The sequence below is a fragment of the Mercenaria mercenaria genome, chromosome 12, assembly GCF_021730395.1.
Source record: "Mercenaria mercenaria strain notata chromosome 12, MADL_Memer_1, whole genome shotgun sequence".
NCBI lineage: Eukaryota > Metazoa > Mollusca > Bivalvia > Venerida > Veneridae > Mercenaria > Mercenaria mercenaria.
The window spans coordinates 64,093,414-64,381,771 of NC_069372.1; the positions used below are offsets into that span (position 1 = coordinate 64,093,414).

Here is a 288,358-nt window from a genome sequence, read left to right on the forward strand (position 1 = left end):
AACCAAGAAGATTGAAGAGATCTAGTCATATATTGTTGTTGGTACATGAACAATTTATCAATTATACATATAGGTTAAATGAATGACTGAGTGAACTGTTACGTGTGTAGTTAGTCTAAAATTCTGATTTTTTATCCAGATGGTGTCTTAAAAATAAGACATTTTAACACTCGTGAAGGTGTTTAATATTACCACTATTTGATATAAAACAAATGAAGTCAGTCAGAAATTTAATATCCATTTAAGACTTTTAAGAAGGCAATATGTGTTGATACTAGTAAAATATTTGTTTAAAGCGGTTTTGTTGTTTGTATGCATGCGGTGTAAATGTCATGGTACACTGGTTATTAAAAACGTTTCAAAAAGTTTACCAAGTTTAAAGCTTTACCGCTACAGTGTTTATTCTACTTTCATGAGTCCATTTTGAAGAAAAAGAGAACATTTTGATAATCTTGTTCTAAATTAATATTCTACTGAGTACCATACATATATGCATAAAATGTAAAGTATGCTTCTATCAAGAAATTACCACAACGATGAATATGTGCTGAACACTTTTGTATAATTTCGGAGGCCTTCAATTTAAAGTGCCCTATTGGCTTTCAAACTGGAGTTTTGGGACAATTACAGAAAACACCGCTGTAATGTTTCTTAACCAAAACAATCGAGTTCATTAAATATAACACCACAAACTTCGTTTAAGTATTTGACACTCGTTTTCATTAGTGCACTGAGAGTTTTGTCTTAGTGATACAAGCATAAAAGTTTTCGGATTTTTTCATTAGACCTTGGAAATGAAGTTTGTCCAAAAATATTACTCCTCCTTCAAGATGGACGCCATTTTAAATATTGCCGCATGAAATTAGACAACAAATATATTAACGAAATTTAACATTTGAATTCATCCCATGTCGCGTACTATGTTACATATTCCACATAAGTGATATCTGTTTTAGTTTGACAGGGCCTGTTTCAAAATGCTCCTATATAAGTAAATTTCCTGTGGTATTTGTATTCTGTATGATTTACAATCTGATACGCTTGCTCATTACCCGACCTAATATTAATTTCAATATACATAGTAATGTTTAAACTTAAAAGATAATGATACCGAATTTCAATATTTATGATTTAATCATTTATGTTTTAAAACGGCAAAAAAATCAGTTTTGTATCTAATACTCGCAAGTGCGTTCTTTATTATACCCCCATCAAACATGTTTGGAGGGGGGTATATAGGAGTCAGTTTTGTCGCGTCCCGTCCCGTCCTGTCCCGTCCCGTCGCGTCCCGAAATCTATTATCATAGTTATTACTAAATGGATTTGATTCAAACTTAAAATAGATGTTCCACCCTATCACCCACATCATGTGACACAAGTTGCATAACTCTGACACCAAGTTTTCATGAATTTTGTCCCCTTTTACTTAGAATTTAAGGTTAATTTTGTTGTATTTTCACTATACCTCAGTTATTACTAAATGGATTTGATTCAAACTTAAAATAGTTGTTCCACCTCATCACCCACATCATGTGACATAAGGTGCTTAACTCTGACATCAATATTTTATGAATTATGTCCCCTTTTTACTTTAAATTTAAGGTTGATTTTGATGTATTTTCACTATATCTCAGTCATTACAAAATGGATTTGATTCAAACTTAAAATAGATGTTCCACCTCATCACCCACATCATGTGACACAAGGTGCATAACTCTGACACCAAATTTTCATGAATTATGCCCCTTTTTACTTAGAATTTAAGGTTAATTTTGATGTATATTCACTGCATCTCAGTTACTACTAAATGGATTTGATTTAAACTTAAAATAGATGTTCCACCTCATCACCCACATCATGTGACACAAGGTGCATAACTCTGACACCAATTTTTCTAGAATTATGTCCCCTTTTACTTAGAATTTAAGGTTAATTTTGATGTATTTTCACTATATCTCATTCTGATTGGCTTATAGCCAAAGGGAAGTAACCTTTTTTTTTAACTTTTGTACTGTTTTTCTTCCCCTTAAATTCCAGGAATTAGTCTATTTTTAGAAATCCTATTTTTAGATTTTCGATATTTTTGGTATTTTTCTAACTTTTTTATTATCAGTCCTAAAAAGTAAAAAGTTAATTCATTTTTCTGTGGTAACAAGGGTTGGTAAGACACTTTTTTGTATTCACTTTTAGTGTATCTCTAATATTAGAGATTTTTTATATTTACCTCATCCCTCATCCAGGGCACATAATTATACTAGTATTACTTATATGTGGAAGCCCAGGATGAAGTACTCCAAAGACGAGTAAACTTCTTTTTAAGTATTAAGCTTTTTTGACATTTTTATATTATTCTAAGTATTTTTAAGATTACTTATGGTTGCCATTCTTCTGTGACAAGACCGTATGGTGGGTGTATGAGTCACTCCTGTGACAGTTCTAGTTTAGCTCTGTTTTAGTAGCTATTCTCCCTCTACAACTTCCTGATATTTTATTTATTCTTAATTTAAGTGTCAATATCGACAAAATTAACTGTCTAAACATTAACTGGAATATTTGATTTAACAAGTTATATATGCCAATAACTGACTTAAGTTTCCGGAATACAAATGATACAAATTGATTTTACGGTTACCTTTCGTAATATTCCCTTTTGTTAAATTTGATGCATGGCCGTTGAATCAACATAATAATTATGTTCCGTTTGATTTCAAACATTTATAGACATATTGGACGCAAACTAGCCGGCATCCAATGCGTTATGACAGAAGTGTTCGGAATCGAGGTATAAGTTGTTCTGGGCATCACAGTAAAGCGTTGCAATTTGTGCTTATCTGTCGCATCCCTGGTGGTGAGACCCGAGGCTGACAAACATATCTATTAATTAATGTGAAGTTTAATTTAGGTGCACAACTCATTGTTTAGCTTTTGTTCTACTTGCACAAAATAGATTGTGCTTAATGTTATCGTGTTTTGCCGTGTCATGAGAATTAGACGTTCGTTTATAAAATAAACCTTATAGCTAAGAAACAAAATATCACTTTTTATTTATCATCAACGTCACTCAAGAAGTAGAAATAAGTGTTTTATTAAATGTATTATTTTCATGCACTTTCTTAAGGACATAAAACATTTCCGCGAATTATTATCAAATGTTTCTAGGAATATTTTACTAATTTTTTGAACGAAAATCGAAGAATATATTTTGTCTAACCATTATATGTGCATGTTCAAGCTGACTGCTTTACGAGTGATATGGTCTCTTAATGAGATGATGTTAATGTTGATGTTTACATTCTTGATCAATATACAAAGCAACAATTATTTCTATACTGGACGGGTGTAATCATAATACGAAAAAAAACCATTGTTTATCGATACTGTTCGTCCTTTAAATAGTGAGTAGATTTATTTAAATGCAGACCATGACAGCGATAGAATAAAATGAAGGGCAGATATGATCGCATATAACAACGACGAAGTTTAACATCTGTATAATGCGGACACTCTCATTTCCTTAATTGAAATGTCTATTCACATTCAAGCACCACGCTTGTGTAATTGGTATATTCCAAAAAGCCTCTTATAACCAAAAGTGATCATTTTACTGTTTTAGTATCGTTTGTCATCGGTTATTATGTCGCGATTTAGGCTCTCAATGCATTCAGTGATGTTAATATATGGTTAAAAACAAACTAAGTTAAAATACAAATGTATTATAATGCTGAATTAAGTACTGAGCATTCACTTGAATATGTTATATACCTGCAATGGTCCTACCGTCATTATACGGATAAGGAAGGTTTACACACTTCATGAAACTTTCTAAAGATTCCATTTGAATTATACATCAGCAAGATATCGCCTTATTTTTGAAATATTTAAAAATAATAAAAATACATTAAATAAAACACCTATTTCTACTTCTTGACTGACGTTGATGATGAAACTGATATTTTGGCAAGAGTTTCTTAAAAATAAGTATTTCTTGCGTTAAGTTTTATTTTTTATAGAAACACGACAAAATGGTTACACACGTTCATGTGTATCACCAGGTTTTTCGTGCAGGTAGAACAAAGGCTAAACAAATGAGTTGTTTACCATTATTATTAAACTTCACACGAACTAATAGATATGTTTGTCAGCCTCGGGTCCCACCGCCGGGGATACGTCAGAGAGGCACCAATGCACTATGAAAATCCTAATTGCAATGCTTTACTGTGATGCCAATAACAACCTATACCTTGATTCCGAACACTTCTGTCATAACACATTGGATGCTTATTCAAAGCATCCAACTAGTCTGCTTCCAGTATGTCTATAAGTGTTTGAAATTAAATGGAACATGATTATTATGTTGATTTAAAGGCCAACAACCCATGCATCAAATTTAACAAATGATAATATTACGAAAGATAACAGTAAAATCTATTTGTACTATTTGTATTCCGGAGACTTAATTGGTCAGTCATAGGCATACATTGTTAACTTGTTAAATCAAATATTTCAGTTAAAGTTTAGACAGTGTTGTTCTTATATAGACACTTGAATTAAGAAATAATAAAATATCAGGAAGTTGTAGAGGAAGAACAGCAGCTGAAACAGAGCGTTACAAACTTAATAAATAACGCACTTGCAAGTATAAAATACAAAACTGATTTTTGCCGTTTTAAAACATAAATGTTTAAATCATAAATACCGAAATTCTTAGTCGGTATCATTTGCTTTTAAGTTTAAACATTTATTTGAACATTGAAATTAATGTAAATCGGGTAATTAGCAACGTTAAATTTACTTATATACGGGCATTTTGAAATAGACCCAGTCATGCTGATTATGACGATTTATATTACCAACACAGTATCACTTATGAGGACCATGTAACATAGTAAGCGACATAGGATGAAGTCAAATGGTAGATTTCGTGTATGTATTTGTTGTGTCAAATTTCAGGCGGCCATTTTCAAAATGGCGGCCATCTTGAATGAGAGGAGATATTTTTGGACCAACTTCACTTTCGAAGTTTCCAGGGTCTAATGACAAATATCCGGAATATTTCATGCTTGTATCACCATTTGCACTACTTGCATAATTTCCTCCTCACTATTTATGTATGAGGACCGTTTGAAAAGTGTTGCTAGTGTAACTACATATTTTACTCGCCTTGATATATCGTACATAACCATGTCAACACCTTTATTTTTAAATAAAGTTATAATCATATTTACACAGAATGTGAATATCTGTAGGATCTTATTCAAGTACAGTGATATAAAACAGACAAATACGTTTAAAGTTATGTGATCGTAAATATGTCATACTTCACTTCGTTTACCTTTTTAAAAAACTATTCTTAGTACTATTTAAATAGAGATTTAGTATATAATGATGTACTATATCCACGTACATTTCTTCCCCAGACTTGTAATATCAGGATAGAATGTGAATTCCTATAAAACATTGATCGGGTTGCATTATTGGTCGGATAGGTCAGTTTATCGGGAGTCCATTATTTTATCTATCACTCGTTCTCTCATAATATATTATTTCTTGATGCTGTTATATTTTCCTTTCAGATGTCATAAAAGTAATACATCACTCGGGCTTGTGTAGCGTACTCATTAACACTAATAAGACTTCAAATTTCTGAAAACAATAGACAATTACTCAATCTTAAAAAGTAAATATCATGTATGGATATAAGATGAATATGCTTGAAGTTTTAATATTGAACAAAACATGTCAACAACATTAAGTCAAAGTGAGATAATTATATAACTGATTTTGGTTTCAAGGTCCAACCTGCATTTTGATCAAACCGGATGGAAAACTATAGACTCTTTTGGCTATGATGCAGAAACTAAATACGAAGAAAAAAGTGAGGCAATTGAGCAAGGTCAATGGTTCTTCTACAAAAGATTTAAAATGATGCTTTTTAAAGACAAGGTAAGCTTTTAATAGGTAAAAATAACTGGTTGAAAAATAGTTTCGGGGACTATATGATTGCGCTTTTCCACAATGTCGTGCCCAGTCAGTAACTCTGTCATCCATAAAGGGATATTAATATTTCTAAGCATAATTTTCCCATAATATGTCATGCGCAAAACCAGGACCCTTAGCTCAAGGTTGAATGTCACACTAAGAAGGTCAAATGTCAATGTAGCCTTTTTCCTGTCCGGTCTGTAACTCGTCCATCCATCAAGGCATTTAAATATGTTTGGCACAGATACTTCCCATAATAAGACGGTATGTCTTGCACAATTTCTAACCCCTTAGCTTATAGGTAAAGTATTCGCCTGGGAGCCAAAGGTTAACATGGTGTTAACAGGGTCGCTTTCGTGTCCGATCCAAAACTTTTCCATCAATTGAGGGATTACAATATTATTTAGCTAAGATCTTCCCCATAATCAGATAACGCGGCACGTGCAAGCTCAAATTTCAAGGTCATATACCTATAAGGATTTTTTCCTGTGTACTTCATTACTCTGTCATTCATTAAGGGACTACAGTACTGTAATAATACTTGGCTCAAATGTTTTCTATTAAGAGTTGACGTGTCACGCACACCAAGAGCCCTAGCTTGAATGTCAAGGTCACAATTAGAGGTCAAATGTGAGTAATACAGTTTTTCCTGCCTGTTTCATAACTCTGTCATCAAACCAGGGATTTAAATATTACGTAAACACAAATGTTCCCAATAATCTTCCAGTAGGAGACTTTGTATTGCTTAGCAATTCTTCGTTCAGTTTTAAAGTTGGCATGTCGTGGTCGAATGTTTTATGTCGATGATTTAGAATCACGTGTCCCACTCTGCTTTAGTTGTAGAATTGTTTCATATGACGAAAACATTTTCCTGACTTATGGAAGGTAGGTGTTACCTAGGCGACCAACCATGACTAAATTAATGCCTGGAGAGGTATCTGGGGCTTCTTCTGTCGGCAAAAGATTTGAAAGTCGCCACATGACTTAAATTGCAGTGTGAAATAAAACACAACAAAACAAGCTAATATGGTTTAAAACTACAGAATATAACATACTTAAGACAATTCATATACAATATACATGTACATGTAGTAAACGTAGAATGTTACCCGTATCGCCTTCGTTTAAACTATGTCTTTTGAAAAAGTTAAAACAATCAATAAGGTGTATCAAATTGAATGTTGTCTTAAAAGATAAGAAGAATATTTTTTGTTTCTCATTAATGAAGGGCATGGAAAGAAAGGCTGAACTTGAAGATAAAAGTGGCAAGAAGCTTCCAGCACTGACAGTGTTCTCACTATCTATTGAATATCTCAAAAATGAAGTTCTTGACACGTTAGGCAAGCAAGCTGATTCAGACCTTGGTGTTGGTGATATACACTGGGTGCTGACTGTACCAGCAATATGGAATGACGCTGCTAAACAGTTTATGCGAGAGGCAGCTCAGAAGGTATGAGTAACTAGAAGCATGTGTTTAATGTATGGTTTGTTACATATTGATAACTGGTAAAAAAAATTAAATATATGATGCTTACATGTGCTTCTTCTGTTGCTAATGGTATTCATGTTTCAACTATGAAATACAAATTCATAATGCAGTTTGTACTTTATTAGGCTGGAATACCAGCGAAGAATTTGACCATATGCCTTGAACCTGAAGCCGCTTCCATTTACTGCCGCCATCTTCCAGTAGTCATCGGCTGCAGGAGAGAAAACGTCGCTTGCTCAGTTCTCGTCCGGAACAAAGTACCTGGTGCATGACGCAGGAGGTAAACTATTTTTACAGAAAAGAAATTGTGTTAGGATATTAGATTGACTCATTATGTACATAGTGTATGAGAAAATATACATGTATGTTCAAACAGTGTCAAAAGTTTAATTATAAACCCGAGCGCTTTTGGCTTTTTAAAAAGCCAAGTTCAAGCGTAGCATAAATCAAACAATCATGGCGTAATTTCCGCATATATAGTTTGATATATTAGAAAGCAATTTACTGAAATGACAATATGCCAGTTTTAGAACTGCATCGCATAGCCTGGAGATTGAAATTGGGCGTTATTTTGGTATTGATAGTCTGTAAAATGTGCTTAAGTCAGTTTGTTGGGTCCAAATACCATTTTCTACTTTGTTGTAACAAGTATTTAAACATTAGACAAAAATATTTTGTAAAAATAGCCTGGCCGTCTGTACAGAAATTCATTAATATTATGTCCTGTACGAATAAGAAAAGAGCGATTAAAATGCTAACTTTGAAATTTTGAAATTCTAGCCACCACTTACTTCATGGTACTATGTTTTGTTATGGATGATATGTTCTGCTTTATTTGTATAATTCATTCTTTATTTCAAATCAGTTTGTCTTGACCATATTTGTAATAGATATTGTTAATGGCCATAGGCATTTGTAATGCCGATTTGCCAATAAATGAAATGAAATTATTTATAAATGCTAACTTAACATAACGATCAATTAAATTCCATAAGATCTGGTTAATTGGCATCTGTTTCGGTCATTGGTAGTAGTTATCTAAAAATAGCACTCTTCCGATTTGTTATCGCAAGAAAGTAAAATTATATTGCTATAATTAATAAAACCACTTTCAGGACCCTAACAAAAGCCGTAATAGTATTAATAACATAACACAACTTTTTATTTACTTTTTTCTTTTTAAGCTGCCGTGCGTTATTTTCAATGTTCACGTTGATATTGGCATTTTCAATAGTTTAAATGTAAAGTCTTTTTTTTCGTTTAGCTACCCTTTAAAGAGGTTTAGTCTATTCCTTTATTTACTTAAACTACTTCTCAAAACCCTAACAAAAGCTGTAATGGCAGTAGTAACATAACCGACGAAAATTTTGATTAGTATGTTTAATCTGCCGTGCGTTAACATCGCTGTTTGTTTTAATATAGGCATTTGTTTAATTTATTCATTCCCCATCAAATCCGACAGTTTTCTTTCTAGAAATATTTTAAAGTACTATTTCTTAAATTATCATTGGCATTTTTCATCAGTATATCAGAATCCTTTCAAAAATGTATGTTTTAAGTTAGCACCGGCGTTTTGATAAACTAGTGAAAAAATGATATCTTTAGAAATTATAATTCTCTAACAGCATCGATATTTCATTTTAAATAAATATATAAATTTTGAATTATCATTTAAAGCATTAACATAGTTCTTTTTTAGTTCGGCGACTCTTTTAATATTATTCTATGTGAAATATAAGAATAAAAATCCAGTCTGACTATTTGTTTTCTTTCGGAAAATTGGCAATAAATTGATATTATTAGAAACACAGCCAATGTAAAATAGTGCTAATTAGCGCCAATAGAGCTTTATGCTACTTTGCATAGATATATGGTATGTTTTATTGAAAAACCATAAATAATTAAATATTTCTTAGGCTAGTGATATAGTTATAAATCATTTCAACTTATAAATTTAAGTTTATACATCAAAGTTTTATCATCAAGAGTTAAAGCTTCGAAGGCCCGGTAATGTAAAATTCCATCCCGCAACACTATTATGTACAGGCGCTATTGCTAAGATAAAAGATTATCGAGGCAAATTAGTAATAGGTATTGACAATGGTACACTTTCATTTTTGTTAAATGTTTTGTTTTGCGCCGTTTGTAAAGACTTTTTTTCAATATAAGATGAACTTCACTGTGGCATTTTATTTTCAGGTTCTGATGCTGTCTTAAAATTCAAGAATAAACGTATGGACGATTATATTGAACTCTTCCGATACTTTGAACACAAGAAACGAGATATTTCTCCGACTAAAAGTAAAACAGTTACCATCCGCATGCCCGCTAACCTTTCCAAACTTTGTAGTGAAATGAGAAAGAGTGATTTGAAAGAGTTCGACCTACAGTCACGATTTAGCGGCAAAGTAAAAGTATTGAGCGATAAATTGAGGATAGATGTTGATGTAGTCAGAGAGTTCTTCCTGCCAGCTGTCCGAAACATAATGGATCATGTTGCCACTCTACCGAAGGAGCCTTCAGTCAACGACTGTGCTGCTATTCTAATGGTCGGTGGGTTTCTCGGCATCACCAATGTTACAAGAGAACGTGCAGGCAGAATTTCCAAATCTAAGAATAATTGTTTCTGATGATGCCTGCTTAGCAGTTTTGAAAGAAGCTGTCATCTTTGGCCATGACCCAGCAGCAATCGTCAAAAGGGTCTGCAGGTACACATATAGAACAGGTACAACCCATCAGTACGACGAAACATGCGAACATCCTGAAGGCAGAGTTGAAAATGATGACAACCTAGACCTGCAATGTTACCATAGTTTCAAAATACATGGAAAAAAAACTGGACAATCCGTCACATTAAATGAAGAACAACAGGAACAGATTTATTAACCCATATATGATGACCAGATTTCCTTTTGCTTCAAGATATATTGATCAGCAACAACACATCCACATTTCATAACAGAAGAACGATACAGCCTTACTGGAAAATGTTCGATCCCTATTTCTGACGCAAGTTTGGGAAAAAATCATAAATTTGGCACGAGTTTTATCTTTGGCGGGACAAAAAATGTCGTAAAAGTTCTTGACAAGGTAGCAAGCGACATGACGTATAAATCGGTTAATTTTCTTGGATGAAATGACGCAGTCACGTATAAACATTTTGATATATCGGAAACAGATGCTTTCACGTACATTATATATAATGGACAGCAAAGAGATAATCAAGACAAAAGGTGCAACATTGACTCATATTACAACGCAAACAATTCGAAAGAATGGAAGCAATACCTCTAAGATTCCACAGAGACAACAACTGTATAGTCACCTAGATTCAGGTCACATAGACGGTATAATAACTCGTGCGAAAACAATAATTTTTCGGGACATGAAGGCATCATACACCGAAACTTATGATTATTTTCAGAAGTATATAACAATTCAATTTCGATTTTTCATATTAATTCATGTTTTTTATGTTATATGAACTTAATTACTGCTCTTAAGTATATTTATCAAATAATCAACACCTCCGTGTTGTTTATCGTTTTATTTACCATGGCTGAGAGTTCAGATGCGTAGGAACTGAATTACAATGGCATTTATTTACACAATAGACCGTGGTAAATCAGACGATAACCACCGAAAGGTCTTGTTTCACAATAACACGCTTATTAAAACATAATGATAATAAGCTGGGATTCATACAAGCAAGAATGGACCGGACGTCATACGGCTATTTGACGTCTTAATTGACGTCATAATGTTCTCTAGCCTGAAACGCGTGACGAACATGCAGTTTTCAAGAGAACATAGACTTTATCAAGACAAACATTCTGGCCAGGTTTGGTATATATCAAATTGAAAATATGGCATGTAGAATGGTTAAGGCGGTTTCCTATTATTCAATCTAAATACTTAGAATTTTAACCCAGTACTAAATGTCATTAAGATCGGACAAAAATTGTGATCTCGAGCGTTAACCTTGTTGACGAGGTTACGTGGTATAATACGGACAACTACGGAAACTTGCAAACACAATAGAGTTAAAGTGAAAACCTTGTGTCTGGTGTATCTAAAAGATGCGTCAAGTCATGAACATTACAATTAAATCAATAATCATGTTGACAGTGAGCAAATAGGAATTACTTAAACGAAAATATTCATGCTTAAAGTTATCATTACCAACCTTACAGAAAAATATTCTTCAGAGTTATGGGACTACCCCCTATCGCCCACTCCCCTATCCTTTCTCCTTACATTTGTGCTCCCTTGCTCTCCCCTTCTTTTTATAATGAGTAAGTTATCGTGCTCACCTTAATTTTGGCTGCCGTAATCCTGAGGCGGTGCCCGATTGTTGTTTTTTTCCTGCTTATGTGTGTGCGTTTGTGTGCTTGTGCGTCTTGGGCGGTGCACTACAGTGTTGTTATATCTTACTTATCTGTTTATCTAAGTAAGTTAGTTATGTGTGTGTGAGTGTGTGTGTGTGTGTGCGTGCGTGCGTGCGCGCGCGCGTGCGCGTGCGCGAGTGCGTGTGCGTGTTTGTCTTTTGTACATGAGCGTCTGCGCTGCCGTGGTTTACGTTGTAGGGTGAATAAGGAACGTAACATTTCCTTTTGAATATTCATCCTTGTTCCACTTCCCCCTTCAACCCCCACCCATTTTCTACCCCTTCCTCCTCCTTTTCTATATTTTGCATAAAATTAAAGTGTACATGTTGGATTTTTGAAGCAACCCGCCTATAATGTTTTTCCGTTACAGTTTCTTTTTGTTGTTGGCCTACTTGGCAAATGTGGTGCTCTGTGCTTCCGAGAAACCTGTTATCTTTTGTATTTTGTTACTAGTTTAATCATATTTTATTGCTTAAGAAATACGGCAATAAAATGCTATACAATACATGCAAATATATCAGCAAACAAACAAAAGGAAGAATAAACACATGTAGTAATAAAGTGGATATCAAAAGCAAACGGGTTGGGCCACAAGTTATACCAACATAAGCGGACGGCCCTTCCCTATAGTCAGACATAAGGAACACGAATTTGGAAGATTTTTGTATTGTCATCAGGCTATTTATACGTCATGATTGCAGAAAATGTAAAAAGGAAAATGAAAAAAATGAAAAAACAAAAATATTGGAATGAATCTAAAAAGGCAAAGGATACATAGCACTGTAAAGTACTAGTATTTATTCATACTGAATGGTAAAGAAAATAAGTAAATATTAGCTTCAAAAAAAAAACCTATTGTTAACACATACAACATATTGACCAAGAGAAAAACAAAGGAGATTACCATTTGTACGCTTCCTACAAGGTTGCAGCCACCCCGCCCCCCTACGCGCCCCCTTCAAGGCCTTGTTCTAAGTGTGATTAGACAGAAATAAACCACGTTTAATACTGAAGTTTATTTAATTATTCAAGAAAATCTCTTGGTGGTTTTTATGTAATTTTGCATCGCCTTAAATATTAACGCATTCACATCATAGGTTTGGTTGTCTATTCCAAAAAGTAATTTAAAAGTACTTAAAGGATGATAAGTCCGTGTGTTGTTAAAAAGTTCACGTCTTTATAAAACAAATGATGGGCAGCGGACAAAGAAAAGTTCTGCATCTTCACACGTATTTCCACAAGTGCATCTGGGATTATCGCGTAAATGATTGCGAAATAAATCTGCCTTCAAATTTCTACATCTATTCCTAATTCTAGCATGGTGAACCTGGAAGACACGGTCTCCTAAAAGATAATACGAAGGGACTTAGGGTGGTTTAAACTTTTCTTTTAGTTTACTTTTGAATGAAGATAAAGTATCAGCGGTCCGTATGTCTACATTTATTTTGTTCCACAATTTGATAGATGATGGTATGGTTGATTTAGAATATATTTCAAGCCGGCGAGCCACAGTGACATAATCATCATTATTTCGCAAGTTATAGGTAATAGATTCGAAAACAGTAGGCGGAAAATGTTCTTTCAGATAACTTGGTATGTCTCCATTTTTGTATTTGTAGACTAAAAGTAGTTTTTGCATTGTTCTCCTATCACTTAATTTGACCTAACCTATTTCTTTCAAAAGTAATTCAGTCGAGACTGATCTGGTAAGTCCAGTAACAGTTCTTGCTGCATCATATTGTATTTTATCTAATAATTGTTTTTTCATATAGGGTACAGTTATCCCAAACTATTGATGCATATTTTAGAATTGGTCTTAGGTACGATATATAAATTTGGTTTAAAGTTTTCCGTTTGAGTTTAAACATTAACATACGCATAGTTCCTAAAACCTTACTCGCTGATTTTGCTATATCAGAAATATGCGTGTGCCAAGTTCCGTCGTCATTTAGTGTGACTCCTAAGTGTTATGCGTCTGAATGTAAGTTAACTGTGTGTTCTGAAAGTATAGTGAAGGGGTCATCTATTATTTTTAGCCAAAGATAAGTACATAACTTCTGTCCTGGATGGAATAAACTGCACAAGCCATTGTTGTGCCCATGACATGATTTGAAGATCGTGATTGATGGTAGTTTCTAAATAATTAGCGTCATTCGAACTAACAGCCAAGGAACAATCATCTGCAAATAATCTGGTAAAACTAAGAATCTGCTATGTCATTTACGTATATTAAGAACAAAAGAGGACTAAGAACCGACCCCTGAGGCACGCCGGCGTTGATATGTTTTTCACTTGAAAATGATGAGCCTACAAATACTTTTTGTCGCCTGTTATGTAGATAATCAGAAATCCAGCTTATGCTATCTCCGCTAAACCCATTCTGTTTTAATTTGAAAGTAAGATCCCTGTGCCAAACTCTATCAAAAGCTTTACTTATATCGAAGAATACTATTCACGTTGATTTTTTGTCATCAAATGCTTTAAATATTTGATTATAAATGTCAATTAATTGGTATACTGTTGAGTGACCAGGTAAAAAGCCAGATTGATGTTTGTATAAAATATCATTCATATGTAAGTAATTATAAAAGTACTTGAACATTACTCTTTCCATAACTTTCCCAACACAACTAATCAGGGACATAGGCCTGTAATTTGAAGAAACGAACCTATCACCCTTTTTGAAAAGTGGCATTACATTTGCCCCTTTCCAACAACTTGGGTACGTCTTCTCACGTATGGGTCGGTTAAATAGCATTTTTAGCGGTCTACAGACAGAATTACTTGTATATTTCAGCATTCGGTGACTAATTTCATCAGATCCACTTGCTTCATTAATAACTAAGTTAGTTAAAACATCAATTACGTCTTGGTCTGATACATTAATATCGCCAAATAACTCGTTTGTTTTTAATGTAAAGTTAGGTAACTCTGAATGAAAATCGTCAATAGTTTATATCGACGCGAAGTAATCATTTAGTGTGTTGGCTTTTTCTAAATCCAAAGTCGCATACGACCCATTGTTTGATGAGAGTGGTGGTAATTCGTCACAATTTGATGAGTTTTCTTTTACTAACAGCTTTACTAGATTCCAGTATTGACGATGATTCGTAGAGTGTACGTTATTTATTGTAAATTTAATTTTGTTAAAAAAGATTTGTTTAGCATGTTTTTTCATATTGTTAACTTTTTCCCTAAGTACTTTGTAATAATTCCAATCAGAGATCCTCTTCGTAGTGAGAGATATACGTTTTTGCCTATCGCATTTACGGGAGAGTTTCCTTATTTCTGAATTGTGCCACGGTCTATCGTTTGGTCTAATTGTTACAAACCTGTTTTAGCAAGTTCTAAAAATTTATCAATGAACTCAATTGTTGCGGTATTAATATCATTTGATAATAAAAAGGACCAGTCTGTTTCACAAATGTTCTCGTTAAATGCTTCAAAATCTGCTCGTCTGTAGTATCATACTCTGCGCTTGAAAGGACTATTAAGATTCATGTTTACTTTAATGTATGCAAAAGTTCCGAAATGATCGCTAATGTTTTTGTGTGTCTTCAATGTACCAGAGTGATGACATGTAATATTATTCGTTAGAGCTATAGGATCTATTAATGTTTGAGAGGTGTCAGTTACTCTTGTTGGTTCGTTAATTACATTTGTCATATTATTCAAGAGCAGCAATTATCGAAATTTATTATTAGTCAAATTCATTTGATCTTTGTTAATATCTCGAACTACAGCTATTTTATTGGTAACTTCATGAGCTTTATCAAGACAAATGTTAATCCTATCCCAGAATTCGACGGTGGAATGGGGCGGACGATACAAATTGCAAATTAAAAATGTTTGGGATGAATCTTTAATTTCAATCCATAAAGATTCCGGAAGAAATGTTTTCCAGTTCTGAAAGGCGCCTCGACTGGATATGTGAAGCTACGTAAATAAGTAATCCACCCGAGTTAGCAGTATTATCCTTTCTATACATTTTACCATATCCGTCTAATTTTAAGAAATCATCAGCAATATCAAAAGACAATCTACTCTCTGTAAAACAAGGTATATAAAAGTCGAGATAGTTATCTTTGATATAATCGAGTTTATGCCTGATACTACGTATATTCTGGTGTAGAAATGAAAGACAGTCATGATCTGTCTCAGGTCCTGGACTTACCTCGATATCGCCATATAGCATGAGAAGAAACTGTACAATAAGAAAGTAATAGACATTCTCAACTAAAAATACAACTGGAGATATAAATGTAGGTTCTTCCTGTTTTGAGTATGTGACATTACATACTATTAAAACGGTATAAAACGCAAATTTGAAGTTAACTATACTGTGGTACAATTCAGAGATGCCTTCACGACACGCAGTCATTAACAAATAGAACAGTTTTTGTACCCAGTATAACGGTGAATGGACGCGATCTAAAAATATACGTTTTACATAGTTTCTGTCTACGTATATGAAACAGCCCAATGATCGATCGGTAAGAAACTATATCAATCACCTATACGGGTAAAGTACAACACATATACAGAGTACGATCGACCATAGAACTGTATTCAGCATGTATAAATAATCATAGGGACTAAGAGACGGACGCGCACTAGGATCCAGGACAACATACACAACAATATAAAAAACGTAAAAAGATCACGTTTACTAACATTTGCAGAAACAAATTCTAGAGGGATCTTGTTCCTACTGGAGGACAAAATGCTAAAAGTCGCTCTACTAGAGTACCAGAATGTTTAAAAGGTCGGGTACAAATAAGTGAAAAGATTATTATATAAACTGACTGAAAGAGCAGCGGATTTGAAGGCAGGCGGACAAAGTAACAGACAGAAATATGCAGACAGACAGGTAGACAACGAAAACGCACGTACAAACGAACGGCATTGGGGAATTAATGCAGACGAACAGGTAGACAGACGACCGAAAACTTCAACAGATGGACAAACAGCGATGAACATGTACACCTGGACAGACGAACGAAATAAATATGCGCAAACAGACGGACAAACAGCAGATGAGCATTAACATAATTATGTAGACGGTCGTAGAAAATAAAGAAAAACTGTTAGCAAGCAGATAGGTCAAAATATATAGAGTTATGAAGCTGAGAGACGGTTTTTCAGACGAACTGACTGGTAGACATGTATACAGAAACAAAATACAAACAATTAAACGAATTTATCTATAGTCCTAGCAGACGAAACAGATATATTATCGTTTTTGAATGACAACATGATGAAAAAGAGCAATTATATAAACAACTGCAATGTTATATTGCAGTTGAAAAACAAACAAACAAACAAAAACAAACATGGCATACAAGACAATATAGCAAATCATATACAATAAACCTAAATTATGTCATGTAATAATACAGGTAAACTATTCATACATATACAAACATTTTCAATGATATAAACTTTACATAGTTAAAAAAAAAAAAATTCACTATTTTACGTTTTCCGATAATAAACTGAGAATGGTCAGTAATAGAACAACCTTAATAATAATAAGTTGAATTTACGATGCATATTATCAGATTGGCTTCCCTTGAAATGTGTAACGGACAATGGTCAGATAATTATATAAACCCATGTAGCAATACTGAATGATTTGCTTTACTGAAAAACAAGTTGTGTAAGTAATAATTCAACTAAAAAAGTATGATTCGATCAGAAATAGAAATTTAGTGCGGATTTATATCTTTCTTGGACATTTAAAGTGTTTTTATACATAGTAATATAGAATTATCGTCTGCCACAAATTGTAATCGACTGGTAAGATTATAAATTATATACACTTGTATTATATTGCATGCCTTATATAAACATTGGTCAATACCATTAAAGCGAAGGTCACTAAGTAGCACAATGCACTGTTTGTAAACAAACAGGTGACATATGATCTGTCAGTGTTAGAAACTACTCGAAGTGGAATGGTTTTCCTTCGCGGATCGCCCTGATCTGGTCCATATTCGTAATTACGCGACCTCTGACTTCACCAGGCAATAGGACGTAGTTTGTACAACCAGCGACCCAAGTTTTTGTCACTAATATGGTCCTTTGTAGCTGTCTAGCCTCATACCCTATTTGCTCACAAAAATGTGTCAAGTTATCCTGCACGAAAATACCGGCACCAAGATATTTCCTGGCCGCATAAACCCCTTGCCTGGCTTTGGAATTAGTGAACTTAACGATGACTTTTCAGGTCCAGATTATGAAGCTTGGCATGGTCCAGAATTTTACGTTCTACATTTTCGTCAGGTGAGCCAGTGTCTCCCGGTATGCCTGAAATATCCAAGCACATTCGTCTACCGTATTGTTCAAGCTCATCACGTTTTGCCATTTCAGTTTTCAGTTCTGTTTCAAGTTCGGCTACGCTAGACTTCAAAGAGTTTATTTCATCTCTGAGGCTTTGAGTTTCCTGTTTCACTTTCTCTTGGATATCTTGCCTTATTTCATCAAGAACTTCAACTCTGAAGGTGCTTTGAGGTCTCTAACAAGTATAGGTGCAAGTCTAGCACTCAGTTCTGTTATATCCGATTCACTGAATTTTGACATGATTTTAGGAGTTGTGGGTGGGGTATTGCCAGGTGCGTAGTCAGTATAAAATAGTCAGTAGCCTCACTTTTGCTATTGTCTATGTAATCGGAGTTATAAACTGTTGTAGAATTATCAGTTATTTTGTGTTTTTTGCTGGATGGTTTCTGTCCCGGGGAAGATTTTACTCGCTTACGCATTCCCATCAATATGGCGGTATGACCCCCTCCACCTGGCTCAGGTAAAAATCTATTTTATGATTCAGATAAGGTTTTGGGGAATGGCTATACTTATACAGACATAGGTGACTTTATGACGACTCTATCGGCACACAATCTGGCTGTGAATCCCCTCAGGAACCGGTAGAGTTATAAAACGTTTACATTTTCTTTGTTTTGAAAAAAATCACAATCATCTTGTTGACGCATGCGCGCGAAAGTCCAATATTTTGTTACTATACTATATACATAGAGTCTATATACATACATTCCACATAATTATGCAATCTTGTGTGCGTCAAAATAACAAGATACTGTGTCAGTGGCAGTCTGACTACCGACTAGATAATCTTTTTTTTCGAAAAAGTAATTCTGTTATATATAATTCTGACTTCATCAGTCTTGGCTCTGATTATCCCTGTGTTTTAAGAAGACAAGGGACATAACTATACAAAATTTGAATACCTTAGTATTATCTCCTGTGAACAAACACAGGGTCTGAACACAGACTATATCAGTAGGTGTGGGGTACATTCATCAGCTTCAGTGATAGTTGTAGATATATCATGTATATCATTTTCGAACATGCCCCAAAAATGTACTATTTCTCCAGTATGAAAATATGGTTGATATATAGATATCAAATAAAAGTTGTCAGCAATAAAAGACTGTTGTCCATAATTTACTGTATGGACCATGTGACGGCCCTGTGCAGTTTCCATGGAATCTATTTGACACAATTGCAGAAATTCCGGATGTTACAATGCAAGATTTACTACGATTTTTGCATACGTCAAGTCGTCATTATGAGTGCTACTCTTGGAATGCGTGCGTAATGACGTCATGCTAATTTAGATATCAATAGCTTCATAAGTGTCAGACTTTGATGAATTTGTTAACAAGCATTATGAATGAAATAGAATAGCAATCACTGTAAATATAAGATATTCAACGCTGTTTGGTACTATCTATTATGTAATGGTATAATGTCTGTGTTTAAGATGGTCATTATTTCAAAGTGGAATGATACAAATTTGTTTGTCCTTTCTTGAAATAATGTACTGAATTGCAGTATAGCATCTTGGAGCGAAAAGTAAGAGTAATAGTAAGTATTTAACAGAATAGGCGTCTCCGTCTCCTATATCAAAACCAACGATTTCCATCTCTTGTCATTAATCTCCATAACCTTCATTTTTTACTTGAAGTTTCAGTTTTCAATTTTTTTCGCATCAATATACATCTGCATCCATATAAACTAACTTTGTTTACACGGAGAGACTTTCAAATTATAGGATGTTTGAACATCCTAGGAACTCAAATGATGTGAATTTTGCGCCCATGAAATTAAATAATTACAAAGTTTATTACATAATATAAACAAAGACACTCCATATAATTATTATGCACTTATCAGCAGAAAGCTGATTTTACCATTAGTTTTTAAATGTTATCAAACATGCAGTTCTTCATCCAAGAAAATCAACTGATTCATACGTCACGTCGTCTGTTACCTTGTCTACAACTTTCACGACAATTTCTGTCCCGCCAAAAATAAAACTCGTGCCAAATCGATGAGCCCTTCCCAAACTTGTGTCGGTAACAGGGATACTAAACTGTCCAATAAGGTTGCATCCTTTCTCCGTGATAAAATACGGGTTTGTTGCTGATGAAGAATATATCCTGAAGCCCATTGCAGTTTGATCATCAGTAATAGGCGTATGTATTGCTTCTGGTTGTTCTTCGTTAAGTTTGACGGATTGTCCAGCTTTAGCATGAATTTTAAAGAGATCGTAACATCGCAAGTCTCCATTTTCATCAGTTTCCACCCTTCCTTTAGGATGTTTACAGTTGTTGTAGTTGTGGGTAGTTCTTTCTCCATATGTGTACTTGCAGACCCTTTCTGTAATTGCTGTAGGTTCATGGCCGAATATTACGGCTCCTTTTAAGACCGCTAAGCCAGCATCTTCCGGAATGATTATTTTGAGATTTGGAAATTTTGCCTTCAGGCTCTCTTGTAAAATTGGTGATGCTGAAAAGCCCCCGACCATGAGAATAGCTGAACAGCCGAGGACGGAAGTATCCTCTAGTAGAGTGGCAACATGATCGATAATGTTTCGGACAGTTGGCCTAAATAACTCTCTAACTACATCAGCATCTACTCTCAATTTATCGCTCAAGACTTTCACTTTGCCGCCAAAAAGTGACTGTAGGATCAAATCTTTTAAGTCGTTTCCTCTCATTTCATTACAAAGTTTGGAAAGGCTAGCAGGCATACGCAAAGTAACCCTTTCTTGTTTGTCCGAAAATATGTGTCGCTTTTTCATTTCGAATTCGCGGAAGACATCAATGTAGTCATCCATATGTTCCTTCTTGAATTTCAACATAACATCACCACCTGGATTTTTGCCTCCTGCGAATGCAGGATATGTACATATTGACTAATATTATAATTATTACACCACACGTAAGAACAACCCAAATAATCACAAAATCACTAAAGCTATTCATTCCAAGATGGAGCAGAAAATGTCAATTTCCTCATCAAATCACATTTTTATATAAAATAAATGTGTAAGCAATAACACAAAAGTAAAAGTAAAAATTGCATTTATGCTTTGAATTCATTTATATATCACTTGTGAGAATTTCACTCTCGCATATTTAAAGGGAAAACTGCGTGGAAAGCAGAACAATCCATTGAATAATCTTTAAAATGATATTCTTGCGTCTTAATTTTAACTATCTTAATAAGAAATTCGCCCCTAACGGTCAAAAAAGAGCTATACCGTTATTTTCAATACTATACATAGTCCTAATCAAAACTCACTTTTGAATGAAGTATTATTTTACTCTGTCTCCGGTTTAGAAAAGGACATCCTAATTATAATTTTGCTCGCTACTCTTGCGCACTATATCTTTTTACAGTTAATCTAAACAAGTTTCAGTAAGACGTCAAAATTCTCAGATTGTATCTTTCACTTAATTATTGAGAAGTTCAGCTCGAATCTGTCGTTGCGATGCAGTTATAAAAGGTATGGTACCTACCAACAATATTTGTGAGAAACGCTTCATAAGCCTGATCTATTTTTGTTCCTCCCCAGGCTCCTCCACTTGCCTTATGGAGTTCCTTCAGCTCTCCTTTTTTCAGTAACTTCATGAACAGTAATGTCAACAGTTCCGCCTGATCGAATTGCAAAGTAATAAATAGTTAAAATATTTAAATCTTCAATTATATAAACTTTCAACTGTCATCGATATCAAAGCACTAATATCAGAAATGTATTAAGGACAGTGTGTACAAAATACGCAACATTTGAAATTCTATAAGGTAATTATTTATCAATGCGCTAGCTGTACTAACCCCTTTTCTTAATAAGTTTGTTCTAACGAATTGTCACTTTATATTAAATACATTACTTATGTAGTCTATGTAGTCTAGTAATTACAGAGGGGCCTCCATGGCCGAGTGGTTAAGGTCCCTGACTTCAAATCACTTGCCCCTCATCGATGTGGGTTCGAGCCTCACTCTGGGCGTTGAATTCTCCATGTGAGGAAGCCATCCAGCTGGCTTACAGAAGGTCGGTTGTTCTACCCAGGTGCCCGCTCGTGATGAAATAATGCACGGAGGGGCCCCTGGCGTCTTCCACCACCATCAAAACTGGAAAGTCGCCATATGACCTAGCATTGTGTCTGTGCGACGTTAGACCCAACAAAAAAAGTAATTACAGAAATTCAAAATATCTGACGTCCATGCTACATTTTACCAAAGGAATAGTAGTAATGCAGGCATGCAATAAATTATATAGGAACGACCGATATAGACGGTTTAATCTTATACTGTCCGCAGTAATAGTGTTCCTTAATAACGATTTGCACTTGCCTCCGGCGTCAAGCACGAGGTACTTCGTCCCAGCAGAAAACTGAGCAAGGGATGTTTTCTCTCCTTCAGTAGATGATTTCGACACCGGAAGATGTCGGCAGTAAATTGAAGCGGCTTCTGGCTCAAGACAGATTCTCAGTTTCTTTCCTGGTATTCCAGCCTAGTTGGTATAAGCATAGCTTTATATATAAGTCTTTATATAAACATGAACGGTTTTACAACGTAACAGAAGAAGCGCATACATACTATTTAAATTATTCATCTACAAGCTACTTATCCTTGCTATATATGCTATCGTTTTGATTGATATTTACGTTAAGAATTTAACCTTTTGAGCTGCTTCCCTCATGAACTGTTTAGCCGCGTCATTCCATATTGCAGGGACAGTAAGCACCCAGTGTATATCATCAACAGTCAGTCCTGTATCAACTTGCTTGCCCAAAGTTTCCAGGACATCTTTTTTCAGATACTCAATAGAAAGTGCAAAAACCGTCATTGCTGGAAGTTTTTTGCCACTTTCGTCTTCAAGTGTAGCATTTCTTTTCATGCCCTTTATTAATGGAAAATGAAATAATAAGAGTAATATCCTTTTTTTGTTATGTTGTTACAGTATTTTGTCACATGATATACTGAGTTGTGATATATGAAACAAGTAGAGCTGGATAAGTCAAGTTTATTTTCTTGACATCAGTAAGATTGAACTTATATTTTCACGAAAATAGCTTTATCTCATGTTTGACATCGCGGAAGTGTAATAAAGCCATTACATAAAAATGATATTAATACATATGTTACTATATATACATGTAGTAACAAAATTAATAGGTTACTTATCGGCCCGCGCCTAAAACTCGTAATCATAATCCGCCCCGAGAACACTTGCGCGTGAAACCAATGGCCACATAAAACGTCATCATGGTCAGTGCGCTTTCAACATTGCTGGAGAGCGGACGTTGGAGTCGTTAGCAAACCGTTTGTTAGACTTAGATGATCGGTCACTGGTCTGCACGTTAAACTGTTGTTCATCGCAGAATTACGATGTTTGATTTTTTAGTAATAAAACAGGACATGCACATATTTACCTTGGAGCTAGAACAACTATTTAGGGCTAGGCTAAAACGTGATTTTTCGGCGCCATTTGCGTAAAATGTGTGCATTTGACCTTGTTAATAATTGTACATCGGATGAAGATCAGCTTTTGGTATTATTTAAACATGTTATCAGGGATGCAATTTGTTACTGAAATTCTCGCCCATTACGCCTTCTTTACCTTAACGTCGATAGGTCAAGTATTTTACATGATAAAAACTTAATCAATTTCAGTTTTGTTGTTCCGTCAGACTTCAACATACATGTAATAACTTTTACAAAACATGAATAAAATATTCCTTTGTTATCTGCGCAGGATGTCTTTCCTGTACCAATAGCAAATCCTAAAATGACGCCGATTTTGTGAGTAATATTCATAAAAACTTGTATATTTTAGCTTAGTGTGTCATTAAAGTCCGAATTTAAATTGGAAAGAAAACGTAAGTAACCCCTGTATGAAGCAACAGTATATCAGAAGGATGACAACCACAGAATTGAATACAACAGGTCGCGTCCAAGCAGAAAAGCAAGGAGGTTAACTTGTATTTCTCTTATACTTACAAAATACCGCTATACTAAAGCAAAATACACATAATTAAAACTATAGAACTTTTCCGAGAAGTATGATGCAAATAAAATAAGTAAACAACTGTAACATATTTATTAAATGCCCAATATGTACATTCATTTTACAGAAATCGCAAATAATTTAAAGGTGGTATATAATGGTACAACAAAATAAAAGTTAACTTAGTTTATGAGATATTAGAATTTTTTAATGTTTCGACCGGAAAAGCTAAGATGTGATAAAAAATACATTTGTGATTTTCAACTGTGAATTTATTAAACTCGTTGAATAAAATTGAAAACATTCTAGGCAGAGCCTTGCATTTTATTATTTATTCAACTCGTTTAATAAATTCAATATGAAAAGACACTCATGTAATATCCTCTAGTTAATCTCAACATCATCTATCAAATACAAACCTGGTCTTTAAATAACAACATTTTAAATCTTCTGAAGAAAAACCATTGGTCTTGCTCATTGTCTTCAACCTTTTCAGCATATTTACTTTCTGCATCATAGCCAAAGGAGTCAGTTGTTTTTCCATCGGATTTAATCAAAATACAGGTTGGCCCTAGAATATATGTACATTATATTGAGATTTCTTTATAAATTATTTTCTAAACTGACTTGGTTTTTATCATATACATTGATTTTTTCTCATTATTTTTTGGGCTTATACTCAAATGTATCTACAAGAATATAGTACGAGCTTTATCCTTGCACCGTTTAACCAAAGCACCTTTTCTTCTGCGCAGCCGTATTAAGACGTATTATGCTGATGAATTCAAGGACAATGTTCATAAACCGAGCAACGTTTAAAATCAGGCATCCGTTTGGTCAAATAAGCAGCGATAAAAGGCCAAACAAGCTTGTTAATCAAACCTGACATGTAATATGTTTCTTCACCCGAGAGAAAAAAACAGTTGAACCAACAAATCTCAGTTTCAATCCGTACAGGGCCTCCGTAGCCGAGTGGTTAAGGCCGCTGACTTCAGATCAATTGCCCCTCATCGATGTGGGTTCGAGCCTTAACCGGGGCGTTGAATTCTTTATGTGAGGAAGCCATCAAGCTGGCCTATGGAAGGTTGCTGGTTCTACCCAGGTGCCCGCTCGAAATAATGCATTGAGGGACACCTGGGGCCTTCATCCACCCTCACAGCAGGAAAGTCGCCATATGACCTATAATTGTGTTGGTTCTACGTTAAACCCATCAAAAGATGCGTACAGTTATAAAACTTTATTGTCATCATGTAAATACAGAAACATTGACTGAAATTCAGGTATAATTACAATTACTTTCACGTGGTAATATCTGCATCTGAAGATATAGTCTATTTATGAAATTACATAAATGGGGTGTAGTCGTCGCACAGGCGAATGTATCCCTTAAAATACTATAATCTATAGTCATTGGACAAATCAAAAAAATGATAAACGTATCACTTTTTACAGCAAGGTTTCAAATTTAGTGGCATATCAGCAATATTAATTGCCTTTGTTCATTTACAGCCACAATGATATGGTAAAACCAATAATACCTATATATCACTTTGTCAAAATCAAATTCGTGCAAAACCTCGACTCCAATTATTTGACTTTTTTAGTTATAGTAAGTGAAAATCATTAGAACGATAACTATTATTCTTTTTTTAATATTAAGAAAGGTAACTGTCATTAAGTTCTTGGTTTTCATATTTTTGAACAATAACTTTTTATCAAAAGTTTAATATTAAATGATATTTTATACGATATTTAAGAATGAACGGATGAGGAAACACATACGTAATGATGTGTTCGAAACGATATCGAATAAAAAGTATAATCATACTCTTGGAACTTTCATTTATATAAATTATAACAAACATGATCAATTAACACTTCTGTTCTCAAAACCAATATCCAACACAGCCCTCCAAAGTAAATCACAATCTATAGCAATGCATTTATATAATTATGTTTTATTATATACCTATATAGATTCTATCAAAACTACAGCTTTTATTTCAAAAGTAAATATGACCAGGCAGAAAAAAAGTCCGTATTGTACCTTTTCTATTGTATGTTTCCTGACTACTTTTATTTAATATGCATGACCTGACAAATATGCAAAAAACGCACACAAAAACTTCTAACATCGACACACATGAAAGATTTCGCTCGGAAACAAAACAATAAACAAAAAAGGTGGATGTATATAATAAAGGATCATTATAACAGTAGCTAGATCTGGTTTCTTTTTTGCATTCGTTCTTGTGCATTTTGCAAGGACGGATTACACTCGTGAGATCCGATCTAGCAAATTCCTCTCGAGCCGAATACAGCATCCCAGATCGAGCTATTATTATAATAACCCTATTTTGTCTTTAACATATTCACAAAAAATCACTCACTCATGATCAACAGTTACAGGAAAATGTATCTAACAATTATCCCTGTCAGTTGAATCCCTTGCACATGTAACGGTAAGGGAAGACATGGTATATAGACGTCGATTAATTTTTCATACCTTTTTGTGAGACTAAAGTTCCACCTTGCCAGTTCTTTGAAGACACTTTAATAGGATCCCTCTCATATTCATGTCTGAATGAAAACGCCCAACCCGAGTACGTTGTCCCGAAATCTATGGCTACTACAACTAATGGATCCATCCGTCTGTAAAGTAATACAAAAACATATCACGATCAACCTGTGTGAAGCACTAGGCAAATTTGCGAAGGCTGATTTACATGTTTCACTAGAGTAAATCTTAAGTTTATGTAGACTAAGTCATTTTCTCAATGCATCCTGCAACGCCCTAATATCAGGCCAGCATGTATTATTATATTTTGTACCAACGTTTGAAACAAGAAACACAACTGCGGATGTCTCTAAATTATTTTTGTACTTGTAGCATGTGTAAATGTTGAGTTCTGCTCAACCCGAGGCTAGAGGGCTTGGACGGTAGCATACATTTCCACTACCGTCCATGAAACATTTTCGGTTTTGTCGTGTTGAGCGACCTGTGGAGTTTCTACTTTTTCTATTTTATCTATTTTGCATTTTACATAAACATATATGCTTTACGAAAATCTTCTTGGATCAAGTTTTTTCAAATGTTTAGATGTAGCGTTTTAAAATCCTTAAGTGTTTCTAGGGATGGGTTCCTTCAAACCTATCAGGACTAATTAATAATTATTACAGTTTTAAAACTTACTTCCTTTTTTGTTATGTTTTGTTTCTATCACGTGTCAAAAAGGTCATAGTACTGTAAGATATTATATACCGGGAGTCATTGTTATAGAAAAACATTATATATTAGGCTGTATAAGAAATATGATCTCCTTCCTTTTCTGACGAAGTTATATCTTTTCCACGTAATTATACACGGACAAAAGAATTCCAAAACCTGTTTATGTAAAATCTATTTATATTCAATACAAAATATAGATTTAAGGAATAGACGTTGTGGATAATTGCTTATTTTATCGGGGAACCATACGCCGTTTTTCACGGAATTGCACTATGTGCATCATTGAAGGCCGTATGAATACATCTGCGGATGACTCTAATTTATATTCTGGTACTTACACATGTGTAAATGTTGCGTTCTGCTCAACCTGGGGCTAGAAAGCGTGGACGATAGCTTGCATTCCACTGCCGTCCGCGAACAGGCTGAACAGGCTCAGTCAAACCGAGCCTGCAACATTATCGTTTATGTCTCGTTGGGCGACCTGTGGTTTTCCACTTTTTATTTTACATGTCTATAATATGTACAAAGTGGCAAAAGAACAAATATTAATAGATACTATACGGTAATCAATGGAATGGAATTTTAGTCTATCCGTCTCTGTGTGGTCACTCTTACTCCGCAAGTAATTTACAGCTTCACCGGGCAAACAAAGTCTTAAAGGACATTGTCTTCTATCAGTTCGGAAAATTAAGGGAAATCCGTTTCGTTGCAGTTCATCTTATCTTCTAGAAATCAACAAAGCATAGATTATTGGGGTTACCTTTGTTAAATTATTTACCTTTGTATAATTTTCTTTAAATTCAAACTTGTCACACATATAGACTTCAAATTAACTTTTATGTGGGAGATTTATCCGAGAACAATAACATTTTTGTTGTATTTTTGGCATTTGTATCCAATAATCTTCAAAGTATCTAAAATCTTTAATTTTTTGTAAAGTAATTTGTTATTCTTCTACACCTCCCTTGACATTTTAAACAGTTCTGATTAAGTATCCTATATGTATGCAATATAGCTTAAATATTAAACGTAGTGATATGTTATCGTTTCACTTGACATGGATGCTGTCTATGAGCAAACTATGGATACGTAGTACATTAGCTGTTATCTTTATAAAAAAAACGAAGAGCCTTTTGAAGCGTTAAACGCAACCAAGGAAACAATAGCAGACTCGGTTCATGAAAGGAAATGAAATGCTCTATGATCCCTTATGACCAGAAAATGTAACAACACGTTCCACGAATGGGGAACTTTCTGCAGCCAAATATTTAAGTGAGTTTATAAATCCGCAAAATAGATCTAATACTTATTAAGTATAAATTATAAATTATGATACTAAGACACTTCTGCATATGAGGCTGGTAGTTTAATTTCCTTCCAATTTGTATCATATCTATACCTATGAATAACTCTTTCGTTCGATCATCCGATAAGATACTTCTCTACTGGCTATGGATCCGGGCACACGGTAATAGTTTACCTGACAGTTTGGTGCATTGTTCTGCAGCAAGCATACACGTGCACTCATAGCCATTGTTTGATTGTTTGGGTTTTTTTTTTTTTTTTTTTGCTGTTTACAAAACCTGTTCAATGATCGTCCCTTTTTAGTACATTAACACTATATTTTCAAAACTAAGTAATATAATGAACAGAAATATCAATTCAATGAAAGGCCAACATAATTTCGTTTTCAATAAATAGCAGAGAAATCGACCTGAAACCCGTGCAATTTTGCTCAGAACTCCGTTACCAATGCTCGTTCGAATTGCCACACAAAACAATAAAGAAATAATGTAAATCTTAAATAGTAGTCAGCTTTTACTTTAATTATAATACTAGATGAGACTCCTACTGAAAATATTCTTTACAAAAATTAAATAACCTTCAAATGAAACTCTTCTAATTAGAAAAAATAGTATATATAATATATGATCATGATTATATTAAGAGATTATGAAAATGTCATATTTACATTTTTCCTTTATTCACAAAATTTTCTCCGGCTCAACGCTACAAACCCCACAGCGATCATTCAAAGGGCGCATGCGTTATTTGATTTATTAATCATTTAAACATGAAAGAATTCCACGAAACTAAAAATGATTTAACTTCCTTTTTCCAGTTACAGATTTGGTTGATTATATATCATGTATACACAGTTGGACTGCATGTTGTGACAGGCAGTATCAATATATTTATCGGGACTCAATAAACTTTTTAATGTCAATATAATTATGCACAATTATCATTGACATTTTTTTTTTAACTAGTTGAAATAACTTTCTGCACAGAGGTATTCAATACCTTTTTGAATATCGGAGTATAAAGTATATTCTACTAAGCCTGTGTATAACGACTCTTTTCATTTAGGAAAATATTTGTTATTATATGCAGGCGGTCTTTATTCACAGTTGTTTATATTAATCTTTGCACGTGTTTAACTGTACAGAATTGTCTTTGTTTAGCCACACAATATGTTTAAGGCGGTCATGCAGTTTTTTTTAAAAAAAAGAATTGTTATCAGCATAACCAGTTGATGTTACAAACTATATGTCCGTAGTATTTATATCGTAGTGCAGCACTGTAATTTAATACCCTAGCGTATTTATACATGAAGAAAAACTAACTCAAAGCAAAGCAAGAATGAGGTTATATACCATAAGGGTCTAACAGCTTAAATTATATTCAAATAACATTTAAAGATGTAGTATACCCAAACAGGAATGTGGTTCTGGCCAAACTCTGGTCCAAAATAATAAATTATTGAAAATATAAAAAAAAAAGAATTAAAGAAAATGCTTATAAAAGGTAGTTTAAGTCTTAACTGTGATAAAGTAACCAAAACAACTCATTGAATACTTATGTTTTCTACATCGTGTGGACGCCTATAGACCATAGTGTGTATAGACCCGTAGTTGGTTGAATTAAATATGGATTTGTTAAGGTCGTACTTAATGCGTTTTGTGTAGAAGTCAGATTATATCACTCTATACCCAAAAAAATCAATAAATTAGACATCATGCCTTAAACTTAAAATTGAAACAATAAAAGGAAAGCATGATGAACTGCAAGCGCCTGTATACACAGGGGCTGTACTAGGTCACACGAGGAAAGGTTGGAAGACGAGTAAAGTGTCGTTTTGATGATATGTATAATATGATATTCTTCATTTGTAATAAGCCATTTATGGCCCATGAACAAAGCATCAATATACAACGTACAGAAAACATTGGTAATATAGGGAGACACATTATGCACTATATATAATACAACACAAATCTAGCATTTGTGAGAGAGACAAATTTACATATGAATCAAACTACTTGTGTTTAGACATCTCATATTAAACCGCCTCGGTAGTCTAGTGGTAGAGCGTCCGCTTCGATTGCGGGAGGTCGTGGGTTCGATCCCCGGCCGCGTCATACCAGAGACGTAAAAACTGGTTGGCGCTCAGCATTAAGAGGGTAGTGCTAAGACTGGTCAGCCCGGTGTTAGTATAATGTGACTGGGTGGGGTATCATGTCACGTGTCTACGGCGTGATATTCTAGTGAGGCAGCACTATAAAGTTGGGCATTGTGCTCACTGCTACAAGTAGACACCGTCGTTTATATGACTAAAAAATTGTTGAAAAAGACGTTAAACCCGAACACACACACACACACACACGCACACACATTATTCGTTAATTTTATAGCATTAAAACTTGGCAATTTTTACAATTAATCTTCTCCGGTATTATTGAAATTTAAATATTAGAGAACACATTTCTTCTTTCAAACGCCTTATAAACATATGTTGATAGTTTTGGTACTTCATATTCATTTGTAGAATTCATGAACTCAGTAAATTTAACATAATTTGGCAAATTCCAGAAATATTTCTTAATGTATTGTTACCTTAAATCTAAATAAAGTGAGCATTCTATGACAAAATGAAATTCGTCTTCAAAAGACTTACATATTATACATTTTCTATTATCAAATGGAGTTCTTTGAGGCTTTTTCCATCTACCACATTTTACTTCAAGTCTATGAGATGACATTCTTAATTTTAATAATGCAATACGATATTTAGTAACATTTGTAATATTCAAATACGGTTTAAATTAAAAAAATGCAATAGATCTATAAAACAGAGCTCTGGACGATTCATTTAAACTTGCTTGCCAATCTTGTACAAAATTATCTGTTAAACGTTTATTTACAATTGAAAGAAAAATGTTTACATCTCCAACGTAGAAACCAAGTTTTGATAATAAGTCACCCAGTTTGGCCTGTTTGGATAAACATCTGAATCTGTTATTAAATCTTATATGCAACTTTTATACAAATGTATATTTGAGCAAATTTTCAACCAATATCTAATAATAGATAAAAAAACAAAAAACTTCTAAACATAAATAGAATTCTACCAGTTTCTCCATATACAAAAGTGTTCTGAGTGCATAATTTCACACCTAGAATGCGTTTCATGTGTACTCGTTCTATTTATAAGCCTTTATTAAAGCCCCAGACTTCTGAGGAGTAGTTTAGAATCGGTGCTATTAATTTATCAAATAGTTCTAACAAAAAATTTGGTGCGAAAGGGGTAAATCTATTATATGTATTTATTAAGCTGAAATATTGCCTTTAGAGCTTGTCCCAATAGCATATTATCAGTTTCATTGTAAGCTCCTCCGCTCGTGAATATAACACCTAGATATTTAAACTTTGTTACTATTTCTAATTGGGTATTATTGTAATAAACTTGTAAGTTTTGTGGAAGCCTACCACCTCTTCTAAACACCATTATTTCTGTTTTCTGGGTATTTACAGACAGTTTCCAATTGAAACAATAATCTGCTAAAACATTAAGCGAGCGCCGCAGGCCATCAGCTGTTTTTGAAAATAAAATTATGTCGTCTGCACTTCTACTAATGTCAATAAATGTATCGTATTGTTACGTAACTTGGTAACGGTTGGAATGAAGTTCTTAATGTTGTGACATTCATGAGAAATGAAAATGAATTATTTTGTCTAATTATGTTTTACGATCTCGACCTACTACCGAGACATGCAAAACTGAATCATCTACTGAACTGAGACGATATGACAAATTCATTTTTTAAAAAGAGAAAGAGATTTTTGGTTCATGTACGTGCGCTCATGCTATGATTGGTGTATTTCATATAATTAGGTGTTTCATTCTGCTCAAATTTCGTCCAAAACGTGCAAAAAAAATTGTAAAGAGAGCTGTACCAAAACTCTGTTGGTGATGGTTAGATCTAATGATTGTCTTTCTATTCCTTTTACACAAAACTATATATACAAACTGCCGAAGTAATTGACTTACCTTTAATAGTCACAGCCGTTATAAAAAGTACAAAGGCAGACATTTATCGTCATCAAACCGGTATTTTATTAAGCTTCCAACCATTTCTCCTGTCACCATGTTGAGCCACTACAGTAAATATTTATGTATAACACATGCAGTTTTGTTATTAGTTTTAGCAAAATTTTGTACAATGTAAAATCGCACTTAAAATATTTATTATACTACTCAAATATAGGTTACAGAATTGTTTCCGTCTTTCGTGCGAGCTGTACTAATTTTTATTAAATGGCCTGCAAATGAAAAGTTTCTAGTATGAGTAAATATGTTATTGACATTTAATATGAAATACATAGAGGATATTTGTTTGTTTGCAGTGAGATATCGAAATATATCATCACCGATAAGGGAGACAATTGAATATCTTCACGAAGGCGGAGCCTGAGTGAAAATATCAGAATTGTCTCCCTTATATCGAAATATATCATCACCGATAAGGAAGACAATTGAATATCTTCACGAAGGCGGAGCCTTCGTGAAAATATCAGAATTGTCTCCCTTATCGGTGATGATATATTTCGATATCTCACTGCAAACAAACAAATTTTATTTTTATTTTATGCTAGTTTGTGAAGATCAACGAATTTTCTGTTTATTATGTGCATAAATGTTCATATAAATACAATATTTTATGACGAAATTCGGATTTATTTAAGCTACCGTATTACATATGATACATCCGCTAAATTACCATGGACACTAAGGCACATTAATATCGAATATTGGTGAGTAGGTTCATTAAATCAACACGACGCCATTTTGTTTTTAAAAACAAAAACTGCATTTAAATATTTTGTGTAAAAATACACAGTCCGCGGCTAACAGAGACATTGACAAATGCCGGTGTAGTTAAGTAGAAGCATATTTAAACCTTTTCGGGTCAATCCGTCAGTTCGTTGAATAACCGGAAGCTTGCTTTGTTTACCAAAACACACGCTGAAGGTCAGATTAAAAAAACAACACGAAAATTCTAAACAACTGTGGAATATGCGTAAGTCCTTGGAAAATCAAGCTGCAGAATTAAATATCATCATGGATTCAATAGAAATAGCTAGGAAATATCGATCTAGGAGCTGCATAGCATAACAAAATGGATGGAAGTTGGAACACAACTGGCTGGGCTTGTTGCCTTGTAGTTGTAGTGGGAAAGTACTTCGGCGAAAATGCTGGCATATTACGTAAGGTTGAGTTGATGTCTTGTGATAATTAACTAAGACAACAACCAACTAAATGTGCTGTCGCCAGTAAAATCTACTACACGATAGTGAACCAATGGAACAAAAAGTAGAGGAAACACACAATGACACATATCTGTAGCTACATCATAGTACATGAATGGCAAGGCCTAGCAACCAAGCTGACAAGGGTAACATATTTAATTATAGCTAGCCTGTTCTACATAGGATTGTCTAGCAGTTCCTGACTCGTGTATGGCTTGAGTATTGGTATAATCTAGTAATTTTAAAGGCAGCAAAGGGAGGTAATTAAAGAATATATTTCAAGGGAGATAATTTATCTGGAAAAAAAAAGAAGTTTGGCACTGTGAGTGATATCAATTTATATCTCATTGCTATTTTCCAGTATTTCACCAATAAGCATAAAATAAAACAGGATAATATACTCGTATTATTATGTACATATTTCCGTTTCTCACTAAAAATTCAGCTCACGCTATTCACAAAATTGCTATCGAGATATCGCCTATGACGCATGCGCTAATTTGTTTTTCTACGAAAGCAAATTAGGTTAAACTTCCTTTTTTCGTATTGCTTTATTTTTAGATTTTAATCTGTATTCGCCGATCGGCATCGATATTTTGTAAATACGGTTATAAACCGAATCCGATTCAAATATCTATCCAACCTATTCAAATTGTTCCCTTACAAATTATAAATGTTTTGTCATCGCTGATTTACATGGGGTAAATGTGGTGCACTTCAGTTACTACACCTGATTTAATTTTACATGTATGACTGTACGTTTCTTGTTAGAGTTTATTGACTTACTGTACATATAAGTCTCACTCAATTCCTAGGTCGTGGGTTCGAGCCCATCATGAGTCACGATCACACCTTCTCACATGGCACGAGTACTAGTTTTTCCAGGAAACGAACTCAAGAGTCATTCAAATAAGCTTGACATTTTCATAATCATCAAGCTGAGATGAAGTATAAACAAAACTAACTAAAATTGTCGCCAAAGTTGTGAAGTAAGAATCTCCATATATGGGACATAAAAGCGCTGAAAGCACAGAAAGGTTGAAACCTTCCGATATGCTGTTAACAGAAATTATAATCTGAAGAAATACATGTTGATCTAGGAAGAAGTGTGTATGTAGCCTTTACTTTCAAAGGAACTGGTATTAAAGGAATGAAGGTAGTTATTCGCCGGATATGCCACCGTGGTCTACTCAATTGTAGTCCTTATTAATATATAGTGCAATTTTCCCGACTAGTAAAGGCTATTTTCATGTCAAATATCAGCTTTAATGATGCTCGATTGTAAAGAAGAGTTCTGCTGATGTTTTTAAGCTACGTTATATGCTTCAAAAGGTTAGTCGAAGCTGTTTGGTAAAATGAAAGTAAAAGTATGTATTTCCTGATGTCTGCCTATACAATATTAGCGTTTCCATCACGTGTTTCAGTCACGTGACCATAGCTTGACTCCCATAAGTAGTCATGTGCATCTCCTCAGATCTTTTTCTACACAAAGAGCTAGGTTTAACATGTAATAAAGTAATAAAATATAGCTCTGCTATCGATCTAGAATCTGAGCAGACAATGTAATGAGAAAATTAGAGGTTATCGATCTAGAATCTGAGCAGACGATGTAATGAGAAAAATAGAGGGTAAGTCAATGTCTGTGCGCCCTGAACAACGAGAACAGTGGAGAGTAGGTCAACGCAGCCTAAACAAAAGCTCTGGTTACGGACTCCCTTAGGTATGACTTAATCATTAGCAGACGATGTTTTCTAAACCATGTTTATTCAACAGTAACTACAAAATCATTGTGTAGATAAATGCGCTCCCGGTGTTCCCAAACTATGCATATCATTCAAGAAAGATAAAACAAACAAAAAAGTCATTGTGATCCTACTGCTCATAAGGTTATCAAACTATTCTCCAAATAATCAAATCTCCAACAAGTTCAACTCCAATATTATTTATGTTTGCTATGTGTCAAGATTTTTTATAATTGTAAGTTGAAGCATATTTCCAAGAATTACTAAATTGTGGTGATAAATTAGTAAATCAAAAGAATTATCAAGCGTAAATTAGAAGGATATGAAAATAATATCGTAGAATCAGACGAATACAGGCAATGCACATCCACATCATACAGCCACAACACCCAGAAAAGTTCAACTCCAAGAATTCAACACCTCAAAAGTTCAACTCCAAGATGATTCTCAAAGTAATCAGATCTCCAAGATTATAAATTTGCTCAACTCCAAAGACTATCAATACTTGCCAGGTTTCAAGTTTTATGTTATAGAGTTTCGAAAAATAACGAACAAATCTACAGTTGGCAGCGGGCTACATCAATAACAAATAATATATTTTTGACGTAATCAATGTTACTTTCTATGTTTACCAGTCTATTGTACATATAATATTTGAGTAAATGTTTTCTAGACAAAACGTTATGTATTAAATAAATAAGGTGTATTAAATAAATAAGGCTACTAATTAAGAATAGTCATTGTGTCGACTTCCACAAAACAAAAACACAATTTTCAGGTATATAGAATAATGTTTTGACAAATAAGGATCATGGGTCTCTTCTCTTATTTTTAACTATAAGCTAGAAGACATATTTTAAAAGTATTTCCATGTAGCTAGGTTGAAAGTATCGAGTAGAATAGAAAAATCTATTTTTTTTTTCAAAATTCAACACAATATCACATAATACACCAGCTTTCACAATTCTTGGAGCAAGGGTTGTATAATTCTATACATTGATGCGAAATCAACTCCTAGTTTAGCCGACCCTAGAAATACAATGTATTGCTATCACGACTTAATCATGACACCAATACATTAAAAGTGTTACAACCCCACTACTTTAATTCATGGGCTGTTGCCTTTAAACACCGCTACCTTGTTAAAAAAGTTTCTACAAACGACCGACCCTGCTAAAACTACAATAGATGTCAGTGGGATCTACCAAACAGGAAACTAGACCTATCTACCCCAAAATCCTGCTGTTGTTACTTCCGCACAGTTTTCAGATAAAAGAAGGAACTGTACACATGAAAATCGTGTTATGAATGTTTTGACTATTAAGGAATACGGATCTTTTTTCTTTCTTTTTTCAGAAGATATATACTGAACTTATATAGCTGCAAGTCACTAAGCGAAGCGATGGCGGGGCACATGAATGGTATTTCCATTGAAGGGTTACATCGAGAGAAAACGCAAACGCCCCTTTGCGATGCTTTGATTCTATTCTGCTTAAATGAAATCAAACAGTTTCATTAATCGGGGACACATATGTAGGCCAACATCGAGACATTTCACATCATGCAAACGACCCCATGTGATATTCTACATAACTAATCACTCGTTATGTACTTCTTTGATTCTATTTTGCTTAACGATCAATTCTAAAGACTCTGTTTTATTAACGTTTCGGCCTCGGCGATATATGACCATTTTGTGTCGATTCGCCGTAAAACCCAACTCACTCACTCGGCCTTATGACCTTTATCAAAATAACAAATTTCAAGACAATTTCTATATCATGGCGTTCATTCAGTTCAACAACAATTGTAATACAAATCTGGTGTAACGTTGTTAAATGTCATCGTCAAGTCCCGCTAAAATCGAGACACATTTACGATTTACATGGAATGCCAATATTTATCTTGTGAATAATGAAATAAGTCTATTTAATATTACATATTGAATGAAATATGTAACATAAAAAACGTGTAGATGCAGCACGATTGCATGCATAACATTACATATGTAGCGTGTTATCTATATTGGTACATGTATGTATGTATGTATGTATGTATGTATGTATGTTTGAGTTTAATTACGGTCCATCCGCCCTTTCAGACACAATGAGGCATATAAATGCCCCGTAGAGTATAGACCGCGAACATGCCCCTTATCATGTTCTTAAAGTGTGTTTTGGTTCTAATGTAGGGGTATTAATTACCTCTCTGCAATTCCCAGAGAGTTTCGTCCAAAGAGCATGAATTTAGTAGCCAAATTGAGACTGTAAGTACAGCGGCCAATGAGACCTAAACGTACTCAAGTCCGGATGTAACAGTCTGTTTGGAAAGGCAAGCACTCGGACCGGACCGGACACGCGTTCTTAGCGTAGACAATATAGCAGAAGTAGGGGAAGGCGAGCAATTCTGTTGATCGGGCTACTGGAGTCTCCAGCAGAGCCATGCCAACCAGGGACGGGAAACGCACCGTAGAAGCCACACCTGTCGCGGTCGTTGATGGAGCCCCTTCGCCATTGTCTTCGGTCTGTTCTGTTTCAAACAGTTTTCACCCTCCCCTCTAAGAGAAGCACGTTGAGCGTATCTTCTCTTTTGAGGCTTGGGCCGCGTCGTCTGTTAGGCATCTATCTCAGTCCTCGGCAGGTGTGGATGTGTCCTTGCCACTTGTAGACCACACAAACGTCCCCTCCGGGGGCCACTCGTTTTTGAATTTGGAAAATGGTCTAAATTGTATGCCAAATGAGAAAAAGGTATTATCCAAAACTTTGCCAAAATTTGAAGTAGAGAATTTTTTTAATAAAATATATATATTTACTTAAAAGTTACTAATATGTATTTACACTGTATGAAAAAAAAACGAAGACAACACAAGAACTAAGCTTGGAACAAAAATTAACCCGGATTCATTTTATGTCCTGAAATGAATAGGAGCATGTTTCTATCTATCAATAAATGGTTTATTTTCTTTTATTTTTCGTTTTTCTCTGGGTTTTTTGTAATGGCAGGGCTATTACCGAATAGTTATAGTGTATTAACAAATTGTAGCACCTGCATTTTTTCTATATTGCTTACCATTTTTTTTCTTTTTGTTACTGTTTGGCCAAACGTTTGTATTGACAAGCTGTATTTGGATAGCTATATATTTCATATATGTATTCATATATGAAGCTCCATCTTTGATTTTTGCAATACCAGAGTAATTAACTTTCTCAATTTGTTCTTACTAGTATTGTACATTGTTTTGTCTTTTGGTGACAGGTATGCATTTTCTTCTTTTTGTTATAAAAATTGATTTAAATTCCTTTTCATGACCTACTTTCTGAAATATTCTGCTGCTGTCTTCTGATTGGCTGGAAAAAGTACTGCCTTAATTTGATTGGTTCTTACTAGTGCTTTAGTTCTGTGTGTCTTCTTACCATTAAATCGTTTTTTTAAAAAAAGCTATATACAAAATAGGCTTGGCAAGATGATACTCTACTGAGTATAAGTTATTCGTGCCTTTAATTGTACCATAAAGGGAGCAAGCAGTCCACGGTGGGTGCCCAGTTTCATATCGTCTATAATGTTCAGTCAGTATTCAGCTCATAAGTGGGTTTTTATATCATGAGTACAGGGTATTACTGTGGCACTTTTTTAGATTTGTCCTTCAACTGACTGAACATCTGCTTCACCTTTTTTATCTTAGGGTAAAGTAAAGTATTTACTCGGTGCAGTCAGACAAATTGATCTAAATTACATCAAGCATTCTGGTCGGAAGGTACTCCACATGGTTGGGTTTTGTTGCCATTTTTACTTGATTCGGGTTACCCTGCAGACCTATGGTAACCATGTATTGTACCCCCAATTATATGCATCTGGCATCCAGCTCATATTGAGGGGTTCGGGTCCTTTGTTTATTTTGAATTATTGGTCTGGGCTATATGTTTGGGACTTTATGGCATATTAACAGACCTGTCTTTCAGTCAGATGCATACTAGACCATACTTGGTATGTTACTTATGCTATGTTAAATAGTAATCTTGGTTTAATCTTTAATCTTTATTCTGTTTTCTGTTTTCTTATCGAGTTGTAAAAACGAGTTGAGCTAAGGCCAAAAAAAAACGGATAGTAAATCTACAAATCACGACAAAGATGACAAGAGCTCTGAGCCAATCAGCGCTCTTCTCTTATTTGCCATGTTCGGCTTGAAAATGTAAACAATTCGGTAAAATAAACTTGGTAATTTGATTACGTTTTTTGTTAAAGTATATTGATCAATTTCATCAATATTTTGTTTGTTTAATGTGAGAGGACTTTCCTTTCGAATTAGTCCATTAAATAATATAACTCTTGTCTGGTTATGCCAGACCGGTATGCCATTTTCTTCATTTCGTTTAGTGTATTATTTTTGGGGACTTACAGTAAAGCCGCTATTTGTTGTATACATTTATGAAACTTGGTTTTCTTTTTTTAACTGGTTTATGCACCTTTCGTAATATAAATACTGTGGTTGTTTTACCATCAGTTCGATAGCTTTTTAGAATTTAGCTGAGAAAATAGGTTTTAGGTCGAATGATACTAGGCTAGGTAGGGTATTGTTGCCATTATTTGAGGGTGGGGATACCTTTAGCCATTTGTGACCTTGCTTTGTATCATCCTTGGTATGCATCCAACATCCAGCTCATATTGCGATCTATTTTTGATTGGTAAAGGATATATTAGGCTGTTGGCAAAGTGTGGGACCTGTCTCTCAGTTGGATGCATACTTGACCGTACCTTATCTATTACCTGTTCTTCAAATTGTTTGTATTTACATGTATTTACAACCAGGCAGAGAGAATCTTAATATTCTATATAGTATGAGACTGCCTTAGCATGTTGAGCTTAAGCCAAAAAACGGATAGTAAATTTACCAGTCACAACAGAAGAGACAAGAACTTTCGTCCAATCAGAGAGCTCCTTTCATATGCCGTGCTCGGTATGATAATGTAAACAATGGAATTGAGATTGTGTCTAAAACTGGGTATCATTTTAACGGTCAATTTAGATTGTAGTATTTGATCGATTCCACTAATATTTCAATTATTCAATGTCTGTATGTTTTTCTACCAGGATCACTTACTAAATAGTGATTCTTGCGGCTAATTTAGCCAAACTGATACCCTTTTTTCTTCTGTCTGTTCATTTGTCGTCGTACTTTTCTGTACACTTTTAGGGATTGCACAGATAGAGTGTTGTAACTGCCTAATGTCTTTATGCCATTACTTAACCAGTATTGTTTGTTTTGACTTATAAAAAAACGAAATTTCAAGTTATTCCAAAGTTTTTTAGTGATAAAAGTAGGTTTGGTCGGATAATATTCGGCTAGGTCGGATAATATACTGCCATTATTTGAGGGGTAAGCTGTCCGGAATTTTGGAGACCAAACCTCATATTATCCATGGTATGCATCAAACATTCGGCTCATAGGGAGGATAGGTAGGGATCTCTTTAATTGTGGCGTTTGGGTGGTTGATGGGCGGTAGACTGTTGGCAGTTTATATTAGACCTGTCCTTCAGTTTGATGCATACTGACCATTCCTATATTATTATTGTTTTTGTTTTATATAAACGACCAGACGAAACAATTTGCTTTCTTATCAGATTTATTTGCAAATTGATTACTTACAGGTCTAATTCCAAGACTTAAATCAAAAGTTAATGATGATGAATGTGACTCTATCTGTGTAACATTTGATAATCAAAGCTCTGAATGGACTGATAGCTAGTGCTTATTGAATAATATTATAGGGTTAGGGTTAACTTCGACTTTCCTAGAATTTGGCGCCACTTTATGTTGCTAACCAATCAAAACGGCGTCTCTCCGTGCTGTTAACCAATCAAAACACTGTACACCGAAGAAATTTCAAACTTATGAACTATATAAATTTTTGCATGTGTTCAGAGGCCTGGAGAAAAAACACAAACGTGAAGAGCAAAAACTTGTGAGTTTGATGATCTAACTGATTCATTAATACGTGACAGAATTGGCTGTGGAATTGGTGACAGTGCTGATTGTGCAAGATTTAGATTTGGGGAAGTTCACAAGAAACGATGAAAGAATTAAATTCTAAAAGTAAACAAAGTAGTGACAGTAGTGTCAAAGTGTCAAAATCTAAATCTAAATATAAAATCTAAAAATCTGAAGAAAGTCCCGAAGAACAAATCTTCAAAAGCAACTGTTCACAGAAAACAATTAGGTAAAGACAAAGTCAACCATAACCCTTGTGGGCGATGCGGTGACACACATGGTTACAGAATCCTGCAGTAAAGAAATATGTAACAGCTGTGAAAATATCACTTTGCCAAGACATGTTCTTTTCATCCATCAAAACACACAATATCGACACGTGCGAAAAAGATACCAGTAATGCCGACTACACTGATGAGAAACTCTTCATTGATTCTGTCTAGAGCAACAGCTCAAAAGCTAGGAAAAACTGACCATTAAAACGCAAGGCAAATTCAGAAAAGGAAGTGAAGTAAACATCATTTCAAAGAAAGATTACTCTGAGCTCCCGAACAAACCAAAATTATAGTCATCAAAATCTGAACTTACGTCATTCAGCGGTGTTGAAATCCCAGTTCAAGGGTTCATGCATATTGATAGCTGAATATAAAAACACAAGTTACAAGTTACATTTTATAATTTGTGAGAGGGGTGTCACAGCTATTCTTGGTATTAAAAAGGTGCATCTTGAAAATCACATAAGAATTACTACATGCAAGTCATGTCTAAGTTTTTAAATCAATAAACATGTGGACAGTGAGCAAAGGGGAATTACCTAAACGAAAATATGAACAAAGGCGATCCATGCTTAAACTTCTTCGCATATTTATAACTATATTAGTGAAGGCGTATACAGCTCGTGTCATGGAACTAAAGATGAATGGTTTACTAGGATCAGAATCTTTGACTACTTACTACTTTAAGAACAATGCAAGATTTTTTTTAATTCTTTCAAGTCTATTGTATATTATGTGAAAACACTACAATACTGTTATATTCTTTAGATATTCGTTTGTGTTGTTTACCGCCCGAATTACCATGGTTCATAGTTCAGATGCGTAGAAACTCAAGTAACTCTACACGGGCGTTTATCCATACCATGAAACGTTGTTAATCACACTATAAACCACAGGAAGGTCTTGTTTTCATTATAACACGCTGATGATGATCACAAGCTTGCTCAACAAAATTTATCGGAGTTGTAATGAACCTGACGTCATCCGGCTGTTTGACGTCTTCATTGACGTCATAATGTTCTCTCCCCGGTATGCACGTCAACCCTTTTATCAAAGATTCTAACACGGCTCGATTTGTTTTCCTGTTAAACAACAAAGAAGGCTGAAAATTGTATGTTATTATGCAACAATTCATTTTTCTGACTTCACAATTATTACGTCATAGCGTCAAAGAGCATAGGGCCTTCTTGATATAATTCGTTTCGAATCTAAAATACTATCAATGACTGTATTCATTTGTTTGGTTTATGTTTTTGTTGGATTTAGCGTTGCACCGATACTATTATAGGTCATATGGCGACTTTCCATCGTTAAAAAATGGCGAAGAAAGATCTCGGGTGTCCCTCCGTGCATTATTTCATCACTGTTGAACATCTGAGTAGTAATACCACCGACTTTCCGTAAGCAAGTTGGATGACTTTCTCGCATGAAGAATTTTAAGCCCCGAGTGAAGCTCGAACCCGCATCGGTGATGGGTAAGTGATTAAACGTCAGCGATCTTACCCACTCTGTCAAGAAGCCTCCACCCAAATTTCATTCAATGACAATTCACTGTTTGGGATAGATTATTTCTTAACTGTCATTTTTAAAGACAAAAATATATCAAACTACGTTCGATAACGCGCATGTGTAGAAACAGACCAGAATAACACTTCCTGTACGCGGATTGATATGGAAATCATCGTCGGTAGTCTTTGTTATCATTGTCATCATCGTCCTAGAGCTATTATTAAGCCGGCATAAAGACAGATAATCTGGTAAGGCATAGCATATGAAATTTCAATGATCAATGAATATATAATTATTATATTTACTGACGAATTTGAATATAAAAAGAGGACAGTGTCATACAGTAAAACTAGTGGGCAATAGAATATGAATTAGAATGGGCCGTTTCATGAGAAAACATGTATTAGTGATATGATATAATAATTGCATTACAAATAGTTCAAATACTGGAAACTCGTTGTTTTTCTTATGTTCATGCAGAAATTAGAACCTAGTATGCTGTAATTTAGTTATTCAAGGCAAATCAAATCAAAATGTTACCATAATTTACAAATAAATGTTATTTGTGTTGTAATTGAAACCAAAATTCAAAAGCACCCATTTATCATTAGAATATAGATGTGTATAGATAATGGGGCCACGATGAAACCAAAAGTACTGGGTTAAGTTATTTTTCAGTAAAATCCCTTTAAACTGTTTCTAAAATGTATAATGTTAGGTTAGTTTAAAGTATATTAAGTATTGAAATAGTGAAGATAATTTCTTCAAGTTTTCAGATTTAAAAGGTAAAAAAACTGTTCTTCATGAATGTTTTGTTACCTCAATTTCGATATGTTGTCACTAATGCAGATTTTATAACACAATTAACTATTGAAAATGAACGTGAACATTCACACTCCGCGGTCACTTCTTTCAAATTCTGTGCTTATTTTGTTTCTTTTATATGACATACTCATTTCAATAATTTGGCACTCATACCATGAGGAGGCTGTTCAAGAACTACACATTACTTACAAGATATTTCACCGGTACGAAAGAAGTTTACTTGCTTAAATTGCCACGTCTTTCAGTGGTAAGTCGACACACGACATTGTACCGTACCGTCGTTTGCAAACCGTTGCATTATTGTTATACGTTCTTTATCAAGCTTAATAGTTTCATTGTCATTTCTAATTCCTAATATACTTAAAAACAACATATAGTGATTCAAAGATATTTATTTTTCAAAGTGAAAACACACTTTGCTTACTTTTAGGACTCAGTTTTACTGTGCTTAAGTCATAAGGATTCTGACGTGCAGTACTTAGGGATTCAAGGAGAAAATACGTTACCCGTTGATTTCAAAGAAATAAGTTTTAGTTTTAATTATAAACATGGTATACACGTAATGTTTACAGATATCGGATAGTATTATAGCGTTTTGAACAAAAAGAACAGCATACACAATTTTCCAATTCTTCGCTGACCGAGAGGTAACGCACTCCAATTCGGACGTTTTTGTCGTGATTTCGATTATAAGACCCTCACTTTTCTTTTTAAAAACTATTTAAGTTCTTATTTTAACTGCTACGAAAATAACGAAGATAACTAGTACTATTTTCACTGAAATATGTCATTTTGACAGAAAACAAAGCAAATATACACGAATACACTTCGCCTTTATATGATATATTATGTAATGTTAGTTTATCAACTTTATGACAGTCTTATATCTGAATTTAAATAGCACTGTCTTGTCATAATTTCAGTACTGATAAATTGAAAAAAGACCAACGTTTAGTATTTGTGAAAGTTACCTTGATTTTAGTTTGCTGTAATTTGTTTGTCTGCAAATCAACTTTAAAACATCAACACAGACTCGTTTCTGGTGAATAGATGGTTTATTATCTTATTTCCGGAAAAGGGCTGTTTCTGATAAACTATTACAACTTTCGGACTCTTATTTTGCACACCGGACTTGATTACTGACCTGAAGTCTTTGTTTACACACATATTTCATATATGGTGACCCAGTATAAATGTAAACATTAAATGCATTTTTAACATGTTTAGGTGTATAAAATGTGTTAATTGCTAGTTCCAAAAATACTAAACAACAAGGTCAGTGTTAGAAACTGAAGTTAAATGGAAGGCAAAAATAAATAATTCTATCTCTTATTTTTTACCCGGACTCTCTCAAATTATTACCGGGTACATTTTCAATTGTTAGTTTCCAGTCGTATCAGCAATCTGTGGTGGTATCTTAAACCTTTTAAATAGCCTGCTGTCGGCAAGTGATTCTGCCTTTGCGACCAGACAAGACCAAGATCATGGTTTGCTAATTAGTCAGTAATTCTTTAGTAAACATCACAGCAATGGCAATGATCATCATGTTTTTAGCTCACCTGAGCAATGCTCAGGTGAGTTTTTCTGATCACTCGATGTCTGTCGTCTGTCTGTCGTCTGTCTGTCCGTCAACATTTAGCTTGTGTATGCGATAGAGGCTGTATTTTTCAACTGATCTTCATGAAATTTGGTCAGAATGATTACCTTGTTGAAATCTAGGCGGAGTTTGAAAATGGGTCATCTGGGGTCAAAAACTAGGTCACTAGGTCAAATCAAAGAAAAACCTTGTGTATGCGATAGAGACTGTATTTTTCAGTTAATCTTCATGAATTTTGGTCAGAATGATTACCTTGATGAAGTCTAGACCGAGTTTGAAAATGGGTTATCTTGGCTCAAAAACTAGGTCACTAGGTCAAATCAAAGAAAAACATTGTGTATGCGATAGAGGCTGCATTTTTCAATTAATCTTCATGAATTTTGGTCAGAATAATTGCCTTGATGAAATCTAGGTCAAGTTAGAATATGGGTTATTTGGGGTCAAAAAGTAGGTCATTAGGTCAAATCAAAGAAAAACATTGTGTATGCGATAGAGGCTATAGTTTTCAATTGATCTTCATGAAATTAAGTCAGAATGATTGCCTTGATAAAATCTAGGTCAAGTTTGAATATGGATCATCTTGGGTCAAAAATTAGGTCACTAGGTCAAATCAAAGAAAAACCTTGTGTATGCGATAGAGGCTGTATTTTTTAATTGATCTTTATGAAATTTAGTCAGAATGATTGCCTTGATAAAATCTAGGCCGAGTTTGATTATTGGTCATCTGGGATCCAAAAGTAGGTCACTAGGTCAAATCAAGAAAAACCTTGTGTATGCAATAGAGGCTGTATTTTTCCATTGATCTTCATGAAATTTGGTCAGAATGATTGCCTTGATGAAATCTAGGTCTAGTTCGAATATGGGTCATCTGGGATCAAAAGTAGTCACTAGGTCAAATCAAAGGAAAACCTTGTTATGCGATAGAGGCTGTTTTTTTTTCAATTGATCTTCCTGAAAGTGTCAGAATGATTGCCTTGATGAAATCTAGGTAGAATTTGAATATGGGTCATCTGTAGTCAAAAGTAGGTCACTAGGTTAATCAAAGAAAACCTGTGTATGTGATAGAGGCTGTATTTTTCAACTGATCTTCATGAAATTTGTCAGAATGATAGCCTTGATAAAATCTAGGTCAAGTTCGAATATGGGTCATCTGGGTTTAAAAACTAGGTCACTAGGTCAAATCAAAGAAAAACCTTGTGTATGCGATAGAGGCTGTATTTTTCAATTGGTCTTCATAAAATTTGGTCATTATGATTACCTTGATGAAGTCTAGACCGAGTTTGAAAATGGGTTATCTTGGTTCAAAAACTAGGTCACTAGGTCAAATCAAAGAAAAACATTGTGTATGCGATAGAGGCTGCATTTTTCAATTAATCTTCATGAATTTTGGTCAGAATAATTGCCTTGATGAAATCTAGGTCAAGTTAGAATATGGGTTATTTGGGGTCAAAAAGTAGGTCATTAGGTCAAATCAAAGAAAAACATTGTGTATGCGATAGAGGCTATAGTTTTCAATTGATCTTCATGAAATTAAGTCAGAATGATTGCCTCGATAAAATCTAGGTCAAGTTTGAATATGGGTCATCTTGGGTCAAACATTAGGTCACTAGGTCAAATCAAAGAAAAACCTTGTGTATGCGATAGAGGCTGTATTTTTTAATTGATCTTTATGAAATTTAGTCAGAATGATTGCCTTGATAAAATCTAGGCCGAGTTTGATTATTGGTCATCTGGGATCCAAAAGTAGGTCACTAGGTCAAATCAAAGAAAAACCTTGTGTATGCAATAGAGGCTGTATTTTTCCATTGATCTTCATGAAATTTGGTCAGAATGATTGCCTTGATGAAATCTAGGTCTAGTTCGAATATGGGTCATCTGGGATCAAAAAGTAGGTCACTAGGTCAAATCAAAGGAAAACCTTGTATATGCGATAGAGGCTGTTTTTTTTTTTCAATTGATCTTCCTGAAAGTGTCAGAATGATTGCCTTGATGAAATCTAGGTAGAATTTGAATATGGGTCATCTGTAGTCAAAAAGTAGGTCACTAGGTTAAATCAAAGAAAAACCTCGTGTATGTGATAGAGGCTGTATTTTTCAACTGATCTTCATGAAATTTTGTCAGAATGATAGCCTTGATAAAATCTAGGTCAAGTTCGAATATGGGTCATCTGGGTTTAAAAACTAGGTCACTAGGTCAAATCAAAGAAAAACCTTGTGTATGCGATAGAGGCTGTATTTTTCAATTGATCTTCATAAAATTTGGTCAGAATGATAGCCTTGATGAAATCTAGGTCAAGTTCGAATATGGGACATCTGGGGTCAAAAACTAGGTCACTAGGTCAAATCAAAGAAAATCCTTGTTTTTGCTCCTATTTTAATGATAATTGGTCAGAATCTTTTTTTCCATGAAATCACTAGGTCAAACATGTTTACACTGTTATGGTGTATTGTGGTGTGTTTCTCAGGTGAGCGACCTAGGGCCATCTTGGCCCTCTTGTTTATTTGTTTAAGAAATAATAATATTACTCCATTCAATATGTTGAAGAAATTGAAAATTTCTTTACTGTCCAGTATATATTCGACACATATTTACTAGGCTAACAAGTCAAAATTTTAAGAATAATACAAAGATTGATTTCTGGTGTTATATATTAAAATATTGACGATCAAAGTCAACCTATACTGTGTTGGTGCGCCGTAAAACCCAAATAAATAAATAAATAAATGTCTCTACACGTGAACATTTTGTATAGGAAGTGCAATTTATTGTTATGTTATTTTATGCTATACTGTGAGCATAATATTTTCGAATCATTGCCTCTTTACTTAGGTGAACACTGAGCTGCTGTATAAGGGAGGAACATATTTTCGGTACATGGTCTCTCTTCATTATTTGTTCTGGGGCCAATTTCACGAAACCTACTTACCAACTTAGGAAGGACAAACTTAGAACTTAGGAGTAAGGTGTTTCACGATACATTATTTTTTAGCAGATTCGTTTTAACTATTCGGCTATTCTTAGAATCTGGGCCAAAAATAAGATAAGATACAAGTTATATTCTATGAAATAAATGTATTTTAAAAGTTCATACTAAGGGGAGAACTTGGGATAAATCTTATGAGTTTTTGTGAAATAGACCCCTTTACTATGTTATGTAAAGACGAGTGATAATTTCTATGGCCGAGTGGTGGGCTCCGTGGCCGAATGGTAGACTACGCTGCAAGTAGTGGTCTCCTTGGCCAAGAGGTGGTCTCCATGGCCGATTGGCAATGGTCGCTGACTTCAACTCACTTGCCACCGAAGAGGGTATGAAATCACGCTTGTCGTGTAGAATTTTTCATGTAAGCATGCCGTTCAGCTTGCTGACGGAAGGTCGGTGGTTCCACCCAGATGTCTGTATATGTCCGAAAGAAACCTTGAGTATTCCTCAACAAACTAAAGCTGGAAAAATCACCATAGGACATGAATTGTGTCATTGTGATTCTAAACCCAGCACAAATTAAACATCTATTCTACCTATTAATGGAATGTGATAATGCAGTTTCGCTACATCAGCATTAAAGTTATTGCAGATACATTAAATTCGTCATTATAAGTATCTACACGCACAAGAACCAGGGACGTTTTTGGAACTGGAAGATACTTTGTCTCTTTAAATACCATTCTTCAAAAACCTAACATTTATGTACTTAAATTCCTTCGGAAGGGTCGCTCATATGTCCAGAAACCTTACGTTTGATCACAGGGCGAGAGGAAAGTTGACGGTATATTAAAAATGAAAAGTGAGCATCATAAAGCTGTTTGTTAATTATTAATACCAAATCCAGCAACTTTGGCAATTTTTTACCGATAGCTTACTAGGTAGCCTGTCACTTGTACATTACCAAAGTCCCCAAAACAAACAAGACAAATTAAATCACCATCTTCAAAAAATCTCATATCAGTCACATGTTAATTTTTTCGCATAAAGACACGATTATAATTACCTATGGGTGTTCAGAAAAGAAAGTTAGTGTCTGTAAATAACTAGAAAGATGACGAGTACAAATTAAAATGATTATTTACTGAGAATGAATTTACAATACAATGTACTTGTTTATTTGTACTTGTTGTTACACCATTGTCTGTAGTACAGATGTCAATTAAGTCACACCGCCCCAGATTAAAAACAGCCTGTTAGGTCTACATCTTTGCGTTAGCAAGGCGGGACATTTAAAACAATAAAAACTCAGTGAGTTTAGATTAATACATATACCGGAAAAAGCCACAAGCGGATTTTTATGAACAGAATTATCACGCAATAATTAGTTAGTTAGAAAGAACCACAAACAATTCTAATAATTTTTTCTGGTCGATGTAGTTGATTTTATGTTGACGAAAATAAACTTTTTTTATTAAGTTCAACCGCAATATCCACTGTATATGTAATATACAGATTATGTTAATAAAACATTACGTATGATATAAACAATGTAAACAAAATGATTTGTAGCGACACTTCGCCAAGGTGTACATGGATAATTGTATATTACACTTATTGTAAATAATGTAATAAATTAAACAGGTTTGTAGCGTAATTCTTAACTCATTATTATACCACTTCTGTCAAAATTATTAAACTGCATAATTCCAACTATTTTACCTTACTATTTTACTGCGTAATTAACACAGAAGACGCCATTTTACATAGTTACCAAACTCAACGTGTGCTTTATTAAATACTTCCATGAATGCTTAATTACTTAGCTTTAATCTTTGACATACAATTACTTACAACTGAAATTCGAAAAGTTTGAAATGAACCTCAATAATTACTTATAACTGAAATTTGTAAAGTTTGCCATGAACCTCGAAGCGTGTGCAAATAATGAACAAGTCATAAAATACTTCTATAATTATAACATCAACAAAACAACGGCAAGGCTGACATGATTTCTAGGTTACACAGGACAAAATGTTATTTTATAAGGTTCATTCAGTGAATAATGAAACTGCCTATATATCTGGTTAACTGTTTGTTCTAATGCATCAACATGCATGGTGTTTCTAAGAAAAGACATGGATCAAGTATGTGCAAATTTCATGGGTGAGCACTAGGACTGTTTGGTGCAACACTTTTGCCGTTGTAATATTCTTATAACAGCTAGATGGAATATCACACAAATTGCATTATAAATGTTTGACAACAGTTGCAAAGGACAAATTGATTTCTATATTCAATTTGATAGTATTGTATTAACTTCATCCAAATTAAATGGTATTAATCTTAACTGTGTGTATTTTCTCTTTAGTTCACTGCAAACACGTAGTCTCATATGAAAATCAAATAAACTGACATTAACAAAGAGTTTTTCAAGTACTACTTATCATTGCTGGTTTGTTTTGAAACGTATTATCGATGTTCAATACAATTTAGCTCCTTGAGGATACAAGATATACATATGATAACGTTACTGTCATGGATTACTCCTAAATAAAAGACTTCATCTTTGAAATATCAAACATTTATTTTCTGCGTTCCCTCCGGCTGCGACGACGCTCTCTTCTATGATTACAAATTCGTCTGAAAATAGCTATTACATTTCCTGTTTCTCCTTCCGGTCCAAAAATCCCGAGAAGCGTAACAAAAAGCCCCATTGAAAACAACAATGAAAATCCTATAGTTGAAAGTAAAAATGTCGCAAATTGTGTAAAGAACGAAAGAACTGTGAATAACATAAAAATTGATGCACCAAGGGTTGTGCAGGCTCCAAAAAATACAGATACCCCCATTAAATCCAGCATATCTCGAACACGTGACAACCGATCCTGATGTAGCGAGAGCGTGTATCCCTCCGCAAGATGAACAACATAGTCCACAGATAACCCTACTACCATGCACATATTCATCGCCTCGATCATCTACAAATACAAATACACAGGTAAGACTGTCCCAAGAAAATGTTTAATGTTTTCTTTTCGTTTTTGTTTAATTTACTTAAAGCATTATTATTACATTCAGATTTTCCCAAACTGTGCCTCCTATCCACCACATTGGTCAAACATTCATCTCTGCTGCAGAATGATTCTATGAAAATAGTTATTATAAAAAGCGATTTTATGACAAATCTATATACTCGTAAGCAATTTAAAGTACGTACCCCAAGTTTCCAGCCTCCTAACACAATGACCCCTACCACACATACAGTAGTACAACAAAGGGAAAATGTAGCAAGTAGTCCAGTGATCAAGTTTCCAGTAGCAATGATCAAAATAGGACAGGCGAGGCACAGCCCAATAACGATGCCGTAGATAGCATTATTTACAAGTAACTGAAAGTAAATAATTAGATTTTACAGAATGTGCTATGCGATGCGCAAATGAATATTGTACAACTCCGTGACTGTGAAATCTCTTCTGACATACATTTAGTACCGTATCGTCTATCTCTGAAAGAAATCAACTGAGGCTGAGCAAATGAGATACAAAATATGATACCTTGAAGATACATACAATGTTTCTTATCTTTTGTCAATATAAAGTATCAATGGTCTAAATACACGTGAGTGTAGAAAAGCAATGAAATATTATTTCAGTGGTAACAAGTAATTTTAAGGTAAAAATACTTTTCAAGCCATTGGTGACATCGTGAAATGTTAAGAGTCAGAAAACTATTAATTTAACATTTATTAAACGCCGGACCAATTACATGTATGATGCCATTTTTATACTCGTAATTCTAAATAAACTGAACAAATAACAAATAACGCTACTAAATACGATGATATTGTAGAATATGATGAATGAAAGGTCACATCAAAGAGCCGCCACATCTCCTTTATTATCAATGAGTGCCGTTCTATTTTAAGCTGAAGTTTTATTAAAGAATTTCTGTTTCGTTCGGTTTCAGGGTCTGTCCGGCATCAAATAACAGTCGTGACTCCGGAATGCCCATAATCCACTTTTTTTAACAGACGTTTTAATTAAAAACATAAAAAAGTAGGAATTTAAAATGTTTGTGATCTCCTTATGGTTTGTAATTCAGTTCATTGATGTGAAGTTAAGCTTACCCTTTGTCTTGTTATCCACACCCAACGTTCATGTGATGAAATTTGAAAGCCAGTTTTCAGTTCTTTAGGCATTTTTCTCAGCTAAAATATATATACGATAGTGTGTGAGAGATCGGTCAGGAATAATGGATGCTGTAATTACTCATGAAGCGGTGGAAATTCTAAATTATTCTCACAAGAAACATTACTGAAGTATCAGACTGAAAAGAATCTCGTAATTTCATAGCAAAAAAAAAAAATATTATGAAGGTAAAATAAAAAATGTTACCTCAAATATGTAAACAAAATTGCTTGTTTTCTTAAATCGACCAATTGAACTAATGTTTTACCTCAGTTAACCAAAATTAGAACATAACATAGATTTCATGAGAAAAACATTGTGGCAAAGATTCTTCAATATCCAGCAGATTTTTTTTGGTCTGGACAGTTATCAAGTGTTCTCTAAGATTTACCCTGATGACATAGTTTAAGACTTGAAATGACCCAGATTTAAACTTGACCATTTAAATTTGCTTTCATGAAATCATTTCGATCAGCCGGTGAAAACAAGAGCTGTCCGTTAGTCACGCTCGACTTTCCTCAGTGCTTGACTCTGAATTATAGCTTTGCCAGGTAAAACTTTATAAACCTCTAAGTTACAAAGGGGCATTACTCTGAATTAGTGACCTTACATTTGACCCTAGGTAACCCGTTTCTAAACTCGACACAGATTTCATAAAGTTTAATGAAGATTAATTAGAAAATATAGTCTCCAGTGTGTGTGCGTGCGTGCGTGATTGCGCGCGCGTGTGTGTGGTTTACCTAGTAACCTAGCTTTTGACTTCAAATAAGCCAGTTTAGAATCTGCACTGGACCCCTTTTCGGCAAACATAACGACAAATACTTTATGAAAATGTGAGCTCTACAGTGTTTTAAGTATATAGCACCTAAACACACGAATTACACAGCGAATGATAAACAAATGAACATAACTGCAAGAAAACGTACTTGTCCCATGTATCGTTAAAGGTTAAAGGTCAGTAAATCAAATCCTTCTTTGTTTCATATAAAAAACGACAAGTTCAGGTCGTCTTTACGTATCTTTAGAGAACATCACTTTTTCCTACACCTATTTTTCATGAAAGTTCTGTCACAAATTAACGAAAAAATGAAAAGAAAATAGGGGGTCATGTAGTTCCTAGTGAAATGCCAATCAGTTGTGGTCTGCTACCCTAAAAATGGCGCATATTTGCTCTCATCCGCGCAATAAACACCTACTTCCGGTTTCGATCTGCAAAACTTGCCATGTGGGGTGTATGAACATGAAAACCGTCTCATTTCATGCAGAATGTATTCTAGTAGTGAAAAATGGTGATTAAAGCACTCTTTCTACACGAATTTGCGCAAAAAATGGGAAAATTAGGATCAATTTATTATGGACTTCTTTCGACTACACCACGGAAGCACATTTTCGACCGAATTACTGACCTTATTCCTAAAACTATATAGTTAGGAAGTTTAAGTTACGAAAAGTTTGTCAATATTCGAACCAAAATTGCAAAGTCTTTCATATAAGAAATGCAAGAAAAGATAACAAATATGATTTCTTATGATGCGAGAAATCACTACCTGTGTGTTTAGAAATTGTTCCCATTTTTCCATTATAATGTCACCATCCTTGTAACCAAGAAGCATTGCCTGTATGTCCGTACCCACAGAAACTGCTACAAACTTCAAATTGTTTCCATACATGATTTCTGTTGATGAAAATAAAAAGAATAGAACTCTTTCAACTGCTGCTGATTAGTTTTGTTCCATCAAATTATCTAATGCTTGATTAACGATTAACACTTATTGTAAAGCACTCTAACGAAAAATTGAGAATTCATGGTAAGAATTCTAAAGTGACTCGGAAGTTTAAAAAAAACAATGAAATGAAATAGCATGTCTTGAACCTTTATTATTGTTGACACTTGCGCTGAAGGGTCCAAGTTCCTCTCCGATCAACGAGTCAAATATTTTGAAATCGTTTGTGTAATCCCCGGTGTATCTGTTGGTCAGCCAGTATGATATTGGAATCTAAAAAGAACATGTTTTAAATTTTGATAAACACTTATCCCGCGTTTTATAGACTGGTATAAAGACTTACTGGAGTCAGACTTGGTGTTAAGGAAACTTATATTTTGCTGTTAAAAGAACCTTAAGTAACCAATGATCTCAACATCCTTAAAATAGCATTCATAGCTTAATGCAAAACATGAACTAACTGAAAGATAAATTATGCATCCATAATAAAAGGAAAAAGAGGGACAGGTACATTTTCACTTACTTCTAGATTGTTATTGTATTCGGCTGAGAAAACACTGGCGTTGAAGAACTGAGGTCTTGTGGCGGTAAAACTGTCAACTTTTTCTTTGGTGAACGGTAGACTCCAGTTTGTACCATCCCTCTGTTATTCCTCCTGGGGGGTGGGGTAATCAAACATGTTATATCTCTTTATAAATATATACAGGCCTATGATACAGGTGTTGTAAATTTTAAAGTTTACAGAAAGATGTTGCTCTTTGTCCGTAACTACAACGTCACGTTACCTCCTGTTCTCAAAAATAACTTCAACAAGAGCTGTCTCCATAGGATGACACATGCCCCCGATGGCACTTTAAATGAATAGTTATGGCCGATGTTAGAGTTTAGGACCTTTGACCTACGGAGCTGGGTCTTGCGCGCGACACGTCGTCTTACTGTGTCACACATTCATGCGTAGTTATTTTAAAATCCATGCATAAATGACAAAGATATGGACCGGACACGCCCATCAATGCACTATCATGAAAAATGACCTTTAACGTCTAAGTGTGACCTTGACCTTTGAGGTACGGACCTGGGTCTTGCGCGCGACACGTCGTCTTACTGTGGTAAACATTATGCCAAGTTATTTGAAAATTCATCCATCGATGACAAAGATATGGACCGGACACGCCCATCAATGCACTATCCCTTAATGTCTAAGTGTGACCTTGACCTTTAAGGTACGACCTGGGTCTTGCGCGCGACACGTCGTCTTACTGTGGTACACATTCATGCCAAGTTATTTGAAAATTCATCCATCGATGACAAAGATATGGACCGGACAAGCCCATCAATGCACTATCCCCTAATGTCTAAGTGTGACCTTGACCTTTGAGCTACGGACCTGGGTCTTGCGCGCGACACCTCATCTTACTGTGGTACACATTCATGCCAAGTTATTTAAAAATCCATCCATCGATGACAAAGATATGGACCGGACACGCCCATCAATGCACTATCATGAAAAATGACCTTTAACGTCTAAGTGTGACCTTGACCTTTGAGGTACGGACCTGGGTCTTGCGCGCGACACGTCGTCTTACTGTGGTAAACATTATGCCAAGTTATTTGAAAATTCATCCATCGATGACAAAGATATGGACCGGACACGCCCATCAATGCACTATCCCTTAATGTCTAAGTGTGACCTTGACCTTTGAGCTACAGACCTGGGTCTTGCGCGTGACACGTCGTCTTACTGTGGTACATATTCATGCCAAGTTATTTGAAAATCCATCCATCGATGACAAAGATATGGACCGGACACGCCCATCAATGCACTATACTTTAATGTCTAAGTGTGACCTTGACCTTTGAGCTACGGACCTGGGTCTTGCGCGCGACACGTCGTCTTACTGTGGTACACATTCATGCCAAGTTATTTGAAAATCCATCCATCGATGACAAAGATATGGACCGGACACGAAAAATGCGGACAGACTGACAGACAGACAGACGGTTCAAAAACTATATGCCTCCCTTCGGGGGCATAAAAAGTATACTGCGAAGGGGTTACCAAAATTTACACAAAGAAGGTTCTCAGGACAAAAGCAAACAGCAAACGCATATTGTAAAGACAACCTGTTTATCAACGTTTTTAACTTTTTAATAGGAATTGGACCAATATGGTGGCCTTTGTTATTCAGTATAAAGTTACCTAGTGGTATTTTTTTGCGAAATCATATATAGTTCAGACGACGTTTTAAAAATTCACTCTGGCAAGTTTACAATAATACCGCCGTGATCCTACTTCTTGTGATAGGGTTAAAACGTATCAAATACCATATTATGTATTTTCCGTAAATGAGGAACATAGTAATCATTGATGCAAAATGATTTAAACTGAATTTGCATCGGTTTCGCAGTACATGTTTGTTAAAATTTCTTTAAAGCTGCTTTGTCAACCAGTCTTGAACATATCCACTTTGTTTAAGTGATAATAGAGAATTATCAAACAACTATCATTTATTTGGAATTCTGGATTAATGTACTAGACACAAGGGAATGGCGACTAACAAAGACAGAAAGTGCAAATTATGAATTTATCACCAAATACTACCTCTAGAAATGTCTGCAGATTGTCCATGAAACATTTGATGTTGTATTCTCCAGTGATAGAATTTTTCTGTATGCGTAATTCGTCCGCTTCCGCACTAGAAATAGTTCGTAATGTCTCGCATAATCCCTAAATAAAAGATCGTGTTACTTGTTTAGCATAAAACAGTTGTTAAAAACGAAATAACTTAAATACATTTCACCTTAATTTCTGGTATCATTTCAGGACAAAACGACATTTACGAGAGTTTATAATATTACGCTGACTCATTCTGTCAAACTTTGAAAAACAAAATGAGATAAGAAATAAGACCGGGCCTTTCATAATCTATAGGACAACAATGGAGCAGTAGCGTCGAAAATTGAGGCGTCAGGGACTACGTGCAGATACTCCCTCAACTTTAAAATTGGAAAGGCTTTAAACGACTTAACCTGCATCGGTGTTTAAAGTTTAACAAAACAAAGAAACCAAACCTAACATTCTACTTTATATCAGGCCTTAAATAATCCTGAAAGAACAATATAGACAATGTGGCAGAACATGAATAATGCATAATTAACCACTCTTCACTTTTGTGTGAGTAAATAAAATCATTGTCCATGTCGGTCTATGTATTTTATAGCTCTTAAAATATTATAAATGATACAACAATAATCTCACATAGTCTTAAACTGGGGACATTTTACCGTTTTGATCCGCTCTCGCAGCTTGTAACATGACGCTGAAAGATCAGTAGATCCAATATCAATGTCACGCTTTGTGAAGGGATTTAAAATGTGTTAGTACATATGGTTGCTGATGTCTGCCATTTCTTTATTTCGTTCTGCCGCGGCGACACAATGACAAAAGATTTCAATCGTAATACGATCTACTAAATACTTTATATATAAGAAAAAAAAAAGAAAACAAACACAAACATACTAGCAATGCCTTTTGGGCCTCCTCAGTGTTTGGATTAAATTCTGGATCCCATTCTTGCTTTCCAAAGCATACGGGGTCTGAAAAATGACAGACTGATATGTCGTTTGGTTTCACACCGAACAGAAGATGAACAGATAATAATGCGTTTCCTTGCCCGAAGCTGGTCACGAACGAGTACAGTGTATGCCTGTAGGCACTCATGTACGGGTGGTCGTCTGGTAATATATTGAACTGAAATAGATAGATAATAATGCGTTTCCTTGTCCGAAACTGGTCACGAACGAGTACAGTTTATGCCTGTAGGCACTCATGTACGGGTGGTCGTCTGGTAATATATTGAACTGAAATAAAGTTGTCAATAATGAGATGTCATCTGGTAATGCTTGAAAATATTAAAAGATTAAGACAACAATCAAAATCTAGAGGTTAGTCATGTATCAGTTTTCTTCCGTATCATTAAATCAGTCGTTACACATATTGATTTCGAAAATGCCAAAATACAAAAATACCTTTTCAAATTATCATTTATAATTTTCATGGAAATGAAATATACATAAAAAAACTAGAAATGAATATATTACCAGTTCGTTATCGGGTTCAATCATAGACGCCTGGTATATAAAGAAAGCCAACACTCCCGCTAGTACCAGAAGTATCACCCATCTTGCAAACTTGTGCGTGACAAACCGGAAATAGTAATTCCGGAAGAAACGAACAAATGAGGACTTCTTTTTCCGCTTCCTGTTCATTTCTCTCGATTTTCCGTCCTTGTTTGCCGATAATGTCTGGTTAAGTTTAAGAGATTGTCTCTCCGGGAAAACGTCTTGCTGTGAAGGACTTTTCATTCGTACATCACCATTTCTTTCAGGCTGTTCGCGAGGATACTTATAGTTGTGAGCATACATAGGATCATTGCTCACTGGTCTCCGACGACCGTTTCTTGGATTTCCTTCATATAACTGATATCCATTTTGAGAAGATTTACCGTTAGAAGATATTCTCGAACGGTCAACTTTCGTCACTGGATAGTTGTAATAATGCGACCCGTGGGAATCTGTTCTTACATTGTATTCGGGTTCATATACTGGGTTTAGTCTTGAAGCGAATATTTCGTCTGCAGTATCTTCCTCCATTATATCAGATTCACCATTTGGTTTCGCACGTGTTTTCTTGCTGATGTGATAAGGAGATTCTTTTTTGTTGTTCTGATTGTCGTCTGCTGATTCAGAGCGCTTTAGACAAGGGTAACAACACGGCCATGTGGCCTTTTCGAAGTAAGTGTGATACATAATAACTACTGTCGGGAAATAGAGTATGACTGACAGATAGTTGACCACAACAACTAGTGCTGAAAACAAACCAAACGACCTAGTTCCCAGCAAGGGTGTGATTGCGCTTGATAGAAAGGCCACGGCTGTTGTAAAGGAGGTAATCAACATACTGAAAACCGACCTTTTATAACAGTCTGACAATCTATGAGCGACGGACAGATATTCATCGCATGCTGTATTCCGCCATATATCATAAAACACAAACACATTGTCTGCCCCTATTCCGAGAATTATGAATAACGACAGAATATGAAAGTAGCCAATGTATTCGAAACGAATGACAAGGTTATATATCAAGTTCCCTGTAAAGAAACTAGCAAATATGCTTAGAATTGCAAATCCTGCTATCCATAGTGACCTGGTATGTAGCAGTATAACAAGAAATATAAAAGCCATACTGGCCCCCGCCCACAGTACGTCTTTCATTGCTTGGTTCCTGGCACTGTACATCCACAAGGCTTCGGAACGGTATGAAAATTTAAATTCATCCACTTCATCATATTTTTCAAGAATAGGTATCATGTTTTCCCCGGCGTATGTTTCAGATTCCATTTCTAAATCAGTGGAACTAAATGTCTCGTGCGGTATTCCGAACGAGAAAATTGACCGTGTCATCTTTGACTTAACTCCGTTCTGTGAAACCTCGTGTGTATTGGCAAGGAAGAACCTAAAATCGTCCCTCGTCATGTTGTTTGTTGAAGCTTCATGCAGTACTTCTGTAATATTGTCATAGTTTTCGTCATTAAAAACAGAGCTTATATTTAGAAACGTTCCGTCAAAGTACCGAAGCACAGATAGTGGTTTAACACATTGCCGTGTTTGGGCATCCAATTTGCAAAACTTGTCATAATCTTTCGCATTCATTAAATCGTCTTCAATTTGTTTCATTTTCAACAATGATTCCTTTGTGTAAATATTATCTCCTTCAACATCTTCGAAATACATGTCTATGGCACTGTACCAATTTTCCGAAGTTCTAAAACCTGCACTTGTACCACCGCGCGTGTAATAGCCGTCATACTTGGTTCTGTCTACCCATGCGAACCATCTGGCGTCCCATGGCTCATTGACAAGACGCATCGGGACGTCATCCAGGAATAAAGGCAAGATGTCGTACCCGGACAGATAAAGAATCCCGGAAATTCCAATCATAGAAAGGTGTCCAAGCAAAGTCAATACTGAAATAGAAAAATGAAAAAAAAATGAAAAATATAAAGAGCTTAGGACCTCAAATTTAAAGTTATCATGCACAAGGGATATTAGATTGTTATCAGAAATTGTTTCCATGAAACTATAATAGCTGCTAATCACATAATTTGAGCACCACTCGTTCTTCCGTTTCAATGGAATTGCGCCGCTGGCGGCGGACAACTTTCGAGATTTACAGTAAATTATCTTTAAGATATGATATAAAAATCACGCTTCAAAGTCCGACCTTAATATTAGAAAAGAGTTTTCCCGGAAAGTGAAAGGACAAGTAAGAAACATCAATAACTCTGTAGGTCCACTGGTTAAAATATATTTTAGAGATATCTGGATGCTGCATATAAATGCTTTCTTCTTGTCGTTCTATGTCGCAAGTAAAACATCAATTTTTATAAAATTCTACCTAAAAAAATCAGACATGGCTTACTCCTGAAGAAGTCAAAATGTACCAAGAGATTAAATTGTGGCACAGGAAAAAACAATTATTAACAAAACGCGATAACTGTGGCCTTTATTTACTAATACCAGATCAACCCATAACGATGAAATAGGGAATCAGGTGGACACATTATATGACAAATATCTTATATCGCAAAACCGATGTAAGTTGCGGCGTGGTCTGGTTGTTAACACATATGATTTGTAAGCTTACGTGCTGGTTCGAATACAGGTCAGGCTGATTTTTTTTATTTTTCCAGCATTTTTTTCCTAGAGAAGGAATACAGGTAAAACTATTTGAACCATGCTTTTCTCGTGCACTTATACTGAGTACTTATTGACATTTTTAGAGGATCTCATATTAGAACAGACATTAAATCTATTAACATTGCAAAATGAATAAAGAAAACTCTTGCAAGGAAAATGAAACCAAAGTTGCGATCGTTAAAAACATTAGAAAGGTTAATAAAAATGAAGGGCTCGAACCTACACCATACAAACATAAAAAGAATAGCGGTCCGACACACTATCCACTACACTACAAATCTGCTATGGTATAACGCATCGTATTTAGAGTTAAGAATACTACAACTACTTTCCCTGCTTTTGGTTTTTACCAAGTACCGTTAAAACAAAATTATCGCGATCCATTAATACATCCGATAAGTGGTGTTATGATTGGTATATTGTAGTATTCTTAAATATAGATTTGTAGCCTAATGGATAGTGTGTCGAACCTCTATTCTTTTATATTTGTATGAAGTAGGTTCGAGCCCTTCTTTTTAAAATAATTTTTACTAATTCTATTTTTGCAGGTCTTTTTTACTTCGTCTTTTGTATTTATTTTGTTTGCTTCATTCTATTTTACTTATTTGTTAATTTTTCATGTCATGACACACATTTATATACATGTTCATTAAAAAGCACGTGTATCATTCAAACCAAAGCGAAATATTTGGTATGAAAAAGTGTTTAACATGGTCGTTTTATAACGCTGAAAGCGTAGTTATGAAAAATCTAAATTCATAAGATATGAATCAAATCAAGGACTATAACTACATACTGAAGGAAAATACCTAATATAAATTTCTATTTTTTTATCCCTCATGTTTACATGCTGGGCCATTTTCATATCGGAAATGTATCGTGCGCACTCATTACCTGTAAATTCATAGAAAATTATGATAAACTTGAATTCCGCAAAGAATAGGAACATCGCCGGTTTAAAAACAGATACCGCCCCCCCCCCCCCCCCCCCCCCCCCTTCCCTTCTCTATTAAATCTGACCGCTGCTTCATCATCTGAATCACTTTGATATAGATCTAAAAAAAATGAATAACAATTTTTAGATAAATATAATTTTTTGCATGTCCAGAAATGAGACCGTGTTTTGAAGAGTATTGTCCCTTGATTATTAAGCCAGATCGGTTAAATTTGGTTGTTTCCCTTTATACCATCTTAATGCGAGTATCGACTTTTGTTAATCTCTCTTATCTTGATAATCTTGACCTTACACTGGTTTTGTTAATTAGGGGTTTTGCGACAACATTGTGAAACTTTTTACACAAGCGGAGTTTATACCTTGCCCGAGGCAATTTGCAGTGTATTCCTCAAATTGGTGATTTTGAATGATAATCGGGTTTTTGTTTCAAAATTGAGAGCCGGGAAGGATATTCCCATTTTAGATATGTATTTAAACTTTTGGTTACATCTTTTAAGGGCAAAATATATGTGAATCATAAATTAAAAGTTAATTAATTAAAAAAAATATTTTTTTGAAATTTAAATATTTTTATTCAAACATGTAATTTAAAATAACAGTTTTAACCTTATTTGACACAGACGGAATTAGATCGACGTACATGTTTATTACCTGATATACATAACATTCTTATTTCTTCAAATTGGTGATTTTGAATGGTAATCTGGAATGTCTTTAAAAATTGTCAGGAAGCATATAATTCCCATTACTCAACGTATTTTTAAAATATGTATTTAATGACCTCCAGATTTGGCTAAAAATAATCATTCTCTCAAATTGAAGTTTGTTAATACTAGAAGATGTGTTTTTGTGTCTAAAACATTTCGTCGAAACCAATAGCGCTATAGCGGAATAAGTGAATTATGACTTCAAAATATAGATTTTCTTATAATCGAGACAGTTTACCTTGAGTAAAGCGTTACAATCGCTTTTCGATTTTCATCATATAAAGTAGAAAAACAGCAAATTCTCAAGTATTTCCGTAATATATAGTTAAACTTTGTCAGTAATTAAGTTTTAAAGCCTTTTTAAGAAATATAGCATTTATTTCCAGATATCTATAAAAGTATATTTTCTTGTTGTCGAACGATCTGGAGGATTGTCCCTTTAATTTTTAAAATATCTTTATGAGGGCGAAATATATGTGTATTTCGGGTCTCCTTGAAAATGTGTCTTTTCAATTCAATTTTTTTTAAATATTATGGATCCGTGGCCTATAAATGCATTTTACTTTACAATAATGTGAATTTGGATTTTGAACTGTAAGATAAATTATCAAAATTTATAACTCGATATCCATATCCATAATTTAGATTTTAACTTTAAAGCGTTTATGCAAGAGCCGTAATAATTGTCCCTTTAGGCCGCGGGGCATGTCAGACAAACAGACACTAATCCAATTAGTAACGGTAATAAACAGAAATATGTCAGCATTCGGTTAACTATTGTCAAACACGTTATTTGACTTTATCATACATACATAATCATTACAAAAAGATAAGATAAGAAATTTTTAACAACAATATTATAATACTTACAAACAAGAAACATGAAATTTACACCCGACCCAATGGACTTGTTATATTTACATGTACAATATTCAAGTTTAAATATGAACATGTAGTTCTATATGTTAATCAACTTTATGTTAATACGTTTTAATGCAATAAATAATTCTAGTTGTGAAAATGGCATTAAATGAATTAAAAAATGGAATATTTTTATTTAAACACGTAATTTGAAATAACTTTATTTTTATTTAATCTGGCAAAGTAATGACATTAAACACGGAATTAGATTGACACATATGTCTATCTAATTCAGTTTATCCGGTGTCATCAGTACACGTGTACTGTGACGGGCAAAATTTTCCAAATTAGTAAAATCAGTGATATTCAAACGTTTAGGGAAGCAAGAAGACATAAAAGTAATTTAAAAATAAACTCATTGAAAGAAAGATGAACTTTTCTTGTTTACTTCAATAACTTAATAAATGTTTTGAGATGATTATAAATATAAGAATAAATCATTCTAAAAGACCATGTAAAGCTTAAAATCTGTCATTTCCTACAGAAATCAATGGGACTCGGGATCAAAATTAGTTACTTATTTCAAACGCTTGGGGAAGCAAGAAGATCATATTTTATTTTATTAAAAATTATATTGAAAGAAAGTGCAAATATTGCAGATTACTTCAATAACTTAATAAATATTGTCAGATGATGCTTTTGATGTCATTTGATGTGTTAAAGTTTTTCTCCTGCTATATTTCAATAGGCGTAAATTGACCGATAATGGCTAATCGATACACCCGATAACCTGTTTTCAAGGGAGACAATTTCGCCAATAAGCCAGCAAATTGGCTTAGATTTCTGGGTATGAATACGGAATGAATACGAAATGAATTGATCCCCATTTGGGTATACAATTGGATACAAAATCAAAGGATGAACGTTTTTAATTGAACCAAAGAAGTATAAAATACAGTTTAGTTTTCATAGCTCTTTGATTGAACATGTGATTTTAAACTTTATTAGTAAAAGTATATCAGCTGAGGGTTTGCAAAGATCTACATATATTTTCCCTTGTCTTGCGGTGGATAATTACTATATTAGACAAACTAATTCTTGACCCAACAGATTGAAATGCAATATAACGTTAACGTAACTGATATTGTGCGGTTATGTCTTTTTGCACTACGTAGAGTGCGCATGCGCGAAAATTTTCTCCCGTTGCTAAGGAAATAGCTCTCTGTAAAATAGGTCTATATGTGAAAACAAACCCCATTGCGACCCTCTCATTGTGCGCAACAAATTTATCCACGAGATTTAGGACAGATACTACTAAATTAAAACCATAAAACCACTGAGTCTTTTGTGTGCGAGAAACCTGTTAGCACATTCAATCACTACATTAAGATGTTAAACAGAAAAAATAAAGCAATCATATGTCAATAAGGTAGAATTGTCTTGTCCCTGCGCCTAATCCTGGAGTTCAACACACGGATGACCAATATTTTAAAGACATTAAAACCTATATTTTACAAGTTTATAATTCTATGTTTATACAGATGTGTCCTTGATGCTTTAAATTGTAGACTTTTGATTTTGGAAAGCGATCATCTTGATTTGTTTCGTTATTGGACCGTTTCCTTCAATTTGATTGGGTAACAAAATTTTTTACAAGTGTGCAAAACAAATTAATACGGATAACTTTTGTGCTGCTCCTGATGTTGAACTACTTTTTTCACCTTTTATTTATACTGCCAGTGCAGAGACTTGAAATAATTTGTAAATCTACATATAAAGAGAAACAAAACTAATAAAATCTTGAAAGTAGATCCAAAAACAAAAACAAAAAAAATATATCATTTCTTTAATGTAATTAAATTCCCTATACTACGCACCACCTAAGTAGGAAAATAAAACACTCCGTTTCAACTGGAAAATTTTAATATAGGCTATAATGTGTTCTTTTTCTGGAGTATGAATCTCAATAGTCCAAACGGAATATAGTAACATTTGTATAAAGTTTCATACGGGTAAAATAAATAATAACAGTATACGGTAATGTATTAGAAAGAACAACTGAAAATTATACGTCTTTGAAGTAAATTAAAGTACAACAAAACAAACAGTAGCAATACATGGGTAAAGCGTTTAAATAAACCACTCAAGAAATAAATAAAAGCTGTACATAGACTATACACATGCTGTTTAAAATCCTTTGAATTTCAACGTATAATGTTATTTAGTTACGGCAGAATATTCAAAGTAGCGAGCACATCAGTGTTGTTAAATTCTCATGCTCCATTGATTCATAATTAAACAATATATATAATATAACTTAAAAATAATATAAGCCGTGCCATAAGATAACCAACATAGTGGCTTTGCGACCAGCATGGATCCAGACCAGCCTGCGCATCCGCACAGTCTGGTCAGGATCCATGCTGTTCGCTTTCAAAGCCTTTTGCAATTAGAGAAACCGTTGGCGAACAGCATGGATACTGACCAGACTGCGCGGATGCGCAGGCTGGTCTGGATCCATGCTGGTCGCAAAGCCGCTATGTTGGTTTTCTCATGGCACGGCTCAATTTTTTTTTTTTTTAAGTACGAATGCACATGACCGATACATATTTAGCAGTGAGATTACACTGTACACAAAAAATAAATTTGCTTGTGTCGGTGTCCCCTCTTGGCTGAGCACGAGAGATGCTAGGTGGAAATGGTTCGTGAGCGTTGTGGGAGGCTTCAAACGAAGGAGGGTGCGGTACAATCGCTGCAAAACCGGAAATACGCAGCATGTTCCGCCGAGAGCATAACTGTGCAGCGTTCGATTGATTCTCAAGAACTTTAGTGCGATTCTATTATAGACCTTTCCAGCGTGAATGTGTATGTACACGACTACGTATAAGTACATGTATTATGTACTACTTCGGTCGAAACTTGGGGTTTCCTCAAGACAATTGCGAATAAAGTATCATTTATTTTAGTTGATGTTAATGCCAAGACTGACAATCATAGCGCTGCTGAGTTTGACCAACCTAAGAAGAACTGATCTTACTTATTGTCATATTGAATACTGAATGATTTTAAGCAGTTCAATTCGCTAACAGAATATGCCATAGTGATCAAATACAATGTATATGGTGTTTGTTCCGCCCGACCACATAGTCAAAGACCTGTGAATCATCCGGTTTTCGTCCGTCCTCTATCAAGCATTCGCATTAACTAATAACTCGCGTTTTCAGATCCGTTTATAGTTCTCTTTGAATGAAACTTGCTAGTATAATTCATCAACATTAAAGGAGCATGCATACATTATCGGGAGGTTTATGTCAGGATTTTGATAACATATGCTCCTGTTTTGACTTTTTGTATAAATGGGCTACATTATTCGTTAAAAATATTTCTGATCCTCACTCGGGGCGTTGAATTCTTCATGTGAGGAAGCCATCCAGCTGGCTTACGGAAGGTCGGTGGTTCTACCCAGGTGCCCGCTCGTGATGAAATAATGCACGGAGGGGCACCTGGGGTCTTCCTCCACCATTAAAGCTGGAAAGTCGCCATATGACCTATCATGTGTCGGTGCGACGTTAAATCCAAATATATATATATACCGAGGCCACACTATACGAGAACCACTACAACATTTATGTTTTGAAACAGTTTAGGTATTTCATCTTAGACAAAAACAAAAAATGAAAGAAAATATAAATTATATATATATTTCTATTAAAACAACAAGTTCTGTCTAGTGTTTTCAGAAAGCCTATCGAAATCGGTCGAAATATATACATTTACGTAGTCGTGTACTTTTCTATTTACGCCGAAAAGGTATAACTGGGCATGTTGGCTATTGTCATCCTCCGAAGTGTTGATGCGATCACTGAAGGTAGATGAAGTAGCTTCGATTGCACGAAAGTTTAACCGTTCGAATCTATTATTAGTTATTGCATTGACAGACTTTTAGAAGTTTTCATGCAAATGAGCAGAAATAGACTTGAGATTGTCTTGTGACACACTTGACATTCGCAGGAGACTCATTGATGGGTGCTACAGACATACTACTTGACTCTCTTCCAAAACGGTTTCTCTTCAATTAGACAATGTCAGTTGGAGATATCTAATAGGTCTCTTCTACAGGATATCTCTTTTACGGGATATGTCAGGTGTCTGTTTAGCAGAGGTTATGTCGGTCTTGTTTTTTTCTCTGTTGCATACTTTTGATTTTTCTAGCGACATTACAGTATTACTTTACGTTTTAAATTTCTCATTGAACAATTACACGCAAGGATATTGAAAGATAGAAGAAAACTGTCAAAATTTCATTAGCGCAGTAAAATCAGATATCAGAATCTAGGACTAATTTTGCACCAGTTGTTAAAATGTTTCGTTTGAGTGATCAACTAAAATATCCGTAAAGTGTAATTGAAACGATTGAAATAAATCATTGCTTAAGTGCTTAATAAATTATCCACAACCACGATAAAATTTCAAGCTGTTTTGAAAGATTTTATTTCACATAATTTATATTTTCTTTCATTTTTTGTTTTTGTCTAAGATGAAATACCTAAACTGTTTCAAAACATAAATGTTGTAGTGGTTCTCGTATAGTGTGGCCTCGGTAGCTCAAACACGCTAAGCCGAAGGTCCTTGGTTCGAGTCCCGGTCAAGGCTGCACATTTTCCCTGAGACTTGTTACATTTGCAGGTTCTACCGAGATGTTCACCCTTAGAGGTGAAGCAGTTTGGCTGGGGTGTGCATCTGAATTCGGTTAACAGTCTACGGCAGACATTGGCCTTGAGTGTCAATGTCTCGCAATGAGAGGAAAAGTGTGTAGCGGTTCTCTTAGCGGGTGGCCTCGCTAGCTCAATTGGTAGTGTTGGCGGTAAGCCGAAGGTCCAAGATTCGAGTCCCGGTCGAGGCTGCACATTTTTCCTGAGACTGTTACAATGTAAACCATAGGTCTGCTTCTTTTCACTTTCAGTTTTTTTTCTTGTCCCATTTTTCATACATTTTGTATTCGATTGACTTTTAAGGAATGTGTCACATGATATCGTCTTAATAATATAAAATCTGTAAATGTATTTTTTTAGCAGGTAATCTAGGTGATCTAAAAACATTAAACCTTTTTATGAGTGGGTAAATATCATACCAATCAACAAAGTGACATCAGAAATGGAGTGGCCATAACTGTCAAAATTTTAAGATATTTTAACTATAAATGAAAAATCTAAGGCGGAACCAAAATGAAATGAAAAGATCCAGCGTGCGCTCCTGCTGCCCATTTAGATTGTTGTTACTCAATCTGTTATGGCACAAATTTCAGTATTTTGAAATACTGTTGCGTCAATAAACTTATAATAATTCAACAATTAACAATTCCAGAATTTGTTCAAGATTATCTCAATCAATGACTTCTTTAAATAACGCCAAGCACTTGTTATGCTGCTGGTTAATCATGGAGAAGAATATATTACATGAAAATAAGAAAAAAAAAACTTACAGAATGCTTTCACGGGCCAGCGTGTGATAAGTCGACAGAGCAGGAGAGGCTGAGCGTCTCTTCTCTTCTGCTGGCGCTCAATGGCTGCCAACTCTGCACGTGCATCTTTCTGTTCCTGGCTCCAGTCTATTTCCATAGCTCAATTAAATATCTAAACACAAAAGCAATGTTATATCTGTTTTCACCAGGACTTCATCATGCACAATAAAGCATGGCAAAATATCTATTCATGACGGAGTAGTTATATAAAATAACCATATATCAGGTAAAACACACGCATTTAACATACTACAATTTTCCGATTATCTCAGGCTGCATGTGTAATCAATACAAAACAGTTTTATTTTTACCCACTATCTGATTATCTCTTAGTCCGCTTATGTACTGATTTGTGTCATTTACCGGGGTCGTTCTTTGTTTGTTTGTTTGTTTTGTGTTTAACGCCGTTTTTCAACAGTATTTCAGTCATGTAACGGCGGGCAGTTAACCTAACCAGTGTTCCTGGATTCTGTACCAGTACAAGCCTGTTCTCCGCAAGTAACTGCCAACTTCCCCACATGAATCAGAGGTGGAGAACAAATGATTTCAGACACAATGTCGTTTATCAAATAGTCACGGAGAACATACGCCCAGCCCGAGGATCGAACTCACGACCCCGCGATCCGTAGACCGACGCTCTACCTACTGAGCTATGCGGGCGGGATCTGGACGAGTGTGTCTCAAAAATGCGCACAACACAACTTTAATAGACAAACGAAAATAGCAACCATTTTTATCGACGTATTTAGAATATAATTATTATTTCGCAAGGAATAATATTACTCTTTTCTATTTCTTGCTTTGTCATTCTACGTTATGGATCTGTTAGTGACACAGGGTCAATTATTAGTACAGACCTCGGTACAAATGTACCGGAATTCCAATACTGAATGCAACAAATGATACACAGTAAAACTACACAAAATGCAGATATCATCATCAGCAGCAGCAACAGCAACAACGCTGTTGCTTTTATCATTATTGTTAGCCCAGTGGTAGAACGCCCGTTTCGATTGCCTAGAGGTCATGGGTTCGCTCCCTTGTCACGGCATACCGAAGACAGAACAAATAGTACCAGTAGCTTCCTCGCCTGGCGCTCAGCATTAAAAGGATAGTTCTAGCATTTGTCAGCACAGGCACCGTCGCTTATACGACTGAAAAAAATTGTTGAATAAGGCTTTAAACCTGAACAAACAGGACGTTTAAAGTCTGTTCGTACTTCAAATTAGTGTTTTGTATTTTCTGGACCTTGGGATCTTGAACATTGAAAAGACTCAGTCAAATCGAGTCTGCTATTATGCTGCTCGGTTGCGTTCTATACTGTCAAAGGATCTTTTCGCAGATTTTATAGATAGAAATCATAAGAATAGTAAGGTGCATGCAAGTGAATAAGGGAAAATCTGTAATTTTGTGTCTGTATAGATTACCTACGGTAAAGGCGAAGGCCGTGACGCTTTGGTGCTTGTCAGACAGCGAGAAACGTGAATTTTCATTGACATTACATTTTTCAAGACAAAAGTCATGCACCAGAGACAATTTTAATCAGCACTCCGGCAAAAAGATGGCTGATCAATACACGCTTATACATTTCCCCCAGGGCTGTAGATTATTCAGATATTTGAATTTCTGCCGTACATCGTCGTGCATGATGGCCCATATGGCAACACATCAAAGGTTAATTATGAATTTACCCAGGCAATTCCGGCGTCCATAAATTTTTGATGGTCATCAAAATATTTTCTAATTTTACCATGACGACGAGCGGCCCTATAAATAAATGAAACTTTTGAGTTCTCCGCACACTCCACCTAGTCATTTAATTAAGTGGATTGGGAACTTGCAACGGAATAATTTTTAAAATGGTAAGGCATTTTATCTTTATTCCTTCCGTTTTTTATATTGCACGAATACCCGTAGAGGTAGATGAAGTGAAAAGTACTCTGTATTTCATAATAGGTCCCAGACTGACAAACTTTGTACATTACGATAGCGGCCTGTTTATATAGACCAACATCCATCCTAAAAACAGAAGAATAGTGCTATATTACCGTTTTCGCACGTTTTGATGCAAGAGAAATGCAAATTAATGTCCGCATTTGCATTTATTAAGATTTTATTTCACCTTGTAGTCTACTATTTCATCAAATAATGCATAGATATTTATGTTAAGTCAGCGGTAGTGCATAGAAATGATATAAACAACCTATTGCTTCAGTGGTAAAGAATAGATAATAATAGAGGTGGAAATTACTTTGTAACGCTACCCGTGATAGGCAACGTTTTATTTTGAATATAATATGAAATTGCAGCTGCAGATAACAATCCGTACTTCAGTACCTTAGACACATGTCAGTATTTTATGTTATACAATATAAAAAAAATTATGGTAAACTATTACTTCATGCCTTTAAATGTTTATCTTGATTTAATTAAAAGAATACTTTATCATTAAAAAAAAAAAATCTTTCTTTTAATTTTTTTTTTTATAGATAAAAGTACACTGTAACCATGCTTCGCCGGGAAGTCAGCACTGTATGTACAGCTTTAGTGCGGGACGAATGACTTCTATATAGAAGATTTATGTATACTTTCATTTTTCTAGCGTGAATGTATATCTATCCATGTTGGACAAGCCGGGACCCAGATGGGCAACGCTTGCTGGGAGTTGTATTGTCTCGAGCATGGGATCCAGCCTGACGGTCAGATGCCGAGTGATAAGACTTTAGGTGGCGGGGATGACTCCTTCAATACCTTCTTCAGTGAGACAGGGGCCGGAAAGCATGTACCCAGGTGTGTCTTTGTAGATCTGGAGCCAACGGTTGTTGGTAAGTGATAAGAACTATGTCTCGTTTTGAGCCGCACCATGAGAAAACCAACAGTGCGTTTCCGGCAAGCCTGCGCATCCGCGCAGTCTGGTTAGGATCCATCCCGCTGTTCGCTTTCAAGGTCTATTACAATTAGAGAAACCGTTAAAGCGAACAGAATGGATCCTGACCAGACTGTGCGTCTTGATCCATGCTGGTCACAAATGCAAGTTATGTTGGTTTTCTCATGATACGGCTCATTTAAGCTTTTTCACAAAATGTTTAAACTACTGGAAAACATTTTATTTTTCAGTTACGACATAGTTAAAGATTCCCAAATTTCTTGCATACAGAGTTCTGTCTAATTCCATAAAGAATTCAGCCGTTTTAACATATAAAAAAGTCTTCAGATAGAGGATAAACTGCGGTCCTAGTAGCATAACATGAACGCACTGTAAAGGTTATAATCTGTGACTAACAAACTCTAAGCACATATTTTACTTTTCTTTCACTACGGACACAAATCTTAGGTCCCACCAAATCATTGTTTTATACTTTTATTTCAGACGAGATTCGCACTGGAACCTATCGTCAACTCTTTCACCCGGAGCAGTTGATCACCGGTAAGGAAGATGCTGCTAACAACTACGCCCGTGGTCACTACACAATTGGGAAAGAACTTGTTGACCTTGTTCTTGACCGGATCCGGAAGCTGGCCGATCAGTGCACAGGTCTACAAGGCTTCTTAATATTTCATTCATTTGGAGGCGGAACGGGATCTGGATTCACTTCACTCCTCATGGAGCGTCTCAGTGTAGATTATGGCAAAAAATCGAAGCTGGAGTTTTCCATTTACCCAGCGCCGCAGATTTCGACTGCCGTCGTAGAACCATACAACTCCATATTGACAACACACACAACGTTGGAACATTCGGACTGCGCCTTTATGGTCGATAACGAGGCTATATACGATATTTGCCGCCGTAACCTTGACATTGAGAGACCAACATACACAAATCTTAACCGTCTGATTGGACAGATTGTCTCGTCAATCACAGCCTCACTCCGGTTTGACGGTGCCCTTAATGTGGACTTGACAGAATTCCAGACCAACTTGGTACCATACCCACGTATCCACTTCCCGCTCGCCACCTACGCTCCAGTCATTTCCGCCGAGAAGGCTTACCACGAGCAGCTCTCCGTTGCAGAGGTCACCAACGCTTGCTTCGAACCAGCTAACCAGATGGTGAAATGTGACCCACGTCACGGCAAATACATGGCCTGCTGCATGCTGTACCGTGGTGACGTCGTCCCAAAAGACGTCAACGCCGCCATTGCTACTATCAAGACTAAGAGAACCATTCAGTTTGTAGACTGGTGCCCAACTGGTTTCAAAGTTGGCATCAATTACCAACCACCAACAGTGGTTCCCGGCGGAGACCTTGCGAAAGTACAACGTGCCGTTTGCATGTTGAGCAACACAACAGCTATCGCGGAAGCCTGGGCACGTCTTGACCATAAATTTGATCTTATGTATGCGAAAAGAGCATTTGTCCACTGGTATGTCGGCGAGGGCATGGAAGAAGGTGAATTTTCCGAGGCTCGGGAAGACCTAGCTGCCCTAGAGAAGGACTACGAAGAGGTTGGAGTTGACAGTGTGGAAGGCGAGGAGGAGGAGGACGAAGAGTACTAAAGGAGTAAATGTATCACTGAATGGGCATGATGTTGCATACATTTCTTATTTGTTAAGATAGATCCTACAGAAGAATAAACATTCCCTGTTTATTGTTCCTGTACTTTTCTACGATAGCTGTCGCATATTAATAAATCTCAGACAAAATAAAAGTTATAAAACTATGCTGAACACTCACTAAAGAAACAAAAAAAATCCTGAAGTTCTGAAGCAAAGAATGGATCTAAAATAGGAAATTCTATTGTAATGCTTTGTCTGCTCTTCAATGACATTAAAGTTACTATTACTAGATCTATTAACATTATGGATGTTCTGCTTATATTGTTTCAAGTTGGACGTTTGGCTTCGTGTACCCCCGTCTTTAATGTGATTTAGCTTTGTTGCAGTATTGTAACAACGTTCCCCTATTTTAACGGTTACTTACCTTTACTGTTATTTACCTACAAAATTAGGTGACTAATGACTAAAGTGGCTTTAAGGAGATACACATATGGACATACTATAGGTAGCAGATTGTTATTTTCTAAAAGCAGGAAGAATTTATTTATTTATTTATTTATTTATTTGGGTTTTACACAGTTAAAGGTTATATGGCGCCAAACAGGACTAAAAGTTTTGGTTTCACACATCTATTTACATCGAATAAAAAAATGAGGTATGGAATCAAAATCTGCATACCTGCTGGAATCACAGAGTTACAGCAAAACCAAGTGTTAAGACCCTATTAGTCGCCTCTTACGATCATGCAAGGGTAAGGCAGTGGTTCCAATTCTTTTCATACACAGATCGTCCCAGAACCACATGGGGCTAAAAGCAGGAAGAAAGAAATCGGTTTAATAAAGAAATGTGTTTTCATAATTTGTTTGGCAGACAGAATGCGGGAAAAATTATTCACAATTAGTACATACCTTACTTCAAAGAAAAACTAATTTACTGCATCATAATTTATGTATTGCTATGTTAGGTATGCCATTGATTTTAACTTCCCAGGGATTGATAATAACTGAACTGTATCCTTCTGTCCTGCATAATTTATTTCTTGATTTATGTGATAGCACAACCTATAGAAACAAGAATATAAATTACACCGGTATGTACAAAGATTTTATCCCAGAGCTTAACTTCAAAGGAAATGTTTATTGACATGTGTGTAACCGTATCTCATCGAAACATTGTGTAGAAAAAGTCCGATGTTCAAAAACTGTCGCAATTTTACCTCTACATCGATGATAGTATGAGTATTTCTTAGTTCCATGAACTATTGTTTAAAGAGCACAGTTACAACATGGTAAAATGAACTTAAAATGCGCTGCAGTAACGTAGGAGTCTGTAGAGGATGAGGGACTAATGCAAATACTTAACAGCACACACAAACCATAAAACTCAGATGGACAGTTTCACCTGTAGAATGTTAACAAATTTTAATGACGTGACCTAGTGACTTATTTTTTTGCACTGGAGTAACCCATTTTCAAACTAGACCTAGATTTTATAGAGACAATCAGCCGGACAAAGTTTTATGGCGATTTTGCGAAAGAGTGACCTCCAGAAGGTAAACAAGTTTTTGTCTATGTCTTGACTTCGTGACCTTCTTTTTTACTTCAAATAACCGAGTTTAAATCTTGTCCAGTATTTCACTGAAACAAATATTCTTACAAACATTCATGAAGGTCAGACAAAAAATGTGGCCTCAAGAATGTAAACAAGGTTTTTCTATGATTTGACTTCATGACCTAGTTTTTAATCACAGATGGTCCATGACCTAGTTTTTAATCACCGATGGTCCAAGTTCGAACTCGACGACACAGACTTCGTTAACACAGACATTCTAACCTTGGTTCATAAAGACCAATACAAAAAGGCCTCCAATATATTAACCTTGTTTATAAACCCAGATTACCCAGTTTCAAACTCCTCCCATACGATACTAAGGCATATACTGTGACAATGCTTCATTAAGATTTGGCCAAAATTATGACATCTTGAGTGTTTACAGTAACAAAGACTTTTTCTAGGGAAATGTGGCCACTCCCTCTGGTGGTGGAATAATTTAGGGAGTGAGGCGCTCAAAGCACATTCGCGTGAAATCATTTGAAACTCGGACCAGCCATTTATGATATGAATAGATTTTAAAGTCCCCACTGTATAAATATTTGCGGAATAGTGACCAAGCCCACTGGTGGCTAATTTTTTTTGATGAATTGGAATCAACAGAATACACTTGATAGAAGCTAAAACAAGGATCATAATGAAATCCGGCAGGACGTTGATGAGAAGCTTTTTTTTGCTTTTTCTGTTACTACTGCAACCAGGTTTTGCATGGAAAAAATTCTTTGAACAGCTTTGAAAGAAGACTAATTAAGGAACATCCAGGTATTTTTTCATCAACTTCCAATGATTTCAAAGATGTCATTTGAAGAAGTGTGGACGGTGGGTGATCCCAATCGCTCAACCCGAGCAATCCTTGCCTTGGTAAGCAAAAACACAGTTAATACTAAAATGCAGCAATGCAACCATTGTAGGAATACGTTGTGTTCTCATCCATCCTGCTACTGCCCTATATTATCTATTATCAGAACGAAGATCATCTACAGAATCTCCATACGTAGTCAATAAAATTAAAAGCAACTTTGTTCCTGGTTAACAATAAAATGTACAAACTATCAGCTTTTGTCGGTGACTTACCAGAATGGAACTCTGAAGTTCGCGTCACGTAACGGAACTACTAACGCTCCAACTCAACAAAAAGCCTGAAAAGATCGACTTTCTCAGACAGACTATACATATAAAGATAACAAGAATGAATGAGAAATAAAATCAAGCTTAAAAGCAATTTTTATTTGCCATCAAACAGAGACTAAAAAACGTCAAGTGAAAACATGATATCAAAATACTGTTATTACCGTATCATATTATCTTTCAGAACATTCAGACATAAAGTACACTTACTCAGATTCATTTATGGATTTTTGTTTGAACATGTTTTGATCTCCGACTTTAAACGTCTAGAGGATATTTGTTTGTTTGAATGTAAAATCGAAATATATTTCACCGACTGAACGCCATATGCAATATTTTATCGAGTGACGTAGCCACGCGTGAAAATGTCAGTTATGGTATTCAGGTGAAATGCATTATTTTGCAGGATCAAAATTCATTATTCCATTATCTATTATTGTTGCGCATCCATGATAGGTAAAGGGAGGTAAAATGTATAGTATTAATCTGCATTTCTAATGAACTTCGCCTTAATATATCATTGCCAATGCAAAAATTTGACAAGAACAATACAATACGTTTTATATTCATATCGTTTTTGTAGGCAATATATATCAATTAAATTTATACTTATGATAAAATAACCCTATCTTGGTTGGGCAACATAGGATGGGAAAAACATGTTTAAAATATACCTACAGTGAATATCCGACTTATATTTAGCATTCAGTGAACACAATTACAATTAAATGCAAATAATCAATTGTGTTTAAAATAAAAAGTTTCAAACAAATCCATTACTTAATCAAAACCTAATTAGTAGTGGATATAAACTGCCTAATACTGCTATCATAATATAAAAATAGGTACCACAGAACAAGGCAATAAAAGTTTCAAGTTATCGATTGTCTAAGAATTATTTAATGCTTGAAAACAAATTTTTTACTTACAAAACATTAAAACATAACAAAATGAAATAAAAATTGATATATAATTATATCAGTAATATTCAATGATGAAATGAACAATGCATTGATCAGTGGGATATCAAGCCTTCGTGAACCAGAAGCAGGTGACTTGTCCATTGTGCCCCATAACTATATATTAAGTCAGGGAGAAAATATCTTTAATTGTGCTGGCAATATGTATACATTCATTTTTCTAGTTTCCAATCTATTATTTTGCCATCTTTATAACTCACATAACATAATTGACATTCTCAAAACATATCAACTGGGTGGCTTTTGTAATTCCCGGTCGATAACAGATGCATGGTTATGTGACAATGCATCCACTGAATCAGAAATGAATGATGAATGATATTTGCCTATCTTATAACAGCATGTATTCCAGATTGTATTTTATGTATTTACTATATTATAGGTAAACATGTAATAAACAGGCAAATACATTAAGTGCGGTGCCTTTGTGTGAAAATGCCCTGGAAGAAGATAACAGCCGGGCTATTATTTCACTCAAATGCACCGCTATTCCATTTATTGACCTATAGATCTACATAAAATTCAGTATATTACAAGTCTTAGTTATAAACTGAATATCACAACAACGTTTGTAAGCCTTTAATTCCCTTATAGCCGACTACTCCACACTTTGCGCCGGCAATTTTACATCCAAACGTTACTGCTTCTTGCAATGTTCTGTCTTTACTTAAAGCATATATTGTTGCTGCATTGAAAGTGTCGCCTGCTCCCAGAGTGTCAACGAGATTTTCTGGCGGGAAAATACTTGATGTAATGACGTCATCTGTTGTTGTCTTTGCTGCAGCGCCATCTTCACCCCATGCGCAAATAACTGCTCCACTGACGGAAGAAAAACAAACTGCATTAAGGTAACTGAGATATAAGTTGTGCATACAAATGCTCCACTGAAGAACGATAAAAATACTGCCTTAACTGACGTATAGGGTGTGCATACATGTAAAAGAGCTCCATTGAGGATATTAAAACGATGATTTAATTGAAATGTCGGGTACTCATATAAGAGCTCTACTGACTGAAAGAAAAATTACTGCTTTATCTGAGATTATTATTATTCATAATCTTTAATTATCTGCAATCAAAATGAACAAGGACTGTCAGAGGACAGCAACGCTCAACTATTCACGAGTATTGTCAACTGAATTAATATAAAAGTTGAAAAAGAGGCACTATCTTGCAAATATGCAATACAGACTTATGGAACCTGTAGAATGCACATCAGTTCATCAGACAAGTGTGTGAAGTTTCAATCCATTGCCGTTAGCGGGTACCAAGCTTTCAGCTTACATAAAAAAAAACTGAGTCAAAAATTGCTAAGCTGAAAAAGGGGCATAATCTTTAATTTTACGAAGAGTTATGAACCCTAGGCAATGAATATCAGGTCATCACAGGGAACAACTGTTTGAAGTTTCAATCCATTCCCATCAGTGGGTACTGAGGCACCAGCTTATATACAAAAATACAAGAACAGTGAAGAAGTGTGTGAAGTTTCAATCCATTCCCACAAGTGATTACTGAAATACTAGCTTACATACAAAAACTTAACCAAATCGGGACGCCGACGCCGATGCTGGGATGAGTCCAATAGCTCTATGTATTCTTCGAATGTGTTAAATAAATGAATGAATAGTGTATGGCTATAGTGGAACAAAAAGTATGCCCTTTTTCATCTTTTTAAATTTTCATGATTATATCCTTTCATCTTCATGTCTGTTTCAAAGCAAAATGGTACATGTACAGTATTGATTATGAAAGATATTATACCCTGGCTTGCATTTGTGAACCATTCCAGACACTGCCTCCTCCTTGCTCCGATACCCTTGAGCAGCTGCGAATTCTTTACTCACAAACACATAGTCCGGCTGTGTCATCAGGGGAACTATAAAAAAAGAAACGCGCATTGCTTCATAAATAAATGATAAAGATAATAATCATTTAGAATTTTAAATGCATTTTAAAGGCTGCAATTTCCCAAAGAGAGACATGTTTTCCATTTCCACTTCAGAATTAGAGAACAAGTAGGGAGGGGAAGATGGGGAGTGGGGACAGGAATGACAACTGCTTAGGCTGGGGCACTGTGAAAATGCCTGGTTCCACGCTATAATTATTGACTGAATTAGGGCTTTATTATATTTCAAACGAGTATTGCAGATATCAAACCCGAAGAACAACAAATTCTCTTTATAATCAACTTTAAATCATAAATGCAGGCAATGAGAGCCTCCTAACATCAAATAGTGTTATAACATACATTCTAGCATTGCAAACGTTAACGAATAGACACAGCCAACAGCTGATTATTATTGCACAAACAGTTTACATGTATGCAGCTTGTGTTATCATTAGTACAAGTGTCCACTGAAGAATAAAAGCAACTTTTATGTACGCACTTAAATCTGTTCTTTTGGTCTTCTCTAGTTCTAGGGAGATTCGAACCTTTTCATCCACCGGCACACGTTCGTTGTACGTCACAATCCTCTGTATCATTTGCTTTATGGTGTCTACATTGTTCCTTCCCTAATTACGATATACGTATATTTTTTTTTTATTTCGGTAATAAGTATACAACCAAAACAAATATGTACACAGTAGTGTTTAGCATTTCTTGGCAAAATATGTTATTTTCGTACTAACAATACATACACAAAATCTGGACAGTGCAATATGTAATAGTTATAGTATGTGTGAGAGTGTGTTACCAGGATATATCAGAGCTAGGGGTACATCGAGGGTATTTTTCTCTGCACATATCGTCAAGGCCGGTAGGCCGAGACAGATATGTGAAGAGAAAAATAACGAGATTTACCCCTAGCTCTGATATATCCTCGTAACACACGAGCATTACATATTATAACTGTTTTATCGCATAGTTTATAAAGTTTATCGTTAAAATTTATATATTATTTTCATTTAAATTTGTTTATTATTATTTTTACTATTTTGATTCCCTTTCTGCGCCTCGCTGACTGAAACACTAAAACTTCTGTTTTAGAAAATGTGTTCCCCAGATAAAAGTACCCAACAAATTTCTGCATTGGTTTTAAATCTTTGCATTTCATTGGCCAGACATATTGTAAAACTTGTTGTTTTGTTTGTTAAAAAAAATCAAAGAAAAAGAAATATTTGAGAAATCTCAGAATTTCATATATTTCATGTATTTCTGAATTTGGCAATAACTATCAAGTTTTTGAAATATTCTAGTTTATTTATTCTTTTACTTTATAAATGTAGGTGTTTGTGACAATTCTTTCTCTGTGAACTGTAAATTGGAGCTAAAATCATCTTTTCTTTGAAAGGAAAAAATTATACTCCCTTGATAGGACCTCAATAGAGAAAAAGTGTTCCGATATATATCGGAACAGTTTTACTGTGCTGATATATATCGGAACACTTTTTTTCTTATGAAACTCCATAGAGATTTCCGTGTTGATATATATCGCAACAGTTTTGTAAGATATCAGCACAGTTTTGTAGTAATAATGTGTGTTACTATGTATAACATGCTGCAAAGATCAAAGGAAAATTGCCGCACTATGCGATAAATATCTTATACAATGAATATCAATGTAATGCGCTAATATGCAATCGTGCAATAACACTATGACACTTGTATGTAGTAGTTTTTGTTTACTTGAAAGTTTTACTAATGACGGAGGCTTGCTTTTTCCTTTCAGATTAACTCCCCTGTTTATGCACTTGTTACAACGACTATGGCTCGTCCACACCAACCTATTGAAACAAATCAAACCGAGACATTGATACAGAAAAATCTAAAAAGCTTTATCTGTAGAAACTTGTTCTTACCCAGGGTTGCACTGTAGAGTGATAATTATATATGTATTTTTGTATATTTGAATACGTCATACTGTGCTACTTTAAAAAATACAAATATATAATATAATTATATCTTACCTCAAAATGAATCCACCTGTAATTTTCCAAAGACACCCTTTCAAAATCTTCATATCTTAACTCGGCAATATTGCTGAAATTAAACGTCATCATTTTGTTGAAGATCATGCCAAACTATATAATTTCGGTATATTCGACCAGAAAACTTGTGTACTCAACTATCTTTCCTTATGTCATGTTTCTGTCAACTGTAAACATAACGTAATGAAAAGGTTTAATATTTTTAAAGTATTTAATTTAATGTACGGTTTTAAACATGTAGCGGTAAATTTCAAATATGAATGAAGAAGGAACTGCTTTCAAAACTGAAGAAAACGTATAAAAACAACTTAATATGACACGTCATTTAACTCATGAAGTTGCATATGTAAAGGCTAGGTATCTGAGAAAAAGAATACTAACTTTAAAGCAGCCATTATTGTTCGGGATCCATTTTGTTTGTTGACTATAACCACGGCAACAGGACATCTGATGTTGCCCTCATCATACACTGCACAGTTCCCTATACTTACGTTGAAAGCTTCAAAATCTGTTTTCAAAAACCTACCAAAACAATGTAAAGGAAGTTCGCTTCCTAACAAATATATCGGAACATTGAAAATACTTCGAAACCTGTCCAAATATACCCAAGATTTTTAATATTCCCAACAGCATAAATGTGTTTTGTGTGTAGAGTAACACAGTCACAAGTTAGGTCAAATGGCTACTTCCCATTTTTTAATGATGTTCAAAGAATCCAGGTGTCCCTCCGGTCATTATATCAGACATGGACTGGTACATGGTTAGAATCACCGACTGTCTGTTAGCCCACTGGACGGCTTTCTCACATGACCCCGACGGGCGATTGTTAAACGTCGTAATATTTACTTTTATAGACTCATAATCTGTGCGTTTCTGCAATGTTCCGTTTCCATTTGTTTGCAACACTCATACTCAGGTCAGGATACACATGGCCTATATAGGTTAACATAAATACATGTCAATTAAAACATAGCCTGTCCTGCGTTTAGCTCGATAGGGAGAGCACATATCAACGGATTGCGGGGTCGTAAGTTCGATCCAACGGCGAGGCACGTGTCCTTAATGACGACTTAATAATAAACAATGTGTCATTGATCATTTCATCCTCCGCTTCTGAACCATGTGGAGAAGTTAAAATTTATTTGCAGAGAACAGGTAAGTTTTGGTACAGAATCTACGTTGTTAACTGTCCTTCGTTTCATTAATGAAATACTGATGAAAAGCAACGCTAAACCAAAATAAAAAGCAATAAAAAATTAAACATTTACCCATATTCCTGACTTTTGACCAGGGTCCCCATGAATTCTACGTTACTCCCCAGCAAAGCAAGAACAGTTGTGCTATTAGCAGCATTGCCCCCTCTTCGCCAATAATAATCCAATGACCTTGAATCACAGAAAATATATCAGTAATTAAAAGTGAAATTTCCAATTACTTTAATCAGTTTCAGTACTAAAGATATAAGGAAACGAAACCAGCCTGTGTTTGTTTTCTAACATTATGAGGCACGTCGACGATTTTGAAATTTTGCCCGACATGTACATGTATATCATTTTTCTCCAAGTGTTGTAGAATTATTTCAATATGAACAATGATCACGATTGTCTGTTTCACAAAATCAAATATTGTACCGCAGTTACCATTCTCGTCTGAAGCCTGGATGTTTCAACATAATTTCAACACGGGCAGACACCTGGATAGAACCACCGACCTCATGAAGAATTCTAAGCCCCCTAGTTAGTCTCAAACCAACATCAATGAGAGGACTGCGACCTTCACCACACGGTTACGGAGGCTCAACACTCATAGTTAAGCGAGAAAACAAGTAACCTAATTGTTTCAAGTGTAATAAACATCTGCGACAACAGCGCATGACCAGTAGTTCCTACTGCAAAATTTATACAACGAGACTGTATGTACGTGAAACGGCTAGGTCCAAGATAGCGGTACTACTATGTTCTGTTTAATATCATTTTTTCCATGGCAAGATACGTGAAACGGCTGATCTAGCGGAAAATCAAAAGAGAAGTACAGGCAAGACCTTTGATCCGTATCCTCTACAGGAAAGGACTGTACCACGCTAATAATGTCCACACAACATAGACCAACACACATTATCTTCTTCCCGTCACTGGTCGCCATTTCAAGAGATTTCTGAAAAATTAAGCGTATATAAAGTCACTTCACTTAATTTACTATTTCTAACTACCTGGTCTGCGCTGGAACAGATTTAGGGGACACTATACGGTTTATATTAACCAAACTCTTCAAAAATCAATAATAGTAGCCGCTTTTCTATTATAAATGATGCAAAATGATGATAAAAGCCTAAATGCCCTGAAACTCGTGAATTTCATATTTCATATATAGACCCAATTTTTCCATTTGGATAAATTTTGATATACATTGATGTATTTTAGGAATTTACAAAGTTTTTTGTCCTCTTTTAACGCTTGAATCGGTGTCATTGGGATTTGTCCGGACATAACAAATATCCAGAACTTGAATCAAAATTGTATGAATAATGTAATAAAATGCAAGCAACTGCTTACACAGGAATACATTTTTAACTTGAGGTGACCTGCATCTAACAGTAACAATGTGTTGGACTTTGTCTTTTCCTATTTCACTAAACACAGTATCTAGATCAAATAAATTTCGTGAGACACCGGTTTAAAATAATAAATTGTGTAGATTGTACACAGCCTTGGGGCCAACATCCTACTTTTTTCTATTTTTAAAATTACGGAGTCTTCACTTACTTGTTGAACTTTTTATTGTTACATGTACATATTTTAAATGGAAAAATGCAAAGAAATAAGTCAGTGCGTTTGGTTTTAGTTTGTTTGTATGACTGGTTCAGCAATATTTTGTTGGCCAGTTTCAGGGAATGTATTAATTTCAATGCTGGATACAGACATTAAATAAACTTGCTAAGAATATCGACGTCATAAACATGTGGAATTATGCATACGTACGACATTGCCCAAGAGTGGGATTTATGTACATCATCGGAAGAAGAAGAGGAAGAAGTAGAAGAAGCGTTAAGTGGCAGTAGATCTATTAACTTAATTGCCGTGTCTCGGCCTAAGTATGTTTGTTTCATAAGCAATGCAGCACTTCATCGAAATCCTTGAAACCTCGATTTTTGACAGTTATTTTCTCCTTACACTGATATCATGGAACCACTTTTACAAAAATACGTCAGTCCCTGCATCATAAATCAATGTTTTACTTACTCAATTCTTCTGACGTTCTGTTCGGAGTTGGTTAATTTCGCTCGTCAACTCCACTTATCAAATTTTGAAATCACTGCGTAGACCTCAAACGAATTAATAGGTCATAATTTATGATAACCTACCTTAAATGGAAGATTTTATCACCTCGACCTTGATAATTGTCGCAGTTTAAGTGGTGCCGCAAGATATGAGGAAATGTAAACATTTCGTTACAAATGGCGTCTAATGAAATAAGGGACATAACTCGTACAGTTTTAAAAGCGAGTAAAGTAGCAGAGATTGTTTGATTTGTTTTAATATCATAAACTTTATTTAATTAAATTCGTATGCATTAATTTATCAGCAGACAAAAAAAAATGAAAGACACTTTCTAGGTGTTGATGTGAAAAAAGACACTGCGGGATTGTGGAAGAGAAAAATGCCTAAATGTGCAGGCCCGGTTCCAGAAATTTTTGACTGGGGAGGGGCACACGTCTAGAATGAAGACGTCACCGCCGAGGCGCATAGCGAGTGGGTAGGTATTGGAGGGGGTGCCTTTGCCCATGTTAGGGGGGAGGGGGTCAGGGTGTCTTTCCCAGGGATTTTGTTGAAATACAGGTATGGGGGTTTCTTCCCTCTTGATGGGGTGTCCCAACTGGAAAATTTTGGAAAACGGGTATTAAATGGTGGCCTCTTGTGCGTTTCTGGGTCTAAATTTTAAGAAAAAAATGTTCCTTTGCCAAAATATACAAATAACCGCTAACAATCAAACAGGAAATATAAGTGGATGGCGGTGAGGCACACCCTCAAATACCTACCCGCTCTCAGCACTCGTTATACGCCTCCGCGGTGATGTCTTCATTCTAGACTTGTGCCCCTACCCCACCCCCCCCCCCCCCCCCCCCCCCACCCCCAACGTCAAAAATATTTGGATCCGAGCTTGTTTATACAGTTGGATTTCAAAAGGTTTCCCGCTCAACGAACAGTGTGATATTCTGTCTGTGTAGAAGTAACCACTGTTCTCCAGTTTTTTCCACCGAAACATCACTTTCTCACTGTTTTTCACTTTCCTGTACATTCACAATTTCAACAAATTATAACTTGCGTTTTACATAAAAAAACACGTTGAAACGTGTTCACTTTCAAAGTATACGTTAATTGTAGAAATCTTTCAACGGTCATCTGCATCGAAATAATATTTTTGCACACTCTCACCCATCTTTCTTCAGTAGGTAAATCTGAGGGCATCACCACTACTTCCATGTCCAATTGGAACAGAGACAGTCTTTTCCACGGGAGGTGCTTATTTCAATATATGGTCAAAATTGTACTTTATTCCCATATACCCCGTCATATTTAGTCCATAAAATAGAGGTGAAAGTTTATGAAGTGTTGTACATATTACTGCAAAGTTCCCCCTTCTAACACCTGCTCTGAACAAAGTCCATTCGAACAATCTTAAACATGAATAGGTAATTGTTGCGTGTTTTCATATTTATACAATCCATAATCTGATGTTTGCACATTTTACATTTTACATTGATTAACACATGGTTTAAAGTTCCATGGCAGAACCTGTGTAAAATATCTGCATAATTTACCAAGAATTATGATGATCAGTACAGGCTTGGCATGCTGATAGTCTCCAACCGAGCAAAATTGCCAGTTCTTTTATACCAATATCCCACAGCAGTTTAAATATAGTTTTTGCAATATCAATTTCCATAAGTCCTAATCCAGGTATTAACAATATTTTTTTCTATATTTTCTACATATCTCAATATGATATGTTGGATGTTCAATGTTGCGTGCTAGTATAATAGGTTTCCTTGCAAAAGTAACGAAGTACCTCTCGATCATTTTGGAACATAAAATGTACGGTAGTCCATTACGCCCTACGACTAAACTACCCTTTCTTTACCGCTTTTTTAAAAAAAATTGTATCTAAAACAACTTCTGGGGGACATAAAAGAGCAAGGATTTACTAAAACGGTATTTAGAACTACAACTTCCGTTTTACAATTAATGAATAACGGATTGTTTTCACTATCAAAAGACACTCTTCTTTTTTGTTGTTGTTGTAAAGAACATATTCCTTTTCGTCTTTTACTAACACGTCCATCAAATTTTCGGGTTCTTTATTTCGAAAACTTCTGAGATCAATGTTTTTGCCTACATCATTTGCGACAGGTATACTGTCATTTTCATCTAAGTACAACCATCTATATGGACAAAAATCTCGGTGTCTTTGAATGTATGGTTTTTTTTCTGGGGACAGAAGATACACATATAATTGTAATCACATGCACCATTGATTTGGAGTTATAAGAGACATTCCAGTTTCTCGCCATTATCTAATTATTATAAAATTTTTGAATCATGGTCAGTTTCAGATTTAGCTATGTGTTTTATGTCAGAAAAATGGTAAATCTTGTATAAGATCCAGCTGGCGGGTATCTCCCTCTTTTTTCCACAACTGATTTACTGCCTGTTATGGCAAATTATATGCTTAATGCAAAATTTAAAGCACCAATAAATTTTATGTTTGCTAAAACACATACATGTACGTAACAGTTTTGGTATTTGTAGTACAGATATTCTCTCTAAAATTTCAAAACAATAAATTGATAAGATTTATTTGTGATTCTACAGCAAAATATTCTAAAACATTACTGTCTATTTCTTGAAAACTAGTACTTCTTAATATGATATCACCACATTTTTTTTTCAAAAACATCACTCAATTTGAGTATTTGATCATCGATAAAGCTCGTTCTTCTATTAGTTTCAAAATTTCAACAAACGAGTAATGCTCCTCTGTTTCAGAAGGTTTTTTTTTTCATCCATATGATTGTGAGCATGTCACCCTCTCGCTCAAAACATCTTCTTTAACTAGAAAGTCAATCACTCTTCTTTTAAAATTTTCCCCAAAACATTTATCTTTCGAATGGCGTCAACAAGTCAGTATGAACTTTGCAGCTCTACTGTTCAGCTGCCATTTTGTTCACTGCAAAACAATGGTGTATATCAAGAATGGCTAAGCATAAGTTACAGCTGTGCTGTGAAGAACACTCGTGAAAAGAGACCAAATAGAGAATCTACTTTAAAACATTTTTTGTACTAAGTTTTTTATTGCACTTTGTGTGTACTTGAAAACATAAATAAAACCCACCTTCAATAGAGACAACTGTCACAACATTACGTAATTTCTATAAAATGCATGTTGTTTCCCGAGCAATAAAAGTAAATGTACAATCAGCAGATATCGAATTATTCAAGTTAAACTAGCACCAGACTGATAAAATAACTATTCACTACATTCCTTACTCACCTGGTCGTGTCTGAGAGGTGCAATTAGTGTAGAAGCTCTTTGGCCTTAACCATCCAAACGGCCATGATAGCGGCCGGGATAGCGGCCGGGTCCGCGTTTTATTCTGAAGAGACCTTAGAGCCCAAATGTAATATTCCATGTGTCTGTGGATAACTTCTCACGACATGATTAAATAGTTAAATGAGTATCATAAACTTCTGCATAGACTTTTCAGCGATTATTTGCGAGATAATTCGGTGTAAGTCTATGTTGACCAGGATTGAAATGGCAAAGCCAACGTGTCAAATCCACAAACGGAATTCACGCTTTTTTCATTATAAAGCGCTCCCAAAATGCAAAGGGGAACAACTAGCGCGCGACTAAATACTAAGATTGTACAGGGTCTATGAAAAATAAACAGGTTCATTATGCACAAAATACGACATAAAACCCATTATGCCTCTTGTTTTCTTAAAGTTAACTACAGTTGACTAAGTTTTCTTAAAGTAATAGGTTTTCATCGCCCTGCGATATCTGAGAGAGCAGTTTTCTTGTAGTTGTACTGAAAAGTGCCAGCCCTACCATGATTGACCAGGATGCGGTTGCCTTGTAAAATGTCACCGCCTTTACAGTCACCGACTTTACAGCTACTGAACAAGTTTTGATGATGATCAAAACTTTGCAAATAGCTCGGTGTTTTAAGATACTTACATATAATATCATTTCTATTTTACAAACTTAAAATTACTATCTTACCATAAACCAGTCACCACCTTTATTTTAAACACTGTTTGTTTTATTTACAGCAAATACATAATTTAGTTCATATTTCAATTATTGAACGACACCTTTATATATGTTTATTCATAAGAATACATGTACTTTACAAATGACTGATGTTGTTTTTGTTTTTTTTTTGTCTTGAATTGCAAAAACATTGTTAATCTTATTTTATAATCACCGTATTTTGTATGGTTTCCCGGAACTGGGCGGCATATAATTGATCAGACCGTCCAAATGTCCGTCCGTCCGTCCCCTTGGTTTCCGATCGATAACTAAAGAACGCTTAGGCGCAGGAATCTCAAACGTGGTAAGCTGGTAGAGTGTGGCTGGTAGATGATCCCTAGATATTTTAGGTTGGTAGGTCAACGGTCAAGGTCGTGATGACCTTGAGTTGAAAATCGGTTTCCGATCAGAAACTGAACAACCCTGTGGACTACAGTCATCAAACTTCATTGTATGATCGCCTGTGATCAAAAGAAGACCTGTGTTGTTTGGGGGGTCAGCAAGACAAAGGTCAGGGTCACGATGGCCATGAGCTAAAAATCTGTCCCGAACGCTTTGACATACTGTCATCAGACTACATAGGTTGATTGCCTGTTTTTTGGTTCAGTAGGTCAAAGTAAACTTAAGGCTGAAAACGCTTTCCTGTTATTACTAGTAATATAGAAAACCTTGGCCTGCAGTTTTCAAACGTCATATGATAATTGCCTGTGGTCAGTTGACCACAAGACTACTACTTGTATTGTTTTGGGGGCCAGTAGGTCAAAGGTAAATATCACAATGACTTTGAGACTGAAAACAGTTTCTGCTCAATATCTACAGAATGCTTTTGCCTGCAGATTTCAAACTTCATAGAATGATTACATGTAGTCCCTGTTTTGGGGACCATACGTCAAAGGTCATGGCAACAATGGTGTAGAGACTGAAAATAGTCTTCACTCAATAACTAAAGAATGCTTTTGCCTACATATATACAGTCATCAGAATTGATGGGGTGATCGATTGCTTGATATCTACTTGATATATTTACGCGGTTCAGTAAGTCAAAGGTCTAGGTATCAGTGTCCTCGCGACTATAAATGGTTTCAGCTAAATACCTAACGAACGCTTTGGCCTACAGATCACAAATATGATAAGATGCTTTCCTGTGGTCAGTAGATGGAATTTGTTGTGTTGGGTGTCAGTAGGTCAAAGGACAAGGTCATAGTGAAACTGAAAATTGTAGAGGCCATCATGGAGAGCATACGTGTATTGCATCTTGTTAATTTTTTACAATCACATCGGCACAAGTTAGGTGATTTGTCAGCTTGTCCAGCTTTTGATGGTGAAGGAAGACCCAATGTGCCCCCACCTGATTTTTTTTCAGGTATGAGTGAACAACAGACCTTCCCTTCCATGAGTCAGATGAATGTTTTCTCCACATAAGAAATTCTACACCCAAAGTTGGTTGCTATCACACATCGGCGATGGGTAAGTGATTCCAAGTCGTTGAATTAATTTTCATGTCACAATATGAGTGTAACGGGATGGTGCAAGAACTTAAAAGTCACTCTCTTGCATAATGTGTGAAAGCGTGCCCAAGCTAAAATTCATAAATGAAGTTGTAAGTGTACTTTATATTTGGATGATTTGAAAGATAATATCACTTATGTAAGTACCCCTTTGATATCATCTTTTCACTTGACGTTTCATGGTAGTATTTAGTACGAAAGATACGAAAGACCCGTGGTGACATTTCAACTGCTAATTTAGGCTTGACGTTCTTGCTTAATCATCCGTGTAACTCGTACTTTACAAGCTCGAGTCAATTTGTAAATTTGCATTATTTTTTTTTATAGATTTTTTTTTGTCTATCTAGAGCGTGATAGTTCCGGTACGTGAACTAAGAGGTCCTGACAGGTATGTGTAACGACCAAGAGCAACAATAAAGGCAGTACCATGTGTGAGAGTCGTGTTGCAGGACCATGTGTGAGAGAAGTGTTGAAGGACCATGTGTGAGAGTAGTGTTGCAGGACCATGTGTGAGAGTAGTGTTGCGAGTAGTGTTGCAGGACCATGTGTGAGAGTAGTGTTGAAGGACCATGTGTGAGAGTAGTGTTGCAGGACCATGTGTGAGAGTAGTGTTGCAGGACCATGTGTGAGAGTAGTGTTGCGAGTAGTGTTGCAGGACCATGTGTGAGAGTGGTGTTGCAGGACCATGTGTGAGAGTAGTGTTGCAAGTAGTGTTGCAGGACCATGCGTGAGAGTAGTGTTGAAGGACCATGTGTGAGAGTAGTGTTGCAGGACCATGTGTGAGAGTAGTGTAGCGAGTAGTGTTGCAGGACCGTGTGTGAGAGTAGTGTTGCGAGTAGTGTTGCAGCACCATGTGTGAGAGTAGTGTAGCGAGTAGTGTTGCAGGACCATGTGTGAAAGAAGTGTTGAAGGACCATGTGTGAGAGTAGTGTTGCAGGACCATGTGTGAAAGTAGTGTTGCAGGACCATGTGTGAAATTAGTGTTGTAGGACCATGTGTGAGAGTAGTGTTGCAGGACCATGTGTGAAAGTAGTCTTGCAGGACCGTGTGTTAGAGTAGTCTTGCAGGACCATGTGTGAGAGTAGTGTTGCAGGACCATGTGTGAAAGTAGTGTTGCAGGACCATGTTTGAAAGTAGTGTTGCAGGACCATGTGTGAGAGTAGTGTTGCAGGACCATGTGTGAAAGTAGTGTTGCAGGACCATGTGTGAGAGTAGTGTTGCAGGACCATGTTTGAGAGTAGTGTTGCAGGACCATGTGTGAGAGTAGTGTTGCAGGACAATGTTTGAAAGTAGTGTTGCAGGACCATGTGTGAGAGTAGTGTTGCGAGTAGTGTTGCAGGACCATGTGTGAAAGTAGAGTTGCAGGACCATGTGTGAGAGTAGTGTTGCAGGACCATGTGTGAAAGTAGTGTTGCAGGACCATGTGTGAAAGTAGTGTTGCAGGACCATGTGTGAGAGTAGTGTTGCGAGTAGTGTTGCAGGACCATGTGTGAAAGTAGAGTTGCAGGACCATGTGTGGGAGTAGTGTTGCAGGACCATGTGTGAGAGTAGTGTTGCAGGACCATTTGTGAAAGTCGTGTTGCAGGACCATGTGTGAAAGTAGTGTTGCAGGACCATGTGTGAAAGTAGTGTCACAGGACCATGTGTGAGAGTAGCGTTGCGAGTAGTGTTGTAGGACCATGTGTGAGAATATTGTTGTGAGTAGTGTTGCAGGACCGTGTGTGAGAGTAGTGTTGCAGGACCATGTGTGAGAGTAGTGTTGCAGGGCCATGTGTGAAAGTAGTGTTGCAGGACCATGTGTGAAAGTAGTGTTGCAGGACCATGTTTGAGAGTAGTGTTGCGAGTAGTGTTGCAGGACCATGTGTGAAAGTAGTTTTGCAGGACCATGTGTGAGAGTAGTGTTGCAGCACCATGTGTGTGAGTAGTGTTGCAGGACCATGTGTGAAAGTAGTGTTGCGAGTAGTGTTGCAGGACCATGTGTGAAAGAAGTGTTGCAGGACCATCTGTGAGAGTAGTGTTGCGAGTAGTGTTGCAGGACCATGTGTGAGAGTAGTGTTGCAGGACCATGTGTGAAAGTAGTGTTGCAGGACCATGTGTGAAAGTACTGTTGCAGGACCATGTGTGAGAGTAGTGTTGCGAGTAGTATTGCAGGACCATGTGTGAGAGTAGTGTTGCAGGACCATGTGTGAGAGTAGTGTTGCGAGTAGTGTTGCAGGACCATGTGTGAAAGTAGTGTTGCAGGACCATGTGTGAGAGTAGTGTTGCGGAACCATGTGTGAGGGTAGTGTTGCAGGACCATGTGTGAAAGTAGTGTTGCGAGTAGTGTTGCAGGACCATGTGTGAGAGTAGTGTTGCAGGACCATGTGTGAAAGTAGTGTTGCAGGACCATCTGTGAGAGTAGTGTTGCACATTTCATTACTTTTTATTGATCGCGTTATAGGGGCAGGATGGATGAGAAGGTGATGTATGCTTGTGTCCAGTTATTACTTATAATGGTTGCTTTGGTGCTTTTCAGTGTGAATGTTTCTTTTCTTTTTCTTTTAGTGTTTGTGTGTTTCCTCATTATCTACTCTTGTCATGTCACTGCAACGTATTTTAAGTTCATTTTATAGCTATCATGTAAATTACATTTTAATTGTTCACTTTTAACAATATCAACTTTGATAAGATGTGATGTCACATAAATACTATGTAATCAATGTAGCGGTAAAATCGTGACTGGACTTTTTCTAGGTTGGGATGTGATGTCGTTATACACATATCAATAAACATTTCACTTTCTTCAGAGTTAAGCTCTGGTACCTATTAAAATAAAAAAAAAGTATTAGGAGGTAAAGGAACGTTGTTACAATACTGCAATAAAGCTAAATCATATTAAAGACCGGAATACATGAAGTAAAATATCTTACTGGAAATATAAGCAGAAAATCCTTAATGTTAATACCAATAATAGTAATATTAACATTAGTTTCACTGAACAGTAGGCACAGCGTTACAATAGGACATCCTATTTAGGCCCATTCTTTGCTTCAGAACTATGGGTTTGTTTTTAGTGTTAAGCACAGTTTTAGAACATGTATGTTATTGCTTGCTTTATTAGTATGCGACAGCGGTAGTAGTAAAGTATAGGAATAATATATAGGGAATGTTTGTTCGTTGTAATATCTATCTAAACAATACAGACAACAGTGTGCCCATTTATTGATACGTTTGCTCCTTTAGTACTCCTCTTCGTCCTCATCGTCCTCACCGCCCTCACCATCTACAGTGTCAGCTCCAACCTCCTCGTAGTCCTTGTAGATCTCCTTGGAAAATTCAACCTCTTCCATGCCCTCAAATGTTCTTTTTGTGTACATAAGATCAAGTTTATGGTCAAGACGTGTCCAGGCTTCCGCGATAGCGGTTGTATTCCTCAACATGCATACGGCACGCTGCACTTTCGCAAGGTCTCCGCCGGAAACCACTGTGGGTGGTTGTAATTGATGCCGACTTTGAAACCAGTTGGGCACCAGTCTACAAACAGAATGGTTCTCTTGGTGCTGATAGTAGCTATGACGGCGTTGACGTCTTTTGGGACGGCGTCACCACGGTACAACATACAGCAGGCCATGTATTTGCCGTTACATCAAGAAATATTAGACGACAGAATGATATAAAATTCTTAATGAAAATGGAGACGTGAGATAACATTTCTACTGTACATGCGAAAGAAAATATTGATTCGTTTAGACATTTTATCACAAAAAGTCATACCATTTTGAAAAATATTCCGTTGTCATTTCCTAATCCACTTTGTTAAATGGCTATGTGGAGTGTGCGAAGAATTCAAGCGTTTCATTTATGAAATGGGATAGTAAAACATGCGAATATTTTGGTTAACATCAATAATTCGTGGACGCATGATTTGCTTTAATAAACTCATGATTAACGGTATTGGCCTTTATACACGAAGTTGTGTGTATCTGAAGGAATCTATAGCCCTTGGGAAATGTACGCGCGTGTATCAAGTCGCCCATCCTTTTGCTACTGAAATGAAGCGGGATGATTAAACGCGCCATTGGTGCTCAAAGTTTATAGTGCAAAAAGTACTGACCTTGACAATGTAGATTGCTCGTCGTGAAATTACAAATTACCCCGCCAGAAAACAGGTAATTTGCAACAACAACTAAATTCTTCCTCGGTTAGTCTTGTTATTTCTATATAAGCAGTGACATATTATTCACAATAAAAGCAAGGGGGTTGTTGTTGCTGTTGGTTGTGATTATGAAGAGATGATGATGATGATGATGATGATGATGATGGCGCTTTGTGTTAACTTTTTCTATTATGTCTATATTCATGTTTAAAATTTATCGACAGTAAGCATAATACACGCCTTTGGTCTTAAACAAACAAAATATTAATGGCAAAGACAAGCATACATAAATAAATCAACATATAATTCTAACATGGCTGGATTTGATTGCCAGTTAAATAAAGAAGAAATTCGAGCTCTGTGTATTCTGCGATAAACAACGGTTGGCGCGCGGACCGGTAAGAGAGCATTATGTATGAAAGCCCGGTGGTGACTTCATAGTTCGCAATTCGTAGCTCACACTTCACAAAGTAATTACATATATATATATTAAGACACGTCTGAACTATGAACTGTGAAGTGTAAATTGTGATGTGTGCACTGTGAAATATGAACTGTGAAGTGTGAATTGTTTTGATTTTTAAATTCAGTAGAGATCAAGGAAGGAAAATCTTATGCATGTAACGGAAAATTCAGTTTTGAATCGATGAAACATCATAAGTAAAACTGTCTAGATAAAACTCAGAGCTAACGTTTTTCCTGAATTTATAAATATACTTCCAGAATTTGCGAGGAGTAATTTTGCTCATAATTGACAGCTATATTTTTTCCCTGATGAAATAATGAATTTTACGTTAAGTTTTCACAAATGATTTCCTACTTGCTTTTTTTTTCCGTGAGATCTGTTACCACTGAAAAGACGCTAAGTTCCGATTTGGCTTTTTTACAATCATCATTGTACCATGATAGTGTTTTTTCTTTCTTTGTGTTTGATTTAGAACGGTTACTCAAAGTTTTACCAAACATTTCATCAAAATATCATAAACTGTGTTTGAAAGCAGACATACATTCATTTATACCGTACTTGCCCGAAACGAGTTTATTGTTTATATCCCTAAATACATGTTCATTACCGTGAACTGTGTTCAAAAATGTATCTTTTTCAGCAGAGTTCCAAACAACTTTATCATAATCAACTTAACTAAGTCCGCCCGCTTAGCTCAGTAGGTAAGAGCGTTGGTCTACGGATCACGGGATCGCGAGTTCGATCCTCGGGCGGGGCGCGTGTTCTCCGTGACTATTTTATAAACGACATTGTGTCTGAAATCATTGGTCCTCCACCTCTGATTCATGTGGGGAAGTTGGCAGTTACTTGCGGAGAACAGGTTTGTACTGGTACAGAATCCAGGAACACTGGTTAGGTTAACTGCCCGCCGTTCCATGACTGAAATACTGTTGAAAAACGGCGTTAAACCCAAAACAAACAAACAAACAAACTTAACTAACATTTGGAATTTTAACTATACAATTGAAAGAGAACGTAATAGCACAGTGACCATAAAATTAATTTCCGTCAAATACATGCATGTAAGTTATCATATATATGTATACGTATTAATAAATAGTCAAGTAAACTAGACACAGACCTATTTCTATTCAAAGTATTGTAAGTACAATCTACCGTTTAAAATACACATATCATTAACCGGTTTCTGTATTAATAATTGCCCCTGTGACGTAAGCCGGTCTATCAACAACAAATCAATAGCTTAAAATTGTTCTTCCCTAAGAAAAATAGTTCAGTTTTGCCCTTTAAATGTTGTTGAAAATAGTAATTTTAGTGCGTCTATTAAAGTTATGTGCAGTTTGAGACACACTCGTCCAGAACGATCGTGATAATGACACAAATCACTTCATACGCGATATCGAGGGATTGTGAGTAAAAAAAATACTATGACAACACTTTTGTATTGATTTGCAAAGCCTGAATAATCGGAAATTGTAATTTATGTTAAATACGTGTGTATGTACCTGATGTGTGTGGTTGTTTAACGTAAGTAATCCGTCATAATTACTTATTTTGCCATGCTTAATTGTGCACGATAAAGTCCTGGTGAAACAGATATAACATTGCTTTTGTGTTTGAATATTTAATTGAGCTATGGATATAGACTGGAGTCAGGAACAGAAAGATGCACGAGCGGAGTTGGAAGCAATTGGACGTCAGCAGAAGAGAAGAGACGCCCAGCCTCTCCTGCTCTGTCGGTTCATCACACGCTGGCCGGTGAAAGCATTCTGTAAGTTTTTTTTCTTATATATGTGTGTGTTTTAGTAATAAATTCTACACAATGAACAACCATTTCAAAAATATAGGCTTTCAGCGTTTCAGTTTAAGGTAGTACTGCGCTATATTTTCTTACTGGAAGCGATGACTTTGCGTCATTTATCCTGATAGCCTAGAATAAACCCTGGAACTGGCATGTGGTAACGATAAAAAGCATGAAACTAACAAATGGCAACTCTCGTGTACACTGAGCAACTGTTAGCACTACCCTTCTAAAATTTAAATATGACAAAAAAAAGTAGTTTAGACGCGGAATAATTACAACTAGAACTGTCACAGGAGTGACGAATAATACCCCACACAATACGGTCTTGTCACAGAAGTATGGCAACCATAAGAAAGAAATGGCCACAAGAAGGTGCAATTTTTAAAAGTAATAAAAAAAATGGTGTTTATGGCCAAAGTTGATTTTGGCATGTATCATATGATGTTACACCTGTGTACCAAACATTATCTGTCAAGCCTTTCAGGGGTTATTGTCCGGAAACCATGAGTTTGGCAAATTTTAAGTTGGATAGGTCCCATAACTAGGTAAAAAAATTGGTGGTCTGTAGCCAAAGTCAAACTTGACCTGTATTTTGTAATGTTGTAATGTTACACCTGTATACCAAAATTTATTTAAATCTGTCAAGCCTTTCATGGGTTGTTGCCTGGAAACCATGAGTGTTGAAAACAGGTTAGAAACTAACAGTGTCCCGGGGGCCCGAGGATCCCAAATATTTGCGGAGGAAAACCTACCTGTAAAAGATGAAGTTTCGCCTGGATACCTGTTATTCTTAGTCAGTGATAAATGAAAATAAAGATAAATATCTGTTTGGAAAATTGTGTAAGATATATTGTAAGATATTTTGCTAATAAACAGTTAAATATGTATGTACCTAAGGTGGAAAGTTAGAGTCAGTCCTGAATGATACTTATAGAATGCACATGCATGTAAAGCATCTATGTGATATAAACTTGAAATAAGAACTACGTCAAAAATTAGTAGTTTGTAGCCAAAGTCGAACTTGACTGTATTTTATGACGTTGCACCCGTGTACCAAAAATATTTAAATCTGTCAAACCTTTCATGAATTATTGTCCGGAAACCATGAAAACCAACGGACCGACCGGCCAACCGACCAACAAGCTCACTCCTGTATACACCCCCCCCCCCCCCACACACACCCAAAAAAAACAAAAACAAAAAAACGTTTGTGGGGGGTATAATAATGTCAGCAGTTTGGAATTTAATTTAAATGTTGTTTTTTGATTTATTTGTTTTTGTTTTTTTACCGTGGGTAAATACCTACAAATTAAGCGCATACACCTTACCATTTCTTAACATTTTCTATGACAGTATGATAGAAAAAAAAACTGTAAATTTTCTCCGAGGAGAAGTGTTTGCACTACAGATGTTTTCTTTTCGCGAAAATATCGTCAAAATTATGATTTCTCATTGACTCATAATATCAAACATTTTTTAACAAGTTTAGGTCTATTTTTGTTTGATATAGGTTCAGCATGAAAAAAATAACACCAAACACACGACTAATCAATACATTTTAAAAAATAAACGTAGTTATTGGCCTCCTTTGAGTTCTTTAGAATAATATACACTTATTGAATGTCAAAACTATTGCCCGAAGACCGAAGGACCCAGGATCAGTGGTTTTGACAATGTACCGGCATATGTTGAAAATAGCCCGGCCATATAGCACTAACTATTGACTGGCCATTTATATATAAAGGGTCATGTAATAATGTATAATGTTAATATTATCACTGACAAACAGACTGGGTGAATCCAAGGTTTTGAACTGCTGGACTGTGTACCATAACAGTTTGAGTAGCAGCATTCTAAAAGGACTGTTTGACTGGTTGCTGGATATTTTTTTTATTTTATGTTAGTTATACCTAAAATATCTCAATATTACTTAATTTGACATTTATTGCCTCCATTTCAGATGTCATTTTGATAACTGGTTCGGCATTTCCCTCACTAATACAAAAATATTTCGCTCTTACGATTACCTACTTAAATAAATACATTTACAGATTTGGTAATTGAGATATTTTTTATTTGATACATTCTTTAAAAAAGTCAGTCAAGTATGAAACATGGGACAAAAAAAACACGAAAGGGGAAAAAGCAGAACACTGAAGATTTATAACAGTCACGTTTTTGAACAGTTTTAAAATTTCCATTTTAACACAAAAAAAAAATGAAAGATAAAATAAAATCTTGAAAATCAGCAAGAAATTTCAATTGGTAATGTGTCAGTCACACTACACCGTAAAGCGTTAACGGACGCCAAAAGTATAGAAAAATTGCGGCAGAAAGTTATCCGGTGGCGAAAGGTATCCCCCGCTGCTGCTCGTTGCTCTCGCGATCGGTGTAATACCCCAGTCACACATACGGCGCGGATAGCTACGTTTAGGTTAAAGGTCAGTAATACAAATCCTTCTTTGTTTCATATAAAAAACGACAACTTCAGGTCGTCTTTACGTATCTTTAGAGAACATCACTTTTTCCTACACCTATTTTTCATGAAAGTTCTATCACAAATTAACGAAAAAATGAAAAGAAAATAGGGGGTTATGTAGTTCCTAGTGAAATGCCAGTCAGTTGTGGTCTGCTACCCTAAAAATGGCGCATATTTGCTCTCGTCCGCGCAATAAACACCTACTTCCGGTTTCGATCTGCAAAACTTGCCATGTGGGGTGTATGAACATGAAAACCGTCTCATTTCATGCAGTATGTATTCTAGTAGTGAAAATGGTGATTAAAGCACTCGTTCTACACGAATTTGCGCAAAAAAATGGGAAAATTAGGATCTATTTATTATGGAGTTCTTTCGACTACACCACGGAAGCACATTTTCGACCGAATTACTGACCTTATTCCTTTAGCCACGGATAGAAACGTAGTTATCCGTATCGATCCGTAACTGAGCCGTACCTCAAAGTAGTAATCCGTATCGATCCGTATTGACACTTGGTCAAAACGTATTCAAGACGTACTCCAAACTTGCAAGTTTCTCCAACTTTTGAACATGCACAAAAGTTTGAGCGATCCGTAGCCATCTGAGCGTGACTTAGTCCAGCTTGGCCGAAACTTATTCATCCGTAGTTATACTGAAACGTACCTTGCGTAGTTTGACATGATGTCAAAGACAATCGTAATGAAAACGCTGGCTACACGTAGCCCGATTTATATGAAACTTACCGACCCGCTACTAAACCTTTATGCGCACGTACTAATGCTTATTGATTCGTAGCTTAACGTAGTTATCCGAGGCTGTCAGTACTTAAGCGTAGTTCAACGTAGTTCATCGCAGATCCGTCCACGCGCTGGGCAAGTTGTCAGGCGCAGTAAAACGTAGTTCAACGTAGTACGCCTTACCTATCCGTACTTATTCGCGTCCTATATCTTTTTGTTCCCCGTTTCTCACCGATTTTCCCGTACTAAGACTTACTGCTCCGTACTTATCCGTGTCCGCCCCACCACAGACCAATCCCATCCGCACCGTACCTCAACGCACGGACATATCCGTATATGTGACTGTAGCTTAAGGGGCGCATAAAACGCACAATGACCGCAAGATTAACACACATATACAGGACGAACAACGTTCAGTTAACGGATATCACCGTACTAGTAACGGATTTGTACCGCGTAAAACGTAAGCGCAACGCATGAGAAACTGACAAAACGTTCTTGTCAGTTGTCGTCCGTTGAACATACGTTACATCCGTTGCATGTCCGGTAGTAGTCCGGCCGTGAATCAGGTCCACCGGACAAAAACGGATGCGAACCGGACAAGAACGGAAGCGACTCGTACAAGTACAGAATACGCACGAGTAACGAACAAAACGCATATCAGCGCAATGCTACCGTACATCTAACGGACAACTTTGTCCGGTGGTGTACGTTCTAAATTTTGAACATGCTCAAAACCTTCCACCGGATGGAACGAACGTCGCCGGACAAGGAGCGCAGGCGCCGCACAAGAAACAGAAAAGAAATGCATTCGAACGGACACGAACGGATTGAAAATTTTGTTATACGTTTTCGTCCGTTAACGCTATACGGTGTAGTGTGACTGAGACTTTATAAAAAACTGTAGAAAGTTTTGGTTTTAATCGCTAGTTTTCAATTACGTTTGATGCTTATTTAAAGATATAGCTGATCATCCAATTTTGAAATGAAACGTAATTTTTATAAGTTTTCATATTTCATAATGTCATTTTTTTCCAATTTTTAGAATTTTTATTTTTGTATTTTTGAATAAACTCCAACATTTTCTAACATTTATATATATATATATATTTTAGTACTGACTTTGCTTGGGCATCTGTCTATGATTGGAATTTCCGGGATTCTTTATCTGTCCGGGTACGACATCTTGCCTTTATTCTTGGATGACGTCCCGATGCGTCTTGTAGATGAACCGTGGGACGCCAGATGGTTCGCATGGGTAGACAGAACCAAGTATGACGGCTATTACACACGCGGTGGTACAGATGCAGGGTTTCGAACTTCGGAAGACTGGTACAGTGCTATAGACATGTATTTCGAAGATGTTGCAGGAGATAATATTTTCACAAAGGAATCATTGTTGAAAATGAAAGAAATTGAAGACGATTTAATGAATGCGAAAGATTATGGCAAATTTTGCAAATTGGATGCCAAAACACGGCAATGTGTTAAACCATTATCTGTGCTTCGGTACTTTGACGGAACGTTTCTAAATATAAACTCTGCTTTTGATGACGAAAACTATGACAATATTAAAGGAGTACTGTATGAAGCTTCAACAAACAACGCGACGAGGAACGAATTTCGGTTCTTTCTTGCTAATAAACACGAGGTTTCTCAGAACGGAGTTAAGACCAAGATGACACGGTCAATTTTTTCGTTCGGAATACCGCACGAGACATTTAGTTCTACTGATTTAAAAATGGAAGCAGAAATATACGCCGGGGAAAACATGATACCTGTTCTTGAAAAATATGATGAAGTGGATGAATTTAAATTTTCGTACCGTTCCGAAGCCTTGTGGATGTACAGTGCCAGGAACCAAGCAATGAAAGACGTACTGTGGGCGGGGGCCAGTATGACTTTTATATTTCTTGTTATACTGCTACACACCAGGTCACTATGGATAGCAGGATTTGCAATTCTGAGCATATTTGCTAGTTTCTTTACAGGGAACTTGATATATAACCTTGTCATTCGTTTCGAATACATTGGCTACTTTCATATTCTGTCGTTATTCATTATTCTCGGAATAGGGGCCGACAATGTGTTTGTGTTTTATGATATATGGCGGAATACAGCATGCGATGAATATCTGTCCGTGGCTCATAGATTGTCAGACTGTTATAAAAGGTCGGTTTTCAGTATGCTGATTACCTCCCTTACCACAGCCGTGGCCTTTCTATCCAGCGCAATCACACCCTTGCTGGGAACCAGATCGTTTGGTGTGTTTTCAGCACTAGTTGTTGTGGTGAACTATCTGTCAGTCATACTCTATTTCCCGACAGTAGTTATTATGTATCACACTTACTTTGAAAATGCCACATGGCCGTGTTGTTACCCTTGTCTAAAGCGCACTGATAAAGAATCAGCAGACGACAATCAGAACAACAAGAAAGACTCCTCCAATCACATCAACAAGAAAACCCGTGCTATACCAGATGGTGAATCAAATATAACGGAGGAAGATCCTGCAGACGAAATATTCGCTTCGAGACTAAATCCGGTGTATGAGCCCGATGACCCTGTAAATACAGAATCTCATTGGTCGAAATATTTTAACTATTCTGTCGCAAAAATTGAAAGCTCAACAGTGTATTCTAATGGTAGACCTCAAAAATATGGATATCAGTTGTATGAAGGAAATCCAAGAAACGGTCGTTGGAGGCCAGTGAGCAATGATCCTATGTACGCAAACAACTGTCAGTATCCTCATGAACATCCTTCACAGCCTGAAAGAAATGGTGATGTACAAAAGAAAAGTGCTCCAAAGCACGACGTTTTCCCGGAGAGACAAAACCATAAACTTAACCAGACATTACCTGAAAACGATGACTCCAACACTAGACAAATAAACCGAAAGCGGAAAAAGAAGTCACCATTTGTTCGTTTCTTCCGGAATTACTATTTCCGGTTTGTTACGCACAAGTTTGCAAGATGGCTGATACTTCTGATACTAGCAGGAGTGTTGGCTTTCTTCATATACCAGGCGTCTAAGATTGAACCTGATAAGGAACTGGTAAGAATATTAATTGTTAGTTTCTATCAAATGAATAAAAGTAGTTGTAATGACAGTCAAAAATATATGTTTGCTTTTGAAATAAAAATTAAAACCTTTATCTACTGCTCTAACCAAATGAACGACAATCGATACATGACAAACTTTCATAATTATACTTTTAGCTATTTTTTTTTAGCTTTTCGTCTTTAATATTCAAATATTTCTATAAATCAGTTTCAAGCACTGCCAAACGACAATTCATTAAAATCAAATCTTGTTTCAGTTCAATGTATTACCAGACGACCACCCCTACATGAGTGCCTACAGGCATAAACTGTACTCGTTCGTGACCAGCTTCGGACAAGGAAACGCATTATTGTCTGTTCATCTTCTGTTCGGTGTGAAACCAAACGACATATCAGTCTGTCACTTCTCAGACCCCGTATGCTTTGGAAAGCAAGGATGGGATCCAAACTTTAATCCAAACACTGACGAGGCCCAAAAGGCATTGCTAGTACGTTTTTTTTTCCTACTAAGTTAAAGTATTTAGAGGATTGAATTATTGCGTTAATTCTACTTTTTTGAACAATTTACTTTCATATTCACACCAGATAAGATTTCGGCTTCTCCAGAGGCCATTGTCGTGGAGTGATTAAAGTTGCTGAACCATTTTTCCCTCGTCTCTGTGGTTCTAGAACGGCTCGAATCGTCATACGAGAAAGCATCTGCTGGAAGGTTCGAGAGGCTGATGGTTCTTACCCAGGTGCCCGCACGTGCCTGAAATAATGTCCGGAATGGCACCTTGAGTCTTTTTGTGCCATTTAAAATGAAAAATTCCTATTCCATATGGATTGTTTTTCTATTACTTAAAGCTTTAACATAATTGACATAGACATAACTGGACATTGATCGGCTTGCTGATAACATTTGAGTTTTCAAAAAAATTGAAAGTACGTTTCAACATTCTACGGAGTCGGAAAAGGCGAATATATCTTCTCCTTAATGTTTAGCCTGACATTTGAAGAAAAAAATCAAACAACACCAAATCATATTTAAAATGAGAGTTGAACAGCATATAAAACATGTATATTACTCTATAAAACAATTTTCAGTATGCTGATATATACTTTGAATTCCGGAAAAGGGCTGCATAAAGGGGCTACGCTTTCGGACAGTTCAACACCTTTACTTGAAAAGCCCACCATTTTCAAAGAACCGTGTACCTTCGTTTTGACGCATTTTCAATAATGTGCAGTGCTGAAATATCACATAAATGGGTTGAACATGGTTTTCAGCAATTGTTTATTTTTATTTCTTACAAATGACATTCATTTTTAAAGGGTGGGGGGGGGGGACTTTTTCAGAATTACGGGACAGTACGGCAGAACATGTAATGGTCATCGTTTACAATATTTCTGTGTTTTCATGATATACGTCTAAACCTTGATGTAAAAATTTCTCATAATTGACAGAATCGTGGTCCGGGCAAAAATATGGACATTGGAGCTATATGGCCCTTGGTCTGATGCGCATCTAGTCTTTATGTTACAGTTAACTTTATATCATTTTTAAACCGCTTGACGAAAGATCTATAGTCTGGAACTAAGAAATATCAGACATCTAAATGGGTCTACTGATTAGTTTCAAATTAAAGTTATAGTATACAAAAAATACGAAGCCGTGCATTAAATGGATTTATTGAAAGACAAACACCTGTGTGAGATTATTGCTGTAATATTTTAAGAGCTATAAAATACCTATAGATCGACATGGACAAATGATTTTATTGCATTCAGTATTAAAACTAAAGCGACCTACTTTAAATATGATCTTTTCACGCTCTGTCACATTTGATTGATCTTCCAGGATGTATGTTAAATGTTGTTGGGTTATTAAAACGGACCGGATAAACTTTTCAAGCCTTTATAGTTGAGGAATGCACTAGGTGGCCCCTCAAGCATTATAACAGACACGGACGGGCACCTGGGAGGAACCACGCATCTTTCGCATATCGGCATGATGACCTCTTCACACGAATACGTTAAAAGACAAAGAGATAATAAGTTATAGGAACATTTCAATGCCTGTCCTCTCGTCTTTTAATTCTTTTGGAATAATTTAAATTTGCACATTACAAGTATACACGTTTTTCTACCTTGATGTTTAAACATATTCACAATAGCTTGCTATTCTTTCAGACCAGACTGCAAGTAGTTTTGTTCCTAACGCCTTAATTTACAACACCCCGGTTGACCCATGGTTGTTCTTTGAAACACAGAAAGCTTGCAAACATATCTTTCCTGTCCTTTATATTATCAGATTTGGATAAAATGAGACTGCGACATTCGTTAGCACCGGTAACCATCACTTTTTCCTGAAATAGAACCAGCTACTAACATCTAAGGTTATACCTAATCATAATTATGTCGTTTTTAGCTCGACTATACGAAGTATAAGGAGAGCTATCCTACTCGACCCGGCTTCGGCGTCGGCGTCTTTCCGCGTCCCCACCTTGATTAAAAGTTTTTTTACACTTTCTCTTTTTTCTACTTATCTCTGTAACTACTTCATGGATTTGATTCAAACTTAACTTAAATAGTTATTCCTCATCATCGCCCACATCATCTGACCTAAGGGCCATAACTCTGGTACCAATCTCTCATGATTTATCCCCCTTTTCACTTATTTTTCATGAATTGTTTCCCCCTTTTACTTAGAATTTCAGGTTAAAGTTTTGATGCACTTTCACTCTATCACTGTTATTACTGAATGGATCTGATTCAAACTTAAAATAATGGTTCAACATCATCACCCACATCATATGACACAAGGTGCATAACTCTGGCACAATTTTTTCATGAATTAAGCCCCCTTTTACTTAGAATTTAAGGTTAATTTTGATGCATTTTCACTATATCTCAGTTATTATGAAATGCATATTTAATTTAAACTTAAAGTAGTTGTTCCACATCGTCACCCACATCATATGACACAAGGTGCATAACTTTTGCACCAATATTTAATGAAGTATGCCCCGTTTTTGCTTAGAATATACTTATTTAGTGTTTTGATACACTTTATCTTTACCTCTCTTATTACTTAATATTTTTGACTCGGGCTATTGTGCAATATCTTCATCCATCATTGAAGTCACTCCAGTGACAGCTCCAGTTTCCTCAGATGTGCCCAGTTTCACTATCCAGCATCGAAATAGTCGAGCGCGCTGTCTCCTGTGACAGCTCTTGTTTCTTCACGAACTCGTGTACACGTCAATCTTTTTAGGGATTATGCGAGACATTACGAACTATTTCCAGTGAGGAAGCGGACGAATTGCACATTCAGAAAAATTCTATCACTGGAAAATACAACATCAAATGTTTCATGGACAATCTGCAAGCATTTCTAGAGGTAATATTTGATGACATATTTACTAGCTCTATTTGTCCTTTGTATCTCTTTTTGTCGACATTTGCCTGTGTCTTGTACATCAAACGGGCCCTCAAGATGACTTTTGTTTGACGCTTTACTATAATAGCTAAAATGAGGCGAATCTTTCCAAGACGGGTTGCTGTAGCAAACAAAAGGAATATTTTATAAAACTGTACTTTGAAACCGAATATATTGAGTTTAAATGATTTCGCATAAATTAGTCTTACTAAAACAACTAAAATGTTATTTGATAAGCCCAAACTCTTCCATCAGGAAATAGGAAGATCACATACAGTATCGTTATAAACATGATAAAAAAGAACATAAAAAAACTTCCAGTCATCATTAGATGACCCTAAACCGATAGATTAAACCAATAACGGTTACGAACATTCGCTTAAAGTATGAACTCGGTTTTCACAGTTTCCCTATTTCGAAAACTTTAATAAACATTTCTATCGAGTAGTAAAACATGTTGGTACTACAGGTTGCTTTGACAATGTGATTTTGTGTGCGCTTTTTTCTGGACAGTTCGACTTCTTTCTGTGAAATTTCGTAACATTTACAAGTGAATCCTTCTGCAGTTATTTTCGGGAACAGGAGACAAATTGCTTTTAAAACCGTGACGTTGTTAGGACAAAGGACAACGTTTTTCCTGGAAACTTTCAAATTTACAACTCGCGTATCGTAGGCCTGCATATATTTGTAACAAAATATATCTGTATTTAATTCTCCCCAAAATCCCTTATAGGAGGAATCTCAGAGAGATGGTGCAAACTGGAGTCTACCGTTCACCAAAGAGAAAGTTGACAGTTTTACCGCCACAAGACCTCAGTTCTTCAACGCCAGTGTTTTCTCAGCCGAATACAATAACAATCTAGAAGTAAGTGAAAATGTACCAGAATAACATGTTCCCTCTTTTTTCCTTTTAATATGGATGCATTTTTTATCATTAAATTAGTCGGTGTTTACTACTACGCTGTGAATACCTGTTTTAAGGACGTTGATGTCATTAATATACTTTAGGTTCTTTAAGATTGTCATATACGCTTAGAGACCAGCAATTCTTTTCCAGTAGACTTCCATGATAACATTATGGCGTGTACGGCCTTCCATCGGCGGAAACTTTATATCTAAATAAACTTGTTTCTTAGAAACTATCTTAGTTCCACAAAAATAACGGCCGAAAAACATATGAATTATGAGGCCCTGATGGAAACCCCGTTCATTATCCCGTAAATGGTATAATAGGGGTCGGAGAGCCATCAACCTATTGGCTTTACAATATGATTTATATATACATTGTACATGTATATTGAATTTCAGCAAAATATATATTCATATACATGCACAGTAAATGCTCAATATTAATTCCTAGTCAGTCTGATATTTAAAAAATATTGGGTATTCGGAAATGGATCTCAAAAAGGTTCCTGAAAAATGTACAAGGCTACTAACCAAACAAAATGAAAAAAAAAGGGGAAAATTAAGAATGAATAAGTGATACTTTACTAGAGTATTTATGATGTGAACGATACGGCCCCGTTGACATCTTTGGCATGGCGTGTTATTGGTGCTCTTTGCTTCCTGGAAATCTATCCTAACCTTTTATTTTTTTTTCTATTTAATTCTTTAAACATGTCGTAAGGGTTCGTGTTTATCAAATTTTAAAACATGTTCTTTTTAGATTCCAATATCATACTGGCTGACCAACAGATACACCGGGGATTACACAAACGATTTCAAAATATTTGACTCTTTGATCGGGGAGGAACTTGGACCCTTCAGTTCAAGTGTCAACAATAATAAAGGTTCTAGGCGTACAATTTATTTCGTTATCTTTATTTCTTGGTCACTGTAGAATTCATATAACTGATTTTTCTTTTTCCATTTTTTGTAAGGGAGATACATATTAAATATATGTATATAAATATATGTAACTGCTTGCAACCCTTTGATATAGGGACATGTTTTGAATGGGAGAGTACGGATGCATTTAGAGTTTATAAGCATAAGTTAAATCCAGTGCTGTTGCAAATTGTCTGAAAAGTCTTTAATGGAAAAATCATATCAAAAACGGTTGACAGAACTATATTAGATTTGATATTTTAATCTACAGATTTCATGTATGGAAACAATTTGAAGTTTGTAGCAGTTTCTGTGGGTACGGACATACAGGCAATGCTTCTTGGTTACGAAGATGGGGACATTATAATGGAAAAATGGGAACAATTTCTAAACGCACAGGTAGTGATTTCTCGCATCATAACAAATTACATTTTGGTATCTTTACTTGTCTTACTGATATGTATGAAAATGCGACTTATTTTTTTGCACTTTTAGTTCGAATTTTACATACTTTCATCATTCAAAATGCATCACTATAGGAGTGTGACAATACTGAATTAGAACAGTTTGACATGTTTCTACTCTGACAGTTATGTTCATTAATTAATCATTCAGTGCATAATTCGTATGTTATAGTGCATAATATTTAAATACCTTTCACTGAGCGAAATTTCATGGTTGGCGTAGCAAAACAGTTTTCTACTTTTTGTCAATTGTTTTCAATGATTTTTAAAAAATTGTTCCGAGCACAAAGTAAACAAGGTGAGCTTTGTGATCGGCTAGTGTCCGTCATCGTCCGTCAGCAAAAGTTTTACTGTTCACAGAAAAAGTATTGGCTTAATCTTAATGAAACTCTGTCAAAATATTTCCCTTTGTAAACTCTCAGGGTCATCTGGAATAAAAAACAAGGTCACTAGGTCAAATAATTAAAAACATCATTTTTAACATTGTAGAGGTCACTTGTTTTAGGCCTACCTGATTTTCCTAATAATTTGTCAAAGCCACTAGGTTAAATCATGAATACATATTATTAAGATGTAAGAGGTCACATTGTCTGTATAATCTTCATAAAAATTGTTTGTTTGTCTTTACATATGTAACATGTTCTTCCTGATCTTTATGAATCTGAGCAAAATGTTATTAACCTTTACCCTGCTAAATTTTTAAAATGGACTGGTCTATCATTAACTTTGGGCAGTACCATTTATTATCCAAAAGGGGTGTACACTGAAAACTTACTTACTGACTGAATAGCGAACAGTGCAGACCATGATCTGACTGCACGGATGTGCAGGGATCTTGGTCTGCCCTGGTCACAAAGGCAGAATCACTTGCCACCAGCAGGCTAAGGTTAATAAGAGTGTAAGTCCAGTTTTATTCTAGGTCGTCTGAAGTCAAAAACTAGGTCACAATGTCAAATTATAGCAAAATGCCCCAGAAGATAAATTTTGTATCTAATGTTAATGAAACTTTGGTATGTAGCATCATCTATTGGTCCTTTACCAAGTTCGCTAAATTTGTCCCCCTAGGGTCAAATATTGCCCCGCCCAGGCACAGGTCACATGATTTATATAGATTTGTATAGGAATTTTTTTTAAAAATCTTCATGTCTGAAACCTCAAGACCAAGGCCTTTGATGTTTGTATGTAGCATTGTCTTATGGTCCTATACCAAGATTTTCAAATTATTACCCCGGGTTGAAAAGAGGCTCTTCCCTGGGGGTTTATAGTTTTACATATACTTATATAGGAACAACTTTAAAAATATTCTTGTTTGAAACTGGAAGGCCTAGGCTTTTGATATTTGGTATGTTGCATTGCCTAGTAGTCCTCTACTAAGATTATTCAAATAATGCCCCTTAGGTGAAAAGAGGCCCCACCGAGGGTGTCCCAAGTTTTACATAGACTTATATAGGAATTTAAAAAAAATTAATTCTTGTCTGAAAGTTCAAGGCCTATGCCTTTGATAATTGGTATGTATCATTGCCTAGTTGGTTTCTAACAAGATTGTTCGAATTATGCCCCTTGGGTGAAAAGAGGCCCGCCCCGACCTACTTTCTTGTTTTTTAAGATACAGCCTTGAAATTTAGATGACATGTACAGTTTTGCACACTGACCTTAAAACTGACTTTCAGTGACCATGAATATGACCTACTGACCTACTTTCTTAACATTTTAGCATCAGTTTGACATTTGATACATGTAGCTCATATTACTCAGGTGAGCGGTCCAGGGTCATTATGACCCTCTTGTTATTTCTTACAAATGACATTCATTTTTATTACCCCAGTCACACATACGGCGCGGATAGTTACGTCTAGCCACGGATAGAAACGTAGTAATCCGTATCGATCCGTACGTGAGCCGTACCTCAAAGTAGTAATCCGTATCAACACTTGGTCAAAACGTATTCAAGACTTATCCCAAACTTGCAAGTTTCTCCAACTTCTGAACATTTTTCAAAAGCGATTTTCAAAAGTAACATGATCAGTATTTTACGCAAAGTTGTCGCATTGGCGTTTGTAAAACATTCTGCATTGAAACCATTTTTGCACTGAAGTCGCTAGTTTTACGTTATAAAGAGCTCTTTTGAAAAGAAAACCCTCATTTTCACGTACCATGATTCGTTTCACGTCTGGAGTGAGCCTCTGATAAATGAGAGTGTAAAATTCTAAGATTTGGAAAAAGGTATATCAGAAAAAATACGCAAACTAAGCTATGTTGTGATTTGGGGGTAGGGGTAGCGTAATGTAATTTTACGTGAAAATGAATTCGGTGTTCCTTCAATCGACAGAAAATAAAGTTTTCATCATCATGTTAGTTTTTTTCCTCAAATTCTATCGTTTGGGTTTTACATGAGACAAGATTAAAGCAAACTTTTTATTCAAAACTCAACGTCATATTTGTCGCTTTGACGGCACTTTAACGTGAATATCGACTTGATCGTTAAAATGATATCCACAAATTATACGCCATTTTAAAGACATTTGTAAGTGAAAATATGATGAGTAACAAGCAAATCGATAATTGTTGAATGAATAGAGCGATTTTTACGAAAACAGTCTGACGGACGTGAAATCATGATGCATAAAAAATGGACGTCAGTGGTTGTGTTTGAAGGTTTGCGGAGAACAAAGTTACAGAAATATCAAAAAAGTAAAATACGCATTATATGAGGAATATGCTGAATTTTATATTAAACAAAATGTCGTAACGGAACCAAATATCTTCTCTACCTTAATTATTCTTGACCAGTCTCACATTCCACTTCCGCTGCAGAAACATCATAATGTTAAAAGTCCTCAGTTTTTCCTGTATGCGTAATCAAAACAAGGCCGTTCTTGGAGTCTCCTCTAGAATAAAAATTTTAACTTCTGTCATGTAGGATGTCTTTTCCTATTGTCCATTACGTATGTATGAAGTTGCACGGTTGTCTGACAAAACATGCTATGATATTTAAAGAAGAAGTGAACTGATTTCTTGAATACATATAGTGCATTTTAGCTGGGATTTTTCAAACGAGTAATATACATTTGTATTACAATTTTAGTTTGAATTTTTACAGAATCCGATACATATTATAACTGACTTTAGTAGAGGTTTTCTGTTCTGAGTTACTCAGTGCGTAAATATAGTGTAATAGTGGCGGTGTTAATCATCGAAACTCATATCTGATGTTAGATGATAGGTGTTTAAGTTATATCTCAGAACACTTTTGTATGAGGGATTTTTAATTTTGGTAGGATTAACATTACTTTTTGTATGTTTTATCTGTAAATATATTCGAGTGCAGGAATCCGAGAACCCCACATATTTAATTTAAGGTGATAAGTTAATCTTTTTTGGATAACGCATTATAATGCATTGCATAAGTTAACTTCAACTTTCCTTTTAACTGAAACATATATTGTCAATAATACGAATCTATCTTTACGTCTTTTGTACTTCTATAAATTATTGACACATTGCGTATATCGATGCTATTGTGCATGTTTTTACTGATGTCTGTAAATGAATGAGACTCTGACAATATATACAAGAAGAAAAAATAACATTCATATTTCAGCTAGATAAAATGCCTAAAGAACTGAAGACTGGCTTTCAGATGTCCTCACACGAACGTTGGGTGTGGATAACAAGACAAAGGGTAAGCTACTCCTTCTTGTTTGTATAAAGGGAAAACATTTCTATCAAACTTTACATTTACTTTTCACATCTTCATGAAAGTCAAAATACGACAACATTAAACTTGCCTATATGTTCGTGAAAGTTACGATTATTCTATAATATTCTTTAAAAACCGTAGCCATTTGGATTTCATGGCAGTGAAAAAAAAAGAATGCCACAATTCAGAATTGAAATCGAGGGTCACATTGACCAAAGTTTAGTTAGCTCATTTACAAACCATTTGGAGATCACAAACATTAAGTTTTCTTTTGTAATTTTTGCAAGTTTGCATGGATTACAAGTATGCTGGGAGCCCGTCAATTATTCTGGCTTCAAGGCCGGATAGAGCATCTAAACGAAACGAAAAATAAGACTTTGATATAACTTCAACATACAATAGAAAGATACTCATTCAGAATAAAAAAGGGTTTGTAGATGTTTAGTGTCACATACTTCAAAATCATCCTATTTAGTACCGTTATTTGTTCAGTTTGTAAACTATCATCACCAGCCCATTGGGTCCGGCGTTAAGTAAAAATAAAGCATCTAAACATTTCGCGTTGTCACTGGTGGCTTGAAAAGTATTTTCACATTCTAATAACTTTAAACCATGTCTTTTTCCTCCTTAAATATTTCACAGCTCTTCGATATCGATATTTACTTGTGTTTAGACCGTTGATACAATATGACATTAACAAACATTGTGTGTAGCTTCAAGATATGATATTTTGCGTTTGTTCAAACTCCTTTGTTTCCCAGATTGTTTCACAGATTGTTTCGAAGATTGATGATACAAAATGTATATCAAAAGATATTTTCAGTTATAGCTGTGTATTGTTCATTTGTATTTTGTTTAATATTTGATAATATCTGGACTTTTATTTTCAGTTACTTGTAAATAATGCTATCTACGGCATCGTTATTGGGCTGTGTCTCGCCTGTCCCATTTTGATCATTGCTACTGGGAACTTGATCACCGGACTACTTGCTACATTTTCCCTGTGCTGTACTACTGTATGCGTGGTGGGGGTTATTGTGTTAGGAGGCTGGAAACTTGGGGTACGTACTTTAAATTGCTTAAGAGTGCATAGCATTGTCACTAGTCTTATTCTCTAAAAGAAATATTTTGACACTTTTTTGATTACCCAAAGTATTTCAAACAGTAAGGATAATAAAAACCAATTTGAAATAACTCCAAACTGTCTTTCTGAAGCAGAGATCAATGTGAATAGGAGACAAAGTTCGGGAAACTTTGTCGAAATATGGCATGAAATAAATGAGCAGAATATAAAACATTTTCTCTGGGCAGTTTTAACTATGTCTTTGTATTTGTATTTATAGATGATCGAGGCGATGAATATGTGTATGGTAGTAGGGTTATCTGTGGACTATGTTGTTCATCTTGCGGAGGGATACACGCTCTCGCTACATCACGATCGGCTGTCGCGTGTTCGAGATATGCTGGATTTAATGGCGGTATCTGTATTTTTTGGAGCCTGCACAACCATTGGAGCATCAATTTTTATGTTATTCACAGTTCTTTCGTTCTTTTCACAATTTGCAACATTTCTACTTTCAACCATAGGATTTTCATTGTTGTTTTCAATGGGACTTTTTGTTACGCTTCTCGGGATTTTTGGACCGGAAGGAGAGACAGGAAATGTAATAGCTATTTTCAGACGAATTTGTGGTCAGAGAAAACAGCGTCGTCGCAGCAGAAGAGAACTTGGAAAATAGCAAACCTGTTATTTAGGAGAAATCCATCTCAATAATATTATCATACGGACCCTACTTGCATACCAGACGGTGATTTCTTGTGATTTCACTGGTGCTTACACCTCGGGGTGTAAGATGACTCGATCTCTTCCTATATATAACGTATTACAAACTGCATTTATGTAGAAAATATACGTAGTAATTTATATTTTATTCAGTCATAAAACGGAATAAAATCAAATACCTTGTTCCTTATAGCATATTTCTCAATTCACAAAACGTTATTTTATCAAAAAATACATAACGTTAAGCTGCAAGTGATGAAACAAAACTGGTACTAAACATTGCTATTTGTCTTTGAAACATCATGACGTCTTTCCTGCTTCCGGACGTTGATTTCCCGCGCTTTGTTCAAATACGCTGCTATAAGGCAATAGTTATGTAAAGGAAGTCGTTCGTTTGATTGTATTACTACAATTATTTCTTGAATATGTTATGCAAGAAAAAGATTCTTTCACTGGCTGAAGGTGCAGATGGTAATATCCGGCTCTCGGGTAGCTGTTTTTACGCGGTAACTCGGCAGATCCTCGTTACCGCCGTAAACAGTTACCCTTGGACCGGATATTCCAATATGCACGTACAACCAGTGAAAGAATCTTTTAATCTTGTACCCTCATGGTGCTCGATTCTATTAGAAAATCGTGTATATATTTTAAGCCATCGTAGCAGTGATTAACCGTACTTCAAAACGTCTTTTTAATGTCTTTTTTGCCTTATATATCAGACGTGTTGCCAAAACTAACATTACTCAGACCAGGATGAATCTTTTAAATCTGTGTTTCCTTATACATAATTATACAAATGTATTTTGCTGATGGTAACTTACTGGCGCAAAGAAAAATCAAGAAAAAATGTGCACGAATGCAGTACAACGTTTACCTAAATAACATAGAAATCACGTTGCGAGAGTATGCCCATGCTTACTAGATATCATTGGTGAAATATTGTGTAACTGTCTTTGTTATTGTAGGAACTTTATCCCTTACCCTGCTAAATTTAGATAATGAACTTGTCCATCTTTCAATTTGGACAGTACCATTAGCTATTAAAAGGAGTGCGTATCTAAAAGATATTGACTGAATGGCGAACAGTGCCGATCATGATCAGACTGCACGGGTGTGCAGGCTGATCATGATCTACACTGGTCGCAAAGGCAGAATCAATCGTGTCCAGTGTGAGAAGTGTTAAACATGTTAAAAGGGACACACTTCTAGATACAAGCCAAACTTCAAAAATAGTAATTGTATACAAAAGAGTTAAAAATAAATCAGTTAGAAGTCCATGAAACTATTGTATTAAATACACGGTTGCTGTCTACTCTGTTACACACCAAAATGGTGGCGTAAAATAGTAGGAATTTCGCAACTTTTGGCTTCATTTATATAAATATGATGATGCTGCAAGCTTTTTACAGAAAAAAATATATAAATATATATGTCATGTACACATGCCTAAATACCCCTTCAGACCAGTTCATTGTACCCCCCGACAACAAAGTTGTAAGGGGGAGGAGGGGGTATACTGGTTTCAGGTTGTCTGTCTGTCTGTCCGTCCGTCTGTCTGCATGTCCGTAGACACAATCATGTGCGCACCATTTCTCCTCATCCCCTTGTCACAATTTAATAAAACTTCACACAAGTGATCAGTAACAACAGTAGTTGTGCATGGGGCATGTTAGGTTCTTTCAGAATTTTTTTTGCAGAGTTACGGGACTTTGTTTTTTGTTACTATACTATATACAAAGACACAATCTTGTGCGCACCATCTCTCCTCATCCCCTTGACACAATTTAATGAAACTTCACACAAGTGATCAGTAACAACAGTAGTTGTGCATGGAGCATGTTAGGTTCTTTCAACAACAAAAATTGCAGAGTTATGGGACTTTGTTTCTTGTTAACATACTATGTACATACAGTCTGTATATGCAATCTTGTGCGCGCCTATCTTCCGAACCCCTGCACACAATTTAATGAAACTTCACACAAGTGATCAGTACCAACCCTAGTTGTGCATTGTGCATGTTACGTTCTTTTAGATAAATATTCTGCATAGTTATGGGACTTTGTTTTTTGTTACTATACTGTATATATACATACAGTATATATACATTCAGTCCACATAATTATGCAATCTTGTGTGCGTCAAATTGCAATGTACTGTGTCAGTGCATGCGGGTGGTACATTCATCACCTTTAGTGATAGCTCTAGTTTTCTTTGTGTATATCATACTGACATTCTTATAAGCAGAATTTATTTTATTATGTATTCAATATATGATATCGATTGGTAAGCGTAATACTGGTCCAAGTGACATTGTTCACAGAATCACGTTTTAAGCTCGATGTCCGACGTCTGGCTGTCTGTCAACATTTAGCTTGTGTATGCAATAGAGGCTTTATTTTTCAATTGATCTCCATGAAATTTGGTCAGAATGATTGCCTTGATGAAATCTAGGTCAAGTTCTAATATGGATAATCTTGGATCAAAAACTAGGTCACAAGGTTAAATCAAAGAAAAACCTTGTGTATGCGACAGAGGCTGTATTTTTCAATTGATCTTCATGAAATTTAGTCAGAATAATTGCCTTGATGATATCTAGGTCAAGTTAGAATATGGGTCATTTGGACTAAAAAAGTAGATCATATCAAAGAAAAACCTTGTGTATGCTATAGGGACTGCATTTTATGCCGGATCTTCATGAAATTTGATCAGAATGTTTGCCTGGATGAAATCAAGGCCAAGTTCGAATATGGGACATCTAGGGTCAAAAACTAGGTAACCCAGTCAAACTAAAGAAAAACCTTGTGTACACAATAGGGGCTTCATTTTAAACTGGATATTCATAAAATTTAGTCAGAATGATTGCCTTGATAAAATCTAAGTCAAGTTTGAATATGGGTCAAAAACTAGGTCAATAGGTCAAATAAGAAGAAAACCTTGTGTATGCGATAGAGGCTGTATTTTTCAACTGATCTTCATGAAATTTGTTCAGAATGATTGTGTTGATCAAGTCTAGATCAAGTTTGAATATAGGTCATCTGGGTCAAAAACTAGGTAACTAGGTCAAATCAAAGAACACCCTTGTGTATGCAATATAGACTGCATTTTACACTGGATCTTCATGAAATTTGATCAGTGTTTGTTTGGATGAAATCTAGGTCAAATTCCAATATGGGTCATCTAGGGTCAAAAGCTAGGCCACCCGATCAAATTAAAGAAAAACCTTGTGTATGCAAAAGGGGATGCTTTTTACACTGGATATTCATAAAATGTAGTCAGAATGATTGCCTTGATAAAATTTACGTCAAGTCTGAATATGGATCGTCTGGGGTCAAAAATAAGTTCACTAGGTCAAATCAAAGAAAAACCTTGTGTATGCGATAGATGCTGTACTTTTCAATTAATCTTCATGAAATTTGGTCGGAATAATTGCCTTGATCAAATCTAGAGCAATTTCGAATATAGGTCATCTGGGATCAAAACTAGGTCACTAGGTCAAATCAAACAAAAATATTGTGTATGCAATAGGGACTGCATTTTACACTGGATTTTCATGAAATTAGGTCAGAATGCATATGGTTGCCTTGATGAAATCTAGGTCAGGTTCGAATATGGGTTATTTGTGGTCAAAAACTAGGTCACCTGATCAAATCAAAGAAAAAGCTTTTGTACGCAGTAGGGCTGCATTTTACACTGGATATTCATAAAATTTAATCTTTTTTTTTTTTTTGGTTTAACGCCGTTTTTCAACAGTATTTCAGTCATGTAACAGCGGGAAAATTTAATCTAAATGGCTGCCTGGATGAAATCTAGGTCAGGTCTGAATATGGGTAATCTGGGGTCAAAAACTAGGTCGCAAGGACAAATCAAAGAAAACCTTGTGTATGGGACTGCATTTTACAGTACATCTTCATGAAATTTGATTACAATGTTTGTCTTGATGACCACTAGGTCAATTTTGAATTTGGGTCATGTTGGGTCAAACTTAGGTCATCCTGCCAAATCAAAAGAAAAGCCTGATAACACTTTAGATGCCACGTTTATGACCGTATCTTCATGAAATTTGATCAAAATGTTTATCTTGATGATCTTTGGCCCAACGTCGAATCTGGGTCATCTTGGGAAGCAATAACTAGGTCACCTATTAAATTTAAAGAAAAACCTTGTGTATACAATAGGGGCTGCACTTATTCATTTTAAGTGTATGAAACTTTGTCAGAATGTTTCTCTGCATGAAATCTCAGATTAATTTTTATCTGGGTCACGTGGGTTAAAAACTAGGTCACAAAGCAAATCAAAGAATAAGCTTGTTGACACCATAGGGGCCACATTTTTTATTCTATCTTCATAAAACTTTATCATAAAGTCTTGAATGATTTAGAATCTGGGTCAACTGGGGCCAAAAATTAGGTCACAATGTCAAATCAAAGGAAAAGCTTGTATACACTCTAAGAGGCCACTTTTTTGCTCCAATCATCCCAAAACTTTATCAGAATGTTTGTTTTTATGGAATCTTGGACAAGCACGAATCTGGGTCATGTGTGGTCAAAAAGTAGGTCACTAGGTCGAATCAAAGAAAATACTTGTTTACACTTAAGAGACCACATTTTTGGTCCAATCTTAATGACAATTGGTCAGAATATTTGTTTCCATGAAATCACTAGGTCAAACATGTTTACACTGTTATGGTGTGTTTCTCAGGTGAGCGACCTAGGGCCATCTTGGCCCACTTGTTACATATTTTACAAGGTAAGATCAGATACACAGTAAAAAAAGTCAAGGAAACTCGGCAAAGTCAAGGAATTTGTTTCACAGGAGGCTGAGCCTAAAACGATTATTCCATTTGTAAAATGCAGAAACAATAAAAAGATAAGGCAGTTTCTTCGACTTAGTCTAAAACAAGCATTTGTATAAATATTTCTGTTAGCACTATGATATATAATAGGGTTATTATAACAGTAGCTTGATCTGGGATGCAGTATTCGGCTCGAGTGGATTTTGTCAGATCGGATCTCACGAGGCGCGCAAGCGCCGAGTGTGATCCGACCTTGCAAAATCCACGAGAGCCGAATACAAAGTCCCAGATCTTGCTACTGTTATAATGACCCTTTTATTATATACCTTTACCATTTTGATTCTTGTTTTGTTCTTGAACGAAATCTTCAATGTTTATCGATATTAAATGGAACTTAGTGAAGTTTTTATGTGCGCTATTTATAGAAATGTGTCGGGTCATGCATATTAATGAAAATAGTCCGGCAGCATACAATACGGAAGGTACAATACGGAATTTAAAAGGTACAATACGAAATTTTTGCCTGTCTGTTCATATTTAATTGTGAAATACAAGCCGATTTTTTACAGAATTTATATAGGTATATAATAAATATATTTATTTCACATTTAACAAATTATAGTTTATCTGTTATTAAGTCTGTTTAAAAATATTTTAGAAATCTTATAGAAAAAATAAGACTGCAGAGAATAATTCTGTAAATGTAAGCTCATTTTCTTTCTATTTTCCTGGCACGGTACCATGTTTTATTATATACCTATATAAATTCTGTAAAAAATCGGCTTGTGTTTCACAATTAAATATTAACAGACAGACAAAAATTCCGTATTGTACCTTTTAAATTCCGTATTGTACCTTCCGTATTGTATGCTGCCGGACTATTTTCATTAATATGCATGACCCGACACATTTCTATAAATAGCGCACATAAAAACTTCACTAAGTTCCATTTAATATCGATAAACATTGAAGATTTCGTTCAAGAACAAAACAAGAATCAAAATGGTAAAGGTATATAATAAAAGGGTCATTATAACAGTAGCTAGATCTGGGACTTCGTATTCGGCTCTCGTGGATTTTGCAAGGTCAGATCACACTCGGCGCTTGCGCGCCTCGTGAGATTCGATCTGGCAAAATCCACTCGAGCCGAATACTGCATCCCAGATCAAGCTATTGTTATAATAACCCTATTGTATTTATAAATGACATTATGCCAAGAACTGATTAGTCGTACATAGTTGCAAAGAACTGTTATTTTCTGTCATTTATGCTTGTATAGAAAAGTTACCGAGGAAGGTTTATTAAACACCATTCTTACATGTTTATCATTTTCTTTCAAGTACTTTGGTAAATGGCGGTGTTCTAGTATATGAGTAGTTCTGGTTAGCACTTCTTGGTGAAGATAAAAACTAATTTCCAGTGCCATTTTCTACAAAAGAAATCCATGAATAAATGCTATTTTTTACGGATCTGAACACATCCAGTAGTGAAACCAAAAACATGATCATCTGTAGTATTACAGTGAATAGTATGACACTTATTGTCTGTGACAGCTTACTAAAATAGTGTAACATGAACAAACTTCATTTTCATCCTTTAGTTATCATTTTAACAAGAAAGGTGGTAAGGTTTGGTTCATGGGAATGATGGAGGCTAACATCTATTCATAGATGACTAGTTAAGCTTCTGTGAACGCGGAAAGGTTTTGTAAGGGAAAATTGAAATTGAAATTTGGATGAAATCCAGTTTTGGTGACTGTATCATTGCGCTTTTCCGTCCGCAGTTTCATGTCCGGTCCATAACTCTTGCACTCAAGGGATTTTAATATTACTTGGCACAAATGTTCCCCATGATTAGACGATGTGTCATGCGCAACACCCGGACCCAAAGTTCTAAGGTCAAGGTTACACTTTGAGGTCAAATGTCAACAGGTTTATTTTCCTGTTTTCCTGTCCGGTCTGTTACTCTACAATCCATGAAGGAATGTAATATTACTTGGCACAAATATACCTTTAATAAGCTGCTGTGTCATGCACAACTTTCAGATCCCTAGCTTAAAGGTCAAGGTCACTTTTGGAGGTCAAAGATCATCAGGGCTTTTTACTTGTCCAGTTTGAAACTCCACAATCTGTAAGAATTTTAATATTACTTGGCATAAATGTACGCCGTAATAAGATAATGTATCCTGTGCAACACCCTGTCTCATAGGTCAAGGTCTTATTTGAGGCGAAAGGTAGTTTTTTGTCTCTTTTTCTGGTCCACAACGCTGTCGTCAGCTAAGGGATTTTCATATTACTTGACACAAATGTTCCCCATAATGCGACAATGTGTCATGCGCAATACCCTGCCCCTAGCTCAAAGGTCAGGGTCACATTTGAAGATGAAGTCAACATTGATATTTTCCTGTCCAAGTTTGTAGAATATTTAAATATAAGCTCACGTGTCGTTTAGACCCAATTAACAAATTTGTTTGTGTATTTTCTTCAGAATTACTTTCCTTTAGTTTAATGACTTCTTACATTTTTTTCTCATATTTTGCCACCAGTTTCAAAATGGACTGTTATCAATTAAATGGTTTTTACATATATCTATAGATATTATAAGCAATCAACAACTGTAGATTTTTGTATATGTATTTTTTTATCCAAACGTCGTGTTATAACAATGTATAATACAATATTGTTTATACATCATTGTCAGAGATCAGATCATTGTTATACAGTAGAGAAAATTAGTTGCCATCCAGTAAGACTTTGTATTGCATGGCAATACTTCATTTACTTGTTTTCTCAAAACCATGTTTAAAGTTACCTCAAGTTGGACTCATATTGCGCTGTAGAATTAATGGTGTTTTCTTCAGTTGGACGAAAAATGTACATTGTCAAAAAGATTTTTTGATGATATTTTCAAGGAATTTTGTTTATATTTACTACGACGTCATAAAAATGGTATCATAAGTGATATCATAAGTGACTATTTTTCTTTCATTTCTGGTACATGTTAGCATGCACGCTTGTATTTTTCTACAAACAATTAATTTTAGAACAAGAAAACATCAGCAAAGTAGAGGTAAGATAAGGGTATATTTTTACTTTTAACAAATAATTTGATTGTTTTCATTTACAACATAGAATTATAATATACCATATAATCTAGTGGTGCCAGTTGCTCAACCTGGAGGTCTAGGGTTTGAAACTCAATGTTATGTTCAATTAAGCTATAATAATAATAATAACAATAATAATAACTTTATTTATAGAGGAAGGCACAGTTGGGGCTTACCCAATATTCCCTGTAGTACAGTAACATAACTATAATAAAATAAAATATTTCAATAAAACAACGAGTACGTATTATCAATATAATTTGGAAACAAAAACTCGTGTTCTTGTGTGCATAATATGACCAAACCTTAATTCTAAAGAAGAACATTTTAGCCAAAATCTCGAGTCTAGACCTTTTAACAATTTATTGTCATTTAGTACACCTTAACAGAATCATTTTTGTCGAGCCCGCTTGCGGAAGCGAAGACATAGTTGTCCAAATGGCTGTTCGGTGTATGTGCGTGCATGCGTGCGTCCGGATTTGTTTGTCCGGACCATACTTCGACATGCATGGAGCAATCTTGTTTATATTTGGCATGAATGTTAACCTCAGTGAGGCGGAGTGTCATGCGCAAACAGGTTCCTATCGCAAAGGTCAAGGTCACACTTAGAGGTCAAAGGTCAAATTCAATAATGACTTTGTCCGGAGCATTTCTTCTTCATGCATGGGGGATTTTGATGTAACTTGGCACAATTGTTCATCAACATAAGACGGAGTGTCAAGCGCAAGAATCAGGTCCCTGGGTCTAAGGTCAAGGTCACACTTAGAGGTCAAAGTATACAAGAATGACAACTTTGTCTGGAGCATTTCTTCTTCATGCATGGAGGGATTTTGATGTAACTTGGCACATATGTTCACCACCATGAGACAGAGTGTCATGCGCAAGAACCAGGTCCTTAGGTCGAAGGTCACTCTTAGAGGTCAATGGTCAGATACAAGGATGACTTTGTCCGGAGCATTTCTTTTTCATGCATAGAGGGATTTTGATGTAACTTGGCACAATTGTTCACCATCATGAGATTGAGTGTCATGGGCAAGAACCTAGAATTACTTCCCTTCGTTGTTACTATAAATAGCTTATATTGTAACTTTTTTTATTACTGGTCGTAGGGAAAAATCAAGACCATTTTTTCTGTAGTGTAGTACAACATGCATGTTACATCCAATTTTGAGGTGTATTTTGACCTATCTCTACTGGTAAGGCTTTTTGTGTGGACTTAGAATTAATTTTCTTTATTGTTTTATTTTTTTTAAGATTTACTTCCCTTTGTTGTTACTACAAATAACTTATATTTTAACTTTTTGCAATCTTTTTTTTATTTGGCATAAATGTTTGCCTCAATGAGACAGAGTGTCGTGTGCAACTCCCAGTCCTTTTGACAGCTGACGGGCTCGACATGTTGCTTGTGGGCATCTAGTTGTTCATAAGGAATATGGCTACTAAGTGTATGTATGGTTTTCTGCAGCAAGGCCGGTGCCGGTCAGCAATGTGTCTGCAAAAGTATGGTGTTTCAGCTGCACGCCAAAGAATTAAACTATAGTAATGGGCTAAATCAGATACTGAAGTCGTTCTTGAAGGGGATAATTTGTTTGTGTTGTTACAAAACTCCCTGGAAATAATGACATAACATCTGCTTAGACATTCCAAATTTTGTTATATTTAAAATCCATACATAATGGAAATAAAAAAATCAGGTTTGGAGTGAAACTCTTTAAACAAGAGGGCCAGTGTGGCCCTATATATCGCTAACCAGAGCTGGTCTGGCCTACTGACTTAGTTTTTTTACCCCCATATGAGCCAGTTTCAATTTTAACCTAGAGATCATCAAGACCAACATTCTGACCAAGTTTCATAAAGTTTGAGTCACAACTGTAGCCTTTAGAGTGTTCACAAACTTTTACTTTGATTTGACCATGTGACCTTGTTTTTGATCCTAAATGACCCAGATTAAAATTTGACCTAGAGATCATCAAGACAAACATTCTGACCAAGTTTCATTAAGATTGGGTCACAAATGCGGCCTCTAGAGTGTTCACAAGCCTTTCCTTTGATCTGGCCTGCTGACCTAGTTTCTGACCCCACATGACCCAGTTTCGAACTTGACCTAGAGATCATCAAGACAAACATTCTGACCAAATTTCATACAGATTGGATCACAAATGTGGCCTCTAGTGTGTTCACAAGCTTTTCCTTTGATCTGGCCTACTGACCAAGTTTTTGACCCCACATGTCCCAGTTTCGAACTTGACCTAGAAATCATCAAGACAAACATTCTGACCAAATTTCATAAAGACTGAGTCAAAACATTGGCTTCAAGAGTGTTCACAAGCTTTTCCTTTGATCTGGCCTACTGACCTAGTTTTTGACCCAACATACCCCAGTTTCGAACTTGACCTAGAGATCATCAAGACAAACATTCTGACTAAGTTTCATACAGATTGGGTCACAAATGTGGCCTCAGAGTGTTCACAAGCTTTTCCTTTGATCTAGCCTACTGACCTAGTTTTTGACCCCACATGACCCAGTTTCGAACTCGACCTAGATATTATCAAGACAAACACTTTGACCAAGTTTCATAACGATTGGGTCACAAATGTGGCCTCTAGTGTTCTCAAGCTATTCCTTTGATCTGTCCTACTGACCTAGTTTTTAACCCAACGTGACCCAGTTTCAAACTTGACCTCAAGATCATCAAGACGAACATTCTGACTAAGTTTCATAAAGATTGGGTCACAAATGTGGCCTCTAGTATGTTCACAAGCTTTTCCTTTGATCTGGCCTACTGACCTAGTTTTTGACCCAACATGACCCAGTTTCGAACTTGACCTAGAGATCATCAAGACTAACATTCTGACCAAGTTCCATAAAGATTGGGTCACAAAGGTGGCCTCTAGAGTGTTCACAAGCTTCTTCTTTGATCTGGCCTACTGAGCTAGTTTTTGACCCACATAACCCAGTTTTGAACTTAACCTAGAGATCATCAAGACAAACATTCTGACCAAGTTTCATTAAGATTGGGTCACAAATGTGACCTCTAGTGTTCAGAAGCCTTTCCTTTGATCTGGCCTACTGACCTAGTTTTTGACTGAATATGACCCAGTTTCGAACTTGACCTAGAGATCATCAAGACTAACATTCTGACCAAGTTTCATAAAGATTAGGCCACAAATGTGGCCTCTAGTGTTCACAAGGCAAATGTTTACGAACGCCGGACGCCAGACAATGACCGGTCACAATAGCTCACCTTGAGCACTTTGTGCTCTGGTGAGCTAAAAACATGTTATTGAAAAATCATTCATGACCCAAGAAGATTCAATGAAAGACATCATAAATATTTTTATCTATAGGGTGTAACACAACTGCAATTTTGAACACTGAAGAGGCTTTTAATGCTGTTTAATCCTCATAGCCAGAATGTCTGGATGGGTATGCTTTTTTTCCAGTCCTAAGATTGTTGTATGTCTTTGTCTGTAACAGACAAGCATTGGTTGTTTATGAGATAACTTGAACTTGACTTGACTTGAAAACCAACATACCATTACTGTGTGTGTTTGATAAAGAGTTAAGTGATGAATCTGAGGGCTTCTCGGTAATATCAGACAATGAGTATGCCTTTATTTTATTTATGGCGCACGAAAACCTGAAAACTAAAGATGAAAATATTGTCAATCGAAGTTTTTCTTTATCTTGGTTTTGTGTCTATATCAGATTCTGATTCTTCTGAGTAAATACCTACCGAAACCTTAGATACTGGTGAGATATTTAAAGCAGCAAATTTGACTTTTTCGCAACTCCAGAAAATATTACGAAAGACGAGACAGAATAAAAACTGGATATGAATGATTTTGCTATCATGTGATGCAGGAAGGGCAATAACTGTACACAGAACATTGGCCTATTAAACGGGCCTGGGATTCAGTCAAAAACCAAAAGCCTGAAAATCTACATTCTATAAAGCCTGAAATGTTCCTTTTCACTTGAGGTATATAGAGAAATTCTGGAAACCAAAATCCTGAAATCAGGACCTGTCCTGAAAAATCCCAGGCCTGATTAAACTGTTCAGAAAAAAATGGTGCACATCTCAGCTTTATCAAAAACAACTACATGTATCAACTCAGGACAAGAAGCTATTGTTCAAACGGACAGTGTTACAAGTGAAAATGTTTTGAATGATGGCGATGGTCACACATGAACTCTACTAACAGTATGAGAAAATTTCTGTAAATTGCACAGATGATACAAGAAGCTGAAGCCCAGTAAATGAAAGCAATGATGTTACAGACTAAGTTTGATGAAGATCCATCAAGTGATTCATGAGAAGATTTTAAAAGGTTTTTTTCTATTTTTAGCTCTGGCGACCCCTAAAAGGGGCCAATGTGAACCATTTGAACAAACTGATGGAGGTCTATGCCAGGATGCTTCTGACCAAGTTTGGTGTGATTCCGAGATGTTTAAGTGAAAATGTAGATGATGGACGATGTCGCCAGTTCAAGTGAGCTAAAAAGCAAGTGCACATGTACTGGTTAAGCCTATCAGTTCAGCTTTTCAACACATTATATGCTCGAGTATATTTACTGGAAAGATGCACATTAGTAACAGGCAAACACATGCGTGTTCCCTACATTTTGATACCTTGCATACTTTTCAAGATATAACAGGGGCTACATTTTGCGGACAGATGGAAGGCACACCAATTGTATCCCTGTTTTTTTTAACTGGTAGAGAACTAACAATCCCCTCTATACCTCATTATACTTGACATCTGGACAGAAATCTTAATGCAGATCAATCTGGGATGTTTTCTTAGAAAATTTGTTGAACAGATATTAATTCTTTCTTCATTATTTCAACCCATCTAGCACTGCACTCTACACAAGGAAAAGTTCTGACAAGCTTTAAGCATTACCACTTAAGGTATTAGGTCACTAATAGAGAACCTCCTTTTTGAAGAGTATTCAATTCCTACCATAAACCTACTTTTACTGCAATTCTTAGGGGGCGTAGGTTCAAGCCCTACTGGGACCAAATTTTTTTCCCCTTATTTTCCTTTTTTTCTAGTAAGTTTTTACTTCTTTCAAGACTTATTATTGATTTCTTGTACAACAAGAGCTGTCGGAGGACAGCAACGCTCGACTATTCAACAGCCTTGTCAACTGAATTAATACAAAAGTTGAAAAAGGGGCATAATTTTGTAAAATGCAAAGTAGAGGTATTGAACCTCTGTATTGCATGTCATATCATGACAGTGAACAAGTGTGTGAAGTTTCGATCCTTTCCAATTTGTGGATACTGAGATACCAACTTACATACAAAAACTTAACCAAAAACTGCTAAGTCAAAAAAAGAGACATAATTTTGAAAAAAAAAAAGTAGAGTTATGGGACTTGCTTAGTGCATGTCAGATCATGACAGTGAACAAGTATGTGAAGTTTCAATCCATTCCCATTATTAAGTACTGAGATACCAGCTTACATACAAAACCTTAACCAAAAATTTCTAAGTCGAAAAAGGGGCATAATTTTGTAAAAAAGTAAAATAGAGTTATGGAACCTGTGCAATGTAGGTCAGTTTATCACAGTGAATAAGTGTGTTAAGTTTCAATCCATTCCCATAAGTGGTTACTGAGATACCAGCTTATATACAAAACCTTAACTAAAAATTTCTAAGTCGAAAAAGGGGCATAATTTTGAAAAAAAAAAAGAGCAGAGTTATGGGACTTGCTTAGTGCATGTCAGATCATGACAGTGAACAAGTATGTGAAGTTTCAATCCATCCCCATTAGTAAGTACTGAGATACCAGCTTACATACAAAACCTTAACCAAAAATTTCTAAGACGAAAAAGGGGCATAATTTTGTAAAAAAGCAAATTAGAGTTATGGAACCTGTGCAGTGTAGGTCAGTTTATCACAGTGAATAAGTGTGTGAAGTTTCAATCCATTCCCACAAGTGGTTATTGAGATACCAGCTTACATACAAAACTTAACCAAATCGGGACGCGGACGCCGATGCGGACGCCGACGCATGGGCGAGTCCAATAGCTCTACTATTCTACGAATAGTCGAGCTAAAAATGGAAAAAGACGAATCTAATAAGCGATTTCTTGGTGTTCAAAGTGAATTTACTACTTAAACAGAAGGGCTAGAGTTACACATCTTTAAAAATATTGAGTTATACGCGGTGAATGTTCTCTATTTTGCTTTCACTCTTAAATTATATATTGTGGAAGAAATTTAGGTGGGTTTTACGTCTGCCCTAAAGTTATTTTTAAATGGAGTAAGCAAAATTCAAAACAGAAACACAGCATTCGACCTTATTTTTTCAATGTTGAAGTATGAATTCTGTCTCATTAAATCCGTTTACTTGAGGCACTACTGAAAAAATGATACTGACATTTTTATTTTGTGTTTTATAATTGTTTACCAATAGTTTGATGTTTCTTTTATTAAAATAAATGGTAAAATGAGTTCTCAGCAAACATTTTGGATAGTGGCTATCACATCGAAATTCGTCTCTACTTGAGCTTGAGGAGATACCATAAGTTATACAAAATTTATAAAAAACGGCACGGTAAAAGTTGTTTAAAAACTGCAAAATAGTGCAAAACACGGCTACCTTTCAGAATATACCAAGCAAAGGCCATTTTGTAAACATTACTATTAGTGATCTAATACCTTAATCAAAATCATCCAGCAAAAAACTTGGTTAAAACTCTACTATAAGATTTTCATTGGTTATGATTGTCAAAATTCATGGGCTGGCGTAGGAGGTGTTGAAACATGGGTAGTATAATTATAAACGAATGAACAATGAGCTCACTTTGTTTAATAATCTACTTATAATAGTATTGAATACAATGTGCAGTAAATACATACAGAAATTGTTGAAAACATACTTTCACGATGAATGTGATGTTTAATAAATATATGGACACAGTATCATCTGTCAAATATATATGAATCTTTTATGCATTTAATTCACGGAAACCATTAAACCTATCCAATGTGAACTAATGCAGACGCTATTTAACCTATCCAGTATGTTCTGAATATGCAGACACTATTTAACCTACCCAGTATACACTAAATATGCAGACACTATTTAACCTATCCAGTAGGTACTGAATATGCAGACACTATTTAACCTACCCAGTATACACTAAATATGCAGACACTATTTAACCTATCCAGTATGTACTGAATATGCAGACACTATTTAACCTATCCAGTATGTACTAAATATGCAAACACTGTTTAATCTATCTAATATTTAAGAACATTATCTAACCTATTAGATATGCACTCAACATATGAACACTGTTGAATCTATCCAACATACACACTATATTACCTATCCAGTATGTTCTTATTATGTGAAAACTAATTTACATACCCAAACTGCACTGAATATATTTAGTTCAACGCTATTTAAGCTGTCAATGTACTGAATATATAATCAATCAGTCATGACTATACATGCTATATGAATGCTATTTTACGAAACAGTATACATATCCACTGTACTGATTATGTGAGCGCTTTTAAATTTAACTTATCAAGTAAGAGTTGGATATATGAACACCATTTAACTTATCCAATACCTAATAATTATATGAACACTTATCAAACCTATTCACAAATCCACAGTCTGTAATATGAACACCATGGTGCATTAACTTTCCAAAATATATTGAATGTACGTGCAAGCATCATTTAACTGTATAATATATACTGGATATCTGAATACTACTTACACTATCCAAAATGCACTAGAATCCCAAATGCACTAAAAACAGGACAACTTCACATACCAATTTAGTATGAAGTATTTAAACACTATTTTACCAAACAGTATCCATTGTGCTCATGTGAAAACTGCTTTATGTAAAGTTCCGTAAGGCTTTAAATTCTATGTTAAAAATTGATGAAACAGCTTTCTAAATAATGTTTTGCATAATAATATGGTAAAAAACACTTCTTTTGCACATGACCTTGTACAGTTAGAACCTTAAAAGGTGGCAATCAAAAACAATGGATTCAATAATACTTTTCTACTAAGTTAACTCTTTCATTTTGACAAATATTTCCAAAAATAATTGTCAAAAGTAGGATTTAAAAAGAAGTTATAATATTTTATGTTCACAGCATAAAAGATGGCGGCCACATTATACACAAAGTCATTGAGTCTTTAATATATCCATTACATGATGAAAATATGGACACCATTTTACACTGCACAAATACAATGAACACTAAATTTATTAATCCAATGTTTTGAATTTACAAACAACATTTAATCTATTCAAAACATCATTTTACCTATCCAATATATACTTCTCATAAGAACACCTTTTCATCAAGTTTGCAAATTTTGATTCAAAAGAACACCATTTAATCTAGTCAAAATGAATTGAATATAAGAGTATGATTTAAACTGTCCAATATGTTTTGAATATACAAACATCATTTAACCTTAGAAATACATACTGAATAATTATGAAAACTGTTAAACTGAATATATGGACATGTTTTAATTGAATTCACTCAATTTCTACTGAATATATGAAAAACATTTAACCAATCCAATATTTGTTGTTAAAAGTTGGAAACTTATTTAATCTTTCCAATATGTATTGATCATAACAGCATTTTTCAAACCTATTAAGTATCATTAGTATGTCATGAATATACAGGTTTCATTTAGCCTATCCAATAAGTACTAAATATAATGAATGTGAACATAACATAACATATCTTGTACTTTTTGAATATATAAACACTTTTCAACCCATAAAATATGTAAAGAATATAATTATGAGCCACACCATAAGAAAACCAACATAGTGCATTTGCGACCAACATGGATCTAGACCAGCCTGCGCATCAGCGCAGTCTCATCAGGATCCATGCTGTTCGCTAACGGTTTCTCTAATTGCAATAGGCTTTGAAAGCAAACAGCATGGATCCAGACCAGCCTACGCATCCGCGCAGTCTGGTCAGGATCCATGCTGGTCACAAATGCATTACGTTGGTTTTCTCATAGTGTGGCTCAGTTATGATCAGTACCTATCTAATATATGCATTACAAATAGATGAACACTACTTCAAATGACTAAAATGAACACTATGTGCAAATGAGTTGTGAAACCATAATAAATGGGGGGGGGGGGGGGGGGGGGGACCTATTAACTTTTGACCTGAGTGTGACCTTGACCTTGGAGCTAGGGGTATGAGTACTGCATAATTATGACAAGCCAGCTCACTATGGGGAACATTTGTGCCAAGTAATATTAAAATCCTTTTATAAATCACCTAGCTATGGGCTGGATATGAAATTGCAGACAGACACAAAGAGCAATCAAGGAGTGTCAAATATAGTAATGAATTTATGAATACAATGTGTAGTGAACATAATTCAACTATTAAGTTTGGATAAAAGAAACAATTAGTGATGAATAATATGAACACAGTTTAAAGTAACACATAATGAATACAATATAAAGTACACAATTTATCTGAAATCTAATAATCACAACCAATGTATAATGGATATATGAACAGAGTATACAAAAACCGATAGTGAATACAATGTGAAAACAAACTAACTAAAGTTTAATAATGAATACAATGGGTAATGAATATATAAACACATTCTGAAGAAATGGATACAAATTTTGAAAATCAATACAATCTAAACGAAATCTAATGATAACTATGAGCAATGAATATATCAACAAAGTCTGATTTATGACCTGATAATTACAATGTGAAATTAACACAATCTAAATGAAACCTAATAATGATTACAATGAATAATGGAGACACAGTACAGGCTAACTGTTTAACATATATCATGTACACTAACATTTACACAGGATGTTCAGAAAGACAAGGTATCATCCACAGTTCAATGACCTACATCAATCTTCAGTCTTGAGGTATCCTCAGCTTGACCAAAAATATCATACAATTGAATACAGCAGACAATGTTCCTCAACTCTCAGCACATCCTGAAATATGGAAGGTTTGCATTGTAATAGTCTTAGAGAGCAATCAACGGCACAATAACAGCCCTACCTGGTATTTAAATAGTCACCTATATAGCACCTGTTAAAAGGAACAAGTTACTATCTACTTGCTGTTAAGTCATTTCATTTAAGTATCAATTTTCTGAGAAACTTTTAAGTTTGTTTAAGTGTAAGATATTACACATTACAATAAATTAAATTTTATTTTAAATAGTTGACCTGAACTTTCGAATTTATTTTATATGAGATTTTGAAACATTTTCTGATGTCATATAGTATGTGTGTATTTGACAGCTACTTCACAGTCAGAATAGTTCTTTTTCAGTGACACTACATATTTATCAATGATCTAGAATTGTAATCAAGGAGAACTATATGAAATTTAAACAATAAATGTGGAAATTCGACAAGAAGCATTCAAACATTGCATCACACCATCAGTTAGTCAAGCCTACCTTAAGTTAAAACTGGAAACCACCATGATCAGTGATTTTGTTTCTGTTTTTAGTAATTGTTACCTTGACTTTGACCCTATGGAATCAAAATGACTACTTTTTTATTTCATCAAAAAAGTAAAACCAGGATCAGGATTTGAACCATGGTCTGCCTGTTCAACATTACAAACTAAGGTACAATAGACAAACACTTTAGCCCACTGCACAGTTGTGGAATTTTCTAAGTATGCACATTAAGTTATGCTGACATTGAACTTGACCCCATAGCATCCCAACCTTGCTTTTTCTATAAGAGAACCTTTAGGCAAAGTTTAATTTCAATACATCAATCTAAGTTAAAGTTACTGAGCAAAAAACACTTTTCTATGTCTATTAATTAATAATAATGACCTTGCCTTTGATTCTTAAGAGTCATATGCAACCCTGATTTCTGTCTATATGCAAGCTACCTATATACCAAATTTTACTGCAATCTGTCACTCCTAACTCATATTATTGTGGGGAAACTAAATTTTGATGCTGCATGCCCACATGGCTGCTTCTGCACGACATCACCCAATCTAATAACCCCCTGTGATTCCAGGGTAGGTCTTTTGGTTGGAATCTTAGGGAGAGGTAACCCCCATCATAAACCTAGAGAGCTGAAGATGTACCAGGCAAGTTGGCGCTCTCTAACAAACCATGGTACAATGCATTTACTACACCATGACTACACAATCATCTAGATTTAGTTGTGATGGCGCTGGTTCTTTGAGATCCTTCCAGGCAGAATCAATGCTGGGCTCTGAGCCTCGACAGTCCACCTCAAACTACTGGAGGTAACTCCCATCACCATAGAGCTAGGATACGAGGGAGGAAATCTACTGGCCACACCGGAACAGAAAAGAAGCCAATGCAACCTTTCAAGGTTATCTAATAACCAGCTTTTTCAGCTTTGGTACAATGAACCATTTGAACAAAATTGAAAGAAGTCCATCCAAGTTTGGTGAAGATCCATCAACTGGTTCATGAGAAAACAAGAGCTGCCAGTTGACAGCGTGCTCGACTATTCTCAGTGCTTGATAGTATAATATAAGCTATGAGTAAAACTTTAACATTACAATTATGAATAAGCATATTCTTAGTCGAAAAGGGGCCATAATTCAGTCAAAATGCTTGATAGAGTTGTCTGCTCCTGTTCACAGAATGGGGTCATGATGGTAAACAAGTAGGCAAAATATAAAAGCAATATCTCAATGGACTTTGAAAATATTTGGGGTGGTATGCAAACTTTAACATTTGTGTGAAGCTCACTCTAACACTAACGCTCACGCTAACCTCGACGCCGGGGCGAGTAGGATAGCTCCCCTGTTCTTCAAATAGTCAAGCTAAAAATGATTTTGATGTTTTCCTTAAATAAATGTTATTTATGTAAAAACACAGCTGTGGTCCCAAATTTAGTTAAAAAGGTTGGCTTGAAATAACTTGGTAATAGAACAGAAGCCAATGCTATATGTTAAAGTTTTGTACTTCCTGAGGAAAAGTGTTTATTGTGTTTTCATAATTTATATACGACAAATTTTGTCTGAGCAACCGAGATTATACAAATTTGGTAGGAAACTGTTAACAAAAGCTTCAAAGCAATGCTCTTTTGTAAAGATGTTTTGAAGTTTCCAATGTATAATGTTTATGTTTTACTAAGAAACAATGACCCATTAGTTACCCCAATTTGACCCAGTTTAAACAATTTTCAGAGCTTTTCAAGCAAGAATTTTTCAGAAAATCTTGCTGTGAAGCGCCATCATGTGGATCATACGAAGTTATTTAAATGTTAGCTATATCTATCAGCCCCTAGATTTAGCCAAGCAGATCAGGTTCATGCAAGGACATTTGAATATCCATAAAGTTGTTCATAGGAATAAGCTGTTTATTATAGCAAAATGTTAACAACAGACGAAACTAACATGATACTATCCATTACCTATATACATTGTACTGGTTCTAGTAAATTGTCTACAGATGTTTTTCAATCTCAGCTACAACAGTTTCAGCTTCTGGGAACTTTAGCTTCCTTGGTGGGCCCTTCTTTAATCCAGTCCAAACTACAATATCTGAAATTGTTTTGGTCATTCTAAGAAAATATTGAAGCATAAATTTCATAACTCCTCTAACACAGTTTACAAAGGCAAAATATTTTCACTTCAATTTTGATGATGTGAATATCACCTTGGTCAGGTACACTGACTTTTCACTGATATTATCATACAGTATTTTATTAATTATATGTGTGTACCTAGTACACTAATGTGCCCCCAACCTTCCTGTCACTGTATGGTCATAAGTTACTTGTCAACAATGCAAGAAAAAGTAAACTTCTGTATTACCTTGGGCTTGGGGTCTGAGTCATAAGGGGAATGCGGTGTGGAGTATGAATACTACAAAATATTATCAAGAAACACAAGATCAAAGCAACCGAGTGTAAAAAACAAGAGCTGTCACAGGAAACAGTGTGCTCAACTATTTAAATGCTGGATAGTGAAATAGGGCACACCTGAAGGATATATAGCTATCACTGGAGAGTGCAATGCCTGCTATCACTGGAGAGTGCAATGCCTCTAATGTGGATGACTGACCGGACAATACTTTAAAGTATCAACTCAAATGTATTTGTAACAAGAGGGTCACTGACTCTAAAGTGCTCACCTGTGTACAAGGCTTCAAGTGTGTTTGTATAAGTACAGAGTTAGGTTTCTTCTATGTTAGCCTATATTATATACATTACATGTCACACACAAGTTTTTGAACCTAGGACAATAATTTGAACAATTACAGTAAACATTACAAATCTGATATCACAGGCCAAATAAGCAAGGCTCTAGCTATTACTAATTCAGAGAAGAAGATTTTCAAAGTTTCTTATATAAAAGCCTATAGTAAGTACATGTCAGACATAGGGTCATGGCCATTTGTTTTACCTTAGGGCAATAATTTTGACAAGTATGATAAGAGTCAAAACCTTATATCACAGGCCAAATATCAAAGCTCTAGAGAAAAGGATTTTAAAAGTCTGATAGCTGAAAACCTATTTTTAACCAAAAAGACCTATATGTTCAATGAACAGGAACCATTTGAACAACTCTGAAAGTGAGCTACCCAGAGATCATTTGTGAAGTTTCATCAAAATCCATTCAGTAGTTTTGGAGGATATGTTGTTTAAAGAAATTGTTGATGAAATGGGACCATGCCCTCTGGTGGCCATTGTTTTTGACTTATCAGAAAATATTTGTAGAAGGTCACACAAGGAGGAAGTTTTACTATATACACAAGAGCCATGTTAGACATGGCTAATGCCCCCGCCGGGCATATTATAATTGAAGGCTAAAGTTCCTGGCAAGTTAGTGTCTGAAAGTATTAACTTTGGGGAAAGCTTTGAAGAACCGTTTAGTTGTGGTCCGCATCAGGGGTTTTAAAGATGTGGAAGAAAGAATAAGTCAATGGTGAAGTGGTTTACTGCTAAATTTTATTAATTTTCATGAACAGTATAGCTATGATGTTTTTCTATATGGCTACTGTAAAAAGAAGGAATGGAAAGCTTACAGGGAACAAGAGTGCCAGAATGTCACAATATACGTCCGTCACAGCAAATTTCTTTACTCTAGCAGCAATTTTGTGGTTGTTTAGTTATCATTGTAAGTCTTTTGTTTTTCTAAGTCCACAAAATAGCTCCTTACCAGGTAGAGATACCTTAAAATACACCTAAAATTGGAAAGTAACATCTATGTTGTACCACAGAAAAGTGGTCTTGTTTTTTCCCTACGGTCAATTATAAAAATGTTACAATATAAGTTATTTATAGTAACAACTAAGGAAAGTTAATTTAAAAAAAAAAAAAAAATTGTAAATGCACACAAAAATCTTTACCAGGTAGAGATTGGTCAAAATACACCTCAAAATTGGATGTAGCATGCATGTTGTACTACAAAAAAGTGGTCTCGATTTTTCCCTACGACTAGTAATGAAAAAGTTACAATAAAAGCTATTTAAAGTAACAAAAAGGGAAGTAATTCTAAAGAAGGGAACTGCGCATGACACTTCGTCTCATGATGGTGTATAATTGTGCCAAGTTACATCAAAATCCCTCCATGCATGAAAAAGAAATGCTTCGGGCAAAGTCATTCTTGTATCTGACCTTTGGCCTCTGTGACCTTGACCTTAGACCTAGGGACCTGGATCTTGCGCAAGACACTCCGTCTCGTGGTGGTGAACATTTGTGCCAAGTTATATCAAAATCCCTCTATGCATGATGAAGAAATGCTCCGGACAAGGTTTTCATTCTTGTATCCTTTGACCTCTAAGTGTGACCTTGACCTTAGACCTAGGGACCCAGTTCTTGCGCATGACACTCCGCCTCGTAGTGGTGAACATTTATGCCAAGATATATCAAAATCCCTCTATGCATGAAGAAGATATGCTCCGGACAAAATTTTTTAAGAAAATATGATAAAGGGGAATAACTCAAAAAATAAGCAAAAAATAAGCAAGGTAGAGTTATTGTTCTTGCACACTGCACTTCCTCCCAATGTGTTCTATCAGTGTATGAAGTTTGAAGAAAATCCCTCCAGTACTTTTAGAGTCATGCTCCGGACAAAATTTTTTAAGAAAATAGGATAAAGGGGAATAACTCAAAAAATAGGCAAGGTAGAGTTATGTGTTCTATCAGTGTATGAAGTTTGAAGGAAATCCCTCCAGTACTTTTGGAGTTATGCTCCGGACAAAGATCGTTGCGCACGCACACACGCACGGACGGAGAGCATTTCTAAGATCCCCTTCGCCTTTGGCGGGGGGATAATAAAGGGAAAAGTGACCACTCCCCCTGGCAGCCATGTTTTTTGACGAATCAGAATAATTTGAACAATCTTGGTAGAAGGGCACACAAGAACCATCTGTGTAAAATTATTTTAAAATCGGGCTAGCAGTTTCACACAAGAAGATTTTTGAAGTTTCCACTATATACATGTAGTGAAAAGTGACTGCGCCCTCTGGCTGCCAAGTTTTTTGACAAATCAAAAATATTTGCACAATCTTGGTAGTGGGGCAAACAAGGACCATTTGCTTAAAATTATTTTAAAATCGGACAAGCAGTTTCACACAAGACTTTTTTTTTAAATTTCCACTATATACATATAGAGAAAAGTGACTACGCCACCTGGCGGCCATGTTTTTTGACGAATCAGAAAAATTTGAATAATCTTGGTAGAGGGTCACACAAGGACCATGTGCATAAAATTATCTTAAAAGCGGGCTAACAGTTTCACACAAGAAGATTTTTTAAATTTCCACCATATACATATAGGGAAAAGTGACCACACACTCTGGCGGCCATGTTTTTTGACGAATCAAAATAATTTGAACGATCTTGGCAGAGGGTCACACAAGGACCGTTTGCGTAAAATCATTTTAAAATTGGCCTAGCAGTTTCACACAAGAAGATTTTTTGATATTTCCACTATATACATATAGGGAAAAGTGACCACGCCCCCTGGTGGCCATGTTTTTTGATGAATCAGTATAATTTGAAAACCTTGGTAGAGGGTGACCATTTGTGTGACATTATTTCAAAATCAGGCCATGGCTTTGGCTACCTATCTAACTTGGCCGAGGACTTACTGGCAAACACATTTTGTTCAAGTTAGGTGAAGATCGGATGAGAAATGTTCGACTTAAAGAGTGCGGACAAGTGTGTATGGAGCGATTTTCAGTAACTCGAGGGCCATAATTTCGAAATGCCTGTGCCGATTTTGCTCGTTATCGAACTTGGCCTTGGACTTATTGTCAAACACATTTTGTCCACGTTTGGTGAAGATCCGATGAGAAGTGTTTGACATAGAGCGTGGGCAAGATTTGTGACACACACACACACACACACACACACACACACGGACAGCAGTAAATCAATATATCTCCCACACCACTATGTAGTGGGAGACATTAAATTCCAAATCAAAAGGGGACATAATTCATGAAACATTGGTCTCAGTTATGGACCGTGTGTCGAATGATGAAGAAAATGATACAAAATAACTATTTTAAGTTTGAATCAAATCCATTATCTAATAATTATAATATTATAGTGTAAATTTATTAAAGATCCAAACTAAAAGATTTATTAAAGATCCGAGCTAAAAAGTAAGTCTTTTTCTAAATCTATAAATGTTAAAGGCTTTTGTCATTTTACAATAATTTTGCTACCTGGTAAGCTTTTATTTGATTCAATCAAGTAAACATCATTTACTGTTGAACAATCATAATTATAAATTACCATCACACATCTTAAATAAAAGTATTTTTTTTCCTAAATTTAATGGGATATTTTCTCAAATCTCTGTAGAAAGTGACATTTGAAGAATGTCGAAAAAGGCCTAGCCTCAAACTAAAACCATTAGCAAACAATACTGTTTCATTACAATTCAGCTGAAAGCCTTTACCAGGGGAAAATTCCATGTAACTCATTAAGTCACTGTTTACAGAGTAAATAATATTTACAATACAAAATTGATGTAATCTGTTCAACTGTTTAGTAAACATATAAAATATTATTTATAAATACCATCTTTCCCATCCCTGGAAACGACAAGTTCAAAGCTGCCACGTCTGGGAGCTGAAGGATTAAGTTCAACTTCGAACTCCCCATACTTCTGGCGCAAGTCCTCAACCAGGGCTAAGGCCTTGCGCTTGAACACTTGTCAGGATTTGCTGCAAAGAAACAAACACTAATTTAATGTTACTAAATAATAATTTTGGGTTAAAACTGTGCCCAAATTCAAATGAAAAATAAGTGTTTTCCCAATTTCAGAGCTAAAATTCCCAATATCATAAAAAAAATACAGATTTAAAAGATGACATAGTCTCAGTCAAATATGTCAGATTGCACAAGTTGAGGTATACTTGCCAAAACATTTCCGAAGGAGTATACCCTGGACCCCTCTAGAGACTTCTCTTGCCCCTACATCCAAAACCTTGACCCACATTTGGTAGGTGCCGACTATTGAACTCTGCCCAAAAGAGTTGATATATTATTGTGCTAATTAGGTGACAACATCATGCCGGACATGTCATTAAGTTGACAACTGGTTTGTTACAGGATGACAGTTGTCCCAAGCAGTTTGAATACAAAGGGATTTTGCAGGACAGATCTGAATCTGCACTAAAGCAGTACAACTGGGTAACTATCTGATTATTTTCAATGTCTTGCTCAGAAAAACATGCATATTATCACTTTCATTTACATAATTACATGTACAGTTTGGGCAGTCAGCAAGTTACTTGAGAAAATTCTTCAAATTCAGTACAAATACCATGGCAGAATGATGAGTGGCTGTCATCACTAGCCTTGAACCATATCTACATGACCTACTGGCTATAATTTTTCCCTACTCATGCTCCTGAAAAAGTTAAGCTCGAAAACAGTTTTGAAAAGTGTATCAGGGCTTTTCCCCCATCAATAAATCTACCTCTAGAAGAAAGGAAGTAATCCCAAAGCAAACAAGAGCTGGTAGAACCAGAAATGCCCCCTTGATGCATTCAGTAATTGCACAAGGAACAGAAATGATTTGGTCACTATACACAAAAGTTCTACTGTCCTGGATCAATGTGACCTTTGACCTTAAAATCTATAGGGGTCGTCTGCTGGTCATGATCAACCTCCCTATCAAGTTCGTGGTCATAGACCCAAGCATTCTCAAGTTATTGTCCGGAAACCATTTAACTGTTCCGAGTCACTGTGACCTTGACCTTTGGCCTACTGACCTCAAAAGCAATAGGGGTCATCTGCTGGTCATGACTAACCTCTCTATCAACATCCATCATCCTAGACCCAAGTGTTCTGGAGTTATCATCTGTAAACTGTTTAACTGTTCTGACCTCAAAATCAACAGGGGTCATCTGCTGGTCATGACCAACCAACTTTCAACCTCCCTATCAAGTTTTGTGGTCATAATAGGCACAAGCGTTCTCAAGTGGGGTCATCTGCTGGTCATGATGAACCTCCCTATCAACTTTCATGATCCTAGGCCCAAGTGTTCTCAAGTTATCGTCTGGAAAAGGTTTAATTGTTCCGGGTCACTGTGACCTTGACCTTTGACCTACTGATCTCAACCTCAATAGGGGTTATCTGCTGGTCATGACCAACCTCCCTATTTACTTTCATGATCCTAGGCCCAAGCGTTCTTGAGTTATCATCCAGAAACGGATTGGTCTACATACCAACAGACATCTTCAAAGGGGAGCATAAAAAGAGCTGTCACAGGAGACAGCGCGCTTGACTATTTCGATGCTGGATAGTGAAACTGGGCACATTTGATGAAGCTGGAGCTGTCACTTGGGTGTTTAATGACTCCAACATGGATGAAATATTGGATAATAGCTTGAGTCTGTGTCAAAAGTATTAAGTAATAAGAGAGATAAGGATCAAGTGTATCAAAACATTAGATATTATTATGTATAATTCTTAGCAAAAAGGGGGCATAATTCATGAAATACTGGTGCAACAGTGATGCACCTTGTGTAATGTTGAATCAAATCCATTTTGTAATAACTTAAGATATAGAGAAAATGCATCAAAATTAACCTTTAACTCTTAAGTAAAAGGGGCATAATTCATGAAAATTTTGTGCCAGAGTTATGGACCTTGTGTCATATGATGTGGGTGATAAGGTGGAACAACTGTTTTAAGTTTGAATCAAATCCATTTAGTAATAACTGAGATAGAGTGAAAGTGCATCATAACTATAAGTAAAATAGAGGATAATTCATGATATAATAGTGCAAGAGTTATGGCCCTTGTGTCATATGATGTGAGTGATGATGTTGAACAACTATTTAAGTTTGAATCAAATCCATTTAGTAATAACTGAGATAGAGTTAAAGTGCACCAAAACTTTAACCTGAAATTCTAAGTAAAAAGGGGGGAATAAATCATGAAATATTGGTGCCAGAGTTATGACCTTTGTGCCTGCCATATGATGTGGGTGATGATGTTGAACAACTATTTTAAGTTTGAATCAAATCCATTTAGTAATAACTGAGATAAAGTGAAAGTGCACCAAAACTTTAACCTGAAATTCTAAGTAAAAAGGGGGGATAATTCATGAAATATTGGTGCCTTGTGTCATATGATGTGGGTGATGATGAGGAACAACTATTTTAAGTCTGAAGTAAATCCATCAAGTAATAACAAAGATAAAGAGAAAGTGCATCAAAACTTTAACCAAAGTGCAGACGCAGAAGGACGTGGACGCCGACGCCAGGTCGAGTAGGATAGCTCTCCATACTTCGTAAAGTCGAGCTAAAAAGTACGCTTTTCCCCCAATTCTGAATTTTAGATAAGGTTTTTGCTATTTTAAAATAGTTTTGCTAATTTGTATGTATATTTTGGTTATTAAAACAACTGAACAGTTATACTGTTGAACTATTACTGAAATGCAATCCATCAACATTTCACCAAAAAGAAAAAACTTTACTTAGAATTTGGTAATTTGCAAATTTTCCCAATTAACCCTTACCCTGCTAAATTTCTATAATGAACTTGTTTATCTTCCAATTTGGGCAGTACCATTAACGGTTAAAAGGTTAATGCAGCCTTCCACGACTTGCAGATAACCTAATGCAGCATTCCGCTTCTTGAAAATAACCTAACGTAGCATACCACTGTAACGTTATGTTATTTTCAAGCGGGAGCTGCGTTGTATTTCAAGCGGGAATGCTGCGTTATGTTATTTCATCAGTGAAGCTGCGTTATGTTTCAGCCGGAATGCTGAGTTATTTTCATCATGGAAGCTGCGTATTATTTTCAAGCAGAGGAACGCTGCGTTATGTGTTCTTCTTGCATTGGAATGCTGTGTTATGTTATTTTCAAGCAGCGGAATGCTGTGTTATGTTATTTTCAAGCAGAGGAATGCTGCGTAATGTGTTCTTCTTGCAGCGGAATGCTGCGTTAGGTTATTTGCAAGCAGTCGAATGCTGCTTTATTTGCTCCTCCTGCAGTGAAATGCTGCGTTAGGTGCTCTTCTTGCGGTGGAGTTTTAAGAAGTGGTATGCTGATTTTTGTGCTCTTCCTGCAGTGGAATGCTGCGTTATGTTATCTACAAGCAGCGGAATGCTGTGATATGTTATCTTCAAGCAGTGCAATGCTGCGTTATGTGTTATTATTGCTGCGTTAGGTTATTTGCATGCAGCGAAATGCTGCATTATATGTTTTCTTGCAATGGAAGGCTGCGTTAGGTTATCTGCAAGCAGTGGAATGCTGCGTTATGTTTTTTGTAAGCAGCGGAATGCTGCGTAATGTTGCTTTATGTGCTCTTCAAGCAGCGGAATGCTGCATTAAGTAATCTGCAAGCAGCAGATTGCTGCGTTATGTGCTCTGCAAGCAGCGGAATGCTGCGTTATGTGCTCTGCAAGCAGCGGAATGCTGCATGATGTTTTCTGAAGGCAATGTATTCCTGCTGAAATGGGTTTGAGACGATTGGGCTTTGGTGATCTGATCGATGGTCTTTCATAGAAGTGGGATATTAATGTACAAGGTAACCACGGTAATTAAGTATCGTTAGTAAGTATTTCTTTGTTTTCCATTTACTGCATCAATAATTTTGATACAGAAGACTGTTAGCATTTTCTCTCTTTGTTATCTCGATATGCTGCCATTAATATACCTTATTCCTACTTTTATTGTTTCTTTTTTGTCTTGTTGAAGGTAACTGAGATTAGAGAATAATTGATTTACTCACAGCTTTAGCGTGAGTAAATAAAATTATTCGCGTTTCGAAATTACTTTTCTTGGTAGTTTATCCCAGTACTAGTTTGGTCTGAAGTTTATGCTAGTATATTTGGGCACTCTTTGTCACGTGAATTTCGTGAAATATTTCGGCGTATATATGTGAACTGATATTGTTCTCACCACTCGAGGTTTATAATTGGCAGCAAACAGTCTGTACCCGCCCTCCCTCCCATGATGTATGTTGGTGCTTGTATTTTAGTTATAGCTTGCTTCAATGAAACAAACTGGCCTGAAAATCGCTTGTCTAGAATATTAAGTTTATTTTATTATAAAATAAATGTTGTTTTTGGTTTATGTTTACTATTCTACACAGGTTATGTTAAGTTTTGAATACATATAATATGTGTTTGTTTTTTTTTCTAAGTAAATCACCCCGTTTGTTAGTTGTAAAGCTACAATTTTGGTTGTATCTGTTTGATTCTGGTGATGTTTTTTCTAATAAAATCTTAAACACCAGATAAAATTAGAGATTTTATTAATTATTCACGCCTGTGTTTTACGCAAACTTGAAACATTTATCTTAACAACATGATTAAATTTACTTTTAGTCTTGTTTCAGTTCAAATTTACCCGGATACTAGATCGCTTGGAACCATACGAAGAACATTAAATCGATTGTTGAAATATGAATTTACTTCGCGAACAATTGTACACTTTTATGCTGCCAATTATATACCTTATTCCTACTTTTATTGTTTCTTTTTTGTCTTGTTGAAGGTAATTGAGATTAGAGAATAATTGGTTTACTCACAGCTTTAGCGTGAGTAAGTGCATTCTGTGTGACTGAAACATCAGCATCATATGCGTATTTACAGCAGATCAGAACTGAATGTTAAAGAAATTAAAAAATCATAATTTCTACTTGAGATTTTGCAACTGCAAAATTTTGCAAGTTTGGGCAAAAGTCACTAGCATGTTGCCAGAATGCGAGCTTAAATTCGAACCCTGAGTCCCTTATCCAGCAAGTTCTCAGATATAATATGCAAAATTGTATGAAATGTACTCAAGACTAAATTTTCCCATGGAAGCATTTTTTTTTACCTTTTGCCTGCTATATTTCTAAAATGGACTGGTCCTATTAAGTTTGGGCTATACTATTTATTATTTGAAGGGGAGTTCATTTAAAATTTACAGACTGAGTAGCAAACAGTGCAGACCATGATCAGCCTGCACAGCTCTTGGTCTACACTGGTTGCAAAGGCAAAATCAACTGCCACCAGCAGGCTGAAGGTTAAAGAAAATTACCTCTCCCCGAAGACATTGTAACCCCCTCTTCCTCTTCCACACCACAGTTACCTCAAAATACCACCTCCCCATCTTAAAAACTATCCCATTCCCAACTGAATCCCCACACCCCTCCTTCCCCCCTGTTCCCTTTATCTGTAAATTACCCCCCCCCCCCCCCCCCCCCCCCCCCGCCCCCCAAAAAAAAAAGCAGCTTGCAAAGCTGAAGTGGATTTTTTCTGAATAACCCATTTGAGGTTGCTTCTACACATTTCATGTAGTCTGACGTTTTATCGAAATTATAAATTTCCCGGTAGAGCGTTCCGCAAAATATCTTGCGGAAGGTTTTACAAGTTCACGGTGGAAGTGACTGAAAAGCGATAACTAAATACCAACAACGGACAAAGAAACCTATTTTACACACCAACTGAACGTCTTACTGAAAATATTGAAGATTTGTCCGCACTCTCAAAGTGAAATTTACATCCATGCACTTTCGCAACACAACACGAAACTGTCAAATCTTCCTTATTATAAAGAATGATTTTTTAAAAAATAGTCTCACGGTCGATGGGTGTAACCAGCATTTATTGGTTTTAATTAAATTAAAAGTTATTTCAATAAATTATTAGTTCATATCAAAGCAGTTTGAAAGGCTAGTCCACGCGGTTGGTGTAAACACCCGGGGACACCTTTCTTTTTATAAAAATCTTTGAATTTGATTGTTTTCATTGCAGCTTTATCATATTAAGCAATAAAATGAGCATGAATATAGGTGTATCATAAGTAGCAAACTCATAACACGAGCCCCGGGACGCCCGATTTTTCTTTGCGATTACAGTGATAAACTGCATACACCGGGACACCTTAAGAAAGCTTGCAAATACTTATTTTGTTCTTTAGATGTATATATTTCTGAAATAGATAAAGCATAAATTTAAGAATATTATAAGTAGACTATATAATAAAGCATACCCCGGGATGCCTGTTTCGTCACTATTATGCAGTATGCGGTTCTCGGATGAATCAGGCGTCACGGGTTCATGTTATGAGTCTGCTACTTAGGATACACCTATATTCACGCTCAATTTATTGCAAAATATGGGAAAAAATGCAACAAAAACAGTTAAATTAAAGCTTTCTATGAAAATAAAGGTATCCCGGGGTGTCCCAGGGTGTTTACCCCGACCCTAGTCCATCAGCATGCCCACTCCTTTTTGAAGTAAAGGGTACATGTACCCCCTGCCTTTGCAGAATAGGGGTACACTTCAAAACTTGGGGGTACACTACACAGCAGATCTGAATTTTTTTCTATTCAACTACTGAAATTGGTGTATACATGTTTTTTCATGCTGAACTCTTGTGGGTGGGGTATAACAGACGAGATAATTTTAGGAAATTTAAAATGTTTTTCCAAAGTAAAGATAAGAAATTCTGAAACAAATGCCCCTCCCTATATCAACAAATGCCCCTCCCTATATCATATCGTAGATACCCATGTATAATGCGCAATTTTTTTACCCCCGGGATTACCGCCGAATCGTGGGTGCGCATAATACACAGGTATAGACAATTTTCCAACTTCAAAACAAGTTTATTACCAATGTTCGCCATTTTGGTAAAAAGAAACTACTCCCCGTGCTTACTGTCACCACTAAAATCTAAGATTGCCGTAACATACCGTAAAAGATCGAATGGTTTATTTTTCTTTCAAACAAAATTAATTTCATATAAATTTAAAAGTATTTTGATGAAAGAAATGTTAATAAATCACAAAAATTATGATACTATTAATTAAAGATCGAGAATTATCTTTAAACGAGGTGAAACTGTGAACAACATAACTGACACGAGGTGACACGTTAATTGCCGGTAATTACTGGCTATTTGATCATGACAAAAAGACTATCACACCTTTTGTTATCAGTTTGAATTGAGAAGCTCATGTCATTTTGAAAGATCTATGCCATTCCGAAATATTGAATCAGCTGCTATTTATTTATTCAAAATAGTTAATTAAAAAAGGTAAAACAAAAAATACAACATTTTACTGGTTTTATTTTCGAGAAAACAAAAATCGATAGTACCGCGAGACCGATGCGCTCTCTGCCGCGGAGATAAAATTTATTACCAGTGTCAATGTAAACTCTACTTTCGTTTTCCATCCACCTCAAAATTGACCAAAAATTTTTTTTCCCCCCAGGATTTTGGGCTTAAATCGGGGGATGCGCATTATACACGGGTGCGCATTATACATGGGTAACAACAGTACTAAATATAAATACGTCTTCAGCAAGGTTCATGTATTTCCTGATTTCGTGGACGAAACTAGATTCGTCCGATATAACATACAGTCAACTGAGGACTTGTAAAAATCGCCGATCAATAATAAATGCCCAAACTATTACAGATATGAAATGTGTATCAAAATTGCAGTTAAATATATCAAAGAAAATACTGTTAATTACCCTTTTGCTGAGTTCATAAAAGCTAAAAATGCGTTTCTGCATTTCGTATCAATACTTTTTTTGCACACAACCCATGTGACGTCTGACGAAAACACTTACCAAACCCCTCTATGCAGCTGACAATTACGCCGAGAGTTTGGTGATGGAAACGAAATAATCAAGACCGGATCTGCGTTTTAGACCGTACTAAAGAATCGGCAAGTGCGAGATAAAATAAACAGCAATTTAGCAGCATGTGACGTCTGACGAAAACACTTACCAAACCCCTCTATGCAGCTGACAATTACGCCGAGAGTTCGGTGATGGAAACGAAATAATCACGACCGGATCTGCATTTTAGACCGTACCAAAGAATCGGCAAGTGCGCGATAAAATAAACAGCAATTTAGCAATTGAATGTAGGACTAGGAGTTCCGAATCTCTGCGTGCATGTACCCCCAAGAAGTGCATTTGGTATTTTGTGCGTGATTCACGTACTGCAGTGCATGAATGGGCATGCTGGTCCATGTGTATTCGGCGGTACCCATGCGTTAAATAATGGCCGCAGATTTTTTACTAGTGCCTTAGGCTAAACCTATTTTTCGTCTAAGCATGTATAACTGAGTCTAAATATTTATTCGGTGTTGTATTGTTCATGATATTTCATTAAATTACGCTAGAAGAATCTGTGTAATGTGTCAGGGAAGTGATTGGAGGTGCAGTTTTAGTTACGGTAAACCAATATCACGTGTTTGAGGGTTTTCCTACATTACACTCCAATAAAATTAGGTCGAAATCTGTGCTATGCAAACGGCTGTCGTTCCATTAAACTTGACACAGGGACATGTTGAACGTCCAAATATTAAAAGGCTCCCTGTGCAAGTTTAATGTTACTGAATAGTCATGGGCGTAACTGTTTTAAGTTATGTAACCTATTTCAGTTACTTTTTCATATTTATAACCTGTATTAGTTATAAAATATAGTTAACTCAGGTAAGTTATTCAAAAAAAGTCTTTTTGCTGTTCTCACAAAGTGACCTTTAAAGTGACATTAGTAGCAAAGTGTGGTTAATCAAATTCTCTTTTAGTCTGATCATGACCTGATAAGCATAATGGGATGTTAAGAGACTGGTTTTATAGCTTTAAAACTTTTGCCTAAACCTTTATCAGCCCTGCGTAAAAATAATTTACTGCATAGCTGGAAAGATAAAGGTTCAAGGATTCAGGAAATAATTGCATTAGTCTCATTCAAAATAAGGATTTTGCACAGGAGGGCTTTGTAATATTTTATGATAGGCAGTGGCTAGGGTTACGGTACAGTAATCCTAGCCTCCGATTCTAGGATTAGGGAAGTTCCGTATTTCTAGACAACCCTATGGGGTTAGGCTAGGATTACGGAAGTGTAAGAGGCAAAGCAAATAAATGTTAGAACATGCATAAATGATGTTGTAAACTTACTTATTTCACTTAAAATAGTGGCTTTTCATGCCTGTCGTATAATTTCGTGTTATCGATCTGCCATTTTGGGTTAGTAATTTTAAGAAGAATGAGAACAGAAAAAATGGAGAAGAACGATTAAAAATGAAAGAAAACATGCAAAATCATGACTATGAAATAATAACGTAACAAAAACAAAATTACAACAATATTTAAAAAAAAACAGCACACGTTTATTTTTTTTTAATGGAAAGTGAAAAGAAAAATAAATGGGCCATGAACTGAGCACCTCCTCGTGATGTGGCCCCGATATAGTTGGACAATTATGTAAACATTGAAACATTACTATTTTCATTAAGAGGATTTCAACTTTTATCATTCATAATCATTCATCAACAGCGCATAAATAATTATCCACCTATATTTTACTAACCCAAAATGGCGAATTGATAACACGAAATAATATGGCAGACATGAAAAATCGTTATTTCAAGTGAAACAAGTATGTGTACCACATCATTTATGCATGTCCTAATATGTATACTTGATTCCTCTTAAATACTTCCGTAATCCTAGCCTATTCTCATAGGGTTGTCTAGAAATACAGAACTTCCGTAATCCTAGAATCGGAGGCTAGGATTACGGTACGGTAACCGTAGCCACTGCCTTTATGATAATGGAAACAAGTTATGGAAGTATAAGCAATAACTCAAATGGGTTATGAACTGCGATAACTTGAAACAGTTACACCCCTGACTGCTAACAAGGTAAAATTTAACTCTTTCACATAGAAATGTTAACAATGAGATACAATTACTATATAATATATATGTGGTACACTAAGTGTCAAAGTGGTACATAAAGTGTCTGGTACATAAAGTGACAGGCACATAAGGTGTTGCACCCCTGCTGAACTAGGGTGAATTGTGTTTAAATGTGGGTGAATTGGGTTTAACGACTTATTTTTGTGTCCTAGAGCTAAAATTAAGAAAAATCCCATACTACTTTAACTACTCCTAGACTCATTAAACCCAATTCACCCATGTGCCGGACCCCTTTGCAGATACCGCGTCGCGAAATCTTGTGACATTTGAATATATTGCGCTATTCATTACCAGTGCTCAATTGTCATACGAAATTTCACAGCTGATACTGAAGTTTTAGGTCTTTTGCCAGGGGATGCCTCACTTTTAACTACATGGGCCTCATCAGTGGCCGATTTTGGTCTTTTCTTTCCAGTTTTTCCTGGCATCGTTCAATTTGGCGGGTTCTGAAGTATGAGTTATGTCCCCTATCCTTCTTGACTCCATTTGTATCGAAGTGGCCCAGGTTAAAGGTTACTAATTTAAATCATTCTTTGTTTCATTAAAGGCAACTTTGCGTAGCTCTATTTTAACAAAAATCAAACGAAAGTGAAACTAACAAGTATCGACTGAAAACAAGCACGAACGCGAAAATGACTCAAATGCGAATGAAAATGAAACGGTTGTACATCAGAAGCAGGACATATACGGTTCTGATACAGATGAAAAATCCAACACTGAATGAAGATGCATAAAGGGCAAAAACAAGCATTTGAAACAAAATATTAGCTAAACAATTACTTATTTCGTGAAATTGGGGCCTGATTACGCACACAATTCGGAAAGCAACGCATAGAAAGCTTTGTTTTAAAATTTAGTACAATTTAGAACCAATTAATATCAAAACCAAAACTTTATTCACATTGTATTATAATTCTATATTTTAAAGAGACACATGAATTCATAGTAGTGAGGTCATATCTCAAATAAATGATGAAAATAACGGATAAAAATTAGGTTGACAAAAGCAATATTTTTCTTGAAATAGGGAGAGGTCGAAGGTACTTCAAAGGTTTAATGTGTGGTATTGTTATCCTATATCAATGATCTGTTAATCAGTGATGTCTATGTTATACTGCTTATCAATCGTTATCGATTATAACTAGCAGGCTACCTTAGCAACAGACCACAGCAAGTGCTGGTAGATGGAAAATCATCCAAGCCTGCCCCCGTGACCTCTGGCGTTCCCCAGGGCACAGTTCTCGGCCCTTTGCTGTTTCTTGTCTACATCAATGACATGCCCGGCAAGGTCAGCTCACCGTGCAGACTGTTTGCTGATGACTCACTACTTTACCGAGTGATAAAGGCAGAAACAGATTCCACAGCCCTTCAGGATGACCTTGACCGCTTGCAGGAATGGGAGAAAACCTGGCTGATGGAGTTCAACCCAGACAAATGCGAGGTGGTGCGATTTTCAAGTAAACGAAGAACATACAGGCATCATGCTTCATCCATGGTAAAGAATTACGGACCATCAAAAAGGCAAGGTACCTTGGCGCCACACTTTCTGATAACCTCTCAAGGAACAATCATATTTACACAATCTGCTGCAAGGCAAACAACACCATTGCCTTCCTCAGCCGAAACATGTCTTCCTGCCCCAAGACCATCAAGGAGGCTAGCTACAAAACATACGTAAGACCACAAGTGGAATACGCACCCACCATCTGGGACCCATACACCCAAGCCAATGAGACTAAAGTTGAAGCAGTTCAACGACGAGCCACCAGATATATATCTGGAGATTATTATCAAAGGAGCAGCGTTACTGCCATGCTTGACACACTCGGCTGGGAACCACTACAGATCAGGAGAAAGCAGGCCAAGGCTGTCGTGTTGTCCAAGAGACCCTTACCTGAAACCTCAAGGATCTTCCACGAGGGGCCACTCAATGCAATTTGTTGTTCCTTTCTGCCACATGAACGCCATGAAAGAGTCCTTCTTCCCGTCCGCCATCGCACTGTGGAACAGACTCCCTGACAGTCTGGTCTCGGCACCCACCTTGGAAGCATTCAAGGCCGGGATCTCTAAAACAACACTCTAAGCCGACTGAAAATAGTTTTCTCCTGTTTTTAACCTTGGGTACCCTCACCACCTTGTAAATAGTTAGGCATTAAGGATGCGAGTATGTTGCGCAAGCAGCGATGCATCGTCAATGGAAGAAGAAGAAGGCGCGTTGTCAGGGATAGCTGTTAAAAATAATAAGAATACAGAGATTATGTGCATCTCAAAGATAAAGTAAAAGAACTAGTTTACAAGTCAGGTTAAAAAGTAAAAGCAGGAAAATCTAATTAGAACTGATAGAAGGGTGGTAGCTGCCCAGCAAATACTTCTAAGCTGGGACTAGCTTGCAAAGCCACAGGGAGACTGTTCCACAGACGTATGCTTCTGGGAAAGAAGGAGTTTGTGTCTTTGAATATGGTATCAAATAGTTCAAGTTTCTAGTATGTCTAAGGTGACTGTGGTCAACAAAAACAAGGTGTTGTTGGATCTTGTACAACGTTACATAATAACTGCGCTGATCTTACGGCGTTGTTCTAGGGTTTGCCAGTTTAGTTCATTTAACATTTTGGAGACACTACTGGTGTAATTGTAGTCATCATAGACATATCTTGCTGCAGATCTTTGAACTTGCTCTAGTTTATGGGTTAGGTATTTTTGCCATGGATGCCATATGGTGGAACAGTACTCTAACTGGGGTCTAACATAGGTTTTATATGCAACCTCTTTGACTCTTTTATTTGAGGTTTTGACATTTCGTTTGAGGAATCTTAGGGATTGTTTTGCTTTGGATATTTCGTTGTTGATATGATTGGTCCATGATAGGTCTTTACTAATGATTACGCCTAAATATTTGGCAGAATCAGCCGATTTTAACTCGATGTCATGCAGCTTATAAGGGAAGATTACGGGGTTTCATTTGCGACTGGTAAATGGGTAAGCGGGTGTTAATAATCTTACAGGTTAAGCAGTACGAAGTTTTCCGTACATCGGTGATTGCAAAAAAAAATAATAATTAATATGTCTTTCTCTAAAGGTTGCAACTATTGAATAACATTGTTATTTGTCAAAATGTCAACTAAAATTATCAAATACACGAACCATAACTGTTTTTAATTAATTTGCTATCTACAACATGTCTGACATCTGCAAATCAAAGATATGCGCGAAATGTTATAAAATGTCGCATAATATTGATTGGAGTGTTCTAGATGTTTTGACTAAATATCATTATACATGACATTGATATTTGTCAAAATTTGATGATATTGAATAAACCCAGTATAACCTCAAAACTTTACAACATGTCATTGATATGAGAATAAATATAATGACACACGTCGGTCATTTCATAATTAACAACAAATGCCATCGTATGTGACGCTTACATCATTAATCTTAACTTCAGCGTCTCATTTATTTTGAGATATGATCGCAGGTACTTTGAGTTTTTGTCTCTTAAAAAATGTGGAATTATAATTCAATATGAATAAAGTTTTGTTTTTAATATTGGTTCTAAATTGTATTTACGTTTAAACCAAAGCTTTATTATTCTATGAGTTGGTAATCAAATACACGAAACTCAATGTCACTAGATTTCTGACATTGATATTTCGTTTACCGCTGACTATAAACTATTACGGTACCTCACCAGACTGGGTCTTCTTAAAACTTTATCACCAGTTTAAACATAACAATTTAGCAAGTTAAATAATGCTTGGGAAGGGGACTCCTTAGGAATGGAATTCAAATTGAAATAGAAACTTACAAACGTCCAACTAATTGGTATCCAAGTATTCGCCCTACATGTTTGAATGTTTCCTAAGGGTTGAGTTCTGTCGTTAAGACATTGATATAATATAATTAATCAGAGCATTTAATAATATTTGATACTAATAGAACTATTAAACGGTTTAAAATCCCGCTGTGCGAATATTTTGAGGTACTTTGTTTCAAACTGTGCGCATGTGTGTCTGGTTTATTTTTTTACTATTCCTAATAAATAATGATATAAACACGATGTAATCAGTATCTTCAGGATCGCTTCAACGTTTCTATATTTCCACGCAAATAAAACAGCTTAAAGGTCCTCATTTTCGTAGTTCTTGTTCGCTAAAAGAATGCGTTTAAAAGCAAGCGTAGCCTGGCTCCCTGGCTGCATGGTTATTTTTTATATAAATACTGGAAACATTTTATAAGAAAATTTTAAGCTTCTAAAATAGAACAATTTTATCTGATGGCTGAACCAGACCTATGTTTGGAGCCAGGGGCAATAAAAATGTCAATGTAGAAACAACCTGCTGGAGTTACTTCCCTCTTAATGAAGAAAACTGATATAAGTAAATAAGAATAAACAGAGGGACGGGAGCCAATCTAAAGCAGTCGGTTAAAATAAGCCAAATATTTATATCAACTTATGCCACCAGCTAAAATAATGACAGTAAATTATTGAATCTTACCTTGATCAAAAGAAGAAATATTCAACAGATCAAACCCCTGCAATGCGCATACGAATGTAAAATTGGATTTAAACAGTATTACGTGCGCAAATATCACCATTTACTACCGTTTTTCACAAGTTATCAGATCTATATCTTTAAAAATCGGTGGTTCCACACATGGTGTTCAAAGGGTTGTATCAATCACATGTTAAGTGGCGATAATTAGATGTCTGCATAGATTCATCTAAAAAGGATTCTGAAGGAAAAGCAGCATGCGAATGCATGAGGTCATATGCTTAATTATTATCAATTCTCTCGGGGATCCGGACAAAACCCCTTGCGGACAAAATCCCCTTTACTCATTTTTGCATAGGCAGACCAAAGAAGTATACGAAATACATAGCTTTTTGGGCGGACAAAACTCCCTTCGCTGAACTTTACAAGTTTTTGCCCTTTTGAAACTAGGCTGAAGGGGATTTGGTCCTCCTTGTAAATAAAGCAAAGGAGCTTTTGTCCTCCCTGTAAAAAAAAGTGAAGGGGGTTTTGTCCTCCTTTTAAAATTCAGCAAAGGGGATTTTGTCCTCCTTGTAAAAAGGATGAAGGGGGTTTTGTCTGCCCATGCAAAAATGTGCGAAGGGGGTTTTGTCCTACACTTATTACCTCGAGCTCGCTTTATCTATGTCGGTAAATAGCTATACATACAATCTGGATATCATTTTTAGCTGATTTTGCAGTTTGTATGTTTGACTGAAAATATTTTTCTTGCATCAAACATGACCCCCACTTTTCTTTTGATTTTTATTCAGCACTAGATAGATTTATTCGTGAATATATAAATTATGTCATGAATACAAATATTACAAAATATCACATTATAAAACCAACATTATTACAAAACGTACATTCAGTTATATCACAGAAACAGCTATGTCTTATATCTCAGAATGATATGAAAGAAAAAATGAACTAGCTCTTTTATATAATAAAAAAAATTAAATTTTGTGACATATATATCACAGGATAACCCATAAAGTATTTCTACTTATTTCCAATGGGTTCCTTGTGAAAAATTATCAAGGTACAAACTATTGGCTGTTTTAAATACAACATTGTTCTAAGAAAGACAACTCTTACTAGCATAAAGTAAAATCTAAATCAAGAGTTACATGTATTTGTCTATCAAAGAAATTCCTGATTATTACAAGTATCACAGTTATATTCAATCATGACATACATATCACAGAATAAATCATGAAATATTGCACACATATTGAGAAAATAATATCATACAACTAATAAAAGATAAAATCTGATTTTTCAGCACTTTTCATACATTCAATGAGTTCCATTTTGACTGCATTTTTAAAAGTATGCTTGTTTTTTTTATGTTATTTGGAAGGCTATTTCAGTCATTTATAGCTTGAAAAAAAAAGTAATCGATGTAGAACTGTCAACCTGAGGTACATGAAAGCTGTTAATACTATGTCTACAATTATAAGAATGTTTCTTAGAGACAAGAGAGATATTGTGCATATATGCTGGACAACTATTATAAAAAATTTTATGAACATGATTGAGCCTTAGTTGTTTGACTCTGTTTTCAATATTAAGCCATCCAATATTACAAAAATCTGACACTTTCAAAGATCTCTTATAATCATAACCACAGATAAACCTGATAATTTTGTTTTGAGTCACTTGTAATCTATTTTTCAAATGTTTTGAAATACCACTGTACCAAGATGACACTCCCTGACAGTATTCTTCAAGAAAATGTAAGTTACATACATTTAAAATGGGTCCTGATATGTGTTGCAGCCATTCGAAATATGTCAATTTTATATAGAATTCAATCTGACTAAAGTACATCTCCTATTACGCTACGCATAGGATCTGACAACGACCTATTGATGGCCTCGTTCTGACAACCCTTCCGCTAGCCAATCAAAAGTTAACTTACAACATTCTGCAAGCTTTAAAATGCCTTGGTATTTGATATTAACAATTTCTATGTAGAACAATGTCAGATAGCCGTTTAGCTCAGTGGGTAGCGCACTTGCTTTGTAAGCGAGAGGTCCCGGGTTCGAGCCCTGGATTAAATGCAAATTTTTCTTACTCTTTAACATTCGAACAAGTTGTCTGATTGGTTCAAATAGAAATAGATTTGCGAAAATAAAAATAGCAATCTTGGAAATCCAAAATATACAGAAGACGAATGTGAATGGGTCGTTCTCAGATCTTCGTTTAGAAGATCAAGTACTTTAGTCAGATTGATATAGAATTAAAAAGACCGATATTTAGTGTGTTGTAACCTATACTAAAAATAATCTTATGTGTAATATCTAAAAATAGAAAAGCAAGCTTTGTTCCAGCAATATTACCATCGTATATAAATAGATTTTCCCAATGTCAAGCTAAAAGACTGAAGCTCATACGGTGGAATTATCATAAAAGGTATTTCTTTACATTATTAAGTTTTAAGATAATGTTGAAGACTCTCTCAACTGAGTAAGTAAGCAAATGGTTAATGTAGAATTTTTGAATAGTTGAAGGGTATCTACTTTCTGTTTCAAGCATATGGGTCCGGCACGTGCTGAGATTGAGAAAATGCTTTAAAGATCCACCCATATATAAACATAAAATATAGATTCTATTTTATGTTTATATATGGGTGGATTTTTTTAGATTTTTGATTTTGATGTTGACAACGCATATTTTTTTTTTCAGTCTCAGCAGTGCCGGACTCTACTGTATAGGATTGAATCTGTTTTTTCCCGTCCACAACCACTCAGCCTTAAGCAACTATCGAAAAGTGCAGCCTCCACTCCTACCCACCCGCCTATGTCTCCAATAAGTATAAGTGTCGAAGGTGTAGACAAACTACTTCTAGGTTTAAACCCGCATAAGGCATCAGGGCCAGATGAAATCTCACCCAGGTTACTTAAAGAACTACATAATGAAATTGCCCCTCTTCTAACAGTCATCTTCCAGCGGTCACTTGAAACTGGCATTATTCCGAACGACTGGAAACATGCGGTCATAGCACCAGTTTTCAAAAAAGGTCAGAAATCTAAACCCAGTAATTATAGGCCCATCTCCCTGACTTGTATAGCATCCAAATTATTAGAGCATATACTAGTCTCCAACATAATGTCATACTTCGACAAGAACAACGTCCTTAGCCCACAACAACATGGTTTCAGGTCAAAACATAGTTGTGAGACCCAACTCATAGGTTTTACCCAAGAAATAGCAGATAATCTTGAAAAAGGTCAACAAACTGATGTAATTATTATGGATTTTAGTAAAGCCTTCGACAAAGTAGATCATCATAAACTGATTCACAAACTCAAATACCTAGGTATTAATAATAAGGTCACCGCATGGGTTAAGTCATTTCTCAGTAACAGATCTCAGAAAGTCCTTGTTGAGGGTAAAGTCTCTGAAAGGTTACCTGTCCTATCAGGGGTCCCCCAAGGCTCAGTCCTTGGCCCCTGCCTATTTCTCGCCTACATAAATGACTTGCCCAATAGTATCAAAAGTCGAGCCCGTCTCTTTGCTGATGACACCATTGTCTACCTTACCATCAAATCTAAATCCTCTGCAGAAAGCTTACAGCAAGACCTCTACTGTTTAGAAAAATGGGAAAAAGAATGGTCAATGGAATTTAATCCCGATAAATGTGAAGTTCTTAGAATATATCGTAAAAGAAATCCTGTTATATATCCTTACACCCTACATAATGTCCAACTTCAGTCCACTGACCATGCAAAATATCTTGGTGTTACCCTAAATAATAACTTGACCTGGTCAAATCACATAAATAACATAACATCCAAGGCCAGTAATACCCTTCGCTTCATCAAAAGGAATGTAAAGACTACCAACAGACAGGTTAAAGAAATGGCCTACAAAACCTATGTCCGCCCCCAGGTCGAGTACTGTTCCACGGTCTGGCACCCCTGGCAAAAATATCTAACTCATAAAGTAGAAAGGGTACAAAGATCTGCAGCCCGCTATGTTTTTAATGACTACCAGTATACCAGTAGCGTCTCAGATATGTTATCTGAACTAAATTGGAAGACCCTAGAACAAAGAAGAAATCATTCCTCCCTGGTTATTTTCTATAAGATAAGAAATGAATTAGTGGCTGTGGACCATCATCATCTCACACAGACACGAAATTTAAATTACTTAATTCCCCAGTCCAAAACGTCGTACCATGCAAATTCCTTTTTCCCCAGGACTATCAGACTATGGAACAGTTTACCAACATATATCCAGTCCAGTCCCAATTTGCAGACATTTGTCAGCGGGCTGGACTCGCAGTCTCTCTAAATACTATAATCCGCTGATTTTAAACTGTATACTTTGGGTCTTTTATCTTTTTAATTTTGCACATAACATTTTTACTAAAACACTGTTTCCTGACAGCGCCTGCCAGTCATAATCGCTAGACGATTGTTCGGCAGTAGATAGTTGAAGTTGAAGTTGAAGTTGAACAGCTGGCAACACTAGTCTATAAAAAAAGACCTCTACATATAGGTGAAGGGGGTGTTTTTGGATCCTCTCTATACATAGAGGAAGTCTTTCTTTATGTTGGCTAGCTTATGGATAGAATTTCAGGTTCCTGAATCCTATGAATTTTATATTCATTATCTGAATAGGTACACAGGGGTTCGGCTCATGCCTAGGTCCAGGCCCTACCCCTATAAAAAAACACATTAGGGTAGGGCCTGGACATAGGCATGAGCCAAACCCCTATGAATAAGTATGGAGACTGAATTAAAAGATAGATCTAGTCTATATTGAATTTATTATAATTTAGGGGGAATTTTGTTTAAAGAAAGACTTCTGGAGTCTTAAGTGATAGAAATTCAGACTCCTGTGCTTATATTAACAGATTATCTGTTTTATTTATGACGTTAACTATAGATCTTATACTGATCCAGGATATCAATTATCATTATAGTATAAGTGTCTCATTGTTCATAAAAACACCATCACCATGATATTTTATAGAGGAGAGCAAATTTTTCACCCTTGCCTGGCTTTTATATTAAGCCTTTAAGGGATTTTACATTTTTTTCCATTAATGTATGACTCACTGGATTCAGCCAAGATTATTCACACATCCTTGGCTCAGTCGCCAACTTGAGCATCATTGGCCCGGGCCAGGCACCGGGGGCTCACTCAGGCATCAGTAGCCTTGGCACTTGGGGGTATCTGTGGCTCAGGCACCCTGGCTCACTGAAGCATTGGTGACTCATGCACCCGGGCTCACTCAGTCATTGGTGGCTCAATCACCCAGGCTCTCTTGGGCATAGGTGACTCTCACTCTGGCATTGGCATCTGGGGTCACTTGGGCGTCAGTGGCCAAGGCACCTAGGGTTCACTCAGCAAATACGGCCCAGACACCCAGGTTTACTCAGGCATCAGTGGCCTAGGCACCCAGGCTCACTCGGGCATCGTTAGCTCAGGCACCTGGGCTAACTCTGGAATCTGTGGCCCAGGCACCAGGACTGACTCGGACATTGATCAGGCATCCAGACTCACTCAGACATTGGTGGCTCAGACAGCCTGGCTCACTCAAGCAATGGTAATTTGGGTACCTGGGCTCACTGAGGCATGGATAGCTCAACCACGATAAAGCAAACAAATTCTAAAACTTGCTTATATCAATTTAATCGTGAGAATATTTGCTCAGTATCAATAATATGTGATTGACTGTATGAAATCATATTATTGAGTAAATCTCTTCTAAAACCTTTAATAGCTTTAAATCTATGATTTAGCAAAACCTGTCATAAATATATAATAAATTATACGCATGTGAAAGAGTCACTGATTAATTAAAGGTAAAATATTTTTAATGGCTGTGTATTGGTTTGTATAAATATGACATTTTGATGTATACCTAGAATATTAATGTACATTTAATATCATGTACACAGTTATTAACAACAGCTGCAGTCAGCTGCTATTTTACAATATACATGTAGTATGGCAACTATACATATACTTTGTAAACAGTTTTAATTATTATTGATTTATCAGTGGGAGTATTTTGCTTAAATGTTGATATTGATTAATATAGTGTGACATTCCTGTTAATCGATATTGACACAGCAACTGTATCTTTGTTGTAAATCAATGAGATATTTCAGTACATTTTACAATACCAGTATTTTTAATACTGGGACGGGGAGTTATTTCACAATATATGTGAAATAATTTCCTAAAATTTATTTCACTTCCTTTTCAAGGAAAATCAGTAGCAGGCAAGATTACTCAGAGTTTTCCCCAAATTTAATGTCCTTTATACTTTAAAGTTTTAATTATGTAAAGCCTTTTATGCCAAATTTTAAACAGAATTCACAATAAAGGATACAAGACTGGATTTAAACTGGCGACATTAAGAAATCCTTCATAGTGTACGTATCGTAGAATAATAGACATGAATAGTAGTAAAAATTTTCGAAAAGTACTTTTGGACAAAACAGGACATTAAAAGAAGGAGACTTAATATACCAACACAAAAAGAAGTTTTGGGGGTATATAGGAGTGAACTTGTTGGTTGGTCCGTCTGTCTGTCAGTCCGTTGGTTTTCATGGTTTCCGGACAATAACTCCTGAAAGGCTCGACAGGTTTAAATAATTTTTGGTACACATATGTAACATTACAAAACACAAGTCAAGTTTGACTTTGAGGTCAGTAGGTCAAAGGTCAAGGTCACAGTTACCCGGAACAGTTAAATGGTTTCTAGATGATAACTTGAGAACACTTGGGCTAAGGATCATATATTTTTGTACACAGGTGTAACATTATAAAATACAGGTCATGTTCGACTTTGAGGTCAGTAGGTCAAAGGTTAAGGTCACTGTGACCTGGAACAATAAAACTTTTTCCGGACAATAACTTGAGAACGCTTGAGCCTAGCATCACGAAACTTAATAGGGAGGTTGATCATGACCAGCAGATGACACCTATGAGGTTCAACTTTGACATTGGCTTACTTCTGTGACAAGGCCATATTGTGGGGGCTATAATTCATCACTCCTCAGTCCTGTGACAGATCTAGTTTCTGTAAAACAAGACTGGCCTTGGGTACCTCCAAACAGTTCTACAGTCTTCAGTTTAAAGGGTTCGCTATCGTGTTTTACATTCACTACAGTACATATCAATATATTTTGGTCCATACCAGAACATTTTTCAGGTTTAAGTCAACAGAACTTGTTTTCACTTTAGCTGGAATATAGTCTCCATTTTCTGCAAGTTTGTTCAGGGTGAACTTATCATATATTTAATGGTTCGTCAGGGATCCATCATCCTGCGTTAACATTTTTACTTAAACATCTTCTCTGAAACTAGTGGTCAGAATGATACTGAGCTTAGTCTATAGAAACGTGGCATATAACTCTCCCAGCTTTGTTTAAAATGGTTCTGATTGACAGGACTTTGTTCAAATGTTCTGGTTTCGTCTCTTTTTGAGGCTTCAAAAGCTAAATATAGAAAAAGATCTTTTAAACAACTTCCTCTCATGGACCTCTTGATGGGTTTTCAACAAACTTAGTCTGTAGCATCCTTTTATGGGCCTCTCTCAATTATTTTTCAAATGGTTCCTCTTGAACCATTTTAGGGGGCCACCAAAGTTAAAACAAATAAATTAAACAACTTCTCAAGAACCTGTGACTTGATGGATCTTTTCCAGGCTTGGTCTTTAGCATCCTTGTATGGATTTGTATTACCGGCTGCCAGAGCAAAAAATATTTATACATTGTATTGTGCCTTTTTATACGCCCGTTTGAAAAATGGGTCGTATTATGGGAACGCCCCTGGCGGGCGGATGGGCGGGCGGGCGGGCGGGCGGGCGGCGTCCACAGACCTTGTCCGGAGCATATCTTCTACATGCATGGAGGGATTTTGAAGAAACTTGGCACAGTTGTTCACCATCATGAGACGGAGTGTCATGCGCAAGAACCAGGTCCCTAGGTCTAAGGTCAAGGTCACACTTAGAGGTCAAAGGTCAAATTCAAGAATGGCTTTGTCCGGAGCATATCTTCTTCATGCATGGAGGGATTTTGATGAAAGTTGGCACAATTGTTCATCATCATGAGACGGAGTGTCATGCGCAAAAGCCAGGTCCCTAGGTCTAAGGTCAAGGTCACACTTAGAGGTCAAAGGAAACAAGAATGAAAAATTCAAGAAAGACTTTGTCCGGAGCATATCTTCTTCATGCATGGAATGATTTTGATGTAGCTTGGCACAGTTGTTTACCATAATGAGAGGGAGTGTCATGCGCAAGAACCATGTCCCTAGGTCTAAGGTCAAGGTCACACTTAGAGGTCAAAGGATACAAGAATGAAAACTTTGTCCGGAGCATATCTTCTTCATGCATGAAAGGACATTGATGTAGCTTGGCAAAATTGTTCACCATCATGAGACGGAGTGTCTTGCGCAAGAACCAGGTCCCTAGGGGTAAGGTCAAGGTCACACTTAGAGGTCAAGGATACAAGAATGAAAACTTTGTCCGGAGCATTTCTTCTTCATGCATTGAGGGATTTTGATACAACTTGGCACAAATGTTCACAAGCATGAGACGGAGTGTCATGCGCAAGAACCAGGTCCCTCGGTCTAAGGTCAAGGTCACACTTAAAGGTCAAAGGTCAGATACAAGAATGACTTTGTCCGGAGCATTTCTTCTTCATGCATGGAGGGATTTTGATGTAACTTGGCACAATTGCACACCATCATGAGATGGAGTGTCATGCACTAGTCCCTTCTTTTGAATTACTTCCCTTTGCTGTTACTATAAATAGCTTATATTGTAACTTTTTCATTACAAGTTGTAGGGAAAAATCGAGACCACTTTTCTGTAGTACAACATGCATGTTACGTCCAATTCTGAATTGTATTTTGAGCTATCTCTACCTGGTAAGGATTTTTGTATGGACTTGTAATTTTTTTTTTTTTTTTTTTTTTTTTTTTTTTCTCTCTCTCTTTAAAGATTAACTTCCCTTAGTTGTGTCTATAAATAACTTACATTGTAACTTTTTTATAATTGACCCTACTGAAAAACCAAGACCACTTTTCTGTGGTACAACATTGATGTTACTTTCAAATTTTGGGTGTATTTTAAGGTATCTCTACCTGGTAAGGATTTTTTTTGTGGACTTAGAAAAATAAAAGAATTTCAATAATTTCTAAAAAAAAACATTGTTAACAACTAGAAAATTAAAATTCCATTTGCAAATACAGGTGCTAGTGTAAAGAAATTTGCTGTGACGGGCGTATATTGTGACATTCTGGCACTCTTGTTCATGATAAACAGTTCAAACAATTGTTTTTGAAATAACACAGATGTTCACTGTTGTTTTTGTTATAAAGAAGTTGATGTAAAAACATAAATAGAACACAGTGATCTTGAACTTTTTGGAAATGTTAAATTGTGAAATGGTGGGAAAATTCTGTCATTGAACTTCATCTTAGATAGGAAGAAAAGTAGAAAATCTTTCTTAGTCCTGCTATATTTCATTGCTGTTCTTGATATATTCTTTTGTTTATAATTTACTAACTGTGAAAAGTTGAAAACATCTGTGACAAAACACACTTGGGACAAGAAAGTGATTGTTTCAAAAAAATTCATACAGTAGTACTTTAAGTATCAACAAGTCATGATATTGTACAAAGTATTTCAATGTTGTTATTATTTCTTGTCCTTTAGAATCATTGTGTTCATTCAATGCACTTTCATTTATAATAGAGTTCTGCTTGAGCAGGTGCTTGGTCTACGGGGCACATGAACAGACTGACGGTCAAACTGATTTTTTTTTTTTTGGCTTGCTTCCTGTGCTTCCAAAGGTTCTTTGTATCGATTTATTTGATATCAGCATGGCTCAGAAATAAAAACAAATAAATTTACTAGATCCTAGTAATTACCAAACTTTTTCTTATTTGAGATAATGATAATTGATCCGGTTTCAGTTACATATTCTCTAACAATGGAAAAGGTTTAATTTGCAGTTCACCTATTGTGCAATATGTTGTGCCTACATGATCGTTATTATAGTAAACAGAAATATTATATTTTGATCAATTGCCAAGAAAACAAGAACGAAATGACTTGTTACCAGATATAGAATTTTTCAAAAATGACGCAAGATATTATCTGCCAGCTTTATTTTGTAAAAGGCAATTACTTTCTGTTTACAAGGTGTAATGTTATTTATTTTTGTGTGGACTGCACTCTTAGAAAATATTTTGAAAAAATAATGGATTTAAAGTTATGCCTTAACTTTACTACAGTTTTTTTGCTGATGTTTTTTGCTTAAATAAAATAATGATTAATTATAAATGCTTTAATTACTAATTTTATTAAAAATATTGAGACTTATTCATGGCTTCTCTAGGCGGGATCTGATTTAATTAAGGCTTGAATAAGCAACATCTTGGTTTAAATTAATGGCTAACACCTCTATATCTTTTAGTTTCTAGTATTTAGATATTGATTAGTTAATATTTCTACTTTCAGTTTCTCTAGACAAGAAGTAATTTGCCGGCAACAATGAAAGTTCAGTTAGAGGTATTACTTTCTCAGCTCGGGAACCCAGGGCGTTACCAGGTCTTCATATTTCTGCTCCTGTGCCTGAACTACTTTCCATTAGTGTTTAACCATGTCATCATGGCCTTTTTCGGATCCAGACCAAAACATCAGTGTTACTCAAGTGCTTATTTGCCTGGTACCGTGCAGGATAGTGTAACAGACTTCAGCATGATACAGATGAATTACACTTCACTCGGAAACAATGCTACAGTTACTGGTAAGTGGTTAAAGGTCACTAACTTAAATCCTAGTGTGACATTTCAGAGACAGTTAATCACTTATCCTACAGCAGTTTATCACTTGCACTAGTTTATGACTACCTACACCAGCAGTTCTGCTGATTGATGAAAACTGAGAAAGAAAACATGGGACTGAATTCTTACTGAACTTAGTAAGTCAGCGCTGATCTGCATAAAATTCTAATATGCATATCTTACTTTTTCAGCTCTTCAAACCCCTAAATATAAAGTAAATGAATTAAGTGTAAACTTGTTTTATTTTCTGCTTAAAATTATTATTGCAGTAAAAATGTCATTAAAGTGCCTATCCTTCATAATTAGGACTTTTCATTCATACTTCCCCTAACAACAGGCCTCAGAAAAATTATGGTAAGAACTGATTGCTTGATTTTTTTCAGGTCAGTTTGAGAGCTGCAGTGCAAGGTACTATGATGCAGGGAACCAGAGTATGTCCATAGTTTGTCCAGACAGTGAAGAAAGCTTCTTGATATATCAGAAAAGTGAAAGAGAGTCCACAATAGTAACTGAGGTAAACATTTTGTTTGTTTGATACCAGTTACCACAAGTTTCCCATATGATTAATATCCCTTGAAACACTCAGATTTTGTTGTTTTTGTTGTTGTTAGGTTTAATGTCACACCAACACAATTATAGCTCTTAATTAATGGTGAAGGAAGACCACAGGTGCTCTTACAGGCATTCTTTGTATCATGGACAGCACCTAGGCACCTGGGTAGAAGTACCTACCCTCTGTAAACCTGTTGGATGGCCACCTCATATGAAAGAATTCTACACCACAAGTTTGGTTGCGAACCCAGACCTGTAAAAAGCAAGAGATTCAATTTTAGCAATCTTAAATAAAATACTTAGCCAAAGGGGCACTGAAACCCCAAGATGAATGTCTGGTTTTGTAGGTGCATGATATTTAAGGTTCTTCACAACACATGATGGCTCAGTTTAAGTCCAAATGGCTGATAGTAATTAAGTTTGATGAGTTAGGATAAAACTCACAACCACAGGTTTTATAGTCCCATGTGATAGAACTAGGCCTCTTGTCTACTCTGCTTAGGTTCATATCCTGACATTTGTATAAGTATTTTATATTTCTGTATGTTTTTTCCACAAGTTGTAAGACAAGACACACTTTAACATAATTTACCCCTTATTTCATTTACAAAATTATTAATGAATGTTAAAATATTACCGTGATTTTAAGAACATATTTCCCATAAGTCAGCATTATTTGAAATGTGGTATAGCACAAGGCGAAAAAACATTGTGTCTGCTAATTTAACACTGAAAGGAATATTTTATCCAGATATCAATTTTGAAGAAAGTTTTGACTCTTCAAAAACATCTTGATTGAATTTTTATAAGCAGTTTAACCAATGTTTTCTACACATATTAAGGTATTTGATGCTCCAGTAAAATCAAGTGCTAAAGACCATGTGTGAACAGAAACCAACTGACTGTAAAGAACACTAACCTAAACATCACTCTTTAACACTTCCAAGCTTGGTATTTGTATATAAAGACAACAGAGAAAACAGTATGAAAATGAAATAATCTGAAATATAATACAGTTATTAGTAGTGTCACTAGAATTGTATATTTTCTTTACAGTGGGACTTGGTTTGTAGTCAGGCATACCTTTCATCTCTTGCAACAACCATATACTTCTGTGGTGTGATGGTGGGTGGGGTAGTGTTTGGACATCTAGCTGACAAGTTTGGTAGGAAGCCAGTTATGTTGATATCTCTGTTCATGCCGATCGTTGTGGGAATTGCTACATCATTTGCACCATGGTATTCAGTTTTTGTGACCTTGAGATTTATTCAAGGGGTTCTTATGCAGGTAAGTTGCATTTTAAAGCTATAATAATAATAAAGATTATGTTTTAATATTTTTGAGCCCATTTCAGATCTTTGATTTGCTCAGTTTACAAGTTCATGTACTTGTTTGATAGTATATATACATATTTCATAAGTTTATGATTGTATTTTCACGACATTTCATTATTTATTTACAATTGTATATAACTTTATAATATTTCATTCATGTTTTTACCTTTTCATGTATATTCGATGAAACTTGTATGTGTAATGAACATTTTCATACAACATTGGCATATATCTATGTACACAGGGTTTACAGACCTCTACATACACACTGGCAATGGAATTGTTCTTGCCGCAGCATCGCAGTTATGCTGGTGCAATTCTTGAGTGTTTCTGGGGACTTACTGTGATGACAGTTCCCTTATTGGCATACTTGATTCCAAACTGGCGCCATCTACAGCTAGTCGTCTCACTTCCAAGTTTACTGGCTGTGTTTTATATCTGGTTTGTATATATTTCTAAAGAAATAAATGTGGCTTTCTGGTTTTTATAGGGATGTTTCTTTTCCTATATCTTCACGTTTCTCCTTCTTCTCCAGTATTATAGGGATGAATTTAAAATATTGCAAGAAAGAAAAAGAAATGACTGAACAGTTGAAGTTCTTACAATTAAACCTGTCTTAAGCAGCCAGTTTAGGGAGGGAGCAAAGGCGGCCTTTTACAACAGGTTGTGGCTTAATACAGCTGAATTGTTCTGAAAGTATAGAAATGGGAAATTGCAAATGAGGCTCCTTAAGATCAGTGGCTGCTTAAAAAGACCATTTACACAGGTTTTAGGGTATGTTGCAAGTGCAGGCTGTCTGGAGCAAGAGCAACTTGTGGTATATGTAAACAAAATTGTAACAGATGAGTGTAGATGTTTACTGTATGCAATCTGAGCCACTCATTTAGTTGGTTGTTTGTTGAATACCCAGCAGTGGTCAAAATCATATTTACTAACAAACAGATGGACTCGGCACAAAGTCCACACAAAAAATTAGTCCCCCGAGAATATGAATGATTTCACAGTATTTCAATTGAAAGAGCTTGGAGTTTATGAGAACTTTGACTAATAAAGAAAACATTCTGCTGTGCTGAGTGCATATAGATGGTCATGAAAATTTGAAACTTTCCTTTTTTTTAACAGTTTTATGCCAGAGTCCTTGCGGTGGTTGATTCTGAAGAACAGAGTAGAGAAGGCTGAGGCCCAGATCAGTAAAATAACAGCCTGGAACAAGCAAGCGTTCCCTCATCATGCCTGGGAGGATGTTAAATTACAACTGGGAACCATGGCACAGGACACAAAGCAGTATTCAATGCTTGACCTGCTGAAAACACCAAATTTGAGAAAGAGAAGCCTGGTGCTGTTCTATCTATGGTAAGTTAACTTTGAAATATGTTAGTGAAAAAGTATATTTGTAAGATTCATATGTTAGGGTTTTAGTTCACGTTGACTGTTTTGTAATCTCAATTCTTTTTCATCAAAGGTTCAACATAGGCCTAACATGCACTTTTCATTTTACATTTTATACTTTATTCTATTCCTTTTGTTCATTTGCCTACACAGGTTTGCTATTTCTATTGGTTACTATGGTTTGACATGGCGACTGACCAGTCTCCCTGGAAACAAGTATTTGAACTTCTTCATTGCTGGATGTGTGGAGTTTGTGGCTTATACTTTAGTCATCTATATAACCAAAAGGTAAAATACCCATGCAGTCAGTTATGTAGTTAAACTAAGATGAATTTATTTAATTTTAAACCGGAATCGCCTTTCCTGTCATCCGTCCCGAAAGGCCGTCGCCTCGGGAACCCCGGTCGGATGGCTCCTGGAGGGGAACTGGTTACCCACTGCTCGGACTGTCTCGGGCTGGGAAGACCCGCAATCGCGCCGTGCAACCGCCACCCGTGTGGGTCGATGATGCCACGGCCTAGGTCGGCGGGTCCCGTTTTGATCAGGAAACATGTGCTGTTAAATTTGGGCTGAAAAGTAATCCTTGCATTTACACAAAGTCATAAGTACTTAATAGCATTCACACATGATTTCTTATTTTGAATTTAAGATTTTGTCATTGTGGCCACTGTTCTAAACAATTGAAAAATGCTATACATTTTTCTTGCGTTTGAATATTTCAGTATTTTCAGATTGTATATTAATTAACAGATTTTAAACAACACCCAAGTTTCATGAATTGAATTCTTGTAGCATAAAAGAGACGATCAGTTATGCCAGTTAAACATTAGAGAAATGAAAAAATGTTTAAAAGTTTTTATATGAAATATTTCAGGTTTGGGCGTAAGAAGCCCCTGCTGACCTATTTTATGCTTGCCTCCCTGTTCATGATCGGGGCAGGTGTTGTGCCCCTTGCACTGAAGAACGTCAGCGTGTATGTAACAAGCGGGCTGGCTATTGCCGGAAAATTTGCCATGGGTGGTCTCTTCAGTGTGATCTTCCTGTACACATCAGAGCTCTACCCTACCATTGTAAGGTGAGTCTTGCTAATATCTCTACCCTCCAGTTTAACATTTTTACCTTGACCAAGAAACCTGTAGAAATATATATTTTTGTAAATGGAAAATTATGTTTTATCACAGTGCAGTATTGGGAAATTCCTAACATGACAGCACTCATCAATATGTTGTATTTTTCTGCTATTTTAAAGTTAACTAGGTGAATGCATGTTTGTTGATACAGAAATGTATGAGATGATATTTTTCCTGTTTTCAGAAATATTGGCATGGGAAGTTGTGCTTTCTGGACAAGAGTTGGAGGAGTTATAGCACCTCAGATTATTGTTCTGGTAAGATACATGCTTGGGTGAAGGTTTAAGCACCTTCTTCTTGGTCCATTAATATACTCTAACACAATCTACTAATTGACCTAGATGTAAGACTGCAAATTCTTATCCATGTACAGATAATGTCTTAAGATACTACATTTCTTTGTTAAATAATAATTAGCTGGCTTTTATGGCTTTGGTTGTATTACCTGCAAATAGGGGACATTTTCAATCTTTCAGATTTAAATTATGTCTTTTCACTTCTATTGGCATTCTTTATCAGTGATTATATAATCAATTTACTTTGCATTAGACATCCATTTGGTATAAAACTTTTTAGGAGAGAAATTGTTCTGTTGGGTTTAGCGTCACACTGACACAATTATACGTCATCTGGTGACTTTCCATGGTGGAGGAAGACCCCAGGTGCCCCTCCATGCATTATTGCATCACAAGCGGGCACCTTGGTGCCCTGAGTGAGGCTCGAACCCACATTGGTGAGGGGCAAGTGATTTGGAGGAGAGAGAAAAACTTAGGGATACTAAAGAGCTTGAATGCATTTTGTCAGAATCACATATATATTTAAATAAATGATGCTTTCATCTCTTCTCTATTTACATAATTTTGTGATTTTTAGCTCACCATCATCAGATGGTGGGCTATTCAAATCACTCTGCGTCCGTGGTCCGACGTCCTTCCGTCCGTCCCTCATTCCGTCTGTCCGTCCTTCCGTTAACAATTTCTCGTTATCGCATCTCCTCAGAAACTACTAGGGGGATTTTTACCAAACTTTGTCAGAATGATGTATTGGTACCCTAGTTGTGTCCCTCTGAAAATCACACTGGTGCAACAATTTTTTAGTAAGTTATGGCCCTTTGTTTATTTCTATAATTTACATAGATTTATATAGGGAAAAACTTTGAAAATCTTCTTGCCCAAAACCACAGAGCCTAGGGCTTTGATATTTGGTATGAAGCATCATCTAGTGGTCCTCTACCAAGATGATTCAAATTATTTCCCTGGGGTCTAATATGGCCCCGCCCCGGGGGTCACATGGTTTATATAGACTTATATAGGGAAAAACTTTGAAAAACCTCTTGTCCAAAACCACAGGGCCTAAGGCTTTGATATTTTGTATGTGACATCATCTAGTGGTATTCTACTAAGATTATTCAAATTATCCCCCTAGGGTCAAATATGGCCCTGCCCCGGGGGTCACATGGTTTACATAGACTTATATAGGGAAAACTTTGAAAATCTTCTTGTCCAAACCACAAAGCCTAGGGCTTTGATATTTGTAATGTAGCATCATCTAGTGGTTTTCTACCAAGTTTGTTAAAATTATCCCCCTAGGGTCAAATATGGCCCCGCCCTGGTGGTCACATGGTTCATATAGACTTATATAGGGAAAAGTTTTTAAAAACTTCTTGTCAATAACCTACAACATTCAGATTTGGACCACATGTATGGTTTTGAGTGGCAAGATGAACCTTGACATGAGTTGACCTTGATTTTGACCTAGTGACCTACTTTCACATTTCTGTAGCTACAGCCTTCAAATTTGGACCACATGCATAGTTTTGTGCACTGAAATAAACTTTGACCTTGACATTGACCTAGTGACCTACTTTCACATTTTTGAAGGTACAGGCTTCAAATTTTGACCACATGCATAATTTCTTGTTCCAAAATGAAATTTGACCTTGATTTTGACCCAGTGACCTACTTTCACATTTCTCAAGCTGCAGCCTTCAAATTTGGACCACATGCATGGTTTATGTACCGAAACAAACTTTCACCTTTGAAAACTGAAACTGAAACTGGTTTATTTGCTTAAACGCCTATTTCTACATTTAAAACATATTCAATGGCGTTTTACAATACAAGTTGAAATAAAATATTAAATATAAAATATTTTAAATAAGATTAATTAAAACGAATCAAAATAGCAATTATTAATTTAAAGTCAATGATAATACTATATTTTAAAATATTACTAACATACAATTACACCTTTACATTGACCTGGTGACCTACTTTATCATTTTTGAAGGTACAGGCTTCGAATTTGGACCATATGCATAGTTTTGTATTCCGAAATAAAATTTGACCTTCATTTTGACCTAGTGACCTACTTTCACATTTCTCAAGCTATAGCCTTCAAATTTGGACCACTTGCATAGTTTTGTGTACCGAAATGAACTTTGACCTTAAGATTGACCTAATGACCTACTTTCACATATCTGTAGCTACAGGCTTCAAATTTAGACCACATGAATAGGATTGTGTACCGAAACAAACTTTGACATTGACCTAGTGACCTACTTTCACATTTTTGAAGGTACAGGCTTCAAATTTGGACCACATGCGTAGATTGGTGTTCTGAAGTGAAATTTGACCTTGATTTTGACCTAATGACCTACTTTCACATTTCTCAAGCTACAGCCTTCCGATTTGGACCACTTGCATAGTTTTGTGTACCGAAATAAACTTTGATCTTAAGATTGACCTAGTGACCTACTTTCCAATTTCTCAAACTACAGTCTTCAAACTTGATGCACATGCATAGTTTTGTGTACAAACCACTTTGTCCTTGAAATTGATCTAGTGACCTACTTTCACATTTGTCAAGCTACAGCTTTCGAATTTAGACCACATGCACAGTGTTGTGTACGGAAATGAAATTTGACCTTGAGCTAATCAGTAAGTCTTGAAATTTGGAACACACAAAAATGGCACATTGGTGGGCGCCAAGATCACTCTGTGATCTCTTGTTTGTTTTTGCAGGATCACTTCAGCAACAAGTCTATGCCTCTCATCCTGTTTGGACTGGTTACTCTAATTGGTGGATTCCTCACAATCTTGCTCCCAGAGACGCTTGGTCGCAAGCTTCCAGACAACATTGATGATGTAGAGCAGTCTGGTTCCCATGACAACATAGTGAATGGAGAGGAGATGAAATCTCTGAATTCCAATCCAGATCATGATGCCAAACAAGAAAATGTGTAAACTTAAAAAAATGACATTGAATAATTAAATTCAGTCTTAGACAGATTTCATTTAAAGTATCCATTGATTATTTCTATAAGCAGTATGTTTTATGTGAAAAGATATTTAGCATAGGTCTGGTACAAATTTTATGCCTACTCACAGGAAATTATGTACTTGTATAATCCAGGAGATAAGTGTTATGCTGCTTGTAGAAATACTCAGTGAAGATGAAGTTTGTTTCTCATATCAAAAGCTGTACAGATGATGTATAGTGCATGTTAACATCCTAGCTGAATGTTACATAGTTTGCATACCACTAGCAAAAATTTGAAATCCAGGAACTCATGAAATAGCCATTATGACCAAAGTCTCACAATTTTATGTCCAAGACCTGTCTTGCAAATCAGAATTTGCTGTAAAAAGAGAAACTAAAACATGATGTTCTTAAATGTGTAGATTTTGAATTGTCTTTTACATTTATGTTACATTCAGTTTCTTACATAACACTTAAACTAGTACAAAGTGATATATACAAAAATGTACTAGGCATCATCTGAACAGCAAAGTATCGTATGCGCTGTTTTGGGGACATTGTTTCAGCATGACATATTTAATGCATGAAATATTTCATGATGGAACATTGTCTTTTAAAAAACAAAAGAAACACAAAATTAAAAGAAATTCTTAAAAACAAAAAATCTTCAAAATGAAGATAAGAACAGTTAGGTGTTGGTAGAAGTTACATTTTGTTGCCATGTTGCAGATGGCATTACTGACTGGGTTTTGCAGTATTCAACATGACTTCACAATGTATCATTAGGCTATATAGTGTGGCATAGAGGCAGCAAGAGTTATTCCTTTATTTGCATATAATCATGATTTAAGCCACAAACTAAGGAACTTTGTTAAAAATTTAAGATACAATCAATGTTAAATTACTCTAGGTAGTATAGATGGAGGTACAGTAAATTCTCCTTTTCAATTAAAGAACTACTCATTTGCTGATTTTTAGTAGAAATAGAATTTTAAATTTGATGTTTTTATATAAGAATTATTTAAAGCATTTTTTCTGGCTTATCGTGTCAGTTTTTGAATGTAAAAAAGGAAAGAATATAAATTATTTTTAATTCCAATTGTAAGCAAAACTTGTTGAGAAAAAATGAATTTTAAAGCAAATTACTACAAAAACGATAGGTCTATAACTTCATATGGGAGTTGCTGAACACTAGGACTAGGGCAGCTGTAGGAGAAATTCTGCGGCCATGTAAAAGTTAAGAAAAATATGTCAAGTTTGTCATTTACAAGAACTGCTTCTTTTAAACTGAATAGTACTGTGAAAATCTTTTTTCAGTATATTTTATCTTTAAAGACAATTTAAATTTGTTTTTAACATCATCATATTAGTGCTGGTATAGGTATGTGTTAGACATACATAGAAATTTAGAACTTTTTTTAAGTTCAGAACTTGTTTACTTTCTTATTCTGTTTGAAAAATTATTACAAAATAAAAGTCATAGTTTTAGTTGGAAAGAAGCTTAATTCTTTCATGTCTAACTTTTGTTAATGACAAACTTGATGTAAACAGTGCCAACATCTGATTGTATAAAGAAACCAAAACAGTGTAGATACATAATGTAAATAGTTCCTCCTGTTAATTTTATTTTCTTCTGTAGTATTTGTAGTACTTTCTTAATGATATTGTATGTTTTAAAGTGTATACTATTTCTTTAATTGACCTCTGTGAGCTGTACAGTGTTTGAATCTCTTTTTATAGGGAATATGTTTGTATAAGATTGTAAATACTACTTTTTGTACTAAAAGATCAAAACCAACACAATATTAACAATAATTCTGATTATACTATAGTTGATTTCTTTTATGAATAATATTTTGGAATTTTAAACAAAATAAAAATTTAAAATTGATTTTCCTTTATGACTGGTATTAAATGTTAGTTTTATTAGCTCATCTGATTTTTTGAAAAAAAATGATGAGTTATTGTCATCACTTGAGCGGTTGTCGGCGTCGGCGTCTGCGTCGGCGTTGCCTGGTTAAGTTTTATGTTTAGGTCAGCTTTTCTCCTAAACTATCAAAGCTATTGCTTTGAAACTTGGAATACTTGTTCACCATCATAAGCTGACCCTGTATAGCAAGAAACATAACTCCATCTTGCTTTTTGCAAGATTTATGGCCCCTTTTGTACTTAGAAAATATCAGATTTCTTGGTTAAGTTTTATGTTTAGGTCAACTTTTCTCCTAAACTATCAAAGCTATTGCTTTGAAACTTGGAATACTTGTTCACCATCATAAGCTGACCCTGTACATCAAGAAACATAACTCCATCTTGCTTTTTGCAAGATTTATTGCCCCTTTTGGACTTAGAAAATCAGTTTTCTTGGTTAAGTTTTATGTTTAGGTCAGCTTTAATCCTAAACTATCAAAGCTATTGCTTTAAAACTTGCAACACTTGTTCACCATCATAAGTTGACCCTGTACAGCAAGAAACATAACTCCGTCCTGCTTTTTGCAAGATTTATGGCCCCTTTTGGACTTAGAAAATATCAGATTTCTTGGTTAAGTTTTATGTTTAGGTCAACTTTTTCTCTTAAACTATCAAAGCTATTGCTTTGAAACTTGCAACACTTGTTCCCCATCATAAGCTGACCCTGTACAGCAAGCAACATAACTCCATCCTGCTTTTTGCAATAATTATTGCCCCTTTTGGACTTAGAAAATCATTTTCTTGGTTGAGTATTATGTTTAAGTCAACTTTTCTCATAAACTATCAAAGCTATTGCTTTAAAACTTGCAACAGTTTTTCACCATCATAAGTGGACACTGTACATCAAGAAACATAACTCTATCCTGCTTTTTGCAAGAATGATGGCCCTTTTTAGACTTAGAAAATCATGGGTAGGACAATATTTCTATTACACTAAAAAAAATCAGATGAGCGTCAGCACCCGCAAGGCGGTGCTCTTGTTGATTTTTGCACGATAATTGAAACTACCTTTACATTTCATTACTAAATAATGTATCTGTTACAAGTGTTTAGTATACACAAAAGTCATATAGGACTTACAATTTTACAATACATTTTACATGAAAACATAGACAATGAATATATATATCGAAATATTTTAATATGTGAAAGTGAAGATCATGAATATATACAACCTTTTGGAGATATTTTTACATGAAAGTGAAGATCATGAATTTATACAACTTTTTACAAATATTTTTACATGACAGCGAAAATCATGATTAAAAAGTTTTCCAAGATATTTTTATGTGAGAGTGAAGAACATGAATTTATATACCGGTAAGAATTTTCAGAATAGTTTCTCATAAAAATGAAGACCAGTATAAACATATAATACCTTATTGTATATATAGGTCTGTCTTTTGCTTTATTTTATAAGTTGTTGTATTATTATACATTTACGCATGCAAGAGGTAATGACTTCTACATTTGATAACTCGTCGTTAAAGCTGGCCTAACTCTTACTACTACTAGGTATGATTATTTTCTGCTGTTTTACTTTGTAAAACTTTAACATACTGAGTGTTGAAGCATTTGTCATGCAAACAATGTCTTCTTCATTTTGTCTGAAGTAAATATGTACATGTACTTCTGTGAAAAATTACTTATAAATATTAAGCATATTATATAAATGCATAATACATAGCAATTACCTCAGATCTTGCTGGGGATGCAAATTTTGAAGGTATGTGATAAAGCATTCCAGAATTTAGAGCCCTATTTGAAAAACGGGAACATTACTCCTGCATTGAAGATATTTCAGTTACATTGTGATAAGTTGTAACACCATGACAAAATTATCTATGTCATACATTTAGCTCAGACTCAGCTATTTGAAATATAACTAGAGCTACTCTACTAACAACTGCATTTACTGACGTAATTTATTGGACTAAAACTTCACTTTTCCCTACTTAGAAAATTTGGTGAATGTTTTGCATGCAACAGTGGAGCTGTATCACAGTTACAGTATATTTGGATTACACATATTTTATTTAAATTTAGCGAAATGGTTTACAGAATACATATACAATCAACAAAATTCTCAAAAACGCTTAGGATAGGATCGAAAGCCTAAGGCTTATATAGATCTTTTCCTGTAAGTTACAGTATATTTGATTAAATCATCTTACTCATCAAACATCCTTACATACCCAAGTTAGAAAATTAATTCAAATTATTGCCCTTGTTTGACTTCAGAATTCAGTTGCCATAAAAAAATTTAAATTCGTAATATATTGTAACACAGTTATGTAAGTCTTATCAAGTTGTGGTCCTTGTTTGACATAGAAGCTGTAGGATGGTCAAGCGTTGTGTCTTATGAACAGCATTTGTGGCAGCTAGTAGGGCTTATGAGATTTCAATATGTTAACACATACATTTATAAAACTGCATCATTTTACTACAGTATGCAGTAAATTTTTAACAAATGAGAGGATGGTCATAGTTTGAAACTTAAGAAAAAATATGATGAATGGTCACCTTGGCACAAAACTGCTGTATCTGCTCCTTAATTTATATACAGTTACATTGTTATTATAGTTCCACACTGAGACAGTGAGCGCGACTGCTACTCGCGTTTTAAATATTAACACTGAATTTGACTGAACCCACACTTTATAATTTTCCTCAGCCTTAACAGTAAACTGAGATAATGTAAGTTTATAACCACAGGTTCTGGACGTAAAATTAATTTTCAGTGCTAGATGGCAGTCATCGAAGGTCAGATTAATAATTGACTTATAAGCCCATGGGTTTGGTGTTTCTTGTTTGAATTTGAATTAATTTGATGTTGATATTGTAAATCACATGTCACTGTAATAAAAAAGATACTTTACTTACTTACCGTATTAGTTTAATGACAGATATTGGTATTTTGCTGTCAGGATGAAAAGTAATTGTTCTTTGCAGATAAAGCCACACATACTGATAGCCACACATAGTAATAAAAACGTTTTGCCTAAATGTCATGTTGTTACTATTTTGCAGCCTGACTGGAAAAAAAGACGTTGTTGTTGTTGTTGTTGTATGGAATGTTGAAAAATATGAAACCCACAATGTTGTTTTATTTGGTTGTTTTTGTATTAGCAAGACATTTTTACAACAAAATATTTTATGTGCACTTGATGTCTTTAGGGACCCATGTGGCTCTGGGACGATCTATGGTTTTGCTGTAATTCTGTGATTCCAGCAGGTATGCAGATTTTGATTCCATACCTCATGTTTTTATTTCGATGTAAATGAGATGTGAAACCAAAACTTGTAGTCCTGTTTGGCGCCATATAACCTATACTGTGTTGGTGCGCCGTAAAACCCAAATAAATAAATAAATGATTTCTTTAGGAGTATTTTGTCTCCAGAATTGCAAGGGATTTATATACATGTATTATATTTTATTTAGCATAATATTATAACATTACTTACAGACTACGTTTTTATCTAAATATAGCTAACATTTCTGTGTTATTTGACAATTTAAGTGAAAGGATTCTGATGTTAAACTGTATTTTCCATCTTGTGTGTGAAGTAAAATAGTAAAAAGTAGTTTTAGTTTCAAGTTTCTTTAGTTTCTAGTGGGTCATATATGAAACAGACAAAGGATAGAGCAGAGCTGGCTGAAAAAAAACTACATAAGAAATTTAAAATTACCAGACTGAGTTAAGAAGTAATTGGAATTTAATGATATCGGTGCAAACATCCAGACATCCGGCTCCCACACTGTCAGCTGCTGTTTCCTTGAGATACATATGGTTTCAGGGACCATAGTACCAGTCCTTCATTCAGTAGTCCGCACTTTTGTGTCTGGTGCATTGCTCTGCCTTTCATTAAGGGATGATATGTAAGTAGTTGATGTGTTATGGCAAAACCCTCAGCCTTAGCTTAAAGGTCAAGGTCATGCTTGGAGGTCAAAGGTCGACAAGTTCATCTGTATCTGTATGTTTTACAGTGTAGGGCCTGTTACAGCTTCGCACACTGGAGGGAGGCGCTTAATCGTGAAGGAGGGCAGACTTGAAGCCCTCTGTTGTCTCTGCGCGGACCACCTTATCGTCCAGATGGTTCCATTCAATTATAGTTTTCACAAAAAAAAAGAGTTTTTCAACTGCTCAGATTTACAATGCTTAACACTAAACCCTCTGGTATTGTTAATTACTTGGTTTTCAACAATGTTTGACACATGGAAGTCACTATATGATTTTGCTCTGATTTGTCTTTTACGAGTTACAGTTTGTAGGTAATCCGAAGGGTGTATAGCTGGCACCAGACCCCCGGCCACTTTGTAGAGAAATACAAGTCGACTGGTTCTTCTACGATCCTGGAGTGGAGTTAGTTTGAGAGATTCCAACATGTTTGTGACCGATCCTTTTTCTCTAGACCTGTAGTCGCCGGTAATAAATCTCGCTGCCTGACGTTGGATACGTTCTAACTTATTAATATCGCCTTCTAAGTAAGGGTCCCAAATGATAGCACTATATTCGAGAGTTGATCGTATTAAAGCTAAGTAGGCACTTTTTCTGCATTCTGATGGACTGTGGCAAATGTTTCTACGGAGTAGAGCTAAGGTCGAATTTGCCTTTTTTGTAATTTTATTAATGTGTTTAGTCCATGTTTATTTTTCTGTCTGCTCCATAACTCAACCGTTCATCAGGGGGTTTTAATAAATGTTCCCAATAATGAGACGATATGCTTTGCGAAGGTCCCAGTCCCCAGGTCAAAGGTCAAGGTCACACATGGAGGTCAAAAGTTGACATGTTTTAACAGGATCTGTTTTATATCTGGTCCAGAACTCTGCCAGTCATCAAAGGATAGCACAAAAGTTATCCATAATTAGGCAACATGTATGTAAAAGCCAGTCCCAGTCTAATCACATGTGGAAGTCAAAGATCAAAAGGTTTTTCCCCTGTCCGCATCATTGCGCAACCATCTATCCAAGGAATTTAATATTACCTTGCAGATTTTTTTCCATAACTAAACACCTTGTCATATACAACACACAGTCCATGAGGTCAAAGGTCACGGTCACACTTGTGAGGTCAAATCTTTTAAGTTCCTTAGTCTTGTCTTGTCATTAACTTTGTTATTTGATATACAAATAATTAGGCACAAACATTCACCATAACAAGACAATATGTCTTGTGGAACACCAAGACCACTAGCTCAAAGATCAATGTCGCCCATGGAGGTCCTGTTAACTGTGTCCCGTTTTGACATGTTACCTCATTAAGTTATGTTGCTGTTGAGATAATGTGTCCCCTTCGGGTAGGGGATACTGTACTGAAAGGCAACGTTTCTTATATACTTGTTTTCACGGGGACCACACAACTAAACAAGGCACTTCAAAATAATGTTGAAAATACAGACACTTCCCACAAATAGATTAAAAGTAGGTTCAGCTCCTTATCTTTATAGATCCAACAAAAGCAGGAATATGACAAAGAAGGAGGCTTTCTGTCATATATGTTCAAGGCTAGAGTATCTTCATGCGGTGAGATCAATGGTGTAATAGTAAATAATATATATTCTAATCCCATGAAGGATGGCAAATTGTAACTTTACCTCTAATCACTTCTATGAGAAAATACTAGTTATTCTGACACACCGTTTGAACAAGTCAACTTTTGTATTTCTTCATTTATTGATTATAACACTAATGTTTTGTGCCAGAACTTTAATAAATGAATAAGGTGTCGGCCGGTCAATCCAGGGGTCATGGGTTCGAGCCTCACTGAGGTCACGACAATGACTTCTAATATGACATCTCGGCGATATATGACCATTTGTGTCGATTCGCCGTAAAACCCAACTCACTCACTCACTCTAATATGACACCAGTACTGGTTTTTCCAGGAAGCGGACTCGAGAGTGGTTCCAATAAGCTTGAAGCTTTCATCACAATCGAGCTAAAACAAAACAAATTCGTATACACTAAATTTATGCGCAATAAAACTCGGCAAAACAAATAATTTCTATCGGTATACGTATACAAAAATAAAATGTAGTGAAAATTACCATTTTATATAACATTGCATGACAAAAAGACAATATGTTTTAATTGCCCCTCCTTGTATAACTGATGTTGTTCTTTAATAATCATAATGTCATTCTCTTTTAATTAATTGTGTATTGTGTGGATGTTATGTATACGTGTGACTTTGATATATGATATTTTTGTTTAAGGATGAAGAGCGTAAGCTAACGTCTAAAAAAGATTTGAGCCGTGCCATGAGAAAACCAACATAATGGGTGTGCGACCAGCAAGGATCCAGACCAGCCTGCGCATCCGCGCAGTCTGGTCAGGATCCATGCTGTTCGCTTTTAAAGCCTATTGGAATTGGAGAAACTGTTAGCGAACAGCATGGATCCTGACCAGACTGCGCGGATGCGCAGGCTGGTCTGGATCCATGCTGGTCGCACACCCACTATGTTGGTTTTCCCATGGCACGGCTCATTTGTTCTCATCAGTGTTTGTTGTTCTGTATAATTAAGCGGTGTATAAGTAAGTGCTTGCCTTTGGCCTGAACTAAAGAGAGTAGTAACACACACAACATGATCATAGGCAGTATTTCGGTCTTTTTTTCACACCAGTAAAATGATTTACCTTCACCATTTACGCTGAAGTGTCTTGCACTGCAAAGTATGATACAAAATAGTATCCCAATTTTCCTGAAAGATCTTCAGTGGCCGTCTCCTAACTTTAAAGTTTGTTATCTCACATGCTTTGTGATAAAATGGGAAAAGAAAAGAAAATGTTTGGGTAATCAATTTAATCTTTATTTAAGTCATCTTTTAATGTAAACATTTATTACAGCTTTTAATTACAATGTTATTGTAGCCACACAGAGTTCTAGGGTTTAAGTTTCCACACACGAATATAATCAACCTGCATCGCAGCGTCTTCTCCATTATTTTTGTCCGCTTGCCACGTTGGATACCACTGACCACGTGCATTCCAGAAATCACGTGCTGTGAATTCTGACTTATCGTTCCATGGTTTTCCTGTAGGACTGACAAATTTATCGGGGAAAAATCCCGTTCCTCCAATAGCAACGTTCATTATCAGGAAAAACTGAAAAAGAAAATATTTTCACATCGGAATTTCAAAAGAATTGCCACTGGTGTTTTAACTTATCTTAATATATCGCTTACTCGACACTTTTCTTTAAACTATAATGATACGAGTTTGATTAAAAAAGTTGCTATCGATTTACATTTTAATTCTGCCCCATTTGAAATATTGAGACTGAAACACGCAGTGAAAGCGCATAAATATAAAAAAGTTTTGCTACACAGAACATCATAATCTATCTAACTGGTCTAATAAGCGCCCGATCCTAGACTTGACAAAATTATTCGAAGGGTTGAAAACCATGACACCAGCATTAAAACCTGTCACAAAACTCACATATCTGGTCGAGTGTTTTTCAGAACACTCGAAGCTGACCAGTTGCAATCTAAAGCTCTATTTCATATGCAGTGCAAAGTAAAGTTTATGTCGGAATCCAACAGAATTTTACAAGAACTTTGACAGTCGCTGGCTTGAGCCTGATGGGTGTAGATGTAGTATGAGTCATACAGTAAACATAAAGTCGTGTTAACAAGAAGATCACGTTAACGCACTTGTTTCATATATTTGCACGACATAAGGCATATTTCAACCCTATAATGCATAACTAAAACAAGTTTATTTTTAAAAAAACGCATATATAAAACAAGTTTGATAATCGCATAACTAAAACAAGTTTGATAAACGCATAACTAAAACAAGTTTGATAGGCTTAAATAAAACAAGTTTGATAGGCTTAAATAGAAAAGCGTTAACACATGTTTGTTTCCTGTTACAGCGTCGGGATTCGTTGGTGCCCTTGCCCAAACGGACTCAGACACCAACCAGACTCTGGGGATTTTACAGGATATTACAACACGAGAAAATGTGCGTTATCCGTGCAATATAGCCCAACCTCTTTATCAAAAGGCGCCATTTTAGTACCAGCAGCCCAGGGATTTTCAACACCATCCTTGTCCAGCTCGCCGTACTCCCACATGTTTGTCTGTGGTGTTACATTCAGGACCTCCGTATCGTCGATTGAAATACTGTAAACCACAAACAGATATAATTCATGATTATAATAAGTGTATGCATATTATACGTGCACATTTGATTGTAACATTTTCAAATTGCAAAATCTATTCTTGAAGGATGGCAAATTGTAACTTTACCTCTAATCTTGGTATCAAACTTTGATAAAAATCTAAGAAGTGGATCATCACGCCAGAAGACTAAGTTTTCGTTCACATTTCTTTAAAATTTAGCACTCTTAAAATTCTTCTTTTTTCCTGTTGAAGAATTGAATAAATTCATGTGCATTTGGTGTTTGCTGAAATATATGGCGGAAATTTGAATTTTTTTTTTGCGACGTTCAAAAACGTTTTAAACAGATTTTTTTTTGTCAAGTAATTGACATTTATAAAGAATGAACGTTTTTGACCTGGCTATGAGCAGAAGTTTAAAAACTTTGCGAAGCGCACTATACCTGATATGATCTTCGTCCCAGATGAGAACGTATTTATGGAATGAATCTCCGTACGTGCCAGAGGACGCCAACCTGTGTGTGATACACAACAGAAAAAACTTCTTAAACAGAAAAATTGACTATTTGTACATGTTCCCAGGTTTGAAAAGATCATTGATTCATTTCATTGTTGTAAGGTGACGCCGTTACAATTCAGTTCATATAGAGACTTTCCAGCTTTCACGGAGAACGAAGGCCACAGTAATCTATCTTGGCAGTACGGCACTTGAATTTAACAAACTTCCACAAGAAAGCGTTATACACTTTAGACTGTGTCCGTGTTCAAAGCAGTGAGTATGTTCGATGCATGAGCTTACATTACACACTTGGTCAAAGACGTCTTCATTTTGATTCATGATATGACATCTTGAATATCTTTCTGATTCAATAACTTGACTAATTCATTCAGATAGAATTCATAGTCGAGTAGTTGTTCGAGAAAGTTGAAAGAAAACAAGAGAATGTGTTGTTACAAAATGATTTCTTTATCAGTCAAAGTAATTGGGGGAGTGGGGGTACGGAGGGGGTGGGGGTGGGGAGGGCTCAATGACCGGGCGTTAAGGTCGCTGGCTAAAAATAATTGCCCATCACCATGCAATGTCGGTTCGAGCCTCGTTTGGGGTGAGTTCTTCATGTGAAGACGGTGAAGGTCGGTGTTTCTACCCAGGTGTCAACCAGTGATAAAATAATGCACAGAGGGGCACCTGCGTCTTCCTCTGCCGTCAAAAGCTGGAAAGTCGCCATATGACCTATAATTGTGTCGGTGTACCATTAAACCATTCAAAGTAATTAGGATTAGTTCGGAGTCAACGATAATGGTAAAGTGCACAAATACAAAATAAACTAGAGCTGCTTTTGAGGAAAGCGCCTGTCTCCCACAACTGCAGTAAGTCTGCCTTTATATACTGTTTACTCACAGAAAATATACCTTTGGTAAGTTTTGGAGTAAATGGCGTTAAATAGTTTTGAAGTAAGTTTTGGAATAAGCGGCCTATCGGTAAGTTCTTGAGTAGCGGCCTATCGGTAATTCAAGGGCCATAATTCTGAAGTGCCTTAGCTGATTTGGCTAGTTATCGAACTTGACCGAGGACTTATTGGCAAACACATTTTGTTAAAGATTGGTGAAGATCGGATGAGAACTATTGACTAAGAGCGCGGACAAGATTTGTGACAGACGGACATGCAGACAAGAGTAAATCAATATGTCTCCCACACCACTGTTTGGTGGGAGACATAATGATAACAGTATTATCATAATAATATGGGAAGGGGGTTGTTTAAGGCATGAACAACCAAAACGCAAAACTATACTTTTCTCCGTGCGCCTTCGGCCATTTGTTGTGCCAGAAATCTGATCCAAAGTGCAGAGTACTGCCAGCATTGTCTATGCCTTGTGAATGTCCCTTGTCGTCTTGGTACTGACGGTTGCCTGGTAACGAAATAATGCATATTTGCGTTAAACTGAAAATGATCGCCAAGCGCGTTACTTGTAAAATTCAATCTTAAAGGGTTTTAAAAATGTTTAAAGTCATAAATAACTTATCAACTCACCTCTGGCCTCAACGATGTCAATTTCTCCGGAAGCTGGCCATCTTCCATAAGCGTTTCTTAAGGGCAACATCCAGATAGCTGGGAAAGACAAGGAATATAATGCAGGACCTATATGACTATGTATTTATTTTTAATTTAACAAAACAACGTAAAGGCTTTTTGAGCATACTAAAACATACAATACTTAACCTTCATTTACGCAAAACTGTCACTTTTATGATTTCAAAAAATCAATTCAGAAAACATGATGATGTTACAGTCATATTTTGCTGTAAACAAGCGTGTAGTTTATAGTTGCTGGGATAGCAAAATAGTACGAAGTTTTCAGGCATAACTTTAGAAGTTTTAGTTTGACAAGGTCCAAACCGAACTACTTTTATTTTGTTTGTGTTAAGGTTCGTGTCCATGCAGCGTCGAAATTGCAACTACGAATAAAGTAATATTCAAAATACTTTTAAAACCATATTTTTTGTCATTCTCAGGCTCTCTTACTGCCTCTTCACGAGTACTAATAATGATCAAAATGAAAGATGAAGGTACATTTGTAGTAGGGTGGAGTATAAGTGTGCACTTATACTTCATTGCTATTTCAGTCTGCTACGTTTGGCGTCCAACGTTAATAACTCACTAGTATATATGAATGAATACTTTAGAACTCCTGCAATTTCAGGTCGAATTCTAAACTTGAGGGGGTTATGCAGTAGGATGCACTTATACTTCCTTGCTTTTGAGCTAGCTTTTATAGCGACGTAGTAGAGTGTCCGCCTTAGGTGTGAAAGGGCTCGGCATGGCTGAAGTATTTTCAGTCAGTTACACAACGACAGTGATATGTTGTTTGCTTGTAATTTACAGATTAAAACTTAGTGAATTACAAACTATTTGGTTTACTACCTGGCCAGATCCAGTCTCCTGTGGGCATTTTAGCGCGAACTTCCACTTTGCCGTATTTGAAGTTAAAGCCACGTGAACTGCGGAGTCGGGCCGACTGAATAGGGTTGATAATATGATCTGGTGTCCCGTCTCGCTTGCAGCCCCAGAAATTATTTCCTGTGCACACATCACCTGGTTGTGATCCTGAAAGGAAACGATTTTTCAAAACATATTATTTTAGCAAAATACCTGTCGACTGCATGATAAAAATGCTCGATTTTTAAAACTACTCAGTTTTTTCATTGGATTGCAAATAGAAATGCTGATCATGCGGCATCATTTAGAACTTGTTTTCGTCAAGACTCTCTACTTTAGTAAAGTTGCTGATATTACCAGTACACATAAATTCGAGGAAATGAAGACATGTCAAAAGGTTCTTGTAACAAATCAAATGTAACATACCCCATATATCTAAAGATCCTTTTGTCAAGCTATCCGGCCCGTCATTGATTGTCTCGATAGTAAATGTCTGAATAATAAATCATCGAAAACATATAAAACTGAAAACAGCTTGAAAGCGTACAAGCCTACAAAGTTCTATGTTTTATCAAAACAATACACATGTAGTTTTCTGTTTGGACCAATACCGTTTTATACCGTTTAATTATAATCGTTTAAATTATGTTATTAAGTTCGAAGTCTCGAGAATGCCAAATAATGGTTTATGAGCGTGAAACATCTTACCGGTTTTATAAATAATTTCCCATCTCGTACATAACTGTTGGTGCGATTGTTGGTATAATACTGAAATTCCCAGTTCTGAAAGACATAAAAATAACGCAGTCTTCTAAATGCAAAAGATATCTGAAGTATAAATTGTAGACCCATATAAGTTCTACGATTTTATATAATAGTTACTGTTTGTAGTCCAGTTTTTTATTATTTCAAGAGATCGGAGAAAAAATAATGTATTTTCTCAATAATAAAAATAGAAAATGGTTTTTATATGTCAGTGTATGACTAGCATTTCTTTCAAAATTTAGGAATGATTTTTCACTACTTTTAAAGAATGGACTCACTAAAACTCGTATGATTTATTATTATAACAGCCATCCGTATCCAGATTTATTTCCAGCTTCAGTACCTTATGTTGCCATCAATTATTAGGAATTGTATTCACTTTGTATCTATAGAAAAATCTTTCATGTTTCTTTTCTGCAACAAATTTAAAGCAAAGTCTTACCCCGCCGCCGCTTGCAGTTATCTCGTGTTCCCAAACATCCAAATTCAAAAAGTCAAAATTGTCCTCGAAAATCATACACGGGAAAGTCGTGCATGTTAATTCTGATCCAGGTGGTCGTATTGATTTTCCAGTACAACCGCAAGATCCTCCTGATGAAGTCGCTGTTTGGCTTGACGTTCCTGATAGGACATTATTTTGGGTGTTTTGTGTGCCGGAAGTGCCTGACTGCGTACCGGAAGTTGCTGTTCCAGAGCCAGAAATCGCAGATCCTGACGTTGGCTGCGAACCTGAAGTCCCGGACGATGTCTGATTTAAACTGTTATAGTACGCCTGCATGTTACTTAAAACAGGATTTGCGGTCTTTGCCGGTGCCTGTGTTTGAGCATGCGTGGTAGGTCTTGTAGTAGTAGTTGTTGTGGTTGTTGTTGGATCTTCAAAGACAAGTAATAACATTCTTGGCACAATTTGATAGTTACTTCCCTTTAATGATAGTTACCTCCCCGGTCAAAACTGACCGCTTTTTTCATTCAGAACGGTAAATGCTAAGAAATCCGGTAGAAATCTACCAAAAACTGTCATATATAACAAAGATACGAAAAAACCTAATTTGTCTGTAGGAATTTGCATCACGCAAAAGTTTTCAAGTGTCTGGTCCGGGTCTCAAAACAGAACCAGGTCCAGCTAGTTGTTGCATTTTGAAATTCCATTAGGTAAAAAGTCATCATTTTATTTGGTTTTACAAAGAACATATAAAAGAAAATAGAGACTATGCTTAATAGTTATACGAGATTATTATGTATCTATTTAGATTCTGAAACGCATTCAATATGTGCCGTGTTGAAACAGAACAAACAAGATAAACGAAAACTTATATTTTGCACTAATACATGACTTAATTAAGCAGCCACATGCCTTAAGCAGCCTCGGTATGTTACTCATTGATTGTCTGTTTTGTTTTTATAAGTTGTGTTTTCTTCAAAATGGAAACTACATTACTGTGTGAATTATAAGTAGTATGAAAATGTATTTCTATTATAAACGAACGTCGATTGCAAGATGGCCACTTTTCGCGTGGAAATTTACATGAACTTACTGGAAGCGGTCCAAGACTGGTCTTTCACTAGGTGACCCTGTCCATTTTGTATGTAGTTAAACCAGTAGTTTACAGTGTCCCCGGGTTTCACAACAACATTTGGGTTCTCATGCACCCATTCGTTACCTGTAAAATCAGTAAGATATAATTATCACAACTACAACCAAAAAAACAATAAAAGCTTTGAAAAACAAACATATATGTCAAGGATAATCTCACACATGCAGTTGGCTTTCGTTGGTTAAAGTATGATTTAGCTATTGGTCGAAATCCCTTCCCTGACCTTTGACTTACTGGGTCCCAAAACTATAGGATCATCTTTTGATTACATTCAATATTGTCTTCATCGAAATTTGATATTTTAAGATTCTTTTAAAGACCATCGTGCCTTGGAATTTTTGAGCTGTTGACGCCAAAAACTAGTTATCATCTACTGAATACGATATTCCGTAAAGATCATTGGTATGCGAGACAGTGTGTAAATACGAAGTGAAAATGCTATGATACGATGCAATGTCATGATAATACAATGTAAGAAACCATTTCTAGCATTGAAGTCACAAAGTACACAAAAAAGTACATCCACCAAACTTCTTACTGGTGACCTATGACTTTTATTGCATATCTTTGTTTCTTAGATGATTGTCCTTCAATATCCAAAGTTTGAAGAAATTCTGTTTTTGGGAAAAATTCCGCCTATCTCATTTACTGAGACTCTAGCGTACGCCTTTGAATAGGACTTTCTGAAAAATAAAACAATATCTCTAATCTCTGACGAGATAAGCCACAGTAAGGGGGCACAGAAGGAGGGAACGAGATTTTCTACTGGGCCTTAATTTGAATGGGAAATGTTTGATCTCAACAGACTTTGTGAGTCTAGTGCGATATATAACATCGCACTTAGTAACATCTAAAACAACAGTAAAAAAGAACAAATAACTTCCACAAGTACACAGACATGTTCCGGCCTTTGAAATAAACACCCAGTTTTATTTTAAAAAACAACAACAACAACAACAACAAAAATTTTTTTGATTGCATCCAGGAACCGACCTGAATTTGTAAACACTGGGTCTACGATTGATTAGTAATGGCTGGGAATAGCTATATAACTGAATGTAATTGCACTATCACAATCTACAGGGTTAAGGGGTGAATCAAGGAGGACCATAACGGAATTTCTAGGCTGAAATTTGCAAACTTTCATGCCGCGGACATAAAATGTTGTGCCGCCCCTGAAGACACGACAAATCGGCAGGTTCCCAGGCGAAGAGGAAAACACTACATGTTAGAATTCAGCAACCATACATTGCAAGACTCATATTTATTGAAATATGATAAAGCTCATGAATTACCAGTTTTTGTGTTGACATCAACCGCGAATTGACCAGCGGCCACTCCAGGTAACGGTGAATTAATGCTGTAGTGAAAGGAAACCAGGGATAAACCGTTGACATCTGAAACGAAAGACACAAAATGTCAACTGTACTAAGCATTTTCTTTTTTAGATTTTTATTTGTCCTACACTGTGCAAAGCTAACACAGAACTTGAATTTGTCTTTTTATATTTCCATATTTCATTTAATTCACTAACGGTTATACATGTAGATTCGATTGGATACGGCCATCAGAAAAGCATGACATCTTGTAATTCGGCTCCCCATAAAGCTAAAACTCACAGTTGTATGGGATTGTCATTAACCACGAAGCAGATTCGAGTATAAAAAGCACCCAATGTAGTCATACTTGACACCTTTTATATGTAGGGCCTATTTAAAATATTTCATAGCGGTTCCATAAGTGATGCCGCTTTATAGGAAGAAAGCAGGAAGTCCATTTAATCGAATTTTCGTCATAATTTGGTTAGTAAAGTATTTTGCTTCAAGCAGTTGCTTTACCTGGAATGGCGAATCTGATTCCTTGCGGTTTCAGCATGCTGACTTTGGCATGTGGTGATGACGATGAACTGCCAAATTGCAAGCCCACGAAGCCAACTGAGGGTTTCACCATTAAGCAAACTACAACGAGCACTAGCGCACCGAGTGAAGCCATTGCTAGACTGCTACGCTTGAAAACACTTAAATAAAGATATACATTAGAACATTTCAAATCACTTGTCCTTCCTCTCTGTTGCACTTGGGGACTCCTAAACAAATATCTTCATGTATATATGGCTAGATACCCTAATGTCAAAATCTGGTCGTTTTAAATCCATGCAGCTGGGACGTTTTCAATATATGTTAGTTTAAACATATTTATTTTAGGTCGATTGTGAAGCAATTTAAGTTCTATAACCTCGGCACCTCATTCCTGGTGGAATTTATCGCCACGAGTGTATGAGAGAAGAGAAGCCAGTTTCCCCTTTAATGCTAAGTGCCAAGCAAGTGAACTATTGGTATACCACCTTTCACACCCGACCAGGGATCGAACACACGACCTCCCGAATTTGAAGCGGACGCTCTATTACTAGGCTATCGAGGCGGTTCAATCCCTGTTAACTTCTGTACATGCGTCGGACAATATCCCCACATGGGACAGAGGGATATGATAAATGACGGCGGAACTGAGACACCTAATTTTTAGTTAGTGTTGTATGGTTGTCGTTATATGTAGCATGAATAAGGTGACACAGAGGTAAATGTTTTTCTCCTTAGAACTAAAAACAGTTAACTGATTACTTAATAGTAAGTTTAATTAATGCGAGCGCACTTCTATGTTTCATAGTTTTACGGCGTTTTTTTTTCTTACGTTTTTCGAAGAATATATATTGTAATAAAAATCACAAAATATTCGAATAAAACTTCTATAGATTTAACCTGAATCTGTCGGCAAATTATTTTTTAACATTTTGATTTACGAAACATACATCAGCTTGAATTATACCCTCAGCATGTCTGTGGATACCCTCAGCGTGTCTGTGGATACCCTCAGCGTGTCTGTGGATACCCCCAGCGTGTCTGTGGATACCCTCAGCGTGTCTGTGGAAATGTGGCGTTTTTCATATTACACCACCACTTTGCGCAACAGAACGTATATTGTGTGTTTAGCTGTATCGTTTACATTTTGTATTTGCAAGTTCTGTATAAGTTGTTAAATGTACATTTTGTGTATATTTCATATTATTTTACTTACTAGTTTTAAAGATAACATGTAGTAATAATTTAAATAAAAATAAATCACACAATACCTTTAGTAGCAAAAGCCCTGGCGAAACAACCTCCTCTTCAGACCTTTATATAAGATTTTATCTTGAAATTACTTAGGAATAAAACAATTCGTGATTAGCATACTCATTGTAGCACCTTGTCAAACTGCATTACCTAGTGACTCGGGTATTCTGAGGACACACAGTACAGTATGCACGTACTACTCAGTACAAGAGAGTTATAGTGACCCTAAGTCGCTCGCATGATATTGACTATATGTATTACATGGTAACAAGATAATGAACAAATTATAAATTTCAAATTAGCTCAGTCGGACACTTAAAGTGGCCGAGTGCACCTACTTAATTAAGTAAATTGGGAGGCGACGTTATAACAATGCGACAGACCAAGTTTGATGATATCCATCTCGTGATTCATGGGACGAAGTTGTTTCAAAGACGTTTTCTTCTATTTTTAACTCTAACGGCCCCTAAAAGGTACAAAGTGCTCTTCTCACTACTTTTAACAAATCTGGAGGATGCTACATACCAAGTTTGATGACGATCCGTTAAGTGGTCCACGAGAAAAAGTTGTTTAAGGCTTTTTTTCCTTATTTTATCTGAAGCGACCCTTAAAGAGGCCAAGTGTCCACGAAGGATTCATCAAGCGGTTCATGAGAAGAAGTCGTGTTTTTTTAGCTCCAGTGGCCCCTAAAAGGGGTCAATCGCCTACATTTGAATAACACTGGGAGTGGAGATTACAGTGATGATACAGACCACGTTTGATGAAGATCCATGAAGCGGTGCATGAGAAGATGTCGTTTGAATTTTGTTCTGAGTTTAGCTCTAGCGACCACAAGAAGGAGCCAAACGTCTCCATTTGAACATGAACGAGTCGAATGTTCGTGTTTGATAAGGGTCCATCCAACCATAACATCTACAAAAGAACAATTAAGCCATGTAAGAGTGGCATGCCGTTAAAGAGAATTTTTGAAGCCAAATGGTGCCTAGGCAATTTCCGTAATGTATTAGCAAAAAAAAAAAGTAATTGTGAGCCAAAAATGGGTCACTGTCACGGCCAATGAGACCACAAACGACAGAGACCCGAGACATGGTTGCAGACAGTACAGAAGGTAAGGTGGCAAGCTCGCCCTTACAAGGGCGGTTTGTCACCGCATGGTGTAGGCTGGTCTCTGGTCGCTGGTCTCGCCCCCTCCCCACCCCCACCTGTTGAGTATAGGCCTTGAGAAAATCGGGGTCTTCTCTGCATTCCGTCTATTGAAGCGCCGATGTACTGGTAGGTCTTCTATCTCGTCAACACATCCGTGCCACTCGAAGTGTCCCGCGAAGATGTCTACCGCAGTGTTCATCGCTGTCTGCATAGTATAGTTGATTACCTCGTGCAGGATTATCGAGAGTTTATGGCCCAACCTCGTCGTCCCAAGGCCTTTGTAGAGCCACTCCTTCCGGTCTTAGTCGGGACACCGACGGCTGCACCCCAGTATAATTATGGTCTACATCCGTCGATGCCCTGTACCTTCTCCGCGACGTGGACGCTCCGTAGGTAAGGAGAAATTGAACATGAAAAGAAGTCTTCAAAGGTATTTCTATCTTAGCTCCTGCGGCCCCTAAAATGGCAAAACCCTCACATTTGAACAAAATTAGAGAAGACTCTGACAGGATGCAATAGAACACGTTTAATGACCAGTAGTATCAGAAAAGATGTTTATGTAAGTTGTAGACGACGGTCGATGTACATAAACTAAAAGCTCACCCAGAACCTTAGGTTCAGGTGAGCTAATAAAGATGTTTTTGACTGGCCTAGATACTGTTTATATACAGCCATCTTATCAACATCCCGCTGTGACGTATTCTGTTCGGAGATCGATTACCTTGTAATGAAAATGAGGACAGTTATCTTTCTTACTAGTTTTTCTTCTGTACGATTCTTTTCAATAACTCGTATGTATGCTTAATACAAAGCATCTTTGGGCAGCCGCGGCTGGCAGGAGTTGGATCCGGGTGGACTTGGGCAGACCAACAGTATATATTGGTTATGTTAGGCTTACGTGGACTTACGTTGAATTCATGCTACTTTATAAGCCATCACAGATATCTAATAAATTAATAAATAAATGGTAATACATTTTGTATTTAAACGCGGCTGTAGCTGATTTCAAAACCGCGGCCTTCAGACGGAAGAACTCTACGAAGACGTGAATCTTCTTAATAAGTTACACAAAGTCTGGAAAGATAAGATACAGTTGAATATAAGTTGATTAAAAAAGAGTGCCAAATTTGTCCTATGTATCGCCTACTTTGCAGCTTGAAAGGGGTGTGGCATACGTATATTGCCACAAGAGACATGAATCAAAATTGATAATGTGGAAGAATTCGTAAATTCAATGTCATCTGGGAGTCATATCAGTATATGTCATGTGTCATTAGCTACATTAGCAAATGAATAAACAATGAAGCTACACAAATCTTTTTCATTGTAACGAAGTTAATATCCTGATAATGATAAAAAGCACTCTCGCCCTACACTGACTAATCTTACCTTTTAAACACGTAAACATGTAGAAATCGAAAAACGAACCAAGATATAACTGCGGTGAAATTTGCTCAACCCGGACTCACTTTCGTGCCTGTCATTATGATTTTGTTCGTAGATTTTACCGATCGCATTAGTTCGTGGTAAAGGCAAAGTGCCGACAGTGGTTGGGTAGGGAGGCTACACTGTCCAACCCTCCCCCACAGGAGGGTTTATGGGGGCTCCCTTAAGAAAAAAATAGAGTATATGATATGAAAAACACACTTTAGTGCATTATTATATAAAAGAAAAACATTACCTTTTCACTCCACGATCTACGCCGGGTACTAATACCGATTAAGGTTCGTTTTGTAATGTGTCCATCTTGCGATGGAGGTTTCGGATGCAACACAGGACTTACTCTTTGGAGGTGTATGTTTATATTCTTCATGACGGAGCTCCTGGTTTATCTCATTCGAGAAAAATTAAAAGTAAAAATGTTCAAACAATTTTTCCTACCATCAATGTCTCTCATGCTGATACATTAGATTTCTATAAAAAAAGTTCTTATTTCAAACAATGACAAGGATGTTGCTAAAAAGACTTGATATCAGTACAGCTCACCACAGAGATAAGAGCAGAATGCGTTTTAATAAATAGTTTGCGTCGTAAAATTAAAATAAAACTTCATTAAGTTGAACAGAACATTCAAAATACGTATTAATTAATGATTACAGAATAAATGAAGTTACATCAATTGATCATGATTCCACATGTTTATCGTCTGCATATGATGCTTAAACAGCAACTTCGCGCTTAATATTCTTCTAAATAAGTGAAAATAGTCCATCAATTATATTTTGATAAAAATAAAATATATATGAACTATAACGATAAATCATTTTCAAATGAATTTGCCTTTGGCACCAACAAATTCATCGGTTTATTTTGAATCTTAATCATACTTTGAAATCAGATTTGGTTTGGAAAAAAATATTGTAGGGAATTAAACATAAAATAGCCATTAAACGTAGGTATTTTCTGGTGGAGCATGCAATCAAACCCCAACCTCCCGATCCCCAGGTTCCGTAAATTATTTCTCCGGTTATAATTGCTAAAGTGCGACGTGACGATGGGAGGGGTGCGAATTTCAATTCGGGATCCGAATGTTACACGAATGAAAAATGAGTGTTGTGAATGTTTGGAAATAGCTATTTGGTGGGTTTTAACAGACTTATTTATTACATATATAGGGGTGTCAGGGCGTAGCGCAAACCAATTCTGAAGCTACTCAGCGGAAGGATCCTTTTCAGTTTGTTTCGGGCCAATTGAATCTCCTCACAGGTAAAGTTCTGAAAATAGAAATAAACTTGTTGTTTCTTGTAAAAGCGACTTGCAAGTATGACCTGCGTAGATCTATAAAGCAAATGACAAACACGTAGCTCAGCATACTAATACACGCACAGGCATATCGTCATTTTTCGACAATAAAACTATTTAAAAAAAGAAATTCAATAAGTAAAATTTGAGGGCTGAGGATATGAGGTAAAAGATAAAATGAAGATTCAAAGAGACTTTTTGAACACATTTAATGTTGAACTGATGTATACAGTACATTCTGCCTTAGCGTTCACCTACAGGTATTAATTAAGCAGCCACTTGCCTTAAGTAGCCAATCAATAAACTTCCCAAACTGACTTTTCTATTGATATAATTATGGGCAGCATCTTTCATCCTTGGCTGATACTACAATACTGGAGCTTATTTCAAACTTTACCCTGCTAACTTTTTAAAATGAACTGGTCCATTCATTTTGTGCAGTACCAATTATTATTCCAAGGGGTGTTCACTGAAAAATTTATGACTGAATAGTACGGTGTTCCGTTGGGGCCATCGCAGTTTCGCGTTGTCGTCCTAAGGGCGAAATCGCGAAAACACGATATTTTGACGCGAAAACGCGATACTTTGACGCGAAAACACGATGCTTGAACGCGAAAACACGAAACAGAAAATATCTCGTTTTCGCGCTGTTAATATCGTGTTTTCGCGTTTTCGCCCTCGATCTGACATCGTCTTTTCGTGTTTTCGCCTTCGTGGTAAGTAGGGCGAAAACGCGAAAACACGATATTGGCAGCGCGAAAACGCGATATTTTTTGCATCGTGTTTTCGCGACCTTGTATCGTGTTTTCGCGTTTTCGCCCTCTCAACTTCAAAGGCGAAACCGCGAAAACACGATGTTTCAATATCATAATTTCGTCTTCTGGTAAGACTTGCGCAAACGCTTGCAAGACATTTCGAGACCGTAAATTCGACTCCGATACATTTCAACCCCAACTTACGATGTTCCTTGGACATTTCAACCCCTCCTTGGACATTTCAACCCAAATCTATGATAAGCATAGCAGGGTAAAAGATGTCATTTTTTTAAAGCGGTGTACATATTTATCCCTTTTTCGACACGCACGGAGGTTAAAATTTGTAGCAGTGTAGTTATTAATCCATTTTAGAGTTAATTGATAAAGATAATACGTATAACATGTAATTCCCCACACTCCCATCCTCACAATAATCTCTATCAAGTTACTAAGTAACATGTGTTACTTAGTACATTAGATAATTGTCCACATATTCCTCAGTTGCTTTACGTTGAAAGAATATGATGTGGTCTCTGGACAGTCGACTGTGGTGGATGCCACTGGATCCGCGCATGCTAATTTAAACATAGGGTTTATTTGACAGAAATGATTTATTATGTAAATGTATGTATTTACAGTCTTGTGTCATTTTCTGGGGACAAAACATGGTCGTGCTGCAAAACAAACATGGCAATTTCACTTTTTGTATTATTTTTTCTCAGCAATTATTGTTTTGTGTCTGTTTCTTGTCGCAAAAGTTGCGTTAGATTCTGCTTTATGCAACTTATTTAGTAGGAATTGGACTTGTACGAACAGAGTGGAATACACATTATATAAGGAGGCAGACACGAGAAGGAACACCTTGTGGAAAGCCAGACATTTTATATTTGTATCCAGAATTATATGGTAAAGGAATTTCAATTATGGTCTTGCCACAATAAACATTGTTTTTTACATTCAATTCCTTGTGATTCATGAAATATAAAGTATTGACTTCCATGTTCTTAGTTTTTTTTTTTCTTTTCTTTTTTTTTATATACGACAGTTGACGTGTTTTCTCGAAGAGAAGATCTTAAGATATTTTGCTTAACGGTTTTTATCATGTGTAAAAACGTTAAATGGTGAAGAATTTGAAACATTTAAAACAGTAGTAGCTCTACGTATATATGCATATGTCATTAAAACACTGACACACATGTATGAAGAGCAATGATTAATTTTAATTAGGAAATTTCATTTCATCTCATCTGCAACCGGATCCTGTTTGTCTTCTGTCTAGTAATATCACCTGATTAAGGTCAAACATTAAATATTCTTCTGTATTTGACTGAACATAATTCCAGGATATGTGATCATGTGATTAAAATGCACAGATACAGATACCGAAAATACAAAGACAAAAGTCATATTTGTGTTGCTTGCCGTTTTCTTTATATTTTTTCAGATATGTCTCAGTCTTCAGTTATTTTTATATTGTTTCTGACTATACTGTATATCTCTTTTGGGTACTTCGTTCAAACACTTGAAACAGCATAATAAGCTTAAAAGACTTCGGTTTATCTGACAGAACAAACTACAAACAGTAAATAAACAAGAGGATCGGCCAACTGGTCCTGCGCTCACCTGAGTAAATGCAGCTTACTGCATTTAAATAGTAAGAAGACAAGTTTTTGTAATATATAAAAGCCTATGTAGCACTATATGACTCCTGGGATGGGGCAAATTTGACGCTGAGAATGATTTGAATATCATTCGAAATTGTCTAGTAGACAATGATGCACGCACTTTCTGACCTAAAAAAAACGTGCTTTTCGCTTATTGTATTTCAAACAATAAAATATCTACTTGCAGTTCAGAAAAGGAGTGGATATAACTACTCTCTATTTTAAACATATTTTCTGATATATTTTTTCCATTAAAGCTAGAATGAACGCATTGAAGTAAGAAACTATATTTATTCATTAATGTTAGAGTAAAAATACGTATGGTTAAGATCTTGTCCGCATTTGACCGTATTCATATCTAACACTCAGATAAAACTTCCACCATTTTTACAAATATTTGTTTTTTGCTTTTTTTTTCAAATTTGAATAACGTGATTATTATAGCTGGATGTTAACTTTCATCTTCTCAAAATGAACATTTTAGAATAATTCTCGATTTGAAAACTTCATATACAACTGACCCTTAGAAAAAAGTTTCTTGTCTAATTCATCCATCAGAAATAACCAACATCCTTCATGTCGCACCGAAGGACACAATGGTTGGACCGTTCGCCCGTCAACCGAACGTTTTAGGTTTGGTGTCCGGGTACAGTCACTTTATCCGTGACTAATATTTTTAAATGAGACAGTGAATTATTGTGGGAAAAGAGTTTATGCCGTAAAAGAATAAAATGTTGACGAAAACTGGCGTACAACCCAAACACAATTTTAAGTTAACCAAAGTATGCACAGTCAGACGACAATGAAGTTAACGTCATACATTAAAAGTGTATATACATGGAATAAATAAGTTATTGCACTTATGCGTTTATAACCATTAATTGTGTTACGCCGTGTCTCAACAACCTCAATTATGTCACGTCGGTCGCTTAATCAGCCTTTCTTTATAGTTCTAACCATTAGCACTCTCTGTAAAAAAATTGACATCTTTCCCACTTCATGGAACGCTGTAGCTAGTCTGGCTCGAAGTAACATCTCCGGATCGGGGGGAAATTGTATTCTGCTATTTATGAAACAGTTGAAACGGATGAAGCCAATAAATAATGCAACAAACCGTTCAATAAAGGCTGCAAATAAATACTACAAACATAATGTGAACTTGGTTGAAAAACTCGGGAAAAAAGACGTAGCGTTTTATCTGTGCTTAAACTTTCCAATTTTCATAGCATCGTAGCTTGAAAATGAATTCGTTAGTGAAAGAGTTTTATAATCTTATTTAATTCATAAAACATTTCAGGAACATTTTCAGAAATTAACAAAGATTCTATGGAGGGGAAAACGAGCAATAAAATGTTTGATAAGAAGTATCATTTTTTCATTACGCCTTTTGTGTGAAACATGCATTCATGTATACACGTATGACGATAAAATCAGAAAGAAATCGGAAAATGGCTTACAAAATAAGAATACGTTTCAAATGAAATTTGTGATGTTGTAAACTTTTTTTGTGATTAACTTATGTCCTCTAAAATGCAAACAGTTCCTTCTGAAATTTTGATGCACAAAATCTGCATGTAAAAATGGGGTGGGGAAAATTAAAGACAATACAGCGAAAACGAAGTCGGTGACCCCCGTATTTTTTCGCTCATTTTACAGTAAATAAAATCTATATAATAATTTTAGTTTTTAAAAAAAATATATGGGACAGTTTTTTACACACTATCTTGGACATTCCGCTCGAAAACAATAATTTCGTAGAAAGATTTTCGCATGACTTTTGCAAAAAGTAAGCGAGTAGTCGGAGTACATGTATGAAAACAAGGAGCTGCGTTCAATAAACGCTTGATGCCCCCGGTGGCATCCTTGTCGATAAAAATGAGGTCAAGGTCAAACTGAGGTCAGGTGATGTTTGACGATGAGGAATGGTCACAGGTTACATCTGTATTAGTATCAATTCATTCTTGTAAGCAGTATTGATGCTAAACGAAACAGTCCCATTTGGTTAACCAAGAGATGGCCCATATAAAGCAACCTAAGTCCAAAATGAGGTCAAGGTCAAGGTCAAACTGAGGTCAGGTCATGTTTGACGATGAGGAATGGTCACAGGTTACATCTGTATTAGTATCAATTCATTCTTGTAAGCGGTATCGATGCTAGACGAAACGGTCCCATTTGGTTAACCAAGAGATGGCCCATATAAAGCAACTTAAGTCCAAAATGAGGTCAAGGTCAAGGTCAAACAGAGGTCAGGTGATGTCTGAAGATTAGAAATGGTCACAGGTTACATCTGCATTAGTTTCAAGTCATTCTAGTTAGGGATATTGATGCTAGACGAAACGGTCCCATTTGGTTAACCTCGTACGGACGGACGAACGAACGGACGGACGGACAGGACGATCACTATATGCCTTCCGCATCAGTAGATGCCGAGGGCATAATTATATCATCGTATAGGTTTCAACGGGCCTGTTATATTGAATAGTGTAACTGACACAGTACATTGCAATTAATGCACACAAGATTGCATAAATATTATGTGGACTGTATTGATATTGAACTTATTTATACAGAAAACCCTATGAGGTTGGTAATTGACCGACAAAAAAGAAGAAAATAAGTTTCAAAGCTATATGCCTTTGACTGAGCCATATGTACTTGCATGCAAAACTTTAACCAAGGTGTGACGCCGACGCCAGGGGTGAGTAGAATAGCTAGACTATTCTTCGAAGTCGAGCTAAAACAAAGATTGCTGAAAACCTTTATCCAAAAAAGCTCACGCCGACGCCAAGGCGAGTAGAATAGCACTCTTGTTCTCCACATGGTGGAGCTAAAACGCACCCATATTGTCCGAATAGTGGAGCTATAAACAAAGTCCTGTAACTGTGCAGATTTTTTTTCTGATAAAAACTTATATGCATATGGGAAAATTAGACCCATCGATTTTTCACACGAGTGAAAATATTTTATATAGCGCAAAGAAGGAGCCCTTTACTTTATTTAAATTCATGGAAAAAGTATTATAGGTATTTTAGCTTTGCAAACGATGTGATAATATTCAATGCATTGTCTTTCTTATGAATATTTTATTTTAAAAATGAATTTAAAAGAAAATGGTCTTTTTTGCGTATACTTTATGCCTGTCTATCAACAATTAGAAATATAGTAAAATATGGATAATTTGCTGAAATTTCTTCTGTTTAACAAAGAATAAATAGATTCTTATGTGTGCTTAAAGACCTTTGCAAACGACTTAGTAATCTATATTCATTTAGCTATTGTTTCATACTAATTTCAGTTTTCTAGGTGAAGAAGAAAATGGTCTTTTTTAAGCATTTTGCAGATGAGTATAGGTTTTTTTTCCTTATCGGAGAGACTCGAACATTCTCATATGTTTCCGTCAATTCTTACGGAATTTAAGCTCCTTAACGGCAAAGACTGATATCTTCTCACCCGCTAAACAGCACACATGTACGGATTTATAAATTAGTGGACGCTCCATAATATGATTTGTTTACAGCCAATAGTCAATTTTAAACAGCTTGAGGATCGTAGTTCAAAATTTAAAAAAGAAACGTTGAAATTTTATGCGGCATATTTGGGCAAGTTAGAAGTAGAAAATCAAATTCAAATTTTGAAAGGATGATGTTGAATTTCGCTTACATTGAATTTCGCACAGACTCGGAAATTGAAATTAAAATAAAAAGAATTCGTCGAATTTCGAGGCAGAGTTGAAATTAGATCCAGCAGGATGACCGATATTCAAATATTTTGAGGGGAGCGGTCGTCCAGTGAATAATGTGTCGGCCGCTCAACCAAGGGGTCGTGGGTTCGAGCATCCGTGAAAGGTCTCACGACCATGACTTCTCATATGACACCAGTACTGGGTTTTCCCGGAAGCTGGCTGTTTAAAAGATAGTTTCACATTCAATACCAGTTTTAAATTCGATTGCTTTGAAAATTCGAGCATGCTTGAAATATAATGCCGAGAATAATCTATTTAGATTTTTAACAAGGAGCTGTATTCAATAAATGCTTGATGCCCCCGGTGGCATCCTTGTCGATACAAAGCAACCTAAGTCCAAAACGAGGTCAAGTTCAAGGTCAAGGTCAAACTGAGGTCAGGTGATGTCTGAAGATGAGGAATGGTCACATGTTACATCTGCATTAGTATCAAGTCATTCTAGTAAGGGGTATTGATGCTAGACGAAACGGTCCCATTTGGTTAACCTCGTACGGATGGACGGACGGACGGACGGACGGACTAACGGACGAACGAACGGACGGACAGGACAATCACTATATCCCTCCCGCATCAGTAGATGCCGGGGGCATAAAAACTTGAATTTCGATATATCCGATCTTGTACGATTTTTAATCTGTGAATCTTGAGCAGATCGCAGTTTCAGTATTATACTGAAATTCAGCTTTTCAAAATTTGAAGTACGATTTTCGAGATGGCTCGACACTAATTGCTTGCTCGATATTTGACTTTTTCATTTCAATATCAATCTTGGAACAGGCTGTTCATTCAATACGAGATCGAAATTTGGCGTTTGGAATATTATAAATTTCGATCATTGAGCTGGCCCGAAATTAAAAGCTATTTTGCAATTTGACGTTTTTCGATTTTCAGGTGTAGCTTAGGATCAAAATTCGATAAGTTATGAAGTTGAATTTCAATCTTCGAGCTGACATAAAATTCTAAGCTATTTTGGACACCGCTCACGACATAATAATAAATGTGCAGTTATTTGATTACATAAAAACTACTTAAATCTTTATTTCATAATCATGAACATCAAAGAAAGTATTATAAAAGCGAGTTTCCATATGATTGTAAGAAAGTAGAAATTACTTTTGGAAAGTCATTGTTTGGTTTTATAATAATGTGTTTGTTGAGAATACCGTTATAAATGGTATTCTGATTAAACCACCAATAGCCATTTAGGTTTCTATTTTCTAATCTATCTTTGCAATCACTGTAAATTAGGCTTAACAATCAGGCCCGTAGCCAGAGGTAAAAAAATAGGGAGGCATTTGGTAGGGATCCATGGGCATGCTCCCCTGGGATTTTTTTAGGATGCCATTTCGTGCGTTTTTCTGCATTTCAAACATATTTTTGTTACTTTTTGAAACAGCCAACATATTTGCGATTATTGTCACTCTAAAACGCCAATTTAAAGGCATATGGTCATGTTTGCTTGCTTGGTATAATGTTATTCGAACCATATCATATATCATGTATAAAAACAAGAAAAGCTATCCCACTCACATTCTTTACTGAAGTTTATTTTATACAGTGAAAGATTTTCAACAAATGATTTTACAACAACAACAATAAACTGATGTCAGGTTGACATTTTAAGATATCATTTCATGATTCTGACACGCAAATAAAGAAAAGAAATTTAAATAATCTTCAAACGATTTACCAAATATAGCCGGTAATACTAAATCAAGTTTTGGAGTCAAGGATGTTACATATTAAGTTACATTTGCATCGTAATATAAACACGCTAAATGAAACAATATATACAATACCGTGGAAAAAATGATCTTAAAATGTATGAAGCGTAATGAATGCCGCAAAGTAAGTTTTTATGCCTTTTTAGTTGTTAGTTGGTTGGATCTCATTACATGGTAATATGGGCATAAGTTGCAGCGTCATTGAATTTGTGAAATAAAATAGGAATAAAAAGCACCTGATAACTCCGTTCGAATAATAGAAACAGACAGCAGCCTCAAACTATTGCACTTTTAGTTTTCATAGCTTTAAATATATCCATAATATTTGTGTCAAACAAATTAAGTAATTCATTGCAGATACCAAATTCAAACTTTGATCTTCCCCTTTCATTTTCAAATAAGCTCCCAAATTGTAGTATCAGGGCCAAGGATGAGGGCTCATGGTGTTGCCCATATATCAAAACAATATTGAAGTACTTTCCATTCAAAACAATAGTTTCTGCGTTCTTACTCTTTTAGCAAACTAAGTGGAATGGGACTATAGCAAACCTATCTTAAGCAGCCATCAAAGGAAGCGACTCAGCGTGACTGCTTAAGAAGGACGGCTGCTTAAGTCATGCTGAATAGCTACTTAATACAGTTGATCGCGAAGGCAGGATTTATTCTATACCTCTATTACAGTTTAATAGATTATATTTTTATCAAATGTGTGCAAAATGTCTCCCTAAATCTTCATTTTAGCTCGACTATTCGAAGAATAAGGAGAGCTATCCTACTCACAACGGTGTCGTCGTCACACCTTGGTTAAGTTTTTCGTATCAGTTCACATTTTGACAAATCCTTTTGTCATATAGCTTTCAACACTTGTGTACCTTCACCATGTCAAGTTTTAGGCTAGAGTACACAACTCTGTCAAGGATTTTGACCGAATTATGGCCCATTTTAACGTAAAATCTTGGTTAAGTTTTCCGTACCAGTTCATATGTAGTGTAAACTGTTTTACATATGGCTTTGAAACTGTGACAAAGCCTAAAAATAAAAAGGGTAAAATATCAAATATTTAGTCTTTATTGTAGCCTCATTACAGATACATATAAGAATTAGCATATTTAAACTAGGGCCGGGACGATTTCAAAATTTTGAAACCGGTTAATCATTTGTTTGAAATCGAATCGAACCGGTTAATCGGCCGCCATATTGAAAATGCTCTTTTCTTTCCTGATGACCGTATCAAGGTACTTCCAGCAGCTGACTTCATTAGGAACTTACGGACTTCATCATTTGCAAGCAGTCTGATAATTAATTAGTCATATTTTGGTGTATTTCAATTTGAATATTTTACGACGGGCAAATCCAAGACTAATGATTATGTTGATTGATGTGTTTTAGGGAAATATACTATGGGTCAATGTGCTGGTCAAAGAAATTAGAAATATATAAAGATAAAGTACGATTCGTGATATTTATTGTTTAAGAGCGATTAGCGGTTTTGCAAAATTGAAACCGGTTTCACATAGTAATTGAACCGGATCCGATTAACCGAGTAATCGTCCCAGTCCTAATTTAAACATCTGTACACAGTCATTAAATACATTAGAATTATAAGACAATTTTGTATTCTACACTATAACTACCTCTCACATGTACATGTAATTACAGTGTTAAAACCAAGATGGTGTAAAAGGTGCTAATCGTTAATTAAAAACTGATATATCTTACGACCTAAAATTACATTAAAGCTCAATAAAAACAAGAGCTGTCCGTAAGACAGCAAAGACAGTACGCTCGACTTTTCTCAGCTAGAGCTGGGCTGAATTCTATCAAATATCGAAAGAAGCAATAAAACATATCAGGCGAAGGTATGAGGCTTGTGTCAGTGTTTGCGCATATATCAGTAAACTGTATTTTTGGTAGATTTGTATTTCCGTATCGGAAATACAGGACCGTAGCCAGATTGATTTTTCTGGTCTTAAACACCACATTCCTCCACCTCCTCCCCTTCATAAAAACTGTTATAAATCATTTGCAGATTCATTCATAAAACTTAACACGCAGTGTATAGGTGGAATAGCCAAAACACGAAGCGCGTGCAGCACAGTTCAAGGGTGGTTTATTGATGAATATTAAACCCGAGATAGATTTTTCTCTACATGTATGTAGGTTTTTCGCTGGTCGTGTTAGAATTTCATTTATTTTGAAGAATATGAAGCGCGAAATTCTTGTTGAAGCAGACGATAGGTAGAACATGGGGTATTGTGATCAATTGATGAAACTCCATTTATGCTGTAATCATTAATTGGTATGGATTTAAATGTTCTTTTCAACCTTATGAAGTTTTATTTTAATTTCACCCTTCAAACAATTTGTTAAAGCGCATTTTTCTCTTACCTCTGGATATCCAGTCTTTGTAGCAACATCCTTGCCATTGTATGAAAGAAGAACTTTTTTTTATAGAAAACCTTTTTCAGCATGAGAGCAACATTATACGGAACTTTGATTTTAGGAACATTTTTACATTTAATTTTACTCGTATAAGATAAATCAGCAGCTCCATCAAGAAGAATAATATAGACATACATCTCCCAAAAAGTAAGTCCTGTGTTGCATCCGAGACCTCCTTCGCAAGAGCGACACATTACAAACCATAAATCGGTATTAGTACCCGGGGTAGATTGCGGAGTGAAAGAGAAATTTGTCTCTTTAATATAAAAACAGGGCAACAAAGTGTGTTTTTTTTTTTTTACATATCATATATCCTGTTTTTTGGGGAGCCCCACAAACCCTCATATATGGAGGAGGGTGGGACACAACCTTCCAAATTAATGCCCGTCGGGGCTTTGACTTTACCATTCAAATTTACCTAATAACCACGAACAAACACACATACTCGTTTGCCTCGGTAAAATTTAGTCTCTCGCTACGGCCATGTATAGTGTAATTATTCGTGATATTAAAAAAAAATAGCGGAAAATAGTGCCTAAGTTCGGTTTTGCCTTTTAAGATGGTGACTCAAAACATATCCTTTTTTCTCATAATTTTGGCAGAAAAACAGGGAGGCACAGGCCTCCCTGTGCCTCAGTGTAGCTACGGGCCTGACAATATCCCTAAATCCATATGATCAAAAGCATTAATCACGGGTGGTAAACGCGCAATCCTATTCCCATTGGGAATACGCTTAAAATGGGTTGCGCGACTTCCGGTGCTGGTGTTGCGCATCAATATATACAAAATCGAGGTAGGTGGGTTTTTGTTTTTGTAAATAATGACACATTTACGAGTGTTTTCGAAAAAAGCAAAATGCTATTCGACACAAAAATGAATAAAGATCATATGTTTGAAATGCGAAATTATTAATTTAAGAATCAGCCCTGATATGAAAACTGCTGGCTCGGTCTGTCAGAAAAGTTTGGAATCATAAAAATGCAAATTTTCTAACTCTTGTGCCTTCTTTCTGGAAATGTGACGCTTCTAATGATCAAACACGTGTATAACAGTCATGAATATTACACACACTTGAACGAAATGTTGCTTTAGGGGGAGATGGCAAAAAAAAAACAATCGGGAATGGGGTTGCGCCCTGGGAATGGAGTTGCGCGTATACATTATATACATTATGATGTACACGAGCAACTCCATTCCCGGTGCGCAACCCCATTCCCGATGATTTTTTGTCAATTATGTCCCTGTAAGCAGGATTTGAAGCAAATAATTTTGATATTCGTTACTATATAACAGTTGAGTTATCATAAAAAGCATCAGATGTCCTCAGATTAGGTATATGAGGTCAGAAACTTCCATTTTTGTTGATTTCATGCTTTTTTCACACTTCGTGCCGCCAGAGTTTTTGTGATAATAGAGCCGAATCATTAATTACAAACCAGATATTTTATATATACGATGTATCATCATATTTGTGTCGAATAGCATTTTCCTTTTTTCGAGAAAAAATATTCTTGTCTCATACGAAGCAAAATCATGACTTCACATATCTCAATTTCGTCTATTTTTACGCGCAACACCAGCACCGGAAGTCGCGCAACCCATTTTAAGCGTATTCCCGGCGGGAATTGGGTTGCGCGTTTACCACCCGTGTTAATGTAACGGTACATTGGCGAAAAAGGGTTAGACATCGGCCTGAAATACGGAGTAGGCCGAAAACTAGCGAACAGTCTCGACAGCCGATTTACCTGGCCAAACGTATTATCGGCTTTTGTGGTGATTTTCACGATGGGTCTAATTTTCCCATTTTTTGTGGAAAATTTAAGTAAAAAGAAAACTCGTTTTTTTTTGCTCTCATTTTATTAAGCAAAAACAAAGAACAATTCCGATTAAATCATCGTCTGGAGTTTCAATTCATGTATAATTTTTGGGTTTACGTTAAAAAATATTGCCGGTACAATAATTTCATGGCAGATTTTGTCCCCGTTTATCTGACGTCAAAAGTGCGCGAAGTGGTCATGTTTGCGACGTCATGGAAACGTCATTGATGCATTAAGTTTCGCGAGGACCTGAGAAACAAAAATCAAACAGATACCAATAACAGTCAGAAAGAAAAGTTGTTTGACATGAAATTGAACAGCAGTAAACATGTATTTTACTTTACGAAACAAGTGTCATTTACGATTAAACATTGAATTCCGGAAAAGGGTGCCAAAAGGGTCCACTTCCGGAAGTTATACGCCTTAAAAACTCACCATTTTCAAAGAACAGTTACACTGTTCGTTTTGATGCATTTGCAATAGCTTGCGAGTGGTGAAAATTTCGCATAACAAGTTGGAACACAGTTTTCCAGAATTGTTATCTTTTTTCTTTACGAAGGACATTCATTTTCAAAGGGAGACAACTGTCATTATTTTAATACAAGTGGCATTCATTTTCAAAGGAAACAACTTTTTCCGATTATTTAAAGTAATCTTTGAGAAAAAGTTGTCTCCCTTTGAAAATGAATGCCAATTGTAAAAAAAAAGGATAAACAATTGCTTAAACGACTATGTTCACCTTGTAACTGAAATTTCACCACTCGCACGCTATGCAAATGCATCAAAACAAACATGTTAAAAGTTCTTTGAAAATGATGAGTTTTTAAATGCGTTTAAACTGTCCGGAAGTGGAACCCCTTTAGGCAAACCCTTTTCCGGAATTCAATGTTTATATCGGTATATTGACACTTGTTGTAAAAGTAATATACAGTTTTACATGCTGTTCAAATTTTCAGTACAAACAACTCTTTCTTTCTAGATTGGTGTTGTTTGATTTTTTGTTCTCAAGGGCTCCATCGAAACCTTAAACTAAAAATATACACAGATCTAAATCAGAAATATCTTCCAGTTTTTGTTGGTACCAGTCAATAACGCGGGCTCTGAAAAAAAGTTATAGTGTGGTTCCTCCTTAAGGTTTTTGTCTGTTTATATTATTCAAACGCAGTTACCGAGATTTCTTTTCTCATTTTGTTTTACAAACGCAATGACACTGCAATTTATTTTCATTTACCAAGTAATGAGATCCAAGCAACTAAACAGGCAAAAAGACTTACCTTGCGGTATTCATTTCGCTATTTACATTTAAAAGTAGTTTCATCGGACCATTTTTTTTTTACAAAAGTATTGTAGAGATACTGTTTTGCATTTAATAGTGCAAATGTATTTGATAACATAATATTGTCATTTTGATAAAGGAAACATTTTTTGATTGTTACTTGATTCAGTATTATATCCGAGAACTCTTTTGAAGATTACTAAAATTTCTTTGCTAACGTGTCTGAATCATGAAAGGCTATCAAATTATGTTAACATCATCCACTTTTTGTTATGGCAAAACTTTTGTTGATAAAAACAAGTATGGTATCATCTACATTTGAGCACGGTGAATAGAAGTGCGCGTCTACTATATAAATTATTATTTTAATGACAATTGTGAAATATTTACTAAGCTGTAGTGTAGGACGAGGAGAACCAAAATCTGCATTAAGCAAACTTAAAATCTATATTCAAGTACATTTATTTCGACCGTATCCCAGAGTTACAGATACGCATATGCAACAGAAATGTTTACCAATCACTGATCTAGCTAATGAATTACATTTAAAAGTGGAGCATCTTAATTAAACGACTGAAACGTCGAGATGATATTTCTTCAAACATGTCCTCGTAAGTAGGTGTCCGAAATAGATGCACTCTAAATAATTTACGCAACGATTTGTAACAGTTTTTATTGAGGGTAGGTGGGGGTATGTCGTGTTGAAAGTAAAAAAAAAATAATAGCCTATAGCTACGGTCCTGTATTTTCTTAGGAAATTTACAAACCTACAAGAATACAGTTTACTAATATAGGCGCAAACATTGGCACTAGCCTCATAACATCACCTGATCTGTTTCATTGCTTCTTTAGACAAGATATACAAACCACTGTTGGTGTCATCTACCTACCTACCTGTATATCTACTTAGGTGTAATAATGTAATAGTGTAATGTCATGTTCCGTTTTTTTCCTGATTTAGAAGATTCGGAATGAACACAAATTAAAGCTATTGCTATTTGTACTCTAAATGTTACATAGATTCGGAATGAACACAAATTAAAGCTATTGCTATTTGTACTCTAAATGTTACATAGACCTTGGACCAGATAGCTTAGTCGAAAAGACGATATGGAGCAGACGTGATGTCAAGACCTTTGACTTCAAGTTTGACCTTGACCTTGGACCTAGTGATACAGTTTGTGAACTTTGCATATCATCTTCAGGAGTGAAATAATTTATGCTTTTCATGAAAGCCTTCCCAGTGGTTTAGAAGATATGAAATAAACACAAATTTGTGAACTGCAAGAGTGCGACAGTGACTGGACCTAGTGGCTGTGTTGTGTTCTCTGCACATCCTCTTAGTGAGGTTTTCAACTGATGCTAGTTGTAGGAAATTCTTCCAAGCAATTTAGATAACAAGTTAACTTTGCAGGGCGTCAAGTGCTTTTGGGAGTCAAAAATATAGGTAGGATCCTGAAATATAGGTATTTGGGGGCCAGAAATATAGGATTATATAGGTTGCTTATAATGAAGAAAACAAGTCAGACAAGTGTTTTATCCTCCTCCACCACCTACCAGCACTCTCTTGTATTAAACATAAAATCTACTTTTATGATTTTAAACAAATAACATTTTAACATATATCTTACTTTCATAATAAACTATTAATTCACCAACAGACAAAACTTTACCAATACTGGTACTCAAATCAGTTTAACAGGGAATTAGGCAAACCAAGCCATATTGCTAACAACATATATCAGTACATTGTTAATACAAGTATAAAATATTGTGTTGGGCCTGCATTTGTACATGAATGAAAAAGAAAACAATTATAATCAAACCATCCTCAGAACAAAATTACAACAGTTTCATACTTATGAATACCATGATCTCTGTAAACATGATAACACATGGAGTCCCTTGACCCAGGGTCCTATAATATTGTTACATTAGACCTTCTTGGATTTCTTGGCATCTGTTTCTTTATCTTCATTCTTTCTCTTGGATGAATGCTTTTCTGATGAAGGACTTGACTTGGAAGAAGAGGCAGCTTGCTTGTCTGGTTCAGATTTTGAAGTTCTTGTTGAAGCAGTGGCAGAGCTTTTGGAACTTGATATGGCTGATTCTTGTTTCTTTCCTTTGCTTGATGATTTAGAACTGCACTTATCTAGTCTGTTAACCAGTAACTGTCTCTTTTGCTGCTCAACTTCCCTTTGGTTTTCATGTACCCTGTCCATTTCCTTTCATATACCCTCTATCTTTGATGTGGCTGTTGCTATCATCATTTGTGCTACAGAAGCACCTTTCATGTCACTACTTTCAACAGCTTTAGAAAACGTTTTGTTCCCATCTTTTAACAGTTCCTCTGCTACAGTCAACCTTGTCTGAATCTCCATTTCTTTTTTAAGCAGTGCTTTTTCTTTTTCAAGCATGGAGGAGGTCTTATTCTTCTCTTCTGTTGCAAGTTCTTCCAGTCTTTTCTTTTTAAGCCTTTCTTTCTCTCTCTCCTGTTTCTTTTTCTCTCTTTCTTCTTTTTCTGTCTCAATCCTCTGTTTATACTTGTTATGGGCCATTTTTGCTGCCAAAAGTATTTCACTGTTTAATGGTAATTTGTGAGGTTGCTCATCTATAGGATCACTGAACTTAACTATGTCCTTCACAGTTCTGATGGCAGTAACAGTTTTCTCACCCAAGGCAACTCTGTCCTTAGTCACTACACTAGTGTTCACTGACAAACTTCTCTCAACCTCTGAATTTCCATGTGGTAATACCAGAGCTTTCTTGACAAGTTGACGTAAAAATCTGTACTTGAGCTGCCCACTATCAAGCTTCTTCACAAACACTTGTCTCCAATAACGGTCAATTCTATCTTCTTCTTTCAAATCATCTTCTGTTTGATATACCTTCCATTCATCCACAATATTAACAGTCATATTTTCATCAAAATGCATTTCCTATTCACATTTTCATACATGAAAGCTTTAAGAAATGGAAAATATTCCAACTGAAAAAAGAACTTCCATTACTTAAAGCTTTCCTAAAGCTGGGCTCGGCAGGGTCGCTACACCTGAAAGGAATACAAATTTCAATGCCTAAAAGGTAAAAGCATATTTATAAACTCAATTATCATAGAATTACTTCTTTTTTAATGGTTTGAATGACCTTTGTATTCCTTGCTTACCACAAAATTTCCAGATTATAGGTATTTATAGGTATTTTGGCAAAATATAGGATTTTATAGGTTATTATAGGTAGAGGGCTAAAATATAGGAAAATATAGGTAAATATAGGTAACTTGACGCCCTGACTTTGACCTCCAGAGTAACATTTACCTTGGACTTAGTAACCTGGGTTGTTTGCTCTACACGTCATCATGATGTGGTTTATAACAGCTAATGCTAGTTTTATGAACTTTAAAAGATATGGAGCAGACACAATGGACAGAAGAACATGTCCAACTCCAATATTCACCCACATGCCCTTTGTACCTGTGGTATATAAATAAGAAACCTACAATCATGTACACTCTTAATACTCAACATTACAGGACAAACCAGTGTTGATTTTTGACCTGCACTGGTAACTTCGAAAAAGTATTCTGAACAGATCTACTTTTAAGAATCCATAATGATTATCAAAAGTATCTTCATATAATTTTTAGTTACATTCCATAAAATAAGTACATGTAAAAGTTTGTTATTTCAAGATGGCTATATATTTCTCATCCTATTCCAGTTCTAAATATTATACAGACAACCTTTTAGCATCTTGAAAATATCTTATTTTAGTCAAAATTGCAATTTCTCCAATATGGCGATCCACCACAACCTCTTTACTTTTGATGATTAACTAAGCTTAAATAAAAAAATAAAACAGCTACACGACGACAACAAAACAACATTATTTGGCAGATATTTATTTATAAATATTTATAACAATAGATGAAAGGAAAAACAAACAAGAAAAGTATGTTTCAAATAGTGATTACTTATCACAGTGTATATAAATTGTTTTAGAAAATAAGTGAAGAAAAAATATTAGCACAAATTATTCACCATACTGCATCTAGAGTATAGCAATAGAAAAGAAAAAAGAACAAAGCATAAACAGTAAGGTAGCAACTACTGCAAACCATAAACCAGGAGGGAGAACAGTGTCTTCAACCACCTTTCTCCTAAACACACAGAAAAATGTAACAATGTCAACTGTGCACACAAAGTATGGTGTAAGATAACAAAAACAGCTAGTCATTTCTAAACTTTCAGGCAAAGTTTATCACACGACTCACTATTAAAAAAAAATAAACCAATGCAATGTAAGCATCCTTATGGTAAACTTTTCCATCACATTGACAATTATATATCTGTTCGTTAACACAAGTTTATAAAAATAATTACTTTATGCAACATGTTTGCAATTATCATGATTTTAATGAAAGTTATAATTAAGCTGAAGAAAGTGTATAAACAATAAATGGACACATTTTTCATCAGCAGTTGATTGGGCATTTCAATTTATTACTATTATAAACATACATGTATTAAGGAAAATAAAAATCTTTTCCATATCTAATAATGAAAATATAAAGAAAAAAGTGGTCAGGAATGCTACTTTGTACATTTTTATGAAAATGAAAATCTCTTGCTAAAAACTTATAAAACAATGCCAAAGAACAAAATATATATATAAAACTTGTGTACTTCTATCACAGAAAAGTTTCAAAGATTAAATGTAAATGTGTTGCAACCACATTATGTCATACAGCAAGGTACAACATCAAAGTCGAAATACAACATACATACGTTTTGATATGAAACAATGAGGTACATGTTTACATTTCAAAATACTAGTTAAGGCTGGATAAATTTACATCCATTAACAAATAGTGTACACCTGTTTATTACAAATGACAAATTAATATAGTACATTTAACATATAGTAATCTATCAATGTGACAGACTGTTCTACCAAAACCATATTGTGTCAGTTTCACCAAATAACCTGTTCAATTCCACAAATATTTTGAAACATTTTCACTGTTTATTTACATATTTATGGCATAAAATCTTTAAATTTTACCATAAAATGTTAACAGCCTGTTGACATGATTGTTTTTAGTCATCATCTTCATCATCATCATCTCTGCGTGCACGTTTTGACGGAACAACCATTCCACCTCCTATGCCTCCAATCAAGCCTTGGGCTGTGCTGAACAAGTTTATAGGACTTGATCCATCGGTGATGACGGTTGATTTCATACCAAGAGCCTGCAGCATACGAACCTGAAGATCAGGGCCTGCGGTTGCGATGGCCTGGAGAGTACTTGCGCCAATAGCATCCACCATTTGTTTGAACTTAATGGTCTCAATCTCAGAAGTTTCACGCGATTTGGCAAGTTCCATCTCGTTCTGCTCCTTGACAAATTTAAGCTCCGCCTCTCGAGCACTGGTCAACCTCTCAAGTTCAGACTCCGCCTCAATCTTCATGGCTTGTGCCTACAAAATAATAACCATGAAAATAAAAATATCAAACCAGGACCTACAATTTTCATAAAGATTTTCTAGAAAGGTTTTTTTTGTGAACACTAAAATTCAAACTTTTGCAAAATATAATATCTCACTGATGTATTTGACTTTTGAAGTCTGTTATCTCCAAGTTCAAAAATAGTTCTCCAAAACGTTGAGCTACCGAGTTATGTCTGTATAACAATTACAAATGTTACCAGGAAAGTTTGATTTATTTAACGACACAAGAAATTACTTTAACTCTACAATTCTTTCTTCTTAACTTTACTCTTCACTAACAACAAAACTACAACTAAACTGCTAGTAATAAAACCTTCAGCTCGTTTCAGTCAGTTTGAAGTGTGCTGCCTACCTTCAATTTAGCCTGCTCAACGGCTGCCTCTCCCTCAATCCTCGAGGCCTCGGCACGAGACTGAGCCTCTGCCTTCGCTTGACCAGTGGACTCTACAGCTGCACTGTGTGCCTGTAACTCCAGCAGGTCCTTACGAGCCTTCTCAGCTTCAGCCTCGTCACTGATTTTCTGACGTTCAAGACGTCCCTTAGCCTCCTGTTCTAGACGTTCAGCTTCATGTCTGTGTGAGAAATATTCAAAGGTTAATTGTAAATCTCCAACAGCATATGGATATAAATAGAGTTGAAATAACAACAATGCAACACAATTATATCTTTAAAATGACACACTAATGTTGCATGAGACTCACCATAAACACTGACAAATAATTAAGCATGTCTACACTTTTGTGGTTGCCTCGTTCCACAAAATTAATTACCAACAAATAAAATTCCCATTCATTTTATCTACAAAACTTGAAATTCAATCACTTATATCCTACAAAAAAAAATGTTTTAAGCGAAATAATGAAATTTCATGTCCACACAATTAGAAGATTTCACAGTAACCTTTAACAAACTAGAATGTGTCTGTAGGACACAGGGTGTGCCCCCCCCCCCCCACTGGTACATTTGTCACAAATAAGGGGCAATAATTCAAATGTTTGCAGTCTCAGTTTGAGGGTATAGCCTCAACAAACACTTTATGAAAAGGAGAAAAGGATTCATTATTCTAGGCCATATACTTTTTGAGCTATGAGCAAAACAAACAAAAAATCCACTATTTTGGCTATTTCAAGGGCCATAACTCTGTAATAAAAGCTAAGATTCTCAAGAAGAATGGTAAGTGTGCAAAGTCACATCACGATAAAGACTCCAGCAAGGTTTCCTGAATTTACATCTAATACTTTTTGAGCTAGGCAAATAATTAGGTAAAAAAGTGCATAATTAGGTGAAAATGTGCATTTTTTTGCTATTTCAGGGGCGATAACTTTAAAAATAGGGGGTGGAGCCAGCCAAAAAATTAGAGGAGTGCAAGTTTATATCATGATTAAGATTTATGCAAGTTTTCAACTATTTATACTAAATACTTTTTGAGCTAGGTGCGTCACAAGGTGAAAATGTACATTTTTGACTATTTCAGGGGCCATAACTCTAAAAATAGGGGGTGGACCCAAATGAAAAATAGGAGGTGTGCAAGTTCATATCATGATTAAGACTAATGCAAGGTTTCATGAATTTATATCAAATACTTTATGAGCTAGGCATATCACAAGGTGAAAATGTGCATTTTTGACTATTTCAGGGGCAATAACTCTGAAAATAGGGGGCGGAGTCAGATGAAAAATAGAAGGTGCGCACGTTCATATCATGATTAAGACTCTTGCAAGGTTTCATGAATCTATATCAAATACTTCTTGAGCTAGGCGTGTCACAAGGTAAAAATGTGCATTTTTGACTATTTCAGGGGCCATAACTCTGAAAATAGGGGGCAGAGCCAGATGAAAACTAGGAGGTGCGCAAGTTCACATCATGATTAAGATTCATGCAGGTTTCATGAATCTATATCAAATACTTTTTGAGCTAGTGTGTCACAAGGTAAAAATGTCATTTTTGACTATTTCAGGGTCATAACTCTGAAAATAGGGGCGGAGCCAGACGAAAAATAGAGGTGCGCAAGTTCATATCATGATAAAGACTCATGCAAGGTTTCATCAATTTATATCAAATATTTTTCGAGCTAGGCGCGTCACGAACTTCGGACGGACGCACAGACAAGACCAAATCTATATGCCCCCACCACTCATGGGGGGGGGGGCACAAAAATGGTTTGTAACTGTATGAACTTTACTAAAGCAAGATTGATTAAACCAAGTACTAATGTTACTTAAGATGCCAAATTAAGCAGATGAAAGATTGACAAATCTGTTTGTTTTGGGTTTAACGCCATTTTTCAATTGTATTTTAGTTATGTTAACCTAACAAGTGTTCCTGGATTCTGTACCAGTACAAACCTGTTCTCCACAAGTAACTGCCAACTTCCCCACATAAATCAGAGGTGGAAGATGAATGATTTCGGACACATTATCTTCTATCAAATTGTCATGGAGAACATACGCCTCGCCCGGGGATTGAACTCACGACCCCGCGATCCGTAGATCTGCGCTCTCCCTACTGAGCTCAGTGGGCGGGCCAATCTGGGTTTCTGCCATGATCCAATTGAACTGTATACCTTGCAGCAGCCTCCTGCGAGTTGGTGGTGATTTCTATAGCGAGCTGGACAGATTTCTGTAGTGAATCACGTGTACGCTGGTCCACTGGCTCTACTGACTGGATGTCTATGCTTGTGACGTACAAGTTGTTCTGTTTGAAAACAAACACATCTCGGACCTTGTCTTTCTCATCAAAACCAAACACGGATGACCTGATTACCCTTGCGGAATTCTGTAAATACATGAAATTAATGTGTAACAAATGCTTAGGAACAATGATTTTCAAAAAACATTGCTTACAAAGAACCTTCTTATACAACACACATAAAAGAGCTTAGTCTAGGAACCAAGTCTCAAATTTCAAAGTTCCCTTTGTTTTAGGCAAATTAAAACTCAATCAAGCCAAACAACACTAATTAGTGATGTGTTTAATGCAATAAAACACTTTCCATGTTTTCCAGGGCTGTTTAGAATTAAAGTTCTAACAAAATGTGATAAAAAATTAAATACATGTTATATCAAGTTGAAATTTGGTACGCTGTTTTTACGCTAATTTTAATTCCCTACCCTATCCTTTCTACAACAGTTATATCAAAGTTGGCTTGATAAGAGTAAAGCTACAGTTATTTTTTTTTACTTTCTACTTTAAAGCCTTCTGAAAAGCCCTTCAATTGATGACCTTACTGAAAAGAGCTCCAAATACTTAATTAACATATAATCATTCTTTAGTATGAAGTTATGATTTCAACCAATAAGGTAATTCTTGATATATATACGAGGTAGCTATTCTTTACTTGCATGTATGTGTGTATGTTGTAAATATCTTTACTTGACAATAACCTGCTTAAATTGTCAGGTGAATGGTAGGTAAATCTACATGATAATAACTTCAGACTTTGGTTTTACACCTTTGTACGTTCATGCACAGCTATAGTGTGTGGATAATTTGAAACGTTTTGAATTCTGACACCACAATGAAATAAACAGGAGCACCGCCTATGGGTGCCATCGCTCGTCTGCAACTGCTGGACAATATGTAAGAAAAGAGTTATAGCTCAGATTTTCTAAGTACAAAAAGGGCCATAATTCTGACAAAATGCAGGTTAGAGTTATGGTTCTTGACCTACATTGTCCCCCTAATGATGATAAACAAGTGTGCAAAGTTTCAAAGCTGTAGCTCTTATAGTTTTTGAGAAACGGTGACATAAACAAAAAATTTAACTAATAAACTCAAATTTTCTAAGTACAAAAAGGGCCATAATTCTGACAAAATGCATATCAGAATTATGGGTCTTGGCCTACATAGTCCCCTAACAATGATAAACAAGTGTGCAAAGTTTCAAAGCTGTAGCTCTTACAGTTTTTGAGAAAAGGTGGACCTAAACAAAAATTTCCACCAAGAATCTCAAATTTTCTAAGTACAAAAAGAGCCATAATTCTGACAAAATGCATATCAGAGTTATGGTTCTTGGCCTAATGATGGTAAACAAGTGAGCAAAGTTTCAAAGCTGTAGCTCTTACAGTGTTTGAGAAAAGGTTGACCTAAACAAAAATTCTAACCAACGCCGCCGCCGATCAAGTGACGACAATACCTCGTAGATTGTTTTCAAAAATCAGACGAGCTGAAATTGTAATCCTGTATGTATGCAAACCAGAAAAAATATGAAACAGCAATCTATCAAGTATCATTTAGCACAAAGGATGGCAGGTGTGTATACCAGGTTTGGAATAGGTCAAGAGATAGCTGGGGTCGGAACCTGTATAGTTCTAAGCCCTTTACTGTTTATCTGACTACACTATGCATTGTCTAAAAACTGGGAGCTCCAGTAGCTCTGCCTTTAATACAGAAACTTTAAATGTTCCTACTGCTCAAATGGAATGCAAGGATAACAATTAAGAAAACCCTATGTGTAAAACTTAATTTACCAGGAATTTACTCAATATGGACAGATTATGCTGTAACTTCTATTACTTAGAATCTGGTTAGTGGCAAATCAAAGAAGAGATTTAACATATATCATGCAGGTATGGTAGGGTCCACCACAAAATCACTGAATTATTGCTTTCAAGATATGAACTCTATTCATTCCAAATTCTCATTGGATTTTAAAACAGAAACTTTAATTTTTGTCTATCAACATGAATTCTGAACATTATTTTTTTGTTTAATTCCTCTTAAAATTCAATCATTATTTAACTACAATGTTTTCATTTTTCTATTAAAACAAAACTTTGCAAACTGACAATATGTGAATCGATAGTTTCAAACTTTGTCCCCTAGTAATGAATAAGGACAATGCCAGCATATCAAGGAAAAATGTTTTTTTCTCTACTGTATCTTTTCTAGCCACAATCCAATGGCAAGCAAAACGGTTAGGACAATTATAGAATTCACACTCATGTAACAGAAACTATACCTTATGGAAATCATCAAATGCAACTTGAGCCACTGCCCCTCTAACTCTAGAGGCAATAGCTTTACATGCATCGCCAATAAAATCGGGAACGCTGAATAGTTTAGCAGCATCTTCGCCATCAGTCTTACTTTCTACTCCAAAATGCCTGCAATGTCAAAATGTTTTATAAACGTACATCAGTAATAAACATACCTTATGGAAATCGTCAAAAGCTACTTGTGCGACAGCACCTCTTACGCGAGAAGCTATGGCTTTACAAGCATCGCCTACGAAATCTGGAACACTGAAGAGTTTTGCTGACTCGGCGACATCATCTTTGTTTTTCACCTCAAAATGCCTGCAAAATGCTAAAATGTTATTTACACACACAAGGTGAAAGTGTTAAAGGTTAGATAGAAAAGGTGTTTGAAGGTGTTTTGGTTAAAAAATGTTAACACATGTACATGTTAGCGCATTTGAATCATTCAAACACTAGCAACTAAAACTGAAACTCCTGAGCCAAAACAAAAATCAAGCATATCTACAGTTACAACCAAGTACACTGTACACTGTCACGTGTGTAAAGATAAAAACTTAGCTGAAGAAAACTAATTTTCATAAAATCGTATCTCAGGTAATTTCCAGTAATATGTAATACTTAAATGTTTTTTTTCTTGAAAATACCTTATAATTACCAGTACAGTCAAACCTGTGCTACAGACCACCTCCAAATAAAGGGCACAACTATAAAACCTGCCCATAAAGGCCACTATTTACTTGTCCCATTTACTTGTTAACAGTGTATATTTACCTGTGTAGATAGACCACCTGTCAAGAGCCCACTTTTTCCATTTCCCAAATATGGTCAATACAGACAGGTTTGACTACACCTTAAACAACTTATAATTTTCCTGTATAACATTATATGTAGTTAATTTTCAAATTTCTGCCATTAAGAAACAAGATATTGAAAAAACATAAAAATTAAGTTTTGTTTACATTTAGCCTACTGTATATACTTACCAGTTATAAGATAATTGCAATGAAAGCCTGGCGTGGTCCGATGTTTCAACTACAATAATATCGGTACAGAAGTCTGGTCCGAGAAGGAGACACAGAGATTTGATTACATTAGGTTTCTTCGGTTTACCACCTGACAAGCTGAGCTGAGTAAACTGTTCATCAGGGCCAAGCATAACCAATTCTGGACCAAATACAACTCTGAAATTGAATTGGTTAATTGTTTAAAACAACATGCTCTGATTTACATTATTTCAATTTCCTAGGGCTAACGAAGTCCCTTTCTTAAAGGTAATCAGCCAAGTACAGTATTTTACTTTCATCCAATTCACTTTTAATAACAAGAGGGTCATGATGACCCAGAATCGCTCACATGAGTAATATGAGCCACATATTTAAAATTGCAAACTGATGCTAAAATATTAGAAAGTAGGTCAGTAGGTCACATTCATGGTCACTGAGAGTCAGTTTTAAGACTGGTGTGAAAAACTGTACATGTCATCCAAAATTCAAGGCTGTATCTTAAAAAAACAAGAAAGTAGGTCAGTAGGTCAAGGTCACAGTCAAGTGACCCCTAATCACTTCCAGTCATCAGTTAATTATGATTAAGCACTCTAGGAAATATGATTTGATAATTTTTGAAGTATTTATTCCTATATAACTCATATAACAAGTGACCCCCAGGGCGGGGCCTCTTTTCACCCCAGGGGCATAATCTGAACAATCTTGTATGAGATCCACTAGGCAATGCTACATACCCAATATCAAAGGCCTAGGCTATGAACTTTCAGACAAGAAGATTTTTTCCCCTATAGATATGTCTATGTTAAATTTGGGAACCCTAGGGCATGGCCTCTTTTCACCCCAGGGGCATAATTTGAACACTTTTGGTAGAGGAACACCAGGCAATGCAACATACCAAATATCAAAAGCCTATGCCATGCAGTTTCAGGCAAGAAGATTTTTAAAGTTTTTTCCTATATAAGTCTATGTAAAACTTGAGACCCCCGGGGCAGGGCCTCTTTTCACCCCAGCGTTATAATTTGAACAATTTTGGTAGAGGACCATAAGGCAATGCTACACACCAAATATCAAAGGCCTAGGTCTTGTGGTTTTAGACAAGAAGATTTTTAAAGTTTTTTCCTATATAAGTCTATGTAAAACTTGTGACCCCCGGGGCAGGGCCTCTTTACACCCCAGGGGCACAATTTGAACAATCTTACTAGAGGACCATTAGATGATGTTACATGCCAAATATCAAGGCTCTACGCCTTGCGGTTTTGGACAAGAAGATTTTTAAAGTTTTTCCTTTCGGTTGCCATGGCAACCAGAGTTCTGCATGGAATTCAATTCTTTGAAAAATTTTGAAAGGGGGCAACCAAGGATCATTTCTGTGAAGTTTGGTTTAATTCTGCCCAGTGGTTTTCAAGAAGAAGATTTTTTTAGAAAATGTTGACGGACGGACGGACGACGCACGACGGACATTGAGCGGTCATAAAAACTCACTATGAGCCTTTGGCTCAGGTGAGCTAATAAACTGACTGTAATGTATGCTAAATGGATGTAAACCACACCTCACTGTAGGCTATATTTCAAACATAAACCTTTTAAAGTAAATCCCTCTATCTATCAGGCAGGCATAAATAAATCCTTTCAATGGATTAAGAAGATTACATTCTCAAAATTTTGAGAAATCATCATACTGGTTGGGAACCATTTTCCGGACACATTTTCATATTTTGGCTCCATTATTCCCTAAAAATAATATTTGATATAAATGAAGCCCACACTACACAAACTTCAGCTCCTTCTGCATCCGATGTTGTAATCAGCATCGCGTTGTGACGTAAAACATGGGTTCTATGGGGCCTCAAATGGGGTCACTAAAAGAAGTTATTTCCCCCGTAAGGTAAACCAGTATCCGGACAAATATTTTGACGGTATTTTGCTGTTAATTTGATATCAAAATAAGTAATTAAACTATTTTTACACATTTCTTTATCATTCATCTCTTCAAAAATGCACACGAAACATAACCTGACGTTCAATAGCAGCTACGAAAGCAAACCGAAGTTGACAATAAAAATCTCGAATTTCGTCTAAGGCGGATTCTTGATAATTCCAACAGATATAGAATAAAATTAGTGCAAAAATTGACAGCCCTGCATTTTATGTAACTATTACCGTGAAATTATAAGTAGCACATGTTATCAGCGGACAATCAATATGAAGTTTAATTATTTCTTCCCCACTTGGTACTTCGGCAAGTGTGAACTACTGCGCATGCGCAATGCTATCTTCATGCCCCATTAAGACAGAAAGTTGTTTTGTAAACACAGGTGTGTTATCATAAAAAAAACTAACATAAAACAGTTTTGTAATATAGTGGTTGGTTGTATACATGAAGAACAAACACCTAAATGATCTAGATGAAACAATAACAGGAATAACAACGAAATAAAGCGGATATTACATGTGTCCGGAAACTGGTCCTGTCCGGAAACTGGTTCCCAACCAGTATAGTGCAATGATTTTCACTAACCAATTATTCAGCTAACATAACTGAATTTGTTCCTTTATTCATGAAAGAAATGAGTCTCCAGTAGTCTAACTGGTATTTAAAGTTATTCATTTATTTTTCCTACCTTGCTTTCTTCTCCTTGTAATCATAGATCTGTACAGCAGCATTATGAGGTACCCTAAATGTGATCACACGTGTCTTGTCTCTTGCTTTCGCTGCCTCTGGGGTGCGTCGGTCACTACGATCGGCAAGAGGATCTTTTGCTGCCATGAGCAGATTCTCAACTGCTGGTGGTAATTCTTTTGACCATAGTTCTTCATCATGATTCAGCATATAAGTTTCACCTGTAACTGCCCTTACCTGAAATTATCAATGATAAAAACACTGCTCATGCCTTTCATTGGTTTTATTATGGATAACTGCGAACATTCTCCAACATATCAAGGATCCCTTAAAATGTACCTCAATTATGGTTTCAAATATTTCTATGAAAGTTTATAATTTTCTAAACTAAAACAGCCACATAGAAAAACTGTATATATTTATGTATAACCACTGAAGAAAAAAATAATCACAGAGCTTTCTTATTTGCCCATGAAAATATCAATAAAAATCCTCATAAAATTAAAGGCCAAAGTAATAAAACTGGAGGTTAATCGTAATGTTTAAAGTATGAATCCGTAGCTGAAACCAATGTTTGTATGTTAAACATACCTTTCCAGTCTTGACATCACGGACATAGATTCCCTCATTCTCATCAAGGGGTATAGCCTGTCGTTTCATTACCACCTCAACCTCAACAGGGGGAACATATTCCTTAGGGCCTCGAATCATCCAGCGGTCTCCTGGCTTTCTGTCATCCTCCTTTAAGAAAGTTTTTTTTAAATAACTGATACATTGTAAATAAAAAATGAAAAGAACATTAAAAGCTTAAATGTTACTGGGAACTGAACTCAAAACCCTAAAATTACAACTACATTCATCTTTCCAAATTTTACTTTTTTTTTAAATCACTGAAACTTCCCATTTTCCTCTGTAACTTTAAAAGGACAAAAGTTTTAGATTTTTTTTATTACCAAACATGTCATTGCCAAACAATGCAAAAAATATTTTATTGATTATATCAAAGATTTCTTTTTGTTTACTTACACCATCTTTAAAGCTCTCATTGGCCCGGAGAATCAGTCCCTCATCTTCACCGAGGATGTAGACGTTCTGTATACCTCTTTCTAGACGTTCCCCTGGCATCAAGAAAAATGTCTTCTCACCCTGTAATGGAAGAGTTACGTATGACAGACTATTTCAGTAACACTATCAGAAATAGCTTAACTTTGTTAAGCTTGTAAAAATAAACAAGAATAAATGCATAATCCTAACTAAGTTTACACAGAGTTTTACATAATTAAACAAAAGTCACTTCAATAATTCATGTCTTTTAAATGATAATTTTCTTACAAACTTTTGAACAGTTTTAAGTATACTGTAGTGATTATTTTGTAAGGCTACAAGTTTGCAATTCTTAAATGAGGTAGAATATTCAAGACATTTACAATAATAACAGCACATCATTTTTGTCTTATGAATAGTCAGCAAATTCAGCAAAACTAAGCCTCTTGCAAACATTTCTAATTTTACGCTATGTATGTAACAAGTTAAGATGAAAACTAAGAGATATCAGATAGGTTATTGATTAAATAAGGTCTTCTTCGTGTACTAGAGGTGAATTCCAAAATAAGTGTTGAGGAATATACATTAACAATACCTTAACAAGCTTTTTCCTTCCCATTTGGGGTCTTCCCTTCTCATCGACAGGGTCCAGGACCACACAGTAATGTCTGTTACTGAGAGATGTTATGTTCACTACTCCAACTACCTGTGGTGACATTCAAATACAAATACACTTTCTGTCAAAACTTACAAGAAAATAAAAATAAAGAATACAAAGTACTGAAGATTTTGGGTTAATACTTGCAAATTTATAACATGCAAAAATATAGAATACAGTTAGCTATGCATTTTGAATTTTTTTCTCACAACGGTCATTTCAACGATGTATCCTCTTACTGAGGGCTATTAAATAATTTGAAACTTGCTTTATAAAAAAAATTCTGATGCAAGATAAATGTCTTCCACATCTTTATGGTATTTTATCTATAGTGTTAGTCTAACCATCGTCAATAAGATTGCAATAGTTGTGAAACTAGAAAAGTGTCCATAGGACACAGATTTTTCCTAGGTCAGGGGCCATAACTCCTACAATACTGAATGAATCCGGACGCGAAACCCCAGGTGCACAACTGCACATGCTGACCAACATTCCTGTAAACTTTGGTGACTCTAGGTCAAATACTTTTGGAGGTACGCGCGACACAACATTACAATGACCAATTTTTAACTAAGTCAGGGGCCATAACTCCTACACGACTGAATGAATCCGGACGCAAAACCCCAGGTGCACAACTGCACATGCTGACCAACATTCCTGTAAACTTTGGTGACTCTAGGTCAAATACTTTTGGAGCTATGCGCGACACAACATTAAAATGACCAATTTTTTACTAAGTCTGGGGCCATAACTCCTACACGACTGAATGAATCCGGACGCAAGACCCCAGGTGCACAACTACACATGCTGACAAACATTCCTGTAAAGTTTTGTGACTCTACATCAAATACTTTTGGAGCTAGGCGCGACACAACACTAAAATGACCAATTTTTACAAAGTCCCAGGTGCACAACTACACATGCTGACCAACATTCCTGTAAAGTTTTGTGACTCTACCTCAAATACTTTTGGAGCTAGGCGCGACACATCTTTATGCCCCCCCCCCCCCCAAAGTGGGGGCATAAAAATCAGCAAAAGCCTGGCCATATAGCACAGCACAAATAACACTGTGGTAGGAAAACAATGTCTCAGCAATTTAACCCTGGCAAATAGTTTCTCAAAAACAAAATTTAAACAAAGTAACGTATTTTCTCGAGAAAAACAAAATCTAAACTGAATGAACTTTATCATTGTATAATTGCTCACGGTGACCGGTAAATCATTTTTAATTCATGACACAACTAATTTCTTTACTCTTTCATGTTTTACAAATACATATATAGTATAGGTATAAATATGATGGGTGTGGTAGCCATGATTTGAAGTTTAGTAGGGCATGATTTTGTTTTGGACCGATCGAGTTTTCAAAATTTCTGAAGCCCTGACAATTAATATACTGAAATATATGACTAGCAATGTGTATAACTGCTTATAGCTTTTTATGTCATTACAAATGCATTCTCATAATGAATACAGTACGAACATTGTAATTCTGATCTACATAACATTCCTTATTAAAACATGATTTAATGTAAACACATATGTATTAACTGACCTCTTCATAGACATTTGGGATATGTGTTTCCGTCATATCCATGGTAATAAGCCACTCTTCACCATTTTTACGTGTTATTCCGAAATCGTCCTTGAAGGTTCTCAGTGACCTCATGTGCAATGCCTTCTTCTCTGTGAGAACGTAGGCATTTACAATGTCAACAACTTCTTCGTAAGCTCCTGGTAAATAGGCTCCAGTCTTCTTTACTTCCCATTCTTCACCAGTCACACGTGCATTACCCTCCCTGTCAATACATTCTTTACGTGCACGTAATCTGATAGCCTGGTTGGGTTTGATGATGGTGGCCCGCACCGTCTCTTCAACCACAACCTCTTTCCTTGGAATATAGGTACCTAGCAGAAAGACAATTTTGCTCATGTTATTCATTACTATACAACTGAGAAAACTGGAGCTATCACTAAAGGTGATGAATGCACCCCCCGCATGCACTGACACAGTACACTGCAATTTGACGCACACAAGATTGCATAATTATGTGGACTGTATGAATATAGACTGTATGTATACTGTATATGCAGACTGTATGTACATAGTATGTTAACAAGAAACAAAGTCCCATAACTCTGCAATTTTTTTTGTTGAAAGAACCTAACATGCCCTATGCATAACTACTGTTGTTACTGATCACTTGTGTGAAGTTTCATTCAGTTGTGTCAAGGGGATGAGGAGAGATGGTGCGCACAAGATTGTGTCTATGTATATAGTAAAGTAACAAAAAACAAAGTCCCGTAACTCTGCAATTTTTTTCTGAAAGAACCTAACATACCCCATGCACAACTACTATTGTTACTGATCACTTGTGTGAAGTTTCATTAAATTGTGTCAAGGGGATGAGGAGAGATGGTGAGCACAAGATTGTGTCTATGTATATAGTAAAGTAACAAAAAACAAAGTCCCGTAACTCTGCAAATTTTTTTTCTGAAAGAATCTAACATGCCCCATGCACAACTACTGTTGTTACTGATCATTTGTGTGAAGTTTCATTAAATTGTGTCAAGGGATGAGGAGAGATGGTGCGCACAAGATTGTGTCTATGTATATAGTATAGTAACAAAAAACAAAGTCCCGTAACTCTGCAATTTTTTTCTGAAAGAACCTAACATACCCCATGCACAACTACTGTTGTTACTGATCACTTGTGTGAAGTTTCATTAAATTGTGTCAAGGGGATGAGGAGAGATGGTGAGCACAAGATTGTGTCTATGTATATAGTAAAGTAACAAAAAACAAAGTCCCGTAACTCTGCAAATTTTTTTTCTGAAAGAACATAACATGCCCCATGCACAACTACTGTTGTTACTGATAACTTGTGTGAAGTTTCATTAAATTGTGTCAAGGGGATGGGGAGAGATGGTGCGCACAAGATTGTGTCTATGTATATAGTATAGTAACAAAAAACAAAGTCCCGTAACTCCGCAATTTTTTTCTCTGAAAGAACCTAACATGCCCCATGCATAACTACTGTTGTTACTGATCACTTGTGTGAAGTTTCATTAAATTGTGTGAAGGGGATGAGGAGAGATGGTGCGCACAAGATTGTGTCTACGGACAGACAGACAGACAGACAGACGGACAGACAGACAGACAACCTGAAACCAGTATACCCCACCTTACAACTTTGTTGTCGGGGGGTACAAATATATCAACCTTAATTAAAGAAAACACGGGAAAAGTTGTTTTGCTAAATAGTGAATGGTTTAATTTTGAAATAATTCATTGTAAGGTGTACAATTGACTTTTACACATTTTCTGGTTTATTTTGTAAGTTTCTACCAATTGTATCTAAAGCTCATACCTGGTCCCTCAAAAAGCCATTCATCCCCAGCTGTTCTCTTTTCTCCAGTATCATCTTCAAAATCTAATATTGCACGTAGTCTAAGGGCTGAATTAGGGGCCACAACTTTCAGAGGGGTTACAGCCTACAAATGAAACATATCGTAAAGTGTTTTTATGAACACCATTTATACAACTCAAACAAAAAATGATCTCATGTGTGTAACAGTAACCTTGAAATAAAGTTAAAAGTTATCTAAAGGAGTCAAATAACACAAACAGCTATCATAAAACAGGAAAACTCCCATCTGAAACCTTTCATTCGATGTTTAATTTCAATTAATCTTCCTCATATTCAAACCATACTGAATTGATTTTTCTTCCTAGGCCTTTAAAATCTTTGAAAGAGAGCTGTAACTTAAACTAAACACTGAAAGAGGAAAAAATTTCTTAAATTTTCCTGTTCGATTTTATTCTTCCTATTTCTCAACTTATTTTCTCTCTTTTTTTTTTTATAAGAAATCTAAAACCTAATAAACAGTAACGACTTACATCAGTGTGCATACCAACAAACATGCCATTAGAAAAAAAAACAGTCTACTTCCTGGACATAATATTATACTTTCATCTGAAACCAGTTAAGAAGTATACCTGTTTAAGGACCTCCCCTGGGTAGAGTGGGAAAGGGTCCTGGGCAAGTCTAATCTCCTGGTCAGCATGGAGAAGCCGCACTTGACCACTCTTATCTATCACCACACTGTTGTCTTTGTCCCGCAGTGCTGGGTTCTCGATAACACAGTAATGCCTTGGTGGCACTGTTATCATCTTCTCTGGTCCAACGACCACTCTGAAAAATTCACAGATTTACAAGTTATTTTCTAGCTTTAAATATGTTCAGAATTAAATCGTCCTCTTGTTTCCTACCATAATCTCTGGAAGCCTAGTACAGTGCAATCTCTAAACATAATGTTATAACAGATCATTTTTGTTCAGTCCAAAGATTAAGCATAATTAGATTAGCACTGCTCAGGTACGTAGCCAAGCTAGAAATTATATTGATGCCCGATGAAGCCAGAGGGATCTGTGGGTCTGCTCCCGAGACAGTTTTATTTTCTACATTCAATTTTCTCTATTTTGGCAAGTAGTTTTAATAATATGAAATAAAGTTCATGTTGAAGCATGCGCTTCCATACTTCTGCCTAGCTATGCTAAATGTTTGGCTGATATTTAAAATATTGAAAATTTACCTTTCATTGTCCTGTCTGATGTATGTCTGCGGACCAACTTCCAACCGTGTGACATTTTTGTTCTGGTCTAGAACATGAATGTAATAATACGGTGGAATTCGGAACAAAGATTCATTTTCTTTTCTAGTTGCCATGGTTATTGTTTACTGAAAATAGACAAAAAAAAATATTTGATTCCTTACACTATTCTGAACAGTCAAAAAGGATATTCAAATGAGCCTACATGTACATTACTTAAAAATTCCTTTTTAGTATATCTATATTACTGATACATGATGTCCATGGTTGTGGGGAAAGGAGGGAAAAATCCTGTCATAATGATTAAAACAGAGGGGAACAGAAGCAATATTTTGGACAAATATGTCCTGTTTTTGGAGAAAAAAAGTTTACTAGTGAAAAGCACATTGTCAGTTTTAAATGTTAAAAGTTTACATTATATACTCTTTTGGAATATGTTAAAACATGTTTGGATGGGAATTTCTGTCAACTTTGGGGGAAAAACGTACTTTTAGGAAAGTGGATGGGGCAAAATATCAACCCAAAAAACAGCGAAAATAAACTATGCCATATCTCAAACATAACTGCATATATACATGTAGCAAAACTGAACCTACTGTGAAATATTTTACCAATTCACAATTTTCCCTGGTAACTAAATTCTAATGCAGAGAGAACATGATACAATCTCACCAATAACTGACCAACACATGAAACCAGTATTTCATACATATGGTAAATCAATAACCAAGCAAAGTCGGACACATAGATCTACTTTCTGCAGATGAGTTACTCTTCCAGATACTGCTCTGTGCTGCTTTGCCTTCGATGGAGCATAACACCTGCATTATATTACTTCCCAGACAAAATGAAGGCTAGAAATATTGCTAAATGACCTTTGTTTACATTTCACTAGATTGTATAAAACATGTACAACACCCTTCCTTACAGCAAGAAGATTTATATATAGATGCATAAAAGAGGCCTGTTTTAAAAATACTAAATTGTCATGTTATCTTCAGATTATTGATCAAAAGCATATTTAAATTTCAGTACTGTTCTTAGATAATGTGCCCAAAAAACTACAGAAACAATTACATGTATGTTCTGCTCTTATAATTGTACTCTAAAACCTGAAATCTTTTATAACTGTATAAAACATACTGTACCTAAAATATTTCCAATTTCTGAAGCATTGATTTTAATAAATCACACAGGTATATACATGTACAGGTAAAAGCTAACAAATTATCTGTTCTAACCTCTCTGAACTTGCCCATCCTACCTTTAATACACTAAATAAATACACAAACCTCCGACATATAACAATGTATAATATTTCTACCACACTACCCACTTACCCAGACAAGATCTAACTCAACTAAATAATTAATATAAACCTTAAATATTGACTGTATTGTATTAATTTTCACTTGGTCTATTGATTTTCCCTCTGTTGGATTATACAAAAATAGAGTATAAAGTTTGGCCAAGGTGAACTTAAATATCTTTCTGACATAGAGTTTCAAAGGAACAAAATACTGTTATTTCTGTTTCTGTGTATTATAATTCATGACGAGATTTTCATGTTCAATATATAACATTTTATACTGACATAGAAGATATTGGTCAAATGGCTGTGTCTATAATATGTAAAAACTGATAAAATTTCGAAGAGTCAGCATAAAAGCTACAGAGTGATTAAAAAATATATAATTACTTTTGTGTATTTCAACAATAAAATTCTAAACTTGTGGAAAAAATGACAAATTTTTGCTCAGCAGAGCCTCTCATTTCATTCAGTTCAATATAAAAAGCCACTCATGTATATCCTCTATATAATTCACAATATGAAACTAAATTACTATTATACATAGGATTTACAACTTAGGAAAATGTAAAAACTGCTTGGCCTGAACCACCAAATTACAAGATTTATCACAAATATTTGACATTCCACCTACCTAATGGACAGAAAACTTCTATATACAGTATTATTGTATTATAGTCCTGTTATGGTTGGTTTATATATTACATGATGTTTTGGTTGTACCTTTAAACTATAAAGTTGTGACATAGAAGGTTGTCTGATAAATACAATAATCACAAAATCTCCAAGGTTAAATGTCACAATATAATGATCAAATACATGTATAATTATCTGAAAATATCAGTTTTCAAAATAAACAAAAACACTCCGATAGAAAAGTCTTAAAAGCAGTTTAATATGCAATGTTATACATGTACATTTATAATTTTAATATTTTAACAAATAATCAAAAGTATTACTTTGATGTACCTATCAATTTATAATTTCTGTTTTCAATAATTTTATACTGTAAAACAATTTATATGCTAGAAAGCATAATTAATTCTGGCATTCTCTTTTCATACAATATCATGTGTGTTCCATCTTGTATCTATATAAATATTTTGGAAAATTAAAGACTTACTTACATGCAGCTATTAAATGTTAACCCACCCTATCCCAATGCCATAATTCAGTGACTAGCAAACACCTACCAGATCTATATATATATTTTCCAATATAGTGCCTTGTCAGCACTGAGAAAATCAATTTTTGTCCTTTGTACAGTATTATTTCACAACCAACTAGCAACCTTGAACATTCAATTATATCTATAGTTGTTTGTGCAATAGTCCGTATCTTTGTCAATGTAAAAGAAACAGTCTACCTACATGTTATTACACGAATTATAGTAAACATTGTGAAATGTTCAACTCGGTCATAACTTTATATAGCCTTGGTTTATAATAATTTATGTCTGTGCTTTCTTGGTTACAGTCCAAATATGCAGGTAACATTATGTGGTCGTCTTTTCATTTAATTAATGAAAAAATGAATGGAGAATATATTGGTAATTAATATTCACCATACACTTCTGAATCTGAATCCAACTGGATACACTGCAGGGACCTTTCAGCATGCATGCAGCGAGAGAGAGAGTTTATGACTAAGTCACTGTGTATGAGGTTGTTTCTGAAGTCCAGGACTGTTTGTGTACACACTGTATCACTGTTCAATGGATTCCATTCTACTATCGTTCTTGGAAAGGAGTTTTTATTAGGATCACTGTTGCAGTATATTAGTTTAAAACACTTTTGATGGTTTACTTTTTGTGCTTACTTCATTAATGGTCCAAATTAAGGTTTGTTTTGGGTTTAACGTGATTTTCAACAGTATTTCAGTTATGCAACGGCGGGCAGTTAACCTAACCAGTATTCCTTGATTCTGTACCAGTACAAACCTGTTCTCCGCAAGTAGCTGCTAACTTCTCCACATATATTAGCGGTGGAAGACCAATGATTTGAGACACAGTGTCTTTTATCAAATCGTCACGGAGAACATACTCCTCATCAAGGGCTCGAACTCGTGACCCCGTGATCTGTAGATCTGGACGGGCTTCCAAATTAAGGCAGTATTAGTAATATAAATAAATGAGTATGGATTCTCTATATTCTGAGTTTTACATTGAACAAATTAAACTATTAAAATGAGGCTCTGCAAGGTATTCTTAAACAAATGTAAAATAAAGAGTAGCAATATCAGAAGTACATGTATAGGCACAAAATACAATTTGGATATATCAAACATAAAATCAAGAGGTGCTATCAGCAAAGGATAAGCTATATATAGCTCTCATCGGTTAAAATCACCAGAAAATTTATAGTTTTGGAAATTATTGGATAATTTTTATATAAATCAATGAGGAATAGAATCCCCTTTTGATACATGTAAATTTTGTTTGAATTTATGGCCAATTCGTGACATAATCTGCATTTAAACCTAAAGCATGTAAAGCGTCGGCAGCGGTGAAATTTCATCGGAAATTTCCTCCACTATTTTGATCTTTGGAGTGTTTGACGCGAGTGGAGATATTGTCCATATGAAAAAATTATCTCAATATTTCCTACGATCCTGTCAAATTAGTTTGACTAAGCAGTGAACATGCATGCGCACGCCGGGAATCTCGCTGTTTTTACTTATGCATGCGGATTTTGTCGTTTTCATTAATTGCCAAGCCAGATTCACTCCACTTCTGTTGGTTGAAAAAATGGCGTACAGAAAAATAAAGTTACAAACTCTGACATTGTAAACTTGTTCTGGTGGAACTGAATTAATTTAGACCTCTAACTGGACTAAAATGTGTATCAAAACTATTATAAGAACAGACGTAATTATGAATACTTCTATAGTATATCTTAAATGCTAATTTTTGTACTAAATGCATGCAGAAATGAGAACATGAACAAAAAATTCGACAATGGACCCTTATTGGGGCCTCAACCATAAATTAGTTAACCACTTACCGCTGAATAAAAACGAAATGACAGTCAATGCAGAATGCAAGACCACAATTCAAAGCAATATTATAACTAGAAAACATGCACTGAACACAAAATAATACCTATTTCACAGTAAATAAGCAAATCCTTACCAGTTGCGATATACCAGTTGCTACCTGCGCAACACATTCACTTCCTGAAGAAGAGTACCGCCTTGACGTCATGTACGCTAAAAATAGAATTGACGCCCAAACTTGAATTCGGCTTTGCAAATTTCTTCAGTCTTCTTACTGAAAACCAGTCAATCTATTTTTGGAAATGATTCGTTTAGTTGACGTATGTACGATGAATCTACTGCTCTGACGAAATTGTCAGCAATCCGTGTGCAAAAAAGATATGACTCCCTAATTAATACTATATATTATAAAGTGATAAATCAGGGGAAACTCCTCGATATTAAATATAAATTCTAGTCGTTTCTGTTAATATGTTATTGTACCAGATATAGTTATTTTAGTTACATTAGTTTAGCTTAGTTGTTCTTCCTTTAGAAGCTGTTGATCAGGTCGGCGTGTTGTCACTTCCTAGCAACCGATAAATCCGAGATACAGCAAGGTGAAAGTATCACGTAGCAACCCGTAGCGATTATAGTAGCGGTACGGGTCGCGATGTTGTTTTCGAATAAAATATATCATAATACATTTTTATTTCTTAATTTTTATTTTTCCCTGTCCATTTATAATGTATTCCTGAAAGGTTTTTCTAGTTTTACGGGAAATTATTGATTTATTAGCGTGTCAATAATGGTCTGGTAGAAGTGACATATGTTGTGTATTGTCAAGTTTTCGGCGATGTTGTTTTTCAATAAAATAGATCATAATATAGTTTTATTTGTGTTTTTTTTATTCTCTGTTCATTTTTTTTCTCTAATTTTACTGGAAATTATCGATTTATTAACGTGTCTAAACTCTGGTGGCAGAAGTGACATGTTGTGGACTGCCAGTTCTTCGGCCCTTCGGATGGCAAGATTCCATTTGCGTAATATATAAGTTATATCTATGTACATATACATTGTGCGAGAATCCTAAAAATGAATGTGACATTTATATTTTATATCTATTTTCTTTTGTATATATTCCAAAAATATTGTCCCTTTAAAAAAATAGATTCTAGAATCTATTTGAATGAAATATTTTGGAACTCAATTTTTTACATAAAACAATGGATGGATTATACAATTTTTGTATTATGAAATAAGGGGTTTATTACTATGGTGTCATTAATCTCTTTAAGGTATACTGTTATGCAAATAACAAAAATGTGCATCCACCTGCCAAGTGTCCAAATAACATAAGTCCCTGGAGGCATAGTGTACATCAAAGGGATAGGAACAGGAAATCAGTCTCTTTGATTAGTGATGGGCATCCAGGATCTGGACAGAACCGGTCAGAACTGGATTTTACCAACCTGCCACATACTTACTACTCGTCTCCATAGTGATCCCTGTGACTTATGATTGTGTGAATGTCTAATATAATTTGAAAAGTAGATCCCCCGGAAGCACCGAGAACAATGCAAACAGTGAAAATTGCAGACTGGGTTTGATTGAATCTGTTCATGAGCATTAATGGAAAATGCAACACTGCCCGCGCTCCCTAGCACCGGCTTTTAAAGCGGTATTCAATGTTCAAATTCAAATGAGTTGAAATCAATGATCCCAAATTTAAAGGACCAGAAAATATAACAAAACTGAGATGAAGTCGGAACGACTTTTTCAAGACTCTTCACTTATGAATTAAGACAAACTAGCTGTTCATGTTGTAGAGATATATGTATACTTTATATTTTCATATCTAGATCTATATTTTTTTTTTAAAGATTGTCACATTGAAAAAAAAAAGACTGATTTTATAATAAATGAAATTTATATACATAATTGTTTTGTTTTATCCTATGAAATGCTGAAGAAATTATTAGAATAATCCTCTCTCCATTATTCATCACACATTTTTCTGGTTAAATATAGGTGTTAATATTACGACACCTGCTAATTAAATCCCACATTGAAGGTGTTGATAGAATAACAGTTAACGTTAATGAATCAACCTTTACAATTATTATCTAGTAACACATTACACAAGTCCAAATTAGACCTAGTCCAGAGTTGACAGGGAGTGTTTAGAAATAATTTTATCAAAAATGATTATTGAATTAAGTGAAAGAAGAAAAATATTGACAAACAATAGGCCTATTTATTAAAAAACAAACATGAAATTGCTGGAAATGTATTTAAGACAAAAAAGTTTATGAAAAAATATTAATTGAGATTTTATAATTGGAGGCCATCTACAGAACGACTGGAATGGAGAGAGAGACCCATTTACCCAGTTTATTTTCACGTCCTTAAACTGTAAGGGGATCGGATTTCTTGCGATTATTACGGCATGAATTAAATAAATTTATAATAAAAACTACGGAAGTGCTGACTGCAAATGTAAATATACTTTGCAGTTGGTATCCATTCAGAGCCGTCAGGATTTTGTCTGCCGCATGCACGACTCCATTTAAATCGGCGATGTATTGTTCAATTTCACGTCAGGAAACTAAAAGAACGATAGGTTTCTCTCTCACAAATGATTATAGGTGCATTCTGTAACATTATAAATTTTTGGCATCTTTTTATTTTTCCATTCAATCACTTTAAATTAATAAAAACAATGATCACCCGTGATACACACAGTGCTTTCACTTTACAAAATGGCGTCTACTTTCACCTCGCTCTTGTTGCTACGCAACGTTATCGGTGAAGTGCCCGGATATCCGACCTGATCAGTAGGCCTTTACTTGTAGACAGTGGCTAGGATTACGGTACCGTAATCCTAGCCTCCGAGTCTAGGATTACGGAACTTCCGTATTTCTAGACAACCCTACGAGGATAGGCTAGGATTACGGAAGTATTTAAGAGGCATCAAGTATATGTTAGGACATGCATAAATGATGTTTTAAACATTTTTTTTCAGTTAAAATAGCGATTTTTTCATGCCTGTCGTATCGTGTTATGATCCGCCATTTAGGGTTAACGATATATTAATGGCGGCACTCGCTACCGGGTGTATAAACAGAGTAACAGCTGTTAAAAATCTGTAGTCAAGTGTTAAAAAAAGAGAGACCCCACAAAAAGAAGGAAAAAATCAATAAAAAGGAAGAAAAGAAAGAAAAATCATTAATATGAAATAATAACATGCTCTTAACAAAAAACAAAATTACAACACTATTTTTTAAAAAGAAACAAAAGAAAAAAAAACACAATATTTTTTATGGAAATTGTAAAATATGGGCATGTAGTCGCCACCATTAATATATCGTAACCCAAAATAACGGATCGATAACACAAAATAGTATGACAGGCATGAAAATCGATATTTTAAGTGGAAAAAAAGTATGTTTACAGCATAATTTATACATGTCCTTAAATAAATTTGATGCCTCTTAAATACTTCCGTAATCCTAGCCTATCCTCGTAGGGTTGTCTAGAAATACGGAACTTCCGTAATCCTAGACTCGGAGGCTAGGATTACGGTACCGTAATCCTAGCCACTGCCTTGTATGTCAAAATTGTATGCCCAATACTGATGAATAAAAGTTATTCTATTCTATGCCTATCAGTTTTAGGATAATTCTGTAGTCATTTTCAAAATGCTCCATTCAGGCTCGTTGGGGGAGTGGTGGCGTACACGTGTATGTTAACTGCATGAGAAGTTGTTGATTCACGGGTGGTAAACGCGCAATCCAATTCCCACTGGGAATACGCTAAAACTGGATTGCGCGACTTCCGGTGCTGGTGTTGCGCATCAATATATACAAAATCGAGGCAGGTGGGTTTTTGTTTTTGTAAATAATGACACATTTACGAGTGTTTTCGAAAAAAAGCAAAATGCTATTCGACACAAAAATGAATAAAGATCATATGTGTGAAATACCAACTAATTAATTTAAGAATCAGCTCTGTTATCACGAAAACTCTGCTGGCTCGAGCTGTCAAAAAAGCATGGAATCATGAAAAATGCAAATTTTCTAGCTCTTGTGCCTTCTTTCTGGAAATGTGACCCTTTTAATGACCAAACACGTGTAAAACAGTCATGAATATTACATACACTTGAATGAAATGTTGCTTTTGGGGAAAAGATTGGCAAAAAATAATCGGGAATGGGGTTGCGCCCCGGGAATGGAGTTGCGCGTATACATTATATACATTATGATGTATACGAGTAACTCCATTCCCGATGATTTTTTTTTGTCAAATCTGTAGTCCCCGTAAGCAGGATTTGAAGCAAATAATTTTGATATTCGTTACTTTATTATTATTATTATTATTATTATTATTATTATTATACCATATTTGTATAGCACTCTTTTCATACAAAAGAATATACGTTCAAAAATGCTTAACAATAGAATGAACATACATGCACAATAGATAATTACAAAAATAAAACAATGATACGGATAAGATACGTGTTTAAAACATTAAATAATAGTTAAAATTATTAAATGCTAAACACAGTTTACTACATGAAAGTCAAAACAATATCACACTTGCAATATATCTATGCATATGACTACGAATAACACAGTTTGTCTGGTTAAACACAAATTACATCTAAAACAGTTTACGCAGAAAACAACATTGAAGTGTTTAAAATACGATTCATAACGAGATTAAGAAAAGAATTTAGATTGATAAGCTGACAAATTCACAGTCGGACTATCACATGCATGTGCATGGTCACTGTCCATAGTATTTTACAAATAAATGTGTTTTTAACGATTTTTTGAATGATAAGAGTGTTCCATTGTTTCTTATGTCATTAGGTAGAGCATTCCACAGTCTTGGTGCAGCATGTCAGAAACTTCTGTCACCGTATTTTACAGTACGTGATTTTTGCACAACAAGTAAATTTGAATTTTGTGATCTTAAATTTCTTGAAGGTCTGTATATATCAAGCATGTCCTTGATGTATTTAGGGGCATGATCTTGAAGAGCTTTATAGGTGTGGGTCAGGATCTTAAACTCCACCCTGTATGGTACAGGAATCCAGTGTAGTTCTTTAAGCACAGGTGTTATGTGCTCGTTACGGCGTGTTCTCGTTATTATACGTGCAGCTGCATTTTGAACGTTCTGAAGTTTGTTTAAACAAGACCTCGGAATGCCATACAAAAAACCATTACAGTAATCGAGACGTGAGGTAACCAGGGAGTTTACTAGCGACTTTGTGGCATTGGAGGTAATGTAGTCCCTTATATGTTGTATCTGACGCAACTGTATATAACAAGATCGACATACGGCATTTATATGTTTTTCCATGTCCATTTTCGAATCAAGGATTGCGCCTAGATTTCTTACGCTGGATGACGGTGTTATGGTAGACTCGCCAACTTTTACTGTAATGTTATCAGTGAGTTTTTCATTTTGTTTTGATGTGAAGACAATGACTTCGGTTTTTTCAGCATTCAGTTTCAGCATGTTTTTATTCATCCAGGTGATTATTTCATTGAGACAATGTTCTACTCGTTGTAGGGATTCAATTCTAGTAACAGTCTCTGTTGGCTTAAATGACAGATATAATTGTCCATCATCAGCATAGAAATGATAATTGAGCCCATGATTCTCACAAATTGCACCAACAGGTTTTGAGTACATGGTAAAGAACTTAGGTCCAAGGACTGAGCCCTGTGGCACACTATATTTCATCAAAACAGGGTTTGACACCTCTCCATCAATACAGACAGTTTGGTAGCGCTCGTCTAAATAAGACTTCACCCACTCAAGTGGTTTGCCTGCAATATCAAAATGATGTTCAAGGCTGTGCAACAGAGTCCCGTGATCAATGGTATCAAAGGCTGCTTTATGACAGTTGAGTTATCATAAAAAAAAACATCAGATGTCCTCAGATTAGGCATATGGGGTCAGAAACTTCCATTTTTGTTGATTTCATACTTTTTTCACGCTTCGTGTCGCCTGAGTTTTTGTGATAACGGAGCCGAATCATAAATTACAAACCAGATATTTCACACATATGATGTATTACCATATTTTTGTCGAATAGCATTTTGCTTTTTTCGAGAAAATTTATTCTTGTCTCATACTAAGCAAAATCATAACTTCACATACCTCAATTTCGTCTTTTTTTACGCACAACACCAGCACCGGACGTTGCGCAACCCATTTTAAGCGTATTCCCGGCGGGAATTGGATTGCGCGTTTACCACCCGTGTGACTGACCAAATGAAATGTGTCAAGATGTTCCTCTAGTAGAATTAAATGTGTTAATAGTTGATTAGGGTGAGGAAATTATTTGTTATAAAAAAGTTTAATAAAAAGTTTAATCTTATTCAAATGTTTGAAAATAAGCAGCATCAAATACGGACATTTAAACAACACTCATCCAGCAGACTTACTAAAACAAAGAGAAAAAAACACACCAGAAAATCCTCTTTGTTAAACCGATCATTTTTAAAGCAAAAAGTTCTTATAACAAACGAAAACTTATGTATATTTTTGGCACAAAATATTCATATTTGAAAGAAAAAACCGAATTAATATATCATACTTTGATTTTTTCTCTCAAAAATACGTTTTAAAAAGGGGACCGAAAAAGGGGGACGAAATGACCAATTTGAAATCGCCGAAGGGGACGAAATGACCAAATCGGGGACGGGTTGACTGGGGGACGAGTTGACTTAGGGGACGAGTTGACTGTAAATCGATGAGGACAAGAACTTGAACAGCAAAGTCTTCTGAGATGATTCTCCCACTAAAAATTACTAACATCGTATCTGATAAAGTCTATATGAATATAGTTGAAACTATTTTTCTTGTATGTATATATTGGAAACTTTAAAAATATTCTTGTCAGAAACAGCATGCCCAATTTTAAAATAATATCACAAAAATGTTTCTTGGCTGACCCCTTACGAAGATTGTTGAAATTCTGTTTCATCAAAAAGCATTGCCACCAAGGGATGTGGTCACTTTATCCCTTAGTTATGTAGTGGAAACTTTAAAAATCTTCATGTTTGATATTGTCATATCACATCATTTCCTCAATGTCTTACGTACCCTACCTCAACGCGCCCCCCCTCCCCCCCCCCAAAAAATGCACACATACACATTAACTGCCTGTATTTATTTAGTAGAAACTTTTGACTGTTCACTGTAAGCAAGCAACTAAACTCAGGTGAGCGATATAGGACCATTTTGTTTTCTTACATTTGCTCCTCGCTTGAAAATGTTTTTGCTTTTATAGATGGGGGAGGATCAACATATCAGCTCCTTTCTTAGCCTTTAATCGAATGATAAGTGGAAATGAGGACAGTATATACTAAACAAAGAAAATTTAAAATGTTCAACAGACAAAGCCACGTTTCCAAACGCAGCCTTCCGAAAGTGCAAAACACAGCACGCAGAGGGGCATAAGACCAGTGCACATTGATAAACAAAGTGCAAAGTAGGACACAGCCTTAACTGGCCCGGTCAGCCGCAAAACCACCACTGGGAACCTAATATAAAATCTGAAAAGTACCAGTTTATGGTGCGCACCCCACCTCACTCTAACCCTGGTCATGTTCGAAAATCACAGGACAGTGTAATTAAAAAGTTATCCCGCCAGGCGAATCCCCAACACGCGTAACAGTAACAAAAGCTATGGCATGTGAAACACAAAAATGCAGTTTTTGATTAATTTACATATATAAAGAGCTAATTTTACGACCACTGCCCCCCCCCCCCAAAAAAAAAAAACACCAAGAAAAAACGCATGTTGCTCAACGCCTTTGCGGAAGGCATAACATCAAGAGAAACTCCTTTTAAAGCCCGACAAAACTGGCCAAGAAGCTATAACTTGATTCCACAAAACTTTGCTTCATAATTGAACTAAATTATCTGAAATACAATGTATTACACAAAACATTTAAAGGCATTCTATAACGTGAGGGGTGTTGCCCTTTCCATAATTTTTATGAACAGACTCATTCAAACCGAGTCTGTTACTTTTTTATTGATTGTATTCTATGCTTCCGGAGAATCTATTTTTACTCGTATGAATGCATTTTATTATATACTGATGTCACAATAACAACTAATGTAGAACAAATCCTATGATCTTAAAGTCGCAAAAGTAAACTCTTGTATAGAAAAACATTGTCTTTTGACAAGAGCAAAGATACTTCTTTATTTTGACCATTCGAAAATAGGTAGTGCTATATGTACTGCACACTAGCTTGCACTTTCATTGGCGGTTAAGATTTTGAATAAGGTTAACTGTAACCACTGGTTGCATGAGATTGAAAGTTAACACTTATTCACTGTGGTGAGCTGACTCTACTTCAAAACAATGGTCAAAACTAAGTATATAAGCTGGTATTTCAGAAAAACCACTGCTGTGTTTCCTGTGGATACACGACATGGAATACACAGGGTCTATAACTCCAGTTTACTTTCTCAAGAAGCTTTAATTTATGTCGGATATGATAGAACATTACAACACTAACGATTATTATGCTATATAAGAAGTTTGTTGTTTAACTCCTTAAATAATTTTATTAGAGTTTCATTTTTTTGTTGGGTTTAACGTCGCGCAGAAACAATCAAAATTCATATGACAAATTTCCAACGTTCATAGTGGAGGAGGATCCCAGGTGCCCCTCAGGGGCACGTGACCTTATAACCACTCGGCCACGGAGGCCCCGACAGAATTTCATAATAATAATTAATTGCATAGACAGAAACTAAAATGAAGCTAAATCATAGTGAAACTTCATTTTCCACAAAAATGTCAGTTAATAGTCACTATCTTTATAATCTGAGAGTTCTTGCATAATGTATCAGCAATGTCTGCTGGTTGACAATTTTGTTGCTGGTTCTTGTCGGTCCCACCTGTCCTTTCCTTGCCATAGGCTATTTGTGCAACTCATAAAACTGTGCCCCTATTGAAAGTTCGAGGACAGATACGAACAATTTTACTATAAATATGACGTTGAAAATCCAATGTGTTTTGTTTGCTCTAACTTGACTTATTACGATCTGGGCAAATCACACAAAGCTCGATTCTCGTTCATAGTTTGAAAGGGCATGAGGCATTTCAAATATCTCCTGTCTATCTCGTTCTGTTATTATTTTTCTAAGTTAGGTTCTATGGTTCCAAATGATCTTCTTAAAGATTTTATCACTGATTTAAGTGTTATATTATGAATTGACAACAGTCAAACTTTTCGGACTGTTCTCTCTTTTACATTCGTATCTTTAACCGAGTTTGACAGTATATCTGTGTATGTCTTTTACGAAAGAAGAGTTCCGCTCAATTTCATTTCATTTTCGTTTCTTTTTGGACTCTGATAGTCGGCTTTTCTTTTGTGTGGCATAACTGCTATTGCACTGACATGCTCAACAGCGTCTCATTCGTATAGAGTTTTGCTTTTCCTTGGTCTAATAAGTTTAAAACAAGATTGCGTTTGGCTATTCTGTACTAAATTTTCAACCAAGCTGTATCTGGTTCTATTGCATTATAATGTTTATCAAGTCTGATTGCCAGGTTATATATTTTGATAAGTATGTAAGAACCATTTTCCTCCCAGATAGCATACATATCAATCTTCGCAACAGCTGCAAGGTAGCAATTTCCATTTGCAATAACTTTAAAATGTTTCTACTCAAGCTTTTCTAACGCTAACATAGCAACGTGCAATTGACTGCAATGTTCTGCTGATTCGTATTGTCTTACCTGCACTGGCTAATTCTATGTCCATTTCCTTTATTTCCCTCATGTGCTGCAGTAGTTGTATAAGCTTTTTCGATCCCAGCACATCGCAAACACTTTCAGATTTCTTTTTTTTTTGTCTTTAGTGTTGTCGATTTACAAACCTTTTTTTCATTCCTCGTTGTCAATTTTTCTTAGATGATGGCAACGTACTTATTCCAGGGCTTTCAAATGCTTATAATCATAACAAAGCACTTAGAAGAATTGAAATCATGTCTGAGAGTGTTGGTCTGCGAACATTATCTTAAGTACTTGGTATGCCATGAAATCTCTTCTTCAGTTCTGAAATAGACCCAAAAGGTCGGGAGGACATATGGATAAAAGGTATGGGTAAATTTCCTGGAAGCACTCCAAACGGCCATAGAGCCATGCATCGCGACGTAGACCCGAAACAAAAAGAAAACTTTAATGGAAAAATATAGTAGACGGGTTGATTAAAAAATCTAACAACAAGTACATTATGATTATATGCAAAATACAAAAAGTGTGTGTGGGTGGGTGGGGGCGCGGAAAGGGTTAGACAAAAGGGTGGGATGTTGGGCGATAGGGGAGAAAGCAAGGATGAACATGCAACAGGGAAAGCCACGCCTCCCTACAACGTAAACCACAGTAGTACAAACACGAACTTAAAAATTAAACGCACACACAACTTACAGAGACAGACAAGCAAACAAACAAGCAAGAATAAACAACAGTGGGGAACCGACCAAGAGACACACAGACACATACACTAAAAGAGCTCAAACAGCAAAAAAAAGCCAGAAAAAGACAATACAGTGGCGCACCGCCCAGGGACGGCCGTCAGCCAAAAATATGGTGGGTCCGATAACGCACTCACAAGAAATGTAGAGGGGGTACAAATGCAAGGAGCGCGATGGGGGGTAGGGGGGAGAGAGAGAAAAGAAACCGCAACTACAAACAAAACATACGCAACACAAGATTCGAGACAGACAAAAACACCGTTTTGAGACGGTCAGTAATCTGTATAAAGGAAACTAGGGATCTAAAGGCGTTTAGGGCATGCCAACATCGCACTTACCCTATTTTTAACAAGTTAGACATGACAGTGTAAATAAAATAACTCCCCGCTGAGAAAGGCTATAACATAGTGGCAAAATATCAGATCATATAGTGTAAAACATATAAATAGGGTCAATCTAGGGTATAATAACACTAATCATTTGCCAATGTACTCAACAACATGTCTGAAGTCAGAGCACCAAGAGCCTAACCTTTAAGGCCACGACTAAGCAAGCTGCATAACAGGACTGACCAACGAAACAACTTGATTAAAATTTTACTGGACGGACAGACGGGCGGAAAGTGGTCACAATTCCTGATTTATTTAACCCAGGTTCCTTATTATATTGAATTGAAATCTATTTTGGTTGGCCATTAAAAGAAAAACCAGTTCAAAGTACACAAATACTTCAATGTTCTTATAATATTTTACTGCATTTTATCAATGCTAATTAATTATCTGAAATACACTCAAAAAAGTAAAATCTGAATTATAAATTTAGTGAGAGGAAAGAAGGATAAAGGGAGAATTGACCAGCCTGGCGACAACAGGGAAACGTTACCTCGAGCGTCTGTATATCTGGCAAAAGTACATGGAGAAAATTCAGTATATATAGCAAAATGTTCCCGCCAAAATTAGAAAAATCATACTTTGCATGAAATACAACATACTGATAAAATTATCTGAAAAAGGGATGATATTATAAAAATATCTCTATACTGTATAAAATGACATAAGTTTCAAAAATGCCAAAGAATAAAATAGCTGTATGAGAGCTTATTGAACTGCCCTTCTTGTATTTACTAATTCAAACAAGATGAAGAAAAGGATAAAAGCAAGATATCATGCTCTTTTCACTATAAAGATACTAATATAGGTAAAAAAGGTCCCAGCTGACTGAACATGAATTAGGCCAGACTTAAAAAATATCGTTGTTTTAGGCATTTAAACTGCATTGATAAGCTCAAAGTAACCTGATATGGTTATTTAATAAATGGTATCAGGTACAGTAACACTGGTTAGTAATTGTTTCTGAAAATAAGCATTTCTGTTTAGTAACAGCTGCAAGACAAAATTCCAATCCCTCCGCCCGTTTTTTTTTGTATGATTTAGGAAAAAGCATCTCGGAGTCTTACACTTTATTAGTCATCGCACCATCAAATAGGAAATAATTAACTGTAGAGGGATCAAGATCTGGGGTAATTGTGCACCACAGTCGATGTGTACCAGGTCAAAATGTACCAATTATGACATATATATAAGGTTTATTACAGGTAGATGATTTAGTGTATAGTGGTTATATAAATACGACCATTTAGTGGTATATAAACTGAGAATTGCTATTAAGAGTGCATGGTTATTAAAGTTCCAGTAGTCTGAATTAAATGGTAATGGTAACGGTAATGTATATGATTTAACCTATTCTGGCTACCGACTAGATAATCTTTTTATTTTTTTTAATAATTTCTCTATATGTTCTGACCGATCTTTCTTGGCTCTGATTACACCAGTGTTTTGACACATTAAGATATGATGAATATATGTATCATACGTAACTGTTTAATAGTCTCTTAAAATTCTGTATATGGAATGGCCATATACTTGTTGTAATATGATGCTTACTCTAAGTTAAAACAAGCACTGGTATATGTGGAAGCGACCTTTATAAATGTACAAAACGATTCACTGTCAATTTCTCAGCTTTTCTATAGGCATACAGACACTAAATAGGAAATGGCGCGAAAAAAATGGTAGTCGCATACAGTAATGAAGGATTAAAATAGTTCTCAGATTTTTATGCTCTGTAGAGCTATTTTCCTTACACTTTCTTTGCAATGACATGACAGATCTATGCTTGACCAAAGAAGGATTTTTTTTTATAGCTCTTTAGCTTGACATATAGCTAGGAAGCATTTTCATGATGAAATAATAATATGACAGAATGTGTCATGGATACTTAGGTCGTATATCACCACTACAATTTGGTCTCATTTTTTATCCGATTTTGAATTTTGTGTTTGACTGAAAATATTTTTCTTGCATTAAACATGACCCCCGCTTTTCTTGTGCTGCAGGTATTGGAAATATGTCAATTTTATATAGAATAAAAGAAGAACAGCTGTTTAGTGTGTTGTAACCTGTCATATTCGTACGGTACTGTACGTCAAGTAGGATGGAATATAGCATCACAAATAGGTGATGTTTATCTTCCGGTTGAAGTCGAAAGAAGAATTTAATTATACTGGGTATACCAATTACCGTGAGTCTTAAATTCAGTGGACTCTATTTATAACAAAATGATTGTTTGAAAGGATAATTTTTATTCTGTTTAATTAATTTATATTTTAGCTTAAGACTTTTGGCAAAAAATCGTCAAAACCCCAGGAAAAAGTTCCACTACTGTCATTCAAAGAACAGAGGTGGAGAATTTTAGCATTTTCTGGCATATACCTATTACCGTGAATTTCAACTTTCAATCTAAAGAAGTTGTTAAATTGATCTAAGACAAAGAAAGCATTTCTATTTTACAATGGGCCAAACTAAATATGAAAAAGATATGGCAGAAATAAGCAAGTTTAATGAAAATTTGTGGAGAAAAATTGCAAAGATTAACCATAATGACCAGTCACTTAGCTAAATTCCTTAACTTCTGAGATCAGTGTGAAATAAAAAGAAAGACATTCCAATTTTCAAAAATAGTTTTGCTAAAAATCTGAGCACATTGAGCATTAATAATGAGAGAAAAATTGTAAAGCAATTTTCTTGTTAAGTGTCAAAACAGGACATTCGCGGTAATATGTATATCCCGGTAATTGGTATATTCAGTATATCATTTCAAACTGTGTCTTTGTTAATCACATTATGTTGTAAACCCAACGGTTTACAAATGACAGTCGCACTACTAAACATCCGTTTTGAAATCTGCGAACCGTGTGAAACAGTCCCAAACATTGAATTTAGTGGTGAATATTTCGTAATTTTGTTATCTGATGTCTGTGTCAGATGAGGACTCCGACTAGTCTTGAGTTTTATTCAAGCAAGCTAGTCCAACTTGTGGCATAATTATCACTTTCATTTCTGTCTGATGTAAATTTCAAACTCTGTCTAATAACAGGCGTAATTGTTCATGATATACATATAGTCTAAATAATGAGACCTCGGGCAGACCGATTTTACATTTTGATATTTTACGTTGTCTACCTAGAGGTCTCTACCAGAAACAATCAAAACTGTGGTGGAAACTGTGGTCAATTGAAATTACAATTTATCAGTAGTCACGATTTTTCTTTAGCCCTAACTGCTTACCTGTTGTTTTAAATCATAAATAGTAAATAAAAACATAAGAACAGGACATATTTATCAAGAATTTCTGTTGTAAAAAATTTAAACCTCTAACGTTTAAATCGTCTTCATGTAATGGCGGTCGGAGGCGTGACCAATGAAAACGCTTCGTGTAGTAATGGGTTTACCGGTGATCGGCCATTTTCCAATATGTAGTACACTCGTGTTAAACCGTGGCAATTTTTTAACTGCCATAGTTTGAATTTTTCTCAAGAAATCTCGGTAATATATACATCATTGAAAAGGAAAAATTACAGGCTTTCTGTGTATGTATTTCTTTTTTTTATCCGTTGCATTATTATAACATAATTCCCGCCCAACGGATTCCATTGGGTGTTACTTACGCAAAGAAGAGGACAGTGCTACCACATTCTTTACCTTTTCTGGTTTGTACTCGGAGGCGGATATCGACAAGTCAAAATAATATAACGATATTCAACTCTCGAGTACAATTATTTGGACTAGATATACATAATAATTTCTTACATAAATTTGTTGCCAGGTTGCAACTTACAACTTAATACAAGATACAAGAATCTTTATTTTGAGTCGGTGTTTTAAACATATAACAGTAGCATTTTGCTATTTTCTGACTATTTTAATTGGAAGTGTCTGGCTGTCCTGTAACCGGACACCTAGCCTGAATTTTAGTCATCTGGTGAGGGGAGGCCCAAAGCCTATCCGCTAGGGTTTTCTAGGCCGTCCAGTAATCAATTCATTTTTGAATTATTTATTTTTCTGTTAAATATTGTGCGTACGCTGCGCCACTTGTCATCGCCAAATGGCGATCATTTTACAAAAGAAAAAAATCGAAAAATGTCGAGAGAAATTGTGATTATTTTAGAATGAAGCTGCATTGATTTTTCACACTGTAATTTTTATTTTCTCTGATCATTTTAATCACCATAAATTACGATAAAAAAAAACCCTGTTAAATTTAGATATTTCTTTTAGCTAATTTGGGCATAATTTAAAACGAAACCTGTTGGCAGAAATTGAGGAATCTATACCAAACAAAACAGAGGCTGGTAAATTTCCACAGTGGTTTGGAAAAAATATGAATGGCGCACCAAAAAATTGCGTTGGTGGGCCTTTGGTGCGCCAAAAAATCTAACAATCAAACCCGAAAACGATCGCTTGTGTGCCGGTCTTCCACGGTAGATAGACATACCTTAAGGGGAGATCACTGCGACGGATTTGAAAAAATAACGTGTCGTGATAATTGCACCATCATTGTATCAAAATGGCGACTGCAACGTTCGGAAAAGCGATTCTGCATGAATTTTTCATTACTTCTGCCCCTAAGAAAATGAACCAGACTTTAGTTACACCGGGGAAAGATACAAATAACAATGATAAATTGAACAAAAGCGACGATTCAACTATAAATTTAGATTTAATTTCATGGAATAAAATTTTGTCAGTATTTCATTTATAATTTTGAAAAATTATGGCAAACAATGGATTACAGGCTTGACAGGTGGAGGTGGGGGATGTTAGTTTCACTTTTGCCTATCGTTCATTGGTAATTCCATTACTGAACAAGTGCTTTGTGAGTGAGAATCGACAGTTGTTGCCGGAAATTGTCAAAGGTAGTGCTAAGATTCACTGGAGATTTAAAAATCAAATCTATTAACTCAATGAATATGAACTTGAAGAACAATTATTTTAATACAGGTACAAAGTAAAACACAACCGACCTCGACCAGAACTAATGCTGTAATTTAAATAGTGATTATATATCATATTTCAGCAAAAGGTTTGATAGTGCCTGCAGACAAGTCCGCTGGCAGGGCAAGCTACGCCTCTGTTGTTCAAGAAGACACACCACCACCTACACCTGACGAGGAGAGAGAACTGGGTTTGAACGATTACCGTGGCTGTCGGAAACCACATGACATACAGATTGAGACTTACAACTGTAAAGGTGTTTAAATTTTAGAACAAATCTTTATAATTTTTACAGAATATCCTCTTGTAACCCTTGGAAGAAGTGGGAATGTAACTATTGTTTTGATCTGTTGGTCAGTTCATCCATTGGTAGACACTGGTTTCCGATTAAAAAAAAGAACACTTTGGCCGATAGTAGTCAGACTTCATAGGTGATAGAATGGTTGCAGGTTGTCAATGGATGACCCCAATTGCTTTGCGTGTCAGTACATATAGGTCAATAGTCCAGGTCACAAATTTTGAGACTGAAAATTGTCTCTGATCAATATCAGGAGAAAGTTGTTGTTTGGTCTTACAGTATAGCTGCCAAACTTCATGGGATGGTTGTGTATTGTCACTTGATGACGCCTAAAGCTTTTGGTCAAGGTCACAGTAACTTCTAGACTAAAAACAGTTTCAGGTTGTTAACAAGAGAATGTATTGTCCTAGGATTGTAAAATTTCAAAGAATGACAGTAGGTGATTCCTACTCATTTGGGGGTCAGTAGGTCAAGGTCACGATGACCTTGATACTGTAAATGGTTTTCTGTGACAGTGTCAATACCTTGAGAATGCAAAGGCCTATGTCTGAATTTGTCAGTCATGGTAATAAAATGATAATTTTATGTGGTCATTAGATGAGTCTAATTGCTTTGTGGTTGGTCAAAGGACAAGGTCACAGGGGTCTTGAGACTGAAATGATCTGGAGAATGCTTGGGCCAATGGTAGTCAAACTTGGTAATAAATGATGATTTTGTGTGGAAACAGTTTCTTATTAATACTGGAGAAAACTTGGACTTACAGTAGTCAAATTTCAAAGGATAATTGCATGTGGTCACTAGATGACTTCTTTGCATTTGAGATAAGGAGGTCAAATGTCAAGGTCACAGTGACATTGAAACTAAATTCGAAGTTTGACCAATAGCTTGAGAAAGTCAGTCAAACTATCTTCATGGTGTCATTATAGATAACCTGTGTAATTTTTCAAGTCAGAAGCCTGAAGGTCAAGTTCCTAGTGACTAAAATGGCTCAAGAATGCTTGAGTCTTTGGCCATCAAGCTTTTTGTCATGAAATTCTGTGGAAAGGGGACCATTAGGTGAAAGATGAAGTCACAGAATACTTGAGACTGAAAATTGCACACCCTGTTACCTGACAGTTCATCATTGTGGGCAGACATGTGTTACAGACAACACTGTTAAACCTACCTTAAAATTAACCATCATTTTTAGCTCATCTGATTTTTTGAAAAAAAATGATGAGTTATTGTCATCACTTGATCGGCGTCGGCATCGGCGTTGCCTGGTTAAGTTTTATGTTTAGGTCAGCTTTTCTCCTAAACTATCAAAGTTATTGCTTTGAAACTTGGAACACTTGTTCACCATCATAAGCTGACCCTGTACAGCAAGAAACATAACTCTATCCTGCTTTTTGCAAGATTTATGGCCCCTTTTGTACTTAGAAAATATCAGATTTCTTGGTTAAGTTTTATGTTTAGGTCAACTTTTCTCCTAAACTATCAAAGCTATTGCTTTGAAACTTGCAACACTTGTTCACCATCATAAGCTAACACTGTACATCAAGAAACATAACTCCATCCTGCTTTTTGCAAGAATTATTGCCCCTTTTGGACTTAGAAAATCAGTTTTCTTGGTTGAGTATTATGTTTAAGTCAGCTTTTCTCATAAACTATCAAAGCTATTGCTTTAAAACTTGCAACAGTTTTTCACCATCATAAGCGGATGCTGTACATCACTTGTTCACCATCATAAGCTGACCCTGTACAGCAAGAAACATAACTCCATCCTGCTTTTTGCAAGATTTATGGCCCCTTTTGTACTTAGAAAATATCAGATTTCTTGGTTAAGTTTTATGTTTAGGTCAACTTTTCTCCTAAACTATCAAAGCTATTGCTTTGAAACTTGCAACACTTTTTCACCATCATAAGCTAACACTGTACATCAAGAAACATAACTCCATCCTGCTTTTTGCAAGAATTATGGCCCCTTTTGGACTTAGAAAATCAGTTTTCTTGGTTGAGTATTATGTTTAAGTCAGCTTTTCTCATAAACTATCAAAGCTATTGCTTTGAAACTTGCAGCTGTTGTTCATCATCATAAGTTGACTCTGCACATCAAGAAACATAACTCCATCCTGCTTTTTGCAAGAATTATGGCCCTTTTTGGACTTAAAAAATCATAGGTAGGACAACTTTTCTATTATACAAAAAAATCAGATGAGCGTCAGCACCCGCAAGGCGATGCTCTTGTTTAAAATAGGTTTTTTGGGTAGCAGAAAGCAGACTCTCAGATTTGACAGCATTGTATGTGGTTGAAATATATAATCATATATTCACAGTCTGTTGAAAATTAAGCCATATAATCTTTTCTATTTTTAGATTTTGACCTCTCTGGAATAGAAGCGTTTTTGGAAGGAAGTCCTATTTCAATGACCTCTAACTTTGAATCAGAGGTCGATGTTGGTGAATTAAAGAGTGGCACAAGGGAGTCATCCATTAAAGAAAATGATACCCATAAACTAGATGACATTGACCAGGAACACAAAGAACTGACACAGAATGCTGTAGCTGACTTTGAGAATGTCTGTGACAAGCAGATGTATGATAGTGGTGTAAGACCTAAATCTCAGAGCCCTACACCCAAAGGATTATCTGCAATTCACTTCTATTCTGGTAACCCTACTGTGGAGAAGGTGAAGGGAATTCTACATATTTACAAGGATAAGTGAGTAAAACTTGTAAATATATCTGCAAAAAGTTGATTTCATTTATTCAGTGTTCCCATTCACGTACTTGTTTATGTAAAACAATTATGCAAATCACTGAAAAAACATACAGATTTTAAAACTAAGTGTTCTGCATGAACTGCTTAAATTTTTCGGTACCTTGTCTGAATAATAAATAAAGAAGTTAACTCTGAAATAGCTTAATTTCTTTATTTTAATTTCAACTGAAGCTAAATAAAGGGTTATATCTGTGATTCCAAACAATTTTATTTTATGCTTGCACCCCCAATTTTCACAGAAAACCCCCAAAATTTAAAATTGGTCAGTCATAGGGGGTGCAAAAAAGCCCTCAGAGAAAAAAAGGGAACACTTACTATTGAGGCATATGGTATTACAAGTATTGAATTCTATTATATATACACACATATGGCTCACAAGTAGTAAACTGTATTTATGGCTCACAAGTAGTAAACTGTATTTTATAGACACCGTCTTATAAATAGTAAATTTTATTATAAATGAAACAAAGTCAGTAGCTATGCCTTTGGATTGCAAGTGGGAATGTTTGATTTTAAATAGCAATGGCATTTTAACTTTCTATAGTTTCAAAGTTTGTCTAAAATCTCAGTATCCTAGATAAAGTAGTGATTGTCAGTATGCTGAGAAGATGTTAGGTTGTCATTAACCATTTTAGAATACTGTGAAATCATAGTGTTCATAAAAAAATCATGGTTTTTGCCAAAATGGATATCCCTCAGGGATACAAATTCTTGATTACAATTTTTGAACATAAAATATTGTTTGTTTGGATTTAATTCTGTGGATTGAACTGAAATCCATGAGTAATTTTGTCCACCATAAAATTGTAATGTTATTTTAAAATGAAATTATTTTACAACAATAATAATTGTTACAAAAATATACAAATAAACAAAAGTACAGTCAGTAGTAGCTGAAAGTTTCAATTTTGTGAATACTTTAAAACATTACAGATATTTAAAATAAAATTTACTTTGGTAATATTGTGGTGCTATGCTACTAAACAAATTAAGATAATTATGTCTCCCCCAGGAGACATATTGTTTTTGCCCTGTCCGTCCGTCCGTCTGTCCGTCCGTCCTTCCGTCCGTCCGTACGTCACACTTCATTTCCGAGCAATAACTGGAGAACCATTTGTCCTAGAACCTTCAAACTTTATAGGGTTGTAGGGCTGCTGGAGTAGACGACCCCTATTATTTTTGGGGTCACTCTGTCAAAGGTCAAGGTCACAGGGGCCTGAACATTGAAAACCATTTCCGGTCAATAACTAGAGAACCACTTGACCCAGAATGTTTAAACTTCATAGGATGATTGGTCATGAAGCGTAGATGACCCCTATTGATTTTGGGGTCACTCCGTCAAAGGTCAAGGTCACAGGGGCCTGAACATTGAAAACCATTTCCGATCAATAACTAGAGAACCACTTGACCCAGAATGTTGAAACTTCATAGGATGATTGGTCATGAAGAGTAGATGACCCCTAATGATTTTGGGGTCACTCCGTCAAAGGTCAAGGTCACAGGGACCTGAACATTGAAAACCATTTCCGATCAATAACTGGAGAACCACTTGACCCAGAATATTGAAACTTCATAGGATGATTGGTCATGAAGAGGAGACATATTGTTTTTGCCCTGTCCGTCCGTCCGTCCTTCCGTCCGTCCGTCCATCCGTCCGTACGTACGTCACACTTCATTTCCGAGCAATAACTGGAGAACCATTTGACCTAGAACCTTCAAACTTTATAGGGTTGTAGGGCTGCTGGAGTAGACGACCCCCGTTTGTTTTTGGGGTCACTCCGTCAAAGGTCAAGGTCACAGGGGCCTGAACTTTGAAAACCATTTCCGATCAATAACTGGAGAACCACTTGACCCAGAATGTTGAAACTTCATAGGAAGATTGATCATGAAGAGTAGATGACCCCTATTGATTTTGGGGTCACTCCGTCAAAGGTCAAGGTCACAGGGGCCTGAACATTGAAAACCATTTCCGATCAATAACTGGAGAACCACTTGACCCAGAATGTTGAAACTTCATAGGATGATTGATCATGAAGAGTAGATGACCCCTATTGATTTTGGGGTCACTCCATCAAAGGTCAAGGTCACAGGGGCCTGAACATTGAAAACCATTTCTGATCAGTAACTTGAGAACCACTTGACCCAGAATGTTGAAACTTAATAGGATGATTAATCATGCAGAGTAGATGACCCCTAACGATTTTGGGGTCACTCCATCAAAGGTCAAGGCCACAGGGGCCTGAACATTGAAAACCATTTCTGGTCAGTAACTTGAGAACCACTTGACCCAGAATGATGAAACTTCATAGGATGATTGGTCATGCAGAGTAGATGACCCCTAACGATTTTGGGATCACTCTGTTAAAGGTCAAGGCCACAGGGGCCTGAACATGGAAAACCATTTCCAATCAATAACTTGAGAACCTCTCGACCCAGAATGTTGAAACTTCATAGGATGATTGTTCATACAGAGTAAATGACCCCTATTGTTTTTGGGGTCACTCCGTTAAAGGTCAAGGTCACAGGGGCCTGAACATTGATAACCAGTTCCGATCAATAACTTGAGAACCACTTGACCCAGAATGTTGAAACTTCATAGGATGATTGAACATGCAGAGTAGATGACCCCTATTGATTTTGGAGTCAGTCAATTAAAGGTCAAGGTCACAGTGGCCTGTTCATGTAAAATCATTTTTGGAAATAACTTGAGAACCACTTGACCTACAATGTTGAAACTTAATAGGATGATTGGACATGCAGAGTAGATGACCCCTATTTATTTTGAGGTCACTTGATCAAAGGTCAAGGTCACAGGAGCCTGAACAGTGACTTGAGAACCACTAGGCCAAGAGTGTTGAAATTTAGCGGGATGACTGGACATGCCAAGTAGATGATCCCTATTGCAGCCAACCATCAGTGTCTCTTTGACTTTCGCTCCTGACCCCTATTGACTTCTTGCCTATAGGACTTTGCATTTGGGGAGACATGCGCTTTTTTACAAAAGCATTTTCTAGTTCAATATTAGAGGAAGAGTTGTTGGTTAAAGATAGCTTGCATTATCTGGTGTCACTTATCAAACTGAATGTAATTTTGTAAGATCAACTCACTATTGAGGCTCCATTTGGTTTATGAACAGTTGCTACATAAATTATGTATTGGGCCTTTTTCTAAACTTTTAATCTAAAAAATTAATAGTGATTTACAATTGTACTAAGTGATGTTTTTCGAACAGTCAGAATTTTTGTCCCTTGGTATCGGAAACAACATCTCGAACAGTTACTCACTGCTTCTCAGCCTCTGGCAGTAGTGTTCATATCTCAGGAAAATGATGTTTACTGTTCTTTAAAGACCGCCTTGGTAGCCTAGTGGTAGAGCGTCCACTTCGAGTGCGGGAGGTCGTGGGTTCGATCCCCGGCCGCGTCATACCTAAGACGTAAAAAATGGTACTAGTAGCATCCTCGCTTTGTGCTCAGCATTAAGAGGATAGTGCTAGGACTGGTCAGCCCGGTGTCAGTATAATGTGACTGGGTGGGGTATCATGCCACGTGTCTACGGCGTGATATTCCAGTGAGGCAGCACTATAAAGTTGGGCATTGTGCTCACTGCTACAAGTAGACACCGTCGTTTATATGACTGAAAAATTGTTGAAAAAGACGTTAAACCTGAACACACACACACACACACATACTTTAAATATCAATGAAGTAACTGTGTACCATTGTAAAGTTTTATGAACATTAAGAAGATGGCTTTGTGATATGAAACAGTCTCATATTTTATATTTCAGTCATTTAACGAGCCTGTCAGATGAGACACAGAGGAGTGAGCTGATCTGTATGTTAGCTGTTCCTGCTAAATATACCATTCACGATCTGCTCAAGTTCAATGGACCTTGTTTGTAAGTTTAAACTGTTTTACCTAAATGAGCTTAAATATTGATCGTCAGGTTTATATTGCAGGTACAAAGTACATGATGTATAAATCATGTATAATTTTAACTGCAGGGCTGGTATAGAGTACATTATGTATAAATCTTGTATAATTTTAACTGCAGGGCTGGTATAGAGTACATTATGTATAAATCATGTATAATTTTAACTGCAGGGCTGGTATACAGTACATTATGTATAAATCATGTATAATTTTAACTGCAGGGCTGGTATAGAGTACATTATGTATAAATATTGTATAATTTTAACTGCAGGGCTCATATAGAGTACATTATGTATAAATCATGTATAATTTTAACTGCAGGGCTGGTACAGAGTACATTATGTATAAATCATGTATAATTTTAACTGCAGGGCTGGTAGAGAGTACATGATGTATAAATCATGTATAATTTTAACTGCAGGGCTGGTAGAGAGTACATGATGTATAAATCATGTATAATTTTAACTGCAGGGCTGGTACAGAGTACATGATGTATAAATCTTGTATAATTTTAACTACAGGGCTGGTACAGAGTACATGATGTATAAATCTTGTATAATTTTAACTGCAGGGCTGGTATAGAGTACATTACATATGTATAAATCTTGTATAATTTTAACTGCAGGGCTGGTAGAGAGTACATGATGTATAAATCATGTATAATTTTAACTGCAGGGCTGGTACAGAGTACATTATGTATAAATCTTGTATAATTTTAACTGCAGGGCAGGTACAGAGTACATTATGTATAAATCTTGTATAATTTTAACTGCAGGGCTGGTACAGAGTACATGATGTATAAATCATGTATAATTTTAACTGCAGGGCTGGTATAGAGTACATTACATATGTATAAATCTTGTATAATTTTAATTGCAGGGCTGGTACAGAGTACATGATGTATAAATCTTGTATAATTTTAACTGCAGGGCAGGTACAGAGTACTTGATGTATAAATCTTGTATAATTTCAACTGCAGGGCTGGTACAGAGTAAATGATGTATAAATCTTGTATCATTTGAACTGCAGGGCTGGTACAGAGTACATGATGTATAAATCTTGTATAATTTCAACTGCAGGGCTGGTACAGAGTAAATGATGTATAAATCTTGTATAATTTTAATTGCAGGGCTGGTATAGAGTACATTACATATGTATAAATCTTGTATAATTTTAATTGCAGGGCTGGTACAGAGTACATGATGTATAAATCTTGTATAATTTTAACTGCAGGGCTGGTACAGAGTACATGATGTATAAATCTTGTATAATTTCAACTGCAGGGCTGGTACAGAGTACATGATGTATAAATCTTGTATAATTTCAACTGCAGGGCTGGTACAGAGTAAATGATGTATAAATCTTGTATCATTTGAACTGCAGGGCTGGTACAGAGTACATAATGTATAAATCATGTATAATTTTAACTACAGGGCTGGTACAGAGTACATGATGTATAAATCATGTATAATTTTAACTGCAGGGCTGGTACAGAGTACATGATGTATAAATCTTTTATAATTTTATTTATTTATTTGTTTTGTTGGGTTTAATGTCACACCAACACAATTATAGGTCATATGGCGACTTTCCAACTTTGATGGTGGAGGAAGACCCCAGGTGCCCATCTGCGCATTATTTCATCACGAGCAGGCACCTTGGTAGAACCACCGACCTTGTATAACTAACTGCAGGGCTGGTACAGGGTACATGATGTATAAATCTTGTATAACTTTAACTGCAGGGCTGGTACAGGGTACATGATGTATAAATCTTGTATAACTTTAACTGCAGGGCTGGTACAGGGTACATGATGTATAAATCTTGTATAACTTTAACTGCAGGGCTGGTACAGGGTACATGATGTATAAATCTTGTATAACTTTAACTGCAGGGCTGGTACAGAGAACATGATATATATAAAGCATGTATGGTATTTACCACAGGGCTTGCTTGTATAGAGCACATTTTGTGTAAATTATAATGCAGGACTGGTGTAGAGCACATGATGTATATTATCATATATATTATTTTTACTGCAGGGCTGGTATAGAGTATATGAGGATAATCAGAGATGGTTCTCCAAACCAGTACATGGTGCTTGTCAAGTTTAGAAATCAGGTTTGTTAGTTGTTTTTATTTTATTTGATTTATTTATCAAATTTTATTCAAGCTACACTCTGTAACAGTTCTGTTTTGTTTGTCTGCTTTTGTGGGTAAATGAATGAATTTGTCTAATGTAAAATGAAAACCTTTGTCTCTAGTGAGTGGTTCTTTTAGGCTAGATTTTTGGGTCTTTCATTGTATCGACAGTCGTAAATATATGTTTTCATTGCTCATCAAAGGCCAGGAGACTTTCTAGTCTATATTATAGAGGTAGATGTGAGGAGCCTTTCTAGATAGGCAGGCACCTGTAAACCAGCTGGAAGGTTTCATGGCATGAAAAAAATCAGCACAGGCATGGATAAAAATGCAATGGTGATGTGCAAATGATTTTTATTGAATGATATTGATTATTTTTAAGATTCTTTGGTATGATAATGTACTCATTCCTCTATGTGATATGTATATTGTATCTCAGTATTTGCTGAAATTTTGCAGAAGTTTGCTGACGAGTATTATACAGCATATAACAACACAACATTCAACAGTATAGAGACAGATATTTGTCATCTTGTGTATGTTGGTAGAGTTGAAATGCTGAAGGAATCTGAGGTCAGTTTGTTAGACATTGTGAATCAAAGCAGTGTCAGCCTATGAAAAAGTATTTGTTGTTTGATTATTCAGGTAAAATATCTTTAGTATTTTGTACAAAATTTTTCCCTTGAAACATCTTTGAATATAAGACAGTATTACACATCATTCCTCCTTGGTGTTAATTGAGAGTCATCACAGTATCTCAAAAGAACCAGGGTTATATCATATTTAGAAGTAAATGCACTGTGAAACCGTTGAATTTTATTGACATGAAATTCTGTGGTTTTGGTCAAAATGACTATTTCAAGGGGTTTTGAATCCACGAAATTACATTTTTGTGGATAAAATGAATGGGAATTTTATATGGAATTCATGTTACTTTTAACTGGTTTTACAAAAGTAAAGACTACAAACATTGGACCCTCATGAATGTTAATGCTTTCATAGTATGTTTTTTTTTCTAGAATGCATGCATGCCGGTACCAGGAATGACAGAGCTGCCAAACTGTCCTGTGTGTCTGGAAAGAATGGTAAAATGATCTGTAATTGTAAATGTTGCTGCCAATCTTGGAACATTTGTTTCATTGTCAGTTTGAAGGGTGTTACTGTAACTGCCAGTGTTGTGTAAAGTCATAAAAAGTCTACCAGTGGTTTTATAAAAAATAAAAACTTGTGTGTAATTAAATGTTCAGGATTCTTTGATATATGTTACTAGATCATAATGTAGACACACATGAATGGATAATTCAAAATTGAATTCAAAGTACCCCTGCAAGACTTGTACACATGTTCTATAGCCCTATTGAAATTTATGAAAGCCATTAGGGTTTTGAAGTTGGGTATTTAAGGTACTTCTGCATGTTTGGTTAGAAATTTTTTCTGCAATGTAGAATTTGATTAAACTCTGATTTTTCAAAACTTCTGAATATACCTAGAAAATTCAGTAAATAAAAAAGATAGGGTCGTGTGCTTGATTTTTTGCTAGACTGATTTGAAAAAATTAGACCTCACGCAGTTTTTCATAATGGAAGTCTATGGGGAAATCATAACTTTTCATGAATAGAAATTTTTCTACAATGTAGAATTTAATGAAACTTCCCACAGTTGTAAATAAGCATATGGCCTATGATGTGGGGAAATAAAATGTATAGGTCCATGTGCTTAATTTTGAGATATTTGACCTTGATTAAAGTGAACCGCGCTTTTCAGCTTATTTTAAGACATTATTTTGAAGTTTTAATGTGTCAGATGTTTTGATATCATATTTTAACTTTAGAAAGACAGTAACAGTGCTATTGTAATAAATTTACTCATAGGTTGCTGTTAATTCATAATATGATTTTTGTTTCGGTACGCCGAATCCAGGCTTTATTCCAAGTTTTCCAGATAAATGACGTTACGCTATCACTTCCGGTTTACCAAGCATGTAGAACTACCTTAAAACTATTTTATTCATGTATTTTGTAACTGTGTTACAGGATGAATCAGTAGATGGGATATTGACCATATTGTGCAATCATGCCTTCCATATGGAGTGTTTGGATAAGTGGGGAGACACAAGGTAAGTAGATAAAGCTGTTTACTTAGATATTCTTTTCTATGAGTAAAGAATCTGATACTTTTATGATTTGGGACTGTGTCTTTTTACAGGAGTAAATTTGTGCAGGAAAAAAAAAAACCTATAAAGGATACTGTAATATCAGACATTTTTGTGTGACCAAAAGTTTTCAAATGTGTAGACTCATTATTTTGCAAGGTTGACTCTTCACATAAACTGTCGGAATTTGTCTTTGAGTAATTGAATTCAACTTCCTGCTGGGACTAATGTTTGCGAAATAAATACAAAATACTATATCAGTAAAATTTAGTACCTCACAGTTTTTTAGCTCACCTGAGCACGAAGTGCTTGGGGTGAGCTATTCTGATCGCTCACTGTCTGGCGACCGACTGACATTTTTCCTTCAAAGAACATCTTCTGTGAAACCATGTGGTGGAAGTTGATGAAACTTGGCCCAGATGTTCCCTGGGTAGTGCTATTTCAAATTTGTTCAAATGGTTCCGTTAGGTTGCACATAGGAGCCGCCAGAGCTAAAAATAGAACAGTCTTCAAATGACATCTCCCTTAAACCGCTGGTTTGATTTCAAAATAATCTCACACAAATGGTCCTTATGTAACCCTGTCAAGATTGTTCAAATTATTATTCATCAAAAAACATGGCCTTCAGGGGGTGTGGACACTTTTCCCAATATGTATATAGTGGAAACTTTAAAAAAAATTCTTGTATGAAACTGCTGGCCAAATTTTGAAATAATTTCACACAAATGGTCCTTGTAAGACCCAGTATATTGGAAACTTATGAAATTATTGTCAGAAACATCAGGTCCAATTTTAGAATAATTTTACACAAATGTTCCTTGTGAGACCCTTTACGAAGATTGTACAAATAATTCTGTTTCATCAAAAAGCATTGCCACTAGGAAGTGTGGTCACTGTACCCCTTAGTAATGTAGTGGAAACTTGAAAAAATCTTCACTTGATATGTTGTCATATCACATCATTCCCCAAATGTCTTACCCCACATCTGCCCCGACTCCCACCTCAACACACACACAGTACCTGCCTGTATTTATTTAGTTGAAACTTTTAGCTGTTCAAGCAAGCGACTAAACTGTTTGTCTGTTTGCAGTTGTCCTGTGTGTAGATACTGTCAAACACCTGAAGAAGCAGCAGACAATAGATGTATGAAGTGTGGCTCACAAGAGGTTAGTATTTTTGTCTTATACATAAAAGATTTATTTTTTGCACAATTTTAGCACATCTAAACCAAATATTCTGGGTGAGCAATTAGTTTTGGTAAATGGTCAAGTGGTCCTGGTGTTCACAATTTTACATAATTATCTTTTTTTCTGAAATGACTGGTCACCAAACTTGGTCTGTAGCATCCTGGCAAGGTCCTCTCTCAATTTTGTTAAAACGGTTCTACTTACTCGAGGGCCTGTAAAGGGGCATCATAGCTATAAATAGAACAAACCTTTTAAAGACTTCTCATGAAACACTGGATGGATCTTTGTTAAACCTGGTCTTTAGGGTCATTATAAGGTTCTAGAGCTAAATATAGAACTACCTTTAATGGACACTTTCTCATTAAATGCTTGTTGGTTCCTAAGCAAACTTTCAGTATTCAGTAATTATCATTCAGTATAATCAGTAATTGTCAATATAAAGTCTTCTTCCAAATGCATTCAATAGGGGAGTTTGGTCCCAATTAGGGGCCACTAGAGCTAAAAATAGAATTTTTTTTTAAACAACTCCTGAACTGCTAGATGAATCTTCATCAGTCTTGTCGTGTAGCATCATTATAAGGTCTTCTCCAAAATTCGTATAAATGGGGACACTCTGCCTGCATTAGGAGTCACTAGTCTAAGAGCTATTAGTAGAAACACCTTTAAACAACTTCCTCTCATCAGCTGCTTAATGGATTTTCATCAAACTTGGTCTGTAACATAATTAGGCCTGTGAGGTCCTTTTCCTCTTCCAGCTTTGTTCAGATGGGGTGCTTGGTCCCTTTAAGGGGCCAGTAGAGCCAAAAAATAGAAATATCTTTAAAGAGCTTCTTTTCATGAACCGCTGGATGGATCTTAATCAGACTTGGTATTCAGGATCATTATGAGGTTTTCTCCAAAATTGTTCGAATAGGTATGCTTGGACACTTCAAGGGGCCACTTGAGCTAAAGATATAAACACCTGCAAACGACCTCCTAATGAACCTCTTTTTGGATTTTCATCAAGCTTGGTCTGTAGCATTATTGTAAGGTCTTCTTTAGAGTTGGCCCCTTTTAGATGCAGCTGGATGTTAAAAATAGAAATACTTACAAACAACTGCTTCTCATGAACCATTAGATGGATCTTGATTAAGTTTGCTCTGTAGCATAGTTTTGCTCTTTTAGGGGTTGCCAGAGTCAAAGATAGGAAAACATTTAAACCGCTCCCATTTTCGTGGCAGCTATAGCTAAAAATAGAAACACTTTTAAATGACTTCATCTCATGAAGCTTTTGATAGATCCACATGAGACTGTGTCATTAGCATCAGTATTAAGTCTTTCCTCAGATTAGTTCAAATGGGGGCACTCAACTCTTTTTTTAGGGACCAATAGAACTAAAAATAGAATTACCTTTTAACAATTTCTTCTCATGAACTGCTTGATGGATTTTTACCAAACTTGGTCTGTAGCATCATTATAAGGGTCTTGTATACATTTGTTCAAATGTGGTTGCTCAGCCGTTAAAAGGGCTGCTGGATTTGAAAATAGACATACATGTACCTTTGAATGACTTCTTTTCATGATCTGCTTCATGGGTCTTCATCAAACTTGGTTTGTGGCATCATTGTAAAGTCCTCTTCCAGATTTATTCAGATGGAGGCGCTATGCCCCTTTTAATGGTCGTTTGAGCTAAACATAGAGGACATCCTTTAAATGACTTCTTCTCATGAACTGCTTGGTAAACTTTCATGAAGCTTGGTTTATAGCCTTATTGTAAGGTTTTAGGGGCCACTTGTTTGTGCCATTTATGATTCAGTGTGTCATACCTATATTCAAGATGAAACTGTTAAGGGCAGGTGAGCGACTTTGGGCTACTGTGGCCATTTTGTCTTAATTTGCCAAAAGATACAGACATAATTTATTTTCTGTCTGTTGTAGTTTTTAGCTTTATTGTTTTAAGAAGAAATATTCTAATCATCGAGTTGTTTACATTGGTGTCATACCTTTGTTAAAGTTTTGCCAGCATAATTATGGCCAAGTTAGATAACTCTTGGTTGAATTTGATTCAAATTATGGCCCGTTTTCAAAATTCAGTGTAAAATTTTGCATGCAACTGTCACGCTGTACATGTCTTGTTATACTATATGTTTATCATATTTTTTTATTCAGGGTCAGAATAATAAGGTCATGACTCATCTAATTTGATAAACTGGCCATTCTTTAAAATAATTCTTTTACTGTATATGCTACTCTTAGACATTAAACTGATTGTTTGATCTCTGTCTTATGTTCTTCTTTTTGTTTTGAATAAAATTGTCAGTATGTGTTACTGTTTATGTTTTCAGAGTTTATGGATTTGTCTAATTTGTGGAAACATTGGCTGTGGTCGGTATGTCGGGCTGCATGCGTTCAGGTTTGTTACAATGTTGTTTTTTTTGTCTGAAAGATGCTGCAATATCATACCTGAGGGACAAATTTTCCTACATTTTGTGTTTGTATCAATCTATTAAATAAAGTAAATTGCCAAATTTATTTGATCAAAATTCAAGATTCAAGAAAAATTGTCTGCAAGAAGTGGTTGTTTGGTTTTTAGCTCGACTATTCGAAGAATAAGTAGAGCTATCCTACTCACCACGGCGTCGGCGTCGGCGTCACACCTTGGTTAAGTTTTCCGTACCAGTCCACATCTTGACAAAGTCTTTTGAGATAAAGCTTTGAAACTTTCAACACTTATTTACCATCATCATGGCCAGTTATAGGCAAGAGCACATAACTCCATCAAGGATTTTGGCTGAATTATGGCCCCTTTAGACTTAGAAATCATTGTTAAGTTTTTCGTACCAGTTCATATTTTGACAAAGTCTTTTGAGATAAAGCTTTGAAACTTTCAACACTTGTTTACCATCACCATGGCCAGTTATAGGTAAGAGTACGTAACTCCATCAGGGATTTTGGACTGAATTATGGCCCCTTTCGACTTAGAAATCTTGGTTAAGTTTTTCGTACCAGTTCATATTTAGACAAAGTCTTTTGAGATAAAGCTTTGAAACTTTCAACTCTTGTTTACCATCACCATGTCCAGTTATAGGCAAGAGCACATAACTCCATCGAGGATTTTGGCTGAATTATGGCCCTTTTTGACTTAGAAATCTGGGTTAATATTTCGTACCAGTTCATATTTTGACAAAGTCTTTTGAGATAAAGCTTTGAAACTTTCAACACTTGTTTACCATCACCATGTCCAGTCATAGGCAAGAGAACATAACTCCGTCAAAGATTTTGGCTGAATTATGGCCCCTTTTGACTTAGAAATCTTGGTTAAGTTTTTCGTACCAGTTCATATTTTTTGTAAAGTGTTTGACATATGGCTTTTAAACTTTTATCACTTGTTTAGTATAATAGTCTCTATCTGTAGGAAAGAGAACATAACTCTGTCATCTATTTTGGCTGAATTATGGCCCTTTTTGGACTTTGAAATTGGTTCTGTTTTCATACAAGTCCATGTTTTGTCAAAACTATTTGACATATGGCTTTTAAACTTTGAACACTTGTTTATCATTATGATTTCCATCTGTAGGCAAGAGTACATAACTATTTTGGCTGAATTATGGCCGTTTTTGGACTTTGAAATTGGCTCATATATTGCCATTTAGTGCAAGACTTATCGAAATCAAAGTAATACAGGAACATTGTTTGTCTAATCTATCTATTTCTTTTGTCTGAATATCCGTGGAAATATTTTGACCCCATTCTTCAATCAGTTCTTCGAATAGTCAATCACGCTGTCATCAGACAGCTCTTGTTATGACAGCAAAATTATATGATATCATAATTCAGTTAAATACTACTCCGTTAAGCAGCTATGACAATTTAATCAGCTATAAATCACAAAACATGAATAAGGTAATTATATATCAAATTATGAAAAATAGTGATGTAAAAAATAACCAGTCCATGGTAATTTAGGGAGTATAAAAAGGTGGAAAGTGGGAGGCAAAGTGCTGTGTTGTAGAGGTTTGAAGCTATGTTGTAAATTTGTAGATTATTTCATATTTTTTCTACTTTCATGTGACTGTTCTGTATTTCCAGACATTTTCAAGAGACCCATCATACCTATGCTATGGAGTTAGGTAACAATAAAGTGTGGGACTATATTGGTGATAACTATGTACATAGGCTGGTGCAGAATAAATCTGATGGTAAATTGGTGCGAGTTGATGAAGGAGGAAATCCTGTACAAGATGAAAAAATGGATGCTTTAAATTTAGAGGTATATAGACTAGTAGTAATTAAATATTTGTAGTAAATAGCATCATCTGCAAAATGTTGAAGCCCTCAATTCAATATTATTGATTTTTTTCTCTTTTTGAGAAAAAAAAACACACACTTAAATTTCTTCTATCCTACATCACTGCAACAGTAGCCAAGTGGTAGAGTGCCTTACCAGTGTTGTACCAAAGATGTGAAAAATGGTACAAGTAGCTTCCTTGCTTAGCATTCAGCATTAAGGGGATGGTTTTAGGACCAGTCAGCCCGGCATCAGTATAATGTGAATGGTGGTGGTATGATATAACATTTCTATGGTATGATACCCAGTGAGGAAGCACTATAAAGTTGGTCATTGTGCTCACTTCTGCAAGTAAATGTTGAAAAAGATGCTAACCTGAGCACACACACCATACACACCCAAATTTTTGCTATGTACATAACAGGGTAGAGATGTATTTCATATTTCAAAGGATAGTTCAGTGTTTCACTGTTTCACTGTCCAGTTCTTACTGAATTTGATGTTTTATTGATACCTTCTAACTATAAAAACAATCTACAAAAGCCTGGAGGTGTGGCTCTTAGAAGATATGGTATATTATTAGCGAAATGCACAAATATAAAGAAAAAATAAAGGTAAAGACTGGCACCTTATATGTATGTACATATACTGGTACATGTAACTGCTGGGCAGCCGCTTTAATCTACCATACAAGTATGTTAGATTATTTTACATCTTGAATTGTGAATGCTGTTTCATTAACATAATGGGTGCCAGTATTTCTGGTAAATTTTCTTAAGGGACTTTAGTTTAAAAGTGTTCTGGTTTAAACTGTAAAAAGTAAATGAGGTTTTAGCATTTGTTTGTAAGATATAGGTGTAGAAGATTTGTTTTACATTTAAACACTACAGATTTTGTCAGTATTTGTGAAAGTAGTGAAGGATTCCTTTTCGTAATTAAGAAATGTAATGGTGAATATTTCTTTTGAGTTTTAATGCAATTGACCAAGACTAAATTCATGGAAATGACATAATGAAGGATTTTTTGAAATTATTTTACAATTTCAGTACACATATTTGTTGACCAATCAACTTGAATCTCAACGCTTGTATTTTGAAGAAAAGATTGAAGAAGTTGAAAAAACAGTATTGGGAAAGGTAATAATGTGACTACAATATGCTTTCAGTAAGACATTTAAAAAGTGGGACACTTACTTATAAATATGTTTAGATTTGTCCATAGCTGCAGCTTTTAGACTACTACTTGAAGTAGTAGGATAAGGTCATTTTTCCACATAACATAGAATAAAGGCGGGACACAGATATGGAAATGAAATTCGTACGTCATACATATAGCAATCCAAATTTAAGATTATAAAGATTGAAGCCTTTTCATCGGATGAAAGATCATAATGTTGACATGAAAGAATTCCAGAATGCCTTAGAATCAGCTTTAAATTTAATATCTTTAAACTGCATATCTTTAATCTCGGGCAAATTTTTTAAAATTAAGGACCTAGAAACATTTAATAGACAAAATGTTATTATGCGGTTATGGAAAATTTCTTTAAAATCTAAATTTACTGTTCACAAAAATGACATCAAAATTGAGATGTTACAATGAACTCCCATTGTGAAAGCTTGTCTGAAGCTCTAATCATTCCAGCAAAAAAAGCAAACAAGCAAACAAGTCTATCTCTCTATACACCTGTAAGATGGGAAGTATTATGGGAACACCACAACAAAAATTGTCCACTCTCCAACTCGAGCTGTTCTTGACTTGGTCAAACTATTTACAGCAGTAATATCAGGGCCAAATAGTTGGATTGTCCATTTGACTTGAGTTATTGCCCTTGAATTACTTTATATTTGTGATAATTGACAGTGTTTGCACTCTGAATTACTTAATATTGCAAAATTTGACAGTGACTGCTCTCTAAATGGCTTTATTATGCAAAATTTGGCAGTGTCTACTCTCTGAATGGCTTGCTTAATATTGAAAAAAAAATTAATGGTGTTTACACTCCGAATTGATTAATATTGCCAAAATTGATGGTGTCCACTCTAACTTGAGCGTATCTTGTCCGATGTTCGCCAAACTTTGAATTTATTATAATCATATCTCAATAAAAAAGCATGTGGATTGCCTAAGTGCCTGTTAACTATGTTTTGAATTCCTTTACAGCTTAACAAGATGTATATTATTGTATAGGTACACTTAGTTGAAGAGGAGAACTTGAATTTAGCGGAGCAGTGTAGTCATTTGCATGTAACACTTGAAGCAGCCAACAAAGAAAAACAACTCTGTGAGAAAAAATGCTCTCATGTAAGTACATGTACATATATATATAACACAAAATGATATTTACAGTTGCGAAGGCAGCAGTTACTAGTACGTGTATGAATATAAATTTTTCTTGTTACAAATCAGTATTACAGGATTGGAATTCTGTTTGCAAATATTTCTATGAAAACACACCTGAAGTAAACAAATAAGGGGTTTGTGGCCGAATGATTAAGCTTTGTGACTTCAAATCATTTGCCCTCCACTGCTGTGGGTTCAAAAGGTTGCTTTGGGTGTGGAATTATTTCATGAGAGGAAGCCATCAGGCTGGATTGCAGAGGGTGGGTGGTTCAACCCAGGTGCCTGCCTGAAATAATGCCCAAAGGAGCAACTAGAGTCTTTTTCCACTGTAAAAAGCTCTAACGTTGTCATATGACCTATAATTGTGATGGTATAGCATTCAATCCAACAAGAAAACAGCTTGAGTAGACAGATTGGAAACTGTTCTGAGGTAATCTGCACCATGTATTTGAGTTTGAGGACCAGTCACAAATCTGAAGCATCTAATCGGTTGATTCTAAACTCAGATTTGAAATTGATCATTTTGCTCTCAAACTCATCATTACCACAGACTATACAAGTTATGGCTTTTTCTATTTCCAGTTACAGACACGATTGAAGAAGGCTTTACATGATCTGCAAGAAGAGAAAGAAATGAACAAATGTTTATTAGAAAATCAACTAGTTTGGCAAAAACGAGTTACCTCCCTTGAAAATGAAATGAAGGACTTCACAGCTGCCAAAGATAAAGTATGCATAAATGTCAGATACACTGACATGTTTATATTTTAACTAACATTTTTAGAATTTTCTTTTATATAAACAAAGAAGGATTTTACCATGTATTGTCTTGTTGATTAGAACACTTTTCGCAAAATGACCTAGTTTTGGCTATTCTGGTTTACTCCCTCGTATTTAAAACTGCATTTTATTCCAGATTAGTATCCCTTCCTGGTGTAATTCGAACGTGTTAGAATGCAAATAGATTTTAGTTTTGCATGCTTTGCAGATAAAACACGGTTCTGAGTTCAGATGCAAAGTAATCTAATCACAAAGGCTGAAGGCCTGGGTGATTAATTACAATGCATCTGAACGAAAAAACAAAGCACACAAAACTAAAATCTATTTCTCAGTTCTAAACCTGCCTAGTTAGCTAATAGGTAGAATACATGACTATGTACCTAGAGGTTGCAAGTCTATCCCTGGGTGAGAAATATTATCAATAAGACGGTTAGACAGAAGAAAGTAACTATATCTTAAGTCATTTATCCTCCACCTGTGATTAATGTTGAGTAGTTGTCATTTACTTTCTACTACAGCACTGTTGACTTTCACAACATATTCTGCATAATCTTGTAATAGTATTATCTAACTTGAGAGTTACTTCCTCAAAATCCCACTTGAATGGGGTTTATGGCTATGATATATATTCAAAAACAATATTATACATTCATAAGTTTTTGCACAGAACTGATGGACTACATGTGAAATGTTTTCTTCATTTAGGAACTGCAAGACTTGAGGGAACAGTTACGTGATGTAATGTTTTATGTAGAAGCCCAAGGTAAACTCCAGCATGCTGAGGGTGTGTCGCAGGAAGAGATTGAAGGAAGTCATGTGATTGTCGGTGCAGCATCCGGCACCTCTACACACAGTCGTAAAGCAAGAAAAAAACAAAGATGAAAACTGAATATATATTATTTACATAGTTACATTACTGTAGTGAAAAGTGTGGGAAATATTTACGTCTTCTGTTGAGCTGGAATAGTGGAGTTAGAAAGACAATGCTAGGTTCCTGTGTTAGGATAAGGAATTCTGAACAATAATGGGAGAGACAGACTTATCATGTGGTATCATCCTTTACCTGTTGTCCATTGTCCATAGTTTTACATTCTAGAGGTTACAATTTTAGACCAGTCATAATGAAACTTTGTCAGACCAGATTAATACTTGGTTATCTAGTGTCAAAAACATTAGATCAGTTCTTAAAAAACTTTGTGAAAATTTTATAATTCCACATTTTCTACTAAATTTAACATGTATAATCAAAACTAGGTAGATAGGTCAAAACTTGAGCATCTTGAGCCCATGATGGTCCCCAGCAACAAAATTCCTGGATTATACAGAACAACCACAGCAGTAATACTTTTAAGGCTTGGCCTTCATCAGTTTATTATGTTCTGGAAAAAAATCGGCATACAGTTAAGTTGCATTACTTATTTACCCAAACATTTTACAAAATATTTTTATTTTGCTATTGGACAATTATTATGCTCCCTTGGCAAAGAGAAGGTATGCTGTTTTGCTCAAATTCTAAAGGCTGGTCTGGTCAATAGACTGTTTGGTCTTGCATTCTTGAACCTATAGTGGTCAAACTTCATAGGACGAATGCCAATGGTCAGAGGTCTCCGTGGCCAAATGGTTGCCCCTCATCGATGTGGGTTCGAGCCTCACTCGGGGCTTTGAACTCTTCATGTGAGGAAGTCATCCAGCTGGCTTACGGAAGGTCGTGGTTCTACCCAGGTGCCCGTGATGAAATAATGCACGGAGGGGTATCTGGGGGTCTTCCTCTACCATCAAAGCTGGAAAGTCGCCATGTGACCTATAATTGTTGGTGCGACATTAAACCCAACAAAATAAAATAAATAAAGAATGCCTGTGGTTAGTACTAAACTCGTATATTTGGGGTCAGTAGGTCAGTACAGTGAACTTGATAATGAAATCAATACTGATTAATAAGTAAAGAACACTTTCTTTCTGCCCTCAAATTTTTAAGGATGCCTTTGGCCAACAGATGGTCCGAATGGTTCTGTAGGTCAGTAGGTCAAAGGGAAATACTACATTGGCCTAGAGTCTGAAAATGGTTTCCCAAAAATAAATGGAGACTGATTGGTCGTTTGATTGCTAATGTTCTTATGATGATTTCCTGTGGTCAGTAGGTAACCCTTGTTCATTAGTTAATTTGTGTCAAGGTCACAGTGACCATGATATTCAAAATGGTTTCTGATCAATGTCTGGAACACTTAGTGTTGTCATAATTTCGAAGGTTATCACAGCAATGAAAATAACATACCCAGCTTCCACTGACAGACCAATTCTTGTTTGTATAAAACATTTTAAAGATAATTTTCTTTTTATAGCCCTGATGGTGTTGTGTTTAATTTTTCTACCAATCACCTCATTGATGTTTTTACCTGATTGTCATTTACACCATTTTATTTTTAGCTCACCTGTCACATAGTGACAAGGTGAGCTTTTGTGATCACCTGTCGTCCGTCGTCAGTCTGTGCGTGCGTACGTCAACAATTTCTTGTTTGCACGATAGTGGTTTTATTTATGATTTTATTTTAACCAAACTTGTTCACAACTTGTATCACCATAAGATCTCGATTCTTTTCTTGAACTGGCCAGATCCCATTATGGGTTCCAGAGTTATGGCCCCTGAAAGGGCCAAAATTAGCTATTTTGACCTTGTCTGCACAATAGCAGCTTTATTTATGATTTGATTTTTACCAAACTTGCGTACAACTTGTATCACCATAATATCTTGGTTCCTTTCTGGAACTGGCCAGATTCCTTTATGGGTTCCAGAGTAATGGCCCCTGAAAGGCCCAAAAATAGCTATTTTGACCTTGTCTGCACAATAGCAGCTTTATTTATGATTTGATTTTTACCAAACTTGCACACAACATGTATCACCATAAGATCTTGGTTCCTTTCTGGAACTGGCAAGATTCCATCATGGGTTCCAGAGTTATGGCCCCTTAAAGATCCGAAATTGGCTATTTTGGCTTTTGCAGCCATATAGAGACTTCATTTATGGTTTTATTTGATACAAACTTCCAAAATATCTTCAACAACAATAAATTTTTGATTCCATGACAAATCAGATCCAGTCGTAGGTTTCAGAGTTATTTTATACCTGATTACCTCCCCTGATTGTAATAAATATGGATTTATATCAGTAAATATTTACAGGACTTATTTGAAATTTCATTATTGTTATTAGTTGGACTAAGACAATCAGGGTAGATACAATGTACTGATTTTTTGTCAAATTACCTCCCTTTATTTCAAATTAAAATGGGTATATCTCCGTAACTAATGAAGATACTGATCTGAAATTTCATTTATGTCAACAGATTTATTTGGCAGATCTTTCTTTTGTTCACTTATAATTTCTTTTTTTAATTACTTCACATTTACTTTACTATAAATAGCTTATTTTTAGTAACTTTTTTATTATTGGCCATAGGGAAAAACGGAGACCACTTTTCTGTGGTACAACATGGATGGTACCTCCAATTTTTAGGTATATTTTGACATATCTATACCTTGTAAGAATTTTTTTTCTTTTTGGTTAAATTTCTTCCCTTTGTTGTTCCTGTCCTTTGGACTTAGATATTTTTTCTGAGGACCTTCTTGTCCTCAAGGGCAGTGATAACAGGTGAGCGATATAGGGCCATCATGGCCCTCTTGTTAATACAGTATATGTCAAGAAAATGTAAGATGGGAATGTTAGTCATACATAATTATTAGGTAATTATCTTATATTTCAGTTCTCACATAGAAATTATGACATGTTTATAAATTCATCCCCATTTTGAATGAGAATAAATGCAATAATGTCATTACATTCAGTTGATTTAAACCAATGATTCTACAAAGTAATGATTATGATTTTTTTTTCCGTGCATGTTTTTAGCTTGTCTGAATTATGAAAAAGATCTACAAGGTATTGTTGTCAATTGATTGTTGGCATTGGTTACAATTTTTGTTTAGGCCCATTTTTACTCAAAACTTTATAAGCTATAGCTTTGAAACTTTGAACATATGTTTATCATCATTAGATGAGTAAGTAGGCCCAGAATTATGGCTCCTTATTTGCTTAGAAAATCATAAATTCTTGGATATGTCCACTTTGCATGATTACTTTAAGAATAATAGCTTTGAAACTGTGTACCCTTGTTTTATTGTCATAAGATGAGTAAGCAGCTCAAGAACCATAATTTTTTTTTCATTTTTTAAGAATTATGGATCTTTTTAACTTTAAAAAGAAAATCAATATTTCTTTGTTGAATACTATAGCTTTGAAACTTTATACATTTGTACATTGTTTTTGTTATCAGAAGGCCAAGAACTGTAACTGTTTTCTTGCATATTGTCTACATAGAACACTTACAGATGAGTGTTGGCATCTGAAGGCAGTTCACTTATTAGCATGTTGTTCTGACATTACTGAGGTCCCTTGTCTGTAACTAACTTTAGCTGTGACTATGAGTTCGTAATTTTAAGTCAGTGTACATCTTGCACACCATAGTATTTGTGTCACACAGTTGTCATATATGAACCATGGATTAGCATTGTGAGCAGTTAAAGAAATATGGTACCCCTGTGGGATTATAATTTTCATAATTATGTTCATCCTCTCAAGAATATTTGAGACACTGCTCTATATTGTTGATGTATTGATGTGAATATGTATTTGTTATGTTAAAATGCTCTTTATATTTTAATTTATCTATGTTGTATTTATAATACAAGATTTGTTTCTTAATGAAAAATAAATGATATTTATGAAACTTTTTCTTATAATAATTGCTATATTGTCGGCATTATAATAATGTCTCCCACACCACTGTGGTGGGAGACATATTGATTTACTCTTGTCTGTCTGTGTGTGTGTCTGTCCATCTATCTGTCACGAATCTTGTCTGTGCTCCAAGTCAAACAGTTCTCATTCGATCTTCACCAAACTTGAACAAAATGTGTTTGCCAATAAGTCCTCGGCCAAGTTCGATAACTAGCCAAATCGGCCTTGGCACTTCGGAATCATGGCCCTTGAATTACCAAAAATGCTGATGCCAGTGATACAGGTCTTGGTGCATGGTTGACTCAGATACATAATGAAAGGCCATTTTTTCCAAAACTTACTCCAAAACTATCAAAGGTATATTTTTTGTGAGTAAACAGTATATAAAGACAGACTTACTATTCAGATGATTAGGCAGTTGTGGGAGACATGCGCTTTTCTCAAAAGCAGCTCTAGTTGAGAGAAAGACTACTCTTTAACATGTTTACATGAAAAGATTGGTGTAAGTTTGGTGTAAACATAACAACATCATTATTGTCTGAATATTTATGACTTTTAGCAAACAAAACAACAAAATTTGAGGGAGAGATGTAAAACCTGGAAACTTTACCACTAATGCCTGAAAATAGCACAAGAGACCATGAAATATTTTTTACATCTCTCCCCCCTTCCCATACACACACACTGGGGAGACATATTGTTTTTGGCAGATTTTATGGAGTAGACAGCTCTTTTGTTTTTGGGGACGCTCCATCAAAGGTCAAGGTCACAGGGACCTGAACATGGAAAACCATCCATTTCTGATCACTAACTTTTGAAACACTTGATCTAGAACGTTGAAACTTCATTGGATGATTGGACATGCAAAAGAGATGACCCCTATTGATATAGGGGTTACTCTGTGAAAGGTCAAGGTCACAGGGGCCTGAACATGGAAAACCATTTCCAATAAATAACTTGAGAACTACTTGGCCCAGAATGTTGAATCTTCATAGGATGAGTGGATATGCAGAGTAGATGGCCTCTATTGATTTTGGGGTCACATTGTGAAAGGTCAAGGTCACAGCAGCCAGAACATAGAAATCCATTTCAGTAACTTGAGAACCATTTGATCTAGAACCTACAAACTTCATAGAGTGATAGTACTTACAGAGTAAATGACCCCTATTGTTTTTGGTCATTCCATCAAAGGCCAAGGTCACAAGAGCCATCTCTCGGTAACACTTCGTTTTTGATCAATAACTGTAGAACCATTTGATCTAGAGCCTCAAACTTCATAGGGTGATAGGTGATAGTTTAATGTTTGGGTTTACTAGATCAAAGGTCAAGGTGACAGGGACCTGAACATGGAAAACCGTTTCTGGTCAATAACTTTAGAATTCTTAACCCAGAATTTAGTTTATACATAATTTATTTTAGGTCGATTGTGAAGGAAGTTCTACACTTGATATTAATCACTCTCGACACCTCGTTCCTGATGGAATCCATCGCCACGAGGGTATGAGAGAAAATGCCAGTTTCCCTTTTAATGCTGAGCGCCAAGCAAGGGAGCTACTGATACCATTTTCACGTCTTTTGTATGACGCGACCGGGGATCGAACCCACAACCTCCCGCACTCGAAGCGGACGCTCTACCACTAGGCTATCGGGGCGGTTTAAATATATAACTTGACCTAGAATATTGAAACTTCATAGGATGATTGGACATGTAGAGTAGATGACTCTTATTGATTTTTGGGTCACATAATCAAAGGTCAAGGTCAACAGGACCAGAACATAGAAAACGGTTTCCGATCAGTAACTTCAGAACCATTTGACTCAGAACCTTAAAACTTGATAGTACTTACAGAGTAGATGACCCTTATTGTTTTTGGGGTCACTTGAGCTATGGTCAAGGTCGCAGGGGTCTGAACATGGAAAACTGTTTCCGATCAATAACTTGAGAACTGCTTGACCCAGACTGTTGAAACTTCGTAGAATGATTGGACATACCTATTGCAGCCAACCTTCATTGTCTCTTTGACTTTCGCTCATGTCACCTATTGATTTCTTGCCTATTACGACTATGCATTGGGGGAGACATGCGTTTTTCTACAGAAGTATCTTCTAGTTTTAAATGGGATTAAATTTGGGGAATACCTCATCTTAAACCTCTGTTCTTTCACATACAAAGACATTGTACCCTCGATATAGAACTAGTAACATGCTGAAGAATAGTATCATATGACGGTTTTCTTTTTGCCTCGGTATGGACGAATTTATATGTAAGCATTATTCAGCAAAAATAATAACAGATGCGTTTGGAATATATTCATACCCACTTGTTTTAATAGATAGTGACAGACTTGGCTTTGTAAAACATGGGGTATCAGCTTAGTAGATCTACTTGTGAAACATTTCAACTACAATAAAATGTCCTCTAACTAAAATAGCGAACAAACTTACAGTAAGAATTAAACGTGACGTCATTTCGTTCATTTGAGTTTCGATGTCTCATCCAGAAATTTAATGGTACCCAATCCATGGTGGCTGCTTTTATATAGACAAAGAAATAAGAGAGCCACCCTCCACTTCTCACAGGACATCGATGGAAGTAGGTCATAAATATACCGAGTTCTTCCGTCGGTCACAATGTCCTGACAAGCCAGATGGTGTCAAACGTGCCGGACGAAATTTCCCCGGTATCATATAATAGAAGTGTTTGGTATATGATACAGAAGAAAAATTTCGCCTTAAACCTCAAAGGAATCGTTTGAAAGAAGACGACCTGCTGTAGATGTGTCAACATGACGGCATGCAGAGAAAAACCCTGAATGCTTAAGGTGAGTTGTGGGAGAGGAGGGCTTAGTGGCTACAACCGCCCTGTAAGAGCGATTTGCTTATTAGCTCACCAGAGCACAAAGTGCTCAAGGTGAGCTATTGCATATGTAACCGGTCATTGTCCGGCGTCCGTCGTGTGTCGTGCGTCGTCTGTCAACATTTGCCTTGTGAACACTCTAGAGGCCACATTTGTGACCCACTCTTTATGAAACGTGGTCAGTATGTTAGTCTTGATTATCTTTAGGTCAGCTTCGAAACTGGGTCATGTGGGGTCAAAAACTAGGTCAATAGGCCAGATCAAAGGAAAAGCTTGTGAACACTCTAGAGGCCACAGTTGTGACCCAATATTTATGAAAGTTGGTCAGAATATTTGCCTTGATGATTTCTAGGTCAAGATATAATCTGGTTTATGTGAGGTCAAAAACTAGGTCACCCGGTCAAATCAAAGGAAAATATTATGAACACTTTAGAGGCCACAATAATGACTCAATCTTTATGAAACTTGGTCAGAATGTTTGTCAGAATGTTTGTCTTGATGATTTCTGAGACTGGGTTATGTCGGGTCAAAAACTAGGGTACTAGGCCATATCAAAGGAAAATCTTGTCAACACTCTATAGACCACAATTTAAGTTTGAAGCTCATGCGAATTAGTCAGAATGTTTAAAGATCTATAGGTCACGTTCGAATCTGGGTCATGTGGGGTCAAAAACTAGGTCACCCGGTCAAATCAAAGGAAAAGCTTGTGAACAATTTTGAGGCCAAAGTTGTAACACAATCTTTATGAAACTTGGCCTGAATGTTTAACTTGATGATTTCTAGGTCAAGTGTGGTATTTAAAACTAGGTGTGAATAGGTGGAACAACTACACATAACTATGTTTGGTCAGTTAGACCGAAGGATCAAAGGAAAAAGCTGCAGATGAAACAAATCTAGAGGCCATAATTGTGCACTCAATCTTTTTAAAATTTGGTCAGAATGTTTGTCTTAATGATCTCTAGGCCAGGTTAGAATCTGGGTTATGTGTAGTTAAAAACTAGGTCAGTATACCAGATCAAAGGAAAAGCTTGTCAACACTAAAGAGGCCACAGTTGTGACCCAATATTTATGAAACTTTGTCAGAATGTTTGCCTTTATGATCTATAGGTCAATTTTGAAACTGGGTCATATGGGGTTAAAAACTAGGTCAGTAGGCCAGATCAAAGGGAAAACTTGTGAACATTCTACAGGCCAAAGTTGTGATTCAGTTTTTATGAAACGTGGTCAGAATGTTTGTCTTGATGATCTCTAGGTACAGTTTTAATCTGGGTCATTTTGGGTTAAAAACTAGGTCACATGGTCAAATCAAAGGAAAAAGTTGTGAACACTCTAAAGGCAACAGTTGTGACTCAATCTTTATGAAACTTGGTCAGAATGCTTGTCTTGATGATCTCTAAGTTAAAATCGAAACTGGGTCAGTAGGCCAGATCAACTCTGGTGAGCGATATAGGGCCTTCATGGCCCTTTTGTTTTTTCTTTTAATATTGTCGTCAAGCATCGTCTTTGAGTCAACGTCATTTAAATTTCATTTGCCATGAACATTGACTCATTTGGGTTAATATTTCTTGGTTTTTTGACTTATACTACAAAGAGGTAAATTACCTTCACCTTTTGACGTCAAAAACTTATCGAAGGGTATACCAGCTGACTTGTCCACGGTCCAAACTGTACAAAGCATAATTATACTGTGGGCGAATGCTCGGATGGACCGTCATTACAAATAAATGAACAGAAGAACGAATGCGGTTATATATTTATATTTTCCGTTGCAGACAAAACTCGACCTAGCCGCATAAATGTTTACCTCACATCAGACATGACACCATTTGGTCGTCCGGATAATATGTACAACGTCCCATCATTGCGGAACGCATATAACCCGATTGCAGCGGCGACAGAGGAGGCTGTTTGGACAGTATATACTGGATTTCGGCGACCCTGTGGCATAGCGATGTGCCTTGTGATTTGCCAAAAGTAAAATATAAAATCTTTAATATTAACTATTTAAAGCTTTAAATCTTGATACTTAATATTGTCTGCAAAATACTTTTCTCTTTTTTGCCGCTGTCAGAACGGCTTCATGCAAAGTGCTATTAAGTTTGTCTACTGCTGTCAGCACGGCACAACAGGAAGTGCTATTCAGTTTGTTTACTGCTGTCAGCACGGCACAACACGAAGTGCTGTTCTCTTTGTCTACTGCTGTCAGCACGGCACAACAGGAAGTGCTATTCAGTTTGTTTACTGCTGTCAGCACGGCACAACACGAAGTGCTGTTCTCTTTGTCTACTGCTGTCAGCACGGCACAACAGGAAGTGCTATTTAGTTTGTTTACAGCACGGCACAACAGGAAGTGCTATTCAGTTTGTTTACTGCTGTCAGCACGGCACAACACGAAGTGCTGTTCTCTTTGTCTACTGCTGTCAGCACGGCACAACAGGAAGTGCTATTTAGTTTGTTTACTGTCAGCACGGCACAACACGAAGTGCTGTTCTCTTTGTCTACTGCTGTCAGCACGGCACAACAGGAAGTGCTATTTAGTTTGTCTACTACTGTCAGCACGGCACAACACGAAGAGCTGTTCTCTTTGTCTACTGCTGTCAGCACGGCACAACAGGAAGTGCTATTTAGTTTGTTTACTACTGTCAGCACGGCACAACACGAAGTGCTGTTCTCTTTGTCTACTGCTGTCAGCACGGCACAACAGGAAGTGCTATTTAGTTTGTCTACTACTGTCAGCACGGCACAACACGAAGTGCTATTTAGTTTGTCTACTGCTGTCAGCACGGCACAACACGAAGTGCTATTTAGTTTGTCTACTGCTGTCAGCACGGCACAACAGGAAGTGCTATTCAGTTTGTTTACTGCTGTCAGCACGGCACAACACGAAGTGCTATTCAGTTTGTTTACTGCTGTCAGCACGGCACAACACGAAGTGCTATTTAGTTTGTCTACTACTGTCAGCACGGCACAACATGAAGTGCTGTTCTCTTTGTCTACTGCTGTCAGCACGGCACAACAGGAAGTGCTATTTAGTTTGTGTACTACTGTCAGCACGGCACAACACGAAGTGCTGTTCTCTTTGTCTACTGCTGTCAGCACGGCACAACAGGAAGTGCTATTTAGTTTGTCTACTGCTGTCAGCACGGCACAACACGAAGTGCTATTTAGTTTGTCTACTGCTGTCAGCACGGCACAACACGAAGTGCTATTTAGTTTGTCTACTGCTGTCAGCACGGCACAACAGGAAGTGCTATTCAGTTTGTCTACTGCTGTCAGTACGGCACAACACGAAGTGCTATTCAGTTTGTGTACTGCTGTCAGCACGGCACAACAGGAAGTGCTATTCAGTTTGTTTACTGCTGTCAGCACGGCACAACACGAAGTGCTATTCAGTTTGTTTACTGCTGTCAGCACGGCACTTCGTGTTCAGTTTGTCTACTGCTGTCAGTACGGCACAACACGAAGTGCTATTCAGTTTGTGTACTGCTGTCAGCACGGCACAACAGGAAGTGCTATTCAGTTTGTTTACTGCTGTCAGCACGGCACAACACGAAGTGCTATTCAGTTTGTTTACTGCTGTCAGCACGGCACAACACGAAGTGCTATTCAGTTTGTTTACTGCTGTCAGCACGGCACAACACGAAGTGCTATTTAGTTTGTCTACTGCTGTCAGCACGGCACAACACGAAGTGCTATTTAGTTTGTCTACTACTGTCAGCACGGCACAACACGAAGTGCTGTTCTCTTTGTCTACTGCTGTCAGCACGGCACAACACGAAGTGCTATTCAGTTTGTTTACTGCTGTCAGCACGGCACAACACGAAGTGCTATTTAGTTTGTCTACTGCTGTCAGCACGGCACAACATGAAGTGCTGTTCTCTTTGTCTACTGCTGTCAGCACGACACAACACGAAGAGTTGTTCTTTTTTGTCTACTGTTTGTCTACTGCTGTCCGCACGGCACAACACGAAGTGCTGTTCTGTTTGTCTACTGCTACAGCACGACAGAACACGAAGTAATGTTCTGTTTGTCTACTGCTGTCAGCACGGCACAACACGAAGTGCTGTTCTGTTTGTCTACTGCTATCAGCACGGCACAACACGAAGTGCTGTTCTATTTGTCTACTGCTGTCAGCACGGCACAACACGAAGAGTTGTTCTTTTTTGTCTACTGTTTGTCTACTGCTGTCCGCACGGCACAACACGAAGTGCTGTTCTGTTTGTCTACTGCTGCAGCACGACAGAACACGAAGTAATGTTCTGTTTGTCTACTGCTGTCAGCACGGCACAACACGAAGTGCTGTTCTGTCTGTCTACTGCTATCAGCACGGCACAACACGAAGTAATGTTCTATTTGTCTACTGCTGTCAGTACGGCACCACGCAAAGTGCCGTTCTATTTTTCTACCGCTGTCAGTATGACACCACCCGAAGCTATTCTGTTTATCGACTGTGCGGCAGCACGCGAAGTACTGTTTTATTGTCCTATTTTATTGAACTGTCAAATGCATATTGATTACATGAGCGGTGCACAGAATATTTTAATCTTCGGTTGATTTTCGGTACAAACACATGTACAAAGTAACCAGCAATTGAAATGGTTTATATTTAAAGCGTGTATACCTAATGTACGCAAGTCACGATAGCTCAGTGTTCATCGTCAATAGTTTTAAACCTGTAGGTCGTAAGATCGAAACCTCTTAGTGTCAGTGTGTGTTTGTGTGTGTTTTTAACAAAGTTCCACAAACACGTTGTACATGTACATTTTCATCCAGTATTTCCTAAACTGTATTTTTACAAGTATTCTTTTTTCTATTTTTATCTCTTTTATTATTTCCCATTTCATATACAAATGTATATATTTCTATGTTATTTTTTTATTCACAGTTCATTTCACTACATTACAAATTTCATAAATATAAATTACAACTAGATAGATTCATCATTCAGTTTCCTCGCGATGTCGGTACTGCTGACCTCGGAGTTATATAAATTATATAAATAATTAAAAATGAAAAAATAAAAATGTTCTCGCTAATGGGTTCGAACCAGCGATTTCCTGCATACTAGCTATGTGCTGTAACCACTGAGCCACAGATACGACCGACGAGTGCATGTTTCACTTACAATACTAATAATGATATTTAGACACTTGACCAAAATTTCTTTCCGTAAAACATACGGATAGCACCGAAGTTGGGCCGAATATTATAATATCGAATGCACAGAGCGTATAATGTATGCATATTTGACAGGTTAAAAAATAGTACAATACATGTGGAAGGGGGGTTAGTTAATCCAAGATGAAATTACAACAAGTCTTGTTATTTCCCTTTGACCAGTTTCTTTTCATACACATGTGCTTTACCGTTGCCTGGTTATAATGGATATCGCGGGAATATCATCACATGTGCTCGGATTTTGACCGTTTTATTGAACTTTTTATAGTAAAGACCGAGACATCAGGCCCCGAACTGAGGTGTGAGCATTTCTCTGTTCCAAAAACTGTAATAGATTCAGCTGGATTAAACTATTTCGATCGAAAAACGTTGCAATATCAGGAAATATTTTTCTGTCTTTGAAATAACTTTGAACATTACAAAAATAAGCATTTAAATTATTCTTTCATTGAAGCTAGTCGAGATATAGTTGTTAGCTTGTTATAGTCCCCTAATCAAGGTTAACTGATGGTCTCCGACATGTGTAAGTGATGTTAAAATATATGTCCAAAGATAGTACCCGGTGCTTCAGAAAAAAACCCACATACACACACACAAAAGACAACTGCTGTACATCATGCACGTCGGGATTAGCAATACCATCCATTTGTTGCTATTGTATTTGTGTCAAATGTATGTCATCATGGGCTTTTTAGCTTATCTGATTTGAAATAAAATGTCTGTCTGTCTGTCTGCCTGTTCTCATTGCGAGCAATACTGCCAGAACCAGAGCATGTTATCTTAGGTAAGGAAAAAGATACTTTGCAAGATGTAACTAGCTTGAAAAATAAAAGAATAAGTAAACTTTATAACCATTATTGTAGGCACATCAGCTGAACTAATGATGTATACGTGGCACAACCAGAACTAACCAATTATGTTTGTATTTGTGGTAAAAAAAGCAAGAGTACGTAAACTCGCAGCTGAATTGCACCTAAAATATCACGTTTATGGTAAAAAAATACTTAAACACATAATATTATAGAGTATGTAAATAATTTAGAACCGTCAGATATTTTAAGGTTACTATAATTGTACCAAAGAATATGAACGAGATATTACGTGGAATAATACTAGGCGACTTTAGTAGGAGCGCAATGATGCATCCGCGTAAGAACAAGTGTATATTGTCCGTTACAAGTCCAATGACCTATTCATAACATACACGTTTATGAAAAAAATCGAATATGAACAAACAGCAACACTTGAAATTATATGCTGGTCAGAAACACAACATTTACGATTATTTAGAATTTAGAGATGTAAAAAATCTTCTTCATCTTCCAAAGGGGAGTATTATTTTCTATCGCTTTGTAAAACGGTAAAATTTAGCAGTGATCTTGCTACATGTTTTTTTTTTACTTGATGTATGACTAAATCTGCTTGTCTTTTGATATATTAATAATATATATATTACCAGCGTAACTACAAGAACATAATATCTACAAAAGAACATCTATTCTTCTTCTCCGGTTTCATCTGTGCAATAAACAGGCATGATTTGTGCGGATAAAGCCAATAGAAGTAAAACATGATCCATGGAGCCAATATTGGCAAATCTGTGTAATTTCATATCACATATCTTCATTTTATTCCAGTTAATTAAGTTGTTATTGCATTCAAATATATTTATATTTTCAAATACGATCCCTGAACGATCTTTGAGGTTATGAATAGAGCATCAAGGGCGGTTAGTGTGTCCATTTGCTGTAGATTTATGTATGAAATATGTAATACACCGCTGTTTAAACTATTCATACAACTTTATTAACATCTCTGTTATGTATACCTCTTTTAGAAAACTGCATTTTTACAAAAATAAAGCAAAATGGAGATAGATATGGCGGAATCCCCGCCTAGGAAACAAAACATTGCACGTGCACACGCACACAGCCACAAATCCATCTACCCACCTATCCAGCTGTTGTTGTTTTGTTTCGGAGAGGGTGCATTCTTTTAATGTAACTATTTCTTCTTGGTATTTTCTTCATTTTTTATTTGTTTGATTGACTTTGCTCATGAGAGGCAATGAAATGTGCAATATCTTTCTAGTCCCCACGGAACAGGCGTAAATGTGCAATATCTTTCTAGTCCCCACGGAACAGGCGTAAATGGATTTATATTAGACAAGTATTAAATGGACTCCATGTTCTCTCTTTTATACATAAATCGTTTGTTTACATACAAATGTACTTATATTCTCCTTCACTTTTCTGCATATATGTAAACATCTCATTGTGACTTACATTAAACTCTTTCAAAGAAAAATGCAAATCTAGAAAATTAATACAAAACATTTTTGGCCTTTGCTTAGTAAAACAATTAGCTATAGACAAGTGCACTTTAATTTAGTATCGAGGAACCTGTTTATCTCTATCGCGGAGACGCAACATATTAAAAAGCTCTTTTGCCCTGTTTTTAACACTTATCAAAACATACATCAAACGAAACACATAAAATAAAGTCAATTGTTTGGCAAATGATATTCATAAAATAAAGCACCGGGCGCACAAATAGTTAACTGTCTATAAACAGCCAAGTTAATCTATATGAAGTAATGAAACGACGAGCTAAAACTGTAATGGAAATTATACCGTACAGTTATTTCAGGCGAGAAAAGCCCAAACTTATGACTTCAGAAATAGCATTCATTTGCAGAAGATATCAAATTCAGGCACGTCCTTCGTGTTTCAAGAATATTCTGTAGAATTTACATCTCGTTAAAATACCCAATGGGACTATTAACAAAGATATCTGAACATGTAACATGATTACGGTGCCCCTAAAGTTACATGTTACACACTTTTTTTCCACTTAGGTAATGTGAGACTTTTTTTTATTTCAACTATTTCGTTTAAACGAAATGATTTCGTTTGAACGAAATAACTATTTCGTTTAAACGAAATCATTTCGTTTAAACGAAATAAGTTTAAACGAAATAGTTATTTCGTTAAAACGAAATCATTTCGTTTAAACGAAATAAAAAAGTCTCACATTACCTAAGTGGAAAAAAGTGTGTAACATGTCACTTTAGGGGCAGGCACGAAAGAAGTCTATTCCAGTGGCTGCTTAAAATGGCAAAATCCGCAAACCGTTTTTCCGGTTACAGTAATTTTTCTTTTCAGTAACGTTTCAATTTTTATGACAGTTTTTAGTATTTCCTGAAAAACGTATTACCAGTTCAATTTTAAAAGGTGAAATAATATAATTTTCCCAAAAGAAGCAAAACTTTCTGAGCATTTCTCCTGCATATTTATCAAGGGGCAAGTGCCAACATAGTGTAATTTATGTCGTCAAATAGTTTTATACGGTAACACGATAAAAACGAAAATGTTGCAGGCTCGGATTGATTGAGCCTGTTCATGGACGGTAGTAGAAATTGATGCTACTGTCCATGCCCTTTAGCCCTTGGTTGAGAATGACTCAACATTTACACATGCTACAAGTACAAAAGATAATAGGTAAAGGTAGATTTCTCGGAAGCACAGAGCACCAAAAAACACAGCCTCAGAGCCACGTGTTTCCAAAGTAGGCCCACAACAAAAAGAAGCTGTAATGGAAAAATATTACAGACGGGTTGCTTCAAAAATGTAACAAGTACATATAAATTTATGCCAAGTATAGATAGAGGGGGAGAAAGTGGCAATGGGTAAAAAGGGGAAAGGGGTTGGGGTTGGGGGAGGAAATAGAAGGGGAAAGTAGAAAAAAGATGAATATACAAAGTGAATGCTACATTCCTTAATTAAGGTTACACTACAACGTAAACCACAATAGCGCACACATTCATGTATCAAAGATAAACACACAGCGACACCCAACTAACTAACATAGAAAAACGAACAGGTAAGATACAAGACCACAGTAGGGCACCGCTTTAGAAAAACAATTTAGAGACATCCGCATATGTGTTCGTACGGCAGTGCACATGGAACCTTCAATGATACACTACACATGGAACCTTCAATGATACACTAGAGTGTAAATCAATGAAAAGCGGAACAGTTTAAATAATAGGCATACATTTGTAACTAAACAAACTGGAGTTTAGAAAGGGGGTCAGAGGTTATGGAGCCTGCATATCATATGAACTGCCAAAAGACAAAATTAAAAAGCAGGCACCATTTCCAAGGGGTAATTATACAATACCCAAAGCTATGAAAGCGAGGGTATTGAACCACCCAGGCCGTAGTGTTAAAACTGAGAAACTGAACTACCAATAACATGACATAAATGTCGTGCTGAACAATTTTTTTCATTGAATATCTTTCGGCAAACTGGCAGCAAACGGAAATCTTTTTTTTTCAACTGTTATGTCAAATTGCATCCCAAATATGCAAGTGTACTTTCACTTTTGAAACAAATGCGAACGCTTACCTACGAATATCTGTAGCAGTAGATGCGTCTTGTTCGAATTCAAATTTACGTGTTTTATTGTCTAAACGGTCAGATATATTAATATTCTACAAAAGATGAAATATTTTCAACATTGTTACTTTTTAGCATAGAGTTTTTGTGATCGCTCGATGTCCGTCGTCTCTCTTCTGTCTGTTTGTCGTCTGTCTGTCAACATTTAGCTTGTGTATGCTATAGAGGCTGTACTTTTCAATAGATCTTTATGCAAAATTTGGTCAGAACAATTACCTTGATAAAATCTAGGCCAAGATCGAAAATGGGTCATCTGGAGTAAAAAAACTAGGTCACTAGGTCAAATCAAAGAAAAACCTTGTGTATGCGATAGAGACTGTATTTTTCAATTGATCTTCATGAATTTTGGTCAAATGATAACCTTGATAAAATCTAGGCCAGCTTTAAAAATGGGCTATCGGGAGTCAAAAACTAGGTCACTAGGTCAAATAAAAGAAAAACCTTGTGTATGCGATAGAGACTGACTGTATTTTTCAATTGATCTTCATGAATTTTGGTCAAAATGATTGTCTTGATGAAATCTAGGTCAAGTTTGAATATGGGTTATCTCGGGTTAAAAACTAAGTCACTAGGTCATATCAAGGAAAAAGCTTGTTTATACAATAGGGACTTCATTTTACACCAAATTTTAATGAAATTTGATCAGAATGTTTGTCTGGATGAAATCTAGGTCAAGTTGGAATGTGGATCATCTGGGGTCAAATACTAGGTCAAAAGGTCAAATTAAAGAAGAATTCTGTGTATGCAATAGGGGCTGCATTTTACATTAGATATTCATAAAATTTAGTCGGAATAATTGCTCTGATGAAATCTAGGAGGAGTTCGAATATGGGTTATCTGGGATTAAAAACTAGGTCACTAGGTCAAATCAAAGAAAAAACTTGTGTATGCGATAGGGGCTGCGTTTTACACAGGATATTCATGAAATTGATCAGAATGTTTGTGTGAATGAACTCAAGGTTGAGTTCGAATGTAGGTCATCTAAGGTCAAAAACTAGGTCATCCGGTCAAATTAAAAAAAAACTTGTGTACGCAAAAGGGGCTGCATTTTACACTGGATATTCATAGAATTTAATAAGAATGATTGCCTTGACGAAAACTAGGTCAGTTTCAAATATGGGTTATCTGGGGTCAAAAACTAGGTCGCTAGGACAAATCAAAGAAAAACATTGTGTATGCGATAGAGGCTGTATTTCTCAATTGAGGTTCATGAAATTTAGTCAGAATAATTGCCTTGGTACAATCGAGGTCAGGTTTGAATATTGATTATCTGGGGTCAAAAAATAGGTCACTAGGTCAAATTAAAGAAAAACCTTGTGTAAGCAACATGTGCTGCATTTTACACCCGATCTTCATGAAATTTGATCACAATATTTGTCTTGATATCTTCTAGGTCAGATTTGAATCTGGGTCATGTTGGGTCATAAACTAGGTCATCTAGTCAAATCAAAGGAAAAGCTTGATAACACTTAAGAGGCCACATGTATGACCATATCTTCATGAAATTTGATCAAAATGTTTATGTTGATGTTTAAAGTCTTGGATGATTTCGAATGTGGGTCTCATGGGGCCAACAACTAGGTCACTAGATCAAATCAAAGGAAAAGCTTGTATACATTCTAGAGGTCACTTCTTTCATTCTTCCTGAAACTTTGTCAGAATGTTTTTTTTTTATGGAATCTTGGACAAGCACGAATCTGGGTCATGTGCGGTCAGAAACTAAGTCACTAGGTCAGATCACAGAAAGTACTTGTTTACCCTCAATATTTTTGATCCAATCTTAATGAAAATTGGTTAGGATATTTGTTTCTGTGAAGTCACTAGGTCAAACATGTTTACACTGTTATGGTGTGTTTCTCAGGTGCGCGACCTAGGGCCAACTTGGCCCTCTTGTTTGTTGACCTATTAATTAAAACAAATCAGTACATATCAAGTGTAACCAAACAGTTTAATGCGTCTTTGTAACACAAATATGTTCGGACACAAAATATGTCACATGTTAATATATTCTGATGCTGTCTTTTATTTCATCTGCAAAAGTCTTGAAATCAATTATTATATTGTAATCTGAGCTTCGTTTTACATTGGTACATTGTAGTTATCCCATATTTATATTTCCAATTCTGATTTCTGGAAATATTAACATGCGAATACAACAATCCTTTACCATAAAAGTAATAAGACATATAAATCATCATTGTTTTCCATTTAGGGGTTTATTGATAATAGCAAATTTGCGATACACGATAGAGTAACTTGCATTATGGTTAATATCACTCTATT

At 35.8% G+C, this 288,358-nt stretch overlaps 10 protein-coding genes, 1 long non-coding RNA gene and 1 pseudogene across 19 annotated transcripts; 5 read left to right on the forward strand and 7 right to left on the reverse strand.

Annotated features, from left to right (window-relative positions):
* Positions 1-5,722: 5,722 nt before the first annotated feature.
* On the forward strand, positions 5,723-10,098 carry LOC123533433 (uncharacterized). The gene is made up of 4 exons (XM_053520623.1): positions 5,723-5,943; positions 7,208-7,429; positions 7,594-7,732; positions 9,668-10,098. Exons 1-4 carry the CDS (start codon positions 5,923-5,925, stop codon positions 10,096-10,098), a joined length of 813 nt encoding a protein of 270 aa, XP_053376598.1. The 5' UTR covers positions 5,723-5,922.
* A 6,365-nt stretch (positions 10,099-16,463) lies between these two features.
* Positions 16,464-29,488, reverse strand: LOC123534511 (heat shock 70 kDa protein 12A-like; annotated as a pseudogene).
* A 20,480-nt stretch (positions 29,489-49,968) lies between these two features.
* Positions 49,969-69,880, reverse strand: LOC123533803 (uncharacterized). Its single transcript, XM_045315682.2, has 10 exons — positions 69,528-69,880; positions 58,862-60,789; positions 58,281-58,511; positions 57,363-57,488; positions 55,284-55,415; positions 54,910-55,033; positions 54,584-54,711; positions 52,976-53,056; positions 52,067-52,237; positions 49,969-51,827 (listed from the first exon to the last, which is right to left on the reverse strand). The coding sequence occupies exons 1-5, from the start codon at positions 69,661-69,663 to the stop codon at positions 55,407-55,409; spliced, it is 2,430 nt and encodes an 809-aa protein (XP_045171617.2). The 5' UTR covers positions 69,664-69,880; the 3' UTR covers positions 49,969-51,827; positions 52,067-52,237; positions 52,976-53,056; positions 54,584-54,711; positions 54,910-55,033; positions 55,284-55,406.
* A 1,404-nt stretch (positions 69,881-71,284) lies between these two features.
* Positions 71,285-74,572, forward strand: LOC123533804 (tubulin alpha-3 chain-like). The gene is made up of 3 exons (XM_053520223.1): positions 71,285-71,428; positions 72,169-72,391; positions 72,937-74,572. The coding sequence occupies exons 1-3, from the start codon at positions 71,426-71,428 to the stop codon at positions 74,061-74,063; spliced, it is 1,353 nt and encodes a 450-aa protein (XP_053376198.1). The 5' UTR covers positions 71,285-71,425; the 3' UTR covers positions 74,064-74,572.
* Positions 74,573-76,886: 2,314 nt separating this feature from the next.
* Positions 76,887-88,483, reverse strand: LOC123534919 (ketohexokinase-like). 3 transcript variants are annotated; one of them, XM_053520224.1, is made up of 8 exons: positions 88,262-88,483; positions 83,754-83,866; positions 82,981-83,097; positions 82,094-82,234; positions 81,692-81,764; positions 80,170-80,296; positions 79,544-79,658; positions 76,887-78,601 (listed from the first exon to the last, which is right to left on the reverse strand). In XM_053520224.1, the coding sequence occupies exons 2-8, from the start codon at positions 83,852-83,854 to the stop codon at positions 78,340-78,342; spliced, it is 936 nt and encodes a 311-aa protein (XP_053376199.1). In that variant the 5' UTR covers positions 83,855-83,866; positions 88,262-88,483; the 3' UTR covers positions 76,887-78,339. The 3 variants fall into 3 exon arrangements, with proteins under 3 accessions (XP_053376199.1, XP_045173333.2, XP_045173334.2); XM_045317398.2 differs by lacking the exon at positions 88,262-88,483 and adding an exon at positions 85,074-85,177; XM_045317399.2 differs by lacking the exon at positions 88,262-88,483 and adding an exon at positions 84,952-85,027.
* Positions 88,484-93,752: 5,269 nt separating this feature from the next.
* On the reverse strand, positions 93,753-94,159 carry LOC123533434 (tubulin alpha chain-like; the record flags this gene model as incomplete). The annotated part of the gene is given in 2 exon segments (XM_045315072.2): positions 93,753-94,009; positions 94,012-94,159. Coding segments are annotated over 2 exon segments (405 nt in total), but the record flags the coding sequence as incomplete, so codon positions are not given.
* Positions 94,160-96,651: 2,492 nt separating this feature from the next.
* On the forward strand, positions 96,652-119,992 carry LOC123534691 (protein dispatched homolog 1-like). The gene is made up of 10 exons (XM_045317037.2): positions 96,652-96,906; positions 101,271-103,213; positions 103,479-103,709; positions 106,478-106,603; positions 107,376-107,507; positions 108,312-108,435; positions 108,744-108,871; positions 112,538-112,618; positions 113,527-113,697; positions 113,980-119,992. Exons 1-10 carry the CDS (start codon positions 96,771-96,773, stop codon positions 114,373-114,375), a joined length of 3,468 nt encoding a protein of 1,155 aa, XP_045172972.2. The 5' UTR covers positions 96,652-96,770; the 3' UTR covers positions 114,376-119,992.
* Positions 119,993-129,122: 9,130 nt separating this feature from the next.
* On the reverse strand, positions 129,123-150,007 carry LOC123534214 (uncharacterized). The gene is made up of 4 exons (XR_006682959.2): positions 149,831-150,007; positions 139,384-139,529; positions 134,758-134,887; positions 129,123-132,324 (listed from the first exon to the last, which is right to left on the reverse strand). It is a non-coding gene; the product is annotated as an uncharacterized LOC123534214 (long non-coding RNA).
* Positions 150,008-156,363: 6,356 nt separating this feature from the next.
* LOC123533435 (organic cation transporter protein-like) lies at positions 156,364-178,096 on the forward strand. 3 transcript variants are annotated; one of them, XM_053520227.1, is made up of 10 exons: positions 156,364-156,474; positions 164,552-164,840; positions 165,261-165,391; positions 166,486-166,716; positions 167,008-167,204; positions 167,886-168,116; positions 168,306-168,440; positions 169,027-169,227; positions 169,467-169,539; positions 172,306-178,096. In XM_053520227.1, the coding sequence occupies exons 2-10, from the start codon at positions 164,585-164,587 to the stop codon at positions 172,525-172,527; spliced, it is 1,677 nt and encodes a 558-aa protein (XP_053376202.1). In that variant the 5' UTR covers positions 156,364-156,474; positions 164,552-164,584; the 3' UTR covers positions 172,528-178,096. The 3 variants fall into 3 exon arrangements, with proteins under 3 accessions (XP_053376202.1, XP_053376201.1, XP_053376203.1); XM_053520226.1 differs by lacking the exon at positions 156,364-156,474 and adding an exon at positions 164,169-164,233; XM_053520228.1 differs by lacking the exon at positions 156,364-156,474 and adding an exon at positions 164,246-164,302.
* A 3,209-nt stretch (positions 178,097-181,305) lies between these two features.
* Positions 181,306-191,212, reverse strand: LOC123534839 (beta-1,3-glucan-binding protein-like). Its single transcript, XM_045317272.2, has 13 exons — positions 191,065-191,212; positions 189,776-189,954; positions 189,233-189,334; positions 187,878-188,003; positions 186,785-187,215; positions 186,286-186,360; positions 186,004-186,070; positions 185,563-185,745; positions 184,672-184,749; positions 184,432-184,549; positions 183,082-183,153; positions 182,509-182,641; positions 181,306-181,616 (listed from the first exon to the last, which is right to left on the reverse strand). The coding sequence occupies exons 2-13, from the start codon at positions 189,927-189,929 to the stop codon at positions 181,395-181,397; spliced, it is 1,761 nt and encodes a 586-aa protein (XP_045173207.2). The 5' UTR covers positions 189,930-189,954; positions 191,065-191,212; the 3' UTR covers positions 181,306-181,394.
* Positions 191,213-212,240: 21,028 nt separating this feature from the next.
* Positions 212,241-233,376, reverse strand: LOC123535223 (major vault protein-like). 5 transcript variants are annotated; one of them, XM_045317788.2, is made up of 14 exons: positions 233,225-233,376; positions 228,768-228,913; positions 228,172-228,367; positions 227,543-227,666; positions 225,727-226,079; positions 224,108-224,218; positions 223,495-223,614; positions 223,060-223,209; positions 222,470-222,705; positions 219,828-220,025; positions 218,826-218,970; positions 216,429-216,640; positions 214,218-214,437; positions 212,241-213,835 (listed from the first exon to the last, which is right to left on the reverse strand). In XM_045317788.2, exons 2-14 carry the CDS (start codon positions 228,899-228,901, stop codon positions 213,455-213,457), a joined length of 2,580 nt encoding a protein of 859 aa, XP_045173723.2. In that variant the 5' UTR covers positions 228,902-228,913; positions 233,225-233,376; the 3' UTR covers positions 212,241-213,454. The 5 variants fall into 5 exon arrangements, with proteins under 5 accessions (XP_045173723.2, XP_045173722.2, XP_053376204.1 ...); XM_045317787.2 differs by lacking the exon at positions 218,826-218,970 and adding an exon at positions 219,018-219,162; XM_053520229.1 differs by lacking the exon at positions 218,826-218,970 and adding an exon at positions 219,018-219,162 and having other exon boundaries at positions 233,239-233,335.
* Positions 233,377-246,087: 12,711 nt separating this feature from the next.
* On the forward strand, positions 246,088-273,565 carry LOC123533765 (BRCA1-associated protein-like). Its single transcript, XM_053520230.1, has 16 exons — positions 246,088-246,146; positions 246,737-246,871; positions 249,004-249,177; positions 251,575-251,920; positions 255,768-255,878; positions 257,956-258,034; positions 258,515-258,628; positions 259,075-259,140; positions 260,089-260,171; positions 261,298-261,373; positions 263,719-263,786; positions 265,463-265,643; positions 266,708-266,797; positions 267,852-267,965; positions 268,587-268,733; positions 269,490-273,565. The coding sequence occupies exons 2-16, from the start codon at positions 246,796-246,798 to the stop codon at positions 269,664-269,666; spliced, it is 1,902 nt and encodes a 633-aa protein (XP_053376205.1). The 5' UTR covers positions 246,088-246,146; positions 246,737-246,795; the 3' UTR covers positions 269,667-273,565.
* The last annotated feature ends 14,793 nt before the right edge of the window (positions 273,566-288,358 follow it).

Coding starts and splice junctions, on each gene's coding strand:
- LOC123533765 (XM_053520230.1), top strand. CDS start 246,796: ATGACAGTCGCACTACTAAACATCCGTTTTGAAATCTGCGAACCGTGT. Junction 265,644..266,707: donor TGGATGCTTTAAATTTAGAG/GTATATAGACTA, acceptor TTACAATTTCAG/TACACATATTTGTTGACCAA. Junction 267,966..268,586: donor GTGAGAAAAAATGCTCTCAT/GTAAGTACATGT, acceptor TTCTATTTCCAG/TTACAGACACGATTGAAGAA.
- LOC123533803 (XM_045315682.2), bottom strand. CDS start 69,663: ATGGAAATAGACTGGAGCCAGGAACAGAAAGATGCACGTGCAGAGTTG. Junction 60,790..69,527: donor CTGGCCCGTGAAAGCATTCT/GTAAGTTTTTTT, acceptor TTTCTATTTCAG/TATTGACTTTGCTTGGACAC. Junction 57,489..58,280: donor AGGCCCAAAAGGCATTGCTA/GTATGTTTGTGT, acceptor TCTTTTATTTAG/GGATTATGCGAGACATTACG.
- LOC123533804 (XM_053520223.1), top strand. Junction 72,392..72,936: donor TCTGGAGCCAACGGTTGTTG/GTAAGTGATAAG, acceptor CTTTTATTTCAG/ACGAGATTCGCACTGGAACC.
- LOC123533435 (XM_053520227.1), top strand. CDS start 164,585: ATGAAAGTTCAGTTAGAGGTATTACTTTCTCAGCTCGGGAACCCAGGG. Junction 166,717..167,007: donor TTCAAGGGGTTCTTATGCAG/GTAAGTTGCATT, acceptor CTATGTACACAG/GGTTTACAGACCTCTACATA. Junction 167,205..167,885: donor CTGGCTGTGTTTTATATCTG/GTTTGTATATAT, acceptor TTTTTTTAACAG/TTTTATGCCAGAGTCCTTGC.
- LOC123534839 (XM_045317272.2), bottom strand. CDS start 189,929: ATGGCTTCACTCGGTGCGCTAGTGCTCGTTGTAGTTTGCTTAATGGTG. Junction 185,746..186,003: donor AGGATCTTTAGATATATGGG/GTATGTTACATT, acceptor GTTTCCTTTCAG/GATCACAACCAGGTGATGTG. Junction 184,550..184,671: donor TGACATCGTTGAGGCCAGAG/GTGAGTTGATAA, acceptor TTTCGTTACCAG/GCAACCGTCAGTACCAAGAC.
- LOC123535223 (XM_045317788.2), bottom strand. CDS start 228,901: ATGGCAACTAGAAAAGAAAATGAATCTTTGTTCCGAATTCCACCGTAT. Junction 222,706..223,059: donor GTGATGTCAAGACTGGAAAG/GTATGTTTAACA, acceptor TGATAATTTCAG/GTAAGGGCAGTTACAGGTGA. Junction 214,438..216,428: donor TCGCAGGAGGCTGCTGCAAG/GTATACAGTTCA, acceptor TTTCTCACACAG/ACATGAAGCTGAACGTCTAG.
- LOC123534919 (XM_053520224.1), bottom strand. CDS start 83,854: ATGGCGACCAGTGACGGGAAGAAGATAATGTGTGTTGGTCTATGTTGT. Junction 83,098..83,753: donor GTAGAGGATACGGATCAAAG/GTCTTGCCTGTA, acceptor CTGTGATTCAAG/GTCATTGGATTATTATTGGC. Junction 78,602..79,543: donor GTTCACAAATGCAAGCCAGG/GTATAATATCTT, acceptor TTCTTCCGTCAG/TGGAGCAGTTATTTGCGCAT.
- LOC123533433 (XM_053520623.1), top strand. CDS start 5,923: ATGATGCTTTTTAAAGACAAG. Junction 7,430..7,593: donor TGCGAGAGGCAGCTCAGAAG/GTATGAGTAACT, acceptor GTACTTTATTAG/GCTGGAATACCAGCGAAGAA. Junction 7,733..9,667: donor CGTCCGGAACAAAGTACCTG/GTGCATGACGCA, acceptor TTTTATTTTCAG/GTTCTGATGCTGTCTTAAAA.
- LOC123534691 (XM_045317037.2), top strand. CDS start 96,771: ATGGATATAGACTGGAGTCAGGAACAGAAAGATGCACGAGCGGAGTTG. Junction 106,604..107,375: donor ATCTGCAAGCATTTCTAGAG/GTAATATTTGAT, acceptor AATCCCTTATAG/GAGGAATCTCAGAGAGATGG. Junction 108,872..112,537: donor AACAATTTCTAAACGCACAG/GTAGTGATTTCT, acceptor TTCATATTTCAG/CTAGATAAAATGCCTAAAGA.